The sequence below is a fragment of the Neolamprologus multifasciatus genome, chromosome 18, assembly GCF_963576455.1.
Source record: "Neolamprologus multifasciatus chromosome 18, fNeoMul1.2, whole genome shotgun sequence".
Classification (NCBI taxonomy): Eukaryota; Metazoa; Chordata; class Actinopteri; order Cichliformes; family Cichlidae; genus Neolamprologus; species Neolamprologus multifasciatus.
The window spans coordinates 14255793-14544150 of record NC_140456.1 but is presented as its reverse complement, the minus strand read 5'-3'; the positions used below and the strand labels follow the sequence as shown (position 1 = coordinate 14544150).

The 288358-nt window shown below is 39.5% G+C and overlaps 13 protein-coding genes, 1 long non-coding RNA gene and 4 other non-coding genes across 35 annotated transcripts in view; 7 read left to right on the top strand and 11 right to left on the bottom strand.

Annotated features, from left to right (window-relative positions):
- The window catches only part of LOC146497550 (uncharacterized), a 25844-nt gene extending 8608 nt beyond the window's left edge, over positions 1-17236 (bottom strand). The window contains exon 1 of the long non-coding RNA XR_014870494.1: positions 1-17236. This exon is cut by the window's left edge and continues 5410 nt beyond it. This is a non-coding gene — a long non-coding RNA (uncharacterized LOC146497550).
- The window catches only part of pde1cb (phosphodiesterase 1C, calmodulin-dependent b), a 110461-nt gene extending 35724 nt beyond the window's left edge, over positions 1-74737 (bottom strand). Inside the window, exons 1-4 of one of the 7 annotated variants that reach the window (XM_085139454.1) lie at positions 74034-74737; positions 42345-42392; positions 41560-41725; positions 24684-24710 (exon numbers count right to left, since the gene is read on the bottom strand). In XM_085139454.1, coding sequence (XP_084995580.1) covers positions 24684-24710; positions 41560-41725; positions 42345-42392; positions 74034-74307 — 515 coding nt within the window. In that variant the 5' untranslated portion in view covers positions 74308-74737. Of the gene's footprint in view, positions 1-24683; positions 24711-32388; positions 41529-41559; positions 41726-42344; positions 42393-60766; positions 61158-74033 lie in introns of those variants that run through there. The other 6 variants (XM_085139457.1, XM_085139458.1, XM_085139456.1 and 3 more) reach the window with 6 other exon arrangements.
- Positions 74738-78059: 3322 nt separating this feature from the next.
- Positions 78060-83310, bottom strand: LOC146497548 (vimentin-like). Its single transcript, XM_085139464.1, has 9 exons — positions 82681-83310; positions 82341-82401; positions 80506-80601; positions 80074-80238; positions 79337-79462; positions 78923-79143; positions 78761-78804; positions 78599-78684; positions 78060-78501 (listed from the first exon to the last, which is right to left on the bottom strand). Exons 1-9 carry the CDS (start codon positions 83205-83207, stop codon positions 78460-78462), a joined length of 1368 nt encoding a protein of 455 aa, XP_084995590.1. The 5' UTR covers positions 83208-83310; the 3' UTR covers positions 78060-78459.
- A 4347-nt stretch (positions 83311-87657) lies between these two features.
- Positions 87658-114719, top strand: tcea1 (transcription elongation factor A (SII), 1). Of its 3 annotated transcripts, none has more exons than XM_085139472.1 (10): positions 87658-87681; positions 109304-109366; positions 109454-109559; positions 111399-111501; positions 111846-111994; positions 112093-112149; positions 112749-112903; positions 113060-113206; positions 113376-113447; positions 114318-114719. In XM_085139472.1, exons 1-10 carry the CDS (start codon positions 87673-87675, stop codon positions 114324-114326), a joined length of 870 nt encoding a protein of 289 aa, XP_084995598.1. In that variant the 5' UTR covers positions 87658-87672; the 3' UTR covers positions 114327-114719. The 3 variants fall into 3 exon arrangements, with proteins under 3 accessions (XP_084995598.1, XP_084995597.1, XP_084995596.1); XM_085139471.1 differs by lacking the exon at positions 87658-87681 and adding an exon at positions 106212-106670 and having other exon boundaries at positions 111849-111994; XM_085139470.1 differs by lacking the exon at positions 87658-87681 and adding an exon at positions 106256-106670.
- LOC146497547 (uncharacterized) lies at positions 90932-104192 on the bottom strand. 2 transcript variants are annotated; one of them, XM_085139445.1, is made up of 4 exons: positions 104038-104192; positions 101902-102570; positions 99714-99873; positions 90932-99313 (listed from the first exon to the last, which is right to left on the bottom strand). In XM_085139445.1, exons 2-4 carry the CDS (start codon positions 102553-102555, stop codon positions 93225-93227), a joined length of 6903 nt encoding a protein of 2300 aa, XP_084995571.1. In that variant the 5' UTR covers positions 102556-102570; positions 104038-104192; the 3' UTR covers positions 90932-93224. The 2 variants fall into 2 exon arrangements, with proteins under 2 accessions (XP_084995571.1, XP_084995570.1); XM_085139444.1 differs by lacking the exon at positions 104038-104192 and adding an exon at positions 103490-104030.
- rgs20 (regulator of G protein signaling 20) lies at positions 114282-128073 on the bottom strand. 3 transcript variants are annotated; one of them, XM_085139468.1, is made up of 6 exons: positions 127648-128073; positions 120886-121052; positions 119453-119527; positions 119120-119354; positions 118204-118393; positions 114282-118115 (listed from the first exon to the last, which is right to left on the bottom strand). In XM_085139468.1, exons 1-5 carry the CDS (start codon positions 127834-127836, stop codon positions 118205-118207), a joined length of 855 nt encoding a protein of 284 aa, XP_084995594.1. In that variant the 5' UTR covers positions 127837-128073; the 3' UTR covers positions 114282-118115; position 118204. The 3 variants fall into 3 exon arrangements, with proteins under 3 accessions (XP_084995594.1, XP_084995593.1, XP_084995595.1); XM_085139467.1 differs by having other exon boundaries at positions 114282-118393; positions 127648-128072; XM_085139469.1 differs by lacking the exon at positions 127648-128073 and adding an exon at positions 122714-127639 and having other exon boundaries at positions 114282-118393.
- An 807-nt stretch (positions 128074-128880) lies between these two features.
- atp6v1h (ATPase H+ transporting V1 subunit H) lies at positions 128881-157637 on the top strand. Of its 2 annotated transcripts, XM_085139462.1 has the most exons (14): positions 128881-129006; positions 129702-129855; positions 132410-132509; positions 133089-133178; positions 133916-134029; positions 135511-135615; positions 136748-136807; positions 137800-137897; positions 139739-139931; positions 145302-145480; positions 145744-145869; positions 147372-147473; positions 148945-149058; positions 157239-157637. In XM_085139462.1, the coding sequence occupies exons 2-14, from the start codon at positions 129752-129754 to the stop codon at positions 157306-157308; spliced, it is 1455 nt and encodes a 484-aa protein (XP_084995588.1). In that variant the 5' UTR covers positions 128881-129006; positions 129702-129751; the 3' UTR covers positions 157309-157637. The 2 variants fall into 2 exon arrangements, with proteins under 2 accessions (XP_084995588.1, XP_084995589.1); XM_085139463.1 differs by lacking the exon at positions 136748-136807.
- Positions 157638-162886: 5249 nt separating this feature from the next.
- On the top strand, positions 162887-184084 carry oprk1 (opioid receptor, kappa 1). Its single transcript, XM_085139466.1, has 3 exons — positions 162887-174896; positions 175626-175978; positions 178304-184084. The coding sequence occupies exons 1-3, from the start codon at positions 174658-174660 to the stop codon at positions 178840-178842; spliced, it is 1131 nt and encodes a 376-aa protein (XP_084995592.1). The 5' UTR covers positions 162887-174657; the 3' UTR covers positions 178843-184084.
- A 108-nt stretch (positions 184085-184192) lies between these two features.
- chmp5a (charged multivesicular body protein 5a) lies at positions 184193-194619 on the top strand. The gene is made up of 8 exons (XM_085139473.1): positions 184193-184366; positions 184722-184826; positions 184916-184962; positions 187116-187209; positions 187473-187544; positions 189073-189181; positions 193713-193828; positions 194143-194619. The coding sequence occupies exons 1-8, from the start codon at positions 184298-184300 to the stop codon at positions 194191-194193; spliced, it is 663 nt and encodes a 220-aa protein (XP_084995599.1). The 5' UTR covers positions 184193-184297; the 3' UTR covers positions 194194-194619.
- On the bottom strand, positions 190606-190697 carry trnar-ucu (transfer RNA arginine (anticodon UCU)). Its single transcript is given in 2 exon segments — positions 190606-190641; positions 190661-190697. It is a non-coding gene; the product is annotated as a tRNA-Arg (tRNA).
- Positions 191187-191278, bottom strand: trnar-ucu (transfer RNA arginine (anticodon UCU)). The gene is given in 2 exon segments: positions 191187-191222; positions 191242-191278. It is a non-coding gene; the product is annotated as a tRNA-Arg (tRNA).
- Positions 191381-191472, bottom strand: trnar-ucu (transfer RNA arginine (anticodon UCU)). The gene is given in 2 exon segments: positions 191381-191416; positions 191436-191472. It is a non-coding gene; the product is annotated as a tRNA-Arg (tRNA).
- A 2190-nt stretch (positions 194620-196809) lies between the features above and the next one.
- Positions 196810-196901, bottom strand: trnar-ucu (transfer RNA arginine (anticodon UCU)). The gene is given in 2 exon segments: positions 196810-196845; positions 196865-196901. It is a non-coding gene; the product is annotated as a tRNA-Arg (tRNA).
- A 1257-nt stretch (positions 196902-198158) lies between these two features.
- Positions 198159-202132, top strand: bag1 (BCL2 associated athanogene 1). Its single transcript, XM_085139474.1, has 7 exons — positions 198159-198292; positions 198918-199046; positions 199136-199218; positions 199305-199418; positions 199534-199641; positions 199738-199800; positions 199900-202132. The coding sequence occupies exons 1-7, from the start codon at positions 198256-198258 to the stop codon at positions 199987-199989; spliced, it is 624 nt and encodes a 207-aa protein (XP_084995600.1). The 5' UTR covers positions 198159-198255; the 3' UTR covers positions 199990-202132.
- Positions 200898-202106, bottom strand: myl12.2 (myosin, light chain 12, genome duplicate 2). Its single transcript, XM_085139475.1, has 3 exons — positions 201923-202106; positions 201589-201750; positions 200898-201421 (listed from the first exon to the last, which is right to left on the bottom strand). Exons 1-3 carry the CDS (start codon positions 202104-202106, stop codon positions 201249-201251), a joined length of 519 nt encoding a protein of 172 aa, XP_084995601.1. The 3' UTR covers positions 200898-201248.
- Positions 202133-204547: 2415 nt separating the features above from the next.
- myom1a (myomesin 1a (skelemin)) lies at positions 204548-230239 on the top strand. 3 transcript variants are annotated; one of them, XM_085139448.1, is made up of 38 exons: positions 204729-204855; positions 206322-206533; positions 210611-210751; positions 210864-211050; positions 211150-211307; positions 211511-211603; positions 211742-211830; positions 212218-212262; positions 212570-212731; positions 212828-212989; positions 213413-213554; positions 213764-213963; positions 214065-214121; positions 214957-215081; positions 215712-215895; positions 216064-216238; positions 217011-217132; positions 218320-218516; positions 218632-218758; positions 219347-219531; positions 219671-219785; positions 220020-220176; positions 220382-220488; positions 220596-220640; positions 220895-221031; positions 221141-221285; positions 221681-221740; positions 221826-221893; positions 221997-222122; positions 222735-222815; positions 223103-223190; positions 223315-223353; positions 223578-223683; positions 228061-228224; positions 228353-228389; positions 228624-228646; positions 228914-228969; positions 229144-230239. In XM_085139448.1, exons 2-38 carry the CDS (start codon positions 206373-206375, stop codon positions 229411-229413), a joined length of 4536 nt encoding a protein of 1511 aa, XP_084995574.1. In that variant the 5' UTR covers positions 204729-204855; positions 206322-206372; the 3' UTR covers positions 229414-230239. The 3 variants fall into 3 exon arrangements, with proteins under 3 accessions (XP_084995572.1, XP_084995573.1, XP_084995574.1); XM_085139446.1 differs by lacking the exon at positions 206322-206533 and having other exon boundaries at positions 204548-204855; XM_085139447.1 differs by lacking the exons at positions 206322-206533; positions 222735-222815 and having other exon boundaries at positions 204548-204855.
- Positions 230240-230460: 221 nt separating this feature from the next.
- Positions 230461-255132, top strand: lpin2 (lipin 2). Of its 3 annotated transcripts, none has more exons than XM_085139452.1 (21): positions 230461-230767; positions 231948-233760; positions 235706-235906; positions 241984-242079; positions 242573-242931; positions 243013-243120; positions 243223-243349; positions 243429-243765; positions 243848-243947; positions 244104-244291; positions 245016-245109; positions 245206-245275; positions 245378-245470; positions 245627-245709; positions 245920-246067; positions 246422-246570; positions 247753-247839; positions 248343-248495; positions 250900-251014; positions 251813-251916; positions 252505-255132. In XM_085139452.1, exons 2-21 carry the CDS (start codon positions 233641-233643, stop codon positions 252647-252649), a joined length of 2877 nt encoding a protein of 958 aa, XP_084995578.1. In that variant the 5' UTR covers positions 230461-230767; positions 231948-233640; the 3' UTR covers positions 252650-255132. The 3 variants fall into 3 exon arrangements, with proteins under 3 accessions (XP_084995578.1, XP_084995577.1, XP_084995579.1); XM_085139451.1 differs by having other exon boundaries at positions 230468-230767; positions 242570-242931; XM_085139453.1 differs by lacking the exon at positions 231948-233760 and having other exon boundaries at positions 230477-230767; positions 242570-242931.
- An 87-nt stretch (positions 255133-255219) lies between these two features.
- On the bottom strand, positions 255220-273016 carry emilin2a (elastin microfibril interfacer 2a). 2 transcript variants are annotated; one of them, XM_085139450.1, is made up of 10 exons: positions 272893-273016; positions 272686-272765; positions 272007-272132; positions 269248-269438; positions 267186-269135; positions 259355-259693; positions 257757-257810; positions 257345-257404; positions 257013-257153; positions 255220-256470 (listed from the first exon to the last, which is right to left on the bottom strand). In XM_085139450.1, exons 1-10 carry the CDS (start codon positions 272893-272895, stop codon positions 256163-256165), a joined length of 3252 nt encoding a protein of 1083 aa, XP_084995576.1. In that variant the 5' UTR covers positions 272896-273016; the 3' UTR covers positions 255220-256162. The 2 variants fall into 2 exon arrangements, with proteins under 2 accessions (XP_084995576.1, XP_084995575.1); XM_085139449.1 differs by having other exon boundaries at positions 272686-273009.
- Positions 273017-288358: the final 15342 nt, after the last annotated feature.

Below are 288358 nucleotides of genomic sequence, written 5' to 3'. Positions count from 1 at the left end.
ACAAGAAACAAAGTAAGAGAGACAACCCTTTGGTTGAACACACTTTGTGTACATTGCAGAAGCTAAAATATACATCCAGTACTTTCCATTTTAATGTAGCATAAAGACAAAAGCAGAATGTGTCAAAAATAATGCTGCAGATGCAAAACAAGATTGCAGACATTTAGTGATTAGACCCTGTAATATATTTACTGTGCAGTATTCATCTTTTGTGCACCAATCAAAAACCCATTAGCTATTTTGAGGAGGCACACTGTCGCTTTCACTGTAATCACTGAAATAAACAGAATTAGCAATGCTGTCAGACACAATAGACCCTCAATGTAATACCAGAGCATTGTTCAGACCCATTGCTGCTGAGATTATAATGTTACTGGATACAATGTCACAGTGCTTGACACGATACACATACATTTTTTCTTGGAAAACTGTCAGAACTGTATTAGTTATTTAGACAAAAAAAGAAGTGCATATGGCATTTAATACTATCATCACGGTCTTGCGTATTTCCTACTCTTGGGGAATGACTTAAGTCAACCCAATATAACTTAAGAATTTATTGGAAACAACTTGGTTAAATTTTGTGCCTATACACAGAATAAATTGCAATGTGAATGTGCTGAAATACATATTTCTGATATATTTCATGACTGCATTTACATTAAAAAAGGAAGTAAACACCATTATCACTTGACCTCAGCCCTGCGTACCACCACCTTCAGCAGTCAGCTCTATTTGCTTTAAAGCTGCTCCAGGAAACATTTTTGTGGAAAACAAATGTTGTATCTAAAGTGCATTATGAAGGACAAACAAGGTCATCCACCTTTATCTCAGATGCTCTAAATTCTTCTCTGTCTTCTTCTTCTTTTTCCAAAAAACATCCAAATGTATAGTGTGAGCACTGGATAGAGGACTCTGACAGGTGGCAAAACAGACTGTCTAGATTTGACACAGCAATATGAGTTATTTAACATATTCAGTCCAAATAAGAAACACTGGAATTTGGAACATTAAGGCAAATGTGCATATGCTTCCTTCATGGTAGCACCAATATGCACATGAAACTGGAAGAAAAACCAGTTCAGCAAATTCCAGCCTGCACAAAGAAAGTCAATGAGAGGCGGTGAACCATTTGGCATCAGGGCTGTGTGGGTGTTTGATTTACCAGCAGCCAAGTCATCATTTTAAAAGGCTGAGCATTCATCTGCCATATGGGCTTTTATTGTACCGCTTAATTCTTTGTGAATTTCCAAGCTCCATGTGAAAAACAAGCACTACAAATTCACAAAGCAGCCTAGGAATTTTAATTCATGCAGACCCAGAGATAAAGTTAACTTTACGGTCGATAATGTTGTAAGAGTGAAAAATGGCCCGAGTCAAAAAAACAAAGCAGCTCGTGGATCAGAAAGTTGTAAGCTGTTGGATGTTTTTGTAACTGAATTGCTCACTTCTGTAGGTGTATATATAAATATGAACATTTTTTTGAAGTGTATCTTAGACAGAAGGCAATGAGAATGACATCATTTTTAAATTGAGAGCATGGCAGAAATAACTACCACTGAGTTCTGACATGAGTTTATAGCGTCTAATAATTTGAATGCATTGGTGTAAGTGTGTTTTAGTTGTTGTATACTCTGTTAATGAGCAAGTGTATTTGTTTTGAATCTGCAAGAATCAAAAGCCCTTGTAAATCCAAACTACGTTTTCTTTAATCCCAGTAAATGATTTGTTGAGTTCTGGGAAGTCATTTGTTCTGCAGGGAAATAAAACAAAGCCCGCAGCTTAACAAAGTGGTTTGAGTGTGTGTACAAGCAGCATTACAACACAGAGACCGTCAGCAGTTTTAGTCTGCATGACATCATCCTGATGTGAATTGTATTTAACTGCAGTATTATAGGCAAAAGCCAGTAGTGCATGGCCATGAGCCAGAAGGACACTCTGAACTGGTATAACTAAGGGAGGAATACTTAAAAGAAATTTCCCCCCATGAGTTAGAAGTGGGCCTGAAGCACCAATAAAATAAATAATTTAAAATACTGTATCATATCATATAAAAGAGTATATATTCACCAAGCAGTTTATTAGAGTGCATATCTAATGATACATACCAAATAAAATTAAGCGGTCATGTTCTAGGGTTTCATCAGGCTACTTCCTGTCAATCCAATCTGGCAACAGTGCTCCTTTCTTTCCAAAAATTACATTTCCATGCATACAACCACAGAGAATAACAAGTCCTCAAACATGCATGAGACCTGAAAAAGCAGACATGGCCAATTAATGCTGTCTTTCCATGACTCACACCATTATTTGGTACAAGCTGGGGAAAAAGTTTAGTGATGGAGATGAGGTCAAACACAAACAAATGAACTTGCGGAAAAAATGCGAGCTCACCGGAACGTAGACACAACTGAGGGATCGCACAATTAAGGATTTAATGGACTCAATAATGAAAGTACTATTGTTCGTCTTTTATTTTATGCCTCAAGTGACAGCTAAGAGAAGGGTTTGAGTAACACATTATGGAAAAATGAGAGCCCTTTTGAAGCTTTATTAGCAAACCTATTATTTCTCATTGCAGGAACCAGTCAGAAGCCTGGTGCTGTTAAAGACACAAATGTTTGACACCCTTATAAATATGCTGTATTTCAATAAGTGATTCTTTTTACAATAGACCAAAGCAGTCAAAAAGTTATTACCGCTTCTCAACACATTTGGCTCTTAGTCATGTTTTGTGTAGTGCATAGTCCACTTTTAGCCTCAATTTCTGCACTTGAGCTGTTAGTATGCTTTTGCCATTTAACAACATGCATATTACTAGTTTTCTAAAAATTGCCATTGACCTCTGTTTTAAATTTGTGCATTTTAGTAAAGCTGTAAAATTGTCAGACAGCTAAACCTTTATTAAAAATCAACATTGTTTTAAGGATTAAAAACACTGGGTCATTTATTGTATTAAAAATATATAAAAAATATTTTTCAGATATGACTGACTGTATTAGTATTGAGATAGCCCCATTATTACTTAATGTTTCCTTTATCAAAGACGATCTGTTTCACTGAAGTTTCAAGTCAGTGCAAATCAAAACACGGCCATTGTTGCACGTTGCACAAAATGTGGCCTGCTTTAGAAATTAGTCAGCAACAAGTGAAGAAAATTGTAATACCTGTGTGGAATCAGAATAAATCACTGCTTCTTTAATATGCTAAACCTGCCATTTAACAGACTTTATTTATTTTATTTTATTTTTTTGTTGTTTTTTTTACTAAACCCTGAAACCTTTGTTTCCTGGTAGTGTAGGAAGTACGCTGTTGATAATCACCACTGCGAAACAACATGTGGTTCATATTTGCATAAATAGCTGGAAATGCAGCACCAAGATAACAAGCCTGTGTTTTTCTCTCTATTATACTTGATTAGCAGAGCCAGCAGAGTGAAGCAGCTCCATCACACTACCTCACAGGAACTCAGGTCTGTTAAAATGCAACAGACAGGCATATAAAACTACGGAAACCTTGGTCTGTAATCCAAGTTCATTGACCTGACACAGCACAAGCCAAGTGCACTGAGCTCAGTGAGATTCTGTACAGCTCCTGTAACTCTAACCATTCACACTGTATCTACATTATGTTCTTCTACCATATGTCCTATGCCATATGTAACATGAGTTTGAGTTTACTCTAGTGACCATACCTATAGTACCAGTGGCGATGTCAAACATGGTCTCTCCATGAACATGTGTCAGTAGTGAAGTGTAATCCCTACTACACTGTAGTGCGTGAGCTGTGTAATCCCATAGATTAAAATGCATCCCATGACCTGTAAGGGTCTACAGAGACAGAGGAGAGGCAGAGACTGTATGTAGATATATTGTATAAGACTGTAATTAAAAACAAGAACCTTCATTTAACCTTTGCTGCTGTCATGTTATGCCTAGTACTCTACTGTAACTGGACATAACTGCATGTTGTAGGTTGAAAAATCAACTATAACAGAAAAAAATCACACATTTGAATATTTGGATGCCATTGAATATGCTTGAATGAGCAGGAGGATTTTTCACTCACATAAATCATTCAGATATGAAAAAATGGATACAGATCAGAACAGAGCTGCTAATCTCAACTTAATTTCTGATTCTGAGTTTCCAATTTGTAACCAGCACTGGGCTTCAGGTACACGACTGCCTGCCAAAAAATACAGAGAATGTGCGTAAGTGTATATTTACATACACACATAAAACATGAGTGAAATGAGAGCTATTCAGCCACCTGTGTCCTGGGAACACATCTTTTCATGTCAGACACTCAGAAGTGGAAAACACCTTTGCACTTGTGTTCTCATTCTTTCGTAGGCGCTACTTTAGCAATTCCAGCAATACAGACAATAACCAGCAGAGTCATCAACAGAAATTTTAGCAACAAGCAACAAGGATTCCACTTGTGGAAATGTTGACAAGGCTTTTCCCACTCAAATCCAAACAATCCCACTTAAACAAACATCTTTTAACAATAATATAATTTTTGGACACACTGGAGAACTGGCTGCACAGTTTTATAAACACAAATATTTTCCCTCAAAAAAGAGATGTTAATCTCAAGGGACTACTTAGTTAAATAAAGGTTGAATAAAGCATTATAGTTATCCTTGCCTTGATATGCTGTTGAGACTTTCTGTTACTAAAGTATCTTCAACTCAAAAAAGTTGACTCTAGAGGACCTCAGAAAGTGCTCTGTGATATCAGGCTCCGAGATACTGTACAAGAGTAGAAGATCTACTAATTTCAGTAAGTTGTGAGGTGCCGTAACTGCAAGCCACACATTTCCAATTCATCAACCAAAGCGTAGTAACATGATGCTCTGAGCCATATGTAGAAATTGTGATTTATTTATTTTTCGATTCAGAGGGCCAGTGCTAGCTATTTGCCTTCAATCATGTTATGAGTGTTGACCTTCCATAGTTTTTCCACCAGAGGGCACTCTGCAAGTTCCCTGTTGGCAACACATACTTGGAACGCCACAAACCACAAACACAAAATCCTGGAGAATCAGCTAGTGTAAAAAAGTATTCTGTAAATTGTTGCAACAACAATACAACATTATTTTAAACTACACATAACCAATGTTGGGGGAATCTGTTTGGCAGATTTTATATGTATGAAGGGGAAAAAAATATCAGCTGCCATAGCAGGTTTTTACCAAACATCCATGTCAGTCTTAAAATCCTATATCAGTCAATACTTTATACATACTATAAATAGCCAAGTATTTCACATACAAATAAGAATAAAAGTCCAGAAAATGTCCTATTGAGTTCATTTTGTATTTTGAGTAAACATGGTTTTGGTGTGAAAAGCCAAAATAAAAATTTTGCCTATAGCAGGACCAAACATGGTTCTGTTCTAAAATAGGACCATGTTTGGTCATGTTTTGTCTGAACATTCAGAGCTGTTTGCCATGTTCTGGGTTCATAACAGGCTCATTAAATACCAGTAATTCACTTACAACAATCTAATAAGGCAAAACATCTAATAAGACAAAACCAGATTTTCAAAGGTCCTTGAATTCCCATGTGAGATAAGTCATGCAGGCTAGACATTAGCGAGGCTTTCTGTCTGTGATAGCAGTGTTGCTATAGTTTGCAAAACTAATTCTAAAAGTATATGTTTCACTGCTTTAAATCCCAACGCATAGCTGTCTTCAAGAATCACCAAGCTAATGAGTGAAAGTGTGGTTTCTCCTCCTAAAACTGCCACCAGGATGTTCTTGGGCAGTTTACTGTATTGAACCTCAAGCTGCTTCAATGGTGCTGCTCTGTTGCCAACAGTAAATATCAGACAACAACAAAATCAACGTAATGAAGTTAGTGCTGAGTAGGCTGGTGCAAATGGAAATAGAAAAATATATATATATATAGAAAATTGAATATTCAGGTAAATCCTAGAACTAGATTTATAGCAGAAGCACACAGCCGCATAAAGAACATGCATTTGAAAATGAGATAGGCACTGTGCAACACTTTGAACTTCTTAATGATCTAAGAATAGCAATTAACCCAGGATCACTCCGGTTATTTTTAGGAGCCTTTCCAGAACTGACTAGCCTGTGCCACACTGGATGTGTGGCACAGGCTTTGTGAATTGCTACTGCTAGGCTAATGGTTTTAGCATGGATTTTCTCCAGCCTGATGGACTCGTAGGCAGAGCAAACTCAAATCTCAGAACAATAACAACCAATTTAGGACAAATAAACCGTGTAAAAACCTTTTCTCATGCTTTGGAAAGCAAAGGCAGCTTTACACAATTACAGCTGAAGCTGAACATTCTGAATAAAGCCATCACACAGAAGGATAAAAGTAGTTCACAGAAAATAAAGGACATTCACTGATGTGTACTAGGTCCCAGTCAGATGTGAAATAACCCTATTACTTTCTAGTATATCACATTAAATCGAATCAGAGTGTAGAAATATTAAATGGTATTATTGTGGCTTATATCAGTAAGGAAGGTGGACAAATATTAACTTATATGGTAACTTATGGTAAGGGGTGGGATTAAATAAGTGTGCACTTCTTCCCACTCCTTTTTGATATGTAAGTGAATTAGCAAAGGTGAAGCGATACTGTAAGTGTATTTTGCTTTATTTTGTATAGCCTTTCTTTTATCTTTTCTTTCCTAAATGAACTTCTGTTGTTTACATGACAGGAATAAAATGATTACAAAAAACAAGTTTATTTCAGTAGTTTTGTAGATTATTAAAAGGGAAAAATGCTTAACATTTTGATTAGCACTGCAATAGTGCTTTAAAACGATAATCTATGGGCGATCGTGGCTCAAGAGTTGGGAGTTCACCTTGTAATCGGAAGGTTGCCGGTTCGAGCCCCAGCTTGGACAGTCTCGGTCGTTGTGTCCTTGGGCAAGACACTTCACCCGTTGCCTATTGGTGGTGGTCAGAGGGCCCAGTGGCGCCAGTGTCCGGCGAGGCTGCTGGACACTGGTGCCACCTGCCAGTGTCCGGCAGCCTCGCCTCTGTCAGTGCGCCCCAGGGTGGTTGTGGCTACAATGTAGCTTGCCATCACCTATGTGTGAATGGGTGGATGACTGAATGTGTAAAGTGCTTTGGGGTCCTTAGGGACTAGTAAAGCGATATACAAATACAGGCCATATGTCTGTAGTGATGTATGTTGATCTATTTCTGTGTCTGCATCTATGCACTGATGCAGAGATTGATGTTTTATAGGTCAAATAGACTTTAAAGAAGCCAACACAGAAATCTAAAAAAATTGAACCCAACCTATTTTAACAGACTTATGCATCAAGAAAGCCTATTGGTTGATCCAGCTACAATATAAAGATATTTTTTAGTCATAATGACCCCATAACTCTGGGCCTCAAAATAAAAGTCTTTCTTCAAAGACTTTTATTTATGAACTGAGGAAGTGGCTCATCTTCTTCTTTGCTCACTGAGTTCCTCTTCAAGCAGTTCATTGAACATTTTTACCTCTTTAAGCTCGTAATGAAGCATTTGAGCTATAAAACTCTTCATTTATATTTTTTCTGCTTCAAGCAACTCTTTGATAGCCTGTAGGAAACCCTTAATCAGAGCTGTCCTATGTTTTCCACTCCACTTGCACCTCTTAGCCTTCTTGGCCCGACAGCTTAAACCCTGCTCTTCTATTCAGTTGCCTGACAGATGGCTGCTTCTTTCCCTCTCGAGCCTTAAGTTTCATACTGTGCTTCATTATTTTCACCTCCTGGAGGAGTTTGAAGTCCACCGTGTCAACAGACCTTTCAACAAGGGTATTGAATTTCAGTGAAAAGGTCAGCTGTCTCAGGTGGTTTGCCTGAACACGAGCTGTCACTGGGTGTGGACTGAAAAAGCTATCATTATAGTGGTCATAGATCTGTTTGTGAAGTATCTTATCTGTCTGTGCTGTCTTTTTTAACTTTTCCAGCAGCTGAAAGATGTTTGCTTGACATATGACTCCAAAAACTACAACCGAAAATACTAAAAATGAGCTTTTTGCAATGCACAGCTTTAATTTATTCTTTTATCAATAAAGATTTATGCTCTCTATCCCACAGAGAGCATTCAGTGGTCACGCTGGTCACAGGTTAGATGAATACAACAACAACTTAGTATCCATTATGTATATGTTTCTGCATGAAGCTAGATTAAACACAGAGAGCATTAATTTAAATTTTACCTCAGCTGCCATTAACGGCATTAGAATATCTTCTTCCTTAGCTGAATGATAGTGCTGCACTATGGGGGTGGGGGGAGGCTGGGTAAGACTTACATAAGAGTTGCAGATGTTGTTTCCTGTATTTAGCTAAAATGCAATATTTATTCAAATATTACTATGTTTAAACTTTTTTTTTATTTGTATATTTTTTTAGCTCTAAACAAACTCTAAATTCCCAAGATTTAAGAAGTGATTTAATGTAAGCTGAAACTTTAAATTAATAACAACAAGAAAAAAAAAACTTTTATTTTAAGAGATATTCCTGTGAGGGGAAGTGAGGCCATGTTAAAATTCTAGCTTGAATATTTTTTGTGTGTTTATTCTATTTAAATGTTTGTTGCTTTGAGATGTCCCCTTGTGGCTCATTTGTGCCTCCCCTCATTTAGACTCTCTGTTTAAGCGCCAAATAAAGTGCCACTCAGGTTTTCTGTTGGGTATTCCCCATTTTCAGGAACCAGGACTGACTTTAAGCCACATCATCAGATACCCGGCCAACTTTGCTGTTGCCTCATTGACAGATGTGTATATTAGACATAAACGATTGATTTTCACTCTGTACATGTGCCATTTAAAATGTTGTCTGTAATATGTTTTATGATGACCCTGGTGAAAGCCATAAGGAAAAATACATCAGTAAAACAATAAAACTGCTCTTTAAACTAAGTGCTGCTAGAGCTTTATCCTCCGAGAACCTCAGTCCCACCTGTTTAGCTGAAAATGCAAAGCAATCTACCTTCATTACTGTAATAAACTGTACAGAAATGGCTGGTTAGATTGCAGCAGTGCCGCATTTTGGCTGCATAACACTGACAATAAAATAAAACAGCTCCATAATACTACTTTTTAATCATTTACACTATTGTCTGAATAAGCAGAACACTGTAGATTGGAGTGTGAAGTATAGCATGTACTGTTTAACCACCTTTTAAAGTTAATAAAGCTTTTTCTATTGGTAAAGAACAATAAAAACATTGGCAAAAGGACATGCAAAGCAGTAAGATTGCTCTTTGTTTACTCCAAGAAAGGCCTTGTAAGGGAAATTGGTGCATCACAATTGACTTTGACTGTCCTTTCATGAGTGAGTTCAGTGTGTTATCTCATGTAGAAGACCAAGAGGCTCTGAGAAGTGCAGATGTGAAGGTTTCTGACAGATAAAAAGGGAGGAGCTGTGATAACCTTATACTGTATCTACTGTAAAGGCAGTTACATCGATAAAGTAAAAATGGCATAGGTCACTTATGGACAGTGGGTCATATGCAGACACACACACACACATGTAAACACACAAACCAATAGGCTAACGCAATGAAACAGGCGAGGTAGAGAAAATAGCGCTTACAATTAGATTATCTCTTTGACTCTAAGCCAGCGCTCCAACATAATAACAGATAGCGCATAATGGCATGAGTCTATCAGATTATTACCACAGTAATCCGGACACAGTGATAGCTAACTATAGTTGCCCCAAAGCTATACAGACAATGAAAGGTGTTCCAACAGTATATCTAGATAACAGATATTGAAACCCATATCGAGATAATTTTGGTTAATTCTAAAACACAATGAGAAGGAGACAAAGGGAAATAAATAAATAGGCCAGAGGCATGATAGCACAGCAGTCTCTGTCTTTGTCCTTGCCACACACACAACACACAACCAAACACAAAGATCAATAAAAGCTAAAAAGCGTTGCATTGTGGTTAGTGCGGTCATCACGATGTGTCCTTCAACCTCAGGGCAGTCAAGGACATCAGAGTGCACTTTGTTTAGCAATGCACCACTTCACACAATGCAGATACACTTTGCACACACACGTACACAAAAAAGTCCTCACAACTACAACCTTTATTCCCAATAAACCACTCTTCAGTCCTGTGTAGGGGACTGGGGAGTGGTTCATATATAGACGTTTCATCACCCATGCCTGTAAAATGCATTTAACAACGCAAAGCTGAGAATGCTGTTTTTTTTCCCCCACAATTCACTTAAAAACCCATAAAAAAATCTCTTTAGGCAAATTTGTTAAGCCTGGTATTCTCTTACACTGGTGCTGAATGTGGTTCTCTGTATAGGACACCTGAAGCCAATGTATTTTTATAGGAATTAAAAATTTGATAAAACTCAGATCAGTCTATATGTAACAACATGATCATCATGATATTAATCAAAGAAAGGAAAATAGCATGACTTATCCACCTCTAAAACACCCAATCAGCTTGAAACTTCAAATAAACTTATCAGACTGGACAGAGTGTAGGAGTCACTGACTTTTATGACGTTTGACAATATCTGAAGGCGATAAGCTGTTTTGAAACTGGTGGTCTCAAAGTATTTTTTACCATAACAGCCTCCAGATTTTGTTCAGAAAGGTGTGAAAAAGAAAACAACTGGGTAAAGGTGTCGAAAAAGCACAAGCAACCCGTTACCTGCTCTTTATAACTGTAGTGAACAAAGAAGCATCTCACGATTCAGAATCTTCATCCAGATGGGTTACAACAGCAGAAAACCCTATTATGTTCCATTCCTGTCAGCCAAGAAAAGAAATTTGAAGCTGCAGTGGGCACTCGCTTACTAAGGCAGGACAGGTAAAGACTGGAAAATGTAACTTTGCCTAATAAATGGAAAATTTCTACCAAGAATGCAGATGCTCACCTCAGAACTTGTCATCTACAGACTGATTGGAGTGTGTGCGGAGACTGTTTTCCTGGCAAACTTTGCTTTGGGCCTTTAATCAGACAATCAATTAATCAATTATTCCTTGAATGTCACAGTCTGAGGATTGTTGCTAAGTCCATTACTTCACCATCCCTAAAGGCTACATCCATCAGCAGAAAAATGCACACAGTTATCACACACTGAGTATTATCTCACACTAGTAATCTCACACTGGTTTTTAATATGACAAAAGGTTTGTTATGAAATGTATCCAATACTGTGTAGAATGGACATAAGGATCTTTTGCAATCATAGTTCTATCATTTGTTCCAAATGTTTTGATTGTTTAATTTAAGACAAAAAGGAAAACTTTTTCATTTGATGTTGCTAATTAACTCAGTGGTGTACCTGCCCCTCTTTCTCTGCTCAGTGGTGGTAATTGGACATACAAGCTAGAGGGAGATGTAATTTTGGGGTGAACTTTTCCTTTAATATGTACACACAGATCTGTTCAGTGTTTTTTTTTTTAATTTTTAAAATTAATTTAGCTCATTCTACATTCTACATGTAGAATTCAATAATGCAATTCTTTGTGTGTTTTTAATTACAACTGATCAATGGCAGCACAAATGAACAGCATTTAGGACCCCTTTATCACCTTATCATCAGGTGCTCTAATGCAATGCAAAACAGTCTTTCAATTTTTACCTTAAGAAATGTTTACTTACCAAAAAAAATACATAACACAAAAAAGAAAAACATAAGCAGTTCCACTAAATCAAACTATCTCTTTAAGCCATCTCAAAACACTGAGTGTCTTCATCAAACACCATGGTTACCAAAATTAGCATGCCATTTATGACTCAATTACGCTTCATTATATCCAGCAGGAGCAAGCAGCAGTGTTGTGATGAGAGGATTGTTGATCCTCTCCAGCCTCGTGTCTTTGCTGCTGCCCTGAGGGCCACTTATTTAGCTCAGATTGTTGCACTGAGGAAGGAAGTACTAGTTAGACACAGCCAGTTTGATGAGAGCCTTTGCTGATGAAGTAGCAACTAGCAGTAGACTCGTCCTCACCTTCTACACATGGTTATTGTTCACATAAAAGTTTGCGTTAACATCTGTTTACAACTTTGCACACTTATAGCCTGTTATAATAACAACATTTATTAAATGATCACATCTACTGCTTAGGATTCCTGTATAGAGGTAAATTAAAGATTTAATAGTTTGGGAGTGGTAGCCTAATTGAATGCAAGCCATTTGAAAGCCTTGAGTTCTCAGAACAGCAATTTAACCTTGAGATTTAAATCTGAGCCAAGGTAGACCTGAAATGTAGAAGCATTCCATATCAGTTTATATTCAGCCTATAGCTGCTTTAGATAAACTTTAGTATTGCAAGAGATAAGTGCTTATTTCTTTCAATGCTTTCTTTCCTTAGTTGTTCAAGAGAAGAACAGTCATTTCTGTTGTAAAAGTAAAACTGAGAATCCATTATCATTTAAGTCTTTTATTTGGTCCAATTAATATTCCAAAGCCCAGAAGTTAATTTACTGTTTTACATTTAGCACTAATAACAAGTGCTTTTTAACATGTAAGAAGCTACAGACGCAAAATGTTTGGCCGTTTTGCTTTTTTTTTCTTTTTTTCGCTTAAATTAAACTAGATTGGAAAAGTATACAACATGTCAGTGATTGACATATTCACTTAAACAAACCATAAACTTGAGACATTCAGTCTCAGTCCCCATGAGTTTAACTGTACAACAGTGAACTACTGTACTGAAAGTTTATTTTCTGGAAAGGATGTTTAGTCCAGCCTGTCCAAAAGAAAGTTTGAAAAACCGTGACAGAAAACAGACTCCTGGGTGCGTGACTGTTGTGATTTCTAGCTTCCCTCTTAGATTAGCATCAGAGAAAACGCCACAGCAGTTAATCCACATGCTCACACATTTAGATTAAAAAGAACAGAAAAGCAAATATGGTGCATTTTTGCAAATACAAACAACAGCAAGTGTTTATTAATTTTCCCATATGCAGCCAAGAGATTTTCATCAATTAAAAAGCAACACGTTTCATTTTGCAATGAAATCCTTCAATGTTTCCTGTTTACATAACAACAAAGCACCAACAAGCTGCAAAGCACCACATTACTAATCAAGCCATTAACTCCTTGGCTACCGTCCAACAGTGGCTAATGCCATATTTGTTTTGACACAGCTCACTCAATGCTTTTAACTTAATTTTTTTAAATTATCTGCTGGGCTTTCCATGAGGCACAGGGTGAGGCAGGGTCTCACTACCAGATGTATATGCTAAATGCTTATAGAGAATGGTACAACAAAATACAAACTATGATAATTGGGAAGTAAATTATTCCCTGATTTCACCAAAAAATGTTTTATTCAGATCTCCATACTTCACTCCACACTTTCAGTTCAAGTTTTACTCGTATCGCACCAAATCACAACAGCAGTCACCTCAAGGCACTTTATACTGTAAGACAAAGACCCGAGAATAATGGAGAGAATCAATAATGGAGATGACCTCCTATGAGCAAGCACTTGGCAACAGAGGGAAGGAAAAACTCCCTTTTAACAGGAAAACAAAATAAGCATATATCTGCTGCAGCTGACTGAGGGTGAGGGGACGGAAGCAGAGGAGAAAAAAATTAATTAATATTAAATCACTGGGTTTGATCATTTGAGACACAGATTTGCTACACAACCAGTTATTATCATTACCAATTACTCAAACTCCCCCATTACCTATAGTGCCATTCCCAGTTATTGCTTTTCTGTTTTTTAAAATCTCTTAAATTGTCACCATTGCCGCTTAAGACAATTTTGAATATGTTGTCTTTCACATTGGTAATGACAGAACCTGTGGGCCAGATAAAGTACTTAAATAGGCCATATGTTAGATCTGTGACTCCCACTAGAGCTGACTGAATAATCTGAAGATGAATGAGATGATAGCTGAATGGAAAGAAAAATATATGCAGCACACACAAACGTATTCAGACAGATGCCAGATGAAGCATGTAGTGTATTTTTAAGCGTTCTCAATCAGTGTGACTGTATATTTTATCTCAATATAAACTCACAGACACTAGTTACACATTGCTGCTCATCTAACTGCCTCTGTCCTGAAGTCATGCCAATTGGACAAACAGGCAGTAGGGACCGGCACAGGGGTGAATGGTTAGATGAAGGATGACTATAAACAACCAGGTTAAGGAGACAATCTGCACCATAAATCTGGAATATTATCTGCTGCAGGCAGTAGGAAGGGGAAGCCTGGTGAATTGGCACCATTAAAGCATGTGACGTTTATGTGCTCATCTCTCCTATAGATTCAACTTAGGATGAAAGCCTTTCATTTAGGCTTTGTAATTAATCTTCACTGTATCAATATACTTAGCTTAATGATAGCTCTCTGAGGTAGGCAAAGAGGAAGAAAATAATCAGGGTAGAAGCATATTGCTGTAAAATGAAAATGAAGCACTTACAGTAACACATTCGATTTCTCTGTTATGATGACTGGATTGCACAGACAACAATTAGTGTGAAAGTGATTTGCTCTGGTTGCAGATACTGAAGGGTATTATTCAGTCTAAATGGAAACTCCATACCATTCCATAATAAAATCTACCACACTTGATGTCCATAAAACCAATGACAGGTAAAAGTGTGAAACCCGGGGTCCTGGCATTCATGTGGATGTCACTTTGACACTGCATCCATCTGAATATTGCATTGTCCCCACACGTTCCCCACTGAGCTTTGGCACAATGGCACTCCACAGTAGCAACAGCCTTCCCACAGAGAACAAAATCACTGCAACTCCAATCACAGCTGCCTCACAGAAAAAGGACAAAAAAAAAGCCAAAGCATTGATCTCGCCTGTAATCTCTGCAGATAGCAGTATCCCCAGAACAAGCCTCAACCAAAGAGTCCAACTTCTCAGTGGTAAACACTAAAGGACTTCCAGTGTTCATGCCGCAAAGAGTCAAAACTGTCTTTGCTGCATGAGGAGTACCAACACAACATAAAAACGTGACTTTAATTCTCTTTTACTGATGTTGTTCATGGTGCTGAAAATGCCACATGTTGTATGCATTTATGAATATTAATGTACTCAAGTAAAATAAATTTGTAAAAAAAATGCATTTTACTACAGTACCAGCATTTTTTTAAGAAAAATGCGACGTGGAGTGAATCAGGAAACGGTAACGCATGAAAAGGAAAGATCACCTGATGAGAGGCAGAGTGGAAAGGAAAGGGGGGAAGAAGAAGACTGGATAAGAAGAATGCAATTAGGCTAAGCTTTCAAATTCATTTGAGACAGGTAATTACCCCTCTAGATAGGGAAAGATAGGGAAAGGAAGAAAAACAAGAAAGGAAGACCAAAAGGAAAAGCAAGCATAAATATCAATACATCTGAGCTGGAAAGCACACAAGCAAAAAAACTGAGCTACAAAATTGTCCTTAAAAAAACATATGTTTTACACTACTTCTGCTACTTTCTTTTTTTTTTTTTTTTTTTTTCTTTTTTCTTTTCGCCTGTCCCGTTTGGCTCTTTTGCCATCAGAATTATTGTCTAAAGGCGAAGAAAGATGCCCAACGGATTTTCTTTATCAAATTGACCATCCCAGCTTTGCCGTAATGGTCCATTTGATTCACCTTTTATTCTTTATTTTATTTTCACTTGCTGAATACGGGACAGACTTGACTGGGGGAAAGAAAAGGGAGAAAGAAAGAGGGAAAGAAAAACAGTTGAGAAGAGGGACGGGGGAGAAGGGCAAAAAACAAAAACCAACAGAATAAGCAGAAAAAAAAAAAAAAAAAAACATATATTGATCACCTGGATCACCTGTTGAGAAAGAAAAAAGAAAACAAGCAGAAGAAAACGAGAGTAATACAATAAACAACATCACAATGATATATGGGAATATGACAGTAAATACTAAATATTAAACATTATTGTGCAGCACGTAAGATCGACAGCACAGTGTGCATTGAGGTAGGAGCCAAAAAGGGTGTAGTTTGTGTGTGTGAGATCACCCGTGTGTACACCTGTGAGCATGGACGCGCTTGTTTTCTTAAAAGGTTCCCTCATGTAATGATCTGCTAGAGGGTGTGGGGGGCCACTGCCCCGTCCTCCAGGGCATGAAGCAGGTATGGAGGAGATCAAAACCCCAGACATCCAGAGGCCCCCAGAACACAAGAGACCAAGGAAGACCAACAGAGGGGCAGCCGTGCCACTGTCCCAGAAAGAGCTGAGGAGAGTCCCAGATGAGGGGTCACCCAGCAGCCACGGAGCAGAAGCCAGGGGGGGTTGCAGTGACGTGCCCGTGAGCTCCGCCGGCAGCCAGCTGTGCCTGAGTGACCGAGCCCCAGGCCGAGAGGCCGGGGGCACCCCACCTCCGAAGTGGCCCAAGCGAGCCCCAGGCTCCAGGCCCCGATAAGCAGCCACCAAGGAGTGAGCCGGTGTGTACCCGGACGCCCACCCCCGGACACAAAGAACCACCAACGCACCGATGTCTGAGGGAGTCCGCCCCCGGCAGGGGAAGTGGTGGGGGGAGATAGGCCTCCAAACCTTGGAGGGCCTGAGCTGTCCTCAGAGAGGTGGCGTCTGATACCCAACCTGACATATGGACACAGACATACAGGCACACACAGATACAAACATCCATTCCCACCCTCATGCTCTCATATGCACTTACTCCACACTCAACCAACGTGGAGACAGACATAAAGAGACGCTGTACACACAATCACACTCCCCAAGCGTACTCTACGAACCGGGTCTAGGTACCCTTGCCCCTGGAGGGGGGAACTGCACCCAGACCCAGGTTGTGTTACCCTTTTCCCTGCGGTGGGGAGAAGCAGACCGCCCCGACTCCGCAGCAGCAGGGAGGCCCCACATTCCGGACCCCAGTCGGACGGCCAACTCCTCCTCCTAGCCCCCCTGCTCCAGCAGACCGCAGAGAACGAGGGTGAGAGAAGACTCCTAACCTCCCTCTACCCGCTCATTGTAGTGTTGATGTATGTGTGTTCTAAGGTGCATTTAAAACCCAGGAGGGCATGGAGCTACCTGCCAGAGAGCAGCAGGTAAGCGCATAGCCCCTCCTGCTAGCCCTCAATGTCTACGTGTATTTAAAATTGAGAGGTGGGCAACGACGCCAGGGGTGAGGTGTACACCCTGATGGTAATTGGGATTCCGTGTAGCATGCCCACCCCCAAGATCCTATATGTATGTGTAATGAGAGTGTGAGTAATGTGAATGTCTAAGTTGCGGGATAAAATTGAGGCAGAGGCAGCCAGAAGGGGACAGAGGGGGGGGGGGGGGGGGGGGGGGGTTACCTCCTCTGCACCCTGGTGACACACCCCTACTCCAAGGCCCTGCATGTGTGGGTGGTTGTGGTGGAGCGGGAAGAGGGAGGCAGCTGGAGATGGGGAGGGAAGGAAGGGAGGGGCAAGTGACCCCTCCCTGGGGCCAGCTCCCCCGCTGACCCCAGTAGGCACCCCCATACTCCGCGACCCGCCAGGGAAGGGGGGCCCAGGCCCATCCGAACCGGGGCCCAGTGCAGCGGCGCCGCCCGGCCCCACAGAGCCCGGGGCAGTCCACCCCACCACAGAGAAAACTGCACCCACCCCATCATCCACTCATCTTCCAGACTACATAAGACAATAGACACCCAGGCTGAGATCTTCCTCCACCTCTCCTGTATCTCCCCCTCTTGCAGAGAGAGTTCCTGAGAGAGGAAAGCTCCTGCAAGATGTGACAACCCCCCCCCCCCCCCACCAGTTGAAGAGCCCCCCAGGTGGCTCGGCGCACCGGTGGCACCCTGCGCCAGTGGTGGGCCCCCATATACCCACCGGCCCACAACCCCGGCAACACACCAACCAGGACCCAGGCCCCAGGCCCCCGAGGCCCGGCCAGGGCCCCAGGCCAGAGCCGGAGCGCCCCCAGAACCTCACGCCCGTCCCGGACCCACCCAAGGGCAGCCAGGCTACCAGGTCAGTAACCCCCGTCCGTCAGCACAGACCCTCCCCTAGCCCCGCTGCACGTAGCCACGTAGCTACTTCTGCTACTTTCGGGATAATGTAAAAAATTGCTCACGTATTCTAAGCAATCATAAATGTGTAATTCATAATAATAATTAATGTTTAAAATGAGGCTGTTATCACAAGTGAGCCTGAAGTGAAATTTGTGTTTCTAATTTTTAGGTGACTAATGACATCATCTCTGTTTTTCATCTATTATCTCAGCACATCATCATCTTTATTGCCGTTCTAATTGCCCCAGCTCTTTACTGCTCAAAAGACAATCGAGTTGTTTTAAAAGACATGATTATATTTGTTCCAGTGGCCGACGAATCCACTCATAACAAACCAATAACAATATAACAATACACAAATGTTGCTCCAAATGAATCCTCTTCAATAGACAGGCCAATAGCTGTGGTGACTGACAAATGGCCTTAGACCGCAGATAAGAGAGACAGAGAGGCTCGGGTAATGGCTTATAATGGGCTGTTCTTGAAATGCCAATCCCAGGATTTGCTCCGTGATTACTGATATTAAGCAAAGAGTTCAATTTTCCCCTGTGACTCTCAGCCTGACTATATCTGTCCACCTCTCTATTGCTCGTTGCCTTTTTTCTTCTGTCAATGAGCTGTCTTTTTTTAATTCACCATTCATTTTATTTATATTTTTATTTCTATGATTTACTACATAATGACACAAATCAGTGTCACCAATTAAAACCCCTGAAAGGTGAAGCAAATAACATTGATCACTTGTTACAACGCAGTGTCACAATGCCATGGGAAACCTTGTGTCCTGTTGTCATGTAGATATTAGACACGTATGACCCCCCTAAACATTGCAGAAAATACAACATGTCCCAGCGGCAAAGGCACTTTTCATGATCAGCTGCCTCTCCCAGGAGGAAAATGTGCCAAAAACTGTTGAGTTATGCTTCAAAACAGGACAAAGAGCCCAATATTTACTTGGCTCTTGAGCTTCTCTGATCCCAGTCCAAATCAGCATCAGGACAATGTTCCAGAAATGGCACAATCTACTGAGTCCCACCCTGCAACCCTTTAGGACCCAAATGATCTAATGCCAGCATCCCAGCGCCAACAACAAATACCCCAGGAGGTCCAGTATCCATGTTCTGATGAGACCATATTAAAAGAAAAGTCAGGCAGGTGGATTAATATTGCTGTACAAGTAGATATACAGAATGAAGACTGATAACAAATCTTAGTGCAGTGAATCTTCAACATGGTCAAGTGTATACTGATTAAAAAAAATACAATCATAGTTTAAAACTGTATAAGGCCTCCAAAGATTCTCCTGAATTTTCCTAAAGACATGTCCCAGTTTTTTCCTTAATATTATTCATTTTTATTTTTTATTTTCTGTCAGTCATATTGTCGCCTGTAATCTGTATTGTCTGTTCAAAAACTTTGAGTTTATGTAGACAGAGGTGCCTTGAACTGTTGCTGAGGTTCGGTAGTAAGAAATGTGGTTATTACTTGGCATTCAAATTTCAGCTATCAATGAGCGATCAGATAGTATTAGAAGGGTTTTTCTAAGTAATAACAAGAAAGGGAAAATTAAATGGTTTTGTTAGAAATTTGATGCAGATCTGCGAATGCAATCAAGTGGAGCTTAGATTTGATTTGATACTTTTTTTAGTTGGTGAATCACAACTACAGTATGAGAAGAAAATAAAATTTGGATTATAGGTAATTAAAACACAAAATAAAGACAATACAAACAAGATGTCATATATATATATATATATATATATATATATATATATATATATATATATATATATATATATATATATATATCCCTGAAAATCTGTCCTACACAAACTGGCATTCATAAAATATACATAGACAGGGTGTCTGATATTTATGCCAGAGAGGAAACGACTGGCTTGTGCTGAAAAAGTGCAAGACAGTTTTGCCACAGAGAACATGATGTAAGGCCTTGGACAGTTTTAAAGGCTGTGATCTGGACCAAAACACTAACCACGAGAAGGCTAAATGAGAAAAAAAAACAACCAAAAAAACCCTTGTATAAACACACACACACACACACACACGCGCGCACACACACATACACACACAGTTACTTACAAAGACCATGTAAGGCTGGAGGCCTGTCTGGATCAGATGGCAAAACACTTAAAAGCTAAACTACAAGCAGTGAGCACTGTAGCATATTTACAGGCTTAAGTAAAAGCATGTTTAATTCAGAGTAGCATTCAGGCGCTTGTCATAAAATACAAAGAGACACTCAAGTCCTCTACTTGTAGCTTTTGGCGGTTGATGAATAATCACTGTAAGTGGTAGCGTTCAGATGATCAATGCCTTTTTGGTAAACATAAGAGAAAGTGCTCTTTTCCTCCTAGTGGCTCCAATCAATCTGCTTTCTGACACATTCAGAGGGATTAGTCAAAGAAGTAACAGATTTCAAACAAACCATTCACTAAACCTCATCCACTGGTGGATTTAGTGAATGGTCAGTAACAGGATTGTAAGGTCTTAGTGTGTATCTGGCACTCACTGAAATATTCAGTACTTCTTTTTTCAGTTTCATTTTTCAGTTTCAGGCTGCAAACTGAGGGCAGTCAATTTACCATGTATACAGTGCTTAATAAATTTATAAGGCCACCACCCAATGTAAGGTTTATGCCACAGTTTCCCTCAATCACTTCTTTAATGAAAATTACATGCCTAACATCCATCCATCCATCCATCCGCTTCCGCTTATCCTTTTCAGGGTCGCGGGGGGCGCTGGAGCCTATCCCAGCTGTCATAGGGCGAGAGGCGGGGTACACCCTGGACAGGTCGCCAGTCTGTCGCAGGGCCAACACACAGGGACAGACAACCATTCGCACTCACATTCACTCGCACATTCACACCTAGTGGCAATTTGGATTATCCAATTAACCTATTCCCACAAACTGCATGTCTTTGGATGGTGGGAGGAAATTAACCGCATTGCTTCTTGACATCGGCCGTGATGACAGACTTATCGTTGCTGGTTGTTTATTTTTTATTTCTTGCCTAACATTAAAATATAATTATTTCTGTTATACATACATTTTTAAACTTACTGTTTTACAAAATGTTTTTTTCTTTTTTAAAGTAATGCTTATTATAAATTTTTGATTCATTTTTTGATTTAATTTTGATTTTAATTTCTCAAAAACATCCAGCGTGCCAGCCCAAACATGGCAATAAAAACATGAAATCAGTTTGTTATTTGCCGTATACGTAATTGTATACAAGTTTCTAAAAGACAGATTTCTAAAACCTTTTCTTGTTTTTATGCCACGTAGTCTAATACATTTCTAAGCATTACAAGTTAAAAGGGTTAGGGTTGAGGTTGGGGCTTAGGGGGTAAGATGCCATGATGTCACTATCTGTGACATAATCTGATCTTCACTGATGGGCTGAAAGAAATCCATGTGGTTTGACAACATCACAGTGAGCCGGAGGAAGCCAAACTGAATGAAATCAAATAAGGTTTCTGACCAGTTAATGGATTAAGAGTGTTGTAAGGTTTGCAATGAAGCATAAATCTTACCTCTGTCTTTATAAACTACGCATACAATGACAATAACAACAAAAAATGTTGTAGTCTATTAACTGTATTTATTGTAATCATCATTTAAGGCCAGCTAACTGCTGAGGCTAAGTGCAAAACACATAACACGAAAAAGCTGTTTTTGTTATTCTAGCTTTTATATGTACTCTTAATAAAAGCCTTCTTTATTATTAATAAAACAGCAACAGTTAGCTTGTTTTAGTCTTAAATAACTTTGGATTTAAATTTGGATTATTGCTCCAAAAATTCCAAAATGAAACCTGCCATTGCTATCTTTGTAAATTGCAGATGTGCTGTGCTATGAATGGAAAGCTTGACAACCACAGCAACAGTAACTAAGTGGGAGGCGGAGCTTACCAACCTGCCAACTGTTGAAAGAGAAGAGCAGAACACAATAGAGATCATGTGATCAAAAATGATAACCTATACAAAAGTAGGCAAACTGTTTCCCTATTTCCAGCACCAACCCCAGATAAAACACACAATCATAGGCCTACACAGACTATTTTCTATTCTTTTTACAGCTTTACTTTCATCCCTCTTAACCTCCTTTCTATGTGCACATTCACACAAACATTCCTCTCCCTCGTCACTCCATGCCTCCCTCTGTGAGGAGGGCAGTCTCTGCTTCCATCTGTGTGTATAAGGGGTTGTCCTGGTGTGTCAGTAATAACAATTTCCCAGTGTTCCTCTCTGCCAATTAGCCCGGCCGTAATTACACAGACACATATGGAGCTGTCAATCACCCGGCTCCTCCACACAGGAACTCACCCACCCAGCGAAGAGAGCGAGAACGATAGAGAGACTGCGGCAGGGAGAGAGAAGGAGTTTCCAACAGCTAAGGCTATACCACTCTAAACGACCACACACTGTGCCAATAACATGAGCAGTATTTCTCTGACTGTGCAGCAATCCATCAGTTCCCAGGAAAGTGCCATAAAACAGGCTGCAACAAAAAAAATGTTTTGAAATTCATTTTGTGGAGTGTTTACAATTTTCTTGTTTACTACTGATTGTGATTTGTGCAAATGGTGTAAACGTAGGTAGAAAAAGAAGCACTATATTCCATGAAAGAATACACTTTAGAGGTATGACTGAAATTGTCTTAATGTTTGTTTTTTTTTAACTTTGTTTTTCCTATTTTTCAATAAAAAAAACTGAATGGGAAAGTTAGATACTTTTGTCTATACCGGCATACACACAGGAAGAGACTAGCAGCTATTTAGCCACCGGAGACTCTATGAAATGTCACTGTAGTGATGATAGTCAAAACAAAAAACAAGCAAGTGAAGCAAGTGATAAAAGCAAGTACTGAATGGAGCGAAAGATAACACTGGCTGACATATGATGCAACCAGAGCCTAGAACATTCCCCTTGTAACCAACTGTCCATTTTAAAGAAGCAGGTGAAAAGCAGCTTGCTTTTTATGTGGACATGGCTTAAGACATTGTTGGTTTTGGACACAATAATTTGCAGTTGAGAAATTGCCACATTTGTGACTTTTATAAGGTTTAAACTTAAATAAGCAAGCTGAAAATATTTGACAATGATGTTGTTGTGTTATGTGGGTCATATACATAACATGTACACTTACCTGCCATCAACTGCTTGTAAGCACTAATATCTAATTGCCAACTCAATGCCTTTAATCATATAGACATGGTCTAGACAACCTGCTGTAGTTTACTAGAATGAGGAAGAAAGGCGATTTTAGTGACATAACATGACACAATTGCTGATGCAAGACAGGCTGGTCTGAGTGTAACTGCTGATCTACTGGGATATTCTATTCCTGTACAACCATCTCTAGGGTTAATAGATGGTCTGAAAAAGAGAAATCCAGTGAGTGGCAGTTCTCTGGGAGAAAATGACTTGTTGGTGCCAAAGTTGAGAGGGGAATGGTCGGAGTGCTTCAAACTGACAGGAATGCACAGTCTGTGCCATGAAGTATTAAGGTGGTTCTGAAGCCAAATGGAGTCCAACCTGGTGCTAGTGAGTTATAACTAAAAGGTATACGAAGAGAGGCCGGTGAGTGTGAATTAATATTAGAGCACAAAAAATTTTAAGAGAGCACAAATCTTAGTGATAATGCTGATTTTTGACACATATACTGTCGATGCTGAAAAAAATAATTTCTAGAAAAACTTCAATAAAATTATTTTTTCATTCAACAAGGTATATTGTTTATTTTGAGAAAAGACATTACTCTTTTATAAAGAATGTAGGAAGACTGTCTCAAACAATACATCAGGTACAAATTTCATTCACCACAAAAGAACCTTACCATTTGACTATGTGGCACATTTTTGAAGGTATGTATAAAGCCTTTTAGTTTTAGACCTTTTGGGTCACCAAGCAATAAAACATGTCTGTTGCACCAAGAAAAAATAACCAGATACATAACTGAAAAAAAACACATGACACCCATTTAATATTCAATGCAGTAACATCTGTAATAAATGACACTTAAACCTACATTACCCATTTATCTAGCGACATTAATTAATCCCCGCTTTCACTCTTGTAAATAAATGCATTCAAGTCTCACGTAATGCAGAGCCTGATTTCCCCTGAGCATCTCCAACAGAAGAAAACAAATGAAAGTTTAATAAAAATGAAGATAACATTGAGTTATCTGTCAGGCTTTCAAGTTGTGTGCGTGTTCTATGGTAAGCTGTGTCGCCCTGATTTCTATCCATTCTACTCAGTCGACACTTGAATCAACCCAAGAGGGAAAAAGAGAGTGAAAGCAAGAGTATCTGTGAATGCCCGCAAGTGTGACAAGGTGTGCTTTACTTGTTTAGGTACTATATGTGGCTCTCGGGATTTAAGGTGGTGAACAGGGGGATAATAATAACAATAATAATAAGATACTAATCATAATAATAATAATAATAACAACAACAACCTTTATTTAAATTAGACATTCATAACAATACTGCAAAAGTGTTTTTGCACTGAAAGCAACAATGAATAATTAATAATAATAATATTAATAAAAAGTTATTTCCTAAGGTCCGGTGATGCAGATGGCAGGAAATGAAAACAATACAGGCAGAAAGTGGAAGGGGTAAAATATGAAGGAGAGATGGGTAGGCACAGGGCAAAAGGAGGAGGTCCAGTCCCAGCAGCAAGTCTTACCTCTGGGATGTCTTCTTGTACTTGCGCCTGCCAGAGAAAGAACAAACACGAGGAGAATGAGGCTTCGGAAAGACAGGACGAAAAGACATCAGGGTCATGCAAAAACCAGCTGAACATTACACTATAAAGAATATACAAATGACTGCGCTATCGCTATCTTTCTTGAGCTGAAAATTTAATAAAAGATGCAGCCCTGTCATATGAACCAAGCACAATCTGATTTTTTTTTTAACAAAGGAAAGAACTACACATTTACACTTTATAATGCTTATTTTAATGAATATGAAGTAAAACTGAGAATCCAAAATAATACAGATCAGTTATCAAATTAAAAGGAAAAAGCTCCAGGGTTCAGGAACCCTATATTGAAGACATGACGTGGCTCCGTTATGCTTTACTGAGCATTTTGCTCAAATGGTAAGGCTCCACATTTCTCCTTAGAGGAAAAGGTCATGGCAACACAAAGTTGTTTTAAAGTGATCAGCTTTATCCTAGGAAGACATATTTCAGTCCTGACGGGAGTGTTTTCTTCCAGGATGGCAATGTCCCCATTTTGAGGGTACAATCATGTGCTATGGCCTTTGCATTTACCAGATCTTGACTGAGAGTTTCGAGTGACATTGCTCTCCACTGCAATCATCAAAATGCCAAATAAGGAATGTGTTGCTCTCTCCAGTGGCGTTCCAGAGGCAGGGAATCGATACTAAGGTGTATTAAAAAGTCTTTAATGTGCATATGGTGGCCCAACAGCTTGCTAAAACAATTCATTTAATTTAGTTTTTTTTCCTTTTCATTTATCACTGATCTGTATATAAACTTAATTGCAAACTGCATCATCAACTTCATGGCTTACTAGAATTGAGGCATATCAATAGTGTAAATGATCAAATCTCACAAATGCAAGCCTGCTCATGGCATTTATTGAGATGAAATGGGCAATTTAACACATGTTCAGTGGATCTAATTCCTAACACTTGACTGCCAACATAAAAAGCAGTACGATTAGAATAAAATAGTGACTCATTAAAATAAGAAACTTTTTCACTGATGCTGTATCAAATGGGTACATTATAACAGTTATCTGTAAATAAGTGAAGAGCTTTAGAGTCTACTTTTTTGAGTCTACTGTTACAGTAAAGAGAAGTAAGAATGCAAATGCTTACAATCACTTATGCAGAAAAGGGATTTAAGAGTGTCATACCAATATGCAAAAAGACACACACACACACATACACGGCATTCAAACTCCACTCGATCCCACCAACCTTACTTCTACACACACGTACAAACATTGGGAAACCTACACAGCTACATTAACACACCTATTGTACTATCACTTACGTTTGGCCCTAAAACACACCCACACCTCCATGAAGTGATAACAGCATGGCTCTAAAAGCTGAGGTCATACACACACTCACTCACACACACTTACAGCACTCATGACAGCAAACTGGGGGGAGGCATAAACTCACAACTGTTTGACTACAGACATCTATTTAAATTCTAGTCAGGCACAATTCACAGCACTTAGCTTGATTTGCTCCTCCGTTGCTTTCAGTATCAATCTTTTAGAGCTCAGTGCAAAACTGCAAGCTAAGGAAGTTAATCCCCGTAAAGAAATGTTGAGAGCTCCCTTGAAATTAGTGGGAAAGGAAGAATGAATAAATCATTTAGGGTTGATGAAGCCATTGAAATGAAAACAAAATGAAGTTCCACAGTTTAACAGGGTAAACAATACAAAGAAAGACTAAATAAATCGTTTTAGGGGAAATATATTAATGAGACCTAAAAGACAGATCAATACTACATTAAGTAACTACGGGGAAAGTCAGGAGGCAAAAGCAGAACTAATAATGCATTATTTCTTTTTTCTAATCTTAGGTCACAGGTTTTGCCCTTTTACCCTCTTTTGGTGCGTGGGTCTTCTAATTAATTCTAATTAGATGTGGACAAGAAGTGAGGATGGTCAGAGAATTCTAGGAATTATCACAATTATAAAGGGTGATCGTGGCTCAAGAGTTGGGAGTTCGCCTTGTAATCGGAAGGTTGCCGGTTCGAGCCCCCGGCTCGGACAGTCTCGGTCATTGTGTCCTTGGGCAAGACACTTCACCAAGACACCAGCTGGCCTACTGGTGTTGGCCAAAAGGGCTGATGGTGCAATATGGCAACCTTGCTTCTGTCAGTCTGCCCCAGGGCAGCTGTGGCTACAACTGTAGCTTGCCTGCACCAGTGTGTGAATGGGTGGATGACTGGGTGTGTAAAGCGCTTTGGGGTCCCTAGGGGGGAATAGTAAAAGCGAGGCCATTTACCATTTACCATATAAAGGTTAAACATTATAGTAAATGTAACCTTAAAATAAACTAAACATGATATTTCCACGGGGGTCAAGGGAGACGACTCGTCCATCACTGGCGGTGAAGTCACTAAGGCAGTTAAACTCCTTGTTGGCAGGGCCTCAGGGTGGATGTGGGTTGGTGGTTCCCATCTTTAAGAAGGGGGACCAGAGCGTGTGCTCCTACTATAGGCGGAACACACTCATCAGCCAACCTGAGAAAGTCTACGCCAGGGTGCAGGAAAGGAGAGTCCATCTGTTAGTCGAACATGAGGTACAGGAGGAACAATGCAGTTTTCGTCCCAGTCGTGGAACACTGAACCAGTTCTTTACCCTCTCGGGGGGTACTTGAGGGTGCATGGGAGTTTGCGAGTCTACATGTATTTTGTGGACTTGGAGAAGGCATTAGACCGTGTCCCTAGAAATGTTCTGTGGGAGGCGCAGGAGTATGGCGTGTCTGGCCCATTGCTACGAGCCATTTGATCCTTATAGAACCATTGGAAGAGCTTGGTCTGCTTAGCTGGCAATAAGTGAGACTCATTCCTGGTGGGTGTCAGACTCCCCCAGGGCTGCCCTTTGTCACCAATTCTGTTCATAAAGTTTATGGACAGAATTTCTAGGTGTAGCCAAGTGGTGGAAGGCTTCAACTTGGGCAATCTCAGAATCCCATCTCTGCTTTGATGTGGTGGCAGATTATGTGGTTCTGTTTGCTTCATCAAGTGGTGTCCTCCAGCTCGCACTGGAGCAGTTTGCAGTACCGGTGTTACTAACCCAAGTAGAGGACTTCTAAGGGTTACAAGTGGGTGGAGAGGGGAGTGGGAGATCAATTGACGGATTGGGGCTGTGGCTGCGGTGATGCGGATGCTGTACTGGTCCGTCGTGGTGAAGAGAGAGCTGAGCGTAAAAGTGAAGCATTCAATTTGCCGGTCAATCTGCAAACCTAACCACACCTATGGTCACAAGATTCAGGCAGTGACCAAAAGAACAGGATTAAGGATACAGAAATAGGTAAAAGAGCTTTCTTCGAAGGGTGGCTGGCCTCTCCCTTAGAGATAGGGTGAGAAGTTCAGCCATTTGGAAAAGGCTCAGAGTAGAGCTGCCACATCAAAAGGAGCCAGTTGAGGTGTTTTAGGCATCTGACAAGGATGCCTCTTGGGGTTGGTGTTTTGGGAATGTCCCACCAGGAAGACTCAGGAGTCGCTGGAGAGATTATATCTCTTGGCCATCCTGGGACTGCTTGGTTTTCCCTCTGACAAGCTGGAGGAGGTGGTCAGGGATAGGGAGTGCGGGGCTTCTCTGCTTAGGCTCCTGCCCCCGTATAAGCAGAAGAAAGTGCATGGAGGGATAGATATTTACACTGAATGTGGTCCTAAATAAGATAGAGATTCAATCGGAATGCTCAAATCAGAATTCATGACACTTTTACCTCATTGTCTGGCCTGTACACCTTGCCAAAAGAGTTATATGGCGAGGTGCTGATATTTTAACCTCCTGAGACTCTCTGCCCTCATATGGAGGCATTACATTTTGGTTCTTTTTATCCATATACTTAATTTGTATCATTTGTGTTTTCTTAAACAATGGTGACTTTATTGTGCTGTTCTTTAGAATAAAGCCTTGTCCTCATATGAAAATAGACTTTTTTAAAAAAAAAAGAAATATCTTCTGTTTTTCTGTTACTATATCATTAGTTATAAAGTATTTTATAGTTTATAGTTAATTTTATACTTTATAGTTTATTTGCAGCTTTTTTAGTTAATACAGTATAGGTCCACACAATTATTTGTCGTGATATTACCATATATATCTTATGCACATAATTTTTGTCTATGATTATATATTGTTATTCATTTAGTTAGTCTACGTATTAGCCTTTCTTATATCATCATAAGAAATGGATAAGAATGAATATCAGGTTTTATAGCAGGCGCAGAGCTAGAGCTGAGGAAGTTCTGGTAAATATTGTAATTTTTTGGACAGATTTTATAATTTGTGGTTACCAAAAAGTTTTGAAGTTATATTTCATTTCATTTTGCACAAAAAATAAATTTTCTATTTATTTACTTACATTAACATACATACAACCAGAGCGCTGCAATTTTAATTAACATAAAGACTTGTTTTATTTGGTCGCCTGCCAGTGGCATCACATCTTTCTCAAACCCTGTAGTCGATAAACCTCCCAAGGAAGCACAGTAAATACCGGATGATTAGGCTTACAATAAAGTTATAACATTAGTTAGTTCTCAATTACTTTGAATGAAGATAACAGCACTAGGCAACCCCACAAATGAATCCAACACATGGGATGATAAATATTTGCTCTAATCATTTAAGTACTAATCGTCTCACTAATCATTTTACAATCTGTTAAGTATTTTTAACTATAACAAGCAAAATACACAGCTCAAAATAATTCAAGGAACACTTGATCATCACATTTTAACACTTAGTCACTTCAACTTCACAGATATCAGTATTTCTAGTAACCAAGCTTAAACCATTGTGAATCAATTTCACTTGCTTTGGTGCAAACCCAAGTGTCTGGAAAGGCATCAACAAGACAACCCAAAAACTAGGGATGGTTTTTCAGGTAACGATCAAAGATTATTGCTCTGCTTTTTTTCTTGTTTTTGTTTTGGGTGGGTGTCCTTGTCACTACTAGTAGCACGAGATAATGCCTGCATCCCATTCAAATTGTACAGGTCCAGCAAACCTTCTTGCAAGCCATTGAAAAAAGCACTAATTGTGATTTACTGAAGGAGAGCTGGACAGGGCTTAGAAGTGCATCGACCCAGCACCAGGGCTGGTATTGGTGACTTTGTATAACAGGAGGAGCACTGCCCTTTCTCAAGTGGGCTACTCATGTGCACATTTCTGATGGGCTGTGATCAGAGGTCCGACTGAAGCAGTCGGTTTCTCACCATCTTTTTAGAAACACAAGAGCTAGTGCCTTCAGGTCATTTTGAAGGGCTCTTTCAGGAGGCCTCCTTAACCTCTTTGCACAAACTAGCAGATACACATTTTTTAATAGCCCATCTCCTGGTGCCTCCTCAACACTTTTGAGACTCCGCTGAGAGACAAAGTAAACTTTCAGGACAACACCAACATGACAGCACATATGGATGTGATATCCTGGAGAAGACTACTGACAACTTATGCATTTTGAATGAGTTCCAGGTACTGTGTGTGCTACCAGTAGTGACAGATACTAGCAAAAACAAAAACTAGAGAAAAATCAGTCAGAAAGGAAGATGAGGAGAAAGCAATGATCTGTGGACAGCACCTGCAAAACCATTTTAGGGGCTTATTCCGTGCACTCCAGTGTGCTCCAGTGCACTTCAGGTAAAGTGCACATTTTCTTACATGTACTTGGGGTCTATGTTACTGTTTATGACTGTTATTGGATTGCTATGATTATAATAATTTATTTTAGTTAGAGCCTTATAGATCAGATGTGGTAAAGCAGTCAGCCACCTTGATTCTTGGGACTTCCTTACACTGCCCTCTCCTCAAGCAAGCACTTTTTTATGAACTGTTTACCCACTAATTAAATAATTAATTTCTATTAATCAGTGGGAGACAGATCAGGTCTGCCTAAGTAAGCTAATTTATTAACACAAATACACTGGAATCGACTCACTGATATATTACATATAAAAACAAGGGCCATCTGTTACAGACTGGTGACCACGGTGTACTCCTCATCATTGAAGACTGAGCATAGAGCTAACTGTCCAAAACATATGCTCTGTCAATCCACACATGTTTGGTACACTCTGTGGAGTACACTGTGCCAGAAACTGTGCTGTGTCAACCAGCAAACTCACATACAAATCACACAGCTGACAAACAAATCTAGGGTAAGCTAGCAGCACCTATAGTAAATATCCCCAAGTGGACTCAAACATGTCCACAATCTATATCACCCACTCGAACACATGCACAGTCATCCTTTCGCAGTCACAAACACCTCAATGCTGCAACATGTTATCTAATCCCTATTAAGCACAGAAAATATACTCTGCAAGTTTATGTTGTGAGTCTGTGTCAACATCTGTGGGTGCTGCCTGTCAGTTGGGGGCTCACTCTTTTTAGACAGAGGCTTTTTGTGAGATTAAAGGCTAATGTGATCTCTGACACACTACAGGAGCCCTCAGAGCACCCAACCAACTGCTGTGTAGCCCTTTAAAAAAGAAAAAGAAAAAGAAGGAAGGGGGGAAAAAAGGCTTGAGCTCCCGTTACATTCATCTGACTCACTATCCATCAATTATCCAAAAAGACAGATGGTTATGACGGTGAGCAAATTGAAGAGACAATGAAGTCATCCAAGGAAACTAAATGTGGCAGAGGATGGTGGTGGAACATCAAGCTTTTAACACAGGAGAGATAAACGATGCATAATCACAGAGCTATATAATTAAATACTGGCAAATCAAAAGTAACTAAAATATTTGGTATTAGAGTTATAGGAATTCTAACTGCTGCCTTTATGTGCAGGAGGGAAATGTATTTCATTGAGACCTTGAGCAGCAGCATTAAAGATATCCTTCATAGCCCAGCCCTCCTAGCAACAGTGCTGTCTCCTCCCCCTGCTGAGTAGGAATGATGTGAACTGAAAATGGATAAAAGAACATTTCACACTTCAACTTAGATATAAAGTGCTTTCCTCTCAGGGAGAAAGGTCAAAGAGGTGTTGATTGGTGGTGAATGTGACAAAGTAAGTAAGAATCTTTAATGAAACCAGCAGAAATAAGAGATGAGACGTTTGGAAGGTTTGTGAAATGTTAAAAGAAAAAAAGAATGAACCCCATGACACACCTCAGTATCTGAAAAATACACTCTTTTAGCCACTGAAGTTTAAATGTACAGACATGCTGCACAAGTCTGCATGGGCAGCAGGTGTTTATTGCACATCTGATGAGACAGTGAAAACATAATGAAAAGTTAAGGCGAGTAAAGATTTTCTTGCACAAGAGTGGGCAACACTCGAGCTCCGATGTTCTTCTTCCTTCCTGTTCAGTTAGGCAAACAAACCATTTGGAAATGTATGGTTATGTTTGGCCTGAGTAATTACATACACACACCCCCTCTGTTTTTCTTTCTATTTTACATTTTCACTCTGGGTTCTGTCTCCCATAAACTGACATACACACAACACAACTGAAACGAAGAAATGAGTGTGATGGTCACACTTTTATAATAACAACCATAAAAAAGGCGACAATTTTTTTGTCAAAATGTGTGAATAATTCACACGATTGCAGATCAACTCACTTCTAAACATCAAATGCCTCATTCAAACACGCTGAAGCATGCACAGTGCTGCTTCACACACTTGTTGAAAAGAATAAAAGTGGATATACTCACAATCCCCGGAGCCGGAGCCAAATCTTCTCTATCTGTTCTGGCTGGAGGTACTTCAGGGCCGTGCTTTCAAACTCCTCAATCTCTTTGGTGGGAGACTCCATGTCTGACGGAGTTACAGATTTACCAGCAACAGATCAAAAAAAAAGTTTAATCCCTGTCAAATGTGAACAGTGAGGAAGGTGCAACGCAAAGAAGAGAAGTGCTGCGATGTGTTGGAACCCGGGATGTGACCGAGGTTTCCTCTCTTACAGTAGTTCCCACAGCTGCGACAAACCGGATGCCATCCCTCCTGTTTCTCTCTTTTCCTTCTAGTTATGTGATAGAGAGTGTGTGACTGAAACTAAATAACACTCAAGCAGCTGTGGTAGTCATGAAGCAGTCCAACTGTACCTCTTTCCTCTCTCCCTCTCTTTCTCTGTTACTCATTCACTTCTCTGTCGTGTCAGCGCAGGGGTCCTGGAGCCGTGCCATGCTCTCCCAGCAACAACGGGATGCAGACGGCAGGGCAGCGCAATCCGGGATTAACACTCACTGCCGAGCCCTCCGCACATGAGGGAGGGGAAAAGAGCACCAGTCAAAGAGAGGGAGGAGTCTGGCTGATAATGAGAAACCATGTTCTGTTTCATCTACTGGAAAACTGGAGGGAGTGAGGAAGAAAAATGAGTGGGGACAGACATGAGGAACAGGAAAAAAGCCTTTAGGAGAAGATGAAAGCGCTAGTGCGGTGAATTCCTGTGTAGAATTTGCTGGTTTAAAAAAAAGAAAAATACTTGCAAGAGGACATTTTCTTTTGAAATGTCAAAACAGTGACACAGCATTATCCTTTTTTAAGCATCTAATTTACAAATGCAGTCGCTCAATATTTAACTCATTCACTAAAAATGTGGCAGCTTTATGACAGCTGAAATGTAGATAATGCATGTTCAGTGCAACATATTAGATGCCATGCCAAGAGGGATTAAATAGCATGCAGAGAGTGTGCTGACACTGATTTGACAGAGATTACTTTGATCCATCGAGCACATTCAGGACCGCCCCACATTCAGCCCCCTAAAAATGGAGCAATTTAAAACATGGAATATTATTCCCTTTGTTTATTTTCCTTGCTTTCTCTAACAAAACACCGCGGTGCTCTCTGCTAAGCCCTTGTGGGCAGAAATGTCAGCCAAGCCAGCAATAAGTATAATACTGTCACAACTTTATACCCATCGTTCTACACAGACTTGTGCATATATAGTGTGGTATCCTCGTATAAAATAAAAAGCTTTGTCTGTAATTACCTACAAAGTAGTAAGTCCTCAGTGCTGGATAGTCTATTTTAAACCTGCATCGTGCATGGTGCATTGTGTGCTGGAAATATATTCTACACAAGCATACTACACTTGTTGTGCTTGCTTAACAACTAGTGAAGCATATTAGTTATTTTCTTAGGTTTCGTTTATTTATCCTTTTCCAAGTCCAACTGGAAGATTGCTAGGATGACTCACCCCCCTTACCTGCTCCCCTGAGCCCCTTACCATACTCTAAGGTCTTTCAATTACTTGATGCAGGATGTAGGGATAAGGCCAGGGCGCCACCTCAAAGGGGTTCTTTCTTTCATCTGGTGAGATGCATCCTCCATGAGGACAGAAAAGAGGTTTGCCTGAGTGCCACAAACCTGCTGATGTCCTCTTCAAAGGTGCGTTTATGCATCTGTTTTTTTCTTTCCTTTCAGTTTCTTTCCTTTCCTGGCTGCCTTTCTTCACACCATTCTTTGTAACAATTTTTCTACCTGTCGGTGAGGGTATGCTGCCCCCAGGAGATATCAAGCCACATCCAGAGATGGCAGGTTAACCTGAGCAGAAACTACAATGACAACTTCACTAGTGACTGCTTCTGGTTCAAAGATTTGCACCCCAGGGATTGTATGCACCGTGTAGTCTGTATGTGCGGTGTCATACTGCACCGGGAATACAAAGATTCCATCAAAAACTATGATTTCAAGGAGCTGGTGAATTTAAACTGTGCAGCAGTCACTGCACCCAAGAATCAAGTGTGTTGCAGAGAAGGTAAATAAATCTGTGACTCTTGGTGAGAAGCTTGTGAAAATCAGAAAATGTGTGGGCCCTTGCTAAGGGTCAAATTTCCATTTAAAACACACTCAGTAGAACAATTTTGACAATTGTGGACAATTTGGGTAAGAATTACAGCTGTCATTACTATTATTATAGCATTCCATGATAGCTGTACATGGAAACTGCTGAAAATATTGTACTGATAGCAATCAAACCATGGTTAAGGTGTTTGAACATTCAACCCCCTACACCTTTTCAATAATGTAATAAAATCTCAGAATCAACATTCACTTTATGCAGCGAAGGGCAAGATGTGCAGCCTTTTCTCACACAGTCATTTGGCAAATTAGTCTCCTGTAACTACTCTCAGTTTTATACGTAAAAAAGTCCAACAATATGAATACGATTTCCAGCCTTTCAGGGTACCTTGAAATGTGGCTGTTCAGAGCTGCTATAACACTTTCTCCTTCAGACACGGTTAGATGCCATATCGTACAAACTAATTCATGTCAAGGGTGCCCACAATTTGATGGATAGGCTGCTTACAACATTTGTTTAAGGTTAGACATACGGCAGACCCAAACCTGACCTTAGAACATAAACGACAGACTGTTTCAAGCACTAGCAATAAATGTAGGCATGGGAAGTAAACAAGAAAGCATTGAATCATCTTTAATTATCTCCGAGAGATGTTTATAACAATAAACCCCCCTTTGGCATAAACTATCTTTGGATCGCTCAGTCACATTTAATTACCTGACAACTCGTTGTAGCTTTGGTTAATTATTGCCAAATTATTTTACCGTTACTAGAGGTTTAAGGAGAAAATATTTATAGCAACTCACACTGACTAGAAAAACAGTGCTCAGTGATTTATGAAATGCTATGATAAAGAATGCAGCCTGGTTAAGCAGCCTCCAGCCTTTGCACCAAAAGAATCTCAGACAACACTTTAATTACATTGCCACCTGATGAATGAAACACCTTCCAGCAAAAAAAGCACTGTAGTAATGTGCCGTGTTTGTGCCACTGAATTGCAGGAGAACGCAATACAACAACGATGAGTATGTGATGAAGTATTAGGAATTCTTTTGCTTGCTGCTGAGTCATCCTCTGTGCCACTGTTGCCAGTGAATTTGACTATAAAATTGAGAGTATTTAACAGGGTGAGCAAAGATGCACAAACACACATAACAAGCTAAATGTGTCGAGTGTAACAGGGTAAAACAAATATGATGAACCAACAAAAGCAAAAAAGCGATGATGGTCCTTCACATAATGAAACTAAATACTGAAAGTCCCTGATAATTACAATTACAAAAGCTGTTCACCAAAAAAAGGAATTCCAATTAATCCTGTTTTAAAAAAATGAATTATTTGCAAGGATCTGCTGAATATTACACTCTGCTACAGCTTCCTTGTCACAGTGCTTGAGTCTTCTTAAAGCTCACACATCGAAATCAAGACATTAACAGCTCTGGCCATTTGGCGGTACATGAAAAATTCAAATCTCATTTAAATTTCTGGGCAAGTCGATAAGGATATCTATGCATCAAAATAGCAGGCGCCTTTGCAGTAATGACCACATTTTAGTAGAGATCATGAATCACAAAATATGATTACGCATCACTGCTTCATTTCTGGTTTTGTATTAGAAGTACTGTAGATACAGAGATGGGTGGGAGAAATCGAGGGCACCCAGCTGTAAAGCTGTATTTATTTGCAAAATGATGGGGGTTGAGAATTACTTCAGACAAGAAATTTGCTATTTCTCCATCCCCACGACTGATTCAGATAAGTCAGAGGTGACGGAACATCTGAAGAGAAACCCAGGGTTAAGGATTAATGTGGTCAAGCTCGCATAATGTAAAAGCAGTTTACACAAAGACAGGCCTTCACTTCCGTATGTATGGTTGAAAAAGTCCAGCTCACTACGGCAGCTTAATCTGGGGGTTTTTGTGCCCCTCTAAAGGATCTAACTGGGGCAAAAAACTTATTCTGTCGCGTCATTCTGTTCACTCTTTGGGCCTTTTTTGTACAGATATTCATGGTCCCACAGGATGACTCTTGAATCTCTCTCTTGATACTCTGCATAACAATAGCTTCAGTGGTAAATTGCATAATAGTAATTAACATTTTTTGTTACACATACATATTATTTAAGGTGTTTACAAGAGGATTTGAAAGTGTCTGGAAACTTCTATTTTAAAAATGTCACATCTGAAATTCTGTTACGTTGACTTGCTAAATTCTCAGCCTGTCCTCAGTAGCCCTTGTTTAAATCTTTAACTTGCCATCCACACTGAACAAACAGAGAACAGGAGGTTGTGTAAGCTCATTAGTTGTAGATAACTATGGTAACAGGAGGGGTTAACAGGACATTAATCTGTTTGAGAGACAACTACAAACTAAATACAGACTGTTTAACCTCTCAGAGAGCTAAATGTAGCTTACAAGTGCAGATCCCTCCAGACTTGTACTAAAAATAGTATTGACTATTTTTAGGTAATTTCAGTCATTTTCAAAAACACAAAAGTATTACTTAAACTCATTCAATTTAAACATGTTTTGCTTATTGCTACTCCACTACTTAACAGTGGGATGTTCAGGCTCTGGGGAGGCCAGTCCATGACTGACAGTGCTCCTGACAGTGTATGCTTTTAGTGCATTGGCAGCTATTGCCAATTAGATATACCCCCCTCCTAACCTCATTTTTGGTGCAAAAATACAATTTTGTGCCTGTCAATCTGTGTCATCCATCTATATTTTGTTTGTTTGCATTTTTCACAGATTCAATTAAAGAAATTAGGACAAAATATGTTTTTGTGAGAGGCTGCTCATAAGAAAGTGGCTAGAGATCTACCACAACCAGAACACTGGTTCATACCTCGGTTTAGGTGACTTTTTAATGCTTGACTGATTCATAGATCAACATTAAGTGATCTAACAAACCAATATATTCTAAAAAATGGTGAAGTGCAAAGACTGGACTGAAAATAATTTAATCAGCAGAAAAATGTCCAAAAAAAACTTTGAAGAATCCTGGATTCTGGCTCCTTTGAAGCAAAATATAGAGAAATGTGGGACTTTTGCACAACACTGTAATTTTATGAATGTCAGTCTTTAAAAATTATTATCTCTTATTTATTATGTACCATGAAATGTCTCTGAAACAATTCTATTAATTTTTTTTTCTAGTTGTCATGTAAAGCATTTTGGTATTTATCTAAAAATTTAAATAGCTTCCATAAACCTCAAGCAGTGAGAGAAAACTTATGGTGGATAATATTATTGTCAGACAGGGGTAAAATGATGGTTACTACATAATAAAATCCAAATTAATGCTTTAAAAATTAATTTAAATTAAAGTTTTAAAGTTTTTATGAGGGCAGGCAATCTTGTCGATATGTGTGGTTCTTTTTCCCCCCATTACACCTCTGTTGTTATGCCTCTAATATTCCCTTAAAAAGTCTATGATAGATGGTGATTTACTGCACAGGGTTAAAGCAAAGGAAATGTTGCACTTATTGTAAATAACAGCTTAAAGTGACAAATGCTGCAGGAAATTTATGCTACATGGACAAAATACTTCACTGGCCCCCTTAGTGCCTTCCAGTCTGTAAAGGCTCTGATCCTATTAATACATTAATCCAGCAAGAATATTGATGTAAAGCAGTGGCAGAGCCTAAAGAGAGGAGTACTCATGTAATGGGTGATTATAATGCACAGTGTATTTAAAAGCTGTTATGCGGGCAGAGAGAAGACACTATCACTGAGTGAGGTTAAAGGGAATGAGCTAAGGGAATGGGCAGAACCATAGAAATTGTCTCTGGGGAATTTTTAGTCTACTTCCAAATGTCAATTTATTTAATTACTACAGTGGATGGCAATGCAGACACACATTTTTACCCTTATTGTGCAAAAGCAAATAATTAAAAAACTTGGTTAACTTTATTTTGGGGATTTATACACCTATTTCGTCCTAAAGTAAAATGCAGTATCTTTCTATCCCATTAACATTTAAATTTTCTAAAAATAATACATTATGACTAGTTCCTGCAAGTCACCCTAATGCATCTACTGATCTATATCTAAGAAGAAAGAAAACGGCTGTAGGCAGTAAAGATTCAGACTTTGGATGACGCTGCGTTCTGCATATTTTAAAGTTTGACTTTTCTCCCTGCTACACATAAAACTATAGTCCATATCAAGCTGTATAATATCCAGAAATATGTGCTACGCAGCAGTGACTTTGCCCAGCAGAGCCTCATTAACCCGCTAGTAAGGCTAGTGATGGAGCTTGTTGCTGCGGGGAGGATGTCAGCGGGGGGCTGCGAATCTGCGGCTGCAGCCAGTGGAAGGGTCAGCCTCAGAAACTGTTGGATGGCACGATGAAGACAGCCACCTTAATCAGCTGTGCAATGTTCACAGCAGCGAACACCATCCAATTAAGCAGTAGCCAAATCCCACTGAGGACCTCAGAAGAGTGTCTGTTCAGGTTTTGGCTGCATGTGTACATTTATTGAATGTTTGTCTGTGCTGATTCTGTTTTTCTCATGATTTGGAAGCATCTAGCCACCCTTGTAATCGTTTTCACTACCCTCTATTTATCATTTTCTCTGCTGTTTTTGAAAGCGCCTTCATTTGGTGAAACATAGACTTGACATGAATTTTTAGTGCATTCCTATCAGTCACTACCTATCCATAAGGACTGTCAAAAAAGGGGTTTCAGAAAAAGAAAAGCACAGTTATAAATCTAGCACTAAATCTCAAAGGACCATTAGTGTAATAAGATATAATGGAAATTAGTTTCTAATAAAAAGGCAATTCTAGCTAATGAATAACAACCTCTTCCCAAAATCTTTCACTCTTCCTCCTATGGGACGATAACAAAATAATCCTAATGGCTTTTTTGTATCATACCTCTTTAAAGATTTGGCTTTCAAAGCAGTAATTTTGAAAAGAAAAAAAAAAAGTCAATCAATTAAAGAAACTATTGATTCAGAAGGAGAGTAAGTGCTGATCAAAATGATGGTTCAGAAACTCCTGCACACTAATATCGTGTTTGTGTTGCATATATCAAGTTCCAGCAATTAGGAAAATGAATGCAATGGCAATCTATCATCTTCTGACATGGCAAATTCTGCAGGATCAAAAAAAAAGACTAAACAATTTGATTCTGCATAAAAATCACAGGTTTCCCCTTCTGCATGAATGCAAACTACTATCTATTCAATTGGTAGCCAGTGCTTTAAAAGAATATGGTTTCCATAATGAACAGAAGAAACAGCGTGGCACCAGCCGAGCAGATGAGTCACCGTGTGTATATATACTAACGGCTCCATATTGTGTTTTAGTCCTCCCAGTTTGTGTGTGTGTTTGTGTGTAAACTGTAATCCTAAACCAGTTGCAACAGCAGCCACGTAAGCACCAGGCGACCTTTCAGATTGAAAAAGAAAATCAGGTAATCAAGTAACTGCAGGATTGACTAGAAAACAATTTATTTATATTCAACTAAGTCCAGTTTATGACAGTCAATATGTTTTAAGGCTCTCCAATCCTTCCTGCTAAACATCATGTGATCTTGCTCTATTCTCCAATAAATCTAATTATCATCACCCGGAGGTGACACTGTAGTTACATCATTTCATGGATTACTGCTAGTTCCAGTGTCATTTAATCACCCTGTGCCATAATCTGGCTAGTTGTTATTAAGATGTACATCCCTGTGAATCCCTGCAGTTTTGGCATGTATTAACCACAGCTGGCGTGGCCGAAGACGTCCCCTGACTTTCAGTGGGATCAGGACAAAGGTAATCATTGAACAGTATAAATCATTGTAAGCATAACATTGCCCTTTTCCACAGCTAACATTCACCACCTGCTATCACTATTTCACCAGCCAACACATTTTAGTAAAAGAACAAAAAAACGACTGGAGTAATTCCTAGCATATTTTATTTGTTTTAAACTGTTAGCGCCATTGAAAAGAATCATTCCCTTGCCAGTTCTTGAAAAACATAGGCAAACTGTTCATGTTCAGCCAAGGATGAACAGCCTCATGCTTGGCAATTGTTCCCGCACTCTGATTGAGGCTAAAGCTATGGCTAAATGACAAATGAACTGTTTCCTCTATGGAAGGTAGGAGTGCTTTCAGCTGCCCCAGTGGGTTTTTTTTTATCTGAGCTATAGGTTTTAACTAAAAGACTAGCCTATGTCCAGTCAAGTGGAAAATCACTTTCTCCTTGTTACCACCCTACTCTGGAAAAGGGATCTGTGTTCCAGGGGAGACTGGCAGAGAACAACGACACTGTAATTTGAGATAACATAGAGAAGAGCTGGAGAGGAAGCATTTGTTACTGCAGTCTGGAAACGAAGGAAAACCCGAAAACAACACTTAGATGGGATTTGAGAAGTCACAAACTGAGCACCTGATAAATTGTAAAATTGTGATCTCTGTGAGGACTTGCCAGACCAAAATATCGGGAAAACAAGTGAAAATCATCTGGCCATAACTCCCTGTCTATTTTCTGTACTATTAAAATCTTGTTATCAAGTACTAAAGTGCACTTTTAGTATCCTCTGACAAATGCTTACTTGTTGCCAACTGAGACATATTGCAGTCTCCAGGGCCATCAAGGTTAATTGGAATCAGGTGTTAAAAGACAAGCAATATTCTAAAAGTGACAACAAATTATGTTAATGGTAGTTTGAAGTCCTTGTTATCAAGGTGGAATCAATCACGCCCAAGTCCCTCGAGGTCAGCAGCCTCATATAGCAATTAACAGAGTACATGTGAGTGTGCATGCGTATGCTTGTGCATCAGCTAAATGTCAGACAGGAGATTATCTTCTTCATTAACAAAAAAAACAAACCTGAAGAGGTTCAACTTTAAATATCGCCTGCTCAAGTTCATTCTGATCCAAAAACAGAAAACAAATACAGAATACAGAGCAATGCCTGATGGTGCACGCTGCCACATTGTAAGATAATAAGATGAACATGGCTACTGATGTCACACTGTAGCACCACACAGGATGCATTTCATGATAATTAACATATAATGAGCATTACTTGTTTTGGCATCATTACTGGGATATTTCTGACAGCAGCAAACCTGATGGCAGTTTTCTCTGTGGCATCTGGTTCATCTGCTGCAGGAAGATCATCGGCCAGAATCTCTTCAGGACTCCGTGGGTCATTCAGGGGGGGCTTCTGCTCTTTGCCTTTGATCCCCATCCCTGCAGTGATGGCATTCCACAAAGCACTCTGGGACTTTGAGCCTAAATAAAACAAAAGCCTGCTGGTGTCACAGTCATTTCATACAGTGAATTAACCGTTAATTTGTTTCAAGGTGTTGTTTCACAAAAGATATTGAAGCATTGGCTGCAGGAGTACGTTTCACTGAAAGGGAGTGACAGATTTCAGCGCCTCTGTAATACTGCCCTCATGTGGATGATTGTCATTAGTGCCAGTGTGCTTACTTAAGAGGAGAGGAGGCAACTTTTTTGCTCAGTTATAGGTCTTTTTCAGCTAATTAACCACTCCTACATCCACACATTTGCATGAAGAAATCCATTACTGCAAATATATTATAACATATTATTACATATCTTCAGTTTAAGTCTCTATTATTTACAAAACACTTCTTTTAAATTTCTGGTCAGGCCAAACTGTCTCTAAATTATCTCTGCAGAAAAGACTTCCTATGAAAATCTATTGTCATAACAATAACAAAGGAATATGAAGTATGGTTGCAAATATTTCAAAACAGACTTTCAGCACTTTCTTATATTCATTTTATTGAGTTGGTCAGAACTCTTTTTAAATATCTCAAAAACTTGGATGGATGGAAATGTGATGAGTTGAATAACAATGAAGTATAACAATGGTGATACTTACGTGCAAAACTGGCCTGAGGTGTTGCTGAGCTGTCTTCTTCATTTGCCACTAGAAGGAGAGACAATTAAATAAATTATTCAACAAATGTTAAAATAGTGCATCAAGAATGATAACTTGAAACCTCTTTAGCCAAACGCTTTGATTAAGATGTTTAGTACATACAGTATCTGTAGTACATTATTTTTTACATTGTATTTGTGGTGAATAGGTGTTTGACTTAATGCTTTCATGTATTTGCTGATGCTATCTCTGTACTTTTGCCCAGCTGGAATTTGAACAGTCCCTTAAACATATTTGCACAGTATGGTAGTGAAGAACACACTCATTAGCTACATCCTTAGCTATACATGTTCCACTGCTAGTTAAGGCAGATATCTGATCAGTAAACCACGTGGCAGCAACTTTTAATCATGTAGGCAAGTTCAAGATGACCTGCTGGAGATCAAAGTGAGTATCAAAAGTGAGAAGAAAGCGAATTTAAGTGACTTTGAATGTGACATGGTTGCTGGTGATCAGATACTGCTGATCTACTGGGATCTTCCCACACCTCCATCTGCAGGGTTTATAGTGCTTGGTCTGAAAAGAGAAAAGATCCAGGGTGTAGTAGTACTCTGGGTGGAAAAGCCTTGCTTATGATAGAGGTCAAAGGAGAATGACAAGACTGCTCCAAGCTGGTAAGAAGGCAATAATAACTCAAATAACCACTTGTAACAACCAAGGTATGCAGAAAAGCTCTTAGAACACATAATACGCCAAATCTTGAAGCAGATGAGCTACAGAACCAGAAGATCACACAGAGTGCCACTCTTGTCAGCCAAGTACAGAAAACTGAGTTTCACATGAGCTCGGTAAAACTTGGGAAGATTGACAAAACATTCCCTGGTTTGATGAGTCTTGATTTCTGGTGTGACATTTGGATCGTAGGGTCAGAACTGGATGTAAACAACATGTAAACAACATGAAAGCATGGATCCATCCTGCCTTGTATGTGGTTAAGGCTGCTGTGGTTAAGGCTGTGGTGTAATGATGTGGGGATACTTCTTGGCACACTCTGGACCATTTAGTACCAGCTGAGTATCCTTTAAACCAGGGATCGGCAACCTTTCTGATGATGAGTGCCATCTAAAATTTCCTCAGAACGAATGATTGCATTAGCAATAAATTTAATAACACTCTATATCAACAGTTACACACTATATAGAATAACTTTATAGAATTATATTTGTATATATTATACACAAATATAAACATATATACAATATACAAATACAAATATAAAATATTATATTTTATATTTGGCAGCTATCAGCAAATAGTTATCAGCTATTCTGAAACAAAAAAGACACTTTTTATCCATAACAAAAACTCTATAACAGCAAATGAACTGTAACACAGAAAATACAAATGCTATTTATGGCCTCATCACAACAATGATAAGAAAAATAAACTGGGCCAATATGGCATGTTTATTAATACAGAGATACACATGTTAATGTGATCTCTGGTCTCCCACTCAGAGACACAGGTCTCCCAGTTTCCAGCATTCAGACGGCTACCTGAGGACACTCAAGTGAGAGAAAATCTGGTCACACAGATATGTAGAGCCAAATACTGTAAATAATGTCCCTGTAATGTTCTGAAGACAGTTAACCTTGTCAGGTAGTGATGTCCAGCAGGTGAAAATGCAAGCTCCATGAACACGCACAGCTATGGATTCTGACTTCTGCAAACTTCAAGTCGAGGTTTTCAGTTCAATCAGCTGCATTTCGATGTCCTCTGTGTCCAGCCAGTTAATGCAAGAAAAATCCAGCTGCTCATGAAAGATTTCTGGTTTGATCAGAAAAGAAAACATTGGTCCATACACCTGAAAATTCCAAAAACACATTGTGAATTCTGTCTCGAGTCTTCGGATGTATCCATGTATTTACGTGGTGCTGATGCTGCGCTGAGCGGAGAGCTCCTGAAGCTTTTGAAGTGTCGGAAATTTCAACATCGCTTGAAAAAACTGCCAGCTAGCAACGTCCCTCTCACCGGTAGGCTAAGTTATTTTTAGCCAATTACAAGTTGAATCTGATAGTTGGGGTTGTTAGCTAAGATGCCACCGTCATTGAGAAGCGGCACAACTAATGTGTCAACTAATGTGTCTATGCGAGCTAATTTGTGATGTGCACCGCTTATTTTTTAATGCACCTTCTCAGATTAATTCACTGCGTGTCGTGCCCGGGGTTGGACTGGGACAAAACAATCAGCCCGGGCATTTTGACTAGAGACCGGCCCACCAGGTATTATAGGAAAAGCCATAAAGCCTTTGAATGAAAACAAATGCTGTTGTGACAGTGATGAACACTGTCTTGTTGGTATATGTATGATTTCTATTTTACATGAGATAAAAACTTTGGTTGTAAGATTCAGATAATTATTTATTAAAAGTGAGACATTTTAAATGAGAATAAGAAAGAAAAGTATTTCTTTGTGCCCCCCTTTCCTTGTTAATGCCCTACTTGGCCCCCTGGCAAAACTTTGCTAGACCCGCCCCTGCACAGTTACCAGCTGTCAGCTACACAGAAAAGGATCCTGGTGTTGTTTGTCTCTCAGAAACAGTTCATAACTTCCCTTCAACTCATCCATGTCACCTAAAAGGTAAACCTGTATCTCCATCACCTGTTCAGCTCTGATGATTCAGTAAGGACATCTCCTGGTTTCATCTTCATGTTTCCCTCTCACCAGATAACCAAACCGATATCATGACCAGCAGTTGTTACAGCTGTGGCTCCAGGAAACATCAGCTGATACTAGAAATTAATATTAAATAAATTCTAACAACAGCTGATCAAGCTTAAATGTGCTGCAGTTGTTTAGCGCGACATCCGCCGGTTTCCTCTTTCTGGTGCAAAGTGGACGATAAATAAACAAGAGTGAAAAGCCGATCAGCTGATCATTGATCAGTTTCATGATTGAAGTAGCAACAGGAAAGGGAGGAGAGAGAATGAGATGAGAAGAGGCAGCTGTGCAGCGTAAACACACAGAATAACTTCAGCTTTATGTCTTTTTCCATTGTAGCTGAAGTCCGGGACAAACTGTTCCTTTTCACCTCAATACGAAAAACGTAATATTTTCTCTGACGGGACGGTTGGCAACTCTAATAACTAACCTTATGAATAAAATAAAGTTCACTATCAGTAACATCATAGCACCCGCCCAGCTGTATAGAAACTCCGTCATGCTAGCTAGCACGCAGTACGAGTTATTGCAACTGACTGTAAAAGGTCAGCACAACAAAAATAAACTCCACCTAAACTTGGTTTATATCTGACCCAGATAGACTGCAGTTCATAACTTCTTACCTGAAGTTCAGTTCACCTGACACTCGGACCGGGGCAGCCGCCTCTGGTCTCTCTTCCTCCTGCCTCCCCTTTCCCTCATCCACCTGCTGGCCTCTGTGGAAGCTCCGCCATAGCCACCACCAAACAACTGAGTTATTTTTATACATCGGCCAGCAGCTGGCCAATCCACCACCTTTCATTGTTTATACCGCTACAAAAAACAACAGCAAACAAACAAAAAAAAACCATCAGCACATAAAAACGAAAAATCACCATCGTGCCATCAGTTAACCCTTCGTGTGTCAGCTGTGGCCCAGGGTTGCCGACCCCTGCTTTAAACACTACAGCCTGAATTCACATATTCACGCATATGCACCCAACAAAGGAGCAACTGTGTGATGTTATAAAGTTGGACTGAGGAATGTTTCCTGCACCATTTTCTGTACCATAAACATTAATAAACGCAGTTCTAAAGGCAAAAAGGCGACAAACCCAGTATCTACAATGTGTACCTAATGAGGTGGCCAGTGAGTGTAAGTTGACAGGCAGGCAGGAGCTATGTTAAATTCATTCATGTCATCACATAAACATGGCAGCAAGCTGCTGACCAACCCTCATAAGGGGTCATGTGATGTATTCATTAACTCAGGAGGGCATGGAAGAATTAACAGCCAGGATCTTCTTGCTCTGAGGCAACAGTGGTAATCACCTCACCAGCAAGCTGGCCCACAACTACAACTTTTTTAAGTAATTTCTAAATTATCAACACAGTATAAATGAAATGAAACAACAAAAAGTTAATTATTTTGTATTTGGCATAAATTTACAGGTTGCTTCATTTTGTTATCAGCAGGACTAACACTGTAAGAGAAGGGCTCTGGGGTGCCAGTGTTCACCAACTAAACAGCCTCTCAAATTCAGGCAGTGTGAATGTTGCAGCTCAACCCAGCTCAGGTCCACCAACACTTCACCACAATCAATAACTCTGGCTGTTCTCCAGCACAGTTATTTTGTAACGCCGCGGTTCTGTGAGTTCGTTAAGTGCATCAATGTGAATTTAACTCATTAGGTAAAGCTTTTCACTAAGAGAACTACTCATTTGGAAAGCTGAAAAATATTTACAGAAGCAGCCATCATGCTTTATGAACCACTGTAGGTCCATGAGTGAGTTCTCGGGCATTCTGCTTTATTTATTTATTTATTTTTTGTCTTTGTCAGAATAATTCTGCTTTTGCAGGCCCAATTTTAAATTGGTTTCTTTAAGAACCATGTCTAAAACATTATAAAACAAAACAGTTATAAATTTATAAAACATTGCTTACATCCCACTCCAGCAGATCTTCAAGGGTCTTTCAAAAGAGCTTGCGAACACTTAAAACTAGATTTCTGTTCATATAATGAGTAATTACAAATGGAAAAACTCCATATGCTTTATTAATCACATACTAACATTTAAAACCAGATACAAGATAATCAAAGTGGAACATGATATTTATTAATATCTTAAAAACACTTCTCACCGTAGACATGCTAGCAGACTCCATACTAAAGCTGCAGGGAGCTGAACTTCACAACCTGGTAGCCCAAAAGGTGTTGCTACAAGGCGCTTTTAACTAATCAAAAAACATATATTATTCAAGGTGCCTTATCAGATGGTTGTATTCATTTATTTATATGAACATAAATATAACAAAAAAATTACTGTGATTCTATCTTTCATCTCTATTAAAGAATTTGAATCTATTTATTGCCCCCTGTTGGTTTGACTTACAGCAATAAAAACAGTGGTTTGTCCTACTAATAGAAGAGTACCCCTATAACTAGAAGATCTGTTGCCCAATTACATGGCTAATGGAGCACATATATGCAGACTTAAGGGACTGCAGTGTCCTGGGTTTTAACAAGAAATGATTGTATGCCTTTGAGATGTGGTCTGTAAGTCAAATTTTAAACGTTCCCAATGTAATTAGCTGTACTGCAAAAGTTCCACAGTACAAGAAGGAAGTTAGAGGTTACGTTATTGCATTACTGTGGAGGTGGCATAGAGGGTCATCATATAACATTGACAGAACTCATTACAAAGCCATTAATAGTCTGAGTGTATTGGAGTTTACTTCTTCACTACAGTTAGTCCAGCTACAATTCAAAAACTACATTTGTACACAATGGCTAAAATTTCCTATGAGAAGAACTGCACAGATGTTTGATGGTATCTTAGTTGCTGACACATTGCATCCCTTCCAATATTATGAAGCACCGAAAGTCATTGACCCACTATCTGACCTACATAAGGAAAAAAAAAACACCAGGGACACGTTCAAGACTCGGCTACAGAACCTGTTAACGTCCACACTCCAGAATCCTGAGGAAGGATGTCGCATTATTAGAGCATTTGTCAACAATATGAGAATGTAAGTGACCTTTCGCCTGCTAATAACATGAGATGAAAGAGTATCTTACAAGTTCACCAGTGCAACTAGTACACCACAAACTCACAGTTGCCTTAAAATTAAGGCTAATTCACGTAATTTAAGTTTCATTAGTTCGTTACCCTGAAAAAGCAGCAGGAAAAACCTTTTATATTCTGCTACAATAATTACTATCATCTACACTGTTTTAACAACCTTCAATTAGTGTTTCAGTGACTGCATTTCTAATTTTGTCATCACCAGCTGACTACAGAGTTTCATTTGTGTTTGTTAAAGAACTCAAATCTTGAGATATTACTTATACTCTTCTCTCTTCATCATTCAGTCTGCAGTTGAACAACTGTGTCTTGAAATAAACTTGTTGCTGTGTCTAATTGTGCTTTGGGACCTAGTGTATTATTTTGCTTACAACAACGTCATGCTCTGTTAATCAACATGGGCAACTGAAGGATAAACGATTTAGAAATGGCCTTGTGGGATATAAAGCTGCATTTGGACTTATGTGGGCCTCCATGAAATTCTACTTCTAGTAGATAATAAAACAGATGAATAAAACCCATCATCAGCTTCCTGTGACAAATCTAAACAGCATTGTTTGATTTTGGCCTTTGGTGTTAATCAGATTATCCGCCCTTATAAATAAGGAACTCTAACGATATGAACAAGGTTAGATGCAAAAGTCAGTGTTCCACGTTTCAGCACTGTAGCCACGAGTGGATCATGGACTCATGAGACTAAAAGTTAAGAACACACTGAAACAAATCCCCTCTAATCTTTTTGCTTTTTACCCTATATTAATTGTTTGTTTTACTCTGTATGAAGTGTTTTTCATCTTTTCAAATTTCCATCTTTTCATTTTTTTTCCTTCCTGCAAAAGATAAAATATATTTTAATGCCTCATTTTGAATTTAGGGGTAGTTACATGAATTTATTCCACCAAATGTGTTCTTGGGAATGGACAAGCCAACACAGCCATTTATGTAAAACCCCATTTGATCACGAGACTTTTAGACCATTAGTGGGTAGTTAGAGGAGAGAAATCGCAGATGTGTGCTTGGATTTTAGCTGGCAAAATGTTGCTTATTTGTCCAAGTAAGCAAAATGTGTTTTGCTTCCAGTTTATTTAATTTAAGGTAGGTGAGAAATTCAATCACAAATGATGGATTTTTTTAAAATTAGTAATTTAACTAAACCCATATAAGCATCTTTCAGACATGCACTCCTATCCAGCATCTGAACATGCTAGCTTCATATCTAAAGGCACACCATGATCATTTTAAGGCTAAATACACAATGATCTAGTAACATTTATGCATCAGAAACATTGTGTACAAGTAGTCATTTAGATACTGTACAAGTCTGATCAGTTAGACGAGAACAGTTAGGCACGCACAAGATTACAACTGTGCATATGTCTCTCCCACATCTTTGTGCATTGTTCAGCTCACTAACAAACATGATTTCTTTGGATGATGCCCTAAACGGTAAAAGCAAAGCAGAAAACTGTTGCCTACTCTCATGCTTTTGGCATGAGACACCCACTTTCACTCTCCTCCTCACTCTGCTAAAGCTAGTCTCACAAACAACCCTACTCTCATGCTTTTGGCATGAGACACCCACTTTCACTCTCCTCCTCACTCTGCTAAAGCTAGTCTCACAAACAATTGAGAATCACTCTATAAACAACATAAAGTGCATGCATACAGTGCCCGATTTCTATTTTATTTTTGCATATTTGTCACACTTAAATGTTTCAGATCATCAAACAAATTTTAATATTAGAACAAGATAACTTGTAAATACACAATTCAGTGTTGAAATTTTAGAACCACAGTGAGAACCACTATCCACAAATGGAGCAAACTTGGAACAGTGGTGAACCTTCCCAGGAGTGACCGGCCTACTAAAATTACACCCAGAGTGCATCAACGACTCATTCAGGAGGTCACAAAAGTACCCAGAACAACATCTAAAGAACTGCAGGCCTCACTTGCCTCAGTTAAGGTCAGTGTTCATGATTCAACAATAGGAGAGAGACTGGGGGAAAATGTCACTGCTGACCAAAAAGAACACAAAGGCTTATCTCACATTTACCAAAAACTATCTGGTTTATCTGGTGTAAAACACAGCATTTCATAAAAAGAACAGTCAAACATGGTGACAGTAATGTGATCGTCTGGGGCTGCTTTGCTGCTTCAAGGTCTTGCTGTACATGATGGAACCATGAATTCTGCTCTCAACAAGGAAATCCTGAAGGAGGATGTCCAGCCATCAATTTGTTCTCTGAAGCTCAAGCACATTTCTGCACCATGAAACACCAATGGCCAATGAAGTGGCCTCAAAAAAACCTGGACTTAAATCTGACTCAGATGCTTTGGTATGACCTTGAACACAAACTTCATGATCAAAAACCCTTCAATGTGGCTGAATTAACAACTCTGTAAAAGAAGAGTGGGACAAAATTCATGTGAAAGACTCATTGCCAGTTATGATAAATGACTGACTGCAGCTGTTGTGCACAGAGTGGCACAATCAGTTATGTAGTTTAAACCATTCCTATGTAAATCTTTGAGATTTTGCACAGGCACATCCCAGCAATTACTGAAATACTCCAGCTTATCTGGCACCAACAACCATGTCACATTCACAGCCACTAAAATGACCCTTCTGATGTCCATTTGTCTATGCTGAAACACACACAGTTTTAACAGCAGACATTTTAGACCTTTAACATCAGTGAATACAGACTCCATATCTAGTTTTTTCCCATCCCCTTTGCTGTTTAATATAACACTTTAATTTTCTTTTTTATAAAAATACAACTTTAGGCAGCAATATTTACTGGGATAATGGCAGGACCTGTGGCAGCTGGTCAGATTAATATGAGTCGCCAGTAATGAAAATATTCCCAGTTTAAAATTTTAACAGTATCTGAAATTAATTGTAGCTATAATTTGACATTTTAAGTGTTTGCAGAAAATTTCTGAGAAGATTCTGACATTATTATAGGACATATATGGAGCATCAATTTCCAAAGTGAGTGTAAAAAAAAGTGTAAGAAAAATAAGAAGTAGGTCTGGTTAAAGGCAAAATGCATTATCAAATAAAGTTATGTTCCCACAAGCAGGCTTTGCATTAACAAAAGAACAAAATACCACAGCACTAATTTTCCATTTGCTTACAGAGCACAAGTATGTTAGGTGGTGAATAGGTCACTACATTTCATCTAACCAGTGAGGTAAATGGGACTGACACTGTCAGTGTTAGTTTTTCCACTTGACCTTCACTCTCCTTCACTACATCCTGCTGTTTTCCAAAAAAGTAGGTCAAAAGTCTGCATTGGAGCTGTGTCACATCGCACTGTCCACACTGGTACTGGTCTAATGTTTTATTTGATATGAAAGTGTCATACTGGGATATCATTGCTATAGCAATGCCATGTATTTAGATTCCCTAGTGTGTAAAACAATGAAACGAGCTCGGGCATGTCTGAGAGCAAGTGTCTAAAAGAGATAAAAAGGGAGCTACTTAAACAACCTCCAATAATGTGAAATTCTTTGCTAAAAATGCAAGAAAGCTGTTTCCGCTGAAGGTGGATAAAACTATATTTCAATGCACACCCATTGAGTACAACCAGGTTGTGAAGGAGGAGACACTAGCCGCTGTTGATGTGCGACCGAAATGTAAACAAATGACTCAACACAGTGCTCACAAGTTGGACTACATATGACAAGAAGAGCAAACAGTGGATGGAAATTACTGTTCTGGTTATATGGTGGAAAAGCAGTGCTCGACCCCCCAAAAAACTCGATTCAAGATACAACATCCCAGCATCCCTAGGCTTGTAGACTGTTTCTAAAAACATCTCAGAAAGAATGGGTTGCTCTCACTACCTCAGTGTATGCCAGTATGGTGCCATGATAGGATGCCACCTGTGCAGCAGGTCAAGTCATGAATTTTCCTCACTGCTAAATATTCCACAATCAGAGGTCACGAACTTTCAACAGAGTCAATCTCTACACACTTCCAAACTTTATGCTGTTTTCAGTTTAGCTCTAGAGCAGTGAGTAAAGAGCTTCATGGAAAGGGTTTCCATGGCCTTGCAGCTACATCCAAGCCTTACATCACCAAGCACAATCCATAGCATTGCTATGGATCGTTGCGGTGGTGTGAAGCACACCACCAACGGACTCTAGAGCAGTGGACACTAGGGGTGCAACGATACTCGTATCGATATCGAACCGTTCGATACAGTGCTTTCGGTTCGGTACGCATATGTATCGAACAATACAACATTTTTAATTTATTTTATCAACTTTCCTTCTGACGATGCTGTCTGTGTTGAGCGCTCAGTGGATCTGCGCTCGACAGTGCAGCCTAGGCGGAGTAGTCGAACGCAGATTCACTGAGCGCAGGGCAAGCTAGCGAGACAGAAGCTAGGCTAGTTGCAACATGGCAAATTGAACCTCCCCCACCCTCATTCAGATCTGGCGTTTGGAACTATTTTGGTTTTTATGTGACATATGACCCTGAAGGTAAGCGTGTCATGGACAAAAGTAAAACAGTATGTTGGATGTGCTAGCAATGCTCAATTGGTGGGAACTAGTGTGTTAGCGCAGTTAGCTTGTTAATGTGTTGACGTCTTCCAGCCCCACTCATGAGGCGATCCGCGGTAGCTCGTTAACGGAGATTTGCCGTGTTGTGACGTTAACGTCATTTCAGATTAACGCTGACAGCACTAGTGGGAACACAACCAATATGACTGCACATTTACTCCGACATCATCCTAGTGCAAAGACAAGTGAAAGCAGACAAAAACAAGCACGCATGCTACAAACTTTACCCGAGTCATTTAGACAGCCGTTAGCACATGATTCTCCTTATGGGGACCTGATATGTTTAATATGCTGCTGAGAATATAGCCCAGAAGAAGCGTATAGTATAGCTTTTATTTTGGAAAGAGACATTTCTCCATAATAAACTCTCTTTTCCAAAGATGAGTGATTCCTCAATCAGATACAGGGCTCGCAAAATCGCTAGCCCGACGTCCTGGGGCTTTTTTCCAGTCGGGCTACCAAAATCTATCTCTGCCCTGCCCGTCGGCCTATCGTAGGAAGGAAAAATATATGTCAATGCTTTTGCATTCTTTTGAAAATGTAGCTGGGTAATTATGTCATTGGCATCGGCCACTGTCAATATGTGACATATTGAAATCTCGTTTGAATTTGCGCTTGTTTTTTGCTTTCACTTTGCAATCGCGTGAACTGTGTATAGAGAGCGACAGCACTGATTGGTGAGTGATGATAATTTGCGCACCAATTCCTCTGACATCGTCTTATCAATCGTTAGCTTACTATGCAAACATGACAAGTGAAATCTCCCGCAGCTTAAACATGTGAGAGGTTGATCGCGCAGAGAATCGCTGAGCGTTATGTTAGTGCGTGTGTAAAAGCAGCAGGATATATATTTTAGTTCTGCTGAGCCAAATAAGACAGGTCAGGGTGAAGAAGTGACAAAACGGAAAAGTTATGACAAATCAGACTATAAGGCAAAAAGAAAGTGCAGCTTTATGGTTTCATGGACAAAAGAATTTCTGTGGCTGCAATATGACGAGCTAAATAACCAGGGCTGCACATAAGTGGTCCGCAGGTGCGCATTCGCTGTCAAAATAAAAACCCGCACAAGATAAGAAGTTGCAATGTGTGTTTGCGTCCATAAGATTTTCAGGAGGAGGACAGACATTTGTTTAGAACTCTTAAAGATGTCGAAGAAGCTCCTTTAAGCAATTATTGTGATGTTCCTCCACCTCCAAAGAAATGTCAGAAGGAGTCCGAACCACAAAAGAAGCACGTATTCTCGGAAAAGTGGTTGCAGGAGGTGAGCTGGCTTCAAACAAATGATGAACGCACAGAGATGTGGTGCAGAATGTGCCGTGAAAATTTAATAAATGACAAATTAATAAAAAGGCATGAACATTTTTTTTTGTATCGAAAAAATATCGAACCGTGACACCAAAGTATCGAACCGAACCGAACCGTGAATTTTGTGTATCGTTGCACCCCTAGTGGACACGTATGACCGCATGGTGCCAAGTTTAAAGTCTGGAGAATCAGGGGTTATGGTATGAGGTTATTTTTCAGGAGTTCCAGCAAAAACGCTAAATCCTTCAGCACACCAAGATATTTTAGACAATTTCATTCTTCTACCTGGGAACTGTGAGAGCAGTTTTGGCCCCTTCCTGTTCCGATATGACAGGTCCATAAAGACATGGGTGAGTGAGTTTGGTGTAGAAGAACTTGACTGGCCTGCACAGAGTCCTGACCACATGACAGAACACCTTTAGGATGAATTAGAGGGGAGACTGTGAGTCAGGCATTCTCATCCAACATCAGTGTCTGACCTCACAAATGTGCTTCTGGAAAAATGGTCAAAAATTCACATAAACACACTCCTAAACCTTGTGGAAAGCTTTCCCAGAAGACCTGGAGCTGCTATATCTGCAAAGGGTGGGATGACATAACATTAAACTATATGGACTAAGAATGGGTTATCAATCAAGTTCATATGCATGCGATCGTTTATCTGGTATTACTAAAACTACGTCACTACTATCATGTTATACCGCTGCTGCTGGCACCTTTTTTTCTATGGATTCACACTTTGAATTAGAAAGTCTGTCAACTGTCATCAGTAAGGAGGGGTTCATTGGAAAAGATGGATGGAAATTTACAGACATTATATATATCCCCCCCTGTATCCCCTTCTTATTTGTATATAAGCTCAATAATGTTTGTTGCTCCACTGGAGTGAAAAGTGAAGCTGAACATGTCAAATCATTTTGTGAGCACTCAAATTATTATGCCTTTTAAATTTCACAATGAACAAACTTTACCAAACAAGCTTTAATCATAATGTACTCACTGTGATTTGATTTGGACAAATTCTGATAAACAACACTATAACTCAATCAAATCTTACTTTCGGATTCATGGTCTGTTATACTATCCTCCTGGAAATCTCCCAGCTCACTGCTGTATAAAGTACTAATAAAGGAAAGGCTTTAGCAGCATAAAAAAAAACCCAAAAACATTCATTATACAGACTGACTTATTACCTAAGAGTCACACAGAAATTAAAGAAGATCCACACATTTCATATAAATAAAGTTCAGTTTTCAAAGGTCACCTGGCTTATGAAAACAGTCTATACCAGAGAAAGAGAGTCAGTCATCAAGGTGGTGCAAATACTGGCTGGGAAAACGTAGGATCCAGCTGCAGAAAAGGATTCACAATTTTTCAATGTCATCAGAAAAAAAAAGAACATAGCAAAATGGCATTACGGTCTCACCATGGAAACAGAAATAAGCATCTGCATAAAGTCTGTCTGTAACCTCACCACTGTGCCCACTGATGTTTGGTTATATGCCCTTCTGGTTTTAGATGTTTTTCTTATCTTTCATTCATTCTTTTTTTACCCTTATGAAAACAAAAGTCCGATTATAGAAAGAAAGCAAGAAAAACTATTAGTGAGAAGTGCCGTTATCATCCAGTTGTAGTGTTATACTAGAAAATAGGTGGTTTTTATGATATGAAGTCCAACATTCATCAGAGTCGATCACTCTGGAAGGCAGAGTGAAGAGCTAGTCATCACGGAGCAAGTTAACAGCTGAGCACATTTTGAAATATTCTATCCTGGAAGGCATTTAGGAGAGGGGGGCAGTTCAAGGTACTAAAATAGTCAGACAAAGCCACACAAATGCAACATCAAAAAGTGTTTTAGATAAAGGGTCTTTGAAGATATGCCAGGGTTTCCTTCAGTCTAATAAAAGTTGGCTTTAAGCTGTCCAGGCCTAGCACTGGGAATTTTTGTTTCTTTAAAGACAAAAGATAATATATTTTATTACCATCACTATTATAGTTACTTAAAAAAAGGAAAGAATTATAAGATTTAAAATGAATGGATATTTCCTATGTTGATTAAGGGAGGTAGACTAATTCATACAAAATGTATAATATACATTACATTACATGCATTATACTTTTAAATATGACTCAGTGTTTACATACTGATGTACATTATTTGCACTTCAGGCTGGAATGAAATAAATAAATTAACTCTCCCGTGTCTCTCTCTCTCTCCGTCTCTGTCTTTTCTTCTCCTATATGCAAAGCTGCACATAAGCAGCTCAGCCTGAATGCTTCACAATTAGCAAATATCTAGACAAAGAGGAGCCAAGGCTGGAAAATGAGGACTGCTGCTTTTTGTGTGTCAAACTGCGTGTTGGCTGATTTCTATCTGTTACGTAATTTTGACATGTATCAGTTCACAAAAGCAATTAAATAGAACACCCACACACTGTCTCACTTAATGCTAGAATATTTATTACAATGATTCAGTCTATCCCAACTTCATTAGGTATATGGGCGGCATGTCAGGTTCTCTCACAGGAAATGCTTCAATCATCCCAACATTCAATCAGAATACCATAAAAAAATATTGTGACTAATGAACACCTTGTACGATCCATCCATCCATCCATCCATCCTGTCATCCATCTTCTTCCACTTATCCAACTGAAGGTCACAGTTGGAAAAAAAACAGCTATGTTGATGGATATTGAATTGGAAACAGTTGCAGCTATAATAATAAAATAATTAAGTGAAAGTTTCAAAGATTTTATGTTTTTTATTAGTTACTGATATTGTTCACTGATTAATCCTACATGTCCTTTTGCTATTTTATCTTTCAGTCCTAAACGTAATGTCATTATTTTCTTATTACTGAGCCAATATCTCCATGCTGTCACTGAGAGCAATACCAGGCTGCAGCACAGGAAAACTAAGTAATTTGATGGTAATATGTATCAGTGTGCCTATCAGATTTAATTGCTCATTACCTGAAGGTGCAGGAACACTGTTCTAGGTCATTAAAGCCCATCCTAACCCCTGAAAATATTATAATTTTAAACATAACGATTGTTTAGAACATTTAGATGAAAGTGAGTAAATGCATGAATCCATGGACATCACCAAATACAGTGTTTCATCTTTTAAGTTACTCCGCCAGGCTTTTACAACAGCCAGTGAAAGCATGGGCTGCTGCTGAGGTGATTGATTTGACTATTGAAGAATATCCCATTTGTTTTCATTGAGAAACTCCTTGTTTGATTCTGCCTGAGACTTTGGGTCATTATGCATTTGTATTGTGAAGTTCAGTCCGCTCATTTTTACAGCATTTGGCCGGATGAGAGCAGATGATATAGTCCTGTGCCCTTCACAGATATCCTGTCTATTCAAGTCTATTGTAGCTTTGTTATTCTTGGGTGTAATCAGTGATGTGCACCTTGTTGTTTTTCCATCCCTAGGCATTTCTTGACTGTAAACTTAAACAATGGCATGCCTGACACTCAAAGAGTGTCCTTGACTTGGCCAAATGTGAAGTTGTTTTTCAAAACTATGGAAATAATTCTGTCATCATGCACTTTAGATGAGTTCCATGGTCTTTTAGGGTTTTGGTGTTGCTGATCTAGCTAGTGTTTTCCTTCTTCTCCTTCTTCTTTTGCTGTCTCTTTGATAGATTAATTTAATTCTTTCAGCCTAACGATGGCCTCTCTCACTGGCGCTGACATCTCTTCAGGCCCCATATTTAAAATTACAGTGAAAATTTGTCAATATTTGATCTGAAGTTGACTGAAAGTCTGCTTCACATATCATAAAATAACAAGGGAACAGACCTCACCATGAAATTGCTGTTCAGTTAACTGTCCAATTATTTCTGTGCCTCTGAAAATGGGGAACTATGTAAAAAAGTGTCTATATGAACATTTAATGTCAAATTATTGTAAAAACCTCTTGAATTAAAGCTGAAAGTTTGCACTTCAATCACATCTTGACTGTTTGATTTAAAATACAATTTGGTGGTGTACAGAGATAAAACCAAAAAAAGTGTGTCTTTTTCCAGTTTAACTGTAGATAGATATGTGATTCAAGTTGATTCATGATGTTGAAGTTAAACTAATTATGTGTTTGTTTTAGATAGATGTGTATTGAACTTAACCGTCTTTATTGTGTTATTTGAATTTGATTATAAAAAACACAAGGTTATATAGTGATTATCCTGCAGCAAGAAATGCGCAAGAATGGATGTTTCTGAATCGTTATAAAAAAATGTTTGGGGAATAATTGGAAAAAATAAGAACTAAGAATAAAGAATCACATGTCATGGATCTACAGTCTTTATAACAGCTATTAATATGAAATGGACAAAGGAGCTTGTCAGCATTTGCTACTTTTGTTTTCAGTAGAAGTTTGCTTTGTTCAAAATTGGCACCCAGACTATTTGACAAAGACACTATTTCAGACACAAACTGAATGGTACAATTAGAAGAGAAAAAGGAAGAGAAAAGATGGTTTAATAAAATGGAAACAGAAAAAAAACAAAAAAACAAAATGTGTGCATAAAAACAAGAGTCCTGGTGCTTTGTACTCTGACAAATGAGCTGCAAAGTTAAAACTGGCTTTGGCCACATGAAACTCATAACATCAACAGAAATATAACAAATCTAATAAGGCTAAAACCTGACAAAACACCTCAGTGGGAATCTGAGCAGAGGCTGTCAGCTACAGTTGAGGTTCAGAGTTTAATAAAGGAGAAAACAAAAGAGTCCAGCCAGGCAATGAGGACCAGCGCTTAGGAGTCACGCTTCAGAGGAGGTGATTGGTAAAATGCTGCTGCGCGGACTGAAACCTCGACCCAGTGAGCAATTGATTGTGACACTTGTAGGTTACCATGACAACTGCCATGGTTGTGAGTAGTTGGCCATGATATTGGGGCATGTGACTGAGGCAGGTTTTCACAGGTAAGAAGATGCAGCAATGTAAGCGGAAAATCCAAAGATCTGTGGGATCATAAAATCTTTTAGGGTACTTTTGAGCACTCTTAAAAAAATCATCAAGAAATCATTCTCTGTTCCTGTCTTTGTATTCTGTGACAGTCTAAAGACTGAAATGTTCATCCTTATACTCAGCAAAATTACATCGTCCAGACATGAAATCTGTGCTAGAAACAAAGAATAGATAGATACAGTATGTAATAGTACTAAGATCTTCATGTTCCCAGTTCAACCCAAGTTAGATTTTATTTTAACATCTCAATGTTTTTAAACTTGCACACACTGGTCTGGTTGTTACTGACGCAAACAGTAAGGAGAAGGTAAATTAAGATGTGTTAAGATTTGCATAAAAAACACTCAATGTACCCGCTGTGCATTGTATTCATAATGCAGGCACTTCCTGTTGTGCACGTCATGTTAAATATGATTCCTTCATAGCAAAAAAACTTAAAATGTACAGTTAAATTAATGTATATACAAATTTGAAAGATCAAAAAGGAAAAGATTTTAAAGTCTTCATTAAGGTAATGAGGAAAATTACCTAGTGTGGTTAGAAGACTGAACTATTTAACTAGCAGAAGGCAACAAAAAAATTTGTTACAAAGACTTACCCTTATAAAACTTTTGTGCCAAACATGATAACAAACAGTATTATATTTACACATAGCACAACCACGTGATAACCGGTTAGTCCAGCGTTCATTCCTACTACTGACACTTGAAGTAGCTTCTAAATGCACCACTATGTCCACCATTTAATCATTTCATTCCTCAGTAGTTTCATGCTGGCCAGGTTACAGGGATACATCTTAAGAAGCAAGTGGATAACACAACCAAGAATGAACCACAGGCAGCAAAGTTGCAGGCTGTACAAAATAATAATAATAACAACAATAATAACTAAGCTTGGGCATGTATTAAGGTTGGCTTACAATTCTCAGTGGATTTGTCTCCACAGGCGACCACACTCCAAGTAATCATCTACTCGACTGTTAACGGAAAATTCCATAATGCAGGTTTAATTAAAATGAATATTGAATTCATAAGTATACACTTAGTGCAAACAGTGACAGCGCCGATAGGGGTGCCACAAAAAGTGTTGCGTGTTTTCAGCCTTACATAAAAAGTAAGTATGACAAATGATTATATATAAGTTCTACGCAGTTTCTAATTCACTTTGTTTACCAAACTGCAAGACTGAGAATGGCCAAGATTTTGTTTCTCATCACAACGCGTTCCCACATGACAAAAGGTCAACACTGCTGTGTATGAAACAAACTTATTCTCATTAACTCCCCCCCATGTTATCTGAGGACACAAGTCTTCTAAGGTAACACACCACAGAACATCTTCAGGACACTCTATTTTTCACAATCCTTCAATACTCAATACTGCTGGAGTTTTCACAAGTCCTGGGAAAACTAAAAAAGGCAAGTGGCACATAAGTTCATTAACACTCTGGTTGTCAAGACAATAGAATGAATTCCTGGTGACGTCAGCTGCACACAGCTTTAGTCTGAAGTCCCCTTGTTTCCATGGTGTACAGAGGCAAGCAGCAACTTCAGCAGAATGGACTAATGTGTCGAATTGTGCAGAGAAGCTGAAATGTGATGATGTGTTTAACGATGTCTCTGTGTTGGTGCCGAACGCCTCACTGCACTGCCTCGAACTCTCTTACACAGCCATATAATCTGTTCCACTCACACACGCACACTTTCGGGCTCCCCTGCAAACACATTTAACCTTTGCTCGTGCTCTGCTTGTTGCGTACATGCTTACCTATGGTGATGTTAAAGCCATCAATGCTGAAGGTGGCACTCCGACCCTTCCTGAATCGATGCTTTTTAGAGTTGGCTTCCATCGCGCTGTCACCCTTCCTCCTTTTAATCTCGTTTTAATGCCTCTTGTCACTTGCAGTGCGTTGTTTTAGTTTTGTTTCAGTCCTCTGACTCCATTTAGTGCCGAGCTCTCGAGGAGAACTGGCAAAGACTCACCACTTCTTGTTACACACGCCGAGCGGGAGAATTTTCTCATAAGTCGTTCTCCACCCCCTGTCTTTGTTGTACATGTCTTTCTCTCGGTCTGTCCATTTCTCACCCCTCAACAAGCTCATTTCAAGGAGCTTATGGCTCTTGGTTTGCTTTTCTTCTCTCTCTCGATTTCCCTCCTCCCCTCCCTCCCCACTCTCTCTCCTTGTCTCTCTTCCCCTAGAGGTACAGTAGGTGTCTGTGGTGGGTGGTGGTGGTGGTGGTTGGACAGGACCTCTCTAGAGGTGTTTAAATGAACGTGACTCCTCCTACTGTCAACAAGCAAAAGCTGTGGAAGCTCGGATTTGGCCAATTAGAGTCTCTTCTAGTTGTGATCACACACCCTCAAACACACAAAAACTTTGGTGCACGAGTCAGGTAGGGAGTGATTATATGTTTTTAGTCAAAGCGAGATCTCAACGCGTTGACTTTGCTCTTTATTTTTTAGCAGTTGCATGCTTCTCCACAGAAAGCCGAAGGCCATTACAAGTAAACGCGAACATTTTTTCTTTTGACAGAAAAAAAACAGTCTCATCATTATCCCTTTAATAGCAGCGTTTGTAAGAGCGGACAAATTGCTTCAAATGTATTTATTTTTTCCCCTTTAAATCCCAGTAGATTAACTGACACCGAAACAAGGACGCAGCTTTATTTGTTATCCAGGAAAATCCTCCCTTTGTGATTATTTGAACAGCATTTCATTTTACCAATGCACACCTCACACACACACACACACACACACACACACACACACACACACACACACACACACACACACACACACACCTGATTAATAAAGGATAAAAAGCTCCCCATATTAGCACCGTCTGACATTTAGTTATGGAATTTTTCAGTGTTTCTTCCCCCCTCTGATTAGTGCCTGTGAGGAGTCTTTATGAACACTTCAGGCTTGATCTCACACCCTCTCTCAGATTCATTAGTTGTGCCTATAAAAGCATTTACACAGATAAGAAAACATGTCTTTCAACCCTAATTTTGTTCTTAATTTAGGTAAATAGATATTATCTGTAAACATTCTGCTTACGATGTTCATTGTTATTAAGGATTGTTGCAATAAAACAGTCCAAATCTCTTTTCTTCTTTGCACTTTTTCGAGAAAGCTAATATTGATCTAACTTTGTTCATTGTGTATGTTCCTTTCCCCTTTGTTGTTCCACGTTCATAATAACAGACACAGTCATTGCCATATAATCCAAGCAATGTTAGGCAGGGGATTTGGAAGCATTAGCACACCACTGCTTTAATAATAATAATAATAATAACAAAAAAATGAATAAGCAACCTGGGCATTGGAAATTATTTTTTATGCAACAAATATATAAACTGTTAGGGGTTTTTTTCCAGTCTAAATTATATGCAGTATAATTGCTGGTCTGATAACAATTAGGGGGATTTTTTGTTTGTTTGTTTTTAATTGCATAACGTGCTATATTCATAATGGCATAGACCGTGTCTAACTGTAACAGCATAGATGGGCTTGGACAACAAAAATATGTTGTTTAAAGTCAGAGAAACCCCATGGTTTCAGTTACCTACAACAGCCCTTTCCTAAGAGCTAAGTCAAATGCACTTCTCAGCTTATTGCCAAATGTTGTATTGTTGTATTTCCTTTGTATTTTTTAAAAAGAAATGTAATCTGACAATAATTACTAGTTTGCAATGAATGATGCATGATGCCCGTGTGCCAAAACACCAAAATGCTAACACCTACTTAAAAAAATCTGCACACCAATCATACGTGCTAGACTGAAAATGAGTGTGTAAAATCAACAGGTGACAAATCACTCTTTGTTATACAAGAATTTTGTCAAATAAGGACACACAGTGTAATACTGTCAACAATAATTAATGCATACTTTCTAAACAGTGTAGCAGTTAGAGGTGCACGTATTTCATGATAGCGTCTATATTTGTGTGTCTTGTGCCACTAGAGCTGTATAGGAAGCACATGTATCACGGAGAGGGGTAAAGACAAATGGTCAGCAGTTTTTTTTGCAGCAGCAGGCAGTTTTTTCTGACTTAACTGTAATGTAACAGCACACAAACTGTAGCCATATATTTTTGGTTTTTTTTAGGGTTAGCCATAGTTGGGAACCTTTCATTAAACATCATCATATTGAGTTTTTGTCACGTCAAGTAACATCCTTCAGTTCACCTGTTTCTCCTCAACTACCTGTGCGTGGGAGGGGGCACACATCGTGAAACACAAGCACACATACAGAGACAGAGAGAGAGCAGAAGAGAGGAGAAAAACTAGTGCAGTGCATTGCAATGGCAATACAACAAAGCCAATGAGTGTATTACAATATGTAAATAACAGTGAGCATCTATGTTTTTTAATTTACATAGTGAAAAATAGAATTATTGTTTTATAATAGGAACGGTATCTTCTAATACCCAAAGGATCTGTATCGGTACAGTCAAACAGCTATCGATCACAATGAGAACATCCATCCAATTACAAGAAAGACAGTTTGAGTCACTCAGCTCGGTTTCAGAGGACATATTACATGGCTGTAGGATAATTACACTCCATCTCATTTTGTTGGTGAGCTACAGTAAGAGCTCTTTACGCGTTCCTTCTGCTGTCACCTTGCTCTCCCGAGCCTCCAATTCATTCCACATGTAGCAATTTGTGAAGATCCTAATTTTGTAACACTCTCACTGTGGGTTCCAGGGCAGCTTTCATGTTAATGAGGGCATGTGTGGGAATATTGTAGCTTTGCTACTCTTTCCTTTTGTCAGTGGACTAAATAATTGTTTTTGAAAGGTTCAGAGCGGTTACAATATACTTTCAAGCCTTATTCAGTGTGTTTGAATACACTGTTTAGTGCAATAAAATGTAATTAACAAAATTATATTTCTGCCAATGCAATGACACTGCTCCTTAAATAACATGCCTAACAGAATATGTGAAGTCTGTGTAAAGGTGTTAAATGCCAGGATTCTCTTGTGAGCGTGTTCCATGAGAGCAGGTGTTTTTATATCATGGTCAAAGTGTGGTGCATTATATTCAGATCTTGCTGTTTAATGCATTCAGGGGTTACAGAAGTTAGAGAGGAAGTTATGTAACACACTTAACTGAAGAAGTGGGCCTCTGCTTTTATTTTCCTGATATTTTAGGAGGCTACGTGCTGTTCCACACCTGTGTATCACCCTATAAAAGTTGCTATGCAGCCTTTTATATAAGCTTCTATTAAAGTCTTAGTACAAATGCAAGCATGGTGGAAGCTTTACGTAGTTTGTTTGTAAGATGCCGGACAACTTTCTCATACATACAACTTGACCCTAACTTGTGAGTGTCATTCAGTTTTAGCTGATAATCTTTACACAACAGATCTCATTATAATCCTTTTTGTCTTCATCTCGCCCTATCTGCCACACAAATTCTCTGCATGTCCTCCTTCACAATATCCAGGAATGTTGTTGCGGTCTTCCTGCCTGGCAGCTCCATCTTCAGCATCCCTTGTCCAGTATATCCATCATCCCTCCTCTGCACATGTCAAACTGTTTAACCTCCAAAACACTTAACCTGAACTGTCCCACTGATGTACTCATTTCTGATCTTGTCCCGCCTGGTCACTCTCAATAACCACCACCAACTCAGCCTCCTGTCTTTTTGTCAGAGCCACTGTCGCCAAACCATACATCATAGCAAGTCTTACAGCCGTCTTGTAAACCTTTCCTTTCACTCTTGCTTTGTGACTCTTCTGTCACAAATCTCCCCTGACACTCATTTCCACCCATTCCACCTAGTCTGCACTCTATTTTTCACCTCTTTTATACACTGTTCACTGGTTTGGATGGTTGACACAGGTATTTAAACTCATCCACCTTCATTATCTCGACTCCTTGCAGCTTCACTGTTACACCTCTCTTCCTCTCATTCAAAAATGAAATCAAAGTGATAGCATAGGAGGAGCCAAATCAACACTTTGCTTTACTGACAAAAGAATGCACTGCTGAGCTTAAAAATACCAGTGTTTTCTTCTGTGGCTTATGTGTCCACCAAAAAAGATGCTGGTAGATGATTACTGGATCTTTTCAGAGCATCCAGCCAAGTGGAAAACATTTTTCAGGCAGTAGGCATATCATTATCCAAGTCTAACATAACGAGAAGACTTTACAAGAAAAAATAAATAAATCTAATCACCCTGTACTGGAATGACAAGAGTAAAAGAACGGTTTGGGAAAGACTCACTCTATGAGCACAGTATACTAAAAAAGCACAATTTCTTTAAAAAAATGTGTTGGAATGAGCATAGTTAACATTCATAATGGAAGACAAGTCTCTAATGATAGAACAGAAGACAGAAGCAGGTGGATACATGGATACATGTTTCTAAAACTGGAATACAAATGAGCTCACGACAGAAGGTGATCGAACTGGCAGCCAGAGCAAGGGAAAACTGGAGAACTATGGCAAATAGCCAACAGACATAAGAGGCCACTATGTGGGTGGGTTGCAGGTAGAGAGGACAGGGTATTGAGAGGAGGAAAAGGCAGGCGAGACCACTCTGGAGGTCTACCAGGAGAAGCAGAGCAGACAGGCAGTTCAAGTTAAGAAGATGGAAGCAGCCTGGAGGCTGAGCATGTAGGCTGGACTGCTCGAGTATGCAGCCTAGGATCAGGAGCACAGGGGTACTAGATATCTCATGTGCACTTCAAGAGCTGACACAGACTATTAACTGGACCAAAGACAGGCATCGGGTAAAGCTGACCTTGAAGAAGGAGCAGGTTAGGGGTTAGTATGAAGTGCTATTAATCTCCAAGGAACTGTTAATAGTAAAGATATAGCTCCTTCTGTATATGCTGATGTTACCTCCTTAAGAAACAGAGGACACAGGAGATTAGATTAGGAAGCTTGAGTAATGAAGCTTACAATATGCCTGTGTTCAACAAGGTAGCGCTGTATTCACTCATCTGGCTGCATTCATGGGAATTCAGGCTGCTAGTCTATTCTTTAAATCACTTCTGCTTTCCCACACTGGCAGCATCAATTCTGTCATCGTCACTTTCACCGAATATTTTACTGGCCCACATTCTGTCAGCCAATCATCATCCTACTTCCTACAATTGTTGGACGCTTTGCCATGTAGCTTCATCAGTGTCCTTCAAATAATCTCTCAATTGAAGTAAAAGATTGAAGGTAATCAGATAAGATGGAAGTGAACAAGTGGTTAAATATACCCTGAAATGACTGATGGAAAAAGTAATAGGTCATAATGAGAGAGGAACAGAGAATCACATTAAAATAAAAAATAAAGAAAACAAAAACGCAACTAGGCCTACTCCAGGAAACAACAATTAAACATCAGTCAAGCACAAAATTAACTTACAGCAGTGCTTAATCTGTAACTCAAAATACTGGCAATACATTAACAGTGAACAAGTGAATACACTAAGAGAATGTACCTGCTTTCTAACTGTCTATAATTCAATACATCCTTCAAACGTTAGACACAAATCACCATAAAAGGAGCCTAAAAGTGGTTATGGGAAAAGTGAGGCTTTCTCTACATTGACACCTACTGGCCACTTTTTGCTTTGCTATTGTTACTACTACCACTGATTCAAAACAACAGCCACCTCAAGGTGCTTCAATTGTAAGATAAAGATCCAAAAATATTAGATATAGGCCCAAAAAGCCCTTTGAGCAAGCACTTGGCGACAGCAGAAAGGGAAAAACTCCCTTTTAACGGGAAGAAAGTTCAGTAGAACCAGCCTCAGGGTGCTGCAGGAAAAAGAGGCAAAATATAGGAGAGAGAGCTAGAGTTGAATCATTTCTAGATAAAGATTGCACAAATCTAAACAAAGTAACATATAGACCAATGACTGCAGGAACCAGCATGTGAGCAGACACATCCTTAAATTTGCCAACGACACCGTCATCATTAGTCTGCTAAATACTGAGAATACACTGAGAATTCCAAGGACGTGGTGATCAGTCCCGGAAAGCCCCCTCACTCTCGACTGCAGAGCAACATCAAGAGTAAAGCTACTGAACAGGTGGAACAATATAAATAGCTTGGAATGGTCATTGATAATAATTGAAAATTTGACACTAATGTGGAAGCAGTGGTCAAGAAGCGCTAGCAACACCTCACATTTTTGAGGAAGTTGCATGTTTTCAACGTCAACAGAATTATGATAACTCTTTCATTGAATCAGTTTCACCATTTTCAGCTATTTCCTGGCTTGAAAAGGAACAAAGTGAAAGTAGCCAGTAAAGTAACAGGTCTCCCACAGACCACACTGTCTGCTGTATATGAGCAACAGGTAGCGCGAAAGGCCAGAGCTATTGTTGAGAGCCAGACTCTCCCCCTGCACAGTGAATCTGAACTTCTTCCTTCAGGCTGCAGATACAGAACACCAAGAGTAAGGTGTAACAGGACCAAAAACTCCTTTGTTTCCAGTAAAATAGCAGTCCTAAATCGGTTTGTGATACCTCTACATTACCTTGTACCATTTTTGTGTTTTTACAAATTTTACAGATTTTTACTGGATTAAAAATCACTGATTGTGTATCATTTTTCATATTTTTTATAATGTGGATGTGAATGATTTCTCGAGAGCCAGTCTGTAAACCAGACTGGGTGCGTATTGTGTTACGTTTACTCAGATAACCACATAGGTTTTGTGGGTTTGATTGTCTACGGCATTTGCTACGTGTAGCCAAATAATCGCAGGATTTTTTTTCTTTATGGTGAAATGAAGTGCAAATGAATGTATTGTGTATGAATGAGTGAAAAATCAAATAAGAATGTCCTACGTATAGATTTTTATTCAAAATCCAGCCTTGGAAAAAAACTGTTTCCACTTGTTGCAGGTATTTTTGGTGTTTTTTTGCCCTTATATAAAGGTTTGAATATACAACAGCTAGTGTTGCGCTAGTAGAACATGTGCCCTTTGAATAAATGCATCAGTGAGGTATCATTTAACCCCTACAGTTTCATTAGCAGTTGCACTGTGGTTATTATGGCTTACGCTAACCAGCTGTAAAAAAAAAAAAAAAAAAAAATCCACACTGTGGATTAGACTTTTACGTTTTTTGGAAGTTTGAAATGTCATCAGGTTTTTTTCTGCACCAGCAGGTCAAAATAGGGATAAAATGTATCAAGATCCCTATTAGCTACAGTCATGTGACTTGGGTTTTTTGAACTGCACTTAAGAGCAGTGGTTCAAAATATCTGCACATAAACATTAGTGTGGACTGTATCGTCACACTGATTTGGCAATTCTTGGGTCCATACTAGATGGAAGCCAAGTGCAGCCTGGAGGAGAGATGAGAAACAGACAACTGAATCAAATCATAATCTTAAAACTAGCACCAGACTGCCTTGAGGATCTCATGAAAGACTTGAAAGCAACACTAACACAACTCAGTTAAGAGTACGATTCATTGTGTTTAGAGATCACGGACCTCCCTGTGACAGGGCCCCTTTAGCTTGAAGAAGAAGCACAATTCAAAAAGCATGTTCTACAACCACTGCTTTAAATCCTTGTCAAGATCCATTTTTTTAAGGATCTTTATTAGGGTGACATCACTATCACTAGGCAACGGGAAGACCTTGAAAATATATACTGCACAAAATAAGACAAAAGGTTAATATTGCTAGCTCTGTTTTCTTAAAGATTATTTATTTGGGGCATTTTTGCCTTTAATGGACAGCTAATTCACAGCTAATTTTATTGTCATCTCAGCCATATACACATATATACACATATGCAAAAAGACAACATTACAAAGCTCCAACAAACAATACTAATTTAGCTTTGATGTGATTTTTGGATACGTATGCATGGAGAAGCTCAGGCACCGGACCTTCATCGGCTCATCACGCCGCTCTGCATAAGTAGTACTGGGTCCTGAGTGTTGTTGTTGTTGTGGGTGATGTGTGCGGCTGGCAGCGGGAGAGCTGCAGCCGAGTGTGTACAGCAACTGTGGTGAAATAATAAAGTATGCTGAAAAGCATGAACCTGTCTTCAGGTCTGCCGTGATTTGTTACTATCGATTATGTGAAAATGAACTTTTTTTTCTTCTTTTTAGCAGACCTGTAGTACAGTGGATTGTTGACAACAGAAACACACCTGCTTGCTTTGCTGATGTCCGTTAATCATGAACTATTGCTCAACCTTTGATCAGGCCATCAAACAACAGGACAGGCCATCACTCAAAGACTTTAATTAGTGGTGAAGATAAAGGGAAGCTGGGGACAAACTAAAGAGCTTAAAAGCAGTCTGTTGTACTAAATTGATGTTTAAACAAAACCACCCAAAAAAACACTTTTTGTTCCTGTGTGTGTCTCGTTGTATATAACTAAAATATATGATGATTTTTTTTAAAAAATCAATATAATTACTTGCTGAATTATAATTGCATGAGATTTTTTTCTGGATGCTTCAAATTTACCGTCATTTTATTTGATCAGTTTTGAAACTTTTTGATTTCGTAATCTGTCCCAGCAGCACATCACAATTCTTGACAACAACTACGCGATCAGATGGAAAAACAAGCTCATTAGAGATGCGGAATGACATACACTTTGTCAGTCCCAACACCGCTGTCACCACAGTGACACACTCATGTAATTAAGACACACTGGGCGCAAGGGAGCTTGTCTTTTCCCCTGCTAAATACTCATTAGAGGCACCTTTAAGGGTAATGTTAGCCTGTGTTGCAAAGCTGAGGGAAATGAGCTGACAAAACAGAGAGCTCCATGAGCTGTCATCTGATTCCTCCTGCACCAAGACCCTGAAGAGAACAAGGAAAAGCAGTCTTAAGAAACATGGTCCACAGTTTTAGCTAATGATTTTTGCACCAGCATGGTTCCATATCAAAGACGCAAAACTAGTTTGGTGAGAGTAAGGTCAGCAAGGCAAACAAATATAATCCTTTTGATTAGAGGCAGATATCTTTCACATCCTAGACATCGTTGCGCCGACAGACCAAAGCGACTAATCTGCGTTATTTGGACACAGCGTGAAAACCACAGCAGTTCTGCACTTTATGAAAAAGTCATGTCCAGTTTCTTCACAATTTGGAGACAGAGCAGACTGTGCAAGCTGTGGGGCAGTGGCCACAAAGGAAGCAGAATTTGGACTGCATGACCAAAAAATCCTCAGTGTTGGCAGGAGAAACAAAAATTAATATTTGCTTAATAGTTATCAAATACTAAACTGAATACTTTAAAACTAGAGTTAGTAAACAGACAGAATTTTTTGGTACTTTTTAACTACTGCTTTTCCTACTAAATAACAGCAAACGGCTTTGATTAAACCATTTAATACCTTTGAGACAGTAAGGAGAGATTATAACTGACTATTAAAAGTTTAGCCACAAATGGTGTGAAGTTGAGACACCACTTTTTACAGTACCCCTCCCTGACCTACATACTTGCATACAGATAAATGCACATTAGATGCACAGTGGGAAGCAATGACAGTTTAGTGTTGCTAACTTTTCCACTGAACATCAGCTACATGTAAAGTGGTCTGTGGTTCCTAATTAATCTCTTCTCTCTTCATCTTTTCCTTGCACTCAACAGTGACGCAGAGCTGCGAGGATGAAAGATTAGAACATACACTCCCCAGACATTTTATTAGGTGCATCTGTTCAACTGCCCATTAATGGAAATATCAAATCAGCTGATATCATAGTGGCGACTATGATGCAAACATGGTGAAGATGACCAGCTGAAGGTCGAAATGACAACCAAAACGAGGAAGAAAGATGATTTAAGAGAAACTGATTTGAGTATTTCAAAAACTACTGCGCTACCAGGATTTTCTTTAATAACCATCTCTAGGGTTTATAGAGAAAAGAGAAGTTTTTAGTAAGCAGCAGTTATCTGGATAAAAATGCCTTTTTGATGCCAAAGGTCAGATAAGATTGGCTAGACTGCTTCAAGGTGATAGTAAGGCAACAATAATGCAAGCAACCACTCAATACCACCAAGGCATGCAGAAAAGCATTTCATGAACACAAAGCATGTTCATGACATAAAGCAGATGGGCTGCAGTACTCCTATCAGCCTAGAACAGAAAACTGAGGCTGTAACCACGAGAGAAGACTGGAAAGCATTGTGTGGACTGATAAGTCTCAATTTCTGCTGCAACATTCAGATGGCAGCGTCAGAATATATGAGTATGAATCCACCCTGCCTCATATCAACAGTTCAGGCTGGTGGTGGGGGTGTAATGGTGTGGGAGGTAATTTTTTAGCACAACTGGGTATTGTTACTGACCACATCCACCCCTTTATGAGCATAGTGTACAAATCTTCTGATGACTTCCTGCGGCAGTATAACACGCCATGTCACAGAGCTCAAAACATCTCGAACTGGTTTTCTTGAAAGACAGAGCAGGATGTGGGAGAACAGATGACTCATAATCATACCTGCACCAACTGTGTGAAGTCATCATGTCAATATGTCTGAAATATCTGATTAGGGTTTCAAGGCCTTTTTTGAATCTATGCCATGAAAAAATAAGATAGTTCTGAAGGCAAGAGCGGGTCAAACTCAGTGCAATCAAGGTGTACCTAATGAAGTGGTAGGTGAGTGTACATTTAAATTAAAAGCCACATTCAAGTTAAATAAAAGTGTTATATTTTCCAAGAATTTCTTGTCCATAAACAAAAAAATATCACAGTAATTACTTATGGACTTCTACATTTGGAAGCGAGTGATTTCTTCTTTAATTAGAATGTCATTATAGGAAAATCAGCTTTTTTCACGCTGCTCAGAAAAGTGTCCGATTATGTGGATTTAGGAATGAAATTATATCTTAACACATGAAGAAAAAATCTGGGATAAAAACATGTCAATAATTTCTTGCTACTCTTCTACAAATCACGTTAAATCTTTTAAAAACTTAAACGCAACTTGACTCCTTTATGTAATATGACTGATGTATGCTACAACAGCAGCTCCACCCCCTTTAACACCACTTGAAATCTTATGACCTATTTTTTGTGCTAGTCATTAAATCCGAAGGGTAATCGCAGTTCTTCAACATGAGATGCACGTGACTGTATGACTGGCTGTAAAATAATTCCTGGAACACATGTTGCGTAGTAATGGTAGAAGCTGTTTTGGTACCGATCTGTCCATATTAATCATAGGGTGTGTTTGTCTGTGTGTGGTCTCATCTAGCCATGCTCTAAAGACCCAATATAAAACCTCTGCAGTCCCTTAACATTATAACTAGGCACTCTGATACTGAAGGGATCCAACCAGATAAGCATGATACTAAGGACGGTGCTTATTTTATTTTTATTTTTTTGGTGTGTGTGTTTTGTTTTGTTTTTCCCCCTCAGGAGGTAGCACTTGAGTGCACAGTCAGGCAGGAGACTCTTCAGCACACATAAACGTCACTGGGGATCAGGAAGGAAACTCTGCGGGAGTCTACACTGTCATATGGTCATGGAAACTGCCCAAAACAAGTGATATTTAAGGAGCCAACCGGGGAGAAGAATTTCCCTCGAGGACAGATATGCGAGGAGTTGTAACTGGAGATGGCAGTGGTAGAGCAAGGTGAAGATGCAGATTCACACTCATCTGCAGAGCTGAGTAGGCATTAACCAGACAACACAAGCAGCTTAGGCAAGACTTTGTACATTTGTGCATGTTGTATATCTCAGCTGAAACACACAACTGCCAAACTGCAGGGTTAACATAAAATGATAGGACTGTTAGTTTTGTTTATTTCAGTAGGAGGGGGGGGGTGGATCTCAAACATCAAAGAGATGCTTTGGTAGTGGAGATATGCTGCATTGAGCCTGGCCTTCAAAGAGCTCAGCATTCATTCGGTGAATACCTTTTGTCAGCAGGATATTCACACGATCCTCTGAAGTGACCAGTTGCTCTCATCTATTTTAAAAAAAATCCATGAAATGAACCACAGACATCTGCAGTATAAAGTAACACAAAAGCCAGGATGCCCCCCCACCCCACCCCACCACGCACCCACCCACACTCACACACACTCACACAAAGAGAGAGATGTTGCTTTCACATGAAATGAACCTGAGAAATTCTATTAATGAAATAGCTAACCTGATCTATGGAGCGGTCACTTACTTTTACTGGCATTCATCAAAACATCATTCCTACCTTTCAACAGAGTGTGCAGTACATGGCACTCATGACCAAACCTCAGTGATTACTGCATGTCAGTGGTTTTCTAAGTACAGCTCTAGATACTTATTATTAAATACAAGATGAACCTAATGCTTCCAAAGAAGAAGCAAAATGGCCACTATCAGTGCTATGGTGAATGTATGAAGCATGAGGAAATTATATAATAACTATTATTAAAACCATTTTAATGACATAAGCCTTTCACAGTAGTCCTATTAGAAAGTCATGCTACAAAACCCTGAATGCCAGACCTTTAGTTATGTGGAGTATTTATCTTGTGTCGATGGTCACTGCTTGTTTTAAAAAACTTCCACATCTGCTGCGTGTTACTCGACCCTTCTCAAAGATTAACTTTTGGCAAGAAAACCACAGGTGTAATCAATGACATTAATAAGTGCAGCTGCAATTTAAATTAGCATCCAAATGGTTCTGCTATTGTACACCTGGCTCATTAGGTCTCTTAATTGAACTGAGCCATCATTAATTTCACTACTTTCACCTGCGGTTCTCTGTGTCTTAAAGAGTGATAGAAGAAGTATTCAGATCCAGTACTCACTATATAGATTGGCTCCAGCTGCTGTCTAATTTTATATTATATAATATAATTATATATATTATGTTTAATTAAGCGCGATCTTTTATAAACTCCACATGTGTTTTGTAGTTGTCAAATAAGTGGAAAGCAAAATAATTCTGTGTGAAATCTGGAGAAGTTAAAGTGTACTTGCATAAATATAACTGGGTGAACTGTACTATGTGTGGCTCTTAAAGTGGCATTAGTATGTGTTGTTCTCCACAACTTCTCGTTGTTATGTGCTATTACGTCGGAAAGCAATCGCATGCTGTGTAACTCACCGCTTTGTGGACTCTCGAAAGCCTTTTTCTTTGAACTCTGTTTGGCTCTGTCGGAGTCCTGTCTGCTCAGGACCTCGGACAGCGACTGCCGGGAGCTCTGCAGTGCGGTCTGGTTAGAAACGTTGAACCGTGTTGCCCTTTTCCTGTCTTTGCTATTGGCCCGGTCTGACTCCGGAGCGGACTGGCTTCTCTCCGGGTCATGGTTCTCCGGCTGTGAGCCGACTTTCACCAACGCGTTCCTCGTCCTAGTTAGAGCAGAAGTCACCGAACCCATCGCTAATTGAAAGTTAAACGTCTCAGTTGGAAACGGTTACTCTGAATTTCATTTTACCCAAAACCTGTTGAAAGTGGCCAACAGTGAAAAACATGTACTTCAGCTGTAAGCTCGGGACTTCATCGTAAAGTTACATTCAAAAGAAAGAAAACTCCGCACTTTGACCGGACCGTGTCTGCATCTTCCTCGTTTTCTGTTTCCTCCGAAAGACACGTCATCTAAAGTTCCTCCTCTGTCAACAAAAGCGCGGATCTCCCGGGACAGGGAGGCGAAAACAAGCGGCAACAATTAACCAGCAAGGTATCCCGAGCTGTTAAAACCAGCAGAGCTTTAGCTGCGCTGACATAAATGTTAATTGCATCGTCATAAATTACCTGTAGATTCCCTTCGTCACAGGCGACTTTAGTCCTATCTGCGAAAAGTGATCGCGAGATTTGGGCGTGGTCAAGAAAATGAAGGTGAAGTTCCTGGCTACTTCAATTATTAACCGGAGGGAAGAGGGGTGCAGTTGTCTCAATCACTGGCAAACAGCAGTTTAAAAAAGTAGGCGATGTACTTATTTATTTATTTATTTATTACATTTGCAGCAGCATTTCTATCCGTTTTTAATTAGAACCATGGGGCAATGATTGTTACACTAAGTTTAACTTTTACTAATTAATTTAAATGCAGATAAGCTACATAGTAACCAACTATGTTTCTAAGCTGAAATTAACACTTATTCAAACATATTATATGTTTGTGATGGAAGACCAACACACATGATTAGGGAAGCATCAGTGTCACAGGAGTCTGGGTACTTAATGCACTGAAATCAGTTGACCTCATTATACTTGCGCCACATTGACCCCGTTGAAAAACTATTATGTAACACTGTGGCTGAATGAGATTTTAACAGCTTCATGTTATAAGGTGACCTGAAATCCCAGTCTGAAGTAACTATACCTGCCAGATATGTCCTGGGGAAATATAATACAGAATATTATATTTCACCTGTAAGAAAAAAAGTGTAGTTTCACAAACATTAAAGTAGATAATCCTTAAGTTACACTTCACAAATTAAAATGTGTCGTTAAATGTTAAGGTCTAATTTTAAGATTAACTGTGTGTAGTTTTGTTATATTTACTTCATATATGCTATAGTCGATCCTATCTCGGCCTCAACCAGTCCAGAGCTTTGGATAATATCACATGACTTTCATCAGCAGATGACATATAACTGTCACATAACTGTCACATAATTTTAGATTTTTAATATTTTTTTCAGAGCCTAAAACAGTAAGAAAAAAAGAAGAAGAAGAAGAAGAAGAAGACCTCCAAAAGTTGATTCTGTTCATCTGGACGTAGCGTTTTGTGGGAGAAATGTTTCGTCACTCATCCAAGTGACTTCTTCAGTCTCAGCTGACTGCAGGTTTCCCCAATCTTATAAACAGTCTTTCAAGGATGAGGATGTACACATCTTGGACAGGGAGGAACGCTGGTTTGAGCGCGGAGTCAACGAGGCCATTCATGTGAAAAGGGAAAGACCATCTCTGAATCGAGGAGGAGGTCTAAGGGTACATCTTTCGTCATCTTACAATGCTGTGATTGCAGCCATTCCCCAACTCTCTGTGAATCGTACTCATGGACATTGATCAGTGGGCTTTGATCAGTGGGTTTTGGTCAGTGGTTGTTGATCAATGGTGGTGAGAATTTGCATAATTAAGATTAAGGAACTGACCTCCCAGCCCACTGTTCCTTCAGTGGGCTGGTTTCAGTCATTATGCAAATGTACTGTTTATAAGATTTGGGGAAAACTGCAGTCAGCTGAGACTGAAGAAGTCACTTGGATGAGTGACGAAACATTTCTCCCACAAAACGCTACGTCCAGATGAACAGAATCAACTTTTGGAGATTTACTTACCTGGATGATTGAGCATGCATCAAGACAAAGAAGAAGAAGTACACCTTAACTTAAAAGTTTAGTCCAATACTATTTCTTTATTTTAGAAACAGCAGCTGACAAAATAATCTCAGATTCTATTGTATTTACTGAATTGAATTGAACTGAATTGAATTGAATTGTGTCATAGTGGCCTGGAGCTTCTTCTGTCTCAGATCTATTCATCAGCTCTGCTTATCATATTCTGTGTTGTTTCTTACTTGAAAAACGTTTCAACAGTAACCAAAATACTGCTGATATATGCCCAGGTGTGTGTTAATTAAACTTGTAATGTATTTTTCCACTGGAACTGTGACAGCGACTTGAATGAACTATCCCCTCAAATGTTTGTGGTCACTTAAAATTGTCCAGTTTTTGACAGAAAAGCACATTTTATCGACTAATGAAATAGTTGGATTTTTTTCACATGCAGGGATTAACAAGCACATTTGCAGCAGCCATCACTCCTGTGTTCCAAAGGCACATTGTGTTAACTAATTTGATTTTACTATATTAAAAGGCCAATAGGCTGTGTGGTACCTGTTGTGCTAATAAAAGGTGCAATAAAAAAGATGCAATAAATGCCGTTAGTTGATTATCAAAAGTAAAAATAAAACTTTTGTTATGCTTAAAAATATCTCCGTTATGTGTTACAGGCACTACAGCACTATACTATAGTTACTATAGTTTAGTAACTAAGAGAGGACTTCACTCTCAGATTGCAGGCTTACTTGCTGAGCCTTCAGCTTTTAGGCCCCTCCCCTATGGCACAAACTCTCAATCTGGATTTGGAAGACAAATACCCGACTTACATTCATGCATTTAAAATTCAAAGTAAAACTTTTTTTTCACAAAGCTTATAGTTTGGGTTGGTTCAGGTGATCCTTAACCATCCCTTATTTATGCTGCTATTTGCTCAGGTCACTGGGGTTTTCTTTCTTCGCTTTATTGCATATCATTAACTTTTGTGTATTTCTAGTATACTGAGAGCTGTCTCCATTACACTGATTCCTTTTCCATGTGCAAATACTTTTAGAACAAAGGTGGTAGGGTGTGATTAGTTGAATCCAAAGACCTCACTGAAGCCCCTGAATATGAACTGTCTCTGGATGAAGCTCCTTAGTAAAATAGTCACTGATAAACATTATAGGTATATAATGTCTCCATCAATACTGCTTGTCTGATCACCAAATCATCACGACCTCAGAGGAAAACTTATGTTCAGTAAGGCAGTATTAAATTATCACAGCATTACAATCACAGGAGTTAGTGAGTGGGATAACTGTCCATCAATACGTAACTGCACAAACATTTAAAAACAACAAATTGCACAAATACTGGAAATGTTCCTCTCAATGATTGAGTCGTTTCATTGTGTTCTATTGAAGCCAAGCTGAATGAATTCATTAAGGTTCTTCTTTAAGCAATGACATGGAAGCATCCAAATGTGCATAATATATGCGGAATAAATTAACTAAACTAACAACCTAAAAGTTAGGGTTATTTTTTTTATTATTTTGTCCCTATCCCACACATATTTAGCATGACTATTTAGCAAGTATGTTTATTATGTTTGGAGACTTACTTTGACTTTCAGAAGCATAATTTAAATTAAATCATAATAACTTAACTTTCTTTGCAAAAAATATTTTTATCAAACTTACTATTCAAGTTCGCTTCTTAGCCTCAAGGACACTTTGACAGTTTGCGTTGCTTAAAATCAGGTAAAAGAGACTGTTTTTCACGCAATGCTTTATGTGTATAGCATTAGGTATAAAGTATTTTTATACTTTATAACAATAATACACTGCAGTGTTACAAGTATTACACCTTGTGCACAGTAGCGAGTAACAGTCTTCATGGTTTATTGCTGCATACAGGCAATTGTGACATCTTTAGCATACAGTTTTTCTAGTAAGTGCATGCTATATTGATCAAAAATACTACTTTGGTTACAAAGATAGATTTTTGTAGGCCTCAGTGAGAACTGCTGTGTTGTGCTGACTTCATTATTGTGTCTAAACAACTGTGACAAAATACTTGCTGCGGCCAAGGAAGCAAAATACAGTCTGTGTCAACTAACAGGCTTACTGGATCACCACATACAAAGGCACTTCTCGAAGCTGTTTGCTTTTTGTGTGTTGTTGGTTTGTTTGCTTGCTTGTAGCCCGAGTGAAATGTGTTTCTTCTTATTGCTTTTTGTTGGTGGTTTGGTAAAGACAAGGACATTATTAGTCCATGTCATCGTGGTTCTGGGTCGACTCATTGATCACCTGAACAAGGGAGCAGAGGAAGAGAGAAAAGACGATGAGCAGGGATATATCTGTATGTGCCTGTATGAAGCGAAAGATCTCTTTAAGCGTATTCTACCTGACCATCCCTGGTCTCAATGGTCTTGATGAGAACTTTCTTGGTTGTTGTGGTTTCGATAAGTGGTTTGGATTCAACCATTGTTTCTAAGACAGAGAAGTATCGTTAGAAACTGGCAAAAACTGTAATTCCAACTGTAAAAATCAGCAGTGAGAATCTTACCTCTCAGGTTAAGCGATGAGAAGTTTGGCAAGGGGGTGGAGATTCTGCAGACGGAGAAAATACAGCTCACTAATTAAGATTAGCATCTTGAATCTTGAATCAAATGAGTGTTCATATCTGTATTACAGATTACTGCATTTCAGAAAATGCTTCTCCCATCACCTGCTCTCCTCTCCTTCCAGCAGCTTTCTATAGGTGGCAATCTCAATGTCCAGAGCCATCTTGACATTTAGCAAGTCCTGGTACTCGCGGAGGTGACGGGCCATCTCATCCTTCATGTTGTGAATGTCCTCCTCAAGACGGCTGATGGTGTCCTGGTACCCGCTCGTCTCCAAGGAGAAGTTCTCCTCCACCTCCCTCATCTGGCGCTCCAAGGACTCATTCTGGGATGGCAGCCAAGACAGAACAAAAGACACTTTTGCAGTAAAAGTTAAGAAAAAAAATATTTTCCTCTCTGCTTTTCTATTTCCTTAACTTGTGCTCAGTTTTCCCCCTTTGCTTCCAGTTTTACAAATGTTGAATATTTTTATATATATTCTGTATCGTCTATATTGCAGCCAAAAACTGGAAACTCACAGTTCCTTTCAGGGCATCCACTTCACAAGTAAGTGCCTGAACTTGGCGTCTGTAATCATTGGACTCCTGTTTGGCCACTCTCAGAGCTTCATTATTCCTGGCTGCAGCTTCAGTGAGGTCAGCAAACTGGCAATCACAGTGACAAACAGAGAGGAGAGGAGGAGGAAAAGATGGAAAAAATGAGAAATCAACTATTCAATAAATGATGAGTCAGAGGCTGAAGGAGATGGGAGTACGGCAGCTTTCATAAAGTGTGTAAATTATGAAAGATGTAGCCACAACAGAGCCTTGCAGGGATTACCACTGTGGCACCAGTGCTCTGAGGCACTTTTAAGGTTACTGACTTTCCACTAGTGCTCAAATGGCAGAAAGGAGGATTTCTTATACCTTGCTAGTTCTCAGTATTGTAATGTATAATCAGTTTTTAAGATAAGAAAGACTAATCACATAATTTGGACAAATGATGTTGCATTTATATGGTGAATTTGGTAGCAAACACTTACTTTTTTACCTGTCAAACAAATACAAAGAAACATTAGTGACACTTGTTAGTCTTTTATTTGCCTTCCTGATCAATTTTGAGCCTAATATTTACTGGTTCTGGTGTTTGGTTAGATACATGGTGATGTTATTAATATAAAAACATAAAAAATTCATAAGTTGAATGTGGGATTATTTTGAAGCTGTAGTTCATGTTACTGGGCTTGGTTAAATATGCTTCTCTAAAATGCCTTTACCTTGGATTTGTACCATTCCTCTGATTCCTGGATGTTTTTGGAGGCCAGGTTCTCATACTGCAGACGGACGTCCCTCAGAGCGGCTGTCAGGTCAGGCTTAGCTATATCCATGTCCACCTGCACATGCTGCTGCTGCTGGATCTGATTCTGCAGCTCCAACATTTCCTGCAGCAAATTCAGCAGAGTCAGTTTATACAGTTAGCACAGAAAGTTTTTTAACAGTTATTTTGTATGCATTTGTGCAATTAGCCTTAAAGACTTACAAAAGCTTTGGAAACTAAACCCTGCTGATGTGGCGCTTGAGCAGATTAACAAATATTTCAAACTATTTTGCAAGTTTTTCTAAAGGTACCTTTTTCCTCTCAGGCTGCACACATGCAGTGATTCTGCAGTAGACCGATTTAGCTTAGGCAACAAAAAAGGAAGGCTTACCTCATCATGCAGCTTCTTGAGGAAGTTGATTTCCTCTTGGAGTGACTCCACTTTCCGCTCCAGGTCCAGTCTGGCGAGGGCAGCGTTGTCCACATCCTGTACGATAACACTGACTCTTAATAAGGTGACTTGTGAAGGTGACATGAGTTATGCATAATGTGCTTGCTGACAAAGAAAAAAAACCCTGTTGTGCACATGCTGTAAAAAGCCCTCACACAATCCAGTGCACAAAACGACCCACTGTATGGTTGATTAAGGTCACAAACACATGCGTCCAATGAAAATCAACTGTGGGCACGTGACATGTCCTTGCAGATGTTGGTAACAGATGAGTAGGTGTTTTCTCGTGTCGTTATACAATTCAGCAGCTGCATTATAGGCAGACATTTGCTCAAATACTTCACATAAGCACTGTAATCAATTTCAAGAAGAAAAGTGACTTTTTCTCATCTACATTTGTTTGGCACAGTTATTTTATCTTTTGCTCTATGATTCCTGAGCTCAGATGGAGCATGAGTTTGCTCTCTACACAATAAAACAAACCAATGAACCTCTATAGCTGCTGGCCTGACAATCTTTGTGTGTGGGAAAAGGCTGGACAGAATTGAGTGAAATTTTTAGTACTGGAGAATACCCAGAACCACAACAAATTATTAAAGAGATTATTAATAACCTAACCTGAAATCTCTTGCAGTTTTCTCCAGTAGAATTCCAGATCTCCTACTGGTAACTAATTTGGCTTGTTATCATTTTATAACATTACTGAATAAAGTTCATAAAGCTGTCTTCTGTTTTATCATACTTAATCATACATACAGACTGGCTGTGGCACCATGGCTTTGTTGGGGCGTTGGCAGGCAGGCAACTGAGGTATCAGCAAATGAAGCAGCTTTGCCTCTGCACTAATGCCACAAACAAAGTGTGCTATTCAGCAGGGGTTCCCAAACAAGCCCAAGGCTGAGAGAGTGACTGTCTGCCTGACTGAGCAAGAGCTGGCTATGGGCTCTGCATTGTTGTCAGTGTGCCACTCAGGCAGGCCATGGGGACTTCCTTCCTCCCATTCACACAGACAATGCCATGACTGTGTAACGTATGAATCACTTAAAGCAAGTCCTAAAAGGTATATAATCATCATGAGTCTGACATTTGAACTACATTGGTGGGATGACAACTTTCTTTTTCACCTTTTTATTCCATGACAACCTTTGGAAACTGTCTGCATGACTCATCCCTGTGAAAACAAGTGATACGGAACAATCTCTGACAGGACCATAACAAGTGAAATTTTTCTGTGCTGATGCTCTCCCAGAACGAGGCAGACGGATCACATGGTGGCTTGTCTTCTCGCTCTGATAACCACATTGGATCCACACTGTTGTTGCCCTTGTGTCCGGCTCATTCATTGTGACTAGTCAGACTTAAAAAGATCTCCTCTCGCTGCAGGCCTGATTTAACTCAACAGTCACAACTTAGCCTTTTGTACCAGTCCAGGGTCAGTCACTGCTCTACAGCTATTTTGGATCATGCCTAGAATCTGCTGTTGTGCCATCAGAAGAGTGCATTCCTGTCTCCACAGCTCATGGGCAATAATTAGAGAGAGATCTCCCAGAAAAGAAAAGAGAAAGTTAATCTTCATATTAAGGATAAAGGTTTATCCGATTACTTTCACATCACTTTCCATCAGTTTGGTTGCTTAAACCTTAATTTAACCAAAAACAGCTGAGATTATGAGGCACTGTAGGTCTGCCATTGAGATCTAAGACACTTCTCTTTATCACCCTCAAAATGTCCATCTATTGCAGTTTTTGGCTGCTGTCACCAGTGTAGAGCTGTACCTGTCTAAAGCCCTGCATGTTTGCCTCAGACTCCTCCCGCTGGGAAATTTCATCTTGCAACCTGCAAAGAAAGGTATGAAGTAGAACCTTTATTTCAGCAGCCACTGTAAATATACACTTAAAAATCATTTGCGGCATTTACTTCTCCTTTAAGCACGAAAAACAACTTTTTGCGCAGTGCAGGGTAAAAATTTATGTTTACATACTTTCACTCTATACATAGTCTGTTTAGGCTCTAACTAATAAAGATTTATGTAATGTACCAGAGCTAAATAACAGGTCTAGGCAACAAAAGAAATAATACATGGAGTTGAGGACAGAAAAGTGCCACGCCTCCTACTTCTCTCTCAGCCTGTCGATGTCGTCCGCCAGGTTATCCCGGTGAACTTCCACGCGGGCCTTTTCGTTGGTGAGCTGGTCCACCTGGCGTCTCAGCTCCCTCATCTCGTCCTCGTAAAGATCTCCGACCCGGGACGTCCCTTTGCCCCGCAGCTGCTCCAGCTCCGCCAGCAGGATCTTATTTTGCTGCTCCAAGAAGCGAACCTTCTCGATGTAGTTGGCGAAGCGGTCATTGAGGGACTGCATCTGCGCCTTCTCATTGGTGCGGTTCGTGATGAATTCGGTGTTTATGGCTTCAGACAAGGAGAAGTCCAAGTTCTCGGATGCCAGCCGGGGCATGGCTGCACTGCTCCGGAGCCTCTGGGTCTTCGACGCGTATATGGTAGGGGTGGAGGAGAGCCCGAAGGAAACCCGGGAGGAGCGCACCGGGATCGAAAACTGGCGGCTCGAGTAACTGGACCTTACGGCGGTTTTCTCTCCGCCAAACATCTTTCGGTAAGAGGAATGTGGACCTGATCTATAGGCCATCTTGTTTGTGTCTTTAAGTACCAGAGCACTGTCGCCGATCTGGAATATATCTTGTTTCTATCAGCATCCGCGGAGTGCGCCTGGAAAGGCGTGTCCTAAACCGTTACTCATTTATAGTCTCCTCCTTATGCAAATACGTAACAGTGACTTGAGTGGCACATTGAGAATCCAATCGCAAATCAGAGCACACATATTTGCCTGTCAGACTCACAGATATTTACACCAACTCTTCGCATACAGTAGCCTAAAGTAATTGGATTGTGCTGTTGTGTCCAAGATGTTGATCCTGAAGATTTTGCACACATTTGAGACTACTCTCAGCACTTTAACGCTCATCTTCATTTTTACTGGGACACCAAACATCACAATGAATGATTTTACACTCTCACTTACTGTAGATGAAACAGTGACATGTTTAGCACCCACAAGAGGAAAGGACTTTTTCATCATACAATGCTGAGAATTGTAAAGAAAACAAGTTAGGTTTTTTTTTTTTTAAACAATGCACCCATGTCAGCACTAAGCATATTCAGTGTATGACTACATGTCTAAGTGTAATACCGTAGTGTTTTACATATGTCTACTGTTTTGGTGAAGGGTGTTTGCTTGGGTGAGAAATACAGGTCTAGTAAAGTATGTGCAAGTCAGCAGCCTCACACAACGGTTAATCAGGTTTAAAGAACAAGTCTGATGATGTCACACACTAATCCTAGGAGAGAAAAACAGAGAGCTTGGGGGATATGAGTCAAAGTCATTCAATACTGGCAGGTTTGCTGCATTCCTGAAGCTTTTGTTTGGGGTGTATTATTCGTCACCCTCTTCTCAGACTGACTTGCAACGAAAATAATGAGATATTTTCGTAAGGACTAATCCTTGTGTCCAAAAGCTCCTTCCTTCTTTCCCCTCCTCTGTCTTTTGCCCTTCTCAGCGCACAGGGCTGTCAGTGCTGCAGTGCTGCTGACTTGCTGAGATTCAGAGATTCTGAGGAGAGACGCATGGCAGCAGAGCTGAGCCAATGACACCTAACACCTCCCAACTGTGCTGCACTGGTGCTGCTGAGCGTTATCTGCTCTTTAGTAAACATAAAATAAGTCCAAGATGAGAGATCAAATTGGTTTTAGTGACTTTTTTTTTTCACTAGATAAGACTGAATGCACAAATCTCTCTTTCAGGGAGACTTTCAGATTTTTGGCTTGCGGGTGAGGGTGACTGCGGTTATCTGAAGCTGGCGTGCAGCCCCTGAGATATGACTGTGCAGTAATAAACCCAGCTACTCGGTGAGCTTGTTTGATCTTTGTGACGCAAACTTCAAATTATAGCCTGGCTTTGTCTAAGCAGATTGACTGTTTAAAGCTTTTGGTTTTATTCTCATAGTCCTTATCTGTGCCATATTTGTTGAGACTGTGCACAGATGTTCTAGTCGACGTTTGTGCCCAAAAGCGTGTTAATCAAGTAAGAAGTAAATGGTGATTGTATAAATTGGATTTCACCTCTCTCATTTTGAATAAATTACCAGAACACACAAAATGTTTGCTTTTTGATTTTGATTTTGAATGTGCAGAAAATAATGTGTGTGAGTGTGCAGATAAATGAGAAAGAATCATCTGAATCTATGTTTACATGACTCTGGCGCATAACCTGAAAGGCACTGAAAAGCTTTATGTATGCACTGTATATATTATCAGCAATATCAGGGGCGATCGTGGCTCAAGAGTTGGGAGTTCGCCTTGTAATCGGAAGGTTGCCTCAGTCGTTGTGTCCTTGGGCAAGACACTTCACCCGTTGCCTACTGGTGGTGGTCAGAGGGCCCGGTGGCGCCAGTGTCCGGCAGCCTCGCCTCTGTCAGTGCGCCCCAGGGTGGCTGTGGCTACAATGTAGCTTGCCATCACCAGTGTGTGAATGGGTGGATAACTGGATGTGTAAAGCGCTTTGGGGTCCTTAGGAACTAGAAAAGCACTGTACAAATACAGGCCATTTACCATTTATTCGATTCAATTCATATTAATAGCATGAAATCACATTCACCTCAAGGTGCTTTATATTATAAGGTAAAGAGCCTACAACAATACAGAGAAAATCCCACCAATCAGATGACTCCCTATGAGGAAAGAGTTGGTGACAGTGGGATGGAAAAACTCCCATTTAATAGGAAGAAGCTTCAGGCAGAGCCAGACTCAGGGAGTGTTCTTTTGAGGTGATACAGTACTGTGCAGTACTATGCATAGAGAAATATACTCTCTCTTTCTAGTCCCTTCAGTACTTTCACTGCAGCATTTTGCATCAACTGAAGGCTTTTCATGGAGTTTTTAAGCATAGTCTGATAATAATAAATTACACTAGTCAATAGAAAAGTAGAAATGCATGAAATATTTTTTCAACATCACTCTGAGACAGGGCGTTTCAAATTTTTGAAACATCCTGTGCAAGCTATTGTGCAAGAAAGCAGTTCCACATTTCTGTTTAATAATTATTTGTCTTTTCTTTATTTGTGCAATTATATAAACAAATCCAATAAAATCACAGTATGAGACGTGAATTGCTTTGAAGTCAATTTTGATACTGATTTGGGGGTTTTGGAGCAGTTTTTTAAATTTCTTAAGTTAGCATTCATGTTGTGTTGGTACAAGATAGCTGTCACTGAATCCTATTCTGAAAAGTGAGATTGTGTAAGTATTTTCTATTTTTAAACAAATCTTTGTAAAGTTGATAAAGTTTATGTGTGTGGTCAGATCTGTATCTAAAGCCATTTAAATTTTTGCTTTTTTTCATGGGATTTAAAGCAGCATCAAATCTTACAAAAGGGCATTTGCCAAAGACATGCAAGGATGAATCAAATAAGGAAAAAATGCAAAATTTTCCTCTAGTTAACTTCCAGCATAAAGGGCAAAATGCAGTTAAAGGTATCAAGGAAGATTTTGTACAATATGGCCCACAGATGTTTTAGTATTAAAGTGAAACATTAAAATCTAAAGAGAACTTCAAAAGTTTAATTCCAAACTTTTGAAACTGGAGAAGTGATAGGCAAAAGCATAATAACTGAAGCATTTTGTGGTACTTGAGCATGCAAACATGAGGCCATGGTTTGAGTAAAACAGTGGAAGCCCATTACCAAAAGCAGCTACGGAAATTCACATGATCAACGCTCACTTAGAAACAGGGTGGGGGCCATGAAAATTCCTGCTCCCAGGCCCATTATGATCCCGCTCTGCCAGTATTGGCCACAGAGAGAGACAGAGGAGGCCTGGATTGACACAAACAGAGCAGGGATTGTGTATTGCTGATCTGTCACCTAACTGCATCAAGAGAATGCAGACAGTAGGCCATAATTATTGTGTGTAGCACGGCGCTTGACAGTGCAACAGTTTGGGCCAAATAGCTCCCATTCTTGGGAATGTATCGCTCGGTCTTTTTATTTTTGTTGCTGAGATTCCGCTTTTCTGCTCCAAAGCAACAGCCCTGCGGGGGAGCTAATTAAAGGAGGCGTACAAAAAGAATCAAATAAGACTCGACATCAGTCAGAGTCAGTGACTCTGTAATGGCGCAGGGCAACAGATAAGTTAAATCTTATTTCTGGGTGTGGTCCCTTCAAAACTGCAGGGTAAAAGCAAAAAGGAACCCTTTGTTTTATCTCCCATGATGATGAATCACAAACCCGTGCGCACCAGTAGCCATAGCGATCATCCCCAGCATTATTTACCAGAACTAAAGTGGAGACAGTGGCTGCACTGTTCATCGATTCTCACAGGACATAAGTGATGTGTTCAGCTATAAGGTTGTGAAAATTAGTTATTGTGGTGAGAAGATTGCAAAAAGTCTCTCTCTCTTTTTTTTCCTTTGGTCTTTTTAAATTTGTCAGCATCTCTGCGGGTCATGACCGCTTAGATTAATTGTAGGCAGAATCCGAGCACAAAGTATTTGCTGCACATGAGTTAATGCACAGAGAGCAGACAGTCATAAATCTTAACGTGAAAAAGAAAGGCTGTAAATCCACGGCAGGGCCTTCTGTGGACTTTTGTCAAGTCAGTGTGAGAGTCAGGTTATCATCAGTGGGGGAAAGTAGAGCCTGTTTAAAACTGGATTCATGTGGTCAATGCTAATTTTTAGAGAGTTAAAAAAAAAAATCCCATCAAACACCACCTAAACAAGGACATTTATATGTATGTCTTGTCTTTAAGTAGTCTTCAGGAATATTTCTCCAAGCTTTTTAAAGGACATTCAAACCTTTTCTTTGGATGTTGACTGCTGTTTGTTCCGTTCTCTGTCAAGATGATCCCACGCTGCTTCAATGTTGACATTTCCAATTTATATTCAGTACTCCATCAGACCTGATACTGATTTTCATAGCAGTTCTTGTGTATTTAGGCATACCTCAGCCTTTTCTCCCTGTTTCCCTTCCTTCAGAATGGATTCCTGACATCCGCCTTTCCACTGAGTCCATTTCTGATGAGGCTTCGGCGAACAGTAGATGGATCAGGTGAGGTCAGGTTCTGGAATTTTCAGTTACTTCTTAAGGACATAACTTAGCAGATACTGTTTATCTGGTGTAGATTTTTTTGTCTGTCACTTCTCCAGTTTAGGGTCTTTATTATGCTTGAGTGATTTATAGTTTAGTCCTAAGCAGTGTTGGTCAAGTTACTTGAAAAAAGTAATCAGTAACTAATTACTGATTACTTCCCCCCAAAAGTAATCCCGTTACTTTACTGATTACTTTTTTCAAAAGTAATTAATTACTTAGTTACTTTTTAAAAACACGATTTACAACCTGAATAGGTGATAAAGCGATAGATCTTTCAGCCCAATTCTACTTTTTCTGCATAATCATCATACAAAATGTAATCAAATGGAAAAGTCTCTTTTTAAAACTTGTTTTATTAGTTATAATCTTTTAACTTTATGCATCAAGCACAAATTTAATTATCTGCACCATTCTCTGACTGGAAGAAATTAGTTTAATATTTAAACCTATTTTCTGCACATTCCAGCACATAAAATAAAATATTTTTTGTGTTTACACTCAGTCTTTCAAATAGATGCAAGTAAAACACAGCAGAAAATAAATAAAGTCAAAGACTAGCGGTCCTGTTGCTCTATTTTCACCTGTAAAGCAGGAATGGGTAGGCGGAGGTTTACCCTGGTGCAGGTGTGCAGCGGTCAGTGGAAGAATCCGCGAGTTTCTCTGAGTTTCCCATTAGGTCGTTGCTACTCGGTGCTTGTTTGGAAGTTTAGGGGTTTTTCGCTGTAAAAAGAAGTTTTCTTCCCACGCACAACGGACACTAATGTTTTTGTCACTTTTTATGGAATCAAACTCAAAGTAAGGTCAGTACTTCCATGCTTTAAACGCTGCACGCTCATACTCTCTCTGCACTCGATATATGATCCATTGTTGATCTGCACACAGCTGTTGTCACCAGCGTCGCACTCGCTTACGTCACTGTCATGAGACATTCTCGCAAAAAAAAATCACGGGGCCTTTCTCAATATGCGTACTTGTGCGTACTTGCGTTCTCGTGTACTCGTGATACGTCATCAGTCGGAGACCAAGTACTGTTCCAATTCGAAGTACGCATCAAGCCGAGAACGCGAAAAAGTCCCGGATGTGTTCTCGCTCCGCCCGTTTTATCGAGCATGCATCGGTGGTGACTTGTGTGGACTTGGTATAGCTAAATATCCCAGAATGCATTTCGTCCAAAACTCAAACGCGGCAATGGCGGACGAGCGGGTCTAAAAACTTTTAAATATTACTCTTTCTGGGTCACAAAATAAACTTTTAAGTTCTTTTCAAGCGAGAATGTAGCTGTGTAAACTTCGAATATCTGCTCAGTTTATCAAGATATCATATATTTCCAAACGAGGTCCGACGTTTTCGGAGACGTCTGTGACCCGCCAGCTCCATAGCAGACAGCGAGGTCGAGGATTATTACAGCCGGCGAGAACAGCCGGCGAGAACAGCCGACTCCCGGCAGATCGTTTTCAACCCCCCCGCGGTCTTTTCGCTACTCAGGTTAAACAAACCCCAAACCCCAGTAGTTGTCTATTGTATTGAGTGTCCACTAAAATAAAAATAAAAGCGTTCTAACATCTCACCTGCTTGTTTTTATTAAGGTATGTACACGTATGTACATGTACACTATTTTTATTAATAGAGATTTCACTACTGAGGTTAAACATGATATATAAGTCACTTAGATCACTTCTAAATGTTAATGTTTGGCTTATTTCGGCTTTTTATTAGTTCCTGAGTAAACCGGTTTGGCTGTGATTAAAGTTAAGCTTCATAACATATTACTCACAGTTAAATTAAGGACGGCAGTAAAAACTCCGGACCTGTGACATCATCAAGTACGCTGGTGTTCCAATAGAGATTGAAAATGTGACGTCATTCGAGGGTAAAACCGCAAAGAATTCTGGGAACTCGTGGCAAGAGGTACTAGCGCACGCAGGCTTTCAATTGAAATCAGTTACACAGCGATAAAAAGAAACACAAAAAACTGTCAAGAAGCTGTTGTATTATTAACTGCAATAGCCGGTCGCATGACAGCCACGGGAAGCCGACGGGTAAAGAGATCGTTTTTTTTTTTATCGGATTACGTCGTTGAAGAGAAATTATTCGAGCCATGTTTCTGAAGTAAAAAGAGTTGACGGATGGCCTGGATTGCAGCCATTCAAAGACCAAATATAACGTCCCAGAACACTCCAGCTCACATGTTAGTCTGCTCCAAGCATTTCCACAAAGGTCAGTGTTTTGTAGTAGTCAATACGTCATTTTTCATAACATAATTGGTGATATAGGTTACAAGCAAGTCTGGCGCTGAACAGAAATTGTGGCGCTATGCTATCACTAATTGCCCAGTACGATTACAGCATACAATATTATTGTCACTGCTACATTTCTGTAATGCGAACCAGAAATTATTTCCACTACTAATTAATTACCGTTGAGCTCAAAGGTCCTATTAGTAAACGGTTAAAGACTGTGTATTTATGAAGAGACTGGTAAACTTATGATACGTACGATGGTCTTTCGTTCTACACGGTGCATTTCAAGCTCCTGTACCCATCCGTCGGTAAAGTGTACCGGGGCTTGTTGCAGTGACCTGAAGTTACTAAACTTCATGAGTGTATGCACTCACTCCAAGAACCGTATCATTATAAATATGAGCGTAGTGAAAGTTGGGCAGCACGTCTTTTGTCCCTCTGTGTGCTCTAAGGGTCTGACCCTTTCACTCCTTTGATTTTTTTCCTCGTATCTTTTCTTTGCCTTTTCATCAAGTCTGTCTTTGTACGGACCGGCATTGTTCTCCTTCGTTTTGTACATAACTTTTTTTTTTTTTGGGGGGGGCAAAGAAAAAGCAAGAAGGTACTGGAACCAGAGAATGAACGTTTTGCGGTGCTGCAAATGCTTGCATTTGATGCGGTACTTTGATTGTTTTGCCACGAGTTACCGGCATGCAATGCGCGAAAGTCACGTGGTCTGTCAATCTCTATTGTACAAATCGCGAGTCCGTGCTCGCGTTCTCGGCGAGTCCGTACTCCCGTGCGTTCTCGGCGAGTACGTACCCGCCGAGAACGCGAGTACGTACTCGCGTACTTGAGAATTGAGAAAGGGCCACGGTTTTAGTAACGCAGCGTTCCTACGGGAAAGTAACGGTAATCTAATTACCGTTTTTGCAATAGTAATCCCTTACTTTACTCGTTACTTGAAAAAAGTAATCAGATTACATCTCTGGTCCTAAGTGACTTAACAACCAAACAAACAAAACCAAAAGTCCTCTGAAAACGGTCAGGCTCAAGAACTTTGAAAGACCTTCACAATGCCTGTAGAACTATTCACCAAGAACACTTTAAAAGTTAAAAGAAAGTCTGGCTCCATTAGAAGCAACATATATTAAAAAAAAGGGTGTTCAAGACTTTTGCACAGTACTGAACATTATCAGTTTTAGCGATACTGCCTGTTTTACTGCTGTTTTTAAGCTGGATCTTTTCTGTCAATGGTAAGCAAAACACATAGAGCAGGCATGTGTGCTCATTTCGCTTCCACTGGATACCTTTGAACCATGGTAACAACAGAGGAATTAAAGTGCAAGGGCTATTATCCAAATCTCCATAGTGACTGACAAAACCCTTGGAAAGTATCCAGAATGGTCACTTTGTAAAGACCTCTCTCCCCCATTCTCTTTGTCTCTGTATTTCTTTGTCTCACTCTGTGCTTGTGTGTGTGTGTGTGTGTGTGTGTATGTGCGTGTCCATGTGTGTGTGATTGCAGGGAAGGGTCAGGGTCAGGGACAGGGAGCGGAAACACCCACACACACTAATAGGATTTCCCAGCATTCTCCCTTCACATTAGCATAAAATCATCATGTGTAGCCTGTCAAATATTTAGCATGTAAATGTCGAAATGAATTATCCCTGTTCAAATTACCACCTGCAGTTGTCTGGTCAGACGTTTCAAGGATAAGATCCCTCTGGTCACGCATATTACAAGCTAGCCTGTCAGTGACGATCACATCAAGTGTCACTTGCATATGCCTGACTGCATCAGGGGGCCATTGCTGACAGCGAGTGACAGCTGCAGATGACTCGCACTCTCCTCTGCACCTTCACCTGCCCGAGGATGAGTGAGACTCAAATAGTGTACACGGACTAAAACACAGACTTAAAACAACAACCAGTAGATAACAATTTTGTATCCAAAATCAGGCTATTGAAGTACGTCTTTTAATAGTTTAGAGGATAAACGGAGTAAAGTAAGCCTACGGCTCATTCAAAATTCACGTTTCACTTAGTTGTAACCAAAGTCAAATATTACCAGAGTCCAGAGATGCTTCTAGGCACTCAACACAAATAGGATTATTTTCACTATTTTATAACTCAACCCTGAAAGTATTTTGAGGAGACAGGGATGAGTGTATATTTTTTGAGCTGCCTTTTTTAACCCCTACTTATAACTGGGCTACATTAGTCAATTTTCTATTTGAGAGAATAACATCCCACAGGCGTTTGTCACCTAAATCGTTCTAAAAAATCAAGCTGACAAACTCACACAATGACTCACTGATGTGATGATTGATTGACTGACTGGGTGATTGATTAGGCGATGGATAGAGTGGTAGACAGCCTAATAAAACCACCAAAAATAATCTCTTCTGTTTCCAAAACTTTTCCACTGTGGACGTGTGAACATGTAAACACAGGCTTTAAACACAGGTACACCTTTAATAGAGATAGCAATGTAACTTAAATATTGACTGTACATACAACATTTCAACTCACACCCAAAGTGTGGGTGTTAAAAGAAGGCACATAAAAAAAAGTTGAAACTCAGAAATGAAAATGTTCACTTTTCTATCATTGGTTATCCTGATGACCACTTTAACACATCCTGATATGTTGATAAAATAAGAAAGCATTCAATTATTACAGAACCAAAGCAACAGTATCAGTTTTGTGTTCACCCAATCAGTTTCACTCCTTTGTACTCTAGTTTTGGCCTCAACCAAACCCTAAAGTAAAAAGCCAGTACTACAGTAGTCCAATTCACTGTCTCATAAAGTAGCATATATCCTGTTGATTAAATGAGCCCGGGTAAGAAACCTATAACTTATAGATTTTTTGCAAGTAAATCAGTTCTTTAATCTAAAAAGATGAAACAGCTATTAGAAATAAATGTTCTGGACAAACCCAAACCAGCGGTAAAATAATACAAGCAATGAAATCTGCTTTCTATTACAGACTGAGTCTTTTTTTTCATTTCCCGTATGATGTTCAAGAGATTTGAGGGAGAAGAAAAATAGGTCTTATTTGTTTACATTCTGCTATCCTATCAAACACTACCTGATATTCAGCACCAAAAAATATTGTAAATTTAGACTTTTTTTCTTTTTTTTCTGTATTCAAATGCAAATAAGAGGCACAACTCTCATGGTTCATAATTATTTACAGATAAAACAACAATTTTTTCAAGTTGCATGACATTAAACAACAAACACAGTCGATACTAGCAGCTGATTCTGTTAAATATCATAGTATGGGGCAGTATTGGCCACATCTCAAATGCAGATTGTCCATTGAGTCTTGTGCTTGTAGTACATGGCTTACGCCACCAGATGTCCTACTTGGCTGTGTCACAACCGCTGACTCGCCCTCGGGATGAACTTTTCTGTCTGGGATTCTGAACTCCACTGACGCAAAGGAAGACTGACTGCCATTTTTATTTGCCCAGGTTTTTGATGTGTCAATAGTAGGTGACACCTTGACACCCCTGCCTCGAGCACTGCTTTTAATACTTGAAGCATCTAAAAAGGGGTCCGAGTCGCTACCATGTGGCAGGTTGTAGTAGATGCACTTTGGAGTCGGAGGCTTCGCCATCTCCTCGAGTTCTGATGAGGATATGGCCGCAAGGGGACTGTGCTGAGTTTTGAAATGGGGCGGGGAATCGTCACTAGTGTTCTCCTGACCCGTGTCTATGGATGTGCTGTCCAAATTGTCATACATTCCCAGCGAGACTGGAGGAGATTTTCTTATGAGATGGTTCTCCTTTAGGAGCCATCTGCCTTGATCAATCAAAACCCCATCAGCTGAGTTTTGTGAAACAAAAGAAATGCACTGTGCAGCCTGTGTGGTGGCTTCATGATCTGCTTTTAATGAGCTTGCTGCACTGAAGTAAGAAAGATCCGCCCTTGAGGCTTTAGTACCTGAGTCACTGGAACTAGGAAAGGTTCCTGAGTTACTTGCAACAGACAACTTTGAGCTAGCCAGTTCCAGATTTGTCCTCTCAGCTTGGACAGCTGAATGTGGATAGACTGGAGAAGGTTTCTCTGAAGCCTCTTCTCCACTCTCTGACATAATATCTACAGACTCCTGAGTTCTATAGCTGCCGCTCTCTGATGTTTCTGGTCTGTAATCAGATAAATCAGAGGTGCTCGGGCTTGGCAGGCATTTTAAGCCGCATGAACTGTCTTTTCTGCTTTTCAGAAGAACACTTTGCTTGGTTTTTACAACCTGAGCATTATCAGGCTCTATCCTAATCTTCCCATCCTTGTCATATATGAATACAAGCGAAGCAGACCGGAGGGCATAGTTCACAAAGTCGAGTAATTCCTGGGATATTTCCCCTGGATGGGATAAACTGCCACTTCTTTCTGTAAGCATCTCTCCTCCTTCGTCTGTTTCAGTAACCGTGTCTGTTCCGTTACCTTTGTCATCAGCGCACTGACCTTCAGAAGAGTATTTGCTTGGGGATTCAGTGCCTTGTTTTTTTTCCTGGTCTAATTTCTCTTGTGACTCCTTCTCTTCATCATCCTCCCTCTCCTCTTCATCTCCAGTTTGACCTGCTGTCAGATTTTCATCCCTCTCTAACTCTTCTCCACATTCTCTCTCTTCTGCTGATTCTTCTTCCTGACTACTTTCTGTTTGCTCCGGCTCTCTCCTCCTGTCTTCAGCCTCATCATACTTTTCACCTTCTGTGTCCGTGTCCGTGTCCCTTCCTTCGTCTACCTCTTCCTCGTCTGTTGTTGTCCTTGCTCTCTCTTCCTCTGTATTTTTAACCACAGAATCTCCACTACCTTCCTCCTCATGTTCTTCATCTTGTTCTCTCTCTTCTTCTACCTCCTCCTCCTCTTCATTGTTTCCCTCACTAACCTCTTCTATTTGCTGTGTTTCCTTTTCATCCTCAACTTCTAGTTCATTTCTATCTTCATTAAATTCTTCCATTTCCTTTTCATCATCTGCATTTTCACTAACACTTTCCTCTGCATCTGTTGCAGTAACTGCATTTATTTCTGCTTCCACCTCCTCTTCCTCATCTGCCTCAATACCATCCCCAATTTTCTTTTCCTCATCGTCAGTACCTTCCAGTAGTTCCTGCTCTACATCACCTGTAACAAGATGTAACTCTTCATTTTCTTCCTCCTCCTGTTCTAATTCTACAGTTACATTTTCTACTCCACCCCCTTTACTTGTCTCTTCCACATTGTCACCTTCATCTTCTTTCTCCTCCTTATGCCTCTCCTCATTTTCCCCTCCATCACTGCTTTTTTCCTCACCTTCCTCGTAAACCTTCTCATTTATCTTCTCTTCCTCCTCTGTCTCCCCAGCACCCTCTCTCTCATCTGTTTCTTCAGCACTATACTGAGTTGGGTCCTCATTCATAAAATCCTCATCTGTCTCATCAGCCTCTTCTTCCTCTCCTTCTCCTAATTCATCCCCCAGCTCTCTTTCATCCAGTGTCATCTCTTCCTCCTCTTCATCTGTCCCTGCTCCTTTCTTGTCAAGAGATTGCTCATCACTCACTTCCTCTGATTCTGATTGCTCTGGCTTTTCTTCTCCATCTTCCATTCTTCCCCTATTTTCTTTTTCAGTCCCTTCACTATCAGCCTCTGTGTCTGTTCTATCTCTATACTGCTGGTTCACCTCATCTACTTCCTCTGTTGTTTCCTCTTCATCTGTCCCTTGCTCTTCTTCATCCACCCCTGCTTCTTCCTTATCAACAGACCCCTCTCCACTCTCTTCGTCTGATTCTGATTGCTCAGACTCTTCTTCTCTGTCTTCCTCCCTTTCTCCATCTTCCTTTTCAGTCCCTTCACTTTCATCTTCTGTATCTCCACCCCCCTTAATCTTCACCTCCCTTTTTTCCTCTAGTTGTTCCTGTTCTCTACTTTCTTCTTCTTTTTTCACCTCCTCTCCATCTGTCTCTTTCTCGTCTTCATCCACCCCTGCTTCCTCCTTATCAACAGACCCCTCTCCACTCTCTTCGTCTGATTCTGATTGCTCAGACTCTTCTTCTCTGTCTTCCTCCCTTTCTCCATCTTCCTTTCCAGTCCCTTCACTTTCATCTTCTGTATCTCCATCCCCCTTAATCTTCACCTCCCTTTTCTCCTCTAGTTGTTCCTCTTTTCTACTATCTTCTTCTTTTGTCTCCTCCTCTTCATATGCCCCTCCCTCTTCTTTATCAATAGATTCTTCACTACTTACTTCCCCTGATTTTGCTGCTTGCTCCTCTTCTTCCTCTTCCTCTCTTTCCCAATCTTCCTTTTCAGTCGTGTAACAATCATCTTCTGTCTCTTTTGTATCTTCATCTTCCCTCATCTTTACCTCTTTTTCCTCCTCTAATTGTTCCTCTTTGCCACTTTCTTCTTCTTTTGTCTCATTTTCTTTGTCTTTTAATAACTCTTCTTTTTCTGTCTGTGATTCTTGGGTTTCACTAGGCTGCTCTGACTTGCTTATTATTTGTCCCTGTTGGGTATAAACTGCATCAGGAGTGTCTTCAGTTACACATCGACTATCAGACTCAAGGGATTGTTTTGTTTCGTCGTTACAGTCCTGAACAAATTGCTCTAAATCTTCCTCTGAGTCTGACTGGTTTCGATCAGTCTCTACACACTGGCTCTCTTCCACAGGGTAAAAAGTTCTGATTGTCGAAGCGATCTGTTCCCTGAGGTCTTGCGGCATGCTCAGCTCCTCCATCAGCTCATCAATGCCCGAATGCTGTTCCTCAAATGCATCGCCGCCTTCAGAGACGACATCTAGCGCAAACTCAGTTTCTGACACTTTGGGAGAAAGGGGTTCACTTTCAAGCCTTTCCCTCAGAATCTGGAAATCCTTCCAGCTCTGTCTTAAACGAGAAGATGCTCTGCTTTGCAAATCAGTCAGACTTGCTCTCTGCTCTTCCTCATCCTCGATGGCCGAAATCTTCTGCAGGGACTCCATCATTAGCATCGCCTCTGACTTGGTTCTTGATATTTTATCCTCTCGTGCTGTGGAGTCTATGAGGTGATCTCTCAGAGTCATCACTGACAAGAATGACAGAAAGGCTTTACACGACGAGCCAAACACTGAGGCTACTTGTGTCGGGAAATCGGGAAGGCTGTTCGATTTTTCAAGGTTGGATGCCACGTTGGTGTCAGAGGCTCTTCTGATGCACTGAATGGATGAACAGAGTTGTTGCAGGGCAGGCTTTATCTTTGCTTTGGGACTCAAAAAGTTAGATGGTGAAGATGTTTCATCGCCAGCTGGACAGATGGCCTCTGCAGATTTGTGTGGCCTCAGTCTGTTCTCCTGATGTTCAAGGTCAGCTCTGACATTTGGCATAGAAACACTTAAACCTTGTACTGTTGTTAGTTCTTGGTGGCTAAGAGGAACTGATAGACAAGTTGATGATCCCTTTATAACGTCATTGGAGGATGGGTTATTTTCATCAAAATTAGTATGGCATTCATTCTTTTCATCTGATTCAGAATCTCCGCCTATCTGAAATATAACCTTTGTTCGAGGTTGTGTTTCCTCTGTGATCACCTCCTCTGGATATGGCACTTGGTCTGGGGTGACTTTCTCCAACCAGTTCTCAACATATTGGTGGATCTCGGAGGGCGAAGGATCGAGAGAAGGCATCGAAACAAGCGGTTTTGTTGGTGATATTCCGCTTTCAGGCATGGATTTTGGCTTGCTAGTTGTCTTTTTAGTAAGAGATTTGTTGGGTTGCAAAATGTCTGACATGTTCTTTTTCATTTGAGGCCTTCCAGTTGGAGTATTTACATTGTGGCCAATATCGCTAGCAGTTGCTTTGCTTGTGTTTTGTCTCTGTGGTGCTGTTCTAACTAATGAAGCTGAGCTCTTTGTTGGTGTTTTTTCACCTTTATTGGATTTCTTAGATTGGAGAGTTTCTGCTTTCTTTTCTGCTCCTTTACTCTTTTGACCACTTTTAGCACTTTCAGAAGAATTCACCGTCCTTTTTCCCACACTGGCCTTACTGCTTATCTTGTCAGCAGATGAATGCTTGCTATCTTTTGAGGGGCTGATTAGGCTTTCCTTCGGTTTTTTATCCGTGTTACTTGTTGAAGTTGAACTCTTCTGACTCCTGGCAGACGTAGTCATCTTTTTCTTCGTCGTGCTTTTTGGAGTGTTGTCTAGTTTTACTCTCTCTAGAATTTGAAGGTTTCTCTTGGTTTCGTTTTCACTTGGTGAAGACAGATTGTTTGTATTCTCATGTGTCAGAGATACTGGCTCTGATGACAGTGATAGCATCTCCTCTTTCTGCCTTTGCAGTGAGTCAGCAGTGGGTGGCTGCCAGCTACAATCTATATCACAATCATTACTCGATGAATGAGGCCCTGAGTCAGTCGACTGTTTACTTTGTGGTGCCGGAGGGGAGCCATGTAAAGGAACGCCATCTACACTATATTCCTGATTCGCAAAATAGTTGTCATAGCAGCCTTGGGTCTCATAAATATGCATCACAGTCTCTCTAAACTCCATCCCATTATTCTGTATCTGAAGGACCTCAGCAACTCCTGATGACCTGATGGAGGAGGGGGTGCATTTGTTGCTCATTCCTGCGGATGCTGTTTTGCGAGGTTTTGGGATGGGTCTATTGCTGCTGCTGCTGCTGTGTTTGACAAGGCAGTATCCCTCCGTTGTTTCGCCATCGGCTGTCCTTTCCACATAGGAATAATGTCCCAGCATGCTCTCTTGCACCCCTGACTCTGTGACCCTCTTCACACTCTCAATAGATGCCTTTTTATTAACATGTCGAGGACCAGGTGTGGGAGTGCGTTTGACACTTTTTTTCGCTTTTCTCGTAGCTGTTGAAGTGTATCCTTCACATGTTCGCTCATCATTAAAGCCAGCGCCTTTTCCAGCTGCGGAGGGAAAGTTCTCCTCTTTCGTTTCTTCCTCGCTGATACTAGAGGAGTCTTTGGGAATGACATTGTTCGAGTCAGGGGAGCGGTTGCCTGACTCAGAAATTGAGACACAAGCTGCCCTCTTGCTAAGGCTGGTGCGGCTGAGTGTGGTTGTCCAGTGGAGCATCTCCTCCTCCTTAATGGTCAGACGAACTTTCATCTCCACCGTCATGCTGCCATCTTGATTCACGCGGAAAGACTTTTCAATGTCATCATCGTGAGGTACGATGCAGGTTTGATGCACGTTATCTTCCCTGCCAGTTCTGGACATCTCCATAGATGTGTGATGCTGATTGGCTTCTGCTTCAAATAGTCCATTGTGGGGATGCAGGTGGCCATTTTGAGACTTGTTTATCTGGTTCACAATATATCGCTCTGATGACACGGAGAAGTTCCTCGATCCTCGTCCGCTCGAGAAAGACTTTTTCTTCTCTGCTTTCAGAGGTGTTTGGAGAAGAGATGGGACAAAAAAGAAAGAAAAAAGATCTTGGGTCACGTAAAGATTTTGCAGTAGTGCTTCAAAGAATAGAATAGCAGAAATTATAATAAGCATGCTTATTTGCTTTCTTCACTCTCATATCTTTCTTTTGAAAATGAATCCGGACAACAACAAAAAATCTACCATTTTTATTTTATACCATTGTTTTGGTATGGAAGTAAACAAGATACAACGTGAGATTACTCAGTGCTTTTTTAAGAGATTTGACACTTCAAGGAAAAGATTTTATAGATCCAAACTTGCGTACAGACATGAGAGAGGTATGAGAGTAACTGAATAGAATAACAAAACATAACATACTTTCTTTTCCCCGTGGCGTAAAGAAACACTTACGTGCTCTAGGTTGTAACATTGATGGTTCAGCAGTTTCCAGGAACATGGCCTGTGCCATCTGGCCTGTTCTGTGAAAACTATAGTTTGCTAATCTGAAAGGCTCGTTGCCCGCTGCCACAACAACTCCAGAGCACAAGATAAGAGCAGCAAGACCATCAACCTAAAAGAGGAGAAATGAGATTGTCATTCATCATGGGAAACTGCAGATTTTCTTCATCTAAAGCATTATGAATGCATCACTTACTCTATATGTGGCTATTCTAAATTAAGCACTTCTGAGCTTTTTCTTTGAATAACACGATTTCAGTCTGTATTTTATATCCCTTAAAAACTGCAGAAAATTAGAGATTATTTTATTTTTGCGTCATTCCATTTCAAATCAACACTGATCTTCTGTTTGATCGTCTCAGATTTGCATATTTTACACACATTTTATGGTACAAAGGTTAAACATATAGAACAAGTCCTGTAAAATTTTAGCTTTAGCCTCCTAGGACCTGGCGTCCACATATATGGACATCACATTTTGGGTTATTTAGACCAAAATACTCAATTTTGCTCTACAAGGGCCTGATATCCACTTACGAGGACATTATACTGCTACTGTTCTATTGAAATTTTAAACGAATATCCTCATATGTGGCTTTTATTTTTCTTAGAAACAGAAATCAGGTTTAAAAAAAATCTGGTAATTCTTTGTTTATACATTAATCGGGTCCCAATCAGCCCAAATATCAAAGAGAAATTAAAATGCATGACTTGGAAAAGTTTGGGTCTTAGGAGGTTAAATATAATTTTTTTAAAGTGAACCATCAACCTATTTTCATGTCATTGGAGGCGACGTTTGAACACAAATATCTCGAAGATCATTAAAAATAAAAGCCTAAAATTTTCACTCTTTTTTTCTTACCATCAAAATGAATCAGGATTTGTAACAGATACATCAAAATAATCTCTAATGACACACAGTGGTGTGTATATTTTTTTCATTTTCGAAACCTGAGAAACTCTATTTAAATATTTCTTGGCAAATAATACGTTAATTAAAAAAACAAAACAAAAAAAAACATTTAAACTAAAAGACTTTATCCTCATCATCTCAAAGGTACTGAGAGAATTAATTTGGTACATTAAATGTCAATGGAATAATCGGATGTTTGAGTATCTATGATTGCGTGACAACTGAGAAGACTCCACTGATCAGCTGATCGCCTGACCTTGTGCTGTGGTTTAAAAGTCTGGCAGAAGCCCAAGTTGCTTCGTCAAACACAAGCACAAGAGTAAAAAGTCAACCTTAAACATGTAATTAGACTGAAAAAATGTGGATAACCACTTTGTAGATTTGTTTATATCTGTCTGTCTTTTTTTTTTCCATCCTTGTTTTGTGCCAGGCAGACACACCTTTGCTTAATATAGATTGAGGTGTCTTTGGAAAGAAAGTAATATACTTACTGCTATACTTAGAAAGTATAGTAAGTGGAAAACACAGGTCGCACACAGCAGGGAGCCAATTTAAAATTCACAAAAACATTGCTCCTTTTAAACCCACATAGACAATGAAAAATGCATTTCCAAGTTCTAAGCCTATGTGCTTGTGTTATTTTTGGCTGTTATAGTTAAATTTTCTAACCATCAAATTCTATCTCCTTTCTCTTCTCGTAAAACTTTCTTTTAGAAATCACCTACAATCCTGAGGCAATTGCACAAATGTATTTTCACTGATTGCAGAGTAAGATTAAAACAAAATGTAACTGCGCTACATTTACTTAAAAGAAAAACACCCTACATTTGTCGGTATCTATCTGAGAACAATACTAGTAGGTGCATAGCTGGATCTGTTTCTATCCAAACACACACCTTTAGACAGATTTTTTCCTCGCTGAGCTCCTGATCTAACAATGTGGGTGAGGAAGGTGTGGGTGGAGGGAGACACCTCTGTGGCTCCAGTGGAATGAACTGTGCTCTGTAAAACTCATGAGCGATCCAGTATTTCAAAGATTTAAATCCCTCTATCCCTTTTGTTCAGAAACTAGCAAAAACATCTGGTTTGTAAAGGATAAAGACTGAAAATGTGGACAAACAGCAACATGTAGCATGTAACACTGATGACATAAAGATTTATTTTGGAAATTTTACCCATTTCACAGGACTAGTGATGATTCCTATTTTCAGTTTACCAAGAACTTACTCTTCTGCCATCTGTAGAGTAGAGTTTCAGCACTGGGAACTGCAAGATCTGCGATAGGTAATCCAGCAATGCATCAAATGTTGGAGCTGTTCTTCTCTGCAAAACAATTGTGCGTTTAACACTTGGATCCCTGTTCTTGATGACCATAAGCCTCTTTGGTGTCCGTACTGCCACCCTTTCAGTGACCTTTGCTGGCCTGATGGCTTCATTCTTGCTGCCAAACTGACCAAATCGCCGTCGTCGCCCTACACTGAGCGGTCTGGTAGTATTCCAAGGTACCTGCCGCCGGTTCACTTCATCCAGGTTTATTGGCTTCACACGTTTCTGGTCAGAGCACACATAAGCACCTCCATCATGTAAGTCATCTAATGCCTTAACAAGGTGAGTCCCCCGGGGTGTGGTGATAGTCCTCACTCCAAATGCCAGAGGCACTTTCTTGGAAAGAACATCCAGTAGAGCATCAAAGGTCTTAAAGGTGCGGGTATTGATGACCATTCGATGCCCTCCAAACTGATAGTCACCGCTTTTGTAGAAACATACTCTTTTAGAAGCTGAAGGGTCAGAGGAGAGCTGCAGGGGTCGGGAGGGTAAGGTCTGCCCACTCCCAGAGGACAGTGCCTGGGTAGGGGGTTCCTGGATAGGTGTAGTGCTCATACTGTCTGGAGGGAACTGAAAAGAGAACAGAGAGGCCATTTCAGTGTAGTGGAAGTCACTTTTATCCTTTTTTTTTTCTCTAATTTGATGAAACCAAGATATATAAAAGTTGCTTACAATATAGACAATAAGAGAAATAATACAATAATAATAGGGAAACTGCACTTTTGGCTTAGTGCAAAGGAGATTAGCTGTTTTTATGAAAAATAATGAAAAAATAAAATAAATGAATATCAAACTACCACAAACCATTTTCTTTAGAATTTTCTCAGTGTGTAGGTTTTAGGATGCATTTACATTGTCATGAGTGAAACTAAACTGACTGCAAATGTACATAAAGAGGGCTGCTAAATATAATCATTTTGCCTGAGCAAATTCTGTAATCCATTACAGAGAAAGCATTTCAACTTTAACGTAAGGAGAACACAGTAATAGAAACACCTCTGGTTATATTGCAACATAGTTCAGTATCATAAACTACATCCTAAAACTTCATAAATGCAGGATTTAATACAGGACAGTTAGACTGAATTACATTTAGCTAAGTGTACCCAATAAACTGGCAACTTTATTTAGATTATATTAATATGATAATACAATATAAACATTTGTATATTATAAGTCAATATAAACACTATCTAAAATTTAAAAAAAGACTCATTGAAAGAGCACCATTTGTACTTCAGAGCCTTTGTTGTTCTCATAAATAGAAGAATCAATAGAAGATACATATATTAGTGTACAGTATGATGATGAATAATATCTTATAACTTATAAACAGTAAACAAACAACATTGTGATCAGCAAGTCAAAGTGAACGTAAACACAGGCCCTTCACACCCCACCCATACACTAGATCAGACAACTTGAAACACATTAAAATGACTGACTGGATAAGCAAACATGCCGATAGATGAAACAAACAAACTCTTACCGGATAGTTCCCATTTTATCCTAATAATAACAGCTAAAACAACAGAAAGCGTGTATCTGTTGCTCCTCCGAGCGCTGGTCAAAGCCTCTCAGCAGCGTTCGAGGGCTATTTTAGGACGTGCAACATCATGGCCAATTTGCCTAATCTTTGCTCACACTTAATCAGCACATAAGGCAGCAAAAAAGCGAAAATACGTAGAGAGTGTACCACAGAGGACTAAAAAAGAATGCTTTTATTTGTAAGGAAGTAAATAAATGATTATGTTATTGTATTAGAGAAAGTATGGGATATACATGTATATATTTTTCAAATAGCTTATTTTGTATTATTTCCAGTAGGAAATCTCCATTTACAATACAGAAATGATCTTATTGGCCATATTTACCGGCGATAAGGTTTTCTCAGCCTTATTGGCCATAAATACCTCATCTCTCCTTTTCCTTATTTGCACTTAAAGACAAAGTAATAAATATTGGGTGACTCAGAGAAGGGTCTAGTAAGTACCAGAATAAATAAATGAAGAAGATGGTGGTGAAATGAAAGTATACCTGCTTTCCAGTTTAAATGATATTAGTGAGTGTTTGCCTCTTCCAACAGATACCACAGGTGGCTTGGACTATTTCTAATTTGCAAGCAGTCTGTCTAATCAGATTTGAGAGGTCTTCGCCTAATAGGGATTAGGTTAAAGATTTTGCGCACTGCTAACAGCGTGAGGTAGAATAGTCTTTAGAGAGCACTTTTACCTCACAGCAGGTATTGAAAATCCACCATCAGGACACATGATGCATCAGTATTTAGAGTTCATGCAGTTTGTGTAGCGGGGCTTTAGTAAATAAACAAGAAAGTGGGGAAATCGGTAGCATTGTATCTACACTTGGATGGGGCAATGCATCCAAATAGATGTTGTGGATTTTGAATTTTGGCTGTTGGGAGAGTAGCTAATGTTCGAGCACATGCATCAGGAGTCGAGAGCTGTGTCACTGTACTACAGTTCCCATACAGTATGCCAATTCCTAACTGGCCCCGACTGAATAAAAGGCATTCATATCTCCTGCTAACGTGTACCATCCTAGAAGATGGAGACAGTGGTGATGAAGAAAGGACATGTGTAAGTCGCCAGGATTAATCCATTACATGTTTTGTGTAAATAAATGTAAATAAGTATAATTATTTTTCCTTACCTCATTTGTCTTGCAAACTAGCACTTTTAACTAGCACTTTTAGCACTAACTTTAGCATTTAACCTCTCTTTGCTATATACTCTACATTGTATGTACTGTAGCTACCAGTGTATTGCACTTTCTCTGTTAAATTATTCAGAGTGTTTGCAGTGTTTGCCTAACCTTCAGTCATTAGGTGGTAATGTCACATGCTGGTCTCTTTGGATTACAAAGATCCAAATTAGCAAGTCAGTCGTGTCACAGTGTAAGATCAACAGTCTGCCATCACTGTGGCCTGGATTGTGGTCCTCAAAGGTTACAAGTTTGAACTACACAACAGTCGTGCCTTCTTCAAAAGCCCAAGTCCATCTAGTAATTCCTTCAGAAAAACAGAGGCTCTTTCGTGGGCTTTTAATTACACTCAGTAATACATTATTCACCACTGCTTGGGGCAAATCTAATAGATATTGTATATTTTAACCGCTTGACAAGATGGCAGCATCTGTGTTTTCACATGAACTTAAACTCCCAAACCCCAGCTTACAATGAAGCCATGACACCACCACTCTGCATGTCCACTTAGTCCAGCAAACTGTGACATTTTTTATACCTCTGCAGTGGTGACAGATGTGGCCAAATTTCTTCATAATGTCAGGGTGCCTGTCTGTCACATTCTCCTGTAAATTATTTATTTCAGTCCTTTCCTAACTTTTAAATAAAATATTCCTCATATTGTATCCTATCCCTTGAAGGAATCTGTACAAACACATACTTGCACTTAAGGATGAACAAGCTGGATCTTTCTGATTTTTTTGTCTGCTTTTGTTTTTATGCCAAATTCACCTGGTTTCACACATATGTCTAATAGGATAACATCATTACATTTTATATCCAAAAGGTCAGATGCCAACTTTCTTTTCTGATCTATTAGAATGAGCTTTGTTGACCAAATATGAACACATGCAATGAGTCAGTAAACTTACACACTGGTAAAGCAGGGCAATGAAACTGAGCAAAAAAAACAAACAAAAACAAACAAACAATTTAACTAACTAAAATAAAAAAGAATGGAAAATTGAAAACACTTAAAACTAATTGAAATTAGTTTGTAAATTTGGAAAACTAGCTAATAATAATAATATTAATAATAACAACAATAATAATATAGAGAAATATAAGAAGTTTTAGTAATTGTTAGTTTGGTAAAAAAAAAAAAATGTTACCACATCTTGCCTAGTGACGTATTGATGGACTAAAACTAACCCTGAAACTAATTTAAACTGAACTAAAACTATAAACATTTTTACACAATAAAACTAAACTGAAACGAGCAAACCTGCTCTGGAAACTGAATGAAGTGAACTGCCTCAAAAACAATACATCGAAACAAACAGAAAACAAACAAAAAACAGAACTAGAACTAACTAGAAAATACAAAGCGATTACAACTTGTGAACTGTGTAAGTTCTGGACAGTAACCTGTTGTGTGAGTGACTGTTTTTGTGAAAACATAAAGCCGGAGTGTTTAGGCTGTTGGTCAAGTTGGATCGTCTCCGATTGTGAACCTAGATCCGGGTGGCACTTTGGCGCTATCTAACGACAGGTCGCCATGCTGATTAAAAAAAGATCCAGGCTTTGTACGAAGATAAAATTGTCAGATGTTATGAAATATAGTTTTATCTCGGTATTCGGAAAGTCTCTTCTTTGATTAAATTGTCTAGGTGATAGCTGTTCTGGGATATCAGGCTTCCAGAAGGTTGCATCTCGATTGACTTTCCTTGAGCTCATCGTGCATCTACTAGTCAGGTCTGCTGCGGTCGGTGTGCGGTCCCGGTCCGCCGACTAGCTGTCACTGCCGCTGCTTTCTGTTCAGTGGCGTGGTCTTTGTGGCAAATTTAGTTTCTGGCTTGGTTCTAATTCATTTGGACTTTACCAGCTCGGTCACCATGGGCAAAAAGGAAGAAGAGGAGGTCATCAGAATTGCGAAGAAGATCGATAAAATGGCGCAGAAGAAAAACGGGGTAAGATGTGTGTGAGGGAATGAATGCCGATCTGACTGATGGTGTAGCTAACATGAGCGCTAACTGGAAAATCCAGTCAGGATCGGGCTCAACGTGTGCTAAATAACCCCAAAGTTGTCAACAAAAATTCTGCACTGTTGTGTTGTTCCGCTGACGATGGTTTTCCGGTCCTTGCCCTCAGCAATTAGCTCCAAAGCTAACCTACCTGTTGTTATGACTAATGGTTAGCCGCTAATTAGCTCCCTTGCGAGTCTGTTTATGTGAATGGGAGGTTTCTATGTTGCTAGGACTTAGCCACGTAGCATCCTACTAACCGCTGTCAGCTTTATGGCCTCGCAAGGCAATAATACAATTCTAGATCTGGTCACTTTTAGCTAATGTAATGACTGAATATCAAATCGTTAAACAAATTAGAGTGATATTGTTCTGTTATCCTTCGGGTTAGGTTTCATTTTGGGGTTTGTTTGGGGGAGGTTTCTTAGTAGCTAATTGGCTAACTGTTAGCTACCAAGCTGCCGCTCCTGTAGTCCAAGCATCATTGCATAAACATAAACAAAGCTGCAGCTAATGATTATCCGTTAATCTGCTGATTATTTCCTCGATTAATAAACGGAAACTTAAAGTGTAAAAGATAATGTAATCAAAAGACTGTAACAGTCCAACATACAATATAGAATCCCCCAAAAAATGGAAGTCGGGAGATTGTAAGAGATTACCCTCATAGTGTAAGGAAAGAGTTAGCTTCGTAGTTTCAAGTCAATTGTGAAATGGTACTCCGCACAGAGCTTATAAATAGGAGCCTAAACGTCAGATAATATAGACAGAATACGTGTACGATGCCCAGTGTACATGATCACTGAAAATATCTTAAAATTACCCTATCCTGAAGTATAATTACACTAATCCAACGGCACATGAAAATAGTATGATTTTTCTTGTGCTTAATTACAATTTAGAGGGGTGGCCTATTATTAAAATGCCTACTATACAGAGTTTCTCCTCAAGAGCTGTTTTTCTTGTGTGTTGTGTGTGCGAAAGGAAGTGTATATTGGGATAAGCTCATATAGTCTGTCAGTGAGTTTAAATACTACATTTTATGTTAAACGAGAATTTGGAAAAATGTGAGATTCAGTAAACTTCAGAAGTTTATACCCATTAAAAAGGTTTTGAGCTTGGCCCAATTTGTAGCTTGTATAACTTTCTTTTGTAAAGTCTGTAATTTCTCAAAATAAGTAGGATAACATCAAATAAAATTAAAACGTCTTTGACAAATAACCCAACACAATTACATGATTTTGTTAATAGCAATTTGTCATTATGACTCCTAAAATTTAGAGTGTTTTTTGTAAAAGCTTACCCGTTAATAACCCTACTGTTTTCTAGATACACGCAGCATGTTCTACATATTTTTGGTTTCTGTTTGAGTAAAATACCATACAATTTGTTTTTCCACTATTTAACAATAACATATCTCATTTGTTATGCAAATAAAATAGATTTCCATTAAGATTATTATTATTACTATTATTATTATTCTGTTTTTTCCCAGTTGACTGACAAACCAATTGTACATTTTTCTATCTGCTTAATATAAGTACTTCAGGCTTAAATCCAAAATATGACCCCCCCCCCCCCCTTCACTTTGCTTTTGTTTGTTTAAATGGTAAATGGACAGTGTTTCTCTGGTGTTACTATTATTAGTAATAATAATAATAAAGGCAATCTGTTGCACATGCTTCAATGAGATTACTCTAGCAGAGCTGGAGATCCAGCTACAGTCTTCGTTTAGCAGATGTCCTGCCCTGTCGCTTGCCTACCACATTTAACACAACACAATTTCAAAGAGACATGAGGGGTAGTGCCCAAAGTCTGACCTGCACAGGCCAATCTGCTCAGTGTCTTCCTCAGTCAAACCAGTTACCACAATTGCTGCAGAAGCACCAAAATAATGTTAACTGAATAATTAACTTTGCACTGCAGTTAGTCATATAGGTGGATATGTTTTTCATTAATGTAACTTACATTTTAAATGGTATCAGAAGAATTTAGCCAATGGGGCACAGTGGCTTTACTCGGCAGACCTGGACCTCCAATGATGTGACCCAAAAGATAAACACTGGCCGCAATCACCTGGATGTGTCATCTTACTTTCTAAAAGCAGACAAGGTTGAAAGGCCAGTATCAGTTGTTCAGACTGTTGCTGCTCAGCTTCCACATCTAAGGATTCCTAAATTACGTATAATCTGGAGTAGATTGAATCCAAAGAAGCTGCCAGTTTGAACAACATTTGTCTTTTAATTAGTCTTTTAACTAAAAGTAGCCAAAAGGTGCTAACAAATTTTTGCTCTTGGTGTTTGTGCCAGATGTGCAAATGTATCAGCGGTAACATGTGTATAGATCCTGCCATATTACTGAGACAGTGCAGAGTGTTGAATGAGCTGCCATTAGCACAAGCTTCCATAATATAGCAGGATGTTCGAAGCACCACATTTTCCTTTTTTGTTTTACTATGTTTTCTTGTGGCTAAACACAGCTCTGGTCTTACTCATGTTGATGATAGAGCTGAGTAATCAGTTTAGAGAAAAAAAAATGTGTTATGGTCTAAATGATCATCCCTCCACTTTATTCTGCAGGCTGGAGCTTTGGATCTCTTGAAGGAGCTGCGCAGTATCCCCATGACTCTGGAGCTGCTGCAGGTATCATTGCTCATATGTTCTCTGGCTCTGTCCTGGACACAGGCAGCGCTGAAACCCAGATGCTCTGACACCATGTCTTTTCCACAGTCTACCAGAATCGGGATGTCCGTTAATGCCATCCGTAAACAAAGCACAGATGAGGAGGTTACATCTCTTGCAAAATCCTTGATCAAGTCATGGAAGAAGCTTTTGGGTAATTATTATTTTTGTCTTATGTTTACTTCAGGCTGTGCAAAATTGCTTCTATAATGTACTTGGAGATATCTTTTGCATGTCTAAAGCTGTTAGGCATGCTTGTATCAACGCCTATCGATCTTCATGAAATCGAGGCAATTTTGAATTCTCTCCCCCCCCCCCCCCTTTTTTTTTTTTTTTTTTTTTTTACTGTAACACATTGCACTCTGCCGGGTACACCAGCTGTCAAAAATGTCCTCTTGTTCTTTTTATAAATTGCTGACACCAATTCTCAACCCACGGAGTTGTGAGTAAGTGAGCTGTTCAGCAGCACAAACAAATGAACAGCAGCCAGCAGTTTGAGTGAAGATTTGAGTAAAGACAAGCATCAGCCAGAGAAGATTGGAGAGAAGAGATGTTTTTATTGAGGTGTAAAATAGACATAATACTTATTCTTTTTCTAAATGCCTAAAGAGTTTGTGGTTTGTAAAGTGAAATCAATACCGCTGCAGGGGATTGAATGTGTCTTTTCTATTATAATTGGATCTATACATAAATCTGGATTTCTCTTTGAGTTTCACTGTTGTTTGTTTATTATCCGTTTAGAATGTCATAATGATTATTGATACATAGGCCAATCATTTCCCAGCCTTATGTTTACGCTTTAAGGGAAATTACAACGTAATATTAATTTAGTTTAATCTGGCTTGATTCCTCCAACCTTATTGCATACCTTTGACCTTGCTCACCTTAAGACCCTTTCCCATTGGATGCACAGTGCTGCGCTCTGAAACCCATTCATTTCTATTGTGTGCACCGCGCAATAATGGTTTCCAGCTGCGAAAATCAAGGCGCGCCAGTACTTGCGCATACCATGGTCATCTTCATCTGCAGCGCACTGTGATGTTTCTGTTGGTTGTGCGAACGACCAGTAGAAACGAAGCCTACTGCTGCGCCAGTTCAACCACACGACACAACCACACAAATTTTGGATTCTTTGCTCTAGTTAGCGGTAATTGCAGCCCATGCTGTGTCCGATGTGAAAGGCTCCTTATGTTTTATGGCTGGCTGCATTTGTGGTCAAGGGCATGAATGTGATGGTAATTTTGGGCTTTTAGTAATTTCTTTGAACTTTTGTTTTTCTTATTTCTTTTTTAATGAGAAAAATCAAAAACAAAAAAAATTGGGTGTAAAAGTTTGAATTTATTTTGGATTTTCTTTCATCCACATAGGGTAAAAACACATTGGGTCAAATACAGCCTCAAATATATATATATACACTCAAATCTTTTAAAACATGCTGAAGCTTCTGCAATGTCTTTTTAATTTGACAAGGCCTATAGTGATCATGATTGATTGCGCGCTCATAACTACAACTGGTTGTGTGTCTTTGCCAGCATGCTCCAACTGCCAACTGCTCCAAACTCGAAATAACACGAGCTCAACTGAAATTTGCAGCTGCCCACATTGACAAACCAAATGCCTTGTCGACAATGATGAGGTATGAATGGAGGAGTAAAGGTGAACACTGTCAAGCAACATCGTAGTGGTGGCATTATGCTCTGGGGCATAATGCTACAGTAGCTGTCAGTGCTACTGGTACATTGCACAAAGTTGATGGCATAATTATAAAGCAGAACTGCCTCCAAAATTTGCAACTTGACCCCAAATCAACAACTTTATGGTTGAAACTTGGACACAGTTGGGTGTTCCATCAGGACAGTGAACCCAAAAACACATAACAACTGGTTTTGGGATGGATAAAGCAGGCTAACATTAAGCTTCTGAAATGGCCTTCCCTTCACTTCTCACTTCCTTGATTCTGATGCCTTCTTAATTCTTCTCACTCATTCTCCAGATGAGCCAGGAGCTGGAGATAAAACTTCAGAGGAGAAGAGGAAAGAACAATCAACGCCTGTCGTCTCTCCTTCACAAGGAAGCCCAGAGGCAAAAGAAGAAAGGTAATAAGGAATTTTTTTTTCCCCTCATGCACGCTTTTAGCAATGCTCTCCATTTTAGTGTACACCTGGAATACATCTTTCATACTTAGGAGTTGAAGAAGATATAAACCAAGCCTCAGCTAAGCTAGTGTACTCATAGTTCAAGCCTTGAGCCTGGATAAATGGGAGAGTTGCCTCAGGAAGGTCATCTGGTGTAAAGTCAGCATCAAATCAAAAATGCCGATCCATCCACTGTGATGAGTCCTTGGGAAACAAGTTAGCAGCTGAAAGCACCTACTATATCTTCTTCTTCTAAGTGTGTTTTGCTTCAGAACTGATTATGACACTTCTTATTGCTCCTATAGCAGCTCCAGCAGCAATTCCAGCAGCAAGAGTGAACCCAGTGAAGTTGCTCCCAACACATTAATCAACACCTTTCCTCGTGCCCCGAGTACCTCTGACTCCATCAGGCTTAAGTGCAGAGAGATGCTAGCAAGCGCTCTGCAGACTGGAGGTAATCTGAAACGTTAATATGACAAACTTTCCAAAGCACTTATCTGTAATTGTGTTTGCTTACTCTTTGTCCACTGCCTGATACTTTTTCCTTTACAGATGATTATATCGCTATTGGTGCTGATTGTGACGAACTTGGAGCACAGATTGAAGAATATATCCTTTACATTATAATAATGTATACTTTATTGATCCCTGTGGGGAAATCACTCTCTCTGCATTTGACCCATTCACTCAGTGAAGCAGTGGGCAGTCACTAATCAGGCGTCCGGGGAACACTGTGTAGGGACAGTACCTTGCTCAGGGGTACCTCAGGATAGTTGTTCAGTGGATTTGAACCCCCGACCTTCCGATTATGGGGTGACCACGCTACCTACTGAGCTATCCCTGCCCTCTGATTGAACTCTTTAGAGGCAGAGTTTTGTTATTTCATGATGTTCTGGATACTGTCTTCTCAGTGTCTGTTGTGTATTTTGGTGCTGGTGATATAAATGAGCACATTGTGCCTTTCATCTTTTGAATCACTTGTTTTGTCTGAACACTAGCACCCTTTAATTATAGCGTGTTACACAAATAAAGAGACATTGGAGAACCTAAAACAAAGAACGGTAGGCATGCTTGATAAATGACTACATTAACCACTCTAATAATCGAGTAGAAGCATCAGCACTAAGCCACCTGAAAGGCCGGGGATTTCTTTTTGTTATTATTATATAAATTCATTGGTGAAGTTGAATTCTTTGACCTGCAATTACGCATCTTCCAAGAGTTTAAGAACACAGACATGAAATATAAGAACCGCGTGAGGAGCCGAATCTCAAATCTGAAGGATATGAAGAACCCGAATTTAAGGAGGACCGTGCTGTGCGGGAGCGTAACCCCTGAGCGGATGGCTAAGATGACCGCAGAGGTGTGTGAGCTGTTGATGGCACAATCTCAAGAGACAGACAGTGCCCTTAGTAATTGTCATTAATTATATATTTCGCTCTCTCGGGATAGCAGATTTAGTTTACTTAAACACTTATTGGCACTTTTTCTTTCTTTCTTATTTTTTCCCCCGCTGTAGGAAATGGCCAGTGATGAGCTGAAGGAAATGAGGAAGAATTTGACCAAAGAGGCTGTCAGGGACCACCAGATGGCCACCACTGGGGGCACTCAGACTGATCTGTTCACCTGCGGCAAATGCAAGGGAAAGAGCTGCACCTACACACAGGTATGGATATGCAGGCTGCCTGTAGAGGTCTTTGTGGAGGTTGTAGTTATTTAATTTGTTCAGACAATGTGAAATCTGATAAAGCCATGTATATTGGTAATGATAGAGCATACGCTGATTTAGTAGTCTATGATTTTAAGTGACTTTCTTTTTCCGTTTTCTTTCCCAGGTTCAAACTCGCAGTGCTGATGAGCCAATGACCACGTTTGTCTTCTGCAATGAATGTGGAAATAGATGGAAGGTATGTGCCCTAATGCAGGTTTTGTTGAGTCAGTCTTGGAATGCATTAGCCTGTAGACTTCCATCATCCATCAGACTTAAACTTCAGCGATAGAAGTTTAGATAGTGCACTAAGCTCGTTTACAGCAGAGATGTACCAGTTGTGGAACCATTCAAATGGTTAAAGATACAGTTTGTCAATATTTTGTTAGTTTAGTTCCATCTTTTGGGTCACGGAAACAGAGTACCTGTCTTTTGGTGTTAAATTAGCAAAAATATTTATTTACAAATTTACACTTTTAACCCTCAATCCTGCGTATGTTATTAAGGTAATACAGGTTAGGGGTATACTAGTAATTAAGTCTTCCCAAGTTCTTGGTCTCAAATTATATTGATATTTTTCCTTTAAAAGAAAAGGAGATGAAAGATATTTTATTATGTTAGCCAGCTAGAAATGATTTATCTGTTTGTCAAGTACCTTTAGAAAAATGGCTAATCGATGCCACATTCAGGCTCATGTTGATTAAAATCTAAAAGGGCCTGTTTGTAGAGGTCAGACTCTCAGCTGACCATCCATGGGAGTAGATTTTCCATGACTGCGGGGTCTGCAAAGACCGCACTTGCTCGATGTGTATGTTAATTGAATGTGTGATAGTGACTAAATACACAGTGCACACATATCTGGTGTGTGAAGCTGTTGTTGCTTTTATTTAATTTGTTGCTCTAAAGTTATGCATATGGTGCCCTCTGCTCTGTTTATTTATTTATTTTTTCATTTATTTTTTAAATAAACAAATGCCATGGCCAAGAAGAAGACTCATGACTCTGCCTTCTACCTACTTGGTTGTAACTTGAAGATCATTTTTATTATAATAATTTTTTTTTGTCCTAGTTCTGCTGAATCTGCGGGCATCATCCACGGCACTCCTACAAGTAGCAAAATTCCTGGACCAGATTCTGTCTATCTGCAACAGATTGGAGCTTTCTATTCTGTGGTACATGGTACACAACATGCCATACAAAGATGCCACTGCGGTTATTGTTTAAGTAAATATCTTGTTAATAGATTGAGCTCATTGTTGGTTCCCTCAACTCCTTCCCCCAAAAATTATTTTACTAGCGTTATTAGTTGTTTCTCACCGTCAGATATATGCGATGGATCTTATCATGCTCTTTTATCTGCATTTTTTATATGTAGTTTTAACACTTTGGACAATGTTGTTTTGCTTCCCCCTCACAACATTGCATTGTTTTATTTAATTTCCCAATAAAGTGTAATCCATTTGATTAAAAAGAGCTGCTTTTCATTAGCTGTCTTTTATGATGGGTTTTCAGTCTCTTCTGGTTATTTAAATCTTTAAAATTATACTAAGCAGGTCGGATCTGAGAGAACAAACATCTTCTGTGTGTGTGTGTTACAGAGTATACATTTGTAATTGATGGAATATTCATCACATCAAAGCGAATGCTGATGTATGCATATTAATCTATCCAGGGACAGGATAATATCGTTGGCTGGAGAAGGGAAGATGCACCAATTGTTTTCGGCTTCCTCCTGGATTTTTTATTTTTGAAATAGCCAGGTGCAACCACTTTATGTTGATGGGCTGTTCTGCTGCTTCACCACCACATAAAGTGAACAGTAATACAAGATTAAGATTTTTTTTTTTTTATTATTCATTGAAAAGGGCTAAAACTGAGGAATGCCTGGTGGTAGACATTACACTTCTCTATATGTTTTATCTCACGTTTTTGTTTATTTTTTATTTGAAGCTTTGTTGAAACAACTTTTTTTTATTGTGAATTTGATGACCATTTTTATGAAAGAAGCTCCCTGTATAAAATTCAGACACAGCAAAATATTCCTATATAGTTACAATTAGGTTCATAAAATTTTAAACAGTGAATTTTAAATCAAACTGTCAATGTGTGAGTTATGTAGAGTTAAGTTACATGTTTGTACCTGTCAAACTATGTTACCTTTGTACCTAAATATAGAATTTAAAATTGGTTCTATGCTAGGTTGTCTGTTGTGTGTAGACACAACAACACAACACTGGTTCATCTCTTGCTTTTATGTTTCACAGATCAGGATTAAGTGGCTTGACAAACAAACAAAAACTAAAAAGATAGTAAAAAGCAACTTTAAAAGACCTTCAGAAAAAAAAAAATTATACAGTCTGAAGATGCGGCTCAAGACTTTTGCACAGTACTGTGAAAGAGTATGAACTTTTCAAAGTTTATAAAGCAATTCAAAATAGTGTGGTACATGAGTAACTGCATATTGCTACAATCCTCTGCGCACTTAAGTTAAACTGTTTTTGTTTAATTCTAATTGACATGTTGTGCTCATGTGAACGTTACCATTTATTTCAAGGAGTTCACAGAATTCATTACTTTTGATTTTAAATGTTCTTAATTAGGATTTCACCTGATCGGTGTTATTTTTAAAAGAAATGTCTTCCAACAGAATCATGAATTTAAACTGCTCAAACGTAAACAGGGGCAGACGTACTGAAAGAATTCTTCCATTCCTATCAGTGAACTAACTGAGTTGGTTGAATTTGCTGTCATTTCCTGACACATTTTACTGATATTGGTGTCATGCAGTTTGCTGATTAAATCATTCCAGAGTCAGTAAAATTATTGTGCTTTATTTTATCTTAATCGAAATGCCCACAAGTCATTATTTTCTCAAAGAGTAGCAGAAAAAAAATAATAAAATCAACCATTTACTGTAAACATTCACATTATTCGTATTTTTTTTTAAAAATGTATTCTTCAGTAAACTCAGCGCAAAATAACACATTTCATATAGTAAACAGAAAAGAAAGAAACATTTATAGGCATCACTCCAAACCACTGGCTTAGGTTGTGTTTTGAGGTTGATCCGCGCAGTGAACCCATCAACTCAGATTGCACGCAGGTTGGTAAGAAGTTCAGATCAACCAGCCTGTTCACCAATCTTTGTTTGACATGTGCTGTCGTCAGCCTCTGCCCAACCAAAGTGAACTGATGTAGTCACGACTAAGAAATCAAGACAAAACACTTAATATTTTGGCCAATGAAAGGGACAATTTCCAGTAAACTGACTTCACGCTCCAGTAACCACGCTTACGGCAAGCGTTTGAAAGTAACCGCTGCCCATGAGAAAGATGTCGTAAAACTGAATGTCAAGGCACTTCCCCATGTGAGGATCTTGTCTTTGAGTGACACGTTTGTGAGGCAACAAAGTAATTCAACTAAAACTATTAGAGTACATAAAAGTATTAAACACTTGGCAACTCCAATTTTACTCAGTGAAACACTCGATAAAACGTATGAGCACAGTTTACATGGTAGCTTTGGTGTTGCTGCTAACCTGGCCAGACACCTACTGTCACTGATAATCATATGTCAAGTTATATATCATAGACGAGCTATGTAATCTTAAATAGTGATTTTTTGGTAATTTCAAAGTATATTCCAGAAGGTTCCCTAGAAATGACTGAATAAAGTCTAGTTAAAATAAATAAATACGAGCAAATACTTAAGCGGAAATTGAAAATGAAAAGCTTTAGATTTAAAACTTAAGAGCATCATAAATCTTCTTACTCTCAGCGTGAAAACAGATTCCATTCCAGCTGTTTAGGTCTTACAACAATAGGAATTCATATTTATTTGGGTTTAAATGATGGAATAATTTTCCTTATATTTAGTCTCAAATTAGAGTACCTTCAAGGAAACCTTCTGGAACGTTATTAGGAAATTACAGACCTATAAAACAGAGCCATATACTATATATTTAAAAAAGTTTTGGCAGCTTAGTAGAGTTTGTTCCATCATAGGACTTTAAATATGATTTGTACTTGTTTTTCTGTATTGTTTGTATACATCAATAAATAAAAAATACTTCATCTGGTAAATAGAATTACTTATGTCACACTTGTAAAACTATAATAAACCTATGAGGTGTGCAGTGAGTAACACTTGAATTCAAATAAACATCTTAGGCAATCTTTTGTGGTTAAGCTCAAGTAACAAAAGTTAAAACACCCTTCCATCATTGATTTGAGTTTCTTAAGGAAACGAATTGCACGCCGTGACAAGAGCTGTTGTCACTTTCTGTTACTTCACTGATCACCACGCTTCCAGTATTTCTCAATCACGCACAGGTTCTACATGAACTGGAGTTGCCAAGTCGCTGTCACAGGTACTGAAGTGTGAGGTTAGGGGACCAAACGGGGTGAAACCAAGGTAAAATCAGTACAGTACCCCACAAAGCTGCCTGCAAGTAGAGCTAACGTGTAGCCTTTGACTTGAGCTTTGATTTTTGTACGCAGGAAATAGAACCAGGCGTTTCCACATAAAATACCCACAATTCCATTTTTACTATTTACAAACTCATAAATATATAGTCTACAGTAGGAATCATTTTCCCCCCAAACGATCATACAAAAAACAACAGACCATAAAAAACTCTGAACACAAATAAAATAGATTATTTCTATCAAAAGAAAGAAAAACAAAATAATTAAAATGTATTCATATTCCTTTGGAGTGTTTTGCTTTGTTGATCTGTAGCAGTACTTGTGATGTCAAGCCCTCGGGAGATTTTAAGACCTGAGTGTCTTCAGTCAGGTGCAGATCACAATAGCGCTGAGATCCCTGGGAGGGGACAGGCCCGAGGCCTGATTCATGTAATCCTACACTGAACATACAAAGAAAAAATTTTAAAAAAGGGGGCTAAGGACTGGGAGAGGGGTAAAGAGAGTTAAAATATCACAAGTCATCACCACCCTAAGATTCAGGGGACTGCTCTGACAGGGTGTTGAGCAGGTTTTTGTAGGCTGGGGAGTTCATGTAGCGGGGATACGAGTCTCTTTGCATTAGTGTGTAGATCTGCAGCTGGGCATCGTCAAAGGTGTGAGATGTGGGCTCCAGCATGTTCCTGTTAATCGTCTCGCGCACACGGGAGTCGAGGCTCACCTGGGAGTCGAGAGAATAGCCCGTTAGGGAAGAACAGCGTGTGCTCTTTTTGTGCGATAAAAACTTGAGAAATATTACTGTTTGCTTCACAACTGAAAATTTGATGACGACCTGAAAGCTAACAGACTGTAAAGAAAAGATGGACCAGGGCTCTATGCAGTCACTCACTGAAGCCTCCAGTGGAGCATTTTGGCTGTCACCATCTAGCAGCTGTCACCATCTAGCAGGCTTATTCAAGGCATGGATTACACCAGTAAAACCAAGAAACCTTGACAATCATACAGTAGCGGCTTATTGTTCTGTATTCTCTGTATTGTCCCCCAAGGGGACAATAAGTTACAAAATGAACACCATGCTGTATAACAAAAAGAATCTAAACTAGTGATTAAGAGTGGAAGTGCATTAAGAAAGTGTCCAAACAGGAAGAAAGAAACAGGGTCATTTTTGCATTCTTAGCCACTCAGAGCCAAAGGCTGCATCCATCTTTTATATACAGTCTTTGAACTGGTTAACTTAGCTTTGCACAAAGACTGGAGTCAAGGGGAAATGGCTAACCTTTGCCTAAAGCTAACAGTTTATATCACTAGATGTTTTAAGCTCAATATGTAAGGAGTGTGCTGCTGTTTCTAGATGTTCTAGATGCGCCCTCACACTCACACATACTTTCAGTATTTGTTCGAACAGGTCGCTAAACTTTGTAAAACGGTTAAATCAAAGCTCTCTGACCTCTTTAGGTGATAGAATGGAGATGTAGTCTTCGTAGATGACCCGAGCCTTCTCCTCTATCATACTCTTATTGGTCTCTTTCCTGAACTCCTCACAGGCTAGCCAGAAAAGCATGTTCTCCTCGCTGAACTCAGTGCGAAGAAACTGTCGAAAAGAGTTTCTCCCCGCTGGACAGCACATCAGCTTGTCGAACGACTGCCCCCATGAGCGCACCTCCTCCAACGTGGGCTTAGGACTGTGCAGAATAAGCGAGAGAGTGCCTTTAGCCAAGAGGATGCATTTAACTACAAAAAAAAAATCTAAACACATTTTTGTACAGCGATATAAGCTGACCAGTCTTCACAGTCTGTGGTCCCTTCCTTGACGTCATAAGATGCCTTTCGGTTCCTATCATCTCGATCTTCATTCCTAATGGTAACACAGACATATAAACATACTTGGTGTGCGAGATAAGAATTTTATACCATTACAGTTACTATGAATACATTTAGCTTTCCTCCATTTTATTAGCAGGTGTGCTTACAAAGAATCTCTTTATTAGTATATTTATTAATCATACAAATACATCAATAATTTATATGAAGTGCAAGTTAAATGTAGTACAACATATTCGGCCTTTAAAGTCATGCACAAGTCCATGTGTATGAAATCAAGTAATGATTATTTCTACTGTGTATGACACGTCATAATCTGTGTTCTAGGCCAAAGTGTGTATTTATGTAGCTTGATTTACTTAACCAACAGCCGTGATCACAAACATGTAAAGTTAACTATAAGGAGAAGAAGCTGAGACCAATAATTGTCATTTTTGCTTGAAAACCTACTTTGTAATTTGCTGCATGCACTCTCTCTGTATGTACACATTTAACCACCGTTTATTAAATCATGTGAGTGTGCTCGATATTACGTGGCTGCACTGATATCTTTGGACATGAAGCACTGCAACTGCTTTCCAAGTACTGGACGCTTCATGGGCAGCAACTAAATAGTGTCATGATAAATGATTGACAGATGAGCTCCCTCCCTGCCTCCTCCAACGCCACAAACACCAAGCGGAAACTGACTGGACAAACGCCTCTCGTGGGCTGTCCACTCCTGGGTTTTAAATCAAAGCCAGCATGGCGGTGCTTTTGCAAACTGTCTGTTATATAATGAAAATAGTTCACTTAATGGTGTTTCCAAATAGGGGTGCAGATTTATCTCAGTGGTTTAAGCAGGAGACACGTATGATGTAAGACTAATCCAGAAGACCTGGGTTTGAATCCACCCTGAGGCCACTGTCCTATCAGAAGAAGGTTAAACAGCCTCACAAAAAAAAGTTTGTTCCCCCCCAAAAATATTTGAGGTTCAGTTGTAAGTTTAAAAGTTTCTTGCAACTTTAGCCATATGTCAGCATCGTTTAAATATGCTCTATGTACTGTACTCAATTACAGAAAATTACAGAGTCAAATATATATTTGCCAACTACTTTGATTTTTACTCCAACTCCAACTCTAAATTTCCAGTAACACTACAGAAATCAAGACAATTAATGGGCTTATTAAAACTGTGAAATGCTCCCTGCAGATGGACTCCCTGCATGATCTTTAGTTCATTGTTGTCACGGTGCTGCTAGATACAGATTCGCAAAAAAATGTCAAGCCCATGAAGCACAAGCTGAATCCTGCGGTTGAGACACGGTAGCTGAGAGTGTCCTGCCTTGTGTGCAATAATGTCGGCCATGTTTGTGCCACAATTGGTGATTTCTCAGTTAGGGAAACACCTACCAGGAACAGCTACAGCAGCAACACCAGCAGAAGCAGCATGCATTCGAGCCCCGTGGGTTAGCCTGGCCCGGCTGGTCCTGCTGGGCCGGTGCAGTTCCCCCCGCTGCCGACTCCTGCTGCACCGACATCTGCCTCTTTCGCATCTCCATCCGCTCTGATCCCATGGGCTATAGACAGAGGGGAGGGGAGAGGGAGGCGCTGAGTTCAGACTGTTCATGTCAGAAATAGTATTCAACAGGGATTTTGTCTTGTAAGAAAAATCTCTTGGCCTGCAATGCATTCATGTGATACAAATCAGTCCCAGGGTAACAAGGGTAGTAAGGGCATCACTGGGTGTTCTGACAGTAGAGCTGATGATAGTGTGAAATCCTGATCACGAGTCTATTTTTTCCCCTGGTACTTTCACCAGGACAGATTCATCACATTTATTTAGATTTGCCTCACAGGTTGACACCAATCTGTTTCTTAGATGGGCTGCTGATGCTTTCTGGTCGAAGCATGTGCCAGCATCCCCAGAGGTCTCGTTGCAAAGGAATGCTGTTTTGAGGAAACAAGTATGGAGTAACACTTTGCTGATTTTGTTTTGCCTGCTGCCAAATATGCACCCGCCAAGAACATTTCAGTCTTTCTAATCTCAAACTGGCTGTGTGCTCCCTCACACACTGCAAAAAAACAGAGAATGGATTTTAGACCATAGGTTCGATATCTGTAATCCAAAATGTAAAATTTGTGAACGCCTTGTTGTAAAAGCACCACATTAAAAGATTTACAATGCTCACTGAATCCAAGTGGAGCAATAAATTAAATACACTTGCAAATATTGAAAATATTTGCCTTTTTTCAGGGGGAGTGAGGAGGGATTTGTAGTTGACAAGCTCAGATTGTCACGAACCTCTGGGCTACATTTATCATGTACATGAGTAATTACTGTGACTATAGGTCTGTAGTGTATTCATCAGAATCCCCTTGGTGTGTAGGCCTATAGACTACAGACAGGCTATGCTCAGAGAATGACTTCTTGTCTGATTTTAACAAATGTGTCATCATCAGGTCAGGCACTGCCAAATCCTGTCAGATCATTTATGTAACAAAGCTGTCGGCATCATCCGGCCACTACCTGACACAAGAAATGATGCTTAAAAAAATGTCTAGAGATTTGGTCCACGGGTGGCGGGGAGGGCTGAAGGCGCAGCTTGCAAATCTATAACCGCAGCATCGCTCTATCACATCCTTCAGAGAATACAATACCGTTAGGTCATTTCTAAAATGGATCCGTGTTCTCACTCAGATTCGGAGCTGGCTTCAGCTGCAGATTTCGTGCGCCTTGCCGAATGGCATATTTTACGCGTTAGGTGTTCGGGTACTTCAAAGCTGACACTATTGCAGTAGGCTATGCTTCGACTCAACAGCCATAGACGATGAAATGGGGGGGGGGGAGGGAGGAGGTGGGGGAGGGGGGGTGGTCGTATCAATTCAGAGAATAAATCATGATAACGCCAAATAAACCGCTGTTCTCCTTCACAGCGGCATAAACGTGGACGACACTGAGGTTTAATGGCCCCTGGGCGATTTCACAGCAGAAACCATTGCATTAGCAAGTCGCGAATCATATCAATGGAAAGTGCCACCACGAAGAACCGTAGAGCTTCATCGCCCTGGACAACCACCGAAAAGACACTGCCTAGACCGGTTAAAAGCCCGCTGTACAGCTAGATAGTTACATGCCATTAAAGAAAAAAGAAGAAAAAAATACCCATGAAACGGCCTCAAACGCTCCGCTCACAACATGTCAGTGCAACGATACATCGCTTTTTCTACCAGTACTTACAATTTCACCATGTATGCACAGCGAGAAGAGGTAATTCTTTGCCTTGATTACATCCGATGGCACATAAGGCTTTTTCCCCCCCAACCGGCTGCTTCAAGTCAGTACGCATGCGCCCTCTCTCAAGCTCGTAGTAGACCGACGAAGAGCATAAAACCCTACAGTATGGCACAGGTTTGCTGAGCAGGTACTGAAAGACTCCAGTAAGAGACCATTATAGGAATAACTGCGTGAGGCAAGTTTATTAGAAACTTGTACCGGGTATATAAATAATAAATTAATAAAACATCCTAAAACTTAACGCTCCTGCTATTAAAAAATCTCAACATATTTAACAAGAATACCAGGGGGGAAAAACACTTTTTAGTCGGGGTGACTGCGCCAGGGAGGCTTTGCTTGAAGTCGCTGTCTGTGGTGCTGAAACCTTCAGCGGCTAATGAAGTGCACCACTGCGTTCAGCTAAACCCTGCAGGAGGATGGCATGACTTTGCCAACTAATGTTAAATCATTTGTGAAGTTTAGTGGGACATTACGTCGTGAGAGAAACCCTGGAGCTCATATTTCAGCGCATGGATACGCCATGCACAAATTCAGATGCATACGGTATGTTTTATCCGCTCACAGGAGAATATATTTGTTTAAACGCTTTAAAGGCTTAACCAGAAACAGGGGAGGGATGACGAAACTATATATTTGAATACTGTTGCAATACTTCTACCTCTAAATCCTTTCAATGTGAATTGTCTCTTTTGGATATAAGTGAATAGGCTTCTATTTCCTCCTCTATCCTCCCCCTTAATTTCCTTTCCTTTACAGAGTATTATCTATCAGATTTACGTGTTTTAATCCACAGCACAGGCCTGCGACCCGTGTTATTCTAAAAGACAACACTGCCACCTGGAGGTTGACTGAGCTACGGCACTAACATGATGTGCTCCGTGCATCTACAACATAGGAAGACACCATATCCTGCTGACTTAAAGTGTGCCCATGGATTTCAACATGGAAAGCTTTTTGGAGTGTTATGAGCTCTCACTTGGTTTTCCCTGATCATTTTACACATGTGCGCAGGCATTACAGTGTATAATTATGCAGCACAATATATTTTCATACATCTTAAGTGTGATCCATTATATGCCATTAATGACACTTTTGCTTTGACTATAGGCCATGTATTGCTTTTTTACTATCACCAGGTGGCACTCTGCCCACAATACCTGTCTTTTCTGCAGAACTAAAGTGTAACACACCCAGTTTATTCCTCTTAATTTACACCAGAGCTTTTGTGCGGTGTCTTTTGGGGCCATGTTGCCAGTCAAGATGCCTCCTGGTGCCCTAAAAAATAATCTCACCAATTCCACACTGGTATAAGAAGTGGTACAAAATGTGAGTGTGGAGACTCCATGGAGAACTGTTCTTACACTTTCTGCAAAAACCCAGTACTGTTCTATGACACTGCCAGTGGCTCCACTTGGGAAACAGGCATTCATCTGTTCTGTTATTTTATCAAAAAAAGGGGGCAAAGAGTGAATTTGTTTCCTGCTCACATTATTTACTTTGTGACTGAGCTCAACCGGGGTGCACTTAGAGCACTGACACGTCTTTATTACCCCCGAGATGTTATCATGTGACTTTCTCCACAGCACTTCAATTAACACCTCCCCTTGTGTTCATGTTAGACCCACAGATAGCCCTGTGAGATTGACACATGCACATACACACAAGCAATAAATGATGCTTATGTGGGTGTATGCTTTAACGCACACACACTTCGTCAGATGGCACAAGGCCGAGCAGAAGTGGGAGTTTGCCTGAACATACAAGGTCACAAAGGAGAATAGGACGACAGAGCCATGTGACGAGATGAATAGAATCTTTCAGTGGGTGATTAAAGTGATTCAAGTCATTGTGTCGGTTAAAGGGAGACAGAATGAACTTTAGATTTGATTACTGGAGCTAAATATGCAGGTAGGTTCTGGAGATGGTCTATGGTTACCAACTTAAACACTTCAAGAGATCATGCATGGTATCTGTGAGAAGCTGTTCAATCAAATCAATCAATCAAATATAATTTTATCTCTCTTTGAATCTAACTTGCCAGTTTTTATTTTTTTGTTTTGTAATAAATTGTTCTGTTCCCCTGAAGTGTGTTGATCAAATTGCTGTTTGCACTCTAAATGTCAGACTCAGTTTAATCATGCCTAATCAGTTTTGCTAATTATTGTAACTGAGTTACAGATTTATCACTTCTTTTGCTTTTAAATTTAACATCACTTTATCTACGTAACTTGGGGGCGATGGGTCGCTTCACAGAGGGATCCAGTTCCGCACAATTATTTAGAGGCAAATAGATTTGTTTCAGGATAATTTAAACAATTTAATACTTTGCAGGACAAATAATTTTGTAGCTTTGTGCACGCAACATCCTGTAATACCGGATCCGCTTTCTTAAATGTCATGAAAATTTTGTTTGTAATTTTGAGTTTTACAGTCCATTCAGAGCCTATGCTGATCTCTGGAGCTGAATTGAGTCATAGACATTTCATTTCTCATATGCTAATGTTTAAGTTTATTTCAAAGGTACGATGTACTTTTGCATGACCACTTATGCCCATCATGCAGTTATGCCAGATTTAGCCATGTGGTTATTTTCATTTGCAGTTGTTGGCAGGTGGCATTTACACACAATGAAATAAAATGCAAAGGAATCTATGAATAAACATGAGCCTGAAGCAGATGACTGACAGAAAACCCTATAAACATACAACATATCAAACAAATGTCAAAAGCAAGTATAAAATTCACAAACAAAAGCGCATGAACATGATTACAAAAGTTTTTCACGCCTGTTATGAAAAAGCCAACTGCAGAAAAGCACTGAAAAGCATTTTAAAATGCATTCTCGTCTACATGGATGTTTTGAATTTTGGTTAAAGAACTTATTTTTCCACTAATATGGGGATGTTGTGCATCCTCATAGAGGGGAGTTCACCATGGGACAACATAATAATAAGTAACTGTAAATAACTGTAACATAAATAAAAAATAATAAACTGGGAGGGAACTTGTTCAAGCATTGTTGTATAGAATATGTATGTCTATTCCCAATGCCAGAAAGTAAGCGCAGTCTTGGCTTCTCCATTTTAATTTGATTTCACATCTTTGTTCATTTGCATTAATGTGAACGCTGCTGGAACATTCACTCAATTTGTTATTCTTTCATGTATTGCGAATCAATTCTGTTGCCTTGCTCCATGCACACTGTCTGTTGTATCTCTGCCGAACCTGGAGGAGGAATGGAAGGCCCTTTTCTTTCTCGCTCTTTGAATTGAAGTGTCTAAGGACACAGAGTGAGCTGTGCTGTGTACCAGTAGCTCAGTTTGACTCAAGAAAGTTAGTGAACACAGAAAGCATCATTCTCTGCTTGAGTCCGCCAGCAGTCACAAAATGGAAAGAGGTCTCATTGGACCTCTTTCCAGTCTGACCTCTTTGAAGTAAAGGTTAAGAGCTCTGGCCTTTTCCGGATTGGCAATTATAATTTTTGTAATTCTGTCTGAACTTTGTCTCTTTGCAATTGGAGCATAATTAAACAATCACTTGTAAATGAAATGAAATTTCTTTCACAGTTGGTTTTGAAAAAAGCTGTCCGAATATGATAAAGTGTTTCTAAGATAACAACGGGCCAAGCCATTTTTTGGTAGAAAATAACTATCCATGTGCTAAAGGTGAAGTTCATTATCCAAAACAAATCAAATAAACTCCATAGTCGATCATTTTAATAGCCTGATATCAAAAGCTACACATGAATGATCTTCACTGTGACAGACTGAGCATAGACTTAGTAGACTCAGAGTTATTCTGACGTGAAGATACGTCAGGGTGTCCTGGCGATCTGAAGGTTTTAACCTGCGCTTCAGTGTCCACGGTTTGAAATTAGATTGAGACGTTTGCTGCATCTCGGTGACAGACTGACAGATTTTTAAGTTAGTTATCTGCATCTGCTAAGGCAAGATAACTCCTTACTTGCTCTCATCAGTATATGTTAATAGAAAATGTGTAACCCGGTGCTTTTTCATTGTCTACCATGAGAAGGGTTTTTATGGCTTTCTAAGATTGATGTTAACATCCACAAGTTCTCCACCGACTCCTCTCTCATTATGGAAACAGCTCCCTTGTCCTCACATGTCTCTTACAATCCCTTCCCCACTGTGAATAGCAACACGATTCTCCTTACTACAGAAAGCCATCGGAAATCTTTGTTTATCCCTTTACCGAGAATGATTCTGTTGCCAAACTCCAAGCAAAATCACATTGTAAGCCTGTGAGTGTATCCACAACACTCTGATTCGGTCATTACTTATTAAATATCGCACTGAGATGTTAATGCAGGTTGTCAGCCATTTTTGTGTGACTGACCATGTGATTTGGTTTTTAGATTTCTAATGACTTGTATCACACTATTTCAAGGCACGCTATCTTTTAATCTTCTTAAGCCCCGTTCAAACAGGAAGTGCATCCCTGAATAGAAGTTTGGCATGAAGCAAAAAAAGCTGATGATGCTACAAGAGCAATCTGGTTGCCGTAACAACAAAAGATAGCATGAAGGATGTCTCATTTGCTGAGGATTACATTAGTCAACAGTAGTATTCTGTTAATTTTTAGATATCTTGTGTTGATTATTGGTGCTGTATTACATAAGAACCATACTGCTAAGCATGTTGAAAATTCTGTAAAATATATTCAGAGGAAAATGTATTAAATTGTTATAGAGTTTTAGGTTTACTTAATTAGATAGAGACTGCATGAGTTCCATGAAAATTAGCTCCAAATAAAATGGTAGTAGTAGAATTAGTATTAGTGCTATATATAACAATAAATAATCATTTTAAAAAGCAATAGAAAAAACAAACAAAAAAACAAAAACTACACATCCATACCTCAAGGCACACCATCTCCTGTTCCTCTCGGTCTGGGTCATTATAGTTGACTGGGTACCCCGCACCATGCCGGCAGGCCCGGACCAGTCCCCGTATCCGCTGCCACATCAGGGCCCTAGTGCGTTTGATCCCCCGCAGTGTAGACGTGGGCCTGATCTCCCACTGCCTCACCGCTCTAGCATATGGCATGCTCCGACCATGAGGCCTCACTCACCACATGAGGCTCAAGTCTCTTTGAGATCATAAGAAATCCACACTTTTCACTCCTTTCATCTCTATGTTGTCCCGGCATCCATTCTGTAGCACATCGCAACAGAGAGAGCGAGAGGTGGGGAAAAGCATGAGCGACCCTGACGAAGAGAACAGTGTTTACAAGGGAGAGGGCAGAAGGGGATTAGGACAATGTCCCCAGTGGATGCAATCCTGATTCCTCTGTGCTTTAGTGCGTCTCACCAGCTTAGGCCAGATTAAGCCTGGAGGTCTTAGTGTCTGAGTTAGATGGACAGTGAAGGGACTAGTGGTAGACCTGGAATCATTTGTGATTGTAAATGTTGAATTCTATTCCAATGGAAATTGTTAAATGGACCTTGTAGAAGAAACATTTAAAAGAATAAGTCTAACGCTATTGATATGCACACATACAATCTGCTGGCAACAGTGGTGCCAGCCTCTTTTTATTAGGGGTTTTACTGAGAAGATTCGGATTTGTCATACTTGTGTGCTTATTACAGACATGCATGGATCAACACAGATCTAACGTCTTTGGTGTGAGCTCTCATCTGACTTTAGTTCTCTGTCATCCACACAAATCCACAAAGTTCAAACACCTCATCAGCCAAAAGCAAAGCTGATTGTGATTGATTGGCTGGTGTCTTCTCATTTCAAATCCTCTGGAATATTTTAAATGTTACAGTCTATATTTATAAATTCTACTTTCTTGTGTTAATATTTAAGCTTTTAACTTTGTCTTGGTTGTGTTTATTAGATTTCATTAGTCAACTGAAATGTAATAAATGCAACCACGACAAAATATTATCAACTGACTAGGGCAATAAAGTATTTACAAGCCACCAATTTCCACCATGTGCCTTACTTATTTAGGCAGATATAGAGCATCTTCTTGATATGTTAATAATTTGAATAAATAAGGATTTTGGATTTTGGCATTTATTTACATCTTGTTCTCCCTAACTGTTACACTAAGGTGATGTGGTAATCCAAAAATACAAAAGCTGACCCTCTTCCGCTCTGAAGACCGCACACTGAAGTGCGTGCATGTGACTGACTGACTGTCACATGACGGATCGTGACGCTGTGTTGTAGTCAGTCAGCTGTTCATTCATATAGCTCAGAAGCTGGGTAAGAAATTTAACCGAGTTTATACTCTGTTGTTCGTTGACGCATCGATTAAGTTTTTAGCGGGCAAAAAGTGTGTTTCTGAATCTTACTTCCGGTGTAGCGGTTATAATGTTGGCTTTTTACAGAATTGCTTTGAAGCTATATTAGCACAGCTAGCTTATCTTAGCATTCTTAGCTTGTGTTGCAATCGGTTAGCTCTGAGCTAACGATGTTTGCGTCGCCTTTGGCGTTAATAAATGACATATTTGTTTGTACAAACCGTGTTAGGTTACAGTTTAGGCACAGCTTGCTGCCAAAAGCTATGTCATAAGTTGTTTTATCACCGCTCTCAGGAAGACAAATGTATGACTTGATGTGACATTGGGCAAGCTAGTTGCCTAGCTTGACCTGCAGCTGCTGATTTTGTTTTTCTGTTTAGCCATTTAAATTAAAACAATAAAACTGCACGAAAATATTTAATATATCCACACATGAAGAAAGAATAACGCTATAAAATAGCTTTCGCCCTCGCTTAAGAGCTTTATAAACAGATATCGAGCCCTGTTAGCTATTACAGCATCTTAACTGAGTATTAACAGAAGTACAGCATAAACCCAGGCGTTGTAGTTTCAGTTCTTGGTTCTCCAACTTTCCAGCTTGTAGGTAAGAAAGGGAGAGGATGTCACTGTACTGAATTTGAATCTGTTTCTCATAAGGTGGTGCTGGATCTCTATCCGGACATATACTGTAAGGGATTTAATACAACATGGATATTCGCGGGGCTGTGGACGCTGCGGTCCCAACCAACATCATTGCTGCAAAAGCAGCTGAGGTTCGGGCCAATCAGGTCAACTGGCAGTCCTACCTTCAGTAAGTTCATATTACAACGGTACTTCATGGTAATATACACATGTAAAATAATGTAATTCAGGACAACAGTTCTGTTAGGAATTCTTCTTTTACAAATCTCATGCAATTTGGATTTTCGGAGACACTGTAAATCATAATTTAGTTTGACTGTATGTGTGTCTTCTTTCGAGCTATGGTATCTGCATTGTAGTGGGCTAAATTATATTGGAAGGTGTGTCTTGTATTTTGTTCTCACCAATTACATATATTTCTCTGCTCTTTCATTGTCACCACATCCAAAGGTTTTCTTTCTTTGCTGTTTGTTTATAATTATTTTTTATTATTTTTTTTATTTTTTGCATTAATGGGAAATCTATGCTGTAGGTAGGGTACATCGTAACTGTAAACCCCTCTGAAACCCTTAAATGTAATGTAATTCAGTTGTAACCTGACATAACCTTGCATGTCATGTTAATGCAGCCCGCAAACACTGGGATTGGCCTGTTCAGTAGCTGACACAGATAGACAGACAACCATTCATGATCACATTCACACATACAGACAATTTAGAATCACCAAGTAACCTAACCCCCTGCGTGTCTTTGAACAGTGAAAGAAAGATTACCTGGAGTGAGCCCACACAGAGATGGGGAGAGCATTCACTCCACACAGAAAGGCCCCAGACTGAATTTGAACCCTGTTGCCTCAGCTTTGAGACAGTGGGTAACCATGTTCTAAATCGGAAAGAAAAATAACCCACTTTCATGGTAGCTATCAGTAGACTGCAGGTTTTTCACGTGCAAGTTTAGCTTCCTGATCTCATCTTCTCCAGTTGTCGATATTGCTTTGTGGCCCCCACATATCTGAAATTAAATCTAGGTTTCTGTTTTTGTTGTTGTTGTGTATGTTGCCTGAGAGTTAGTGTGTCAAAATCTTATTAAGCTGAGCTGTCACTTCATAAATATTTATTTTTTTCTGCATACTTTAATGGTCTTAGTGCTGGTTACGTCCTGTAATCTAAAATAGCTAAGCTCCTTTTCTTGGACTGAGATTCATTGTCTTGAGTGATACTTCCTTTTTTAACAAGTATGTGTTAGTAAAGAAGGGATGATTTGTGACTCATAAAAAAATCTTCAGATTTAATTCCGCTTTGAATAAGTGTGGTCACACTATTGGCATGTTTTTGGGTTTTTTTGTTTTGTTTTGTTCTGTTTTTACAACATCTACCATTACAGAACCTGCTGTGCTTTGTCTTGACTAGGAAATGTGGTATGTTGTGGTCAGTTGACATTATTGTTTACGTTGCCCCTTGCTTTTCAAAGGATCATGTTAGTGACTGAGCAAATCCCAATCCTCCAGTGAGTGTCTTTGTTTGAGTGTAGCAAATCATTGCACACATTACAGTACCAAGTAATTAAAAATGTATTTAGAATTAAAATTAGTGCTGTCAGCGTTAATCTTGTTAAAATGACGTTAACGCCATAACCGCATTAACACGGCAAATCTCCGTTAGCAATCGCCCCGTGCCTGGGGGCTGCACAGCGTCGGCGCGTTAGCGCGGTTAGCATAACGGAGATTTGCTGCGTTAATGTGGTTATGGCCTTAACATCATTTTAACAAGATTAACGTTGACAGCACTAATTAAAATATAACTTTCAAGATAAATATCATAAATTATTTCAAAACACAAATGCTAGAACTTAAAAAAATCCACAAAAAGTCCACAAATCTCAGGCTCAGTGGGAGAACGTTCCAGAGTCTGGGGCAACTGTTGCAAAAGGTCTTGTCTCCTTTAATTTTCAGCCTTGTGTGATGCACAGCCAGCGGGCCCTGATCATATGACCTTAGGGACCTGCTGGGGTGGTATGGATGTAAACGTTCATTGATGTACACTGCTGCCTGTCCATGCAGAGCTCTAAAAGTCAGAGCAGGAATATTAAAGTAGACTCTAAAGTTAATGTGAAGCCAGTGCAGTGGAATCAGTAATGGTTTTACATGTGAGTGCTTAGAATAAAACAATTAGAATTAAATAATAGATTACAGTAGTCCAGATTTGATGATATAAAGGCATTTTGGCGATATTTCTTAACAGGTAAAACTAAGAGCAAACCAGAGGTATAATTCGAGCATCCAGAGTGAAAGTTGGGTCAAAAGTTATAGGTTGTGTTATCAGGTTCCTGATAGAAGATATAGCAAGAGGACCTAGAATTTCCATTACTTTAGTCTCAAATCTCAGAGGCGCAAACAGGACTTTTTATTATTAAGTTGGAGAATATTATCAGCCATCCAACTTTTAATAGAGTCTAAGCCCCCATGCGTGATCTGAATCTTAGAAACCTCTTGGGGATAAAAAGAAATATACAACTGAAACATATGTGTGTAGCAGTGATAAGAAAAGTCCTTAAAAGTGCTCAAAACGTGCTGAAGAGGGAGCAGATATAACAGAAACAATAAGGAGAAGAGCTGTTTCGGTGGAATGAGCACTACAAAAGCCAGACTGCAAATTATTAGGAGTGCTGCATTTGTCCAATTTTAGCTTTGTATTAATGTGGAAATCATGTCATGATTTTTTTAGGAGTCAAATGATCTCAACAGAGGACTGTGAATTCATCAAGAAGTTTGAGGTGGCCAGCTCTGATCAGAAACAAGTCATTCTAACCAATGAGGGGCATCAGGTATAGAGTCTTTTTCTACTGTCTGTCCATTTTATGTGCTTCATCAGTGTTAACATTCAGGGAATTCATACCAGCTCTTTTAGATGTTTTTAGCCTTATAGATTAAGCTAAAACCAGTCACAGTGAGGAGTCTTAGTTATGCCATTTCAGATAAATGATGGCATTACATCAAAACAATGAACATTAATCATCTCCCTCCATAAGCAGTTGGACAGCTGAACACTGTGCTAATTTAGCATTTACCGTGTAATCTTTGAGGCAGATGTGAAAGTTTTTTTGTAGCATTTCATAGTTGTGCAATTTTACTGAAGTTACATGTCTTTTTTAATCACTGTTGATGTGACGACTTCCTGTTTTTAAAAAAAAATATTTTCTGCCTGTGTCCACCACTAACAAGCTCTTGTGTTTGCTTGTGTTGTTCTGTTATCTGTAAGATCGCAGCTTGCTGTGAATTGAATTCCTACCAATCTATTTCAGACACACTGCTTTGCATTATGTTTACTTGAGCTTGAATCTCTTCAGAGGTTCAGTGCAGAATTTTTAAAATACATATGTGCTTTTATTTCTGTTTTTGCCCAGTGTGCAAAGACCTTTCTAAACCTGATGGCTCACATCTCCAAAGAACAGACGGTCCAGTACATCCTGACTCTGATTGATGACACCTTGCAGGTACACAGACAGAACCACTGACCTGGGACAAATGGAATATGCATGTACAAACCATCTATCTATCTATCTATCTATCTATCTATCTATCTATCTATCTATCTATCTATCTATCTATCTATCTATTTATCTATTTATCTATCTATCTATCTATCTATCTATCTATCTATCTATCTATATGTAGACAAAGATACTGAGATTCATGCTCTTTATATAGAGGGTGTGAATGGTTCACAGGTCACATTGCTTTACCCTCACATAGACAGACTTGTGATTTAGGTTTTCGAAGCACTCTTAGCCTTGCTAAGTTTCTAGAAAAGCTAAAATAAAACTATTAAAGGTCCCCCTTGTGCTTGGATTATAGAATCAACTCAAGCGTGGGTTAGTAATTATTGAAAACGAAAACAGAGATTTACATCTTTAAACACACAAGTGGTATATTTGGAGGCTTGGCTGATGAGAGTTGTGATTGAAATCTCAGGGGTTCTGCAGCATTTCTGGAAAATAGATGTCTAATACTAAAATCTCAGCAGCTACAGCGATAACTGGAGAAAACTGATTAAACCTTTAATAATGGCATTAGCCATCGGGACAATCACGTTTCTATTAACATTAGATAATTTTCTTCAAAATATTGTGTTCCTATAAAATAGATTGTCTGTCAGGCAGTCAGTTGTTTAGTATTCATTTGCACAACCCAAGAGCTCATCCAATTAAGTTTTATTTTTATTGTCTCGCAGGAGAACCATCAGAGGGTGAACATCTTCTTCGACTATGCCAAAAAGACAAAAAACACCGCCTGGTCCTACTTCCTTCCAATGCTGAATCGTCAGGATCTCTTTACTGTCCACATGGTGAGTTAGAAACAGAACAAGTCACATCCAGACAATTTTTGTAAATTGTGCACATGTACACAGTGGACGGTGACCCAGGCGGAAAAACATTTGTGGTCTTGGAAAGCAGGATCATAGTGTACTTAATAGAATACTCTAAATTAGCTGGTATATTCTATTATATTTTTAGAGCCATACATTTTTCATAGATGTCTCTGTTTCTAATCATGGCAAGGCATCAATAATTCCTCACAAAGCAACCTTCCACGTTTTCCTTAAAAACTGGCAATTAAATGTAATGACTTCTCACTGCCTCCCTTTTCTAATAAAGAATGACCACCTAATGACAAACTGAGTACTATGATAGGGCAAAGCTTAATTAAGAATACCAGCCAGATGGCATCCAGCAGGTGGGCTTAATGTGACCCCAAGTCTATGACACAGCACTTAACTCAATCAAACTGTCATGCTGAGTCTTGTTTTTAAATTACAGGCTTGACGTTTCTCTCCTGGTCAGGAGGAAATTGGAGAACTGAAATTGTTTCTGTCTCATCACAGAACACTTACCAAGCTGAAATTGTTTATGAGTCAGTAGCTGTGTCCTCAATCATTCTAAAATGGTAAATGTCCTGTATTTGTATAGCGCTTTACTAGTCCCTAAGGACCCCAAAGCGCTATAGCCTGATTGTTTCCACTCCATCAGGCTATAGCTCACAGTTTGTGTTAAAGCAGTAACTTAAATGGGTCTCCAGAGAAGATATTTAAATATATCTTCTCTGGAGATAGATATCATATATATATATATATATATATATATATATATATATATATATATATATATATATATATATATATATATATATATATATATATATATATATATATATATATATATATATATATAATATGTACCTGTTGGACTGCTTATCTCTGACTTCCTTTCTGTATTTCAATTTAATTTAAATTAAATATACAATCCTTTTTACGCACATCATGTATGCCCAGATCATATAATGATCATTTATATAGTGCTTTTCTATTCTTACAGCTTATTTGCTTTAGACGACACACTGCATTTTTAGAAAATACATTCATACAGTGCTTTATTCTGTGCATTCTATCCATCTGACACAGCCAATTTAGAGTAACCAATGAACCTAATATATAAGTCTTAGAACTGTTAGAGGAAGCTGGAGTACCTGCAGGAAACTCGTATGCACAGGAAAAACATGCAGACTCAGAGAATATGTAAACTCCCATAGAGAATGCTGTGGATAATATTAAGCTTATTTTGCTACTTTAGTACTTTGCTTCTTTATCTTAATACTTGAAAAGTAAAAAACACCTCAAAATATATTGGTATGACAGTAATATAACAAATAGCATATTTTACATTACATACACCGTGATCTGTCAGTACTTTATATTTTATTGAGGATTTTCTGTAAATTTCTGTTGCTAGCAGACAATATGGATGTAAAATATCCTCCTTCATTTAATAGGCGGCAAGGATCATCGCTAAGCTGGCTGCCTGGGGCCGCGATCTGATGGAAGGAAGTGATCTGAACTACTACTTCAACTGGATCAAGAGTCAACTCAGCTCACAGGTAAATGAAGCGTAATTGTTTGCAAAAAATATAATGTTAAAATAGTTTCTAAATCTGAGTTTTAAAGCTGTTTTCAGTTTTTAAGGTCACATAGATTGTGATTAACTGCTTGTGGAGAAAGAACCTTTAAGTATTTAATTTTTGTGCTACACTATTGTACAGTTAATTGTCTCTTTGTTGCGTGTATGTATAATTGCTGGTATTGGTAGTAGTATATAGTAAGGTTGCTTGATGTTTAAGGTTAAGAAACACCATGAACGTGACTAAAACAGTACATTTATTCTCGTTAACATTCATTTTCAGTATGAATATTGCAAGATCATATTTAAATCATTGCACAAATTACATTTCATAATGCTGGTTAGTAAAGATCCATTTCATTTGCACTCTTCGATTTGGTTCAGTTTGAACATTAGTGTTCAAATCAATTTTTGGAGCTGCATGAAATGGTTCCAACTACTTTTTTTCCTGAATCATTTCATGGGTTATTAACATCTCAGATATTGGCTCTCACCTTCTCGAGACACTGGGCTCCTCTTTCACCTGTGGGGTTTAATTTACTCCCTTTTTCCAGAGTGTAACTCTCTAAAAAGCCAAAGTAATTCATAATTTCCACCTATTCATTTTGTCTGCATTTTATTCTGTTTTTTGAGCTCACAGTGGAAGCCTTGTTTGAAATATAATGTATTCATATTGGGTTTGAACAGGCTTGTCAGACCTTGAGATTTTTCCATTGACAAGACAGATGCTCTGTAGGTCCTAGTGTTGCTTTGGCAGATGTATGCAATAAAGAGTAGGCTGATAAAATGACATCTAGTTTCTCCATTGTATGCCAGTATTTCCAGCATAGCCCCAAAGTTGTCTTCAGATTTTATAGATATGCAACTTTTGACAACAACATGGTTTTGTGACTGTTCTTATTTTTAACACGTTCTGTCTTTGCAAGTTTTTTAAACTGCTTCCTGAATTGCATTCGATGTTCCTTTCCCCCTCAGCAGCCAGGCAACCAATCAGTGAGCACCTGCTGTCCCTGAATTACATACCGTGTAGAGTCCACTGCATCTGTGCCTTGGCTTGAAGTGAATCCCTTTGAACAATTTTGCACCTCTTTCTTTTGTTTATTTCTCATTAGAATCTACACGGTACAGGTCCTGAAACAAGCATTGGAGCAGGAACTATTTCTCCCAGTGAAGTGAGTATGAGTGAAGTGCAGCTTCAACCATCCTGGCGCTTCCCATACAAAGAGTTTAAAGAAACCAAAATGCTGGGTTTGTGCAAGCTGGCATCTGTCAGCTGTCACTGGACTTTCACATCTTTTCTCTCCTCCCCGTTTCTGCCCCATCTTCTTCCTGCATTCAAGATCTTCATTATTAATTCCAGATGGTTGGAGAAATGAGTCAGCTGATGAGACGCTTTTAGAAAGAATTCTTCATTTAGACGGCATGGTGTTTGCTGCCACTGTTTGTTTTTAACTGTCTGATTGAAAATTGCATGCTGTAAGCTAGTTCTCTTTAAAACAGAAAGCGCATGACAAACATCTTTCCCTGAACATTGAAATAAAAAAGGAAAAATATAAAAAGCCTTTGCACAGCAGCAGCATCCTACCATTTTATATCTCATATCTTTAATACAATATAATTACTCTGATAAGTATGCTCAGAAATATGTACACGGCTATCTAACAATTGATCGTCATCTTTTCTCTGCATTTTCAGCCAGGTAACCCCTGCTCCTTCACTCTTCTCTCTTCACTGCTGCCTGTTTCTCTCGCTGGACTTCTTTGCTTCTACCCAACCTCTTTAAAATAACAGATTAATGTGATCAGTTCTCTCCTCTCAGCTTCTTCCACTCTAATCTCAATTTACATTATTCTGCTTAGGTGTGATGAGCGTTTTCCCTCCTGCTGCTCTGTATTGTACTGTTGGTGTGTGATCTAGCATGTGTTGATGGACTCATATGAAAAGACTGCATGTGCGATGCCTCGGGTTTGAAAGGTGACTGTAATGCAAAGTTTGGAGTGGGTTTCTTTTTTCAATGTGCTGTCCCTGATCATCAACTTCTTCATGTTTCAGAGCTGCACTAAATGTGTTTGACTTTCTAACATTTTGTTGTTTTTTTTCTCCTGGTTTCACCGCTAAGGCTTTAGTTCATGTTTAAGTAAATGTTTGCCACTGTCTTTTGCAGAGCTCTCAGTATGTCCAGTGTGTGGCTGGGTGCCTCCAGCTGATGCTGAGGATCAATGAGTATAGGTTTGCCTGGGTGGAGGCTGATGGAGTTAACTGGTGAGTGAAGCGTGTATTAAGGTTGACTTAAATATTGGTTAAGCTGCTGAAATAGCCCTTGGAATCAATATGAATACAGTTCCTGATTTATCCTGGGTTTGCTTATGCTTAGGATTCTTGTAAATACATTAGTTAGATTGAAAAGAATCACTGAAAGGAAGAATAATGACAGTGACAGTCACATCATGTAAAGTAGTATTGTAGAGTGTCTCTGTCAGCATGTCATGACACAGTGCTGCTGCTAAAGCATCGTAACTTTGTTTGCTCTTTTCAAAAATATAGTTGTAATCTCAGCTGTTTAAAAGGTTTTAACTTCATTAATTTTTCATCCTCCTGATTCATACATGTCTGCTCTGCTTTTCCTTGAGTCACCAGTGATCATCTTGCTTCTGCTGTACTGTGAGACTTAAATATCTTGTAAAGACTAAGAGCTTATGGAAAAGGTTGTTCTTTAAAGTTGCTAAAAAATATTAAAAATTAAATAATTGAGTGATGATGGATAGTTGGCACAGACATATTTTGATAAAGGCTCTGTACCATGGGAATTTTTTTTTATAATGGCATAATTGTTTTTGAACTTCCCATTTCACTTCAGTTGCCTGTATGCGATAATCGAGGTTTGGTTCCTGATTGAGTCGATTAGTAGAACCTCTCTGGTCTTCTAAATGTCTTTTTCTCTGTTAGGCAATTAATGATATAAACATGTGAAAAGGTTGTGCAGCAGCTGGTTTATTGTTTGTTTGTTTTCACACTACTTTTCTTCCTATCAAGTAAGTTTAAGGACTTAAAGGTGAAGCAGAAAATTCACCTATTTGAAGGAGCAGAAGCCATGAAATTTTGTCATTTTACTGGCTTTTCAGCTATATTTCTATATCCACTTCATCCACTGTTTCAATGTAAAATTATTCTCTTGATAGGATTCTTTGCCTGTCTGATGGTTGGATAAGCTAATAACCTAACAGCCAGTCACAGTAGGGCAAACCTCTGACTTACCTTTTACCCAAACATAAGTAAGGCTGTAGTATAAAGCCTGACTGTTAATCATCTGCATTTGACTTAATTTATATAAGAGACACACTATAAGGTGAAAAATTTAGTCCAGACAGCACAACGCAGCATGAAAAATTAACTACTGACTCTATACCAAGTTTATATTTCGTTTAAAAAAGATCTGATGTAGCTTTTGGTGCCGCTGTCAAGAAGGTGCAATCTCTGCCCTGACGAAAATAAATGAAACTTAAAATGTAAACAAAACAAAATTCAGAGCCACACAATTTCACATGTACTTGTAAACATATTCGTCATATTTGTTACAAATTAGTCTGTAACTGACCAAAAATAAGCAAAGTACTGAAGAGTCCCCCTCAAATATTGCTGTACAATTGCCATTCAAACAATCGAGAACTTTGCAAGTTCATGCTTACTAAAACTGAGTGAGACAGAACATGAAAGCTTCAAAATTTAAGGTACAAATTATGCATGATTTACCATCATCTTTCACTAATGCCTCACTGCTTAATCTGTGTCACATAATTATTGCACATCTGTGAGATCCACATCTCTGCATTTTACAGCTATTTCTGCAAATGTATGAGACGCTGTCTACTTGTAATCATTAGCACCATACTCTCCATTAGAACAACTCTTCTGTTATTTAAAGACTGAACATCTCATTCTCAGCCATCATCACAGATAATGGAAGAGCAGCGTGTAGGGACACAGCTGTGAAAGCTCTCCTATTAGTAAACAGCTAGCAGTGATAAACATTGGTCTTTTTCCCAGCACTTTTTTTGATCCATTTTACTTTTTATTTATTTATTTATATTGTTTTTCTGCTTAAGCATCACAGCGGTGCTGAGCAACAAGTGTGGCTTCCAGCTCCAGTACCAGATGATCTTCTGTGTTTGGCTCCTGGCCTTCAGTCCTCAGCTCTGTGAACAGTTGAGACGTTACAACGTAGTGCCTGCCCTGTCCGACATCCTCCAGGAGTCTGTCAAGGAGAAGGTCACCCGAATCATTCTGGCTGCCTTCAGGGTTGGTGGAGAATTTTTCACTCACTGTATGTTTCCCACTGATACAACTGCATCTGCATTTTCTCTGTGCTTTGTCTTTTTCCTTTGTCCTCTGTTTTGGGAAAAACCTAGAGCTATCAAGTATGTGGAGAGGCTACAATTAGTTAGAATATATTAAATAACAATGCATCACAGTGAAAGGGTTCTCTTGTGGTGATCACAAACTCAAACAGAAATATAAATCTGCAGCTTTTCCCAATTTTATTGTTTGGTCGATTCTCACTCGTCTCACCTTGTCACCCTGTTACAGCTGACTGCTGTTTGTCAGGAAACAAAACAAAGCACTTTAGCCTACATGATAGACACCAAACAGCAACTAGCTGGAAAGCGTAGTGGAGTGTGTAGCAGCTGAAGACACATATACTTTCCTCAAGTCAGTGGAGACCTAAAACAGAACTAAAAGACTGGACTACAGGTTCATCAGGTGGCCTGAAACATGACTGTGTAACTGTTGGATGAGTAAATGGAAAAGCGTTTGTTAACACATAGTTCTTACCAGCACTTTAATTCTGATATAGAGCATGCGTTTTCTCAGACTCTGGCACAGCATATTTGCATCTAATTGGATTCTGCTCTTTATCACAAGAAGAGGAAACGAAAATGGCAACTCTAAATCAACAGATGGGGCTGCCTATAAAGAAGCAAGGCCATAAATGATACATAAATGCAATTTATGACTATGCTCCCCTTTCAGCTCCCTGCTGTGATTGTTCAAAACATCTACTGAATATTTAATGTAGTCCTAAGAGCTGTGTTCTGGACTTTGTTGTTTTGTGTTTATGCCAGGTAATGAAATCCCTATAGTGTGCCTCATTTTTTAGCTAATGTTAATGTAATTTTTAACTGCACAGAGTTAATAATTCTGACAGGGTACCAGTGCAAGTCTGGAACATATAAGAAATGCACTCTGAGTCAGTGGAGTAACTTTCAGGTCTTCATCAAGCTTGCTACTGTACTTGGGAAAAGTATAGAAATAATTATGTAGTCCTGAATGATTACACATATTATGCAGATGATTTGTTTTTTCTATAAAAGACAGACAGCATACTAATGACACAGACTGTAAGGATCCTCTGCTTAAAGCAACGCATTAGTATAACTGACAGCCTGCAGTACCTGACCAGCACACATCATCTTGAATACTAAACAAAAAATCTTTTCTACTCTGTGAAATGTCTAAAGGGAAATATGGATCTTTAAATAAAACTTTTCAGTGATAGCGTTACTTTCATTTTTTTCAACCCAGACAGCTTCAGTGACCTTGCTCAGAGCACAATGGTGTTATAAATGGCATTGATTACATGATTGAAACATGAGCTCAGAGCTGATTTTAGAGCCTAAAGTTGAGGAAGGTATTCACTGATGTCATTGTAATCTGAGTCAGTATTACAATGTTTTTATTGTTTTATTTTTTATTTTTTCATTTATGCTGAAAGAAACTTATTTGACACCAAATTCATGTCCTGTTTTATGCGTGTTGTCAATCGCTGCATCTGTTTCTGGTTTTAATTTCAGCCCACAGCTTTTTCATCACACTCCTGCCAGTAGAGATGTCACATGAAGGTTTTGGTAAATGCATCCGTGAAAGATAGAGGCTTTGTTTTCTTCATTGGGAACTTCACTACATTACACTTAATTAAAAGCAGTGGTGCATGGAGTCAACACATCTTTACGTTAAGCGGGTTTTCTCATGAGTGTGTCAACTTGCTCTATGGTGTGCGCGTTTGAGAGCTACAAGACGTTGTTTTTCACCAACAAATAGGGTATTTCTTTGTTGACACCCAGGGGCTCTCCAAACTTTAGAAGGCTGAGATTATTTTGAGATTATTTTACAAAAATATTCACCGCTTTTCAGCATGTTGCTATTTGTCCCAAATGTCCTAATTATGCAAATGATTCTGCTCACCACATGGGATGAGGAAAGTGACTTATTATCCAGACCATCTGGAAGTCCTTGAACACATCCTCAAAGGCAGAACTGCTGTGTTTGTGATGTGTTAGCATTAGTTTAACTGTGACTCTAAAACTTTTGTTTTGACTACTCTGCTAAGGCCTAAAAATGTTGAACCTTCTTGTAGCCACAACCCCTTAGGTGGTAACTAGGTTCTAAATATTTGGAGTGACTTGACTGTTTGATCTTTGTGAAGACATTGCAGGTTACTCTTAAAAGACATTTGTGAGATATTAGTCACATTTGCTGGTGCCAGAAAAGATGGTGCCAGCAGTACACATGGCAAGGTGTCTGCCAGTTTTTGTCTTGGTTAATGTTAGTTCTCTTCCTTTCTATAATATCTCTAAATGTCTTAGTACTACGTGTGTGATCACCAGTTGCCTTTTAGAGATCAAGGCATCTTATGGTCTAGTTCTGAAACAAACTGCGCAAGGACAAGCTTTACCACCTTTTGACATACCTGTGCCAACTCCCTAATGCCACATCCTGGAAGAAGTTCCCAAGGAAATAGGGAAAAAGGGGTGGTACACTCGTCAGAGTCAGGGCTTACCTCTGTGCTTCTCATGCAACTACAGGACCAGTGGAGTACACCTTTAGATGGATCCTGCATGTTGTCCCTGGAGATCCCATAACATTGGATCAGCTTCTTCTGGTTCCCTGTTTTCCTTCCTATGCTTGTGCTTCAGATGTCAAAATCTGCACTCTTCAAATAGCTTTATTAAATACTAGATCACTAGCAAACAATACATTTGTATTAAGCAACTTCTTAATGACAAAGTCTCAGCAGCTTGGTTTTCTGTTTTTGACAGAAACTGTGGTGAGTCTGTAGCTTTTTCTGAACTTCTTCCCCCACACTGCACATTCTTCAGCCTCCCTTGGACCTCGGGTATGGGTGGAGGTATATGTACAGTGTTCAATATCCGTTTTCGTTGCCACCAAACACTCAAACAGACATCAGTCATGTCTGCTGTGAGTCTAAACCTCTGGTCAAGGACTTTCTAAATGTTCTGGACTCTTTTAAACTGACACAGTGGGTCACTGGCCCCCCTCATAAAAAAGGTCACACACTGGACTTAGTGCTATCCCAGAGGTTTGGTGTGTACATAACAGAAATATCTGAATTGTGTCTCTCTGGTCATTTTCCTGCGATATTCACTATAATGTTGCGCTGCTCTTTAGATAAGTCATGCACTCTAGCACATAAAAGACGAGCGCTCAATCGTCTAATAGCCCCTCAATTTAGTATCACATTTCTTCATTATAGGATAATAAACTCAATCTGTGAAAGTGTCGAGGACAATTCTGATAGTTTTAATTCCACCTGCACTGATATCTTGGACTCAATCGCACCACTCAGGACTAAGCGCTCTAAGCCATTGTCAGAACCCTGTTTGAATGAATATACACACACCCTTAGACATAAATGCAGCCGTGCTGAGAGGAGATGGGAAAACAATAGGTCGTATGTTTCTTTACAGGTATTTAAGGACGGTATCTCTGTTTACCAAGGGACTGTAAACACTATAAATACTAATTTTATAGTTTTAGTGTCCACAAATAATAGGTACTTTTTAATGTTTTTAATCATATTATTAGTCCATGTGATAATTTGGTGCTGTACCTTCACCAAGTATGTGTGATGATTTTTAGGCAATTTTTAGCGACACAGTTTCAGCTATTAGGCCCCCTCTCATCACCCACTGCCTCAGACCCCTGTGTGCTCAGCTTTATCCAGGGATTAATTGACACTTCTTTTATTACAGGCTGTGTCCCATCATGTTTTAAACAGGTTCTTCTTAAAACCCTCTTCTTAAAAATGCACAGTCTGGACCCAGCTGCTCAGGCTAATTACAGGTCCATTTCAAAGCTCCCCTTTCTTTCAAAAGTTTTAGAGAAAGTGGTCTACTCATAGTCTGAAAAGTTTCAGTCTGGTTTTAAGTCACCACATAGCACTGAGACAGCACTTTTAAGGGGTTTTAATGTTGCCTTGGAGATGTTAAACAGTGGATGTCCTTACATTTTTTAAACCTAAATGAATGTTTGGCAGCTCTGTTACTGTATCCACTCATTGTCAGACAAATGTTAAACCCATGCCGTGTACCTTGATGGTTCGTTTAAAATTTTACCTTTTGTTTTTAAATCACTAAATGGGCGAGCCTATTCTTACCCATCTTAGCTCCTATCCGTGCTCCAGAAAGAACCATGAGGTCTAGTTCAAAACTAATGTTATCCATTCCAAGGCTTAAACTTAAATCTCGCAGTGACAGCGCCTTCTCTGTGGCAGGTCCCACACTCTGGAATAGTCTGCTGCTATATATTAAAGCTGCACAAATGCTGGAACTTTTTTAATAGTGAAGACACCAGACACTTGTTTTAACAGCCTCAGTCATTGTTGTTCTTAGTTTTTTTTGTCTTATTGTATTGTTCTTTCTTCTTCATATTTTTATTTTTATTGTTGTGCATTTTCCTTGTTTAGTTGCTTTTTAGTTTGTAAAGCACTTCAGAAGCTGTTGGAAATATTCGATATAAATACATTTGACTTTGACCTTGACCTAGTCATAGCTTTTCCCTAAGTGTTAGCTGTAGGGGCCAATCAAGGTATGGAGTGATTTCTTCTATCTCACTCCCAGTGCAGAAGCCACTTCTCTTTTGAGTCACTCCACGTTGCCACCACAATTTTCTCTCCATTAAAGCCTGAGGCCGGGCTCCGAGAACTTTATCCGCAGATTTTACGTCAGAAATAGCTTTTATAATTCTTGAACATTGTGTTCTTGTTGCTGGGCAACTCTACTTTTCTTTCCTTTCACACTCACTCACAACACCTGAATTTGAATCCTAGTTAAGGATGTGTATTCTGAAAAGCATTAGCTCCATTGGACAGATTTTATACCTTTTAATAAAGTTGTTTAACATCAGGAGTTGACAATGTTACGATACTACAATGAGAAATACATGAAAATATAGAAAACAAATCAACTGCAAAATGGACCTGAATAAAATGACCAAACACGCACAACCGATTTCTCAAATATCAGTCTAGTCATCACAGTGATTCAGTCATAAAATCATGATGAACACATAAATAAATGCATAATGATGCTGCAGAGGTCTCCTGCTCATTTATTTCTGTATTGTGATTTAAAACAAAGGAATATTACAGCAACACAGTATAGATCGTATAGCAACATTTCTGACAGTAACAGTGTATATTTATCAATAAATTACTTCATCAGTTCATCATAAATGTTGAGTTTTTTTTTTCATTGACTAATAGTTAAGTATGATTTATGTTCGTTCATTGATTCATTTCTTCTTTCTGATTCAGACCTCAGCTAAGTTTCTCATGAATTAGCAAATTAATAATGATCTTTTCTTTGACAGAATCTCCTGGAGAAATCAGCAGAGAGGGAGACTCGTCAGGAGTATGCACTGGCTATGATTCAGTGCAAGGTGCTGAAGCAGCTCGAGAACCTTGAGCAGCAGAAATATGATGATGAGGACATCACTGAGGACATTAAGTTCCTGCTTGAAAGGCTCGGAGAGAGTGTGCAGGATCTCAGGTACCTAATTAAGATTATTTATGAATAACATGCATTCATAGTTAGTTTACTAAACCATTATTTCTTTAAAAAAATGGAGCTTGAATAAAAAGTCAAGTGTCTTTGTGCAATTCTTTTCATACAGCTACCATTAACATATCCATATGATATTTCTGTACTTTAACTGTGTTGCACTACACAGCTCAAATCATTCTTCTTCACATCATCAGTTAAAGTAGTTTTTGTTTTTGTCTGAGGTAATGATGTTTATTTTTGATCAACAGCTCATTTGATGAGTACAGCTCTGAACTCAAGTCTGGCCGCTTGGAGTGGAGTCCTGTCCACAAGTCAGAGAAGTTCTGGCGTGAGAACGCTGTCCGCCTGAACGAGAAGAACTATGAGCTCCTCAAGTAAGATGAAGCATCTGCTGTCATGAGATTACTCATTTTCTCCATTGCCTTTTAAAACATGATTTATTATTACCTTGACACTTCAGTAAGAGCAAAAGGACAAAGCTTCTCAAAGTGCACCTTGTTCAGATATTGAAGGGCACAAAGACTATGATTTGTCACCTCTTATCTACTTTCGCCACAAGAGGAGATGAATAAAAAATGTCTTAAAGTGTTTTTCCCAACTTATATATATATATGTGTGTGTATATATATATATACACAAAATTCTCGACTCGGTTCGATACTTTGGTGTCACGGTTCGATATTCTTTCGATACAAAAAAAATGTTCATGCCTTTTTAATTTGTCATTTATTAAAATTATAAATATATATTTTAACTCAAAAGTACAGTTTTTAAATGTAATGTTGCTGAAACAACAAAATAATTAAAAAAAAAAAAATCTATCTGATCGAGAAATCACTCATCTTTGGAAAAGAGGGATTATTACAGAGAAATGTCTCTTTTCAAAATAAAAGCTATACTATACGCTTCTTCTGAGCTATATTCTGTCTCATAGCAAATGCAGTGTTTTGTCAACAGAATAGTGGAGCTTAATTAGAAGATCCCAAGCTCAACTAAAAACAGGTGTATCAGACCACACTATTTCTTTGACAGATTAGTTTAAAACATTGCAAGGTTTAATGCTACAGACAGAAAACACCATGAAATAAAAAGAGCTGAAAGCATCAGGGTTACAAAGGGTCATTGCTTTGGTTTGTCATTAAGGTAAATAACTTTACCTTGCCATGTGCCGGTTCAGTGGAAAAACACTTGGACAGCATGCAGCCTTTCATGGCGTGACTAGATGCCGCTATGGAAAAATCCAGTTTTATACTTGACTCACAATCAGTTCTTTTGAGATACCTTTCCAATGCCTTACTTTTATCAGCTGTGAGTTACACTCACGACATCATGTGTCTGTGTTTCTGATCTAAGGACTCAGATCGCAAGAGATAAAACATCCGTTGGTGTGTGTGTGTTATTCATTATTCGGGTCACACACTGTTGTGCTATTGACATTCTGTAAAAATCCTCATTGTCTCATCGCTGTCCCCTCTCTGTAATCAGCTCAGCCATCACCTCGGCTTAAATTGCCTTCTGTTTTTTTAGTATTTACCCCTAAATCTTACGAAGGCTTCATTCCACGTTGAAGAAGCCACTTTTTCACTGCCTTACATCTAATATCTTTGGCTTCAGGGTTTAGTGTATGGGATTTCCAGTTTTAGAGTAGGACTAACCTTGGCTTAGTGATAATAAGAGTTTTTCTACTTAGAAAACTGCTTTAAAGAAAGTAATCTCAGCTCTTATATTTTTCTTGAAGCTTTCTCAGACAAATCTTTGCCTAGAAGCGTCTTTAAAGATATGTGATTCAGATCAGTAAGAATTAAGTGATTGAATCTTTTTATGCAAACAGACCTCTGCATTTTAATGTTTTATTTTCACTGTGTTTCTTTGAAAGGATTTTGACGAGGCTGTTGGAAGTGTCTGATGATCCTCAGGTTATAGCAGTGGCAGCTCATGACATTGGAGAGTATGTGCGGCATTATCCACGTGGTAAAAGGTGAGATGTTAAGCATGAATACTATTAGATATTCACTAAAATCTATTAAAGATTTTTTGAAGCTCACCTCCCACACACCCTGCCTCAAATGACAGCCCATCGTTGTAACGGAGTTGTTTTATGCTGGCTTTGCCTAGCACAGTTTGCCCTTGACACCAGATTTATGGCAGTGGTAATCATTTAAGGCTTTGTGTGTTTCTCGTTTTATACAGTCACATCTAATCTGACTGCTCCACGCAGATTGTGCCAGTTGGGTGTTATGTAGTAATGTTCTGTTCATCTGTTTGTTGTTTAATGGTCACTGGCAAACATCTCATTGTTGCCATCTCACCTGCCAGTAATGTTATTTAACATACTTCAGTGATACTTTCATAGTTATTTTTTAAAATAAATCAAATCTACTCAAACTTAAAGGTGTCCAAAATGTGTCAATTGTGACTAACAATTTATACCAAACCAAAGTAAGTTTGGAGAGATTGCGGTAAGTGCTGGAGGAAGGAAGGAAAGTCAGCAGAGGCAAGAAAGAATATGTTTGTGGATGAGAGGGAGATAGGTGAAACAGGGTAGCAAATATTAGTTATATGAGTTTAAATGGAGACGAGTCTGGCTGGACTTAGAGGTTCAGTCACTATCTTTCCTGGCACAAACACAGTGTGAGGCATGATTTATGACAAAAGAGTGAAAGGGAAAGTTTACAATATGGTATTGTGACCTGCTACTATGGTTTGGAGACTATGGCTCTGACAAAAAGACAGGAGGCTGAGCTTGAGGTGGCAGATGTTTGGATTGTCATTGGGAATGAGCAGAATGTCAGGATTAGATGTGAGTACTTCAGAAGGAGAGCTCAGGTTGGGTAGTTTGGTGGAGATCTCGAACAGAACTCAGACAGTTGGTTTAATGTGGAGCAGCAGAAGCTCTACCTGACTTGCAGAACTCCTCATTTAATCACAAGTCAGCACAAGCCTAAACAACCAAAATAGTTTATTTACCCAATTTATCTGCCTTGTTGAATTTAAGTGCCATTTGAGAGGATGATTCAGTGGGGGAATTTGATCCAGGGTCTTCAGTGTGAACCCAGTGACCCTCTAACAAATTGAACTTCAGGGTCAGTGCTGTAAAGACAAACTGACAGTTCAGTAATATATATACACTGCAATTCATTCAGAATATTATGCACCTGGATGGAGTAAGTTCACCCAATGGAAATGCGGAATAGTATCAGTGCCAGCACCTACTTTTTCTTTGATCGAACCTTTTGCTTTAATATTACAAGCATTACATCTGGTTTCCTTTTCACTGTGTTTATCCTTTCACAAAGGCCAGTGACCCTGTATTAGATACACAGAAAATTTCACCAAGGGTGGATTAGATTACATGATGGCTCACTGAATGACCTAAAATACGAAAATAGTACCTGTTTACTGTGTATAAAAGCTCTGTCCCATTATTCCCTATAACACTCCCATTTCAGGGTAATTGAGCAGCTCGGTGGAAAACAGCTTGTGATGAATCATATGCACCATGAGGACCAGCTAGTCCGGTACAACGCCCTGTTGGCTGTGCAGAAGCTGATGGTCCACAACTGGTATGAGCACTTTTTATAGCTTCTGTTTGATGTAACTCACTCACATGAACTTAACTTTAAAGCATTAGCTGAACTTTCCTGACATGAAAAAAACAAATCAGCTACACGCTAGTGATTAAAGACCATGCACACCCTCATGCATATTAGAGCTGGGCGATATATCGAGTTTTTAAAAAATATCGATATATTTTTATACGAGATATAAGATGTGACAATATCCTTTATATCGATATAGTCTATGTTACGTTATAACTATACTTGTGGAGCCGCAAGTTTGCCTCTCTTTCGTCCACTGTTGTCTTTACGCAACGTTACTCTGCCTCGCCCCTCCTTCACTGAACACAACTCCCCCTCCTCCCCTATCGCTTCACCTGCAGCGACAAGATGGACACGGCAAATCTCCGTTAACGAGTTACTGCGCATCGCCCCGTGCGTGGGGCTGGACGCCGTCAACGTGTTAGCTAGCTAACCACGCTAACGAGCTAACCACGCTAACGCCATGCAGCCCAGAGGCGCTGCACAGCCTAAAATCCTTTCATTTTCTCAAAAGTTTACAGCGCGCCTTATGTATGAATTCTAGTTGTGCTTGATGGCCGCGAACCGATTTTATGTGGTACATGGCGCTCAGCAATCTGTCAAAAAATGTTTTAGTACGACTTTGGTAAGCTACGCTGCTGCACCGCTTGATGGATTGTCAGAACATTACGGCTACCGAGGAGCCTCGCGGAGTGATACATACTGTGCTTCAACGTAACATTACCCTACTGTGTATAAGGACCATAAATGGCACCTGTTAAGAGACGTGGTTACGAAGAGGATTTCAAACTCAATGCTGTAAGTCACACAGTAGAAGTTGGGAACAGAGCAGCTGTGAAATCTGTCTTTGTTACTGTGCTCAGCGTCTTTTAGTTTACATTTTGACTGCACAATTGTGAGCTTTTTGTTACGCACAAAAACAACATTGTTTTCTTTTATTTATGGAGCATTATTATTTAATAATTTTTTGAGTAAATTTTATGTACATCTATGCTCTATGTTAATAAAAGTGCCTGTGTGACATCTGGGACACAGCTTTGACTAAGAACTCTCTTTTTGTTCTTACTTTATGGCTTTAAAAAAAATATCGAGATATATATCTTATATCGCCGTCCAGGTAAAAAATATCGAGATATGAATTTTGGGTCATATCGTCCAGCCCTAATGCATATTATGATTTACTGTGGCTGATTAGACATCCGCTGAGGTTAACGTGAGCGGAGATTGGTTGGAAATGACACAAGGTCAGTGAACAGTCATACTGATGAGAATGCTGAAGATGCAAAAATGATCAGAAAGAGGCAAATTAGTCCTTGACCTAAAACGATCTAAAAAAGTTAGTCATATAAGACTATATTGGATGGTCAATGAAAATTTCATTTTTGAGCATTTAGTCATCATAGTTTGGGAGATCTATATGTTTTGCTTATTTAAACTTTATTTGAACCCATAATTAAAATAATGTAGGTGTAAAGCCAATAATGGAAAATGTGAGTTAGCCCAAGTGTGATGTATACACTGAAAATCACATTTTTACACATTGTATCTGTGTCCTGCATGCAGCATCTTGAATAAAAATGTTTAAATATGGTTAGATTTTGTAACTTTCACTTAAGGAGGAAGAGACCATGCAATCTCTCAAATTTGCCTCAGACATATGAGAGAAAAAAAGTACTTTTATATCCTAAAACGTGACTGGAGAGGCGTTTTTAGGTTTCTGCCTTTGTGCGTTTGATGTGCTGTTGGCTAATCAGGCTAATGCAGGGTGAGAGCTGGTTGTCTGAATTTTTGTTTACATTTACTTGAATTATGGTCGGAACGTGTCCTCACTGGCCTGAAAGCAAGTGTAATGAGGCAAAATAACTGTGTGGACAGCAGGGCTGCGCTGGGGTCAGATCAAGATGTGCATGACTTAGGTTCAAAATATTGACAGACTAGGATTTTCCACAAAATGTCAAATGTGCTGGGCTGTATGTTTCTCATGTCACGGATTTACCCAGAGTGAAGTTTACATAGATAGTGTCTTTCCTCTGCTTCTCAGTCCTACAGAAAATAACTTTAAAAATGATCTTATTTGCCAAAAGTAGATTGATTTAGATGATTGTTCACACTATTTTGCAGCTTGTGGCTGGCATAAACGTGTTCAAGTAAATTTCAGCTGGTAATTACAGCATCAAGAAAGGTCAGTTAGAAAATGCTACAGTGGTGCTATGGCACCTTAATTTAGTGTATCATGTACATATCTATCATTCATATTCTTAACCTGCAGACTGAGATTGCAGCAACCTTTTAGGGTGATCACAGCCCCACTTGTGCATCATGGATTTAATACACTTGTGTCTGATACAGACTGTAAGATGATAACACCCACTGAATTGTTGGCTACAGCATTTGGCTGCATTTCCTCTGCTCTTTTCTTCCTTGTCTCATTATCAGTTGCACAGTTATAATTACCACTAACAGCTGGATTAAAATATTATGCAAACAAGCTTCTGCTGATTCTCTGTTGAAATTCCAAATATTTTGTTTGACACTTCCATCTGCTGGGGTTCATGCCCACCTTTGGAGTTCTCACACTTTGTGATGCATATTTATCTTCATAGCCAAAATTTGCAAACGGTAGGGCTTTTTTTTTTATTATTCTTGGGCTCTTTAGACCCATTGCAAGCACCATTATAAACTCATCATGCTTGATTTTACTTAGGTTAAGTCACCACTAGCAATATAATCCGGACATTCACTTCACCTCCCCGTCTTTGTGTGTGTCTTCTGTGTACTGGATTTCTTGGAAACAATAAAAATGAAAGCCAACTAGCATTAAGTGGGAATATATTTGTTTTTGCTGCCACTATCTAAAACACACACTTTCAGTTTCCTGAGCAACTGTGGATGGAGGTATTATGATTAATATTACAGTGATGTTCCAAGTGGGCAATGTGATCAGTCATGTGTGGACAGAAGTTTATTTGTTTGAAATACTACTAAGAGTTACAGAAAGGGAGGAAGAACATTGGGTTCAGTGACTTGAAATTTCCAGGAAGGTCAAAGATCATTTACAGTCAGTGATGGGAATAACGGCGTTACTAACGGTGTTACTTTTTTCAGTAACGAGTAATCTAATTACTATTCCTATTGTTACAACGCCGTTACAGTTACTAACAAGAAAACGCGGTCCGTTACTATTTTTCAACAAACAGACGGTTGAAGCTGTGTTCAGCTTACCGCATTTTATATCAGTTACACGGAAGTAGCTGTAAGTAATCTGGACGCTACAGCTTTAAGCAGCTGCGCGCGCTCCCGCGGACGGCAATCACAATCACTGTCTTGTACAACACCTGGAGCTAAGGGGGCAAAACAATCGCATGAGTGCTGCTGTTTGACTGAGGAAGAATAAAGTATTCGTGGTAAGCCAATCACATGACCACTTAATGACAAAGCAACAAGGTGATAGATACCAGTTTTTAAATTGTGTTGATAGGCCAATATATACGCTGCGTTTTTTCCTTAATAGTTTCGTCACGTAAGGACAGCGCTAGCAAGCACTCTCTGCTTATGACCCCCCCAAGGGAAAGTTTTAGGAGTGTGAAATGGATTGTTGACAGCCACACTTTCACTGAGACCATTTCTGATGAGACTTTTGCAAACAGTACACGATTTAGCTGAAGGGTCAAATGCATCTCTCAGGTCCATAGATTTTTTTTTTTATTTCTTAGGGGCAGGACTTTCAGATACTGTTCATATCCTGCACATAGCACATGCCTGCTATTTCTTCTGTTCTCCTCTACTTTCCAGTTTTCTTGTTTGTTTCTTTTTGAGGACACACTGAACACCATGCTAAAATGTGCCATGCTTTGAGTAACTCTTTGAAAACCACCTTGTTGGTACAAAAGTGCTTTTTATGCCTGTAAAATTGTTGTATCTTTGGTATTTTCATTCAACTAAAGAAAACTTTCTTATGCTTTAATTATTCAAAAGTCAGTGCTAAGTTGTTCAACAAGCAAGAAACAAATAAGACAAACTAAAATCAACAAAAAATATTTTTAACTCAAAAGCAGGGATTACAACTGTGTATGAAGTCTGGTTTAAAATGGATGCAAAATTTCTGATTTTGCGAGCCCTGTATGGAAATTGTTTGACAGCTTTTTTTTTTTATTCTTCCCTTGTAGCGTTTGAAAGCAGCAGCTCATAATTTTAATGCCCATCACATAAATCACATTTAAAGACATTCACCTGTCCTTATTTATGCAGGTAGTTCTTATAAGACACCCTCCATCCACACCTACCTCTTGTGTAAGGCATGTTGAACAACTTTGGTGGTGTTTTGTAAAAAAAACAACAACATAATAATTAAAGAAAGGAATGTTGCCCATGCCATATTTCTCCATTAAGATGAACACTTTGTTACTAGTTTCAGTCCTCATAACATGACCTCCTAATGTGAGGGGGTGAGCTATTTCTCAAGGTTTTTTCATCATACTGAAGAATCTGCTGCCTACACTCATTGCCTGCGTGAAAACAGAGGTGTGTGAATGCGTCTATAAGACGCATTCACACTTTTTTTTTTTTTTTTAAATTACAATGAAGAGGCAGCACGGTGGCACGGTGGTTAGCACTGTTGCCGCACAGCAAGAAGGTCCCGAGTTCAATTCCAACATCATGCCAGGGTCTTTCTGTGTGGAGTTTGCATGTTCTCCCCGTGTTTGTGTGGGTTCCCTCCGGGTACTCCGGCTTCCTCCCACCGTCCAAAGACATGCAGCTTGGGGATAGGTTAATTGGATACTCCAAATTGTCACTAGGTGTGAATGTCCGAATGAATGTGTGTGTGAATGGTTGTCTGTCCCTGTGTGTTGGCCCTGCGACAGACCGGCGACCTGTCCAGGGTGTACCCCGCCTCTCGCCCTATGACAGCTGGGATAGGCTCCAGCGCCCCCCGCGACCCTGAAAAGGATAAGCGGAAGCGAATGGATGGATGGACAATGAAGAGTTTTTTCAAAGCCGCTTTGCTTACCCGCTGTCACCTTGAGTGGGTTGAATGTGCGCAAACTGTTATCTGGTCATTGTTTTTGACGCGTTTCTAAATCTCCAGCAAGCTTTGACTGAATGGTGTTTTTGCCAATAAGCTCCATAACTCCATGGTTGTCGTTTAAGCCTTAAGCTATCGCTGGTCCAGCCACCTTTATGCTGTGCTTGTCTCAGTTAGAGTCAGTCCTCTCTACTGACATTTGGCATGTTCATGATATAGTATTGGTTTGCCTTTCATACAGTAGCCTGGCTTTTTTTGCCAAGCAAACTCAAATCTGTGCTCTGAGTCACTGTGAACTGTCTCCTTTTTTTAATTTGATGATTTCCCATATTCTTGTTTGTATTCTAACATTATTATAGATTCAGGTGTTGCATGAACTACAATTAGATTTTATAAAACACAAATAAAGAAAAATGAAGAACTCTTCTGGTGTTTACTTTGAACCAGATTTGTTGATTGGGGATTCAGAAATGACAGAAAATTACATAGATTTCTGTCAAATACTGTAACAAATACAGACACGCTGCCTTTACTGAATGTACACAGATGGTGTTTACATGTATAGTCACTCCCCAAAGGCCGCTCGGAGCAAAGAGAGATGCTGTTTGTTTTATAATGCAGTGCAAATTTAAAATAATACTACAAAAGAATCAGCTTATGTTGAATAAGTCTTAGCACCAGTGTTTACTTTACTGAAAACCACAATGCTATATTTAGTCCTAGGGTTATTACTCAAAAAAGTAATGTATTACACATTACAAGTAATTCAGTACATTTCCTGCTGGAGAAAGTCATTACACACGTTACACACATACTCGTTACACACATGCAATCTTTTTTTACGTATGAAAACCAGCACAAAGAGACTTCAGAGTGATCGCCATAGCGATTCTACTATAGAAGTATGAACAGGTAGAAACGTAGGCTGCAAGTCTGACTGCCCGTCAGTTTGTTACCCATTAAAGATCAGGACCTGGCTGCTGTGCTGGGGTCGGCATTCACTCAGATTGTTACTGGTTTTGTCCACTTTAGCATCACGTTCTCTTCCTTTTGTGCTATAAAAGTATGTCCATATCTACACTCCGAAAAAGTCGTAGATCTCTTTTTGATCTACAACTTTGACTTGAGCTGATTGTTGTGCAAGTGCACAGGAAGAAAAAACATGTCTGTTTGTTTGAATTTTTTCGGCAGTGAAAAAATTCTGTCGAACAAAAGTAACAAAATAATTGTAACTGTAATATAATTACTGTGGCGTGTTACATTACTGCATTAATGAAAATTGTGACACAGCTGCACTGTGGGTGCAGGATTTTTGTAAACAGTCGAACAAGCTGCTGTTCTTGTGAAACGGTCGTGTAGCAGAAACTGTGTGAAAAGAAAAATTTATTTTTGATCAGCTGTATGTGTCTTTCACCTCAACACCACGGGCAAGCACTTTCTGCCATTTCATTTGTCATTTCTTAAGTAGAGGCGTGGCACGTGTGGTTGTATAGCCAATTTTAAAAGCAAAAATATAAAAAATAAAATAAAAGGAGAGACAGGTTTAAACAAAAATTTATAGAATAAACAAAAGGTGGCACATTAGATTTATTGTAATTCACTTTGGACAGCTGTCTGCAAAATGAAATATTAGATAACATCTTGACAGTAAAAACTAACTTTGAGTGTCCACTGATTTTACTGTGGCTAATACTTCTTAATATTATGCAGTGTTTCATGTCCAAGACTCATTTCGCTGTGTAAATATTGATTCTTACAACAGAGACATATGAAAAGGTGCCTTGGCTGCGGAACACTAACTTCATCAGTCATCCTACCAATTATTGCTATTTGCCTTTTTTTTGTAATCTCACTGGCAGTGCTCTAAATCAGCGAACTGTAACTGATTTTTGAGAATGGGCTGAAGGTTATCTCTGACAGCTCCAGCAGTTGGTGTACCGTGCTTTGACCCTGCATGGATTAGAGAAAATCCAAAATAAAGTCAAGCTCATGCACCCAGGTCTGTTTTTTAAAGTCATCCATGTCACCCATGATGAGTGTATGTGAAGTTCTGTACAAGCCTGTAGATGGGGGTTAGAGGAGGGTTAGCTAAAGATCAAAGGCTTAAAAGCTCTTATATGTCTTTGATATATTTGAGTTGATCTATAGCAGCTTGTGGTTTTACCAGCCTGGTTGTTTGGTCAATATTTAACAAAGAGGTATTTGGTATTTTCAGTAAGAGAGGTACGAGACGAACACATGAAAGTACTGTGCTGTTGTTTGGAAAAAGCTTTTTGCTGCTTCTGCGTTGGATGCATATTGTACTGTTTTATCTCACTGCCGTGATTCATTCTGATAATAGGGCAAATAAAAAAATAACCTCCTTCAAAAATAGAAGTGTACAGTGGTTTCATAAAGACATCCTTACGGCGCTGTTGCTTTGTAGAAAAGGAGAATAGTGATGAGTCTAAGCGTGCATATTTTTAAGGAGAAAATATTCTCTGTCGTTATGAGTATTCACCATTCCCATTTTTAGACTATTGAGAGGCATTTGATATTTCTGCTGCTGATAATTTGAGTGTCATGAAGCATATCTAAAAATGTTACTGCCAAGAAGAAACACGAAGGCGAACTGTGACCTTTCAAAGTAATATATAATGGGTCTATATTTCAGCATTACATCATGTCAGGGTCAGGATAACTGGGAGAAGCTCATATTGTTAAAATGAGAAGCTTCATTAAAACCTGTTTTCACATTAAAGGATATAAAAGATCCAGACTCCACCCAATCAGAGAATAGATTGAAGTGAAAACATTCAGGCAGGTGGTGATCGGGGTGGATATTATCCTCCATTTATCAGAACTTCAAATGCTTACCGGTTATGTTTTGATTTAAGGGAAAATATGTACTGTTATTGAAAAACATGAAATGTTTTTTTCTTGAAGTATTGAAAGTTGAAGTATTCTCGATTTTCTCGTCTTACTGTCACCAAACAAATAAGGAAAACATACAATAAGCATGCCTCCAAAATATTTCTTTGTTCCTTGTAACAGGATGTATGGCCTTATTTGACAGCGTGTTTAGTGTTTCTTGCTTTTTCAGTCTGTAAAAACAAACAAACAAACTGTTTCTCTTTCACAGGGAGTACCTTGGAAGACAACTGCAGTCCACTGATCAGCAGCAGGCTCCAGCGGTGGCTGCTCGAAGCTGAACACTGAATGTTCATGTGTGTTTGTGTCTCATTTTGTGGACGAGTGTGAACTGTACGCAGATTGACAATTGTAATGATCAGCTCTTCGTTTTTGTGTAATGACTTGAAAAATCAAACGGTGCGATTTCCGCTTCTACACGCACCCCAAATGATCCTCGATGTTCCTTGATTTCCTTGATGTTCTGTCGTGCTTCGTGTTGTGACTCCAAGATAAGTGATGCGTGATTAAAGCCGCACATTGTGTGTCTGTGATGATGTACAAAACTGCAAGTTATTTAAGTCTTAAGTCTGTAAAACATATGAATACCAATAAAAATACTTATCTGTGACATTCCTGTCCTGCACATCCTTTTACTGAGAGGTTGATGAGAAACGAAAGCTGAATAACAAAGAGATTTTCAGACGTGACAGCATTATTGAGCTTTCTTATCAGCCACATGAGATTGGCACCCCAGCAGTGGCAGCAGGGTGGCTAATGAAATATTTATTTATTTATTTGAGGTCATCTTCACTAGCTCCTGCCTTTGAAGGGAAACAGATGTGTTAGGAAGTTAAAATGGCTTGTGGAATTAATTGTAATAATTAGAGTGCTCTTTAGTGAAAACACACTCACCAGCTACTTTATCAGATACAACAACTCATTGTATCTGATTAGCCAACTACATGGGAGCTGTCAGTGCATTCAGGCACGTAGACGTGATCAAGACAATACTGATGGTTGTTGATCAAAGACAGGAAATACGGGAGTATTTCACAAACTACTGATGTGGGATTTTTTCACACTATCTGTATGATTTACAGCGAATGGCTCAAAGAGCAAAATATCCAGTGAGCGGTGGTTATGTGGTGAAAATGAATTGATGATGTCAGAGGAAATACACACTTGTTACAAGTAAATGGCCTGCATTTGTATAGCGCTTTTCTAGTCCCTAAGGACCCCAAAGCGCTTCACACTACATTCAGTCATTCACCCATTCACACACACATTCACACACTGGTGATGGCAAGCTACATTGTAGCCACAGCTGCCCTGGGGCGCACTGACAGAGGCGAGGCTGCCGAACACTGGTGCCACCGGGCCCTCTGACCACCACCAGTAGGCAAACATGGGGTTAGTAGCTTGCCCAATGATATTTGGCATGCAGCCAGGAGGCAGCCTGGGTATGTAGAAAGGCATCACTAAACATTAAAAATGTCAAACTTTAATGGGCTTCAGTAACAGAAGACCACACTGAGAGCTCCTCCCAGTCAAGGAACAGGAAACTTAGACTACAATTCACATGGGCTTACATGCCTGGTGTGAAACTGAGTCTCAGTTTCTGCTCTGATCAGTATCCCAGTATGGACCACAGTCTCTGAGAGATGTTAAGGCAGTTTTGAGTGCAAAATTGATTTAAAAAAAAAAAGACTGTTTTTAAAAAAAACAGTGCATCCTAGCACAAGCAAAGTGTACCTTATAAAGCGGCCATCAAGTGTGAGCGTATTTCTAACTCATCCTCACAAGAATTAAAAGAAATAAAAGAAATCTTTGTGCCATGTTTAATCTGTTTTCTTTAATTTCTACATTTTTTCTTGATTGATTACCAGAAAGAAAAAAAAAACCCTGAAATTGTGATTGGCCATTTTTGCTCCTTTATGTGAATATCTGCAATTGTAACGTGAATATTCACCTTGAGCTTTTTCTAGTCATTATCTTTAGCCGATCCTTCACCAACCGATGACACTTTCCAGTATTCCTGGATCATCGAGTTACAGAACTTTGTTTCGATAATCAGCTTTTTCTGTCTTCGGTGACTAAGCATACGGGAATGCGTGCATACATAAACACAGAATAGATCTAAATGGAGACTACCTTACAAAGAAAATGAAAGCCAGCTATCACATTGTGATAGCTGGCTTTCATTTTCACAAACCTCAGTATTATGGGGGTGAAAGAGGCAGACGAGGTGAAATCTGGCCACAATATCATTTTGTTCTAATAAAATATCCATCCAAGTTTTGATAATGTATGGTTGCAAAATGTAAAGTTTTTTGTTTTTTTAAGTTTTATTTGCTTCTTGTGTGGGCCTCCAACAGCGCGTAGGTGCCCAGGCGCTTGCCCAGAATGCCCATTGGATAATCCGACCTAGCCTTCCAGTCACGCTCACTACAAACATCACACTGTGCTGCTAACAGCATGACAGCGAATCCAAATCCACAGTTGAAGGTTGTCTTGTGGACTTTATTAAGGTTGGACTCTGCTTCCTGTTGTGTACGCTCAGTGCTTCTGTCCACAATCTCCCCCTTTAAATTACCATAGCCTATTTGTCATGGATGAGTGGCTCTTAGGGGGGGAAAACAATTTTCTACCTGTAACATAGGTTTCAAATGCTACTTTGAGTTGGTGGAGTGCCCCCCGTAGAATTGAAATGAAATCTGAGCTGGCTGACCTGTTTTAATCTGACCTTCACTGTACATGTGCTCTTCACATCTCTTCCTTTGTTGTTTTCTGTTCATTTAGCTCACACACAGTAACTGCAAGCATCAGCTTTCAAGTTTACATAGCAACAGATTCTCTCTGTAGGGCAAAGAGACCACTGCTTGAAGGTCTTGGCTTCCATAATACGAAGTGTTGATTTTTCTCTCTCTTTTTTTGCATAAGTAACTAAGAAACAGTAACCAAGACTGCTTTTTACATCAGCTGCATCAAGCGCCGTGTTTCGTTTTCTCTTTGATAAATCCCTGAACTTGTTAGAAAACACGACTTCTATCAATGTCGCGTTTTTATGGATGTAATTATCATCAGGCTGCATTCATTTTTCAAACACTTGGTTTCTTGACAAAACTCTGTTTTCTTGGCTGGTCTCTATTGTAAACCACTAAGACATACGACCAGACACTTGGATATAATCATATACCATAAAGGTCAATCTGAAGTATGATGAATTCATATTTATGTCTACTGGCTGCTTACGTTCCGTCTTTTCTATGGCTGCTCAGAAACCTAATGAATGCCACAGTCGCCTTCCCTCTCACTTACGATGACGATCACTGATTCAAAGCTGAATTTAATAAATGTTTACACTTTACTCAAACACTAATAATGCCGTCCATCATAAGCAAGAAGCGTTCCACTGCACTATATGAATGTAAAATAGACAGAAGCACTCTCTACATAAATTTTGATGGAGGACTGAAAACTGCCAAAATCAAAAAACAATTGGCATAAAAAGTTAAATACACAAAATTAAAAACAAGTGCAAGTACAAAAATTTGATGAAAAAAATGTGTCTTTATTTGCCCACTTCTCTGATATCATTAGTGTGGTATGTCATTGTGAGTCTTTAGTGTATATATTTGAAACTGGCTTGCTCACCAGATTGATTTCAGTGTTTTGATTGTCTTCCTGATGGCTTTTGTGGGACACCTGTAGGAAACTGGGACTCTGGAGAAGTAGGGGAGAGCAGGAGACTTGACATTCTTTCAACACCTACATAAATAATAGGCAACCATATGCAAAGGTTTTGTTAGCAGTAATATTATAAACCTTGTGTTTATGTATGTGGATGCCTTACCCGGACATATCCTCATGACAACCGAGGAAAAAAGTGTCTTTCAGTTCAACTTTTTCTGTGATTTGCTGCCTCTTCTGAGGTAAGATTGGCCACACAAACATATTAGATATCACTAGAAGGGCGATATTGAGCACATCAGAACTTAGTTGGGTACCTCAAATAAGTCAAAAGATATGAACCAAAAACAAATGAACATTATAGAGGACATAAATGAACAGGCGGGGTCATGGAAATGTGTGCAGTCCATGCAGGTGATGCTGGGAAAACATATGTATGAGTAGTAGAGGAGAGGAGAGGTGGCAGCTTGCTGTGAGACTGGAGTTTGATTCATTTCCTCTTATGTAGTTTTCTTTTATTTGTTGTATTTAGTTTCCTTTAAGATGTTTTGTTGCTAAATGCTCAATTTTATACAGTGGGGCAAAAAAGTATTTAGTCAGCCACTGATTGTGCAAGTTGCCCCACTTAAAATGATGACAGAGGTCAGTAATTTGCACCAGAGGTACACTTCAACTGTGAGAGACAGAATGTGGAAAAAAAAAATCCATGAATTCACATGGTAGGATTTGTAAAGAATTTATTCGTAAATCAGGGTGGAAAATAAGTATTTGGTCAATAACAAAAATACAACTCAATACTTTGTAACATAACCTTTGTTGGCAATAACAGAAGTCAAACGTTTACTATAGGTCTTTACCAGGTTTGCACACACAGTAGCTGGTATTTTGGCCCATTCCTCCATGCAGATCTTCTCAAGAGCAGTGATGTTTTGGGGCTGTCGCCGAGCAACACGGACTTTCAACTCCCGCCACAGATTTTCTATGGGGTTGAGGTCTGGAGACTGGCTAGGCCACTCCAGGACTTTCAAATGCTTCTTACGGAGCCACTCCTTTGTTGCCCGGGCGGTGTGTTTTGGATCATTGTCATGTTGGAAGACCCAGCCTCGTTTCATCTTCAAAGTTCTCACTGATGGAAGGAGGTTTTGGCTCAAAATCTCACAATACTTGGCCCCATTCATTCTGTCCTTAACACGGATCAGTCGTCCTGTCCCCTTGGCAGAAAAACAGCCCCATAGCATGATGTTTCCACCCCCATGCTTCACAGTAGGTATGGTGTTCTTGGGATGCAACTCAGTATTCTTCTTCCTCCAAACACGACGAGTTGAGTTTATACCAAAAAGTTCTACTTTGGTTTCATCTGACCACATGACATTCTCCCAACCCTCTGCTGTATCATCCATGTGCTCTCTGGCAAACTTCAGACGGGCCTGGACATGCACTGGCTTCAGCAGCGGAACACGTCTGGCACTGCGGGATTTGATTCCCTGCCGTTGTAGTGTGTTACTGATGGTGACCTTTGTTACTTTGGTCCCAGCTCTCTGCAGGTCATTCACCAGGTCCCCCCGTGTGGTTCTGGGATCTTTGCTCACTGTTCTCATGATCATTTTGACCCCACGGGATGAGATCTTGCGTGGAGCCCCAGATCGAGGGAGATTATCAGTGGTCTTGTATGTCTTCCATTTTCTGATGATTGCTCCCACAGTTGATTTTTTCACACCAAGCTGCTTGCCTATTGTAGATTCACTCTTCCCAGTCTGGTGCAGGTCTACAATTCTTTTCCTGGTGTCCTTCGAAAGCTCTTTGGTCTTGGCCATGGCGGAGTTTGGAGTCTGACTGGTTGAGGCTGTGGACAGGTGTCTTTTATACAGATGATGAGGTCAAACAGGTGCCATTCATACAGGTAACGAGTGGGGGACAGAAAAGCTTCTTACAGAAGACGTTACAGGTCTGTGAGAGCCAGGGATTTTCCTTGTTTGAGGTGACCAAATACTTATTTTCCACCCTGATTTACGAATAAATTCTTTACAAATCCTACCATGTGAATTCATGGATTTTTTTTTTCACATTCTGTCTCTCACAGTTGAAGTGTACCTCTGGTGCAAATTACTGACCTCTGTCATCATTTTAAGTGGGGGAACTTGCACAATCGGTGGCTGACTAAATACTTTTTTGCCCCACTGTACCTTCATCTATTCCTGCCTCCAGATCTCCATCAGGAAGTGCAGAGACAGTATGGATGAAGTGAGGGCAGCATGGAATGGAAAGGCAGTTGGTCTAAATGACATACCATATGGAGATGTCTACAAGAGGATAGTGGACTTTTTAACACAATCCTAGAAAGTGAGAGGAATGTAGGAGTGTCAATTTTCAAGAGCAAAAGTCATGTGCAGAGCTATATTAACAACAGAGAGATAAAGTTGATGAGCCATGCCATGAAGATATGGGAAAGAACTATTGAAACTAGATTAAGAAGAGAAGTGAAGATCAGTGAGCCGCATTGTGGTTATTAATGTTGAGTAAGAGCTTGTGGCGTGTTGATGGAGAGGTTTAAGGAAGGTCTTGTCTTTGTGGATCCAGAGAAAGCATGTGATAGGGTGCCAAGAGAGGAACTGTGGTACTAATTCAGGAACTAACTGAGTGGGAAAGAAGTACGTAAGACTGCTGTGGGACGTGTACGTGGACATCGAGATACTGGTGAGGTGTGGAGTAGGGGCGACAGACGGGCTCAAGGTAGTGAAGGTAAATGAGTTTAAATATTGTCCAAAGCAACGGACAGTGCACAAGAGAGGTGAAGAAGACAGTGCAGGCAGGGTGGAGTGGGTGGAGGTGAGTGTGAGGGATGATTTTTGACAGAAAGAAATGCCCTAAACCTGCATTCATTTTAATAGCCAGCAGACTCCTCTAGCTGTTCTGTTACCTAGGTGAAGACTATATGAGTTATTATGAAGATCCCAGTATACTGAATGAAATACAAATTAAATGTGTGGTTGGACATTAGGAGTTACATTTAACATCACCACTAATGCAGAGGCAGTCAGATGCACTGAGGGATCATCCCTCATTAACTTTGCACAAAGATAATCAGAATATAACTGTGTTTTATTTAGTATTCTAGTGTTTCGTGTTTCTTTCATGGATTGCTGACAGTGATCGAGATTAAGAAATGGCTTCTGCTGATGTACAGCGACACTTGGATGAACTGCGTGCAAAACTGGACAACGCGTTTGCTCATTTATGAGAGATAACGTATGCATATTACAGATGGCCGAGACATGTGATAAAGTAGGGTTTTTGATCAAGTAAAAACCCTTTCAGCTTAAAATTATTGTCACATTTCTTTCACTTCAATCATTTCAAGAAATATAAAGGTAGTGGTGCCTTGACACGTGAAGTGGTGATCATCTTGTTGTTTTCCGCTTCAAGAAATCTACAAAATGTGGCACTTGCCTGGGGGTACATGAACACTTTTGTACAACTTAAGTAATATTTACAACCGTCACTGTCTGCTGCATTTATGGAGCATAATGCTCATGGGAAATCTGCTTCCAGATGCCTTCGGTGCTGCAGTTAAACTCCACGAGGAAAATATGGATGTTCTTCAGCTCTGAATCCTCTGCAGAAATCAAGCTATCGGGCTCAGATTGGTAGTCTAATCAGAACTAAAGTCTTAGACTACTTGTGAGTCTCCTGTGTGGTGGGATTTAACTTTAGTAAATAATGAGCAGCGTTCAACAGCAACACCTACAGCCTCTTGAGCATGTAAACATCCCTTAATTTTTTTGTTAGGAAGCATTCAAATCAGGTTTCTCTGTCTCATTCTCTCGCTCCAGCTTGATGCACTCATCCTTTGTGTTTTAGCCTCTAAAAGGTGTGGTGAGCTGGGATGTATGCAGAGTCAATATTTATGTAGAGGCTCACTGCCTCTGACTGCAGTTGTCTGACCCCGTTATGCTCTCCAAGCACTATTTACAGCAGCTGGCACACTGTGGTCCCTATGCAGGCTCACCTGCAACAACTGAGTGAACTCGGGACCCTAAAACGAGAGAGTTTCTTTCCCCTGGCTTTTATTTGTATTATTATGCTACCCACATTTGCTGTACAGGGTCGAAGCAAAGTGCAAAACTGGCTCTCTGCATTCACTGCCATCCGCTGAGCCTCGGTTTGCTCATGAAAGTCCCCTGAGGCAATGTCTTGTCTTGACCTCTTAATTAGTTTTATTTCCACTCTATCTGGAAAGTGTTTGAATATTTCCAGAATATTTGTGTGTTTAACACACAAGAAGGGAAAATAAGGACAAGTTTTCCAGTTCGTGCTTCTAAATAGTTTGTGTTTGACATCTTTATCTGCTCAGCCTGTCAGATTGTTAGATCAGCTCGCACAGAGGAGGGTACTGTTGCTTTGCTTCATCGATCAAATCCCTTTGCTCTTGTAACCATGGGTCAGAGACTGTCCGTTCCCATAGTGACAATCAAAACAAGACTCTGCCGACAGGCATGCAGCGTGAAGCTCGATTTAAGGCTCCATCGAAGGAGAATCACAAATACAAGAGTAGGCTTATGCTTATGTGAGCTCACCCTTAAAGCCTGACGATAACGTGTGCTGTGCTAAGCTGCGTGCGTCTGCTATCTCATGCTGTGTTGTATGGACACTGCAATTACCCATTCCTGACATTTTGTGCAGGTGCACTGTAATCATTTTCCTGCGGCGCTGCGTGAGCTGCGTGAAGTCACGCTATTTTCACTGAATCATTTTGGTAAATAACACTTTGCGCTGGAGTGACCTAACAGTAGTTATATAGCACTTAGGCCATACTTAATGCTGATTGATGGCAGCATGGTGTATGCTGTTATTGCACAGTGTGAAGTATGAACCTACATCATTTACCAAAACCTATTAACCTTTCGCATTCCTGAATCAATCTGTATTATTGAAGAATGGATTATGTAGACCTTTAACCCCCTGAACCCTAGCAAGAACCCCACACACACATAGAAATACACACCTTTCCCAAACAGAGTAAACCCGATTTGGTTTTAATGATAAGACACATTTGCTGATATTTTTTCTCTCCTCAACTTTTCTAACTGTTTTTGCATTTAGCAATACGGGCCATTTCCAGAAGATTTGCAGTGTTTTCCAGCACAGTCTCAAGACTTATTTATTTATTTATTGTAAACATGCACTATGGACCATTTCTATGATTTACCCAGCAGACATGTGTGCAGGACCTCAAATATCTGAGGCGATGACTGGACATTAAAGGTCTTTAACTTGCCAGCTTAGATGGGCTGCCTCCTGTATGCTCTTTTCCACAAGTGTGGGCACATTTGAAGCACTAGAAACTGTAGAAAATATCCCAAAATTGTTCAGTGTTCATGTCTGAAAATATCAAAGTCAGTAACACTGATCGAACAAGTTTCAAATATCTCAGCTACATCTCCAAACAATGTGTTGACTGCATATTTTCCATACTGTGGGTGAGTTTTCTTCACTTGGGGTGCAGTTTACAGAAAAGCCACAATATTTGGTGTGAGCACCCATTCCCTTTGAAGTAGGAACAGGTCTCTTCATGTCACTGAGTTATCAAGGCCCTTTGGTAGCTTCTTCCTTCTATTCATCGAATGAAAGTCCCTCCAGATTCTTTCATCTTTACGGACAAAATGTTCCCAAAACATATTTCAGCAATAACACTGCATTTTCACAGCATTACATGACAAGATTTAAGATCACGGTGGCAAGTCAGAGAAAGAGTCAAACAGGCATGTAAGATTGACTTAATCTGAGGAAATTGTGTGATGTTCTTTTAACATTTTTCTGATGACACTGCAATAACCACACATTTACATTTTTCGAAAGTACAACCAGAACACCTCAAACTGCAGGTAAATGCTCAAACACAGTGCACATCAATCACATCATTACAAAGTAAGTCACTTTCATCCAGAGCAGACCTGAAGGGACCACACCATCTGGATATCTGGATATGCAGGTGATGATCTTTGCGAGACATGATCTGCATATAAAGTTCAGACTGTCGCCTTCATACAGTGGTCTTCATAATTGGCTGGATAGTTTGGAACTGACACACTGGCAAATGAGAAAGCCAGCAGCAGATTTGCTATGTGATCAATGATTACATGATTATTGCAGAAAAAAGAGCTGGCGATGGCAAGAAACCACATTCAGGTTCAAGATCATTAATAGGCTATCTTCCTGTATCTCTAAATTGTTTTCATCTAAAGTTTTCAAAATCAAATTGAATGCTGTTAAAAAGAAGGACATTTTGCAGAAATTCAACATTGACTGGACAGCAGTGAACAAAAAGCGATGTTTTGGGGTGATGACACATTATTATGAGTTCCACTGTGATTGCAAATTGATCTTGATGGCAGTAATCTGTAGTTTTGGAAATGACACCCCATTTCATCAATAGGAAGAGACTGCTGAGCCCCAGGGCCAGAGTGGAAAAGAGAGGAGAGTGCTAAAAACCCATAAAGTACTTAAATAAATTGAGATTATTCACTATCAGAGTAGGATCTTAAGCATAAACAGTAACTTTAGGTGTTAAAACCCCTTCGATGCTTGCACACTTTATTGTGTTTAATATCAAAGAAAAGAAACAGACTTTTTTGGCATCTCAAAACACTCAATAATTAATACAATTTTACCTTCATTTATTAAAAATAATTCTCTTGGAAATTTCTCTCTTGCAAAAGTTGTAAACCTTTGCTGTGATGCTTCATACTGTGGTCAGATGTATCCCGTTTGATTTAATATTCACTGAAGTGTGTTTTAAACTTTAGTGGAGCCCATCTATGGTAAGGTGATGGACAGCAAGTAGCCTAGAGTTTTCTTAAAGGCACAGTGGCCTCTGTAATTGTGAAATTGCTAAAATTAACAAGGCTCTTGTTGGGTTGCAAATTCTGAAGCCAATATGATAACCTTATTATGCCAACGATGTGGAGGTCCAGCTTTTCAGATCCAATCAAAATCAAATCACTCAAAAAGATCCTGTGCAAAAGAGTAGAATTCTTGGAACAGTTTAATACACAGAACAGAAAAACAGTACATTTTACAGAAAAATAATAGCAAAAAAGCAAAGCGATGTGAACCCCGGGGTTTAAGCACAAACAGCACAGACACACGAAATGACAGACAGGAAAAAAGCATCCTGGGCCATATCAGCCCTCCTCATCCTGCTGTTGGGTATTTTTCCATTCCTTCTTTTTTGCTTGATCAGTATTAAATTTAAACTAATAATTATTGTCTCACCCCCAATTATAAATGTAATTTTTTTGTCAATACTTTTCCCCAATCACTTGTCAATTTGCACTTTGTTCCTTCTTTAATCTCTGACACTAGTGTTACATAACTTTCTGGCACTATTCCATAACTTTCCAAGCACTGTTCCCAGCATCCACCATTTTTAATTGGGTCCCTTTGACAGTTTTATGGCCAGAGTGAGTCCAAAAGTCTGCAAAACTACAGATATTAAACAGACTGCAGAGAGAAAACAATTAATCCTCCCGAAAACTTTGTCAAGTTTGCTGCCAGGGGTATGCTACTATATCCGTTAAAAAAGGGGTTTTCACAACTTTGGGGAACGGAGATGGGCAAAAGCTGTCCCAGGTGCATCTTAGCAGGGCCAAGTGTATTTAACCCTTTGTTTGGACGTCACCGTTGGCCATAACACAATCAAAGGTAACTTATTGATCCTAATTACTATTACTTATTTCAGACAGTATTGATCACATATGTTCATATACAACAAGTGGCACAAACTTATATATAATTGTGGATAATATTTGACCTACATATGTGGGTCTTGTGATTTTACACATATGCTTATCACAGTGATTCCATTAAATAAACACTCCAGTGTGTGTGTGTATATATATATATATATATATATATATATATATATATATATATGTGTGTGTGTGTGTGTGTGTGTGTGTGTGTGTGTGTGTGTGTGTGTGTGTGAGTATATGTCCGGTGTATACAGGTATATATGTCATAAACAAATCCACAACACTCTTGCTAGAGGCCACTGTGTGTAAGAAAGCATGTTGGCCCTGTAACAGAGAACCCAACAGTCACACAAACAGAGCTTCAGAAGTCTTCTGCAGGGGTCTGGTTGACCTGCTAGAAGATTATCAGCAGCAATTCTTCCATTAGGCGCTTGTAGTACAGTGGTTAGACAGAAGGCACGCTGAGTAAAATACACATGACATCCTGCCTGAAGTTTGTCAAACAGCAGTTAATGGACTCTAAAAGTACAAGGGAAAACTTATTCAGGATTTATTAAATAAAAATTGAGCTCTTTGGATAAAAGTCCAAAACTAGTTCATGCATTAGATACTTCTAGGCTAGACTTGTAAGTGATAATTATCAGCATGTCCTAAAAACTCCCTAAAAAGCCTTCAGTTGATCCAAAATACTGCAGCAAGAGTACTGACAGGGACTAGAAGGAGAGATATTTCTTCACTATTTGCATCTCTGTATTGGCTGCCTGTTAAATCCAGAATTGAATTCCAAATGTGTTTATACGCCGTGTTTAATCATTAGTTATTATTAATACCTAAAAAGTTCTAGAAACATGCTTTTTAACTTGGTTGTGGTAACCAAATGTCCCTCTTCATGTGGGAATGTACAGCATATGTATCCTTGTCATCCCACAATTTAAATGGTCTCTAGTATTCCATATTTAACATATTTTGTAAACCAAAATACGTTTTAACATCTGGCTTTTATTGAATGGCTCTGAAGAAAACAGCTGTCCTAATGGGTCTGCTGCTGCTTAACATGTAACCTGTTCCTATCTACTGTGCCTAAAGTGGAATAATGATTGTGAGACAAATAGCAAAACAACAGATTAGAATCATCTAGAATATAAAGGCTTAAAAAATATTTCAAACTTTTGCTCTCTGTTATGCACATTGTATTTATTTAGCAAGGTAATAATACTGCATTTGGATATTTAAACTGTGACAGTTTCTCTTTTTAAAGAAAAAATACAAAATCCTGACAGTCTAAATTATAAGTCTTATCTTCAAAGAGTCAGCAGTTAATATTAAGCTAAGCATCTGTACTTTTCAAATTAAAAAGAAAACAGTTAACTCCACACCTCCACCCCTGCCAGTGCTGTATTATCATGGACATGTGGATGCTGCTTTGTGATTTTAGCTGTGGTAACAATAGCACCCACTTTGATGTGATGGTTTCATTGTTCAGTTTTCTTTAGGAAAAGGAAGCAGCCAAAACCAAAACACTAAACATACATATTTGGAAAATGAAAATTGTTATTGTGGATTTGCAATTTCCTTTAAAAGCTTTTATTATTGTTTTTATTAAGTCCTTCATGTTTAATTATTTCCTCCTTTAAAGCCCAGTCTTACAAGGCTGTTCAAACAAGTCTAAAATTAATTAATGCATCAATTTTAAATGTTGATCATTTTATCTCTATTAATTAACACTGCTGAAAACCATCTTATAAATGATTAGATACTGATTTCTAACCGTCCTTAATTTAAAAAAAAATCTTGAAAAAGTACCATATTTTTCATACCAGAAGGGACACGGGATTATAAGGTGTTAGCATAACATCATTTATGTTATGCTAACATAGCTGTGTTGCTAGCATTCACGTAGCACATCATTATATACCAGCTAGTCCAACTTCAGCAACCCTACAAAAGTCACTGCTGTTTACTTTTCTCTCTTCATTTATGTTGGAAGTGATAGCAGAGCTGTCCGTTTTAATTTTTCAGAAATCTCTCAGTCAGAACATGGTATATCATGTTTAGGTGAAAACTAGCGAGCTAACTTCTAACTCCGTTAAATTGTATATGTTCTGTTTTTATGGGTGCCTGGATGTTAAACTTAATTGTTACACCTGATAAAGCAGCAACGCTGATCATTTTATTAAAGATGAAAGAATTTACACAGTTTTTAACTGTCAGTGATGCTGCAGTGTTCGTTTGACTTTGAGACCTGAAGCCCACAGAGTTTTGGACCCAGATTACTCCCTGAAGCTCCTGACTACAGTAGTCATAATGCTCCGGCAATACGGCTTCATATCTTACTAAAGTCGTACTAAAACATTTTTTGACACATTTTTGAGTGCCGTGTACCACATAAAATCGGTTCAAGATCAGTAAGTACAACCAGAATTCATACATAAGGCGCACCGGATTATAAGGCGCACTGTTGATTTTTAAGAAAATTAAAGAATTTTAAGTGTGCCTTATAGTCTGAAAAGTACGGTAGTTATAAAACAGCTTGGTAATCATGTGCAAAGGAACTGTTTGTTTTAAGAGTTGCAGCATCATTTTACTACATTAGTCATGGAGTTCCACAGGGTTCTGTACAGGGACCATTATTTTTTTTATTTCCCGTAACATTATTTGAAAATACTGTATTTTTTTCTTTGCTATATAACGGATACCTAACCACAGACCGTTATTAAGCCAAATAACACAAATCACTTAAACTATGAACCAGTGGTTCATTCCATCTCGAAACAGGACATTTTTAAAACATTCATTACTTGACCGTCTCTGATTTGCCTAAAAACATTATGCTCTAAAGTCCAGACATGTATAATGATTCCTGTGAATTTTTAGTTTCCTATATAGAATACTTTTCTAGATATTGATACTTTTAAAAAGCACTGTCCTCCCACTTCCAAGCCTTTTTTCTTTCTCTTTGAAATCTGAGGCAATGTTGAACATGAAAAACTTTTAAAGATAAAAGCATGATATTTTCACAGGCCTTTCCTACCATTAAATTGAATCAGGAGCTGTAATTTGGGACAGATGCATCAAATAATGTTTGAGCACTGGCTCTTTAAAATACAAACAAAAAGTCTCATATTTGACTACACACTACTAAAGAAACTCCACATTGCAAAAAACAACTAGTGACAATTTCAGAGGAGTATATAGTGGTACAAAATAGAGCATTTAGAATATTTTTTAACATTAAATTATTATTCACAAAATTGTGCAAAATGCTGGAAGTGGGTTGAAAGACCATTTTTCTGTCTGGCATTAACTTTCCCTCCATAACACTGAGGAACCTGGGAGTTACTTTTGGCCAGGATATGTCCTTCAGTGTGCACAATAAACAAATATGTAGAATTTCTTTCTTTCATCTCTGTGACAGTGACAGTGAAAAACTAGTTTGTGCATGTGTTACTCTGAGGCTGAATTTAATTCATTGCTATCGAGTTGTTTAAAAAATAAGTTCCCTGAAAGCCTTCAGTCGATCCATAATGATGCAGTGCGACTACTAACAGGGACAAAAACGAGAGACCTTATTGTGTCTATTAGCTTCCCTTAACTGGCTCCCTGTTAAATCAACAGTAAATATTAAAGTTCTTCTCGTCACATGCAAGGTATTGAATACTGTTAAAGACTGCTAAAATTTTTTAGAATAAATAAAATCAAATTAAACTGAATACACAGGATTTCACATTTCATAAGACCATTTTTTATAATATAATGATGGTGATGTCACTTGATGTATTGTGTAAGATTTATTTACCCACAGAGATTTATCACCTGGCTCTACAATATCCCGCAACTGTGTGGAAAATTTTAGCATCTTTCACCATATTTTTTTTAATACAGTAGCTTCACTCATCAGCTTCAGGCAGACAGATGTGTTGAACAAAAATATGTCATGTTGGATTACAGAAGCAACCTTTTAAACTGACCTCTTACTTACTCTTAACTGTTTTGCTGAACACAGCAACCTTAAGGCTTTAAACCTCTCTGCAAGCGGCAGTTTTTCCTCTGTGTAACCGAGAGTGGGTGGGAAGGCAGATATTTTGAAGATTAATCAATAATATAGTTGTAGGATCAAAGAAGTATTACTCTGTTGTTGGGAAGAGGTTGTGTCTGGGAAGCACATTCTGCTTTTTTTTTTAATCTCCAAAAGCTGCACGCAATAGCTATCTTTTTTCTGTTGATGCAATCTTTCAGTGAATGCTAAAGTGGAAACTAATACTGCATATGGAAGGACAGTTTTCAAATGGAGCTAAATAAATGGAAAATTTCAAAATGCGACACTAATCAGCAGGTGAAGAGCTCTTGAAAGAATTTTTTTTTAAATAGATCATTTGGGAAATCCCCAACAAAAAGTGAAATTAGGTTGTTTCACTGAAAGTTGTTTCATCATTAAAGTGAAGCATCTTACTGAAGAGATAGGGTCTTGGGCCCACTATGCAAAGTGGAGGAAAATGCGAAGAGGAATTCCCTCTTGACCTCATCTACAGGAAGTTACATAACAAACATTTCCTCTCTTCCTCTGGAACGCAAATACATATATATATATATATAAACTGTTTCAAGTGCCAGAGGAACAGTAGCAGATTGTATCTATGTGCAAACAGACCTTTGGCACTGCACTTATAAGACTGAGGGTAAACACTGTAACTGCCTCCTTCCTTCACTCGCAGAGGGAAACGATGCGATTCTCAAGGTTCAAATGGGATTTGCATCAAATATTTGTACAAAAAAAGAAACAACAACAACACATGACATCTCACAAAGTCAAGTCCGTCCTTGACAATAGAAACACACCTACAAAAAGGCCTTGTCACTCAAGTTACACCTGGCCATGATGGGTCTCTAAGCAACAACTGTCAATGCATGAAACGAAGGAAAGGAAAGAGCACACGCTTAATTACGTGCTGGTTGGAATCTGTCTGTTCACTGTTGGGGGAAAAAGGGGGAGACAGGTTACAATGGAATAGCCTGTAATATCGGGACTGGTGCTTTCTTTATTTGGGATGGTAGTGATTCGTTAGTTTGACATCTCAGTGCTTTTACATTTTGTGTTATTGTGGGGTGGACGAGTAGATCCATGTTTTCGGGTCAAGTTAAATCAATAAAAGAGAGACAATGCGCAAGGAAAATGTTTTCACGGAGATTAAAGGCAAAGCTGAAAAATGAGACTTCTCTACTGTTGCAGCAAAACTAATTCCGGTCAAAATTGTAAACAAAAGTGTTGATGACGTGATGATCACTTTTTCCCTCTTTTTTCCTGTGAAGCCGCGCAAAGAAGCGCCCTTTGTTATCGCTCATTTCCGCTCAGGCTGTTTCATATGCATTGCATTCATATATATATATATATTTTGGTTAGATCGCCTGACGTCGGCGTTAAAATGTCTTATAACCTTCAGCAACCAGGACTCTTTTTTTGCACTGCGGTGGTAGCTCTCACGTCAGTTGGCAGCAAAAACAGGAATTCATAACATTATGTTTGAACACAAAGAGGGAAAAAAATATATTTTAAAGATTATTTTCATTATTTTGTGTAGCTTAAAGGGTGGTTTAACGGTCAAAGTGCGTTAGTCACTAGTAATGCAAGTACCAGAAATAAAACAAAAACGGTCCAAATCTAGATAAAAGAGTGACAAACGGGCTGTGTTTCTATCTAGCTGTTATTCCTGTGGTAAGAGCCCTTATTCTGGCTGGATACTCTGTAATATCTGTTGGCGCTGCCTCTGATGTCACTGAATGAGCAGTGCGGGCTTCCAGTGCGCACCTTCGGGGACGCAGCAGTGGCACAGCCAGTGGATTGTGCTGTGCGTTCGCCAACTACCCGGAAACCTTTTGTTTCTCACGTTTTTCCTCGCATCCGGATTTCAGTCCGTGTTTGCACTTCTGATCATCCGCCTTGGTTTGTTCCAATGAACTTTTTTGGAAGCGGGAAGGCAGGTAAGGTGGTGTCACACTTGTGTAATGATGTCCTTGAGCGCGTTGTGTTGGCTCTTGTTCTCTCACACAGATCCCACAGTGTGTGCTAATGGAAAAAAATGCCTTGTTTTTTAAACAGTCGCCAGATATTCTGCTGTCTTGGTCTGCACCAATTTAAGTTGAACGGTCAGTTTACGCCCAACAGCAGCAGCAGCAGCAACAGCAGCGGCGGCGGCGGCAGCTTTCAGCACCATGGAGAGCAACGTGGTGCACATCTTCAAAGAGGACCGGTGTCCCTCGGGCCAGCCGGGGGAGTGCATCCCAAACTTTACCTGGCAACCTTCGGATATCTTCAACTACACTGCCAACGGCACCTGGGATGCTGAACCCGAGCCAATGTCGCCCATCATCCCCATCATAGTCGCCGTTTACTCCATAGTGTTCGTGGTGGGCTTAGTCGGCAATTGTTTGGTGATGTATGTCATCATAAGGTGAGCTATCAGCTTTGAAAGCGTGTTATCTGTTGTGTGAAAGAGCATGATCATCAGCTTGAAACCGAGTGCGTATCTGCAGGAGTAGCTCATAAAATGGGAATTCGGTGCGCACTGATCAACTCCTTTGCAGTGTGTTTGCTCATGTGTTTTCAGAAAAGCATTAAGTTTAGTATCAGCTCTGGGACATACATCAACAGAAATGAGGTTTAAAATGAAGCAAATGTTGGATTTTTGTCGTTTCTGCAACTGTATAGTGCATGCATATAGTGTGTTTTCTTGTTACACACACACACACACACACACACACACACACACACAGATAGATAGATAGATAGATAGATAGATAGATAGATAGATAGATAGATAGATAGATAGATAGATAGATAGAAAGATAGATAGATAGATAGATAGATAGATAGATAGATAGATAGATAGATAGATAGAAAGATAGATAGATAGATAGATAGATAGATAGATAGATAGATAGAAAGATAGATAGATAGATGTCCCTGACGACAGTGTGTTAGTCAGAGCTCATGTGTTCCCTATCATATAATCATGTAAGCTTGACTTTAATACCTCATGGAAACAATGACAGGTTTTTCCCCCATGTTGCTTCCCTTTATTATACTGAACACATGATTTAATCACTCTCGCTTCCCCCCAGATGAAAGAAAATCAAAGAGAATTGTGTTTACTTCTACTCTCCCCACTCCTCCCCCCCAGATACACAAAAATGAAAACAGCCACCAACATCTACATCTTTAACCTGGCCGTGGCTGACGCCCTGGTCACCACCACCATGCCCTTCCAGAGCACCGACTACCTGCTCAGCTCCTGGCCGTTTGGCGAGATAGCGTGCAAAGTTTTCATCTCCATCGATTACTATAACATGTTCACCAGCATCTTCACCTTGACCATGATGAGCGTTGACCGCTACGTAGCTGTGTGTCACCCTGTTAAGGCCTTGGATTTCCGGACCCCCGTCAAGGCCAAGATCATCAATGTTATCATCTGGGTGCTGTCGTCGGCTGCTGGGATCCCTGCCATGATACTGGGCAGCACCAATACTAATAACGGTATGACCATTTTATGCACTGGTATGACCCTACATCTGTTCTTTATCTAATTTTTATATGTTTTTTTTTTTTTGGGTTATATTTCACTGTTTATTTATAGTCTGTCTGCTGTAGAGACAAATTACCTTCTTCTGTACTAAGGAGGCTCATATGCGATTTCATGCTAAAAGCTCTATATAATTTCCAGCTGAGAATTATCTCAATTGGCTACTTCACATTCAATGAACAGGGTGTTCTATAGGTCTGATGACAGCCTATTAGCTACTTGATTTGCTGAAGCTATGACATGGAAATTGGGTCTTCCTTTAGAAAGGTTATAATAGAAGAACATATTTTCTTTCAGCAAATGTCTGAAATTCATCTTTACAATGAAACTCTATTGAGTACGAGACACTTTATCCAAAGACTTGCTCATTAATCTAATTCTGGACTTTAGCTTCCTCAATTGACAACTTTTATGCATCACAGGATCTCTCTCACATTGTCATGTCTAAGCCATGCTGGTGGCAGGACAGGAAATCAAAGGAGCCCAAAAGGATCATAATCATAATCAGAGACACTTTATTAATCCCAGAGGGAAATTCGTTTGCCAACACTTGACTTTAAGTCCCTCTGTTTAGTATTGAAAGCATAACTCCTCTTTGGGGAACTGAATGGAGGTGGGTGGAAAATTAAACAAATAAAATACACAACAAAAGATAAGATAGCATGAAAAAATCTGTCAAACTATGTCTACTGAGAACATAATACACACCATTTTATTAGGTACACCTGCTGAGCTGGACCTCTGTTTGCCTTCATTGTTGCCTGAATTCTTAGTGGCACAGATTCAAAAATACGCTGGAAACATTATTCACAGATTTTGGTCCATATTGACATGATAGCACTAGGCAGTTGCTGCTGGCCATTTGAGCACAGCGAACACATTGTCATTTTCAAAAAATCAGTTTGGGATGATGGTATTGTGTGTTATCCTCCTGGAGGCAACCATCATAAGATAAGATAAGATAACCATTATTAGTCCCACATGTGGGAAATTTGTTAATGACTACACCGTGGTTATAAAGGGACAGACATGTTCAGGAACAATAATAAGGTAGACTGAGGTGTTTAAACAATGCTCAGTTTGTGCTAAGGAGCCCAAAGTGTGCCAAGAATATATCTCTCACATCAATACCCCACCAGTAGCCTGAAACGTTGATACAAGGCAGGATCATGTTTTCATGTCATTTATACCAAACTCTGACCCACCAGACTCACCACTTTTTTCAGTCTGCTAGTGTCCATGCATATTGTCACCTCAGTTACCTGGTCTTAGCTTGCAGGAGTGGTTGAGCATGGTCTTCTGTTGCTGTAGCCCACCCGCTTCAAGGTTTGACATGCTGTGCATTCAGAGATGCTCTCCTGCGAGCCTCAGCTGTAATCGGTGGTCATTTGAATTACTGTCTCATCAGATCAAAGCAGTCTTTTCTTCCTCCTCTGACCTCTGACATCAAAAAGCATTTTCACTCAGAGAATTGCAACACATTGGATATTTTCTCGTAAACACAAGACATGGTTGTCCTTGAAATTCTCAATGAAACAGCATGTTTAAAGTCACTTGTCTGCATGTCTAAATGCAGTGAATTGCAGCCAGGTGATCAGCTGATTAAATATTTACATTAACAAAGGGATAAACAGCTCTATCCAAACAAGTGGCTTGTGAATGTAAAATGTCTGAGAAACGAAACAGTTTTTCATGGTGTTTATGAATGTATTTTAGTGTTTTATAGCCAGACTTTAATGTTTACAAACAGTTTAACTGACCTAAATCGGGTCGGTTAAACTTTAACCCAGTAAAGCCAGAACTGGGAAATAATTTCCAGAAAAATTCAATTTGTTTTTTAAACTGGAGTGTTTAGAGCCTTCTGACAATTAAAAAGAAAAAAAAAAGACTTTACATATCTATTTGCATATATGACTTTTAATCATATTCACTACATCCAGCATTTTTGTGAAATGCATTTAGGTGTTCAGGGGGGAAAAGAAATCACACTGGCGATGGAGGTCTCAAAAACTCACAATAACTCATGTGTCAGATATAATGCGTTTGGAGTTACAGGGTTAAGTCATATGGTTTTTTTTACTGCTATTAATGTCCTGAGAGTAACACATCCTTCATATCCATCAGCTTCATGCTAATAAACACAAGAAAACCATTCACTAAACATTTTTAAAGATGTCAGATTGACATGTAACTTTGAACATGTCAATCTGACATTAGCGTGTCATTTTGAGCATTTCCTGCTGTGTGTTCCTATAACTGCATTCTTCTGTAACTAACAGGGACTACAGAGTGTGCTTTACAGTTCCCTGATCCCTACATCTACTGGGACACGCTGATGAAGATCTGTGTCTTCATCTTTGCATTTGTGGCACCGGTCATCATTATAACTGTCTGCTACACTCTGATGGTCATGCGGCTGAAGAGCGTGCGGCTGCTGTCAGGCTCGCGCGAGAAGGACCGCAACCTGCGTCGCATCACCCGTCTGGTGCTGGTGGTGGTCGCCGTCTTTGTGGTGTGCTGGACACCCATTCACATCTTCATCTTGGTCAAGACGCTGTCAACAAATGTCCCCGAGACCACGGCTGTTATGGCCGCCTACTTCTTCTGCGTAGCGCTGGGCTACACCAACAGCAGCCTTAACCCCATCCTCTATGCTTTCCTGGATGAGAACTTCAAGAGATGCTTCAGAGACTTTTGCTGTCCCAGAACACAAGGACAAGGTGACTGTCATGGAGTGAGCCGTGTGAGAAGCACTCTGCGGGATCATTCTTGCCCTGCAGAAGCTCGGGGAGGCGTAAAGCAAGCCAGGCCCGTATGACTAGCCATGGACATGTCCTCTATGCCCTATCAGAGCTGGGAGGACTCCAATGAGCTGGGCTTAACTCAAATCACTACAGCTATCTGAGATAAAAGCCAGAGTCAGGGCCAGATTTTTAGCTCTGTATCCAGCACGTTGGTCAAATAAGCCAAAAACATGTTCACTTAAAAGATTAGCCTGGTGCTAATCTGTTTTATTCTTACTACACAAATCCCATGAAAAGGCCACAACCAACAAAGATTGGAGTTTCTAATTTTCTGTACGCTACTCTGCTGCAATGAATGAGTCACTGAAGTCACTAAAAAGTATTAATTTCTCACTAAAAATAGTCACCAAGGAATACACTTCAGTCGTGTTGGAGACCACAGAACACAGATAATTAAGCCTTAAAAGAATGAACTGTATGTAATAGTACACAGAGACGACTTAAGTTTTTAAAAGATGCCCAGACATGAATAGGCTTCAGTTCAAGTTATGTAAAAAAAAATTCTTGACAGAAAGATGAACCTGTTGGTAGTTTTGGTATTTAAGTATAAAAGAGTTTAAAGTCCCACTCGCAAGTTTATCATTATAAGTGTGATGTTACTTTTTTATTGTGTTTTTTTTATCTTCTTTTTAAAAAGAAATCATATTCAAAGGATAGTGGGATGCATCATCATTATCCCATGCAGATACCTGCTAAATAGTGATAAGACATATACAGGCAGAACACTACATTAATCAGAAGTCTTTTCAGAAAGCCATATTATTTGTTAGAAAATTGCATCAAAAATATAACACTGACCCCACAAACACAGTCAAGAAGTCTAGGTCTGTGAAGTGGATTTGCAGTATTCCTTGTATCCTTAAGCCTTAATGCAAAAAGAAAATGAGTTAGTTACAAACAGGATAACAACTAAGACAAAAACCCGTCCCTGTCTAGTTGCTGTGAATGTGGAAATTAGCTACAGAAATTGAAATCATTATTTTTACTGCAAACATTAAAGTCGAGTCCCAAAAGGTTGATTCTGTTCATCTGGACGCAGCGTTTTCAGTGGGAGAAACATTTCGTCACTCATCCAAGAGACTTCTTCAGTCTCAGCTGACTTTAGGTTTCCCCAACCTAATAAACAGTACATTTGCACAATGACTGAAACTAGCCCAGTGAATCAACCTGTTGGGATTTAGTAACTTGATGCTTGAGCATGCATCAAGACATTAAAGTCAGGTATTTTGACACCGCAGTCTGTGGAGAACGACTCGCTTTTGGAGACTGCCTCGAGTGGCCAATTGAGAAAATGCAATTTTTGCACCTTTTCACATAGTTGATGGCAACACTGCAAAGATGAAGCAAGATGTTTAAAGAAGATAAACACTTTTTTAACTAGACCTGTAAACTGTCTGGGCTTTAATATTAACATGAATAAGATCAAAGCTCTTTAAGAAACTGGATAAAAAAAGTGACTGTCCCTGATGATGTTGGGAACAATGTGCATTACTGTGTGTCATTGTTTTATAGATGTGCATTGCAGTTTGGCGCTTTGGTGTTAAAAGTGTGTGAATAGTCCTTTCACTTTGACAGTTAACTAATGTAGAATATTTAGTAGCCTCTCAGGGATTAATCCTCTGATATTCACGACTTAAAACGCTGAAGAGAGCGAATCAAAGTATTTTCTCCTTGACCCGCTGCTTGACTTTGACTGACGGCTTCGTTGTCAAAACATCAGTAGGTATTGTTCTTCAGTTGTAGGTTCAGTTTGAAGCTGAACTGTATTAACTGCATCTTTGAACATTTAGAGCTGCGATGCTGCAGTCTCTTTGAGATAACAGGACACAGTGTCAGCCTTTTCTCATCTACTCTGAAACTAGAACCGCATGTAAAAGAAAAAAAAATGGGCAGAGGGCTTTAAGGCAACCGCCATCAGGACAACAGTGTATTGTATCTACACAACAGTGCTTTCAGCATTTAGTGCAATTTAATGTCTATGCTGTAAATTTCCTCTCAACTTGTCACCATAGTCTGGGCTTGGTAAATGTGTGTTTGTGAGTTTATGTGCTGAAATGTGACATGGAGCATTAGATTCTAATGGCAACACATCGGCTCTTTCAGCTTTACATACATTTTTCATCAGCCGCAGACATTCTGTACGAAACAGTTTGTTATTATGGCCATCGCTCTTTCACTGCACACAAATACCGAAAGGTTTTTTTTATGGTGTGTTAAATTCCTTTCATTTTAGATGGTTCAAAGTGCTTCGTAATGGTCTATGATAAGTCTTTCTTTCATCTTTGTAAAACGATTTACTGACTCGTCCTTGTTTGCTGAACTTATTATTGTAGCTGTTCTAGTAGCCATCAGGTCACCCAGATTTAATCAAATAAACTCTTAAATGTAATGTAATATATTCACCTGTTTAAATCTGATAAAGATATAGTGTTATAGCAGAAGTTGTGTTTTGTGCCTTGTTTGTGTGCCTTATCTTCTGCACCAGAGTTCAGCTGTTGTGCTTGTTTAAAATAAAATAGCAGGTAGATTTTAGCACTTACAGTTTAAGACTTGTTATTATTAAAGTACAGTTTATCCCATATGAGCTTAGTAGCTGTAACATTATGTAAGAGGATTAACATCTTACAGAGGATATGTGTTGTTATGATATGTTTCTCTTAATTATTCCTCTAATGCTATTACATTATTTGATGCAGCACAATATCAGCTCATTTATGTCTAATGCTGCTGCTGCTGTGGATGTTTGGACATATTTTGATGTATCTTTGAGCTTTGGATGTCAAAAACATGTTTCACACATGCACAACTAAGTCACAATAAAGCTGAGAAATGTGAGATTCGAGGTGAATACAAAGGAGAGCTTCAGTTCAGTCTTCAGTTAAATCAGCGTGGGCACAAGGAAGTTTTTTTTTTTTTTTTAAAGCTTATTTGTCAAGAAAAGTGGTAGGAAGACTGTATAGCCCACCTCCTCAGTGCTTCTATTTTTCAAGGTATTATTAAGTAAATTCAATTCAGATACAATGTTAATGTTTCCATGGTGAACACACTGAGGGAGAGGCAGAGGTCCATGCTTGTTGTGCTAATTGTATGGCACTTTGTGTAGTCAGCCTTGTGGAAGAATCTGCACTGACTGTAAGTTCAGCCCCTGTGTGATGACTTTAATGATATGTTGGCGCTGCTGTGACCTTCCTATCTTTTTATTTATCTTGTTGATTTGTCTTGATTTGTGTTTGAGCTTGTGATTAAGACGGGGTTATTACTATTTGAAGCTGTGGGGAAAAGAACAAACCAATATTTTGGGTTTTTTAATTTGTTTTTAAATTGTTAACAATATTCTATTTAATAATACATACTAAGTTATCAAAAGTTGGCTTAAAGCCATTTCTACTACAATTTAACTATCCACTTGCTGTTTATTTATGGTAGTAAATTGAAAACTGTTTATGTTGATCTTATAAAGTCAGATATTTTGTGACAGTTAAGAGGTTGGGATGGATGTTGTTGATTCAACGATATATAACTTTGTAATGCTTTGTAATGCAAATCATAATCAATAATTGCAACAGATGAGAAAAAAATAAAGAATATTTGGAACACTGGATAGACACAAATGAAAAATGTTATCCTGCTGATGAGAGATAAGAAAATTGTTTTCGTAGCTAAAAAGGAAAACTTAAATACACTGAGAATGAGCGTGGAGCGACAAAGGCAGCTCCCCAACACCACACAGCCAAGAATGAGACACTTTATTTTTCAAACACTATCATCGGCTGTGCAGGTTTTTATTTACTTTTTATTACAAAAGGACTGTTTGTTTGTTTTTTCATTATTTATACAGTTGCCATTTGTGAAAGGCTTCCAGATGAGGTGGCCCTCCTTACAGCAGCTGACAAATATAATGGTGCACAGATAAAAGGGATTCTGAAGGATTTTAGAGGCAAATTAAATCAGTCAGTCCTTACATGGATTGTTGAAGCTGACAGCTATAATTACAAAGATTACAGCATTTTTCTCGCTGTCTCCCAAGGTGCAAGTGCATTTGCAAGCCATTACATTTAGCCAGGTTCAGTAATAAGCTCTGCCTTCTAATAAGGATTGAACAGGTGCCTACTTATTGCTTGCCTCATAAGCCATATGCTAAAAATGAAAGTGCTGGGAAAACAGAATTATGTGTATTAGATTATATGTAATTATGTCATATTAACAGGCTATTAACAACTGTTTAAAATGGCACCCAGTGAGGACATAGATATGTTACTACATGAAGACTGGTTTTGGGATGTTATGAAAGGTAAATGGAGTGCTGGGGAGGAGTTTTTGAGGAAGGAAGGAGCCAAAATGTCAAAGCAAGTGTCATGCGTGCTGATCCATGATAAATATAACTAGAGACATTTTTCAAAACCTGCCGACCCAAAACAGCATTTAGCCTCCGTCACATTGTGTTTGACACCCCAGACTGGAAATCATTAAATTAATCAAAAAAGAAAAGACATCTCAGAATCCCTCAGATTTGCCTTGTCCATTGGAGTCACCAGTCATCCATTCATCTTTTTAAGCCCTAATCCTCCTCAACTGACACTGGGAACAGATTGGACTGTCCATCACAGCTATACAGCCAGTTAACCTGACATGCATGTCTGTGTATTGTATGGGAAAACCAGAGCACCACAGGAAAACCCACTCAGGCACATGGAGAAAATGTAAACATGCAGTGACTACAGCTGACTAGCAGGTTCAAATTCTTGCTCTGGGTAGGCATTGCTAATAAGTGCACCAGCATGCTGCTCTGTTTGGAGTAATGACTCTATAAAAAGTTACATATGGCCCATTCTTTGAAATAATTTTTAAAAATGTAAAAGTCTAAAAACTATTACAGGAACCAGGAGGAATTAATTTGCATGAGTTCCACCTTTTCTCTACATGGACTGGAATGCAGGACCTGAATACTTGTACCACTGAGAATAGATATGCAAAGCATTAGTAATGAAATTTACAACTTACAAATCCTGAATAAAAGATGCCATATTATAAAGCAGTACCAACCTTTCTATAACTACTCATTTCAATGGAATTTTACTCTGTAGAGAGCAGTTTTTAGTCTTTGGGGATTATACATTACAATCAATAAATAATAACATGCTCTTGAAAGAACCAGATTAAAAGATAAAATCTAAAATCTAAGTAAAACCTACACTTGTTGCCATTTTATTTGCAGTGGGGGAGTAACAAAGCCTGATGGTGGATGCAATCTGTGGGGACAAAAGGTTCTCCTTGGAAGCTGCAGTGCCTCTGCTCACCGCTAAGTGGCAATAGCGCGTCTAAAATCTCATTGGTCACAAGCGTTTGCACCAACCAATGGAAATATTTTGCGTCTGAACCGTTGCTTCCGGGTGTCTTCAATGAAGAAATCTCTTTGCATTTGATGCTTTTTGTGTTTTCTAAGGTAAGCTAAAGGCTGACGTTTAGAAAATGAACCGAATATTCGGACGAGGAAAACCCAAAGCGCCTCCTGCGAACCTGTCGGACTGTATCGGCACTGTGAGTACTGTCAGCCTGTGAGCTTTTGTTGTTTATGTCCATATTGTGCGACCTAACGGAGCGGTGCTTAGCTAGCATGGATACAAAAGGCTTGTCAAAACAGCATCCGTGCCAACTAGCTCAGAGGCTACAGTTAATCAGCACTTTGGGCTGGAATAAAAGACACTCAGCCTCGGTTGGACTGTGAAGTAGGGATGTGTTTGTTAACCACAGCTCTCAATTATGTTCCAAGCTTTTACCTCTCTAATTTTTTTCCTCTAATGCACCCACATACAGGCATGGCGTTTTAGCACAGTGTTTTGTCTGCCAGGACGCTGGAAATCATTACCTCTAATTGATCTCTTCCTCGCTCCAGGTGGATGCGAGGGCTGAGTCCATTGAAAAGAAAATTGGCAGGCTAGATGCGGAACTCTTGAAGTACAAGGATCAGCTGAAAAAGATGAGAGATGGGCCCTCGAAGGTAGGACACATGATGTTAACTTTGGGTGTTTAAAAGGCTAGAAGACAAATACGTCGATGTTATTTATTTATTTTTGCTTTCAATTGCAGAACATGGTGAAGCAGAAGGCAATGAGAGTCCTGAAGCAGAAGAGAATGTGAGTCCTTCACTGTGCAAACATCTGTATGCTTTATCTCAAAGATGTGAGCGTGATAGCCTCTCTGATACACACACACACATATATAGGTAGATAGATAGATGGATATACATAGTGTGGATGTTGGCAAATAAGAGGAAAGTTTTAATATGTTAATATTTTGGAGATTAGGTTGAACAAAAAATTAAGCCTGTAAACTAAAATCATCTAAACAAAGGTTTATTTCACCATATGATTTAAGTGAATTGCAGGTACTGATTTGTGACAGAAAGATAGCATTAATAGTGAAAGGGAATGTTTATAAGATGGTTGTAAGACCCGCTATGATGTGTGGTTTGGAGATCGTGGCACAGGAGGTCAAGCTGGAGGTGGCAGAGTTAAAGATTTTGAGGGTTTGTATTGGAAGTGACCACAGGGACAGCTCAGGTTGAGCAGTTTGGAGGTGAAATTAAAGCGTCAAGGTTGCAATAGTTGGGTGATGTCCAAAGATAAGATAAGATAAGAGATAAGATAAGATAAAACTTTATTAATCCCTCGGGTGGGTTCCTCTGGGAAATTCGGTTTCCAAAAGCACAGCACTGACAGAAGTTACAGAGGGTGAGCAGAATATTATATATATACACACACACATATATAAATACAGAGACATATATAAATAAAATATACGAAGGGGATAAATAGAATAAATAGGAATAAAATAAAAAATAAAAATACAAGTGAATTGCACATTTCAAGTATTGAGGTCTATTGCACCGTTGACTATTAACAAAAAGTATTGCACAAAAGGTAATTGCACAGTGAAGTGAAGAGGCACTACAGCTTAGTTGTTCCCCCCTCCTTTGTCCTCCTGTTTCCCCTCCCTCTCCCCACCAGAGAGGAGTTAAACAGTCTGATGGCGTGTGGGACAAAGGAGTTTTTAAGTCTGTTGGTTCTTGTCTTTGGGAGAAGCAGCCTGTCACTGAACAGACTCTTCTGGTTGTTTATGGCCGTGTGCAGAGGATGCCCAGCATTGTCTATAATGTTCAGCAGTTTTTTTAGTGTCCTTCTCTAGTGTCCTTTTCTCAAAGGAGGTCCAGTTGAATATATTGGACGAAGGATGTTGAATATGGAGCTGCCAGGCAGGAGTTAAACAGGACAACCACAGAGGTTTATAGATTTAATGAAAGAGGACCTGCAAAGGGTTGGTGTGACAGAGTAGGGTGAGATAGAGGCAGATGATCCGCTAAAGGGAGCATCTGAAAGAAGAAGAAGCTCTTACAGGTAAAGACGAATACATCAATGCATGAAGTGTTGAATCTGAAAGAAAACAAAACACGACTCTCCTCCTACCAGATCTGCCAACCCAAAGCATTGTGAGGAGGTAGTAAAAGTGAGTTCTTATATAAGGAGTGAGCAAGTGAACTAAATGAGGCAAATGTGGAGAGACAAATGAAGTCAACTATTTAAATGTCTCACACAGGAATTATTGTGTCATATATCTATCGTAATAATAAAAACTGCTTTGTTTAGGGCTGTAACTGGTGATTATTAACATCATAGATGTCAAACCTAGGGCTAAATATTTTTGGCTCTCTAATTGGAGCTGCAAAATTTCATAACAGCTCACATGTCATATTAAACAATCAGGCTCACCGCCACAGTACCTCAAAGCAAACAAGCTTGCTAACACTGAATGCAACAAAGAGTGTAAGCAAGCTGAAGATCATCATTCGATGAAACTAACAGAACCAAATTATCTGCAAAAAGCAGCAGCTTATTTGATTATAGTGGCAGCTTGCTCACATTGCTTCCATTAAGGCAGACTTGTTCCCAGTGGTGTTTCACTTGGCCAGTTTTGTCCTTTGTCACCAGTTTTGTTCATAACTTTCACAAACAAAATTTCTTGGTGCAGCTAAGAGGTCAAGGGCATTAGGTCCATCTGCAGATGCAATCTATCCTTTTTGCAGATGATGTGGTTCTGTTGTCTTTATCAAGCGACGACCTCCAGCTCGCACTGGGGCAGTTTGCAGCCGACTATCTCACCCTACTCTGTCACATCAACCCTTTGCAGATGGCTGGGGTGTGAAAAGCTCTTGATTTTACTATAACATAGGAGAGTAATAATGTATGTAAAGACTCAAATGTATTAAAGCATCTGTATTGTTTTTACATAGGTATGAAGGTCAAAGGGAGCAGCTGGCTCAACAATCCTTTAACATGGAGCAGGCAAACTACACGATCCAGACATTAAAGGACACCAAAACAACAGTAAGAGTCACACAGCATGACTCCAAGACTCCAACTTTTTAGTTGCTGTTAAGCACTTTTTTCCAAATCACAGCTTTCATACGTACCAAACATCTAGATTTCTGACATACTATATTGTATCGCTAAGCTTTTGATTTTGTCCATTCACTAAAAAAATCTCATTAGAAAGTTCCCTGGTTGTGGTAGTGGATGTGTTCAGATTGTCTGTACCTGATGAGAAAATGTTGTCAGCGACTAAATCCACATGTATTTTTTGTCCCCAGGTGGAGGCCATGAAGATTGGTGCCAAGGATATGAAAAAGGCTTACAAGGACGTCAGACTTGATCAGATTGATGTATGTTTGTCTAAACCAGAGCTTCCCAAAGTGTGGGACCCTGCAGAGCCATTGCAGGGGAGGTGCGGTATGAAAAGGGGAAAAAAAACAAAACGCTTGGACACTGCTAGCACGGGGCGCCCACACAAACGCAAAGCAAGAGATGAAGCATAGCTCAATATGTTTCCAAACCAACTTCATTCTAAGCCAAAGACTAGAAAATATGGTGAAGCATATCTTCCCTTTGGTTTCACCTGCACAAGTGCCGAGTTAGGTCTCCCTGCAGAATTGGTTTTCCCTTTCTCGGGAGCAGCGCTGGGCTGTTCAAATCACGGGCAAACAGGATTCTACGTTCTTGATTTTTAGTTCACAAACACTTGTTGTAAGGATTAACTACTCCTGACATTTTGGAGATTACAGGAGTTTATACAGTAAAGTTACAGCGAGATACAAATAATATCAGGCTGATCCTGCCACGATTTGTCCCCCGGTTCAAATCACGGACAAACAGTAGTTTGTCCGTGATTTTGTCCACAGTTGTTTATGTTTTTGAACCCATTTTGCACAGAGAGGCATTTTTTTAAAAATGTATTGATAGCAATGTTGAATATTATTACACAGGAAAAAAACAACTACACGTAAAATAATTACATCGTGACGCCTCTGCCTTTCTAAATGGAGGGACAGTAACTGCGTGTGTGTATGTAAGCGTGTAAAACCTGCAGATGATTAACAGTATTTCGTCTCTATCTGCCATTCTGCAATTCATCTCATGTAAACAATAACGTGGCGCACAGCGTGACATGAAAAAAGGCACATACCTTTGACGTTGCGTGACGAACTCTGTATTCCTCGTCCACACATAAACGCAAAAAAGGAATTTTAAAAAATCTCAGTTTTTTGTCATTTGAAACGCCGTTTACATGTGGACGAAACAGCTGCGCTTTCAAAAATACCCGTGTAGGCGTGGACATAGCGTAAAAGAGTTAGTCGTTTATTTTATTACTACTACCTGTCATTTATTGCAGATTACTTGTATTTGCTTAATTGTTTACTAAATGTTTGAGGTGTGAAATAAACGGTAATGGAGCAAAATATGGGCGTGTGTGGTTGGAGGAATGTGTGCGTTCGTAGCCAAAAATGGGGAGATACTTGAGGCCAGGAGAATTACTTACTGTATGTGAAGCATCAATTGTAAGAAAAGTCACCTCACATTACATCACATTTCTGCAACACTTACACTGTACTCTTAGTAGCAGCCAGATTCAGCAATTTATCAGCTCTTACTGTATAATTAAACTTGCTCTGATTTCAGAACCCTGCAGTAAAAAAATGGGTTAATAGTTTTGTTTAAATGAGTTCTAATCAACACACTTAATAGGTCTCATTTATTTTCAGTGCCCCCAGCTGCTATGTGATTCTCTCTTCCTATTTGTGCAGCAGTTGATTAAAAACTGATGAAATTAAAATGATGATTTTACATGCTGGATAAAAGTTAAAATCTCACAATTGAGGCATTAAAAGTGAACACAAGTATTTGGACTTCCAGGATTTACAGGACCAGCTGGAGGACATGATGGATGAAGCCAATGAGGTGCAAGAAGCCCTGAGCCGCAGCTATGGCACTCCAGACATCGACGAGGAGGATCTTGAAGCAGGTAAATGTACATTTTGTTGGCAGTTTTTCATTTAGGGTGCATTAAAGTGAACAGTCGCAGTGTTGTGACCAGTGTTGGATCAGTTACCTGAAAAAAGTAATCAGTAACTAATTACTGATTACCCCCCCCCCCCCCCAAAAAAAAGTAATCCCGTTACTTTAGTGATTACTTATTTTCAAAAGTAATTAATTACTTTTGAAACAACCTGAATAGGTAATAAAGTGATAGATCTTTCAGCCCAATTCTACTTTTTCTGCATAATCCATCATACAAAATGTAATCAAATGGAAAAGTCTCTTTTTAAAACTTGTTTTATTAGTTTTAATCTTTTAACTTTATGCATCAAGCAAAAATTAAATTATATGCAACATTCTCTGACTGGAAGAAATTTGTTTAACATTTAAACCTATTTTCTGCATATTCCAGCACATAAAATAAAATATTTTTTGTGTTTACACTCTTTCAAATAAATGCAAGTGAAACAGCAGAAAATAAATAAAATCAAAGACTCAGCAGTCCTGTTGCTCTATTTTCACCCGTATAGCAGGCGGATGTTTGCCCTGGTGCAGGTGTGCCGCAGCAGTCAGTGGAAGAATCCGCGAGTTTGTCTGTGAATTTCCCATTCCATTGCAGCGTACTCAGTGCTTGCTTGGAAGTTTAGGGGGGGTTTTGCTGTAAAAAGAAGTTTTCTTGCCACGCAGTGAACAGCGGACGCTAATGTTTTTGTCACATTTTACGGAATCAAACTCAAAGTAAGGTCAGTACTTCCACGCTTTAAACGCTACACGCTCATACTCGCTGCGTTACTAAAATCATGGTTTTAGTAACGCAGTAACGCAGCATGCTTACGGGAAAGTAACAGTAATCTAATTACCTTTTTTGCAATAGTAATCCCTTACTTTACTCGTTACTTGAAAAAAGTAATCGGATTACAGTAAGGCGTCACTTGTAACGCCTTACTGCCCATCTCTGGTTGTGACACATAAATATGTCCAGTGACATATTTTGTGGGTGGAGCCATTGTGACCAAACATTTTTTTGTTTCGGTTTTGTGGAACAGACTGATGTATTACCTATAGCTAGAGCGACGAACTTCAAATATAGCCATGTAATGAAAATATAGCCATTCCCTATGGTATCAGCATCCATCCAGAAAACATGCAAACTCCACACAGGAAGGCCAGCTGATTCAAACCCAGGACCCTCTTGCTGTGATGCAATGATGTTAACCACCAAGACACTGTAAGCCCAGCCCAGCTGTTATATGGCAAGAGGCAGGGTATATCCTGGATATGTTACCAGTTTATCACAGGACATTTGTGGTATAAGACAATGATGCTAACCACCCTGCCACTGCACTACACCACAGAGATGTCAACTCTCTAGATGCATCTAACTTCCATAGTGAGGAAAAGTTAAACTTTTGACTCTAGTGGGACTCAAACCCGCAACCTTTGAATCACTCCTTAAGTGTATGCTTAGAAGTCCAATGCGCTATCCATTGCGCCACAGAGCCAGATGTGTGACCTTGTCCTTGTTGACAAATCAGATTCCTCTGTGAATTTGAAGCAGCTTCTGTGTTCAGAGTTTCCCTTGAATAAAGGAATAATGACAGAACAAAGTCTGGACTTTCTGGATCCATGAATGCCTCCTCTGTTTTCACACGTCCATCCAGCTTCTTCCATTTCTCTCTCACCAGTCTATCACAGAAATGCAATTAACCTTTCACACTAATTAACCTAACTTGCAGAATACCTGGATGCTCCAGGTAATCCCACAGTCATCTCTTATTTTTGGTTCTGGAGAGTGGAAATTCCCTCTTGGATGCTAAAGTCTCAGATTATGTGATGACATCACATCTGAGTGATTAGCTTCCATAGATAGTGGTGTCTATACAGATTTGTCATTTGAGACAGAAATTTTTCTTGTAGTTTCAGTATTAAGATGTACATGACTTTAACATTAAGAAAACACATGTACCTTCTACATTAAGAAGTTAAAAGTTTGACTCTGGTGGGACTTGAACCCACAACCTTTGAATCACTGCTGAAGTGCTTGCTTAGAAGTCCAACACGCTATCCATTGCGCCACAGAGCCAGATGTGAGGCCTTGTCCTGTGTAGTAGATTCAGTATTAAGATGTACATGACTTTAACATAACAAAGAAACATGTAGCTTCTACATTAAGAAGTTAAAAGTTTGACTCTGATGGGACTTGAACCCACAACCTTTGAATCACTGCTGAAGTGCTTGCTTAGAAGTCCAATGCGCTATCCATTGCGCCACAGAGCCAGATGTGGTTTTTCCTGTTTTACTTTTTGTCAGATGTGATTTGACCATTTAAAAAAGTGGTATGTTGAAGTGGCTCCTATGGACTGAGTTTCCCTTGAATAAAGGAAAATCTGGACTTTGAAGATCCATTGATTCCTCCATAGTTGTCAGCCATCCATCCAACTTCTTGTATTTATCGGATTCAGGGTCGCTGGGGGCACTGGTGCCTATCCCAGCTGTCATAGGGTGAGAGGCAGGCTCTACCCCTGGTCAGCAACAGGTCACCAATCTGTCACCCCATGTGCGACTTGGGACTGTGGTAGAACCCACGCTGACACAGGGAGCACTCCTCACAGAAAGGCCACAGGCTGGAGTGGAACTCAGAGCCTTTTTACTATGAAATAACAATAGCAATCTTCACATGGACTACAGTAACCGATTTAAAAGCCCAACCTCAAGAAAAATGCTTCATGTAAACACACCAGTTGGAAGATTCTGAGAAATCCAGACAATGGCATTTATTTCCATCAAAAAACACAGTTTCTTCTTCTACTATTTCTAGGAAGTTAGACAATTTGGTGCATGCCATTTCAAACATTTGATGCATGTTTATGCACATCATGATCTATCTACCCAAGTTTGTATCAACAACCTGCTATTTGGTTCGTTTTCATGCTTCAATGCTTCTAATACGCTAATGAAATAGTGACTAATGTAATGTAAATATCTACTAAAAGTGTTGGCTTGTCAATGACACACCTTATATATGCAGACTACTTATATTAGGCCTAAAAAGCCAATACTACTTTCTGATGATGCATGTAACTTCTACATTAAGAATTTAAACATTCAACTCTGGTGGGACTCAAACCCAAAACCTTTGAATCACTCCTGAAGTGCTTGTTTAGAAGGCTAATGCGCTGTCCATTGCACCACAGAGCCACATGTGAAAGGCTGTGCTGTGTCATATGTTCTTAAATCTATTTCCTCTGTCAATTTGAAGCAGCTCCTCCATAATTTTCCCTTATAAAAAAAAAAGAGGGAACATAGTCTAGACTTTCTGGATTGTTGCTAGAACCTAGCCCAGCTGTGATAGGGGAAGACACAGGGTACACCTCGGATCTGTCACCAGTTTATCAGAGAGATACAGTCAACCAAGCTCCCATGTAAACATGTACATGTAAACTGTCTTATCTCTTATTTGGTTTTTAAGCAACTGGAGAGTGGAAATCCCTTCTTGTATGCTAAAATCCCAGACCTCAATGCTAAGTTATTAGCTTCCATGTATAGTGATGAGGACTTCTTATTTGAGTTAGAAGTTGCCTTGTAGTTCCGTTCTTAAGAATTACATAACTCTTACATTAAAAAGAGGTTAAAAGTGTTGACTTTGGTGGGACTCAAACCCACAACCTTTGAATCCCTCCTGAAGTGTATGCTTAGAAGTTCAATGCACTGTCCATTGCCAGGTGCGAGAGGATGCCCTATGCCATTTTTTGTCAGATGTGATCCATCCATTAAAAATGTGGTAAATAGTGACTAAAGTAATTTAAAAATCTACTAAAAGTGCTAGCTAGCTATTGCATAGACATGCTTTGTCTATGCCGACTTGTTATTTGAGGCTTAATCCAGTAACTAAAATGCCTTTTCGTTAGATGCATCTAACTTCTATAGTGAGGAAAAGTTAAAGATTCAACTCTGGTGGGACTTGAACCCACAACCTTCAAATCACTCCTTAAGTGTATGCTTAGAAGTCCAATGTGCAATCCATTGCGCCATATGTGAAGGGTTATCCTGTGTCACTTGTTGTGAAATCTGACTCCTCTGTGAATCCGAGGAGCTTCTGTGGACTGAGTTTCCCTTATATAAAGGAAAAAAGAGGGAACAAAGTCTGGACTTTCTGGATCCATGGGTTCCTCTATTGTCCCATTCATTCAACTCCTTCCGCTTGAGGGTTGCTAGAACCTATCTAAAATGCATTTTAGTTACTTTCTGGGAAGGCAATATTTTATGATCCTGTATTTAGGCACATAAAATCTCTTTTTCAGGAGATACACCGGCACTGTTGTTTGAATTCTGTTTCATATCACACTCGTTCTCTGCCTTCTTTGCTTCCTGGGGCTCTTTCTCAGATTTCAGCATCCACGATGCGGAGCTTCCAGGACAGCTCGGATCTCTTTTTATTGGAGCTAAGACCTCTTTGCTAGTGTGTAATTTGAGCAATGATCTGGAGTATTACAGTGACAGTACCACTGTGGTTTCAGAGCTGGATGCACTGGGTGATGAGCTGCTGCTGGATGATGACACCTCCTACCTGGATGAGGCCTCAGCTGCCCCGTCTATCCCTGAAGGAATCCCCAGTGACAGCAAGACAAATAAGGTGACAGTCTACAGAGCTCAGTTTTCATGACATGAAGGGCAGGGTTGTGGAAAATACATGAAAGTAAAATAAAAAGTAATCATAAAGACTTTTTCCTACTTCAAAATGGACCTTTGGGGTGTGACTGTGTATGTAAGCAGACTATTAAACCTGCCACGAATTCTGGTGCCAGTTTCTAATCCTGTGTATGTGTTTGGTAGATTAGCTATAATGTGCAAAACTCTATCGTTTAAACACAAACCTGCTAAGTGAATAACACTTGAAATGTAAGTGTTTTGCTCATGGCTGATGTTTTTTTCTTCTTTTGTGTTCAGGATGGTGTGCTCGTGGATGAGTTCGGCCTCCCTCAGATTCCTGCCACATAAACAAGAAGCAAATAAAAACAGCTGCACTCGAACTGAAAACACTTTTATATGTAGAGTAACATTTATACATGCAAAACCATTTGACGTGAGAACACTACGATTTGGAGGCTGTTCTGGTTTCAGGTTGTGTATCGTTACTTCTACCGTGCTGGCATGTGGCCTTGTAACATACTAAACCTTTTTTTTTTTAAACATAATTCCCTTCATCTTCTCTTCCTTTCATCATCAACAGCTTGTCTGTGTCGTTCATTAGTGTTCCTTAGTGTTCCTTAGTGTTTATTTATTTCTGTTTGTTATTAATTTTGTGTGATTTTTAGTCACTAAGATCGTGTCTGCATTCTCAAAAGTGGAGGTTATTCACACTTGGGCTGTTTAAAATATCTGCAGGGTTATTTGAAACATGCAAAATAAAAATTTTGTTTTAAATCAGCTGTGAGTTCTTAATTTATGGCGTATTTGTTCATCCTCCTCTATCTTGTTTTTAGCTCTTAAGTAGACATTGCTGGTACCACGTTGCCATCAGCCTGTTTTAATTCTCCATGGCATAGATTCAACAAGGTGCTGGAAACATTCCTCAAAGATGTGATTCAACCATGATGTGAATCTCCTGCTCCACCACATCTGGAGTCCATTTGAGTACAGCGAACTTGCTGTCATGTTCAGGAAACTAGTTTGAGATGATTTGTGAGAAACAGCCATCAAAGGATGGATGCTTTTCTGTGGGTGTGGTCATAAAGGGATGGATTTGGTCAGCAACAATACTCAGGTAGGCTGAGGTGTTTAAATCATAAGTGTGTCAAGTCCTTCATGTTATTACACCACAAGCAGCAGCCTGGTCTTTTGAATCAGGCATGGTGGATCCATGGTTTTATGTTGTTTACACCAGATTCTGATCCTGTTTTGCAAACTTCTCTCATTTTTGATCAGAGATTTTTGTAGCTTCAGTTTCCTGTTCTTAGGTGACATGGAATGGTACCAGGTGTGGTGTTCTGTTACTGTAACCCATCTGCTTCAGGCTTGAGAGCTCTTGGCCATACCTGGATGGCAAGAAGTGGACCTTTCATTTTTTCTGTTGCCACGCTATGATCAGTGTGGCCATTCTCTGACCTCTGGCATCACTGAGTCATTTCCACCTGGAGAATTGTCGCTTACTGGATGTTTTCTCTTTTTTGAACCCTTCTCTATAAACCCTAGAGATGGTTGTGTGGAGAAATCCCAGTGGATCAACAGTTTCTGAAATACTCATACTAGCCCGTCTGGCAGCAACAACATACCACATTCAAATTCACTTAAGTAGGGCCATACCAGTGAAACGCCCCTTTCTCTCGGTATAAAGTAGTTTAAGTGCACTACTTAAACTACTCTGAGATATCTCAGTATAAGAAGTGCAGTTTCAACAATGCGTCTTGTTTTTCTCTCCATGATAAAGAAAATCTGCTGTACAATGTAATGTAATGAAGCAAATCTGTCAGCACAACTCTTTGGGCTTAAATTGTAGAAAAAAAAATAAAAAATTCAAATTATGGGAAAAGTTCTGCCCAAACTGTCATGTAAATAGAAATTACAGTTAAAGGTCCAAAATGTATTTATGTTTCCAATTGTGTTTCAGATTGAAGTCTTTTTCTTTTTTAGATTGAGGCCATTTTTCGCATTACTGCCATTTGATTGGCGGACTACATATTTGCATTCACAAACGATGGCCTAATATACCTAATATATACCACATAAGCGACCAGTGAATGTTTGTATTATTGGATCTATCTTACAATATAAAGCGCCTTGAGGCGACTGTTGTTTGGGTTTAGTGATGTGTAAATAAAACTAAATCGACTTGAATTGTAAATATCTTATATAGTTACTTTAAACCTCAGCACTTGCCTTACAAAGGATTTTCACCCTGGTACAAAAACTCTTTTACTCACAGTTAACAAGCAACTGTTCTTCACTTATAAGGACATTATTGAAGTGATTTGGAAACAGCCTGGTATTACCAGCAATCGAGTTACACATGCGCTCTGTGGGACACGAACCTACAACCTTAAAAACGTTGTTAGCGCTGATACAGAAACTCCATTTGCGAAACAGCTAGGTATATCACGACTCTGCGTTTTATCTGTTTTGTGTTCTTTAACATCATGAATTCAGACCTATTTTGGCCATGTAAAAAATCATTATAGAGTTGTAATGTTATAATTGTTGCAATGTCTGCTCCCCCACTGGCCACGTCTGTCATCACGTTTTTTAATCTCAATGACACTTTTTACCTGCATAAATAAAGGGTAAGTAAAAGTGAGTGCAGCTTTTACCTAATGTTCTTTTGGCTCAAAATGATTTTAAATATTCTTAAGAGACATGTCTGAGATATGTTTCACAGATAATAAGTTAGCAGGTCATTTACAGTTTAAACAGCGTAAATATTTATTTTAGCCCTTGATCCTCAGCTGTGGTAGACGGGGATGAGATAATGTGAAAGACACGAAAGCACCGATGAGCTGCGCACATAACCAAAGACATATTCAGGAGCATCATGTAAGCATGATATCAGCAATTAACGAGTAACCGTGACTAGTAACGGTATTGAGACGATTCGGAGGACAGATGGTCAGGTTAAAAATGCGACTCTGGTGGGACTCGAACCCACAACCTTTGAATCACCTCTCAAGTGCTTGACTAGAAGTCCAATGCGCTATCCATTGCGCCACAGAGCCGGTTGGGAAAGCACCTTTGGCGCAACATGACCTGACACGTCATACATACAGACATTAATTATACAGAATTTAAAAAGCTTTACTGTAGGAAAACTCTACACACTTAAGCTAAATGTATTTACGTCTGTCAGCAGAGTTTCATCGAAGTGTTATAAGAACTCAAGTTGCGCTGTAGATTTCGGCTCGCGTTTTATCACTTTTGTGTGTAGCTGTTGTGTTTGTATTTGCTGTTCCGCTTTTTTAAACAAGTAAATAAATAAAAAGTCAGATAAAATTAAATAATAAATACAATAATAAATAAGTAAAATTGCATTTAAAAAAAGTGAAAGAAAAGAAAAAAAGGGGGTACTTCCGGTGTTCAAGCTTAACTGGTGGTCGTGCTGATCGGTGAAGAACCACAAAAGTAGTAGGTCCAGATGTGTCTAGTCGTAGATTCGTCACATACATTGACACCTCTTGTTGTAAAAGTTTTGAATGACCAAAGTTTTGTAAGGTCGCTCATCCAAGTGACTTCTTCAATCTCAACTGACTTTAGGTTTCCCCAATCTTATAAACAGCACATTTGCATAATGACTGAAACTAGCACCACTGAAGGAACAATGGGCTAGAGTAACGAAACCGCTCTCCCACTGAAAAGCTTTTGGGGATTTACCTACCTGGATGATTGTGCATGCATCAAGATATTCTCATTGTTGTATCTACTCTGTATGGTAAAATATAATTAATCCAATTTATTTCTGATGCACTCTTGGCCATATTTCTCTTGAAAAAGACATTTAGGAGTCTCAATTACACTTTATTCCAGCATAAATAATGATATGTAAAAGTGACTTACAGCTTCTTTGTTGTGACAGGAATGTTCTTTCAGGCTCAAAATTACTTGATACCATTGATGAGAGACGTGTTTGAGATATGTCTCTCATGAATGGATTATAGGCCAACAATTTAAATATCAGAAATCATTTTTTAGCAGATAATCTTGCCTTGGTCACCTGAGAGAGGGTGTAGGATATTGAAAGACCCCAAATCCCTGATGACCCCGGGCAGATCCCCAAAGATGTATTTAGAACAGCAATGTGCGTGTGTATCTGCATGAACTGGTGATTTTATTTATTTATTGTTAATTAACTTATTACATATAAAATACTTTTGGTAAGCCACATTTTTAATCCAGTCCAACATTACACACACTGGTAGCCCTGGGCTATTTTTCGTGGATTTTCTGCGAGAGGAACAGATAGAATAACACCACTTAACGCTATCACCAGTTAAACTGTAACACCGGAAGTAGTTAGCAATAAGCAACAGTTAGCTTTGCGTTTGATGTTGTGATTAAAGGACGCCGGAAAGCAAAATGTCGGAGCAAAAGATAACTATGACAGTCGCATACGGTAATAAGATTTCGGCTTTAAACTACACCATAATCACCACAAAATATAAGTAAAAATTGGGTTTCGTTGTGGCTAAAGCTAGCCAGAAACGGCTCAGCTTCTGTAGCTCTTCTCCACAGACTGTGTGGTTATGTAGCTTTAACTTAGATCCCGCTGGTTATGTGTTGTTCTTCAATAACAAATCAAATATATAAACTACTGTAAATATCAGCATTTATTAAACACGTTTATGAAGAATTGTGTAGCTGTTGTAATTAGTTTCGTTTGAAGACACGTTACAGCACATTTGGGAAACAGGAGGGCTGCTGAGAGAAATTGTATTGTTGCCAATCGCTTGTTAAATGTTTTGTAATTATTTTTCCTCACACGACAGTGAAACATAATTTTGCAACCCATCGTTAAAAACTGAACCAAACGTGCGCGATAGTTTCTGAGATATGCCGCATGTTCTGTAATTTGATGGGTGCAAATACTTTTAAAGACTTTTTTATTATTGTTTTTTAATCCTGGTAGGTGACATTTACTTTCTGAATAACACCGATACAAGACAAAAGGGTGACAATGATAACTCTCAATCCTTAATAGCTTGAGAGCTGTGTAATATTTATTTATTTTCCTATTTCAGGATCCTCTAAGCACAGCATCACGCTAACAGGACATGAGGATGGAAAAGGACCCACTGTTAAAGACCTGTCAGATGCTCTCGCTCAAGTCACGGGAGTCCCACCTGCCTCTCAGAAACTTATCTTTAAAGGTAGACTTTTAGTCTTCTTTTTTTTACACACTCAAATGAGGCCTAATGTCATATATCTGGTTTTAAAGTAGTCTTTTTTTTAATTTTAGGGAAGTCACTGAAAGACATGGAAGAGAGCCTTTCCAGCTATGGAATAAAAGAAGGCTGCAAACTCATGATGATTGGAAAGAGGGTAAAGCACATTTATACATGTGCTACATCTCTGGTGCGTGCCTGAATATGTGCATTTGCAAAACACTGATGATAATCTCTAAACAGAACAGCCCAGAGGAAGAAGCTGAACTGAGGAAACTCAAAGACATTGAGAAATGTGTGGAGCAGATGGCCAAGAAGCTGGAGAAGGTAGACGGGGAGTTGACTGGACTGAAAAATGTAAGCAATCATGTCTTTTTGTTTTTTGATAATATATAGGAAAATAAATAAATATTACACAGCACTCTTTTGTCCCATCTTCTAATGTATTACTGTCACCCCTATCCTATCACAGGGATTTCTTGCCAAAGACCTCCAGGCAGAGGCCTTGGGTAAACTAGACCACAGAGTAAAAATAGCAGCTGAGCAGTTCATGAAGATCTTGGAGGAGATAGATGCTATGGTAATGCTATTTTAAGCGTAAGCCTCTATTTTGAGTGTCTGCTTTAATCGTGTGTGTCATGTATAACAAACCATCAAATTGCTCCTCTTTTAACAGAGTGTTCCAGAAAATTTCAATGACTGCAGAATGAAGAAAAAAGGACTTGTAAAAACAGTGCAGGTTAGTGTTTGATTATTTTTCTCTCTGACAAAACAATCATGCTTTATTTGAAAACTATTGAGAATCAAAATAAGTCTGATCTTTACCATATGTCCACAGGATTTCCTCGCCCAGTGCGACAAAATCGAGGCTTGTATATCAGACCATCTATCAAAGATCCAGTCAAAAAACTTGGCTTTGGCAGAATAGTGCAGTCTCTTTTGTCACTTATTCTATACATTGCTCTGTGAGCAATGACAAAGTGTGCAGAAAGCTTCACGTGTGAAGCAGATCCTGGTTTATTTATTGCTGGTGTGAAGCAAATGATGAAGTGGAAAGAAGGATGCTGATTATCAGGAACGATGTTGGATACTTAACACAAGCAAATCCTCCTGGTTCAAGACAGATACAAAGTGTCGACTGAGAAACTTTAACCATGAACTTGCAGGAAATGGATCAGATGCCATTTTAATTAGCTAAAAGAGCTGACAATGCCAAATATCTTAAAATGCCCCCTGTTTATTGCCCTGTATGTCTAAAACATAATGAGTTTTGTTCCTCATTGTGCACAAGCTGCAGTGAATGATTTATGATCAGAAATATGTAGACATTGTTTAATTGGGGAAGTTCCAAAAAGCAATATCCACTCAGGATAGTGGATTGTTCCCATTGGGCCACAAGAGGGTTATTATGTTGTGTGATAAACATTTATTGCCCTTATGGGTCTGAATGGGTCACTGTTCCCTGGCTTTTACCTGCCATGCTGTCTTTTGAGAACAAGCAATCAACTAGCGACCTTGTATAAGGCGTACCCTGCCTCCCACCCCCATGAAATTTATTTGGGTTTTAAACGGATTGGCCCAGAGCAATAACAAATTATATCTTACCACCTTCTGCAGCCCTAGCTCATACAAGTAAAAAAAAAGAAAAGGTTAGTACTGCAGGAGTGTCCATATATCGCAATCGCATGTACTATATTCAACATCAAGAATCTTAAGAAATCCAGTGGCTGATCCTGAGTGTTCATGTATCTTTGAATCTTGTGCTAAGACTGATGCATCACATCGAATTCTTCGGTTTTAAAATAAAACTTTTAAAAAAATAAAGAGCACTGGTGATTCTTCTCAGAATACATTTTAATTTCCACGCTTATTCTATAAAATACAGCTGATTCATTTGCAATAACAGACATTAGGTGTCAGTTTATTTCCAGCTTTATCCATGGGGGTCTTTTTAATACATCTCCACTAGCTTATAGAGACCCCCTAGTAGTGATCACAGATGTGCAAATAAGCTTTCAAAGTAGGATTGGTTGGAGGGACCCAGAGGTCAAAAAAGCAGCTTAAATAAATGAGCTTCAGTAAAGTAGACCACAGTAAAGCTTTGTCATGAGCCAAATTACAGGACATAGCTTTCCTAACTTGAATAGAAACTCTTTAAACATAGACATGGAGTAAAGAATGAACCCACTAGTCATCCTTATCCTTTGCACCGTGTTTCAGAATACGTGTGAATGCTACATAGTTGAAATTTCCTTTTTTATCAATGGGCGCCTCGCGGAAGAGCTCGTCCACTTCTTCATCTGTAAACCTGTCACCCATAGTGGTGAGCAGCTCCCGCAGGCACTCCTCCTGAATCACACCTGTGTGAAGAAACAGTTTCACTCTTGCAGGTGCTTCCTGATGTTAGCACTGAGCAGATATCTTCAAATTAAGCACTTACTACAAAACAATGTCTCTACATGCCACAGTCTGAGACAAATTCACATAAAAAGATGCGAAACTTAAACAGTTGAACACATCAGCTCACCTGTGCCCTCCTCGTCGAAACAAGCGAAAGCGTTACGGATCACTTCCTCTGGATCTGTGCCGTTCAGCTTCTCTCCGAACATCGTCAGGAACATGGTGAAGTTGATTGGGCCAGGTGCTTCATTCATCATGGCTTCCAGGTACTCATCTGTGGGGTTCTTACCTGGGAAAAAGCTCAAGGTCAGAGTGACTCTAACCTGCTAACCACATTTAATGGTTTGTTTTTAGAAAAAGATTGAAATCTTTTAACTTCTGAATATGAGCCCCAAATAATGCAGTTTTAACTCCATAAGACGTTATCACTAACTAAATATGTGTAAATAAATCAAGTTTACCTAATGAGGCCAGCATGTCATGCAGGTCTTCTTTGTCGATGAAGCCATCCCTGTTTTGATCGATCATGTTGAAAGCCTCTTTGAACTCCTGGATTTGAGACTGATCAAACATGGCAAACACATTGGAGGTGGCACGCTGAGGACGCTTTTTGGTGTTCTTTCCCTTGGCCCTTTTGCTAGACATGTTGGCAGGCTGTTAGTCCCTCTCCTGTAATACAGGAACATGAAAGTTGTCAGCTTGGATCAAGCAACACGTTCAAATGAAAGATTCATTCACATTTTTTTCTTATCTTGACTTCATTACTGATGCTCTCCATCTGGCCAAAATTCCTTGGTTACACTGGCTATTAAGTGTCTTTAGATTATTGACTGTGCAAGCTATGAACTGGAAGGTTAATGTAGGTGAGTTCAGGCAATGCATTTAATACTAATGTAAACTTACTAACATGGTTACAAGATGTTGGTAATTCAATTTTCAGCCAATTTGGTTGACACTACTATCACATTGTCATATAGCCTCCTAATTTACCTTTTTTTTTAAAAAAATAAAACAGCTAAATATTATACACTCAGTGGCCACTTTGTTAGGTACAACTTTACATTAACACAAGTATGTAGTCAACCAGAACATCACGTGCCACCAACTCAGTGCAGTCTCTTAACAAAGCAGACTTGGTTAGGAATGTCAAATATAGTTCAAACTGGATTTTCCCCACACAACCATTTCTGTGGTTTACAGAGAACACTCTGAAAAAGAGAAAATATCCAGTGAGCAGCAGTTCTTTGGGTGAAAATGCCTTGTTATTGGCAGAGGTTACAGGAGAATGGACAGACTGCTTCAAGTTCAAAGGGAAACAACGGTAACTAAAATATCCACTTGTTACAACCAAAATAATCTGTGAACACACAATGCATTGAACCTTGAAGCAGATTGACTACAGCAGAAGAAGACTGGACTTCTAGTGCCACTCCTGAACAGGTTACAACACACTGACTCACTAAAACTCTAGAAGACTGGAAAAATCTTCCCTTTTCTGATGAGTCTAGTTTTCTGCTGTGGCTTTTAAATGGCAGGGTCAGAATTTGACATTAACAAGCATGGATCTATCCTGCCTTGTATCAACAGCTCAGGCTGATGGTCGCAGTGTATTGGTGTGGTGGATATTTTCTTGGCACACTTTGGGCTCCTTAGTACTACCTGAGCTTCATTTAAAAGCCACACCCGATCTATTGTTGCTGATCGGGTCCACTCCTTTACCAACACAGTTTTCCCATCTTCCGATCTTTTTTTGTCTTTGTTTCGACATCATGGATGTGCACCAGAAAAAAATTTGTGATGGCATCCTGTCTATATGGACCAGCATACCTGAGAAATTCTGCAAGCATCTTATTCAATTTATGCCTTGAAGATTTAAACGAATTATGACAAAAGGGGGTCCAATCCAGTAATGGGTGAACCTAACTAAAGAGTCTGATGAGTTTAGCTCAGTCTATGATCACTTACAACGGATATATGCACTCGGTACTTGTTTTGTGATACGAAAGCACTTAAGTTGTCATTTGTTTACTGGATATTAATGTTATTAGATCAATATAATTTCAAATTATGCTCACCTGTCACGCAATAACATAACAATAACGCAAATATAGGTATTGACATTTGTTTACCTCACTCTTATTTGAGCTGTAGCACACACGCACTACATAGCGTACTGCAGGAATCACACAAAATGCGAAGAAAACCCCTTAATTATTTGCCAGCTTTGCCAGCTAGCCCCTTGCTGACCTAAATAACTGACTGACCAGGCTAGCCTTAGCAAGCTAGCAGAGATTTATTCACAAGAAAAAAACGAGTCCTTAGTCCTCAAACTCTGCAGCTTCATAAACATAAAATATATCGCCTACCTTAGAAAAAACGTATAATTTCTAGGCCCAAAAAGCTGCACACACAGCTACCACAGCATCCACAAGCTGATGAAGAGGAACATCAATGTTTTATTTCCTCTTGCCTAAACTGACCAATGAGAGTGAAGTTGGAAGAAACCAACAGTCTGGAATATTCCACGCCTTGGGTTTGTTTACGTCCCTCTCCTCTTCTTGTTTTGGATGAAATGACCTACTGCTACTGCTTGTGGTAATAATAAATCTATGATTTATACACTGATACGATTATAAGTACAGCCTTAATTGAATCATGTTTTTTATTTGTCCGGACGACTAATAATGTAGTCAACATATGTTACCACTAGGTGGCAGCAATTACTTGCATGTCCAAGACGTTTGTTTGAATTAGCCGAAATGGTTAATGAGTCTTTGTCTTCAATATTTAATAAGGAAGTTGAACCACTAAATATTTTTTTGCGCAGCGGAATAATAATGGATCGATTTTAAACAAATAAGCTAAACTATAATCTAAGGGAAAGTGAAGTTTAAAACTTAACAGCATTGGTGTTAAAGTTGGTTGGTGGATGATATGATTGTACTAGGTTAGCAGGTTTTTGTTTTTTAAGACTGAGAACCCGTCCTCTATTGTATTTTCTTTTATTAGTGGCGTTTTTTTCTTCTTCCTTTTTCCGTTTGTGGTGCAGTTCATACGCCTTTTATTACAGTGAACTGGGTGAAACCACTGGAGTCCTGCATATGCCCCTGAAGTACAGTACACAGCGGAGGGCCAGGCCAAAAAGAAGCTCCTCAGCTCAGCTGGCCTATCTCATGGTCTCATGGTCTAAATTTAAAGCTGCCCCAGCCTTAAAAGGTCCTGACGGTGTCTTGTGCATTCTGCCGAGTGGCAGCATTATTTTTGTTCTGTGGACTACCGTCCTGTCCACTGCCCCTCACCCTGCTGCTTTGCCTGGATCTCAACTTGCTTTAGCTACTTCTGGATTAACACACCTTTTCTCTTATTTTCAGCGATTGTGGATTTTTAAATTGTGGTGAGTGAGTGTGCATATTTTCTTAAATAAGCTGAAGTACTTATGTACTCTGGTTATCATTTAAAACCATGACTCCATAAGGCCCTAGGCCGGCTTCCACTGTATGATTATGTATTTATTTTTTACTTAGTTTGTTTATAAATGTGTTTTAATTAATCAGTTTTATTATATAGCCTACTAACAGGGTTTTGTTCATTTTAAGAACTAGTACTCTGGTATATTAGCCTGCATGTGTCATTGAAGTGAAGTGTCATCCTAATCTCCCAATTAACACCAGCCTTACCTTACAAAACTTTACGTTTTTATCACCTGGACTTGTTAAAATGTTTTTAATGCATTCTGTGCCTTCATGGCTTACAGTCCAGTTCAGTGTGTAACTCTTGATGGCTTAATCTGCTTGTAGTAGATGTTGCTCAAGCACATAAAAAGGAGAAAATAGTTTTGTGTAATTTGGGAAAAACTGCAGATCATATAGTTACTGTTGCCTGCCTCCCAGCTGGAGCTGCTCTTCTTTTTAACCTGAGCCATATCTGAAATAACTTAAGTGGCTTCACATGGGGAAAGGTCAGCTGGATGATATTATTATTATTATTATTAGACAAAATATCAATATTTCATTCATTCCAATCTGCTTTATGTTGTCTTACAATAAACATAAAACCTTTGAAGTTGGACTTTTATTTTGAAGAAACAAACATCTAGGCTTTAGGAATTTGCCATTGTCACAATATTCTGACATTTTATAACTCGGATATATGAATAACTAAATAACCCTCAATTAAGCCAGTACTGAACATAGATATTTGGTAGCCTAATTACACAAAACCTGCAAAATCAGTAAGTATATTTTAACTTGCCATCTGTCCACATTTGGTGTCCAGTTCATCACAAAACATTTAAAAAGCCCACTGCAGGAAATGATCTGACTGTAAATTTACATATTATTGTTCAAGACTTCCTTCCGTCTTCTTCCTCCCTCCACCCTAAGCGGTCACGACAGATGGCTTTTAACAGGTTTCTTCCTGTTAAAAGGGAGTTTTTCTTTCCCACTATCGCCAAAGCGCTTGGTCAAAGGGGTAATATGATTGTTGGGGTTTTCTCTGTTGTAGGGTCTTCACCTTGCCTTGAGGCAACTGTTGCTGTGATTTCACAGTACGTGAATAAAGTTGAATTAAATTGAATTAAATTGAATTGAAAAGTCTGAAAATCATCAAAACCACCAGTTTATCACCTGCTGCTTCATTTAACACAAAAGTAGATCTTAACCAGAGCTAACACATAAGCTGCTTGCCCAAAACAAACAAACAAAAAATCACAATAACAAGTTTAAAAACATATTTTTAACAAGCAACCAATTCTCTTATCCCTTAATCCCTGTTCCTACTACCTTATTACTGGCCTCTGCACTAGACTAACCTCCAGTAGAGAAACCAGTCTTTAATAATAACAGTCAGATTGATTCACAGAGCGGGTAAAGTAAAGGACAGTCATTATAAGTTGGCGGAGTGGCCGTCAGGATGTCAGCATCATTACAAGTGACGCAGAAGCTGCAGCATCAGCATCAACATCAACATGAGGAGAAGCAGCAGAAGCATCTCTATGAGAGCAGCTATTACCTGAGCAGCAAGTCGTCTGTTAGCAAGCAGTCATTCTCAACTTTCAAGACCACCAGCCATCGGTAAGAGGATTAGAGTGAAGGGGTTGCAGGGTCCAAGGTTGTAACCTGCCACTCCTAGTACTTCAGAAATGATGAATGTTCCCCTTCAAATATTCAGCATTGTGCTTGTGGTCTGAAGTGGGTTTAGCAGCAGGAAGGAGAGTGCGTGCATACCAAAAAGGGTTTTCATCGAGAGCAGGTGCTTTTTTATGCTATCATTTATTAATTGATTTTCTTTTTTTATCGTAATAGATTTTAAAAAAAGAAAATATAGCACTTTTTACTGTTAACATACTGTTGTAGCATGGCCTTTAAAGTTTTAAAGTGTATTAAATGGTAAATCATGAGGGTGACAACGTATTTTCCTTCCAGCTCTTTCTCTACATACGGTAGGTTTAATCAGGAATTAGACATTTAATCATCTCTGAAGGAAAAAATGTTTTGTAATAGTTGTTCAAATAGGCAAAAGCTGGAGAAGTGTGTAAGTACAAGTACAAGAAAGCAATAGGGTTCAAGGCCTGGAGTCTTGGCGTAGCATGGGGACCATTACACATGACTGCCAGGTAAACAGAAGGATAGATGTAAAACAACAGCCACTCTTCCTTGTTTTTTTTATAGCTCAGATTTGTGAACTGACTTTCATTTGAAATCTCATCTCTAAGTGTCAAAGCAGACATGTCAACATCGAACCTCCTAAATTGTCCAGTTATATGAGAGTAATCCACTTATAAAGTCTATATCTTAAAGTAATGTTTCTAAGTTCGTATCCAAAGGCTTTTTCTCATGTGTTTGTGTTTATACATATACATGGGTTTTGTCGCTATAAGAACATCTATTTAAGGAGGCAGGTGCATAGGAGAGGGACAAACTGATCCAATGTTTGACACAGACTCCCACACGCTATCTAACTTGGACAAACTCTATTTATTTGTGATGCTTTGGCGCTAGACTTTCATGAGGCATTTTGCCAGCAAATAAATGTACTTTTGCAAGTTAAACATTGTGGGAGAATGTTTGCAATGTTGGATCAGACTGTAATGTTTAGACAAAATAATTTCCACCGTGTTAGAGCTTTTATATTGATGTACTTTTATCTATTAATCCACTGAAGTAATACAGAAAAACAGTGAATGCAACAATACAACAACAGCATTACAATACAACAACACTGCTAAGACATTTATTTCTTCAATGAGATAATTTCTTTTGTTCTGTTCATTTGTTTTCTGTTCTGTTAAATTGCATGGTATTGTTATTAGGCCACAAGCTGAATAAAATATGCAATTTAAGGATTTCAATTTGATCAAAAAGGTTAATAATGGCAAAAGGTTTACAGCCTTAGCTTGACATCTTTAAAACTACACATTAGTGAATATTGTAAGGACTTTAAATAGAGCCTGACTGATTTATTGACAGGTCGATACTGTTGGACAATGTTAGCTGTCTGCTGCTCTATCAGCATCACCATTTATAATGACTGATAAATAAACATTTAAAAAAGGGAAAGAAGATAGGAGAAACACCCTTCAGCCATATTTGAGTGTTGATGTTGCACAGTTTCTCCACCAGAGGGCACTCTGTAACTTCTGTTAAGGCAAGTCTTTCAAATCCCTTAAACACAACCAGCGCATGTAAATAACTACACGTAACAAATACTGGAATTAGCCAATGTATTGGAATATCAGATTTTTAAACCACCAAATATCGGTATTCCTCCTAAATAGAAATATATCAGTCAGGTTTATCAGTTATCAGTTATCATATATCAGTTTTTAAGCCAGTAATTTTTCTTGGGCTTGTTTTTGTTTATCTTTTGTCTCTGAAATTTACGAACATGCACCTTCCCGTACCAACATGCAGTATGGTTAGCATTTCTTTGTCATTTAAGCTGTGGTGCTCAGTGTACATGCTGGAACTGGGATAACTTTCTAAATGAGGTCAAGGAAAGAATTTCAGCTGTAGTGAAGGGCTGCCAGTTATATTCCTGGACAGCCAAGCTATTTTTGAAGATGCGACTTGAGCTGTTGCCTATAAGCCAACTGTAAAGACCGTGTAAAGAAGTGATGATATTGTAGCTGGTTGCAGGCTGGCTTTCACAGTAGTCTGATACATATTAACTCATGGGCCAGTAGTACAGCATAGCTGCTGTTGATTTTAAGCATCTGTGTTTTGTGTCTTGTTTATTTACTAAAAAAATAAATCAATTTGTACTTTAGTGATACTGATTTTCAGACTGACATTCTGTAGCTTGTCAGTCGGAAAAGAAGTGCTCTTTTTCAGCCATCAAACTTTATTACCTTTGACTTTGTTTCACACTGAAGCAGGCGTCCTCTCAGCTCACCTGGTGAGTCAGCAATAGAAATAACTTCCTGACATTACAGCATCTTTTGTGAGACTCCCTCCATCTGTCTGTCTCTGCTGTGCATTGAGCACCTTCCACAGATTGTATCCTGCTTCACCAGTACATAACAGACTTCATCAAAGCCACGCGTTCCTGCTTCCTTTTCATGCCAAATGGATAGACTAGCGCTGACTTGGCAGAGATCATGAGTGAAAGTGAGGCTTTAAAACGAGTCTTATGTACAGCAGTCCCAGTTCCATTAAAAAAAAGCCTTCTGACAATAGTGAGGACTAAGAGGCTAATGAAACAGACTGTAAATGGGTCAGGATCTTAGGGAGCGGACCGGAATACATCTTCCTCTCTGAGTAACTGGACTATAGCACCAGCTGAATATGTCTTTATGTAACCACCATATTTATTTAAATGTTTAGTCGTCAAGTGAGCAAAATGCTTCATGCTCTTCATGGTATTCTTAGATTTCTCTGCAGCTCTTAGAAGTCTTTCCCCCCCTTTTGTTTATACATGCAAAGTGTGGTGTATATATTTAGTCATCAGTTTATAAAGCAATTCTTCCTTCACAGCAAATAATCTACACCAAATGACAAATGACTAGGAAGGTTAATTAATAGCAGTAGGGGTACTTACTGCAAGAGGTACTAGAAGGGATTTTTTTCATGTCTATCAACCACACATAATTGGTGCCTGGTTCTGCCGGAGGTTTCTTCCTGTTAAAAGGGAGTTTTTCCTTCCCACTGTCGCCAAAGTGCTTGCTCATAGGGGGTCATATGATTGTTGGGCTTTTCTCTGTATCTATGAAGCGCCTTGAGGCGACATTTGTTGTGATTTGGCGCTATATAAATAAAATTGAATTGAATTGAATTGAATAATTCTTAAAGAATAAAAAACTGTAATTAGTCTACTGATGTTAAATGAAACCATGTTTTATATTCAATAGTCCCATTTTAAACACTGTGGTTAGCTGTCATAACCTATCGCTGACATTAAACTTTACAGACGGCGATCAAACACATACAAATGTTCCATAGCTGGCTGTGAAACCACTTTCAAAAATTTACTGACAGACAAAAATTAAGGAAATGGATTTGTGTAGCAGCAATGCAGCCAAAAAACAAGTAAAAAGAGCTGGGCCGCGTATTTGTGGTAGACCTCTCTTTCTGTAATGAGTGATCAAAACAATGAAAAAGTCTGCCTGGACTGGTCTGAGTTTGAGTTTTGAGTGAAACTGATCAGAAACATCAAAAACAAGCACAATATTGCCCTTCTGTCTTTGTCAAAATCCTGGTTTGAAATCTAGGAATGAAGTGTTTTCCAGGTACAAGTTTGGTATTTAGTAAATGTGTTTCTATTGTAATGTGATTCTTAATATTTTCCACCAAGAATATTTTTGCATTGGTTGTAACTGGGTAAAGAAAACATTATAAAAGTTTGTGTGATTGGAAAAAAAAGACTGAGAACCACATTTACTATTATTGTTTGTTTGTTCCAAGAAAACAAGCGGATGCAGAAGTCTGATTCTGGCTCAGGTTGTTTCTCTGGCACTCAGCTAACTGGCATTTTATTTCTTCTGAAGATGAAAATCAATTTTCTTTCTTTAAAAAAGAGCCAAGGAATCTTCCACAATCACTCAGCACATCATTATTTAATAAAATAATAATAATAAAAAAATAATCATGCAATTTATTTGGAGCTACTCAGTTGTTGCTTCAGTAAGATCAATTATGCCTTTTACCTCTTAGCAAGAAGATCTCTGTGAAGACAGAGAAGGGGCAGGAGGTGGTTAAACTGAGCCCATTACCCAAGAGAGCCAAACGCACCTACCTGGCAATGGACAAGGACAAAGAAGTTATCGGCTATGTTATTCCGGTGTTTAGAGCCAAGTGAGTATGCAATCTGAGTTTGTGGATATTTCTTAGAAAGTAATCAGTATAATGTCCGAGATTCATAGTGTGCTCTCTGTTCTCACATCTTGGTTGGTTTGTATTGTTCTAGTCATGATGTAGTTCGGGGCTTAATGGAGGCCCAGGAGGAGGAGGTCACAGAGGAGGGCATCAACTATGTGGCCATGAGGAACCTGTTTGTCAGGGAGGCCAGGGAGGCCATGGAGGTGAAAGTGGAGAAGAAAACCAGGTCAAAGCATGTCAGGGAATCTGCTGAACGCCTGGAAATGAGCAGGACGGTAAATCCTTTCCATAGTTTTGTGAATGCAAAGGTTTAACCATTTTCACATGACCCATACAGGCGTTGATGGGCTTCATATAACAAACTTCCGCTACAGATGGAGGAATGGTCGGAGTTCCGTAAGAAAATGAACCCAGACAGCCTGACACACCACCCAGAGTTCGTTGTCAAGCCCCGTGGACAGACTGTTTGGGAGGGCAAGGATGTCAAGTTGCACTGCACCGTGGCTGGATGGCCCAAACCCAGGATTGCCTGGTACGTTCCCTTCTTCTCTGAGTCACAAAAAAAGAGGCTGATGAAAACAGTCAGTCATGCGTGTGTCATAGAGAAGTTTCCATCCAACACGTCAGTCGAGTTTATTTTGCACAGTTGCTACATAAACACCTACATGCACCATGGCAATTAAAAACTCTGAAGACAAGAGTAAAAATAAACGTTGGCTTTCTGCTGCTTTTAAGGTATAAAAACAACGTCCTCATCGATGCCAAAGCCCACTCCGAGAAGTACACAGCTGAGAGCAATTACAACATGCACTCTCTGGAGATCAAGAAGTAGGTAATCATTCAGCTGGCCTCTGAATTAACAGCACACACCCAAGATAAACGGTATTAGTGTTTTATTTTTTTTTTGCAGCGCTGAATCTGTTCGTGGCGTTAATAGTTAATCGTGCACCAACATTTTGTTTCCAGCTGTGATTTCTTCGACACTGCTAAGTATCATGCCTCTGCCCTCAATGTGAAAGGGGAAGCTTCTGCTGTGGCCTCTGTGGTTGTGAAAAGTAGGTAACTCGTTCAATGTTTTTTTCCACATGTCCCTCTCTGCAGCAGCTCCAGTCGATTTCAGTTAGCGGTCAAAGTTCAAAGTAGAGGTTTAAAACTCAGCAGTGTCCTACATTCACGAGCGTCAAAGGGGCATTTCACCCCTCTGGCCTGTAGATCTATTTTTTCATCTATACTCTTGTGTTGAGTTGCCAGTTTTGGTGCTTTCTGCCAAAAAGATGTCTGCCTTCTCCTGAGTGTAAAGATAGTAGCCAACACTTTTGGAAGAGCCAAAAATTACATTTGAATTCAGCAGCAGTTTTGTTTCCCAGTAGTCTGCTGTTCAAAATGTACAAACCTCGTTAGGGGAAGTTTTAATAACTTTGTTGTATAATATTTCCCCATAGGGTTCCAAGAGGGTGTTGAACCAGGTCCACTCGATCCTAAACCACGTGAGATCACTTTATATATTATAAACAAACATTCTTTTTTAAATTGTATAAAGTAAAGTAGCTCTAACCACACATTTCTGTTCACTATCAGTTTTATTTTAGCTTTTTTAAGAATTGTTTTTATTAGAGATGGTAAATTTAGCTATTTTTGATTAAAGTCAACATCAGTTAAAGCGCCACATATTTTCAAATAAGCGTTAGTGGAGTTCAAAAAGAAAACTGCGAGGAGGTTGAATATTGGACTATTGAATAAAAATGTCTGCTGGGTGTGAGCCTTTAATGCTGAGATCCTTTTCTGTGTCTGTAGATGGTTTTAGCCCTGAGCATGGTGTTACCTTTGAAACCACCATTATTGACAAATTTGAAGTGGCTTTTGGCTCTGAAGGGGAGACGTTGAGCCTTGGCTGCACTGTCATCATTTATCCCACTGTGAAAAAATACCAGCCTGAAGTCGTGTGGTACAGAAACTGTAAGTGAAAGAATAAAATGGAAATTGCGTGTTATTGTCTTTCTGAGTATTAAGGTATCAAACCCCACTTCTTTTGGTAATCTCCTGTCTCATCAGCTGTCCCATTAAAGCCCTCTAAGTGGGTGCACACTCACTGGTCTGGGGAACGTGCCATACTCACTCTTGCCCACCTTAACAAAGAAGATGAGGGCATGTACACCCTGCGCGTCAACACCAAATCTGGCTATGATACCTATGCTGCCTATGTGTTTGTCAAAGGTAAAGGGCCTAAAATCCTCATCTAAAGGTTGCTTTTTTGCAAAAGAAGTTACTTTTAGTTTTGTTTTAAACCAAACTGTTGCAAGTGTTATGTCCAAACTGCTGCATCATGTCATAGATGCGGTGGGGAGGTGTAAGTTCTGCTGTGTCTTTAAGTGAGGTGTTTGGTTTTTACATCTATATATATTTATATGTGTGTGAGAAAACCAGCTCCAGAGACTGTTTTCTGGAAATCCAGCATAAAGATTAAAAATATAGTGATTTAGTGATATAAATGTATCTTAGTTGCCACTCATACTGTAAACAAGTAGGTCAGAAAATGGAAACTGGATATGTAATAGAGATCAGCTTGTTTTAAAAACAGCACCACTCACAAGTAACTCTGTGTGTGTGTGTGCGTGTGTGTGTGTCTCACTATGCCAGATGCTGATGTAGAGGTTGAGGGGGTTCCCGTAGCCCCCCTGGATGTGCGCTGTCATGATGCCAACAAGGACTATGTTGTGGTAACCTGGAAGCAGCCAGCGGTGGAAGGCAGCAGCTCCATCCTGGGGTACTACATCGACAGGTGAGTCAGCCTCACCTGTTTACCGGTTTACATCATTTTGCTACCATTTTATACAAAATTGTAAAAACAAGAATAGTCCGCTTTCGTGGGGGGCATATGATACTGTGTACAGCATATGCAGTGAAACTGGTTTAATTTCGGATGTTTCTGTGTTGGAAAAACAAAATTAACACCTGGTTTACAGCATTCACTAATCTAAATGTTTCCAGGTGTGAGGTGGGCACCCATCACTGGGCTCGGTGTAATGAAGTCCCAGTCAAGTACGCTCGCTTCCCTGTCACAGGACTGGTGGAGGGGCGGTCTTACGTGTTTAGGGTGCGTGCTGTAAACAAGGCCGGAGTCAGCCATCCATCCCGCGTCTCTGAGGCCGTGGTAGCCATGGATCCCTCTGACAGAGCACGCCTCAGAGGTGAGACACAGACACATCACCTGCTGACACACTTCAGCCATGTAAACGAATTAACCTTCTTTTTTTAAATTTAAATTGATTTAATTCATTTTTCCAAACAGCTGGACCCTCAGCTCCTTGGACTGGAATGATCAAGTTCACAGAGGAGGATCCGACAGGTACGGCACCTTTTTGCTGTCTGGTTTCAGAGAATTTTAATTTTTGTTGTCTTTACAAAAAGGTTTTAAAAAGCTATTGAACCTCAATATCTTTCTCATTTTGGCCAAACAGGTCTAATATATGGACTTGACCATCCCACTCAGCTGCTTGCACATCTCTTAGGTTTATAGTACAGTAACAGTCAAGCAACTCTGCTACTCTGATTTTAGGCATTTTCTCATATGGCTCAAACACATATGAGATGTGGGCTCCCTTTCTTTGATTTTAACCGCTATAGCCATCACACGGCTTCCTAATTGATGCCTGTCTCATTAATCAAGGGGAACTGTAAGCTATTTTTCATTAATGTTTAAGGGGGTTGAATGTGCTATTTTTAATCAGAAATTCAAACTTCACAAAAAATTCAGAGATGTCAAAATCAGGAATTTGCACGTGTCTGATTTTGAAAACTACCACCCCAATCTTTGTAATAGGTTAGGTTAGGATATGGTATTTGTGGTATTGGTTTATTATTGTCTCAGTTCTTTTCCCCAGTTTTTTAAACAGCTGCTTCATTCCTGTAAATTTCAGACTCATTACTGTAGGAATAAACAACCTCATACATCCAATCAGTCAAACATCAGCATCAGATACCTGGTCAGTCTTATAACTTTAGACTATATTTAATTCATGCAAAGCTTATATAGTAAAATACTGTTGGTACTGAGAGAACAGTCTGAACAGATCATGTGGTTTTGCTATTAGCGCTCCGTTTTGGTGTCAGTACAGTCACTTCAGCACTTACCTAGTTGCAGTTGTTGTGTCTAAATGATGAGTATCTTCTTGCCTCTTCAGTCGGTGTAGTCCCAGGAGAACCAACTGATGTTGTGGTTACTGAGGCAACTAAAAGTTATGTGGTACTTGCCTGGAAGCCTCCAGCCCAGAGGGGTCATGAAGGAGTCATGTATTACATTGAGAAGGTGAGAAAAACATTGAAAACCATAGAAATATATGTATATATATATATATATATATATATATATATATATATATATATATATATATATATAGCCATATGAGTCAAACTACTGGACTGATGAGAAGAATCAATTATATCGTTTGTTATATTTAAAATGATTATGGCAAATAAAACAAAGTTTCTAATCACTTAACTAAGTCTTAACTCTTCTCCTTTGAAGCTCTTAAACTATTTACTGCTGATAGCTACAACAATTTAACTTGTAAATGTGAGGGGTCGACATATTTTGCAGGTACAATGCAAAATGAAAGCTCCATAGTAAATACACAAGTGTAAAAAATGCTCATTTCTAATTGATTTCCTTTGGTCATACAGTGCATTATGCAAAACAAACGATAATGCAAAAGAAAACCGAAAACAAAAGAATGTTTATATTTTACCTGAATTCCCCATAATTTGTCTCTAAACAAATACAATGACAAAGACCTACAGACTTATTATTAGAATAGTGATATGTGAAAGCAAGCATATGGGGACATTATATAAATAATCGTACCTCACCTGTTTCATATAGTCAAATTTCATATCTGTTTCAGTCTCTAACATTTCTCTGGTTCTTTGTCAACTGCAGCGTATTTCTGGCACTGACACCTGGCAGAGGGTGAACACTGGTATGCCAGTCAAATCTCCTCGCTTTGCCCTGTTTGACCTGGCGGAGGGTAAATCTTACAGCTTCCGTGTACGCTGCTGCAACTCTGCCGGCGTGGGTGAAGCCTCTGAATCCACAGGAGAAGTCATAGTTGGAGATAAACTGGGTGAGCTGGCAAACCAAGTGTGTCAAAACTAATGCTGCATATAAAAAGACCTGCTCAGGACTGAATAATAGTAGCCCTAAAATCACAATGTCACTGGTTTATTTTACAGTCTGCTGCAGCACCTTTCTGCATTATAGGATGTTCTGTGTTTTCCTTTTCCTCTAACAGACCTGCCATCAGCTCCAGGCAACCCGGTTGTCACCAGGAACACTGACACGTCTGTGGTGGTTTCCTGGGGGGCCTCCAAGGATGTGCAACACTTGGTGGGCTACTATATTGAATGCAGTGTGGTGGGCACAGATGTCTGGATGCCTTGCAACAATAAGCCTGTTAGGCAGACCAGGTGGGCAGGTTTAAAGGTGCAATTAATGCATGCTCTAAGACATGGAGGATACTGATTTTGCCATGTAAATATGTCATCTTTTTATGTCTTGTTTATAATACTTCCACAGGAATTAAGAGGATAAGTAGCAGTCTCTTTGGACTGATGAACCTAAGTGGAGATGTTTGACCATAAATGCAGAGCTCCACATCTCTAGAAAACCAAGCACATGGTGCCAGAATAAACGCATTATCCCAACTCTTAATATTTTGGAGGGTTAATGATTTAGGTTGGATTTGTACCCACAGACCTGAGCACCTTGCAGTCACTGAGTTAAAGCTTGGCTGAAATTGAGTCATGCAACAGGATGATCCCAGTGGTAAACAAAGAATCAAGGTGTTGCAATGGCCCAGTTAAAGTCCAGACCTCAACCTGAGTGAAGTGATGTGGCAGGACCTTCAGAGAGCTGTTTATCATCATCATCGTCATCATAGTAGTAATAACAATAAAATATAAATAAAAGAAATAGTAAAAAAAGGCCAGTTACCCACTGAGGTCAAAGGCCAGCAAATAAAAATAGGTTTTTAATCTGGATTTAGCAAGAAGGTCCTGACTTCGAGTTTGTTTGTTTGTTTTTTTTAAAGCAATGTAACTTGAATGGCTTAAAGTATTTTGTATCAAGATCAACCTTTTATGATATTACAAAAGATCCCACCTATTGATTAATACTAATGCTGTCATAGATTGTTCATAGAAATGAGTGAAATGCAGAGAATCTCTTTTTTCTGTTTAGGTTTGTGTGTCATGGCCTGATTACTGGTGCAAACTACGTGTTTAAAGTGAAGGCAGTAAATGCTGCTGGATACAGCCAGAGCTCCCCCAATTCTGATGCTGTAGTTGTACAGGCTGCCATCTGTAAGTGTCATAATTCTTTCTCATTGTTCACTTTGCCCGCAGTATTCAGTTCATTTCCCCCTTTGTCCCCCCTTATCCATGTATAGTCTTTCACCACTCCTAACTCAAAATCCTCTTTATGTTTTTTTATTTACTTGCTGAGATTTTATTCTGATACAGTTAATCTACCAGATATTTGCCTGTAAATCTCATGTGTTAAGGAGTTATGTCTTCATGCCTGCTTAATAAGAAAATCCCAGAAAGTTGATTCTGTCCATTGGAACGCAGCATTTTCAGTGGGAAAAACATTTCATCACTTATCCAAATGACTCAGCTGACTGCAGGTTTCCCCTACATTATAAGCAGTACATTTGCATAATGACCAAAACTAGCACTGTTACCTGAAAACAAGGCATAAGCTCAGTTTCATGATCTGCTATGACCATTACTCAGTGGCCATGAGTACTGTACAAAGAGACTCTTGTACTCTTGGGGAAAACCTGCAGTCAGCTGAGAATGAAGAAGTCCCTTGGATGAGTTATTAAAGGTTATGAATTATATGTTTATAAAAGTGCAGTTGATAACTTGCATGTGCCTGCATGACAGTCTCATTGCTACCACTATATTTGGTAACTTTCCCATCCTTTAACTTTTGTATTTACATATTTTTTTTGTGGCTTGGTTAAACCAGTCAGGTCATGTTTTACAATGTTTCTAATTTGTGTGAAGGGTTTGAGGGTTTAAGCATATAAGTTTAATTTTGCTTGAGTTCTGCTGTTTGATAACTCTTTAGGGGTGCCTGTTAGTGCCTGGCCAAGATGAAGACTAAACTATTGTGTTCTTAAAGAGCATGATCTTAATGAGTCCTGGCTTTGAAGAATTTCTTAGTGTGAAAGTTTCACAGCTGCTTGCGTTTAGTGTAAGTATTTCTTTTTCCATTATTGTGATACTAAATAACAAATGTGTGTTTCTTGCGTGTGTAATGCAGCTGCATGTATGATGTTCATCTGTACCGTTGCAGCTAACATGATATTTTAACACTGATTACCACTAACACCTGTATGATACTTGGCTAATGCTAGTCTGTATGAAATTGTGTGCAATTATTAATTTTCCATGTAATAATTTGGGTTTTAATATTTCAGTGTTAACTGTTTTGACTCGCTTCTCACAATTAAAACTGACCGGCCTGTTTACTCTCATCACAGCCGTACCTGGTAAGCCCACCGGTGTGACCCTGCAGGAGGCCATCAAGGACTACATGGTCCTGGGCTGGAACGCGCCTGCTAACAACGGAGGAGCTGACATCAGGGGCTTTTTTGTGGACTACAGAACCGTAAAGGGAGGCGTTGCTGGAAAATGGCATGAAATGAACCACCAGGCACTGACTACAACTTCCTATAAAGTAAGTTTCAAGTTCCTTCAGGCTCACATTCATAAAACATAAAATGTTATCACTGCATGTAATGAAGCTGGCAGGCACTTTTTAGTCTCTAACTATTTGCATTTGTTTCTTTTAGGCGGAGAACCTGAAGGAGAGGCTCTTTTATCAGTTTCAAGTCCGAGCAGTGAACATGGCTGGTGTGAGTAAACCCTCTCTGCCCAGTGCACCTCTGGAGTGCAAAGAGTGGACCATTACTGTCCCAGGTATCACTGACCACATGTTCACCGAAACACAGAAAATTGAGCTGGTAGATATTAGTAACAGAGGGGTTAAACCAATAACTGACTATCCACTGAAAGGAAACACTTTAATTATGTATTGGGGTTACTAAAAGTTAAAGCATTTTTAATCAGTGGCCTGACCGAGAATACTATGGAAATGATAACTAATAATCACACACTGTCACACACTACAATTAAGTGAAAAAACATCCATATCATATGCTACCAGATATCTAGGACAAAATATTTATATTTTCTGGGTAACTTCAGCGTACTTTTAAGAGCAACCACACTGATTAAAAGTACTATTCTCTTTATCTAGCAGAAATGCTTATCTGGTATGATCTTTTTTTTTTTTTAGTTGTGCTATGTCCAATGTTTTACAAGACAGAGACTGATGCAAAATTGCTTAGACAACAGTCAGTTAAATCACTTTATATTGCTTTCAGTTCTCAGCATTATCATTTGGTGCTAGGCCAGGTTTTTGTCTATATAATTAGACCTTAGAAAAGAAAAAGCAATCTAAAATTAGCCCCTGATATTAATTATTTAAACACTTTTATCTTTAAGGTGTTCCTGTTGGTCTTCATGTACTGGAGGTCCGTGACACCTCTGTGGTGGTTCTGTGGGAGCCACCGGTGTTTGATGGTCGCTCGCCTGTCAATGGCTACTACTTGGACGTCAAGGAGGCCTCTGCCGGTGAGGAATGCTGGAAAGGTGTTCATGAAAAGGTCAACAAGATGAAATACATGAAGGTGAGGAAGATGCATATAATTCAGTTTGAACAAAATTGATTCATTAATATCTTAATGTCAAATACGACGTGTGAAATACTAGTTTTAATAGTTGGTGGTTGGACTCTTTCTTACCCCCGCCTGTTATGTGCTAAATCAGGTGACTGGACTGAAGGGTGGCGCATCCTATGTGTTCCACGTGCGTGCTCAAAATCTTGCTGGAGTTGGAAAGCCCTCTGCAGTCTTAGGTCCAATCCTGGCCCAGACTCGCCCTGGTGAGTGAGACTGTTATGTAACTGATGCAGTCAGTCACAGAGTGTTCCTATCCAGTCTTAAAAAAATGTGGAAAATTTGTCCTCACACATGACTTGACATTCTTTTGCAGCTCTACACTGATGGCCAGGCTCTTTATTTTGATGATTTACTCTTTTAATGACTAAAATTCTGAGTTTGAGGGCTGAAAATACTAAAATCGGGGATCCTCTCACCATTTAATATCTCTCTCTTAGGCACCAAAGAGATTTACGTGGATGTTGATGATGACGGTGTGATTTCCATGGTCTTTGAGTGCTCTGAGATGATGGCGGGCTCTGAGTTTGTTTGGTCCAAGAACTACAAAGAGATCACAGACACCTCTCGTCTGACTATTATCACTGAACGGGGCAAGTAAGTACACATTATGTACCACTAATGAATAGAATAGAATAGAATAGAATAGAATAGAATAGAATAATCCTTTAATTGTCCCACAAGGGGAAATGTTCACTACCAACATTTTCCCCCAGCATTAGAATCCATGTCACCAGATGATATCAGCTAAAAAGAGAAAAAATGTCCCCACTCTCCTCCCTTGCTGTGTCATCATCTGCAGATCCAGAGCTATCTTCAACAGTCCCTCTCTGGAGGATCTGGGTACCTTCTCCTGTGTAGTCACCAACACTGACGGCATTTCCTCCAGCTACACGCTCACTGAGGAGGGTGAGACGCCCTTTGAAGGCTGTCTCAGATTACATGGTGCGGTACTTCTGTCGGTTTACAGAGGTCATGACATTCATCCATTTTGTTGTTGTTTTCTTAATTGGCAGGTCTCAAGCGTCTTCTGGACATCAGCCATGATCACAAGTTCCCTGGTGAATATTGCCACAAAGCACAGATGTTATCAAGACCAGAATTTCAGTTTTATTTAGTAATAAATGTAGATGTTGGTTTAAATATGGTTTGAAAATGACTTCTTTTCTCAAACAAAAGCAGCCTACAAGCCTGTTTTTAACTCTGATATTGCTGATACCCACTGCGACTTTATGCCCTACATCTATACCTACATGCAATCCTAAAAAAATAGAAGTTGTTCTGCAAGAGCTTTAATAAATCTGGTGCTCTCTAGTTATTCCCTTTAAGAACGAAATGGCTATGGAGCTGCTCGAGAAGGGTCGCGTGCGATTCTGGACTCAGGTGGAGAAATGCACTTCCAACTGCCAAGTGGAGTATGTCTTCAACGATGTTATCATTTCTCAGGGAAAGGTAGGAATAATGCTGCAATAATAATGCCGACACCTCCCCCCAGTTTTAAAATGAACGTAACCTTACTGCTGATGGATCAGAGGTTTTCTGTTTGCCTCACTGTTTTCAGAAATACACAATGAACTTCGACAAGTCCACCGGTATTATTGAAATGTTCATGGACTCTTTGGAAGTCACAGATGAGGGGACGTTCACCTTTAACCTGGTGGATGGCAAAGCTAAGGGCACAACCAGTCTGGTGCTAATTGGAGATGGTAAGCAGCTTTAATGGCTGATACAGTTTTGACTTCCATTTTGATATAATAATAACTTAGATTAGCCTAACTTATAACTTTAAGGACTGACAAAATGGCATAAAAGTACTGAACAGTTAAGACGAAGTCAAGAGAACAGCATGAAAATGAAGGCTGTAAAAATACACAATGCAAATGTCAGTGTAAATATAGACTTCTCCCAGTCTGCTAGGTGTATCGCCAGTGCTGCAGTTTAATTATGTATCCATTGAGGGGCAGCAGAAGGCAACGTTTACTTACAGTTGTCCCTTTTCATTTTGTTATGGCACGCATTTTCTAATACACTTGTGAGTGAATGAGGGGAAAAATAAGGGTTTAATCTGTTTTTTTTAGCATTTATGTTTCTCTTTGTCCAGAATTCAGGGAGCTTCAAAAGAAGTCAGAATTTGCAAGGGCAGAATGGGTCAGGAAACAAGGTAAGAAATCTCACGCCTCTTTCACGTAAGCCTAATGATAATTAAACAAATAATTTTTTTGTGTAATCATTCCATTTATTTTCAGGTCCTCACTTTGTCGAGTACCTTGACTTCAGTGTTACCCCTGAATGTGATGTACTGCTGAAATGCAAGGTAATAGAAACGAATGTGAATAATTACAGCGCCGTTGATATTTCTTCAGAGATGGAGCACATAGGTAAAGCGACTCCTTCCTGTCTCTCTCTTTGTTTCATAGATTGGAAATGTCAGACCAGAGACTGAGATCACTTGGTCTAAGGACTGCATTGAGATTGCAGAGGATGATGAGGATGCTAAGAAAATCGAGAGGCAGGACGGCGAGCTGACCTTTAATATCGGAAAGGTCAGCCATTAGATGGAGGCCGTATGTTGCGAGGAGTTGTGAGCTTATGAGTAAAGAGCTATCAGGAGTGCTGATGCAGCTCTGCTTCCATTGTACAGCCTTACCAGCTGCTGCGCTGTCTACCAGCCCTCTCTGACACATACATTCATAAATGATGAAACACTATGGAAAATATTCACCTTCCCAGGTTGTAGTAGAGTGCTGGAGTCAGCACATTAGCGTGTTCCCTGTGGGGATCTGAATAGATGCAGTGGGTACCGAAACTGCTACAATTAATGCTTTCTCTGAATTTTCATACTTGGAGACTCGGCGATTGTATTTATACCCACGTAATTCCATTGTACATGTCACGCGCTTTTAACTCATTCATTTCATTCTAACAATAATCAATATAACTTCTCTGGCCACCTTACATGCACAAAAAAGAAAAGAAAAAAACTCTTTTTGATAGAATTTTGATCTGGTTTGACACTAAGGACCCAGTGCCAGGGAAGCTACATTGATATTTCATTGAGACTGTGTAAGCATTACTCATTAGAAGAGGGTCGGTGTCATTGCATGAGCTCCTGTCAGCTGCATTTGCAATAACTGGCTTATCTGTCTAATTCACAGTGGGTTATTAAGCAAGAGAAACAGAAAGAAAAAAAGAGAAAACCACCTGCAGAGGACGTTCCCCCGCCACCAAGACCTAAAGTCTGGACATAATCTTTCTGCCATAAGTTGATACCTGATTTCTCCATGTGTCCTCCTTGTCTTCCCATATCCATGTTTTTCTCTGTCCTTTTCATGTTTTCCCTTTAACGCCTGCAGCATCACGGGCGGGAGAAAAGCTTGCCTTTTCGGTTTACTTGGTCCCTGTCTGGCTATTTGATTGTCTTTTATCTGTCCCAAAAATAATAATGCACTCCCCTCACTTTGAGGTTAAGGGGATTTCATTATTGCTTCAAGGATACTTATGTGACTTTTAATTTGAATCTTAGATCTCCAAGCACGACGCGGGTGTTTACGAGGTCTTCCTGAGGGATGAGAGAGGCAAAGATAAGAGCACCTTCAGTCTGACAGATGCAGGTAGTCTCCCTCATAAATTTTAGGAGCTGAAAATCAAGTGGAAAAGTGGAAATGAGTGCTGCGGAAAAGCAAAAGTAATATCAGCGAATGTGACATTAATTGCTGTCGTCATGCTTTTCCCCAGGATACCAAGCTGTAATGAATGAGCTGTTCAGGGTTATTGGTGAGTCATTAAAATTCACACTTTCCAGGCAGTAATGAAGCACAACACATAGACCACGCACTAAAGAGGCCCACAGAAAGAAGCAGAATGTGCCTATTCAAAGTATTTTTCCTGAGAACGAACAATTAACATCTAAATATTTCATGCTTTACTGCATACCATTATCCGATATTAGCTCCAAGAGATGCAAATAAGTGCCTGTCTTTGCTCTTTTCTCCCTCCAGCTAACTCTTCCAGCGAAATCAAAGTTCTCAGTACCGAGCATGGCATCGTCCTCTACTCCACGGTCACATATTACCATGAGGACCTGCGTGTTGGTTGGCTCCACAAGTATGTGAAATTGTCCTGGTTTGCAATCTTTTATTTTATTTTAAGACTCGTTCACTTGTAAAATACACAAAGCAATACTATCATGAAGCTACATTTAAAATCAAATGCAGCTGATAACAGTCTTTGACCTTGACTCTCAGAGGTAGGGATGGGTATCGAAAACCGGTTCTTGTTGAGAACCGGTTCCCAGTGTTTCAATTCCTTGGAATTGTTTGCCATTTTTGAAAACGATTCCCTTATCGATTCCAGTCGCCCCGAATGACGTCACCACGTTGCGGAGCGTCATTTACCTGGCAGGAAACACGGCGCCTAAGCGGCTCAAACGCTCAAAAGTTTGGTTTTGCTTTACGAGAATGGATGACAACAGGGCAACTTGCAATACTTGCAAAGTAGATATTTAATTTAAGGGAGGAAACACTACAAATATACAAAAGCATTTGCTCACAAAACACACGATGACCTTAAATGAATGTCGTGTTTTTAATTCCGCTCCGGACTCGTGAATCTCAACCCAGCAGCAGCGGTAACGTTTGCACATCCTCTCCCGTTAATGCGGCAGGTAAATAATCAACTAACAGTGCATATTATGTTAGCGCGATCTGCCTTATTACAAAACCTGCCATTACTGTGCATTTAGATGACCATGATGAGAGACACAGACTGTTAGGGAACTGCTGTGTGCAGACAGGAATAGGACCCAAGGTGCAGACACTCGGAGGCAAAACTTAAACTCAAAACCGCTTTAATGTTAAACTCAAATATAACATAACTGGAAATATCAAAAATAAACTTACACTGGAGGACTGGGGAAAACACACAGCTAAATAAACGGTAGATCGCGACAATGACAAACTGAAACACAGGGCTTAAATACATAGAGGGAGCAATCAGGGAATGGACAACAGGAGGGAAACACAGCTGGGGCAAATCAGAACTGACGAGACAAGGAAGCGTAAACTGAACACACTGAGATAAGACAGAGACCTTCAAAGTAAAACAGGAAACACATAACACAGACTGAACAAAAGACACAGACTCACATGCAGGCACTACAACAGAGGGAACAGAGATGTGGGACCAGGGCAGACACAGACACCGACTGGACACGGGGATATAGCAGACAGGGGAGACAGCAACCAAGGATTACACAGAAACAAACCATAAGACATGACTCTAACGAAAACCCAAAGACTAGAAATTATAAATAATATAATAAACTCAAAAACCCTGGTTCAACGACCCAGGCATCCTAACACAGACAGAGTCTGGCTCAGATGCTGGCAGTTCTCACTGCAGTCTACCGTTAGCGTCTCCTTTCAGGCCAGGATAGACGAATGTCACCGAGCAGTGACTAAGTTTGTGGTCAAAGGTTTACACCCATTTGCCACAGTAGATGATTTTCGGTAAGTGAATATGTTTAATTGTAGGCAGGGACATTACTGGATATTCTTGTGTAATTGCTACAGAATAATTGATGTTATACTTTGTTATTGCTACAGAAGAATATTTATTTTATTATTTTACATTTACAATTTTTTTTCCTGGGGACCCTGTGACACCCCATTGAAGAGCCGTAGGCTGTGGATCTCTTAAGATCTCACTGTTGGGTTTGTAAGGCCATGTTACTCCTAAATTTCTATCTTGTTCAAAGAGAAGATATAAAACAAAGTTCTAAGCTATTAGACCTTAGTGTTCTCCTTTTTTAAAAAGAATCGATAAAGAATCGAATCGTTAAACAGAATCGAAAATGGAATCGGAATCGTGAAAATCTTATCAATACCCATCCCTACTCAGAGGTGTCCAATTAGATTGATCTCATACTGTTAACAACACTGTGCAAAATTATCTGACCAGCATTGTAAAATGTTGCTTATAACCATACAGTCTGTACATGAAATTATGAGATAAACCTCTTAGTGTGTGATAAATGCATGTGTAAATGATTCAAGTTAATTCTAAGGAGCTTGGAAAGAAAAGCGTCTGGACTTCTTTAAGTTGCTTGAAGACGTTTCACCTCTCATCCATCATTGTTCTCACCATCACCATCTTGGTGTTTTGAATGAGTGTCACAAGTGAGGGGTGAATAACTTATTGTAATTACAGCTTATACTGAATAATCCTCCTGAGTCTTAGAATGACCAAAAATTTAAAATTTAACTATTCAGTTTGAACTATTCAACTCGGGGTCGCAAGGGGGCTGGAGCTTGTCCCAGCTGTTGTTGGGCAAGAGGCAGGGTACCCATGGATGAGTCACCAATCTGTTGCAGAGCTAAAATAGAGACAGTCAACCATTCACACATATGGGCAATTTTAGAGTCACTCGTGCATGTTTCTGGACTGCGGGAGGAAGGCAGAGTACCTGGAGAAAATAATGAAAGGCACAGACTGGATTCAAACCCAGGACCTTCTTGCTGTGAGGTGCCAATACTAACTACTGTGCTGCCCTTCAGGCTTAAGTGGAACTGTGCAGTACAACTGTCCTTTTGTAACCACAAGGGTCGCCCCCTGGTGGCTATTAAAAAGAATGGATATTAAAAGCACTTCTACAGTTGGCTTTGCTTTTCAGACCCAGCAGCTACATCTATCTTTTATACTGTCCATAATCGTCACTGGGGGAAGTGATGCGGAAGGAGCTGCAAGACAGCCATAACAAGACCTGGCTGAATTCTCTAAATCCTTTGGAAAGGTGCTCTAGTGCTTCCTTCATTAATTCCTTTTGTGTGAGATACTGTGGAGAATCCTGCATGAAAGGAAAGAATATAAAGCTGTCTCACAGTCAGCTGCATGTTTTTTCTTTTATTAGAGGCTTAAGGCCAGCCAAGCTGCTGATAGTGAGGAGATGTATTTCCACATCTGAAAATTGTTGTAGTAGGGTGTACACGAAACTTTGTGAGATTGGAATTTGAGAATTGGATGACTGCTATAAAATGGGTTCACCTGTTGTACTTGATGTTAGTTGATATTAATTGTATGCTTATCTGCAACTCGTGAACTATTATTTCTCCCCCAGAACAAAGTCGAGTTTTTGTAACAAATGTAACCACACTGACCAGTCAAATAAGCACTGCAAGTACCACTTTATTGACACCGTGTCACGTTTCAGAAATGTTAATTTTATTTAAATATTGTTTCAATTAAAATTTGTAAAGTTTGGTTAACATAGCATTCATGCCATAGTTAGCTAAGCCAATTACATTTAGTGTAATATTTATTTATAATTTCAGCTATTTCAACTAATTTCTCTGTATTACCTATTGCTTTTAGAATTAACATTTGTCATGGTTGTGGCTGTGTGCAGGCTGGATGAGGACCCTATCGCAAACTCACAGAAGCAGGAATTAACTCAAAATTCACAGCTTTATTGCTGGACAGAAAAACCATACAAACTAAACTGGAAACGATAACATGTTACACGGAGAAACACACGGCCATGGATGAGGGAGAACGCAACACAGAACTGAGGGAGACGCAGACATAAATACACAGAGGGTTAACAAGGGAAGTGGGAGCACACGGGGAACACAGGTGACACTGATAATCATAACAAGACACGGCAGGGGTAAATGCAACACTGACGGGAGACTGTCAAAGTAAAACAGGAAGTACGCAGAGGTTCAGACAGGAGGAGAGAGAGCACGGGGAGAGCACAGACATAACGGGCCGGGGAAAACATGGAATAAAACACAAGGAGGGGAAACCAGGGCTCACAGATACACAGAGGGTAATCAAATAAGGAACATCTTAACAGAACCTAAGAACCACGGCATGAATAAAGAATAAAATACAAAACACATGAAAACCAAGAATACTGGGCCAACATGGCCCAGGACCCTGACAAACATTAATCTAGCCATCCATATATATCTCTTCCAGGATTCATCTACAGTTAAATTAATTGCTTTCATGAAATTCTTTAACACTTCTCTGCTTTTTTGTACTTTAGTTGTCATTACTACTTGTGTAAAATATCACAATAGTAGTCATAGTACTGTTTTTTGTATAAGACCTTCAAAGCTTGTCTGTGCACTATGGCAACACTTTTTGCATATCTGAGACCTGCAGTACACAACATGAGGTAATATTGTGCCATTCGCAAATCAAATTGAAAATGAAACAGTAAAAAAAATGGCTAAAACCATCAGCTCTCTTGTTGATGTACATGATTATATATGTATAAATGGGGATATAATCTTGCCACATGTGACATTTAAAAAACAAAACAAAACAGGGATTATTATGCAAGATTGAAGTGTCTGCTGCAAGTATTGCTCCATACTTGAGTCATATTCCTTGGTGTACTGGATTGTATACATTTTCATTTCAATAAATTAGGAGTCAGGCATTATTTGATGTCTGTGTTCTTGATTCCTTCACCAGAGACGGCAAAATTGCTGCTTCAGAGAGAGTTAAGTCCGGAGTCACTGGAGACCAGCTTTGGCTTAAGATCAATGAGCCTACTGAGAAGGACAAGGGCAAATACAGCATGGACATCTTTGATGGCAAGGACGGTGTAAAGAGAGCCTTTGATCTGACTGGCCAGGGTGGGTAAAAGTTTTAAAGTCAAAAGGAGCAAGACGCTTCAGGCGCAGAAAGAACCACATCCTGTTAACTTTGTCTATCTTTTGTGCTTATGTAACTAAATTATGATTGGTGATTTGTCCTGGTGCAGCATGGGAAGAGGCATTTGAAGAATTCCAAAGGCTCAAGTAAGTAAACAAACTCATCTGACTCCATCCTTCTTTTGTGTAATTCAGCTTTTCTGTCTGAAGAGGATGTTTACAGAAATAAATAGCAGCAACCATCACAAACTCAAAATAGACATGAGGGCTGTTTTGGATGCACTCAAAATACATTTGCTGGTAGTGAACATACTTAGAAATAACTACGATACCATTTTAGAAAGCTTCTGACAATGTCTGTGTCCTTCCTTCCTCCCTTAGAGCTGCAGCAATCGCTGAGAGAAGTAAGTGCTTATTTATTCTCTGGTTTCTCCCAAGGGACACCACTCTATGAAATTATGTAACATCTTTTGGGATATTGCTTAAATTTTAACTTGGATATAGCGTGGTTAAAGGATAGATCTCCTCTGTAGCTGAAATATGAAAGTGAACAAAGGAAATTTCCAGCTAAAACACACTTCACTACACGACTGAAAAATGCAGCATTGGTGAGTATAATGCTCACGAGCTCTCCTTGATGTTTGACACTTGCACCTGTATTTCCTGTTTAGACCGCGCTCGTGTTGTTGGAGGCTTGCCAGATGTGGTTGCAATCCAAGAGGGCAAGGTAAATAAACAATTTTTCACTCTATTCATGAAGAGTGTCACTCTCTTATTCTTTCTGTTCTCTCTTAGTTTGTGTTATTCTATGAGTGTGTCTTACCTCTAAAATCTGATAAGCTCTCTTGTTGCATATGTGTGACACCCATCAATCCCCTGCCAACTTATATTTACTCGTTAGTCCCTGAACCTAACTGGCAACGTTTGGGGCGAGCCTGTACCTGAGGTGTCCTGGACGAAGAACGAAAAGGAGCTGGTATCTGACGACCACTACAAACTCAAGTTCGAGCACAACAAGTTCGCCAGTATCACAATCGCCGCCGTCTCCACGGCTGACTCTGGCAAATACGCCCTTGTGGTGAAGAACAAGTATGGCACAGAGGCCGGCGAGTTCACCGTCAGCGTGTACAACCCAGAGGAAGAGGAGAGCAAGGAGGAGAAGAAAGACTAAAGGATGACACAGCGTAATAACACAAAGAAGATTAACAACAGGGCAGTCTCAAAAGTATTTTACCCCGGCATGTGCCGGTGCAACACAGCAAATAAATAAATCATGAATTAAAAAAAAAAACAATCATGGGTTAAAGAGTTTCGGGCATTTCTTATCAAGGATAGGGTTATGAATGTGAAACAGAATAACTGTTTGCTTGCAGTTTGTGCTTGATGTGTTGTTTGGGGGATAGTTGACTTGACAATTTTATTTTGAAAACAGCTTGAAGACCTCCAAAAGCACTCTATTCTGATCATTTAAAGTTTTACATTTGAGTAATTTTAGGCATTTCAGACCACATCACTTTGGGTTTTCCCCACTGTAAACAAAAAAAGGAAAATATTATGTCATTAACTTTATACCAGCTATTGCAATCAACTTATAAAGTGATATGATGGCTAAAACTGTGTGTGTATGTTATGTCTGTACAGCTTGCGAGCTACAAGTCAGTGATCATATCTGTTTGTAGGAGAGGTGGAGCTGAAAAGCACTGATGCCATGTAAACAAGTACACAGCAATCAGAACAGGTTCATTGGATGTGTCTAACACACTGTACAAACGCAAAGGAGTACAGGCAGAACTGGAAAACTTGGAATCACTTCTGAACACCACACACTATGAAGGAATTCCGTTGATAGTGGGCGGGAATGTTGTTTTTCAGGTACAATATAAAGAAAACCCCCATGTGATAAACACTCATGTACCATGTGGCCTGAGGCTGAATACAGTATCTATGTTTGTGTCTCTTCAAGGCACTCTTGCAATAAAACTGCACCTGCTTGTAGAGAGGGTTGCCTTTGTTCTCCATAATCTCCCGTCTTCAGCTCATTGATTGACAGAAATGCCCTCAGTACAATTAATAATAAATAAAGATAAAAAAGGATTTGAAAGATTGATGATGGTCAAATAAAAAGAACCTGTTGTCATTGTGTGTAACCCAGTTCCTAAAAGGTCGTTAGGAGGGAGATAAGTTAACTTTTACCCAGATACAAACCTTATTATGATAATAACTGCACATAAGTTATAGTATTAAATACACTGCAGGGGCTGTAATTTTGGCTGCAAGTGTACTGAATGAATTTATGTACGGCACAGACAAACCGAAAGTATCCCACCAGCTGTGTGAGTGCGCCGCCGCTGTGCGGCTCCCTGTCCCATCAACTTCAGCTCTCTGCTGGCAGCCACCACCAGTCGGTCACGGTGGTCCAGACACGGACACGTCAGAAGGCTTCTGAGGAGTTTCATGGGTACAGATATGGGGACTCCATGAAGACACCATAACGTCCTTCATCGGCAGCATCCCGCAACCAGAAGGTAAGGGTTTAGTGATAAAATGATTTCGAGCCCTGTCAAAGCGGTTCGCAACTGCTTTTAACATCTTATTATCTGAATCTGCCTTCGGCTAACCATAGTTAGCACCTAACCTTGCTAACAGTTTTTTTTAGCTGCTGTGGATTCATTTAATTAAAACACCAAAAAGGCCGGACTGTGAATGTATTTTATCACATAATGCAGAAATATATCGACTTTCCATTTGAAAGCGGTGACCTAGTGAGTGACTCGTGTTTCACCGTTTGCTGTTACGGTAACGTAAACCCAGCGATAACACGGTGGCTAGCTGAGGGTTAACAAGCTGGCAAGCAGCTAGCTGACAGAGCTCCGTCTCCATTCATTTTTTCCTCCCATGTACTATTTTCACCCACTGTTTATAGCTTGGATTTGTACCAATGTAAAGCACGGTTGTACAAAACAGCTAAGATTTATGGTTTCGCTTTTCATTTATTTCCGCAATGACATCGAAGTATGTATGTACTCGGGACGTATGTCAAGCCATACACCAGCTTTAATCTGCAAAATTAGCATTTTTTTATAGCTATAACAGCTCAGGCTGACATTAAAACGGAATGACTCAACTGACTAACATTGGAGCAAGCTTGTGTATCGCATAAACTCATGTTTTGTATTTAGCGTTGGCTTGTAAGCAGCACTGACTCCTCAGATAAGAAAACACCTGCTTGTGGGTGGCCTTTGAAAACACTAGTAACCAGAATCTTGGTAGTTTTCCAATCAACTTAGAGACAACACTTTTCTCCCCCAACGTTTTAATTTAAATGTGTAATATTAGAAAACCCCATACCAATACTGTTATTTAGTCATTCTGAGTTATAGGTAACATTAGAAAATCAAGATACAATCTGACATAAATCTTGCAAATAACCTTATTTTCAAAAATGTTCAGTTGCTGAAACTATTTGAAAGGCAAAATCTTAGTTACATTAATGGTCAATTTGGAGTTATAGTTTGTAGCTTTTAAATTAAAACGGTCTAAACATCAGAATCAGGTATTAGTAGTATTTTTCTTTTAATGCAGATGCTTAGATTAGTTTTGGCCACAACTCAGATTCTTTATTGATTCCATTATTAACTCCTGTTCAATTTTCTGCAGGGTGGAAATGTATGTTTGCATTGATTTACACTCTCAACACTGTTTCAGATCAGAGTCTGGACACACTGTAGAAACAAAAGAAGGATAAAGTATTTCATGTGACTCAGGTATGCAGTTACTCCACTGTTGCACACTGCCACACTGTAGTGTGACTTCACTACTTTGCAATTAAAAATAAGCTTGGATGCTTATGCTTCCAGTAGATTGTACAATTTCTAACTACTTCTCAGTTCCCTTATATGTAACACAATACAAGTTTACCGGACCATAGACTATAAATGCAAAATAACTTTGAATGAACATGTTTCTGTGTGCGTTTGTTATCGTCTACACATTTTGAAAGCGTTCAATCTTCCTGATAGAATTAGTGTTGGTACTTTGACCACTTGTGCTTTGTGTATCGTCAAATTCACAGGGATTTTGCAATTCACTGGAAAATAATGAACTACACTTTGATTGTGACCAAAAAAATCTCCTTTTCTCATGTAAAAGTTCAGCTTGGCACTCTGTGGGGTTTGGTTTATGTTGCACATAATGAGCAGGCTGGTTTTGTGTAACTTAATACTTGAAAGTGTGTAACATGAACTTTGTGTGGTCTAGCAGAACTGATTTCTTTTGTTACCCAGTCAAAGCAAATGTTGACTAGATCATTCCAGATGAAAGCCATAATTGTGGAGTAGACCATAATACAACATGTCTGTGCTTGTAATTCTTAATTGTTCGAGTTTGTAATTTGAAGATTTCTTATTTGTTAAATGACACATATAATTTTTCTCCATATTTTATCACTAAAAGAAAGTACTCATTTATTTTCCGCATGGCTGTTGTTAAATTCTTGAACACAGAACAGATCCTAGCACAGGGGGAGGAAGAGCCCACAGCCCTCAACTCAGTGGGCCTGTGTTTTCTTTGGTCATGTTTACAAAAAGCTTAGCAGATGGGACAGTGGGGCTGAGACCTCTTTGGAAGAGCCTCATGCTTTATGCTCATTTTAGGAGCAAAACCAGGCAGGCGAATGCTGGAACCCAAACTAGAGAGAACCTCCTGATGATAAAAACGTCTTCATCATGGCTTGAACTACAGTCTCATCAGTGTACAGCTCTACTGGATTTATTACTTATTTATTTGTTTTAGTGTGCAAAGATTATGATGTTGGTGCTGTTTAAAAAAAATTCCATCTGTTTTCTGAGCTCACGTGACAACTGGCAACAAAGAAATCAACATATTGAAGTCCAGTGTACTTAGTGTCCTACTTTTGATGAGCTATCCACAATAACAAACACCTGCAGCAATGAACCTGACAGGTATACGTGACTGACTGTAAAAGAACATCTTGCTGGGGATTGCTGTTTGGTTTTGCCTACTCTTATCAGGGGAAAACATTGCATAGCTGTTCACAGAAATTAGCATTCTCTTATCAGCTATAAACCACAAGTCCAAAGAAGCCATCCCATTGGCTAAACCCTTACTGCCATGTCAGCTGACTGGACAAGCATATGTTCATATTCTGCAGATAATAAAAGAAAAATGACAATCTTTATTACTATTACACAATCGCAGCTGGCTTCAGGTAGTGTATCTGTATTTACTCCTGGGAGGGTCATTGCAAGGTGATTAGGTGGACCTTATTTGAGATTTGATTCAGGATGACAGGGGGATATTATCACCATAATCTGAGAGAGGAAAACATTGGTGCTAGTCTAGTCCTGAGGTGGATAAGGCTGGAGCTGACGCTCTGTTAATGGTGATGAAGAGACAGAGATCTTGGGGGAACAGGGAGCTCCTGGGAAGCAACACAGAAGACAACACAGACAACAGTGAACAGGATGAGCCATCCTCTCAGAGGTCATCTTGGTTCCTGGTGAGTCAGTACTGACAGGTTTCCTGGTTAGTCACAGCTTGGGCCTGAAACTAGAGGGCCAAATAGGCAGTTAGTCATCTTCTATTGTTTGGTTTTGTCAGGTTGCTTGGCGTGTTGGCTTGTTACTGTAACTAAGCCTAATAGTTTCACACATGATTGCCTTGATTTATAATTTGGTGTTAAAAGAAGTAGGCAGTGAAGGGGACAAATACAGGATTGTGATCCAGTCAAAATAGTACAGATTGGCTCATGAGTCTTTCATCACCTGTCTGATGTGCTAATTATGTGTCATCTGAAATACCGAGCCGTCCTGTTTAATTTCTGACTGTAGTCTACTTTTGCATTGCCCTACTTGTGGGCTGACCCTGAAAGAAGGAAAAATAAATGTGTAGAAGCAGGTTGAAGCATTTGCCGCACATTTTCCAAATGATCTCGTGATAATTTGCTCAGTGTTAATCCTACATCAGTCCAATAGACAGGGTGTACGTGTACTCTGACTTTCTGACACCGGAATAAAAGTGAAAGTTAAATATCTACAGTACTATAAGTCTCTTTAAAGTGTTATTTTGGTAAAAAGTTCTTAGTTTCTAGAGATGGAGAAAGTAGATAAAGACACAAAAATCAGCGAACCACATTTGTACCTTTAACCTGTAATATGAAAGATAGTGCTGGAGCTAAAGTGTATTGTATTTTTAAGTGTCATACACAAAAATATAGGTTCACTGGTCCTTCATATTATAAACGCATACCTAACGCTTCAGTCATACAAGCTGTACTGAAAATATGTCAGGTGTGTAAACCCTGGTTGTTACTATATTTATGCGATTATCCCAACAGAGTGTAGTTGACCTGTTTTTCACATTCTCACTGTGTACAAATTTGGGGTGAAGTTCGAGGAAACACGAACGCGGAGCTTCCTGTTTCTTGGCTTCCTGTTGGTATCAAATGATCTGAACTTTCTACTGCTCTTTGAACTTTGTGGTGGCTGTGATAGCTGCTAAAGTGTCTGCCTGTCTGATTATGGTTTAAAGTGAATACTCTGTGCATATACTCTCTACTCATCATCCTACTCCGAATGAATATACCACAGTTGTTTGCCATATTCCATGATGCCATCCTTGCACAAATGTCCCTATTATCTACCCCCTTATCCCCCTCCACACCCTCCACACCCCCCATCACTGCTCTCATGACTAGATTCAGAACAAAAGGTTAGTGTAAGACAGAACATGTCAGGTTATGTAAACCCAACGAAGTCAGTGAGGCAATGTGTTTACAGGCCTCAGTAAACTAGACCCTGACCCAGGCAAACCAAAGTCATGTTTAAGTTAATCGTTACACACACTCACAGAGGGCAATCGAGGGCAAATAATAGGCCCTATAATAATAAGGGCAAATAATCTAGTTTAGTAAAGGGGCCATAGTGCACCAAGGAAAGTTTTTGTAATTATGTAACGATAGCCCTGCCCTGTGTACTTTTTCTTTGGTCAAGTAAACTGAGCACTTTGCTTGTTAAGGAATTTACAGTCCCGCAAATTGCTTATTCCAGATGATTAAAAGCATTATGACAAAATGTACAGCATTAATTCTGCTCATATTAAAGCCACAGAAATGTGGTTTTAGTTTATGATTTGATTTTGACAGTAGTGTTTAATGGATGTAAACAGGAAGTCAACTGCTTCCATAGCAGCCCTCCTCCGTCTAATGTTGTTCACGTGGGACAATGGCCAGTTATAGGACAACAGTATAACTCTAGCAGTCTGTATGAAGGTCAGGAGATAAACAGACACCACAGGGTAAGCAGGAAGGGAGGGAGCTTTCAAGTGGAAAATTTGTAGATTTCATAAGTGGTTGTGTCTTCTGGACTCTTGCTGAATAATAATCCCCTTAGCTTGTCTTTCCATTTACTCTGTTAATATTAGTTTTTTTGTTTTTCTCTGTATAGGCGGACACCATGAACTACGTTGGCCAGCTAGCAGGTCAGGTTCTGGTGACTGTCAAAGAACTGTATAAGGGCATTAACCAGGCCACATTGTCAGGCTGCATCGATGTTGTGGTTGTCCGTCAGAGAGATGGCACCTACCAGTGCTCGCCATTCCATGTGCGCTTTGGTAAGCTGGGTGTGCTGCGCTCCAAAGAGAAAGTGGTGAGTTTTGTTTTTCTTTCACTGATGTGTCAAAGCATTAAGCTTATATAGATTCATATACAAAGCTCATATATTTATATAGATAGATAGATAGATTCATATAAAGACGTGTCAAACATCAAATATCAAAAATTGGTCTGAAAGCATGTTTATATATCACCAAGTTTTTGTGTTTTGTTTCCCCACAACATGCCCAAATCACTTGACTGAACTGTTGGTGGTTGAGTTGCATTGTGGATAATATATGTATCAAGTTTTAACATTGGATTAACATTGGATATTAAAAATGTTCTCTGCTCCTGATTATAATATTCATTTTTCAAACTGATCAGTGAGGTTTTGCTAATGTGGACGTTCAATGCAAATGCTTTAAAAATGTAACTATAAAGTGCGAGTGAAAAGATGCCAACCTATTTAATCAATGGAATGCGTTTCATATCAATTCCATCATGCGCAAAATGGCATTAAGGACATCTCCCCCAGGACCAGTGTTGGGACTAACGCGTTATTAAGTAACGCGTTACAGTAACTACGTTATTATTGTGGTAACGAGCACGGTAACTAGTTATTATGCCAAAATCAGGAACGCGTTAGTCGTTACTGGGATTTAGATAGGGTCGTTACTCGTTACTTCGTGTGGTGGCATCGCGGAGCTTCCACAGATTCAATAACATTAGCAAGTGGTGGAGGCACCAGGTGGATGAGAGAAAGGGGAGGCAGAAGGAAAAGAGACCCGAGGCGGCCGCCGGTCCAAGTGTGAACTGAACTTCAGGTAAGAAGTTCTGACCTGCAGTCTATCAGGGTCAGATATAAACCAAGTTTAGGTGGAGTTTGTTTTTGTTATTCTGACTTTTTCCGTACTGCGTACCAGCTAGCATGACGCAGTTTCTATACAGCTGGGTGGGTGCTATGATGTTACTGATGTTGAACTTTATTTTGTTCATAAGTTATTAGAGTTGCCAACCGTCCCGTCTGGTATTCAGAGAAAATATTACGCGTTTCTTATTGAGGTGAAAAGGAACAGTTTGTCCCGTAATTCAGCTACAATGAAAAAGGCACAAAGCTGGAGTTATTCTGTGTCCTTGCTGCACAGCTGCCTCTTCTTCTTTCATTCTCCCCCCTCCCTCTCCTGTTTCTACTTCAATCATGAAAACTGATCAATGATCAGCTGATCGGCTTTTCTCTCTCGTTTGTTTATCGCCCACTTTGCGCCAGAAAGAGGAAACCAGCCGATGTCGCGCTAAACAACAGCACGTTTAAGCTTGATCAGCTGTTGTTAGAATTTATTTAATATTAATTTCTAGTATCAGCTGATGTTTGCTGGAGCCACAGCTGTAAAGCTGCTGGTCATGATGGTTTGGATATGTGGTGAGAGGGAAACATGAAGATGAAACCAGGAGATGTCCTTACTGAATCATCAGAGCTGAACAGGTGATGGAGAAACAGGTTTACCTTTTAGGTGACATGAATGAGTTGAAGTTATAAACTGTTTCTGAGAGACAGATAACCCCAGGATCCTTTTTTAGGTAGCTGACAGCTGGTAACTGTGCAGGTGCGGATCTAGCAAAGTTTTGCCATGGGGGGCAGGTAGGGCATTAACAGGGAGAGGGGGGCACAAAGAAATACTTTTCTTTCTTATTCTCATTTAAAATGTCTCGCTTTTAATAAATAATTATCTGAATCTTACAACAAACGATTGATAGATTGATGCATATATACCATCAGAACAGTGAACATCACTGTCACAGCAGCGTTTGTTTTCATTCAAAGGCTTTATGATTTTTCCTATAATGGTGGGCCGGTCAGTCAAAACGCCCGGGCCGATTTTTTGTCCCAGTCCAGCCCTGTATGCAGCTCATCTGCAGTCTGGTGTTACCTACATCTTCCTATTCAGAAGGCAGAATTTCTGAGTTCTGAGTACAATCAAAGTACCACGACTGCAGTTTTTGTGTTGGATGTAAAAAGCGCACATGACGCTGTGACGTAGGCTAGAATCATGGCGGCGGTCAATGACGGTCCAGGCGTGGGATTTCTCTCGTGGAAATATGCACATTATCTTTTCCTTTCTATTGGTAGGTGGCACAGTGCACTTGTGGCAAGTAAGCAAGCTAGAAGACTGGCAAAGTTATGGAAGCAACACATTAACAAGAGAATTCTGAGTAAAACCAAAGTTACTTTCCCTGGTAACTAGTTACTCTGAAAGTAACGAGTAACTTGAAGTAACTGAGTTACTTTTGATAGAAGTAACTAGTAATGTAACTAAGTTACTATTTTAAAGTAACTTACCCAACACTGCCCAGGACACAGTCATAATGTCCTCCCCTTAACAAAGCTCCTCCACACTGGGATCAAAAAAAGCATATGACTCTCCAATCCCAGTGTGGGTAATTAACAAATACTGAGCATCGAAATCACAGGCTATGAATCATTCAGGGAAATCTTTTATGTTTGCTCAACATAGACGGGATGCTCTGGGCTTTTCTCCCTCATTGATGGTATTTGTTACTATATCATCTTGCCTGGGAGACCAGATCCAATTAATCATGGATGATCAGCACTTGAGTTCACTTCTCACTTTTTGTAGCACCTCTACATTGGTCTTATAGCAGGGAGAGTAGGTTGAGTGTATTAGTGTATTGTAGTAGGGAGATGTAGATGCAAATGTTATGGCTCACTATTATGTCTATATTATTGAGGGTTTTTTTTTTCAGTTTATAGGGTTATATTAAGTTTAAAAAAATGTTGGTATTCAGCAAGAAATTGGTAATGGATGGAATATATGATGTATTTATTTTAAGTGTTTGTTTCATAACACAAGTAAGAATGGTGAACTTGTCTTAACATCTATTTTTAGTAGGACTGTTATTGAGTATTACGAATAATCAGATTATAAAAAAAGTCTCAACACAAATTCTTTGCTTCGATGAATGTAGCGCGCCATTGTTACCATGGAAACGCAAACCCGAGCGATCCACCCACATTTACGACTGAAAACATTCCTGTAATACAAAAGTTTAAGGAAGTTAAGCCTGCATACACTGATAACACAACAACACCAGTGATGATGAAGCTGGAATAGTTAAACTAGGAGTCTTTTTACACACTGCAAAGAGCAAAGAGGCGGAGCTATTAACGAGACGTGAGCTCTGTTGAGAAAAAGAAAATCATAAACAGCAGCGATATTCCTGAGATCAACATTAATGCCTTTCCTGGGAAAAAACTAGAGGGGGGGGGGGGTCATTCACAAAGCATCTGATCAACAAACTCTTGATGTGAAGAAAAGCAAACTTTGTAGCAACTCCATCCACCGTCGTTTGTTTCACGCAATGAAAAATCTGCAGTAGGTCTCCAGAAGTAAGGCTACATTAAAAAATGCAGAGGAACTGTTAACGTAGTCTGATTCCAGAATAGTTCAATTATATAACTTGCTGACGACTAAGGGCTTCCATGTTTTACATGGAAGCGAACAGGAGAGAGTCTAAAGGGGGGGCATGGTGTGTACTACACCACGTTTATTTCAAGATTTTTATAACATTTATTCACAAGTGAATACATATAAAATAGTGTCTCAATGAATTGCAGTAATATTTAAAAACGGTGAATCATCGTTAATATCATTAACGTCTGCACCATCACTATCATCTTGTTTTCAGCAACACAAAAACTTTGCATCAATACACTGGTCAAACTTCAGCATGCTTCATTACAGCCACCACATTCTCCTTTAAAGGCTTGCAGACACAAACTTACTCATTAACTTGCAGACTTAAACATGCAGAAACATGTACAAAAACTCATAAAGCATTCCAAGAAGACAAACTAAAGATATATTTTTTTAAGCCTTAGTTTTATGCCTCTTATTTGAGTATTTAAATATTTTTGCATTTAAGAAAATGTTTATTTGAAAAACAAAAACAAATCCTTTGTATTTAGGTGTCATATTAAATTTTTTTTTTTTTTTTTGACAAATGAAGCAGATGGCAGATGAAACAAAAAACAAACAAACTGGAAACCAATTAGATTTTTTTCTCTTATTTATTTTTCACTTTTGAATATATCTCGATAATAAGACAAAGGTATTTCTTATCAGTTACTTGATGGAATAATTGATAGATGACTTGATTACTAAAACAATCAATAGCTGCAGCTGTACTTCTTAGTATGGTAATGTTGTGCACTAGCTTAGAGAGCTTATTTACTTGCTGGTGAACCGGAGTGGATAATGATTTGCGGGGGGAACTGACACTGTCTCACCACCTACCCAGAATCCCGATGGACTTAAAGGGGAGGAATGAATGAGTGGTTTCTATGGCAACAGCAGCTTTACAACTTCTATGTGTGGGAGAGGGAGGAAACGTGAAGGAGGCCTGAACAGGGGCTGTTGTGTAACAAACAGTTATGTCTGTCCCTGAGATCAGTTATTAGCACCTTGTGCTTTTGCGATAAATGCAGTAAATTGTGTGGTCTTTGGTACTGACATGCAGATATTTTAGAGAATTATGAGTGGGAATTCAGCTATAGCTGTTTGCCAAATACTAATTAAAATTTGGCTGCTGATAGTGTGCCTGTTCCGGTACATCAGTAACTTTGGTTGGCAACCAGAAAAGTTTTTCAAGTACTATGTGGTTTCTAAAAACATTAGAGATGTTAATTAAGTGCACTTACACATATTATTTTCTTGTTCTTCTAATCTGAAAAGTGAACATCAAGAGTGAAATAGACTTGTGTTTAACAAAGCAAAAAAACCCAAACCCCAAAACATCTTAATATCCTGCCTTAATTCAAGCATTTGTAAGTGGCCGTGCCTCGCAATCATTCCAGTGATGGAGCACAGTGTTGGCAAATCCACATCTCAGCTATTCAAGTGCATGTAACCTGTCACACACTGTGAACAGCTGAAGAGGACCCTCATTTATTCTAGCTCATTATTAATTGGGTATTGAAATTACCAGCCACTGCCACACATAAATTTCCTCCAGCACCCCTGAAGGGGTGAAATTAAATCTTGAGGCTGTAGAGAACCCACAGCAACAGTAAAGGACAGCATCAAAAGGAAATGTACAACCAGACGGATAGCACAAGAGGGAGAAAAGCTGATTATTTCTACAGCCATTGGTTGTAAATTAATATTGATGATTTGGTTTCAAGTTGCAGAGCACTTGTGAGTCAGAGTCTGTCTCCTCCTGTAGTCTCTGCCAGACGTGACCTGTTTTTTTTTTTGTTTTGTTTTTTTGTTTTTGGTGTCAAGTTTCTGAATGCCCCCCTGGTCCACTGGGGTTTATCAGGCAAACATGAATGGCCTTGTTCTGTTGGCAGGCTCCACAGAAAGAAAGCCCAGAAGACCCATACGCTTATTAGGTTTTCTAAAGCCTCTGGAGGAAGATGGGTCTCTGAGTGCATACAGACCATGTATGTGATCTTGCAAAATAATGGAAGTATAATAAAACAACCAGTGTGATGTTTTATTTTTTATTTTTTTAAAAGTCAACTAAAAAGGGTAATATAAGATTTTTATTGATTGGTTGATACACAGGGTGATTGACGTCAATGAATAACTGTTTTCAGTGTCAGTGTCCTATTTTATTTTCTGTTCTGTACTATTGCTTTGGCAGTTTTTACATTTGAACAGCAGTGCCAATACAGCCCTCTTCAAAAATTGCATACTTAACATTGCTGGCTTCTTCAGTCTGTTAAAGTGTTGGCATTTAGACATCGGTCACTTTATGTTAATGTTTATCACATAATCTTCTTGAAGACTGTAACAGAGAGAGCGAGTTAATCAATCTGTGGGCATATTCAAAAGCCACACTGAGCTAGTGAGATGACAAAAGTGTCAAAAGCATGAGAGAGGGTCTTAAGTCAGTAAGCCATGGTCTTGTACATGTCTGTCAGTTAATGTGCCTTCATGCCGTTGAAGCTTTTGCCGTGTTAAAAGTAAAGCACAATTGTTACTTGTGACTTTTATAGGAAAGTGAGCAGGAAGCTCATTCAGATAAAAGTGACAAATTGTTCAGAAGATGTCAGACTAATAAGAGAGGAGCACATGTTTGAAAGGGAATTATGTGTCTTCTTTCCAGATCGACATCGAAGTGAATGGAGAGCCTGTAGACCTGCATATGAAGCTTGGTGACAATGGAGAGGCCTTTTTTGTGCAGGAATCTGAGCAACAGAATGTAAGCCATAAGCATAATTAAAATAAATAAATAAATAAAGTAACAAAACTGCTAAAGGCTAATGACACAAAGTTTCATTGAGACATTTTTCCTGATATATATAATTTGTTACTTCTCCTTTTTGTGCAGTCTTGTTTTGAGTTTTAATGTAGCAGAGTCATGAAATATTTCATGTTGAATGAAAGAAATGAAACTCCAGACATATTTTGAAAACATCTTTCACTTTGCTTTCGTTGACCCAACACAACAACAGTCTTGCCTTTGCTTAACAGCATTCTTGAAGTAGAAATGTAGTGCAGTGTTTGTAGGAAGAAGTGATTACTCCACCATATTGCATAGTTAACCTTTGCTCAGGCTGCTATTGTGACATCTCAGCAGTGACTTCTACCTTATTCTGCAGAACCTGAATCGTAGTTTGAATTGTGTTTCAAACTACGATTATCCTTGTTTAAACATATCTTAATCCTCATGTCCTGCTTTCCTATTTCAGCAGATTGTTCCTGCCCATTTGGCCACCTCCCCAATCCCAACCGAGAGTCACCTGTTCTGGATCTCAGAGGTGGAGCACAGGGCACCAAAAGATCTGGAAGATGACCCTGCAGACCCAGAGGACCCTCCTGAACCTCCTGCTCCAAGCACTGTGGCCACAAAAAAGAAGAAAAGACGGAGAAAGAAGCACAAAGGAGACCCCCGTAGAGAAGAACTGACCCCGCCATCAGTCACTACTGGTAACGCTGTTGCTGCTAATGCACCCGCTGCTACCACTGCTGCTATGTCTAGTACTGGGCAAAATGAGGAGATCTTTGAAATGGATCTCAGCTCTGACGAGGAAACTACAGTTCATGTATCAAGGTATGTTTATTCAACGCTTGTAGCCAGATTTGTGTGAAGAGATCAGTTAATTATTATGCTTCTTCTGCACTCTGAATTTAGATCACCTTCAGTGACTACAGTGCGTGACATTGACCCTAAATTACCCGCAGCCAGACACAGCCTTGATGGTTATCCAATGTCTGATGGGGACTGGCCAGCTGATGATGGGTATGTGCTGACATGAGCCGAAAGTCGTTAGCAAAGATAGCACAGACGTGTAAATAGCACCTGTTTTACTAATACTTGGCATTTCTTTTTACACCCCTGCAGCCATAGCTTGTCTCAGGCCTTTACCCCAAAGAGTGACTCAGAACTGGTGATGAGACCTTCAGAGAGTTTGCTCAGAGCTGAGTCTCACATGCAGTGGACATGGGGAGAATTTCCAGAAACCACAAGGGTAAGCACTTCTTCCCAGTGGAGTTCAAACCCTTGCCAGTTGACTCATCATCACAATAACATTATGTCCAATTTTTTAGGTCACCAAGAAGGAGAAATCAGAACCACTGAAAAAAGTGACCATCACCCCATCAGAGAGCACCCATTTCCGTGTCATCCTCAGCTCGGAGGCCATGGAGAATGAGACCGAGGTTGAAAAAGGAGATGCCACCTCCTCTTCAGTATGTAACATTGTCAAGCCCGAGCCACGCACCCCCATCACCACTGTAACACCTGTGAGTCCAATATCGTCTGTTAGCACCATATCATCTGTTAGTCCAGAAGCCCCTACAGAACCCCTTGATATCCTGCAATCAAGCATAGCAACCTCCACCGCTTCCAGTAACCAGCAGACAGATTCACCATCAAAGAAGAAAGGTATGTTAGGTGGCTGCAGATTGGTGCTTTTTAAGGCTTGTCTTGGTTATGAGTTTGTAATTTGTAAATATATTGTATGTAGGTGTTCCGAAGAGGAGCCAGCATCAGGGTCCTGAGGATATCTACTTAGATGACTTGAATGTACTTGAACCTGATGTTGCTGCACGATATTTTCCTAAGAGGTATGATGGTTAAAGATCTGTCTAATTACTTAACCTTTGTAATTATAAAATAAAAGCCAAAGCGATTTCTCCTCTGAAGTATCACTGACAGCCTGAAAGACCAGTATCATGACATATTGTAACCCTTTTCTTCTCCTTCTCTTTCTTTTTCTCCAGTGAGACTGAGGCAGCTGCTAAGCACTGGATTGACTCTGAGATGCACTCTGGTTCACAGTCCCCACAGTCGGTGGGTAGTGCTGCAGCTGACAGCGGGACAGAGTGTCTCTCTGACTCAACTAGTGACCTCCCTGATGTTACTCTTTCTCTGTGTGGAGGCCTGACAGAAAATGCTGAAATATCCAAAGGTACACGAGCATGACACTCACAACAAAATGTATCATAAAGTGAACATTTTTGTCTTAAGCCAGTAAACATTCAGCTAACTTTGTTGCACCTTCTGGATTAGCCACATAAAGTGTCCAGCTACTGTTAGAGGAAGCTGTTCTTAAATACATATTTGTTCAGACGTGTAAATGTCGTACCCAGAAGTACTTTCCCTCTCATCAAATTAACATGTACTTTAACTCTTCAGGAAATGTGTCTTCATCTCTGAATATGATGTCATAACCTTGTTAAACAGCAGGAAAAACGTTGGTCATCCAAAGTCAATATGCTATTTTTATGCACATTTCTTTTAGATATGAGAGTCCTGTCATTTCTCTCATTCATTTTAATGATAACAACATAATTCTTTAAGGGGAAAGAAGAACAAAAAAGCAAGAACATGCTCATTTCCTCTGGACTAATATCATAACAGGATGTCCATATTTGGTTAAATGTTGTTGTTAATTTGCTCTGCATTTATTGCATTACGAACGATGATCACAGACTACCTCCGCAGTCATTACAAACTGTTAGAGGTCTCTAGGTTATATTAATCCTTTGGGATTTAGGCTTTAGAAGCTCTCTGGGGTTATCAGAAGAAAAAGTTTCCTGACCTTTATGTCTACTAAGATGTTATTTCTCACCACCACTGACCTTTTCAGCAGCTGTCTTTAATTAGTCTTCTTCTCCCCTGTTTATTTCCAGAAAGGTTTATGGAGCATATCATTACCTATCATGAATTTGCTGAAAATCCAGCAATTATAGACAACCCCAACCTGGTAGTAAGGATAGGAAATAGGTATGTAACTGTTTTTACTTCACATTGGAAATGCACTAGAGAAACATTTCAAACGTGTGGTCAGGATTACACATTGGTAATTGTCTTTGTCTTCAGATATTATAACTGGACCCTAGCTGCACCTTTGATTCTAAGCCTTCAAGCATTTCAGAAGAATTTACCAAAGGTAACGTGTGTTTAATTTTTTACTCTTTGTACTGTTCATTCATTCATTGTCAGCTGGCAGCTATCTCATCACTAAATGTCTTTGTTTTCCTTTTTATGGCAGGCTACAGAGGAGGCCTGGGTGAAGGAGAAAATGCCAAAGAAGTCAGGCCGCTGGTGGTTCTGGCGTAAGAGGGCGGATAGCACAATCAAGCAGGTGTGCCTGTTGTTAGTACAAGTGAACAAAACAAAATTCGAGGTGGTATCTGCAGTTAGTTTCTGTTCCCTCTTCATGGGCAGTGTCCTGTTTTCATATGGATATTTTTTTAACTTGGCTAATTGGAGATTTTATTTTTCTGCCTACTTCGTCCAGTCAGAGACTAAGCTCGAAACTAAGGAGGAACCACATTCAGGAGAGGAAGGACCCTCCACATCTCAGGAGAAGCTGGCCTTAACGTATGTGATACCAGAAAATCAAAAACTATATTATTATACATAGGGAGGAGCTTATATTTTGGTTTAATGAGGAAGAATAATAATAATGTAACTAAGATAACATTGAATTTATTTATACTTCTAAGGATCTTCAGGTCGAATCTTTCTGAAACATGTTTTTCCACTTGTCTGTGATAATTAACTACCATATCTGTGGTTACTGCACTGTAGGCCTAAAGCAAGAGACTCATCCAGTGATGAAGAGTCCAAGGAGGTGAGCGCAGCATCCTGTCAAGAGAGACTGCAGCCAGTGGATGGTCAGCACCATCCCAGCCCACACACATACAGAAAGTCACTACGGCTTTCCTCTGATCAGATTGTAAGTTCATTTTACACCTTTTCCTTTCTCACATTGACAAAGCTTTCTCTGGATTTGTTATAAATGTCATAAAATATTATTTAATTTCAAATATAAAAGTGTCTGATTTTCAGAAGATCAGCTTATTTTTTTGTTGAATTCTTAATGAGATTTGTGTCTCAAGTGTTTTTATTTGGCAGTTTTGTGCTCCCTCTGCTGGCTAACTATGAACTGCAACTAGTGTTTGCTCCATTTGTAGTCTGTAGGGGGCTCTAAAGACCTGTAGATGGTCATTGTACTGTGGCAAGAAAATGATGCTCAAGAGTAATGCGTGTGCTGTTGAAATATATATAATTTTTTTGTTTGTGTTTCCAGGCTAGTCTGAAACTCAAGCAGGGGCCAAATGATGTGACATTTAGCATCACCACTCAATACCAAGGCACATGCCGCTGTGAGGGTACAATCTACCTGTGGAACTGGGACGACAAAGTCATTATCTCTGATATTGATGGCACCATCACAAAGTATGGCCTTCCAGTCACTCAGAAAATCATATTACAGAACACAGTTGTAATAGCAAGCTAGCTGCTATGTTGATTATGGACAGTAATAGACAGGGCAGTAAATCAGTCAGTTATTGTAGCATCCAATTACATTTTCCTGTACATATACAGTAATAAGAAAACATTAGAAGGAATTTCCCTTGGGTGCTGTACCTTAGTTGCATCCTTTAACGACAATTAAAAATAATGCGTACAAATATTGATTTTAACATATAGGTGGGAAGCAATCAGTGAAGCGACATTTAGATAGATCTTTTGTTGCATCGTGTTTCAGTTCTTGTAATAAAATGTGGATCTAATTTTATAATTATATAGTTAAAACACTTAAAGCCATCTGTTGCAAACTCGCCATGGAAACATCCATTTTTGCACTAAAACTAATTATTATACTAGCAAGATGGAATCTATAGTGCAGTGTTCAAGCGTTTCTATAAACTGCCCGCAAACTTTAAATACAGCTCCTTATTTATTATCCACCAAATAAGGTGGGGAGCAGGTAAATGAACACTAAATGAAGATTTAATTGTTGCATAATATTGTTGGGTTAATTTAAAAAGGAACCAAAGCTTAAAATAAGATTCCAGCTCAGAGTAGCTTCACTGCCATGGACACATTTAAGTCCTTCACAAATGGCATATATGAAGCCTGTAATCCAGTTCTATTTGTGTCAAGCTCTGTTAATTACTTTAAAGCTAGTCATATCTCTTCTGAAACAAAACTGATGCCTGCTGCCTTCCTGACGCCCACCCTGAAGTTCATTGGTGGTCGACATCAAACGGCTCCAAATTGACTGCAGCTTATTATCTCTGTGACCCTTTAGGCCAACCCCTGACATGCTGCTTTCTTTGGCTAACAGGGTAAAGAGCACAGGGACTATAATGAGGACATTTACATTTCAGTCTGTAAGGACACACAGCCAGCTGAGGGTGAGACTGTGTCTCCCCTATAGGCCAGTAATGCTCGTTAGTGGAGAACAGCCCATAATGTTCTATATTTATGATAAAACGGTGTTATCGTGTCTTATGTGACCTCTTTTGAACAGTCAGTACTCTGCTTTCTCTTTCTCTACTTGATGTGTCTGATTGAGTTATTTCTATCTTATAGTCAGTGATATTTATATTTTTGTGTGTTTAAATGTTTTAGGTCAGATGTATTTGGACAGATACTTCCACAGTTGGGGAAGGACTGGACCCACCAGGGGATTGCCAAGCTCTACCACTCTGTAGCTGAGTAAGTGCACAGCAACACTGATTAATTATGGAAGACGCATGAATGGTTGGTCAGTGGTTAGGACTGTCTGGGGTTGATTCCCAATCGGCTCTTTGTGGAGTTGATATTTCCTCCCAGTGTTTGCGTGGGGAGCTCTGAGGTGGATGACTCAGTAAGTTTAACTGTAGTTTAGGCAGAATTATTGCAGAAAGTAAAAACACCATTAAACCGGCCCTTGCCTTTTCTGGTTTTATTTTTATACTTAAATCTGAAAAAATGTATATAGAAAATGTATTGCATGAATGAAGTCAGCTGTAGTGAGTATGGATATTGGTTTTGGTAGTAAATAAAAAATAAAAAGTTTCCTCTGCAAGATTTTCTTTTTTTAATTGAATTGTTGTGACTTCTCCACATTATGAGCGCAATCAATATAACTCATCCAATTTAAGTGCTAATCTTAGTAGTTGCCATTAAAGTCATGATAATGAACAATTATTAATGAGCACTGCTCTTCCCATTCGCAGAAATGGCTACAAGTTCTTGTACTGCTCAGCCCGGGCAATCGGCATGGCGGACATGACAAGAGGTTACTTACAGTGGGTCAATGATGGAGGCACCATCCTACCCCGAGGACCTCTCATGCTTTCTCCCAGCAGCCTCTTCTCTGCTTTCCACAGGTAATATATGTTCTAAATGGTTACCAGTCTCGTTAGGGCTGTGCGATATGACCAAAATCTCATATCCCGATATAAGAATTCTATCGTCCCGATAACGATATAAATCACAAAAATTTAACATTTTCTGTAAATTCTGTGAATCTCGGGCAGCTCGACTTGCGGGAAGTGTTTCCAGCTGTGCGTCATGTAGCTGGATTCGAGTGTTTTAACCGATGCATGAAACGATACATTTTTAGACATAGGTTCTAACAGCCGCCGTTTTCTTTGTATTTATTACACGGCGTGCTGCGGGGAAAAGCCTGTTCTAACGTTTGAGTCTAAGGTTCTTTTTTTTTTTTTTAATCTTTTTTACTTCTCATCCGTAAATAATCTGCTCTTTCACGTGATTCAGTTTATTTTGAAAAGTCTCAACAGGATCTTGAGTTTTATTGTGAAAGGTTTATGTGGAACATAAACAAGCGGACACGCGATGCTGTTACTGTCGTTGTTGCTAACCACAACGCATAAAAACAAGCGCTTGTCCGTCGGTAGTGTGGTTATATTAAATATAAGACAAAGAGAGAACTTTACGAAATTAATATAGCCACTACAGTGACCATCAAAACGGTGAAAAAAAATTGCTGTAAACAGTTTATTTTGCGACACCACGAAACAAACGATAGCGTAAAATGAAACGATAGACGTTTTTATATTGTGATCCGATATATATCGTTATATCGAACAGCCCTAAGTCTCGGTATCATGAAGCTCATTATATACATTAAATGATTTAATTTTAATCCTCCTTATCCCCAGATATTAATGTTGTTTTCAAACCACCCCATATTTTTCACCCCTAAATCTTTTTTTTCTCTAGAAAGTTAATTTCACTTTAAATACCCTATTCTCAGTCTCAAAATCCTCCCCACTCTCCCGAGCCTCGTTCTTTATAATAAGTCTTTCATATGCCATGGTTATTAAGTCTACAGTAAACTCAAGTTCATGAATTCCTATCTAAAAGGCATTAACTGTGTTGGTATTAGTGCCGTCACTTCTCTAAAGTACGCTCATGGCCAGCATTTTCTCTGTTTTGGATTATTCTATTCTCTTTATTTCCCCGTTGCTGTCACAGTCTCAATTGCATTTTTAGAGACATGATTTGTGTGAATGATTCTTTTGTTAAAGTGAGGTATAGATGAGGAGATCCAGAAGGAGGCTGCTAGCTTTCTTTATTTTTTTGATAATGTGGGATCATTTGACACATTGAGACATCTTGCAGCAGAACGTCTATTTTCGACTCATTTTTCTAAATTTAAATATATTTGACAAAATAAATATTTAAGGTTCAGTTTTAGAGGAGTTTCACAAATTATTGAAATTATTTCCTTCGTGGTTGTAAAGGTAAAATATATTTCAGAGTCTACTAATGAACAAGACTACAACAAAAATACAATTGCTGACACATCTTAATATTTTAATTATTGTAGAAGAACATCATCCGAATGACCCATTAGATCCACCTACTGTCTCCCATACATGATCATCTGTCAGCCTCCTCTAGCTAACTCATGATACAGTAGCCTTCATGTTAAAGCTTGAGTATGTAAGATGTGCTGCTAAGCAACCAGGCATGCTGCAATTGTTGTTTTACATTGGGGGGGAAAAAAATCAATCAATAATTTAATCCCACACACCCCAAAATTCACTGTATGATGAATAAAATGACTTTAGAAAAAGTTCCAAACTAACAGATGTGATTTTTTTTTTTTAACAGTTACATGATTTTAAAATGACCCCTTTCGGTATTTCTCCCATCAAACATGTTTCCCAGCAACACTGGTTTCAGTGAATTACGACTGTGTTAATATAATGTTAATTAAACAATTAAATACTCTTGTGATACTTGCTTGTTATGCCTCGTAGGTCAGATATTATCCAAATTTTAATACAGCTAAAGCAAGTATCCTTTTCTCACTTTCACAGAACAAGTAAAACTTTCCTGTGTTGTTAATGGTTCCCTTGATTTCTTTTATTCAGTGTATTAATCACATAGCAGGGTTTTTGTGTGACCTTGAAACCTGTTCAGAATGGCTAGTGTCTCAGCATAGCAACCTGCAGCATTGTTGATAGTTGTGTGGTGCAAAGACTTGTAGATATTTGCATTATTTATGTGTCCCTCTTGTTTTAATTTGCTTAAATTAGAAACACCCCTACCATCTGTGTATTTGTTTTGAGTCATAATTTTAAACAGAAATTGCTGAAATGCATTTGGATTTAGGCCGTGCTATTACACGATTTGTAAAGAGGACAAAAGTCATTTATAAACAAATTCTTATCTATATGTTTGATCAAATTACCTCTAACTCAAACTGGACACACGGGAAGGATGTGTATGCCCTCTATTAAAACTGTCTGTCTGCTTCAGAGAGGTCATCGAGAAGAAACCAGAGATCTTCAAGATTGAATGCCTTACAGACATCAAGAACCTGTTCCAGCATAACAAGCAGCCATTTTATGCCGCCTTTGGGAATAGAGCTAATGTGAGTTAATGCATGTTTGAAGATGTCAGACTTCCAGACATTAGAGTGCTTGTTTTTTTTTTTGGTTTGTTTTGTTTTTTTAAAAGTGCGCTTTTCAGAGGTTGATGCAGTTGTAATTCATTGCAAGAGCAACATGACACTTTGGCAGACACTTTGAGTTTGCAGACATGAACGTGTGAAATAAGTACTGGGCTGAACCTGAGCTGAGGTCATTGTCGGAGTGTGATCGCGAGTGACTTCATCTGTGGACGAGAGCTCAAGTTGGGCACAGCATCCCGTCTTCAGCTGCATAAACACTAACAGTCACATGAAGGGTCAGCTATCAAAGCCCAGTCTGCCTCGGTCTCTCCCCTAAACAAAAAAATAAGACACAGACAAACACACTCACTCTTCCTCTGGCCAAACAAAAACATTTACTCCAGAAATTTACTGCCATTACATGCATTAGGTGGAACACAAACAGGAAATCTGTGGTTAATGTTATTAACGTGGTCATTTCAGTTTATTATGTATTATGTATGAGAGGCTACTTTCCGAACATTACATAATCAAGAGTGTTCTCAGATGGCTGTTAACAGCCCTGTCAGTAATTTTTCAGCCCATAAATGACAGGTTTATTCACATGCTTTGTCTTAGAGGAAGCAAAATGGGTTTTGTGTGTTTGTAATTAATCCCAACTCAAAATAAAAGCCTGTGCTATGCTTATAAACGGAAACATTTAAAAAACTTAACTTGAACTTTGAAGCAGTCGTATTTTAGAGGGAAGATTGAGCCTTTAATCTTTATGTCTTCATACAGGATGTGTTTGCCTATAAGGAAGTCGGCGTTCCAGTGTGCAGAATTTTCACAGTTAACCCAAAGGGAGAGCTGATCCAGGAGCAGACCAAGGGCAACAAGTCCTCGTAAGTACATTAATGGTCTGTGTTTGTCTTTCGCAGCAAAAATCCCCAGCAGGAAGTATAGGACGTTGCTATCATTGAATGTTTTTCTGTTTTCTTTATTTTCTTGTTTTGCTTTTCCAGCCATTACTGTTTCCTTCACTCTCACATTACTGTAAAAAAATAAAAGCCTACAGTCACAGAGAGTCTTCTTTTGTACCCTGCAGCAAGCAAAACAGACAAAATTAGAGAAAAACTAGGGAACATAGTGGTGCTTTTAGCAGCTCAAGCAACAGATATTTCCCACAGGATCTGATGGAGAACAAAACAGAAATAAAAAGAGAACTGGCCAGAAACACACCTTAAAATTGATTCTAGTCTGCAATGTTTTCCTCAGGTGGCCTATGTTTTTTGTTCTTTCTGTATTTAGATTGATCAATACATTTCAATGTATTTCAAATCTAAAATCCATTTTTTAAATATTTGTTATTTTTCTTTATTTTTTGTTCATCACTAAATACCTAGAGTGTATATATTTTTTAAAGATTTATATATTGTATCTGTTCTCTTGCTCACTCTGTTTCTCTGGTTTCGTTTTTTCCCCCTTCGCAGCTATGGCAGACTGAGTGAGTTGGTGGAGCACGTGTTCCCTTTGCTGAGCAAAGAGCAGAACGAGGCCTTTGTAATGCCAGAGTACAGCTCTTTCTGTTACTGGAGACAGCCGATACCAGAAATCAATCCAGATGAACTGCTCTGAGTCGGTGTGTATTGATACCCAGCTATACAGTAACATTCAAATAAACTGTGCACCTGAATGCACCTCCTAAATACATGTGAAGTGGAACCAGAACTGTTCCTGCTAATTAGACTTACACAACACACAGATACAGTAACCGTGAACTCAGAAAAGTTGGTAAACTGTATTTACTTGAGAGATGAGTGGAGATTATCAGAACAGTAAATCCTGATGAGTGTTAACTTAGCGTTTATCCCACGGAGACACTCCACTTATACCTCTGTGTGAAGGCATCCTGCCCAGTGATAACTTTCTAGTCCATGTTCTTGTGCAGACTTGGCAGTTGAAGATCCAGCTAGTATCTCGGTAAACTTGTAGAAAGCCATAAACGACGCAGGCAGAAGTCCCTCACGAGGAGCTAGGTTCCGAGCTGAAGTAATTTAAGTAACGCCCTGAAGAAGTGAAACGTAATGTTTTAAATGGAAAAGCCACACATTTAATTAAAACAGGACAGGCAATTAACACTGGGCAGTTGTTATTCGGCAGTCATATTTTACTGTAGGTGCTGTGTTTGCCCAGAAGCAAGTAACCAGCCTTTAATTGGAGGCTTTATTCTGTTCTAAAAATACAGTCGTGATAGAGGTTGGCAAATAACAGAATAACACAAACACAGAACCGTCCACAGCCGTTAGATTTCAGGAACTCGCTACAGTAAGTGTTCAGTTGTCCTCTCGTTCCTGACTCTTTCCTGACTGTGCAACAGATTTCACACGGCCGCTACACAGCGAGCCGTGTTTGGTACTGTTAATATCCAAGGTCGTACCTCGGATATGCTTTCACCAAGTATGTGAAGATGCACAGTTTGCTGTGACTTAAAAAAAACGAAGCAGCTTCATGGTGTATTGTCTTGCTGTTGTTTTAATATGTTTGTTCTGTTATGCAAGCTCTGGCAAATCACGTGTGTTTAGTTAACAATGGAGTCATTATTTATGATGATCAATGTATTTAAGTTATTGATTTCTATTGTGAGGACTTTGCTTGTCTGAAAAAATAATTGATCACCAATGCAATATTTCAGATTAGTATTTTTGTGAGGCTGATCACAGACTAACATGCACTTAACAGTAACTGCTAGGCCTTGTACAAGCTTTCTTTGGTCACGTCTCCAGCAACAAGCCTGTATTTCTTTTATTAACAGTGAATTTTTCAACATGTAAGGCACGTAGACGTTCCTGAGCAAAACCTCAGTCTGTAGTATTACCAGATGTGTGTAAATGTGAGAGAGGATGCTTGAGATGGAACAGTGGATATAAGCAGATTTGAGAAGAGCTTAAAATGAAGGATTTTGCTTTGTGAGGTCCTCCGTAGGATGGACTGCAGGATGATGGTAGTGTGTGTGTACCTAATCACAGAGTGCTGCTGCTGTTGGGGTGGCAGCATCCTGCACCCTTTGCTTAGGTTCCCTCGGTGGCTTTATCCAGCGCACTTTGTCAAAGTTGCACCCAGAAACTCAAGACTTACAACTCAGCACATCTCCCACCCACATGCACTTCACCGACAGTCGAAGTAGACAGTAGACCAGAGTATGCAGTTACTGCAGAGGTTGAGCATAAAGAGTTTGAGTTTTACCTTCTTGACTATTCAGTTAATCTGAAATTTGTCTATTAGTGAGTTTTGAGAAGCTTAGCTCGTTTCGAGTAGCTTTTTTGTGTATGTTTTTAAGGCAGAGGAAAATGATGATAATTTGGGGTAACAGGCAGCAAGGTAATATCAGCCACTCCTTAATGTGTGTGCTTGAGTGCGTGAGAGACAGAAAAGCCTGATTCCCGTGCCTCTGGTGACCAGAGAAGGATAAACTGTTTTTGGAGATAAACAGGAAATACTTGACTGTACAGGAAGTGTTTAAGGCACTTCCCCGGCATTATCTATGTATGATTTAAGAAAGGAGTTTTGGTCAGATGGATCATATCTCCAATGCAAGTGTAACTGACTGTGTATGCCAGTGTGGACTAAAAAAGCAGGAGCAGCCAAGATCATTTCATAAAAATAAGCACAATTTATGGTGACAGCTACATGCACTGCTGATTTCTTTTCTTTCTTTTTTTTGAGGAATACAGTGTGCCCTGCTTTGATTTGTTTGCTTGTTCTCTGCAAAGTGGTGAAGTCAAATAGATCTATCTTAAAATCAACAAGAAATTCCATTCTTTCTATGAAAGTAAAGCATCTTGTGTGAAAGAATCACACTTCATCTTCTCTGATCCTGGGATATGTGGTAAATAAACGTTTGAATGAGTATATATGCTGACCATCACATTCTTCTCTGATGCCTTTTTGTTTTTTTCTTATAATGTGTATGAGCTGTTGTGTGACTTAAGTTTTGTTCCGTTTTTGTTTGGATGTAATGCTTGGTATTTGTGTCCGACCAGCAGAAATGCATTAAATGTATGCTGTGTTTCATTTGTATAGAAATGTGGTTTGAAGAACAAAATCAACTGTAAGAAGAATAAGGCCTAATGAAGCTAACATGTGGCTTATGGTCTTGTTTGTATGGAATAAAATTTCTAAATGAATGCAGTTATGTGCGTGCTGTGATTTTTCTTTTCTGCAGTCTGAGTCCAAAAGTTCAGCAGTAACCAGAGGCAAGTGGAGTAACTCCTGCCCTATTGCGTACTCTGAAGTAACAGTACATTAATGAGGGTACTGCAGGTTAAGTCCCTCAGGTCATTTTAGAGGTTTTGCTTGGTTTTATTAAATAATATAAAGATAAGAAGAATCATACAAAATGGTAATCCAGAGTGTTTATTTATTCAAATTTTAATTAAAATATCAGTTTTTCCTTTTTAAGGGTTAACAAAGGCTGAACTGAAAGCTAAATACTTCTTACAGTTTGATGCTGGAAAATTTTAGTCAGTCTCAGGAGTGAGAAAGGGGGAATTTATTTATCATCCCCACCCACTTTACATAATCACCAAAAAAAAAAGGAGGGGGCTCACTAACCATGTATTTTTCAGTAGAAGCCAGCCAAGTTTGTACTATTAATAAAATCTTGTGTTGCTAAGTCTTTCCTTTCCTCATTAATCTCTCTGTGCAGATTTCCTAATCACCCAGAGCACTTTTAAGATGACGTGAGTTCATATTTACAGCTAACCTACAAATAGGCTCCAATGATTGTTGACCATGCTGTATGCCAAGTCTCTGAATGCTGCTGCTAAAACAAAATTTACAAAAGTGTTAATTTATACTTTTACACAAGACATTTACAATAGGTGGTACAAACATTCATCTTGATAAATATATTAGATACAAATCCTGCTTCTTGTTATCAGGTGTCTTTGGAAAATTGCTTACAAATTCCATATAACAGCTTTTTTTAACTGAATTTATAACTAAAGATCTTTACACAGGTAAAACAGCTGCATCACAGCAAATCATTTTTTTGTTTTAAAAATGTGGTTTCAACACTTCAACATTTCCTCCAGTCCACATGTCTGGGAACAAAGTAGTCCTCGTCGTTACTTTCCACCTGAGCTCCAGCTATCTTTTGGCTTGTGGCTGGTACAGAAAGGTGCCGCTGTAGGTGGACAGGATCTCCCTGGCTTCGGTTGTGGCCAGCTGACCTTCGGTTCTTACCATAGCCACTTGGTCTCCTTTCCTCAGCGGTAGGATTACATTAAAGGATGCTGTACCCCCGCAGCCACAATTACCACCAGTCAGGCCTGAGCTCTGTAGCCTCTGTACGCTGCGGTTAGACACAGACAGCACGGCCTCTACACGATCGCCCTCCTTTGCGGTCAGCACACCTGAAATCAGGTATCGGCCATCCAGCGGTACAGTAAAGATCCCTGAGGGTGAGGACAGGAATGATTCAGCCTGGGTTCAATCAATAATGTTACTGATTAGTACTCTCTTGGTTTCTAAGTCTCTTCCCTATTCATGGACCTGCAATGAATTGATCCTAATGAGTTTTGGCTCTGTAGCCAAAGCCTGAATTATCCAATTCCTCTGTGTCACAGGACTTCATTGTTACCCAATTAAGAATTAAAAACACATCAATTAGCCACACTGCTGTGCTGGGTGAGTCATTCCTCAGTTATAACAAACACGGGTCCTGCAGTTTATTTTGAATCATCTTTATATTCACAGTCCTGCTTCAGATACTCATGAGAGAATACATTTCGTATTAATCCACAACTGAAAATAATCCCTAACTAATGTTTTATTTATTTGTTTGTACAAAGCACAACTAAGTGCCCAGGCTCATAATAACAGCACATTTTTATGCAAAAAGACAACATATCTGCGTATTATCAACGTATCACAACGATACCAGCAAATGTTACAATGCTTTTAATATTGTATCTGTTTTTTTTATGTGTGGATCTACCTGTGCTGGGATTGTAATGTCCTCCGTCATTTACTAGGACTCTGTTAAAGCGAATGATTCCAAAATCTCCAGAGAAACGTTGCTGAGTGAGGCCGGCAGAGAAGGAGAAGGTGTCTGCCAAAGTGCTATTGTCAACTGAAACTGGATGCAAACAGACAGGAATGTCGTCAATCAGTGTTTACCATTTACCATTTCAACTGATGGATAAATGAATACATGATTGCTGCATTTAAATTGATCTGAATCAATATGTATGTAATATGTATCTATCACAAATTAAATTCTTTTTGTAATGCCTTTAATCCTTGCTGAAACATGGACAGGAGATTTACCTGGTGAATCAGCTGGAGCTCGATAAACCGGGTTCCAGGGCACCTTTACTGCTGTAAGAGCTACAAGGCATACACAGTACATATTAACTCATTATGTATTATTACATAATACATAATATATCATGTATTAATATTATTATTATTATATCTTTATACTTATAAATCTGTCATTGGTGTGCGTGTACATATATATAAAGAAAATACAAAACTTTTTGGTGAATGCTTGCAGACTCACTAAAATCCTTGCACAATCTGCCCACACACCCTTAAAGAAACACATCCAGTTCCCACTCCCTCGCACTCCCCGACTAGAAATTATTCACAGTTTTTCCAATGCCTCTTTTTACATTGATACAGTAGAAGAAACCTGCAGATGCATGTGATGTAACTTGATAATGATCTGGTAAAATACCTTGGCGTCTGGCTGATTGAGGCATGAAAGAAACAGGCTTCAGAGGAGGATAGCCTGCAAGAGCAACAGATGACAAAAATATTATGTTTTATTGTCATCTGAAGAGACGGGGTCAATCAGTAGTATTGCCAAATACAGTTTGGTTTTCCATCTGGATCTTATGGCACACTGTGTGAGAGATTCCAAGAGAAGGTATAAATCAAAACAAAACTTCAAAAACTCTAGACTTCGTAATTGTGGATTTTTGGAAGCATATTGTTTTTCCCAGCTGTTTCAAGACAATGCCATCTAAAATCAGATTTAAGCATCCGTAGTTTCCACAAAGACTGACATTGAAATGTATTGATTATTAACCAAAAACAGACTGAATTAAAAACCAACCTATGACAAGCATTCAGATGGCAGTAAAGAAAAAATATGCAACAATAAAGAACTGAAACGGTGAAACAAATCTCACATCCCATCCAAAAGCCCAAAGATGTGGGTGAATTTTAAGTTTTTTTGTTTTAGAAGTAAGGGGGGTAAGCCTAATTGGCATTTCCCTGGCTAATTCTCCCACACTACCAGTAAACAGTAACAATATGACTAACGTAGGCTGTTCTCTATTCCTTTACTGCCAAAAAGCATTGAGGCTAGAACAAAGCCTTTGTTTTGTTTGATATTTTATTTAATCTTTCTACGTACAGCTTAAATAATTAAACCTCAAACTGCCTAAATCTATGTTTGGCTTCCTCTTCCTTCCGATTTGGTTTGGCACCTAATGAAAACCTTCACATAGATGACAAACAACTGTCCACGCATTATTAATTCTTCATGGCACAGATTCAGCAAGGTGCTGGAAACATTCCTGAGAGATTTTGATTCATATATACATGACAGCATCACACAGTTGCAGCAGATATGCTGGCTACCATTCCACTACATCCCAACGGTGGTTTATTGGATTGAGATCTGAGTACAGTGACGTCACTGTCAGGTTCAGGAAACCTGTTTGAGATGATTTGAGCCATCAATATTCAGATAGGTTGTGGTGTTTAAATAATGCTCATTCAGTAGTAGGGGGTCCAAAGTGTGTCAATACACCACCAGCAGCCTCAACTATTGATACAAAGCAGGATAGATCCATCTAAGTTTCCAACTTAGACTTGAGTTTACTTTGTTTTTCCTTGGTTTTGCTTTTTTCTACTTGCTGTTGCTGCATTTTTTTGTCTTTCTAACCCTGGCCCAGCATTAAAATACACTTGGCCAGGGTTAGGAAAATATTGATTTTTGATTAAAAAGCTCCTTGACTGCAGTAATCCTTCATGTTTCAAATAGTGATGTGGGAGTGAGGCACCTTTGTTGGGTCTGTTACCCTGCATGTAGCAGAAGCAACAAAAACAGCATGGTTTTTTGCCCTTAGAATTGGTTGTTGGATTTGTATTTCATATACAACTGAATTAGTTTTGTGCTGTAAATTTGAGTGGCCTTGAGTTAGACTTAATTAGATTGCAGATTTTCATACACATCATAAAATAAGGCCTGCACCTTCATAGTGGATTTTCAGCTGTATGCTTAAGACGATACCAGAGGTCATCATGGACCTTAAGACTACTCGCCTGGTGCTCCTGCAAACCCTTTAACACGGTCTCTGAAAGAGTCCTCAGACCCTCTTCGCACAGTCACCCTGCTTCTGTATCCTGGAGGTCCCGCCTCTCCCATCTCCACCACAGAAATCTCGGGCACAGTCGGCACACCTGGTTGCCGAGGACTGAAAGGCTGTCTTGGCGGGCTGATGTTTATTCTGTGTGTGTTTGGCTGCACTGGTTGGCCTGGGCTGTATGGTGTTCTGGGGTTGGTCTGCACAGGGTCGATGATGATAGGGATGTGGATTTGTTGGATTCTGTTTCTGTCTGGCAAAGACGCTGGCATCTCTGGTCCTGGTCTTAAGGTCATTCCTTGGAAAATGAAACAAAAAAGAGACAGAGATCATGATTAATGGTTAGATCAGCTGTAGTGCTCCTCCTGGCATTGTCAGCCATGCTGGCAGCTTCATGGGTGAATTTATCCACTGTAAGGATTTGAGCTAAATACCAATTTAGCAACATGCCCCCATGTTGACCATCACAGTCCAAACATTTCAGACATATAGACATATAAATCTCCTTTTCTCACTCATTAACAGTCCAGTCCTGGTACCTGACATTTTCAGAGGAACTTTTGTTTGTTTTTGTTTGCTGAACCACTTAATACTGACCTATGAATCATACAAGGATGAAAAATGAATCTAATTCAAGGGGAGAACCAGTGTTTATAACCAGCAAATAACTGATATTCAGTTTATCTTTAGGCACCTTGTTACTGCAGTCAGCTGCATTTCTTTAGTGGAATCTATGAAACATTGAAACAGGAAAATAAATAGAGCAAATACCTGACCAAGAATCTCAGAGATGACCCTTCAGTTGATCCATCCATCTTAAGCAAGGGGCTGAGGTTTGTCAAAATACACAAGAACCTGACTGAAAATCAGTAGTGACATTTGGAGTGATGAATCCAAATTTCAAATTTGGGTTCTAAGTTTGAGAACATGATGGAGACGCTGTCGTGATTTGGAGCTGAATTTTAGCCAGTGGTGTTGGGGGTCCTGTCAAATTGTTCAAATTATGAATGCAGAAAAATACCAACAGATTTCAACATGCAGTGCCTCCTTGAGAACATCTGATTTTCATATTTTAAAATTTCCTAATAACATATGCAGTCATGGTTAAAAAAAAAAAAGTACACTCATTCATTTCTAAGGTTTTCCATATTAGGACATCATTTCAATAACCCGGTCTTTTAAATGAGGTAAATAAAACCTCAGATGAGGTAGAGAGCTATGTACACCCTTTCTGCTTCCATAGGAATTAAGAGGATAAGTAGCACAAATGTGTTGGTAATCAAATGCACTTGATTATCTGATCATGTGTAAGCGCCTCTATAAAAGTAGAGGTTTTGGCAGTTTGTTTGTTCTGGAGTCTTTGTGGGTGTGTTAACACAATGCCAAGAGGGCATTGTGCCTCCTTGAGAACATCTGATTGGCAATGGCTTCAATGATCCCAAGCACACTGCCAATGCACACTACCTGGGTAGAAAAACAAACAAGGAACCTCACAAACTGGCTTCCCTAGAGCGCAAATCTCAAAATTATTGAAGTGGTGTAGAATAATCTTGACAGAAAACACAATAAAAGGCAGCCAACATTCAAAGAAAGGCTTTGGATGTCCTTCAAGAAGCCTGGAGAACTATTCCTGAAGATACTTAAAGAAATTACCGGAAGGTTTGCCTAAGAAAGTTCCTGCTCTGCTGACTTTCAGGCTTGTTAGAAATGTACAGACTGTCTTTTTGCCTTATGTACTATATCTCCATGTTTGCACCTATTTCAATAAATCTCTGCAGCTATCTTTTCCTAGCAATGTGTAAAGATAATACTTTTGTACAGTACTGTACCATAGCTGTAAAAAATCATTTATAACAGTTGTAAGTTCTCTTGCAGCCAAATATAATAAATCAAAAGTCAACTGTTAATTCAACTGCACATTCAGCCAGTGATCAATCCTACCTGAAAGCAACTATATTACTTTAGAGCCTGGCTGTTACTCTGGATTATAAAAGTAATCAGGCATTCTGGTTTTATCAAATAAAACATCATCTACCCGTCAACAAAATTCGTCCTTCTTACTCCAAGCTACTCAGAAACCACATGTACTGTATAATCAAAAACAAATTAAACCCAGCAATCATGTTGTACTGAGATAATCAGAAATCTCTCATTCATTTCCTCCCCATGCCTCCTCCAGGGTGCCGGTTGCCTGAGTGCATATTTCCCATGAGCTCTCAGCCTGTGTCTCACTGAGGGGGAAACCGCGAATTCGAAAAGCTCAGAGAAAAGCGCACACTCATATGCATGCTGGTACAACGAAAGGCGTCACCAAAACCAGATGTTATTGCTTACAGGCAGACTGAAACACCAAAGGGTAATGCTTTAGTCACTTGCGCCTCTGCAGAACTGGGTGACATCTCGTGAGTGTTCACAAGTGACTGAAATCGTCATGGGATATTGAGGCAGACAGTCTGATCGTGCAATGGTGCCAAGGGTCACGATGCAGGGAGTGGCTGTTACACACTTACAATAATGCATCACTCAGAGTCTAATCTTTCTTGCTATGCACATGGACACAATTTCATCCTCCACCCCATTTTCCTACTGTAATATTTATGATGGGAGGCTCAAATTGTGCGCCGCATGGCAGACCTCTGGGATTCCTCTTGTGTATGAGAGTCTCCTCTGAAGACTTCCAGATGGGCTCCTGGGTCAGAGTTGGAAACACCTCACCTCATATACTCAGATATCTCACCGGGGGAAAATTGTGGCACCACCTCAAAATTCTGGTGATGACTAAATTTATGTGTGTATGTGTGAGTGTGGGCCTTGGTGTCAAATACAATTTTCCATTCTTTCCCATCAGACAACCTGAGACTTCAAAAGGCCTTTTATGTCTCTTTTGTGTGTGTGTATTTCCTCATCACAGCAGACAGTTAATCCTCCTGCCTGTCTCTTCAATATAAAGCCTAAATGATCAATTGCAAAGCATTGATCCATGAAATCAAAGCCCTTAATTTATCCCTGCTTTAAAACAACAGTGATTTTTTTTTTCCTTTTTCATTTTCTGTTGCCTTTGTCCATTGCTAGACACTCACAGGACAGGGTGGAGAGAGAGGTGGAAAGTCCTCTGGCTTTCTTGGAAGGACAAATTGAAAGTAAAAGCTGGAAAGAAGCAGAGCGACAAGGGAGTAAAGTGAGCAACTCAGAGAAAACAGAGAGAAATAACAGGGATGTGATTTGAGCTGGGCTGGAATTATCTCCAAAAAAAGGAATAGGAAAAAAACATATTGCAAATTGTAAAATTCAGCATGAAAATTCTGGCTAGTCACTAAATAAATTTGAAACAGAAGTATTTTCTTCATATTTTATATTTCCTAATAACATATGCAGTCATGGTTAAAAAAAAGTACACTCATTCATTTCTAAGGTTTTCCATATTAGGACATCATTTCAATAACCCGGTCTTTTAAATGAGGTAAATAAAACCTCAGATGAAAGGATCATTATGAATGCGTAGAGAGCTATGTACACCCTTTCTGCTTCCATAGGAATTAAGAGGATAAGTAGCACAAATGTGTTGGTAATCAAATGCACTTGATTAACTGATAATGTGTAAGCGCCTCTATAAAAGCAGAGGTTTTGGCAGTTTGTTGGACTGGAGTATTCGTGGGTGTGTTAACACAATGCCAAGAGGGGAAAGACATCAGCAGTGATCTCAGAAAAGTGACTGTTGCTGCCCGATGATTTGGGAAGATCTATGAGGCTATTTCCAAATAATTTGAAGTCCATTATTCTTCAGTCTGAAGTGGAAAACATTCAAGACAGTTGCCAATCTTCCTAGGAGTGTATGTCCAGTAAATTTCCCCCAAAGTCAGACCATGCGGTGACTGCAAAAAACCCAAGAGCTACATCTCAAACTCTATCGACATCAGTTAGCATGTTAAATGTTAAAAGTTCATGACAGTACAATTAGAAAAGACTGAACTACTATAGTTTGTTTGCAAAGATTTTCCAGAGAAAGCCTCTTCTCTCTAAAAAGAACATGGCAGCGGTGCCTTGGTTTGCAAAGTTACATCTGAACAAACTGCACGATTTTAGACAGCAAAACCTTTTTTAGTTTTTTTTTTTCTTGAGACACAGGACCTGAGCACCTCACACTAATCAAGTCTGCCATGATCTCCTTTGTTTTCTAGGGTTATATGTGAGACCATCTGTCAGACAGATAAAAGCTTAGCTGAAACTGGGTCATGCAACAGGACTGTGAATTGCTGAAAAAGACAAGGATCAAGGTTTTGCAATGACCCAGTCAAAGTTCAGATTGTAATGATGTGGCTTGCATTAAGAGAGCTGTGCATGAATGAAAACCTCAATGAAAAGAACAATGCACCAGAATTCCTCCACAACAATGTGAGAGTCTGATAAAGTCATATAGAAATCTTTAATTTGAGGTATTGCTGCTAAAGGTGACTTAACAAGTTACTGAAACAAGTTCTTCATATACTCCTTCTGCATTCTGGCTAATGACACTGTGTCATTAGCCAGAATGCAGAATGTATTTACCTTATCTTACCTTACCATATCTTGATATGTAAAACTTTATACTTAACAAAGGCTGTACTTTCCTTTTTCACTTTTTTTTTAACCATGACTGTATGAAACTAGTTTGTCAGTTCTTGAGAGATTGAAATCTCTTGCGTAATTTCAGATTTTGTTGGTAGATCACAGACTTTTGAATGTTTCCACAGAGTAATTTCTTCTTAACCACAACTCCCTCTCAGAGGGAAAGCAACTAGATACAAAACCACAAGCAGTAGTGGCAGACCTCTGCAGCAGGAGCAGCTGCTGAGGGCAAAGCAGTGCCAACACTTTAAAACTAAAGTCACACAATTCCAATTCAACAGTCACGCTGTGTAAGGGCAAAGCTATTCCAGTCAATCTTTCAGTTATGTTATTACAACACATCATCTGTTTGCAGCCTCCTCTGGGTCCTCATATGACTGTGTGGAGAATATGAGCTCAAACACAGAGAGGAAACATTTCAGTAGGCTCTCAGCCACCACCACACCCACAGAGCAGGGATTTTTTGTGGATATTTTATCTCTATTTAGACAATTTCTCTCCTTTCCAAACTTGAAGTAACCATTAAATCTCGAGCCACAAAGTACAACTCCCTCTCTTGTGGGATTTAGGACTAAAAGAAAATGAGATTACTCTTTGAAGGGAAATATTCTGACACTTTTAGAAATACAGTAAGCTTATTTACTCTGCTCATGCTGAGATTTAGGTGAGTTGCCGCGAGCAGTTTGCTAATGTAGGCTGGAAGAAAAATTTGAAACAGGTTGCCTGGTGTCCTGCCGACCAGCTTCTCAGAAATGTTCTATTTAACAAGCTGTATCTTTGTTAAATCAGTAGAAAAATGGCAACTCAGTGACACTTTAGCATGTTATGGGGGGAAACCAGTTACCAGTTACCAGGCAACAAGTTGACACTCCAGGAAGTTGCAGTTAATTTGTCTTGGAACCAAGCTAGCGGTTTTCTCTCTCTTTGAGCTAGGTTAGCATGTTGCTACAGTATAGACTGAAATAATGATGCACACAAGATCATTATCATTCATATCAAGATCATTCATATGTCCGTTCTTTGCTAAAACGGACATATGAAAAATGCCACAAATAGCAGACAAACTTGAGTGATTAAAGAAAATGCTGGGTAGCTTAAAATTCCCTGCTCCTCTCTCACCTCAAGAGGCCAATCACAGTAAGAAGTGATTGTGAATGCCAGCTTGCCTGTCTCAGAAAGTTGCAAAGAATAGCTGATACAGCCACCCTCTATCTGAAGTTGGAAAGGTGGGAAGTGGGGGTTCTGATTATAAACCAAGCTTAATGTTCCTTGTAAGATAATGAAATCAAACATCCTTGTTTGGAAATAACAGGCCATATTTGGCAAATGCTGAAATGGGTACAAAACGCCTTCATCGGTCCTCCTTTCTCCGCAGCTCCCCATCGCTCTATTGTTTTGGAGAATAATGTGGGAGGGACTGGTAATGGGGCCCCAGTCATGACATCACAGCTGAGGGTAGCTGAAGCATCTGGTCCTGGGTGTGGAGCCCTTCTTCTCCCCTCTCCATCAAGACTGACTCCAGTGGTGAGTCAGGGCCCTTAATGAGGACCAGACTCCACACATCGGGCTTAGGTCACCCTGCGGGAATCTCTCGAGGCTGGTATGTGTACATGTGTAAAGAGAAAGAAAGGAGGGAGGGGTAGAGGTATGTGTACTGAGGGACTGGGAGCTGAGGTTGAGGTCCGCAGTTCTGTGGTATTGCAAATAAAGGGGAATTATGGTGAAAGAAAGAAGACCTCACAACTCATGAAAGGACTGGGGGAGAAGGAGCAGTCTGTTGAGTGTTTAAGTGATATTTACGTCAGGGAGCAACAAGGCACGTAACACTGTGAGTAAATCATCATAGACACTGGAATGGCTGTAAAAATTTTCAGATTTCATTTGCATGTTTCATTGCCTGTACAAAAAAGGGGGATTCCTGGGACAACACAAATCTAAGCCACAGGAAGTCTCTAATGTGGGCCTCTGCTTCTCAGTGCTGGGACATATTGAATGACATGCTGGAGGCAAGCACGGTAGGCTCAGTGAACTTGTGCCCTCCCATTTTGAGAAATACCCTGTAGCTGTTCAAGCCTTCACGTAAACCAAGCCAGCATTACGTGGAGATTATCCACAGGAAAAGTTTGTGTTTACACAGATGTTAATCATACTTGATAAACTCAGATAGTGAAAACTAGGCAGGACGCTGACAAAAAAGATTATGCGCATGTAGCCACTACTTTTTTACTTGGGTTCTTCTGGCTAATTTCATTGCTTGACTGCACTAATGTGGGAATCCCCTGAACTAATGGACCCTTAAGTGGCTAAACTGTGCCATAATCTGACTCCAATTACTGTCATGATTCCCTATCGTGATAACTGCCCGCTAATGAAGCAAAGCCTGCTAGCTAGTTGAGACAGCCGACTTGTAAATGCTACAAAAGGCACATGGCGTACTCTTCTTGTTGCTTCATACTGTACTTCCAGCACACCCTTTTCATTACCATGCCTCATTAATCTGATAGTATCACTCCTTTGCTGCCATACAGATCACACGAAAGCCATTTGCTGCCACAGCTGCTGTTGTTTCATTTCACAAGCACCACCTACATGCCCGTATTCACCTTTAGGCTCTGAAAGTGTCACTGTGCTCCAATCAAAGTGTGCATCAGATGTTCACAGGGCGTCTGTAAGGTCTCCTTCCCCGTCTCTTTCCAAGTCAGAATTGGGGGGGATGATTCAGGCAACTTTTGGAATTCATATTTTGACATTTAGTCCATGTTAGCAGCACTCTACTGGTGTGCAGAGATTAAAGTAATCAGTGTCTGAACTTCATCTTTTTTTGACTTTGCATTCTTTACACAGCTATTTCCATTATTTTTGGGAAAATGAGTGCAACACTGAATGTCTTCCAGGAAAGACTTCCAGAAGTATGCATCTGGACTCATGTTTAAGTGATTAACTCTGTCAGGCCATTTTTTTAAAGCCTTTGTGTGTTTACGCTTTAAAAATCTGTGAACACTTTCATCTTTTGTTGTGTGTGGTTGATGCAATGTGCAGAGTGCTTGTTATTATGCTCTTTTAAGCTTCATTTTGGGTGTGACCATATTAATGTGTGGACAGGAATGTCACAGCTGTCCATTAAAAGTTTGTTTGCGATTTTTAAAAAAAATAAAGACTGAACTGTTTTATTGCTATCAACTCACCTGGCTCTTTGTCAGCGCCATCCTTCAAAACACTTTTGGCCATGGCGGATAGCTGTCCCTGAAACTTCTGCACGGATTTTTGCAGAGCATTGATTTCTGCTCCGTGATTTCCACATGTGATGTTCATTCTGTCGACGCAGTCCCGCAGGCCGGCAACATGTCTCTCCAGCCCATCTTTCAGGTCTTTGATATTAGCAGAAACTCCGTCTAACCTTCCACACACCTTTTCGAGTCGGGTTACACGTCCATCTACAGCGGAAATGCCATCAGAAACACCCTGTGTGTTCTGTTTACATTCACTCAGTTCAGATGACACCTGTCTGCTAAGCGTATCGAGTCTGTCCTCCAGCTCCCCCACCTTACGTTGATTTGATTCAGATGTACTCCAGCTGTCCTGTGCTGTACTGCCTTCGCCTCTCTGCTCAGCATAGCAGCATGTTGAGTTTATTTTCTGCATATCTTGGTTGTATTTGCCTAAGGAATCACTTAAACCAGTAACAGCGCCAGACAGACCGAGTACGTTGTTTTCAAGATTATTCAGTCCCTTCTTGAAGTCATCCATCCTCTGCACACTTCTCTCTGCTGCTCCTGAGTACCTCTGAACAAAATTCTCAAGTTGGCTGAGCTTGGCTGTGTTTGAACTCACGTCTGTGTGAAGGACGTCCAGGTCATTTCTGTACCGATACAGGTCCTTCAAAATGTTTTCTAGACCATTAAGTTTAGGTGCAGAAGTTACCTGTCCTGCGGTATTTTGTGAGCCTGAACATCCTGCAGAGCACAACTCTCCAACAGTGTTAACCTTGTCATCCAAACCTTGGAGGAGGAGCTTGTTGTTGTTAACTTCTGACTGGATGGCATTAATAGAGTCACTAAACTCCCCTGGGAAATTGTTTTTGCTCATTTCCACCAGCATGTTCGTAAACTGGTCCTCCATGCCGTTCAGACGTCCATCCAGAAGCGTCCGAAGAGCTGCTACTTCCTCTGTGATTGTACGGGTTAGCTTTTCCTCGATGTAGAAGCAGTGAGTCTCTGCATTTAGTTCTGTGATATTTATACGTGCCTCCAGCTCCTCAATCAATACGGAAAAATCGCTGATGCTTTCCTGTGGAGCAGACAGATTTTCCAGCTCATTGTCAATGCGGACATTCAGGATGCGGTGAGCCTCTGCAATGCGGTCAATCTCACGCCAGAGGTCTTTATGGTCACCATGTTCTTTTTCCTCTTTGGATGGATCCGTCTGCCTTTGGGTTCGCACAGGTCCATCTGCAGCAGCCAAGTCTAGACGCAGCGATCGGATCTCCTTTCGCAGATCAGCCTCCTTGGAATTGACCAACTTGGTAAACCTGTCCAAAACTTCATCATGGCTATCTTCACAGGTCTTCTGCAGCTTCTGGAGCTTGTCATTACATGAGCTCTGAGCTTTGGCCATTTGCTCCTCCAAATTCTGGTCAATCTCTTTCTTTAGGCTTTCAAATTTTCCATCAATGTAAGCCTGTATAACATCAAAATCCGGTATGGGCGAAGCTTGAGACTGAGAGGCATCCATGAGGACACGTATCTGGCCCTCATGACTTGTTGTGATTCCTCTTAGGTCTTCCAAAGCTTCATCCTTGCTTTGCAGCGCGTTATTGATATCGTCCAAACGAGCGACTATTTTTTCCATATCCTTCTGTCCTGGCATCCCACCTCTGGTGGCCTGATGACCATCTAAAACAGCCGGGTTCTCCTCCGTAGCTGCATCTGTGGGACTGTCTGGTGGGCGCATGTTGTTTAGAAGTGTCATGAGCATCTTCTTTGTGTCCTCTTGCAGGTTTGCAGTTAACCCCGTCAAAGCAGACTGGAGATCCAGGACTGTCTGAGACAGACGCTGAACTTCACCTTCCAGAAGATGCACTTTATCTGTCCCACCAGGCCTTGTCACATGCTGCGGGGTCTCTCTTCGCTCCGGCCCTGGAGTAATGAAATAACTTGTGAATTATAACATAAATAAGTAAAAGTTACTTTGTTAGTGGCACATACTAATGTTTAGTAAAATACTGTTAGTATAAAGTTGATTTCTCACTCTGTATGTGTCTGGTTGCATGTCCAGGATTTGGTGGGCGGTAAGGCTGCGTTCCCTGAACTGTTTGCCGGTCAGGGGTTGGTTTTGAGTCTTTACAGTTTGGACCTTGGTAATTAGGACAGCATCTCCACTCTAACTCTGTGACCATCTTATAAGCAATCTTGTATGTGGGTCGAAATCGAGTTTTGTACCTGTAAACAAAAAGCAGAGAAATAAATGAGTTTTGTTGTTCAAACACATATGAATGTAGTCTCAAAGTCTTGAGCATATAGAAATATAAATGGGAAACACTAGACTTTCTCAAAATCACATCCAGCCCTTTTGGAAAGTGTTATCAGTGTTATTATGTTCCGTGCTAAACTGCTCCACTACTTTAAAAAAAAAGAACCTGTTAATTGGTTGACTCTTGCAATCACCAAAACATCTGTTTTTTTTTTTTTAACATAGATATTTTAGAGCGTCTCCTTCAATCTTCACTATGTCAAAATTCCAGCTTTCCAGCCAAAGAAAGCATTTCCCAAAGAAACAATGGATGATATCACTTCCCTGAAGCCAGGGGTCATGTCATGCAAAACATCTGGAAAGTTACTATCTGAAACAATCATCTTTACACATTTCCCAACTGTCACTGGTAAAACTGTTCACTCTCAATAAGCAGGAACAAAAAAAACGAAAGCAAGTGACAACAACACTTTAAGGTCTGCTTGTGATCTAATCCTAACATGAGGCAACATGAAGTCAGTGCTGTGTATCATAAGGTGATGTGTCTCCTCTGATGACCAGCTCTTCTTGCCTGGAACTCTGGTGACCTAAGTATGATCAGCTTCCAGGAATCTTTTCCGCAGAGCAGGGGCTCTCATCCATGTGTTTGTGCAAGAGGATCACAAAGCAGAACCACAGATAGCATGTGTTTAAGGACTAACAATGATTCACAAAGAAAAATGAATTAAATTGCAACACAGCATCTTCCAGTACAAAATTAAAAGTATTCCAGTCACTGGTGCCGACATTCCCATTTACAATGATCAGTTAATGATTTGTTTAGTGCAGAAGTTTGGGGATTGGATGTGGTAATCAAATTCTTTTAACTTTAAAAGTTTTATTTTTATTGTGATATGTTCATATTGTCAAAAGTTCATGGGTATTTAGGTTATACACTTATATATAAATGTATAACCTATACACATATATAACCTATATGTCACCCTAATGCGATTCCAGATTAATTGCTTGTCAGATAAACTCATAGCAAAGTCTATTTTGTCCATAATAGTTCTGAAAGCTACAGCAACTCATTGAGTTATGTTTTAATCAGGGCTAAATTCTTTCTAATGCTAACAAATTAGCAACTGTGAACCATCTGTTAGAGTCTCATAACTCATTTGAACAAAGGACTAGATGGACAAACATGCATATACATAAAGATGTCCTCTATAGGTGAAATGTTAAACACAAAGTCAAACCTTAACATGCAGAAAACTAAAAAAGGAATAGATCAAAAAGTAAATGTGAACTGGCTCAAATATATATTAATATTAGCACTTGCCTGTTACAAGCCTTTTTTTATTTTACTTATTCTCATCATGTTAGTCTTTATTTTGGACAGCTGGCAGTTACAGTTAATCTCCTTTATACACATGTGCTTGGGAAAACCTCTGGGCCTAGTTTCAGTACTTATACTGACAAACTAACCAGGGTGTGTGCAGGCCTGATGACAGTGTCCAGCTACTGTAGCAGAGCTGGACAACTTTTTTTTTTTCAGGCCGATACTGAGTTTGAGTTTTTAAGACAAGAGAAGGGCCTATAATTGCAAATAGCATGGTTACACATTACAAGGAAAATATCCATCCATCCATCCATGTATCCATTTTCTTTCAGTTATCGAATTCAAGGGACTGGGTGAGACCGAGAGGCTGGGTACACCCTGGACCGGTTGCCAATTTGCCGCAGGGCTAACACAGAAAGACAGATCACCACTCACACTCACATTTACTCTTATGAACTATTAAGAATCACCAATTAATCTGACCCTATGAGGAAAAAATGACTAACATTAAAGAAAAGCCATCAAAATCCTACATCAACATTTAAAATTCTCTGCATCTTTTCAGATGTCTCATATACATTAGCAGCAGTGATTCACCTTAAGATTCCTCAACATACTGTTGCTTTGTCTTTTATTTATTTATTTATTTTTTAGGGTGGGGAATTCTTTTCTTTTACTTTTTGGACATTGCAGGCTGGATTTAGATGCTCTGCAGTCCAGAGCATCTAAGCCCTATTTTGCCCATGTGTGCACTATTGTGAACCTGAACAATGGCTTCTCTACATGCTTATGGAAAATGGCAACATAACATAAATTTCTACGTAGTATATGTCACCATAAGTTTTTTGTTGGAAGAAGCGCAGCTTTGTTGTCTCATATAATGGTTACATCACGTTTTGAACTTTTTGGGGATTTTCTGGTAACACTTGCTTCAGCCTGGCTTGTCATTTAGTCCAACAACAGACAGAAATGAGCAAACTATGGGTAATGTTCTCCTCTTTACTAGCTTTACCCACAGATTCCTCCCTTTGCCTATTTTCAGTGGGCTTTTTAACTTGATGTAAAAGCTGTACTTTTTCTGCTTCTTCCCATGAAGCTTTGCAGCCACTGTGAGCATTTCTGCCTCCAGCTCTCTCCCAAATAAACATTTTGTATCTATTCTGCCACATGCATCTAAACATGCACCCTCAACCCCTTCTCCCCGGATGCTCACGCCACTTGTTGCTGGCAGTCGGGTTGGTAGGCTGGGCAGGGGGCCACCACGGGCTCCTGGAAGCTCTCCACACTCCCCTGCACGGCGCAGCTCACGTTCTTTTGCACCATATAGGCGCACCAGTTCCTGAGGAGGGAGATAAACAAGGACTTGAGCATGTATAGCAAGAAGTGGCAATTAATTTAGAGCAATATATAGCCTACCAAAGAACGCAGCTGGACTATAAAAGTTTCATAACAAGCTCCATATGGTTTATGAGCTTTCCCTAAGGGCGTCGTTGCAGTGAGCTTTGTCAGATGTCCATTCCCAGTCTATTTTCATTTATCAGAAAACGTGGAAATGCAGTGGTCTGCTGTACATAAGAGACTGGAGGTAATCAGCGACGTTCCAGGGTTTATCTGCACCTTATCGCCAACTTTTGGCAACACTGGCGAACTCGAGCCAAATTTAGTCACAGGCTGATAGAACAACGGGGAATGCTATCAAACTACATATGACCATAAGAGGCTAAATCCTCAGGTCATTCAGGTAACTGAGAAGCCTGGATTGATTTTTTTTTCGCAGAAAAAGAGCGCAGCGTTACCTTTAAGCAGAAACACCCGTCATGAAGCACGTATTAGTTTCTGAAACACAGAAAGTTTTAAAGAGCTCGTCTAAACTGTACAAAATCATTGCTTACCCAGTCCGGTGTCTGTGTACCGGTCCAGTGTTTGCAGACCCGTGGAACAAGCCGTAAGAGGAGGGGGTCCCGTAAGTGAGCTGAAAGTTTAAAATCAGTGTGAAAACTGCCCACCGCCGGTCCATCTCTCCTCGCCTGTGCTTCATACTTAACAAACGCATTAAAATAAATATTTCTACCACAGAAAAAAAACTACCCTGTTATTACCATCCGCAAATTTCCCGAACTCCAAAGTTACATTCCCCCTGTGGCTGATTTGACTCCGGCGACTGAACTTTGAGGGAAGTCCGCAATCACTGCAACTCCCTTGGAATGACGTTTAAGGCCCACACCCTCCTCCTCCACCCCCCAAAAACACCAGGGGGGAAAGACTTCCTCAAGTCTATTATTCAAAAAACAGTCTGTAGCCCCAGAGGTTAGTTTTAATTAAATTATTCTTTTAAGTTTTGGTGGTTAAGACTCGATGATTAATTAATGCCAGGGACGAGGGGGGATGCGGGCATCAAGTCAAGTCAGTCAACAGCCAATAAGTCACACCTCACTGATAATAGGGTAATGTCATTTGAATGCAACCACCAGAGTTGAAAGAGGCGTGTGAAGTGGAGTTGATGATATTCATGACTTGGGATAACAGTAGTAATTTAAATTCCGTTGGATAATGGGGGAGGATATATATTCTGGTGTGCAGTCTGTTCTTTTCTGCATCAGCTTGTTGGCCAAATTGTATTTTTAAAGCCCAACTGAGCAATTTGCTGATTTATTAACGTGAATAGAGACAAAATGTACAGCATTAAATAGGCCTGCACTAGAGCTTCAATTCACAGCACTCGAGGCAGAAATTCATCGTCGGTGCTTTTGCACTGTGCGAAAAGTGCGAGAGTTTCCGTGCTCAACATGGTGCTGCTGTGAAAATGATTCTTTGTGTGAAATGGCTTGCAGTTACCCTGTACCCTGCAGGAAATACTGTATAACTTCTTCTCCCTGATCAGACAGATGCTGTCATTTAACGCAATACTGATTAATGGGGTGGGGAGGGTGGTGGTGGTGGTGGCAGCGACCAGGGAAGACTGAGACTTAAATAAAGACAGGGTGAGAATACAAAGCAAGATGTGGTCGTCTGTGAGGATACAGAGGGATTCTTTAAAGCATCGCGGGAACGGGAAACGAATAACAACGCAAATGGATCTACACGCACAGATCTAACCCTTCTCCGTCTGGTCTCTCAGACCACAGATAGCCATTTCCTAAAAATAAAGACTGCAGTGTTTCATCAGACAGCCTGCACCAGGTCGGCCAACTGAAGGATGCCGGAGTGTGTTACATAAGTGAAAAAAAAAGTCTCTTGAGGATTTGATTTTCAAATGGTTTAATAAACAACAAATGTCAGGTAAGCCTGACATTAACACCCACCCTCACGGGGAAGATCCCTTTAATGGGGTTACTGAGAGTTTCCTCCTTTTCCTGTGCTAACATATTTGCACTTCACAAATAAAAAATAAAATAGCTTACACTATAAAGTCAGCAAACTTCAACGTTAGGGCTTCTCAGATAGAGGGGAGGAAAAAAAGATGCTGTGAAGAGACACTGTTGTTTCTTTAGTGTCCAGAAGAGGGCAGCACAGCAGCGATAAAAACAGCAGGCACTCCTTGTAGTCATGGCAATTCTTATCCGAAAGTGTGGAGAGTGAGAAAATGACATTTCATTACTGAGGCAGCATGAGTGTAAAATGTCCAGTTTCATCACCTTGCCGGGGTGCCTTCATGTCAGTCATCCTTGTCATGGGCTCTGAATGAACTCTTTACCGTGAGCAGCTTTACCGCCATCATACTCTTTCTCTTTATTTATAACTAATAACGACTGACATTTACAGTGTGCTGCCAACAGGTTTCAGTTTCACGAGTTCAGAACATCGCCCAATCTGTTTTCACTGCTTTAATTGTATGCGGATTAGAGCACGTGCTTATTGTCATTTTCCATGATGACATTATCAAGGCTTACACCTTCATAGTCATTAACTTCATATACGCCCTGACATTCATACAGAACAGGAAGTATGAAGGGTCATGACTGATGGAGAATACCAAGCCACATTTTTCATTAGAAAGAAGAAAAAGAAGAAGAAGACCCATAAATCCTGGGATATTTCCTCGTTGCACCTCTCCGGGATCAATTTCTTATTTTTTTGACTTTGTCGAAGTTGGAGGACTGATTGGAAATGGAACAGCCGCCACTGAATCCGGGGAGGATCATTTGCAGCCGATGCATTTGTCACGGAGACATGCATTTTGCAGGGCCAACCCATCACGTGACCCCTTTTGAATCCTCCTAAATTCACCGAAGATGCGACCTTGATCTTTTCCTTTACCTATAATAAATGCGGCGGTGCACCTGTGGGCGGGGCTGCCGCTGCAGAGGCAACACAAAGCAGATCTCTCACTGGAAGGATCAGATGCGTGCTCCACTGCAGACTCGTGTCCTGAAACACTCTGCTTCAAAGCACGTGGGTCAGATTAAATTCAGACAGCGCTATCGTTCATGTAGGCACCCTGTGGATTTCTTTGTTTTGTCTTTACACTAAAATATCTTTGTGAAAATAAGTAATAAAGAATAAATAAAAACAACAACATTGGCTTTTTGTGTCACCAAGGGAGAGTGAGCAGTGGTGCAGAGATCACTTTAATTTGGCAAACAGCAGATATGTACCACGCGTATTAAACCAGTGGGTGACTCAGTGGGAGAGCCGAGGCCTGCTAACACTGCCTACGCAGGTGTTTTTCAAAGTGGGGTCAAGGGGCTGCCCAAAGGTGCTGTAGTGGGATTGCTGCTTCAAATTTCCCTTTTCTCCCTTGCGCTCCACACAGTGAAACAGAGAGAAAGAAATGCAGTGTTTCAGATCACACAGTTTACTAGATTCTCTCACTCCTGGGTGGTTTTGCGCTGAAGAGAATTTAAAAAAGAAGAGATGCTTCAGGAGTTGTCCCTTTAGAAGGCACGTGAACACACATAAATGTATTTTTTGGCACAGTGAAGCAGATGATCACCCTCTCCCACTCTCCAAGGCTTTTTCAACATGGATTCGTTGTAAGGAACGTAGAAATTATGAAACCTTGGCGATTCAGCTCTGGTTGATCTTCCTCCCCCATTATTTCAGAATTACCCCTCCAGTCTCCTCATCTCTCCGTTTCCTTCTCTTCCATTCCACCTCCTAGAGAGAGAGAGAAAGAGAGCGAGAGAGAGAAACAGAGAGAGACAGGGAGACTTGACAGAAACCAACTTGTATCACTGTCACTTTGTAATGGTCGACTAAACGAAAATAGCACCCTAATTAGTCAACCTTTCCATTATGTGTGACACTTACATTTGTGGGCGCTTAGCCCGATTGATCTTTTTAGGTTATTAATTGGCATAACACTGTGAATGACCTCCTCTGGATCAGGTTGGAGGTTGTTGGATTTTTCTTGTTTTGCTGAGGAAAAGCATAATGATTCACTACAGAGCCATGATGAGAACATAAGATTAAGAGAAAGTTCAAACAAATGTCATGGTCTGAGACAGATGGGGAGACAGGCGCGGAGACAAAGGGAGAGAGACATAGCTGCCTGTTGTGGATGTACACAAATAACGCAACCACCCACCCACTCACTGGCCTCCCCTAGACAGAAACACAAACACACACACACACGCGCAGACTCCCCCCCTCCCAAGCCCCCATTCAATCTCTCACACACATGCACACAGACATTACAGCCTGTGCACGCAAACACACACACACAGCAGATTGGAAAAGCTGATTTATTGGTTGTAAAATGTTAATATAGCTATCAGCCGTGCTCATGAATTGTTAATTAAGGCCTTGACATGCTCGTCACCTAAAATGTTAATGAGGTGAGATTGCGTCAGGGCCAAGAGGTCTCTGTGAACTACTGAGCAAAGACAACAGATGAGCCGAATTCACGAGCACCCCCACCGCCACCATCAGCCACCATCCTCCCTCCACGCACACTATAATAGGAAAGGCTGACAGCACCTGAGATGGGTCGTGCCCATTTGGTTATAGAGTAATTAAATTAATGAATAGTAATTTGAGAATTGAATGCTGCAATAGTGAGAGAAAATGATAAATATGATCTATTTTTATCCACCACCAGCCTGTATATACAGTGACCTGTACTAGTTGACTGACTGGAAGGAGTATTTAGTGTTTATTTACTACTTAGGAGAATGTAAAAATGGGATGATCTGTGGTAATAGTGAGTGATAACACAGTTTCACTCTACTCTAAAATAGTCCAGAATGAAGAAACTGCTATATGTCACTGTTATAAGGCAATTCCAGCATCTTCAGCAGTACCTTAACCAGCCTCCATCCTGATGAATCCACTTTAATAATAAAGGACACTTTGAGTTCAACTTTAAATTTTGATGTCAAACAACAACAGCGAGGCTGAGAATGGGGCAGCGGTGAGCCAATCAGTTAATTATTAATTCACTGCATCTGTGTTTGATTAGTTGAAATGCCAGCTATAGGAGAAGCCGGGTTAATCAATGATATTTAAAAATCAGTTTGTCATAAAAATCTGTTGTGTCAAAGTGAAACGTGAAATCCAACAACAAGCCTTACTGACAGAGTCCTGTCAAATTTCAGTTGCGCTTTAAAAAACAAAACACAACACGGTTAAAGCCGTTCTTGACTAAATCTTTTGCTCCGCTCTGCTATAACAAGCAGAAATAAACTTGCAAGCTTGTTTAGACACTACTTGAGTCCCACTGCAAATGAGACTTGGTCTGCCTCTGAATTAAATAAACGCTAATTGTATACACATGGATTGATTACTAATTGGGCCTGCAACGGACAGACTCTCAAGGGACAAAAGTCACAGGAGGCCTCCTTGGCCAGAGTCTTTGTATAGTGTGGAGTGACAGTCAGCTTGTTTTGTTGCAAAGATAGATCAAACAGCTACACGGAATATCAAAGACTGAAAAAAACAGATACAGCTCCACTACACAGAGACACAGAACGACTTTCTGTCTCTTTGCGTCTTTCTGTATGAGTTTGGGGGTGTGCTTTCATGTCTGCGCCAAGGGGCCAGTCTCATAATATAGCTACGTGTATAGCCTACAGTATAGCCGATTAATATAATTACAATACGCTTGTTTTTGGATTTAGGATTAGAAGAAAGAAAAAAAAAATCATGTTTCTTCTTAGAAAAAGAAAGCAAAGCAGTAAAATATTAAATCCCTAATCCACTTTTGTACTCAAATGACAAAAAGGTGTACCTAATAAAGTGGCAGGTGAGTGTATTTCTTAAACACACTGTCTGTCTGCTCCTGTTAGCCAACTCAGGCCTATCATTTATGAACAGCCACCTCTGGTTTGCCTAAGGTAACCTGCTAAAAGTTCATTCATGATGCTTAGGGAGAGCTCTGTGGAAGAGCGAGCATGTGGAATAATATCAGAGCAGAGATTTCCTGTGTTGCTGATCCAAGTTTTTGCTATTTATACAACAAGTTAGTGAATAGAGACATGAGCCATGGTCTTTAGCTCGTCCTAAAGGTTTTATATGTGTTAGTGCCTAATTATTGCCTTTCAACTATTAGCTTATTCTGAAAGCCTAATTTGGATTGTCTGAGGTCATGTTTCTTTCAGTTGTTGCTCGACTCTGACAAGGTTTATTCCTGTGGTGAAATCCAGACTCAGTTGCCAGTTTATTAAGCACGACTTGTTAAAATAAGAGCAGTCGTATTCAGCAGTTTTGCATAAGTGATGGCTTCACAAAGACATTTCAGAGTCCTTTTTGCTATTACACATCTCCTTATTTAAATGGTTGACAAAATATTAGAAGCTGTAATACTCTACAACATCTCTCTAAGACAGTTTTAAGATATGAAAATGGCTTAACTGCTGTAATTGATGTTAGTTACAGCTAGCTGGCAGATTAATGCAGACACTCGTGTGAATATGCTTCATGGAAAATTAGCTGTTGTTGTTTTTAGGGTGTTTTTGTCTCCTTTGCTTTCTTCATCTTTAAGTGTATTGTGAGTATACGGTTATACCAAGTTTTGTCATTTTCAAGATGAACTATGACAATCCCATTTTTTTTGCATACACTTGACATTTAGTTTGACAATGAAGGAATTTTTTTCCACTCAGTAATGGGATTACGGTGGCTGCTTGCTGCTTTGTGTCCCAGTTACATCTAAACCTCCAAGCCTCTTGTTCACTCCTCTGTTCAGTCCTCTGGGACAGCTATGCAAATCTATCTATAAAGGAAAATTCTTGCTGTTGTAAGTCGTTTTTTAAAATATTTCTTTATTTTGTTACAGCACATGTAAACGTTTTTTGGTTGTTTATTCTGTACGGTCTGTTTGGCTTCTGCTCACTCATAGAAAGTGTTCATTAAATACTAGTCACGCTGTGGTCTGAGATGCGCAGTAGTGTCCCCCACACTCCTGTGTTAAACTAGGAGAAGGTGAATTTCACACACTGGCTTTGACTATAATGTGACTTTGGGTAGGGTTGGTAATCTTTAGTGTCATAAGTGAACTGCGCTGAGCTCGTGGTGGAGGGATGAGTTGAGAGCCTGGAGGTGAAACACCAGCTCGGAGTCTGTTTCTTTTCACACAAGTCTTTTTATTTGGTTTTGTGATCAAAGTACATTTTGGCCTTTCAAGACTGTTTTAGTTTAACAGTTTAAATCAGTTTTCTTTCAGCTAAGGTCATACAATACTGAGTAACCAGCGAAAAATAAATAAATCACTTCCACTTCCTCCTGATATACTCGCATGCAGTTTTTTCAAGGTAGGGAGGTAACTTGTTCCTGTTTGTGGCAAGTTCTACAACCCACCACAGCCTATACCCATATGTGGGTACAGGCTGTCTCATTTGCTCCAGTCTTTTCATGTAATTGCAGACTGACTCAGTGATGCTGTGATCAGGCATCTCTGGGTCTCACACCATTTGCTGTAGGACTCCTCCTGACTCTATTTGTGGGGCTGCTGTCCTATACTGCCGAATGAATTTGACTGACAACTTCTCCCTGAGGGATGTAAAGTGAATAATGAATAATTCTGCCGTAATATTACTGTCTGTGCTTGTAATTGATTTGGACCATATCACACAGGAGTGCTATACACATAGACATTGTATAATGAATACCAGAACAATATATTCAGACTTTAATATTGCCTCGCTTTAAGATGGTCATTGTTTTTTTTCTTTTTCAGCCATTCTGTTGTACTGATTTGTTGCTTATTTGTTGTATGACCCAATTTTGGCTAGGCTTTAGCTGTCAGACAGATGGCCCCACATTTGAGTCTCAAATATTTTGATAATACAGAGGAGTTTAAATCCAACTCTTGCAGGGCAAGCCTAGATTCAAACCCTAATCACCCCTTCATGACTATGTTTGGCAGTTTGGCAGTCAGATCATGCAATGCTCAGAGAAACTGAAAAAAGCCCAGGAGAACAGCATCATGTCATAGGGAATTTACTTGGATATCCACTCCTAGGCAGATTGGCAATTGTCGTGAATGTTTATGAGTTGTGAATAATGTTTCACAGTGTAGAATAATGGAGTTCGGGTTGTTTCAACATGGCTCTTCACTGATTGATGGACAGCAACAATTACTTTTCACACAATGCTGCAAACCACCAACTGCCAAAGCCTCTGCTTTTACAGTGGTGCTCACACTTGCTGATGATCAATTAATCAAGTGCAACTGATTAGCAGCATCATCACATGCACTCGATGGTGGTGATTACCCACTTAATTCCCACACAGCAATAAGTGTGTAGTTAATTTTCACAGGACTGCACTGTACTCTGTTTTCCATTAACTAACTTTGGGGGCCCTTTCTTGTAAAGCTTCCTTATGCATTGTGTGTTTTATATTTAGAACAAATACGACATAGAGTGACTTGTCTTTTTGACATCTCTCAAACTTGTCAAGAAGTTTTAATCAATTAGAGAAGTCTATCTCGACCTTTTACCTTTCATCCATTTAATGTTTTCTTTGCATTTCATACATTAAAATATATTAGTAGATGAAATAAATTTATACAGGGTTTTCTTTTTTTTTTACACTCCTCTTGCCCTGTTTGGAAAATTCAAACAAGAAATCTAATAATAGAGGGAGCAAGGAGGATTAATATTTGATTTTGTTGATCATAGTAAAAGAATACTACAGTGGTCTAACTGGGCTGTTACTCACAAACCTGTGCTGAAGTCCAGGATTCAGTAACTATATTAGACAAATGCACAGGAGGTTACTGTAGCAGCTTTGATTGTAAAAACCTTCCCATAGGGCTGAAATTTACATAAGGAAGAAAAAGCAGTCAATTCCAGCGAAGCCAACTAGTTTTCTTTATCCGAGTTGATAAAGTTCATCTTTTCACACAGAGAAATTTGTCTTTCTGACATCTCTTAAACTTCTCAAAGAGTTTTAATCAAAGCAAAACGTCTATCTCTGTCTTTTACCTTTCATCCTTTTAAATGTTTTCATTTCGTGTTTTAAATTCTTTATCTTTCTATTCACTGTTTTGTCAGGCAGACACACGCTCCATCTTAATGTCACTTATTCAAGGACTGGACTGAATCAGATCTAAGTGATGTAACCCTATTTAAGAGTTTGTCCTTTTGTTATTCAGAGGGAACAAACACTTCTCCATCTGTGCTTTGTGCAAATGTGTGAGAAAAGAAGTAACCCTGAGCTTTGGCTTGAATGCCGCAGCATTTCTTGAAAAAGGCATACAGGCTTCCAAAAAATCTGACGCATTCTCTTAAGTTTGGTTGCACCTCAGACTTGAAGCAGAACGTGACTCTTTTTGGTGCAGACACCCCAGTTTGGACATGACGTTTGAGGTAGACTGGGAGAGTTAAAAATGATGCTTGTCCGTCTTTCTAATGACTTAAGTAGAGTATTGATCTTATGCTGCGCTATGACTCAAAGTAAATGTTTGTGCTGTAAATAGGAGAGATGGAAGTGATGATGTCAGAATGGTCCCGTAATGCTATGACCCACTTTGCGTATCACCACTCCTTTTACCGTACATATTCCATCAGTGTCCCCACTCTTCCTCCCCTGCAGCACATCCCCCGTTGTGTGCAGTGTCTCACTCTGTGCCAAAGCACCCAGCAGAGATTTACACAAAAGTAGTCATCTTTTTCAAAAATATGACTACTTTTCAGCTAGGCCCAGAGAGAAGAGAAGAGGAGGAAAGAAAATGCAGATAACCAGTGGTCTCTGATCCATATTGGTGTGAATGTAATTGATTTCCCGCTGTGAGGAATCTGTCAGAATCACAGAACAAACGCTGGCTGAATAGTTGAAAGGGCAGAGAAAATCTGGGCTTTATCGCAAAGCTCTGTTTGCATATCCTTGTCAAACTCACAAGCAAAGTATATCGCACATGGCCTTTGGGTAGACATCTTAGCGTCATTACATCGCTCTCTGATAAAGCTGTATGCAAATTATGCTTATTTAAGGTCTATTTTTATAGGAACAGGTGGGTCTTAAAAATATATATAAAAATATAGAGCTCAGTAGGAAAACACGCATGGAGCAATAAAAACACTGCTACAATAAAAATACTGAATAAGAAAAACAAATCAGAGACGTTCTGCCTTTGCACCGTTTCTCCTTGTTTTCAGGAAATTGTGACAGCCTCACACTTTGAATCTTACACTGACAACAAATCTCCTCATCTCCCACCTACTGTGCATTTCTATATTACCGAAGTAACAACCAGAGCAATTCAAACATAGCATTCTTAAACAGTATTACAAGCTCACAGAAGTCAAAGTTAAGATGCAGGATGTGCTGGTTTGCCTTGTGTGTTTACTGAAGGTTTGCAGTATATTTTGCACACCCTGAGACCCTTTCATGTTTTCCATACTTTATTTTTCAGACTAATTTAGAAATGGGTTATGTTTGCTTCTAGCAAGTCTGCAGGAAATACTCAAACTAACCAGAAATAATTAAAAAGGCAGACACTCATCAGCAAGCCAGAGTCTTCGCTTTGCCCTGACCACCGCTCAGTTCACAAGGCACTAAACCCCTACACACCTCCTGTGGACTCTCGACTCACAGGTGGGTGAGCCTATTGCTTGTTGGTCTGTATCTGGCCGGGCTTCGTGGACTAAGCCCTGGCAACCAGGCACCCTCCCTAAAGCCTGGGTTCATGGTCGGAGTCCCGGTAACCCTGATGGAGCTAGCTGATGTTTTTTGGACATCTGACCAGGATGTCTCCTGGGTTGCTCCTAAATTAGGTGTTTTGGGTATGTCCTACAGCTGGAAAGAGTCTCTGGTCACCCCCACGACCCAGGCCCAGGTAAGACATTTGTTTATATAAGGTCTCACAGTTGATCCTGATGCTTGTCAGAACGAAAATCACTGTTTTCAGAGAAATGTTTGGAGATCTGCAAGAAAGAAATATTTAAAGGTTTAGCGCTGAGAAAAGATAAACTGTTATTTCAATCCTTGGAACTACCCATCATATTTTAAGCAGCTCAGCCAATCTGGTGAAGAAGTGATTTAATCAATAAATCATGCCATGGTGCCTATGCGTTAAGGCTCCTTAAAGGAAACCAAAACATGGGCTGCATTGCTGCATCTTAATAACGCTTTAAACAATTACTTATGAAGATAAAACACTAATAAGGGAGATGGGAACCTAGCCAAAAACAAACCAACAAGTTCAGTTTTGTTTATGTGGCACCAAATCACAACAACAGTCAGCTCAAGGTGCTTTATGTCGTAAGGCAAAGACCCTACAATAATATAAAAGAAAACACTAACAATCAGACCACCTGCCGTGAGTAAGCATTTGGAGACAACGGGAAGGAAAAACTGGTTAACCTGTATGTTACCCTTAGAGTTGATCTGTATGCTTTAAGGTAGAGTAACTTCCCTATGAACCTGATTTTTGTGGTTTTCATTTTGCCTGACTCGGGCAGGCATTTGGAAAGAGTTTTGTTGAAATTATTATTGTTTTGAAACCTCTAGGAAGCTCACTCTGGTTGGCACCACACACAGTGTTTTTCCAGAGTTCTCTACATCAGAGGTGGCAAGTGCAAATGAGCATGAACTCATAAATCAAAGCGCCAGAGTTATGAGTAAGTCCAGGCAGAAAATGCTTGAATTTTGCTTAACTGTTAGGTCATAAATTCAGAATCCCTCACCTATTATTGTTGTTGTTGTTGTTATTTTGCAGAGACGCACCTCAGCCGGGTTGCCATAAACTCTATAGAGTGCAGGCGCTGTTGGCAGTAAAGGCTAATCTTCAACACTGGAGACAGTGATTAGAGAGAGGGAATCAATAATACATGGTAAGGGATGGCTAATGTACCACAGGGACTAACAGACAGTGACGTGTCTGATACCCAGCCTGCTGTCTCATATCCGCTGGTTTTCGACACAGCCAAAGCAAGCACACGAGGTATGAAAATCAGCAGGGGAAATAAAATCTGGGAAAGAGAAAGGTTAGACAAATAGATATAAAAGAGCTTTAAAGTGCAGAGAAAGCTGCTGTAGGAGTGCAGCAAAATAAAAGTGAAAAAGAAATTTAAACGGCTATATTTAAATTAATTTTCCGCAGTTTATCAAGTAACATTATGGAAAATACTTTTTTTTTTTATATCAGCAGCAGAGTAGGAAACACCACAGAAACGCCAGACACAACAAACGTATTAGAGAATCTTGCGTTTGAAAGATTGTCCTCCCTTCTCACACTGACATGATGTTTCAAAAATCAATATGGGGCTGTGAAACAGGCCAAAATGAAATAAGTGTGCAAGCTATCCGGGAAATAAGATTGGCAGACAGACAGAAGCATGCCACCAGTCTCTGGGGACGGATGCTCGCCAAGCGGTCTCTCGTTCAGAGGGATTGGGGTTAATGTCTCTCTGCATTAGCACGCTAGCTCCTCATCGCCCATCTGACCTCAGCTCCAGAAACACTAGATAACCCCCCCCCCCCCCCCCCCCCCCACACACACACACACACACACAAACTCAAAGATGAACATTACAGCTATGAGAGAATAATGATCTAATTAATGAGTGATTGGAACAACTGTGTGCGGTACTGCTGCCCCCACCTCTCTCCCTTTTCATTACGCCCCCACTTCTCTGTCTCATTTCCAGCACTGCTCATCATTAGGCGGCAAACACAAATACACAGAGTTCATAGTTCCAAACAAAGACACTGGTCCTCACACAAGGGGCTGATGTCCTGAAACGGTTTCTGCCACAATAAAAGCTCATTACCGAATTGACACTCCAGAAGCAGACTCGTGCGGCACGACGCGACAGGTAGCTCGTTATTGCTTGACTTTCTCTTTGCGACTTGAACCCCTCCATCGGCAGTTAGCGCCCCCCTTTTATCATAACTCCTCATCATGCCAGATATGTGACAGAGCAATGGCTATTCAAGCAGATATACATTTTATTTCTCATATTTTGTATACCTGAAGCCAGCATTCGGCTGTGGAATGCGAAAGGACTGGAGGCAGCAGCTCTGTATGTTGAGTTAACAGTAAAAGCGTTGCCACGGAGACTCAGGTGAAGTTACTGAAATGTTTTGGTTCCTAACCTTGACTCTGATAACGCTAATGTGCAGCTCAAGAGGCACGAAAAGATGATTGTTGTGTTCAGGGGTCTCTTATTCGGTGAGTTCACGCTATTCAAATGCTCAATGCCACCAAGAGGGGATGGAGTTTAAAAGACCTGAGCTATAATATAGTATATAATATAGAACAAAGAGAAAGGTACTACATCATAAAGGTTTAAGCTGCTTTATTGTTGAACAGCTAAATTTTTTTCCATTAAGTGCAACATGGCCATCACTTTTACCTGAAGTTTTGCAGCCTTACTGAAAGTCCAAAACTTTAACTTTAACCTATAATTTTTACAAAACTGAAAACAGGTGCAAATCTTTACTCTGTAGCAGCTATTGTTTAGCACTAGTGTTAAATACTGGCACAAGTTTTCATTTTCTCCTAGGTGGATTGCTTGATACAAACATGAATTGAACTGAACCAAACAGTGTAGCTTATATATGCAATCAGTGATTTATCACTCTTATTATCGTAATTGTTGAAAAAAGTGCCTTTTATATTTATCTCTCTCTCTTCATATATATATATATATATATATATATATATATATATATATATATATATATATATATATATATATATATATATACTACATTATTTATAATACTATTAAAGCTCATTGCTGAAGCTATTTAAAGCAAAAATGTCAGGAGATCATTGTTTTCATTAGCAGCTAGGCTGTTCATAATCCTTCCAGTTGATTGATCATGTGTTCTGGCAGTCAGTGGCAAAAACTGTCCATCAATATTGATCAGAGTGAGTGTGTTTGGCCAATCAATTTGTTTGACCAACATTTAGAACCTAGTACATAGATTGAATTTCCTTTGCTTAAACACTTTAGTGTAGTTAGTCATTTATTCTCCGTCCATCAGTTAGAAGATTAATGAACCATCTAGGTCAGTCAATTTCAGTTTTTAACAATGCAACACTGTTGGTGTCCCATTCATCATTTTAAACGTTAGCCCCACATTAGATACCTGGTAACTCGTTTCTAGTTGGTACGGGACATTTGGTTCTATATGAAACCTCCTCTGTTACACCATATATATGTTATATAATTTTGTAACATTTTGCTAAAACAGTTTGGTAGTGCACCAGTTGTTGTCAGCTAGAAAGATTAGCCTTTAAAGCTGAGACACTGTGATTCTTTTTTCTTTTCGTTTTTCTGTGTATACTGAAAAATAATGGTTAATTTAAGTAAATTGTGATTTTTTTTTAAAGGTCATATATTGATTTTGTGCTTGAAAACACACACGTCTGAGTCATATAATGGGACATAAGTGACATTATCATTATTTATGGAAGCATGACAGCATTTAGTTTGGTTATAATGAGAAAAATAGCCAAAAAATGCAAGGACAATGTTAACACAGAAAGGAATAGTGTAATGCTACCAAATGCAAAAAGAAAAAGAAAAAAAGAAAAAAAATCAACTCTAATTAAAGATTTGCAAATAGAGACCGAGTACCAGAAAAAGAGTTAATGAGAAATAACTGGATTTGTTTTTTTGCATGTTAGGTTAACAAGCAAAAAACACAAACGTGTTAGCCCTGCCATAGACTGGCGACACCTCCAGTGTATACCCCACCTCTTGCCCTATGACAGCTGGGATTGGCTCCAGCGGCCCCCCCCCCCCCCCCCCCCGCAACCCTGATAAGGATAAGAAAAAGAGGATGGATGGGTTTTTAACCCTCTCGATGCAGGCGTTGCCGATTTGCAACAGTTAAAAACTAACAACCTGATTACCCCACATACATATTTTATGAGTTTTTTTTACTCAGAAGTACCACTGCAGGACTTGGTTGTGCATTAACAACAAAAGGTTTAATTTGAGCCTGAGGGGGTTAATACTTTTTTCCTTTCCTTTCTTTTTTGATTTTTTTAGAGAATCCTCCAACATTTCAAAGTTTTGGCAAGTCTTTCCTTTTCTTCAACCCTGGCCACCACAGCTAAATATGTTTTTAGGAGATTGCATATTTTAGATGTGACGGGTTTTCAAGTTAGAAATTTGGCATGTTGGTATTTCTGGTTTCTTTTTTTTGTATTAGTGACAACTTGTCAAGAAGCAAGCCTGACACAGTCTGAACATAACACTCTTAAACCTAAAGTGATTACGGTTTGTGAGTAACACCATAGGAAGCATGTCAGGTTGTCACAGACCGGCTGAGTGGCACCTCGTCAAATGCTCGTTCACCCTCTTGTCACCCTCCCTTCACCGTGTGCCCTCTGTGCTGCCTACCACGATTCATCTCCCACAGGAAGGTGGCTTAACTGCAAAGAGACATTTGTATCCAAGAGGACTCCTCCTGAAGGGCCTCTGCTTAGCCCGTGATGACATTTTCATTTGACCCACAGGCAACATTCCTGTAATGAGAATCCATCAGAAAGCAATCTCCTAAAATAGAAAGGGGTTTCAATTCGAGGACGCTTATATTGATATGCAAAATATGTTAAAAAAGCCTTTCAGTTAGATGAGTTAGATACATGAGGAGCCAATGGAAGCCATGTGAAGATGCGCAGGATTGGTTTGTTCAGTGTTTAGCAGAATAAAATTATGCTAATGGGTATGGACTTAGAGAGGAACTCTTGAAAATGAGAAAAAACATTAAGCTGACATTCAGGTGTATTGAAAACGTGTATGAAATAGATTTCACTCCCCAAGTGTGTTTCAAAACTGGTTATATGTGTGTCCAAATATTGGTGCATAAAAAGCCCCAGTGCAGCTTCAGCTCCATAAACCTGTTTAGAGGTGTTAGAAGAAGAAATCTCTTGGTATAAGGGCTATTTTGCAACTGCCATTCAACTGAGATGAGATTTTTCTAAATGTTTTATTATGTATAAACACAGGTTTTCATATCAACAAATATAAAAAGAACACGTTATGCGTACCGAATTGTCAGATTGGGTAAAGAAAGAGTTTGAAAGGGCTGACCTAAGAACTCTCCAAAAGTACATGAAGTTTGACACTATCAATTCTGCCAAAGTTTTTTTTGCTTCTCAACTTCTACTCAGTTGATGTTGTTGTATTGTTCCTCACCGGCTCACTTGTATAGATAGAT

Bases quoted from the DNA above. Each gene is read 5' to 3' on its own strand.
- LOC146497548 (XM_085139464.1), bottom strand. From the start codon at position 83,207: ATGGCCTATAGATCAGGTCCACATTCCTCTTACCGAAAGATGTTTGGC. The intron at 82,402-82,680 runs GTAGGAGGCGTG...CTTTCTTTGCAG, and splicing joins ATCGACAGGCTGAGAGAGAA to GTTGCAAGATGAAATTTCCC. The intron at 78,685-78,760 runs GTAAGATTCTCA...TCTCTGTCTTAG, and splicing joins CTCATCGCTTAACCTGAGAG to AAACAATGGTTGAATCCAAA.
- LOC146497547 (XM_085139445.1), bottom strand. From the start codon at position 102,555: ATGAGCACTACACCTATCCAGGAACCCCCTACCCAGGCACTGTCCTCT. The intron at 99,874-101,901 runs GTAAGTTCTTGG...CTCCTCTTTTAG, and splicing joins ACTCTACAGATGGCAGAAGA to GTTGATGGTCTTGCTGCTCT. The intron at 99,314-99,713 runs GTAAGTGTTTCT...CTCTGAAAGCAG, and splicing joins AATGTTACAACCTAGAGCAC to AGAAGAAAAAGTCTTTCTCG.
- tcea1 (XM_085139470.1), top strand. From the start codon at position 106,596: ATGGGCAAAAAGGAAGAAGAGGAGGTCATCAGAATTGCGAAGAAGATC. The intron at 111,995-112,092 runs GTAATCTGAAAC...TTTCCTTTACAG, and splicing joins AAGCGCTCTGCAGACTGGAG to ATGATTATATCGCTATTGGT. The intron at 113,207-113,375 runs GTATGGATATGC...TTTCTTTCCCAG, and splicing joins AGAGCTGCACCTACACACAG to GTTCAAACTCGCAGTGCTGA.
- rgs20 (XM_085139468.1), bottom strand. From the start codon at position 127,836: ATGCCATATGCTAGAGCGGTGAGGCAGTGGGAGATCAGGCCCACGTCT. The intron at 119,355-119,452 runs GTCAGCTTATAT...TATTCTGCACAG, and splicing joins ACCACAGACTGTGAAGACTG to TCCTAAGCCCACGTTGGAGG. The intron at 118,394-119,119 runs GTCAGAGAGCTT...CTCGACTCCCAG, and splicing joins CCATTCTATCACCTAAAGAG to GTGAGCCTCGACTCCCGTGT.
- atp6v1h (XM_085139462.1), top strand. From the start codon at position 129,752: ATGGATATTCGCGGGGCTGTGGACGCTGCGGTCCCAACCAACATCATT. The intron at 135,616-136,747 runs GTAAATGAAGCG...ATTTCTCATTAG, and splicing joins AGAGTCAACTCAGCTCACAG to AATCTACACGGTACAGGTCC. The intron at 136,808-137,799 runs GTGAGTATGAGT...TGTCTTTTGCAG, and splicing joins GAACTATTTCTCCCAGTGAA to AGCTCTCAGTATGTCCAGTG.
- oprk1 (XM_085139466.1), top strand. From the start codon at position 174,658: ATGGAGAGCAACGTGGTGCACATCTTCAAAGAGGACCGGTGTCCCTCG. The intron at 174,897-175,625 runs GTGAGCTATCAG...CCTCCCCCCCAG, and splicing joins GTGATGTATGTCATCATAAG to ATACACAAAAATGAAAACAG. The intron at 175,979-178,303 runs GTATGACCATTT...TGTAACTAACAG, and splicing joins CAGCACCAATACTAATAACG to GGACTACAGAGTGTGCTTTA.
- chmp5a (XM_085139473.1), top strand. From the start codon at position 184,298: ATGAACCGAATATTCGGACGAGGAAAACCCAAAGCGCCTCCTGCGAAC. The intron at 184,963-187,115 runs GTGAGTCCTTCA...GTTTTTACATAG, and splicing joins GTCCTGAAGCAGAAGAGAAT to GTATGAAGGTCAAAGGGAGC. The intron at 187,210-187,472 runs GTAAGAGTCACA...TTTTGTCCCCAG, and splicing joins TAAAGGACACCAAAACAACA to GTGGAGGCCATGAAGATTGG.
- bag1 (XM_085139474.1), top strand. From the start codon at position 198,256: ATGTCGGAGCAAAAGATAACTATGACAGTCGCATACG. The intron at 199,219-199,304 runs GTAAAGCACATT...ATCTCTAAACAG, and splicing joins TCATGATGATTGGAAAGAGG to AACAGCCCAGAGGAAGAAGC. The intron at 199,801-199,899 runs GTTAGTGTTTGA...ATATGTCCACAG, and splicing joins GACTTGTAAAAACAGTGCAG to GATTTCCTCGCCCAGTGCGA.
- myl12.2 (XM_085139475.1), bottom strand. From the start codon at position 202,106: ATGTCTAGCAAAAGGGCCAAGGGAAAGAACACCAAAAAGCGTCCTCAG. The intron at 201,751-201,922 runs GTAAACTTGATT...GCTTTTTCCCAG, and splicing joins TGACATGCTGGCCTCATTAG to GTAAGAACCCCACAGATGAG. The intron at 201,422-201,588 runs GTGAGCTGATGT...TTCTTCACACAG, and splicing joins TTTCGACGAGGAGGGCACAG to GTGTGATTCAGGAGGAGTGC.
- myom1a (XM_085139446.1), top strand. From the start codon at position 204,563: ATGCCCCTGAAGTACAGTACACAGCGGAGGGCCAGGCCAAAAAGAAGC. The intron at 204,856-210,610 runs GTGAGTGAGTGT...TTTACCTCTTAG, and splicing joins TTGTGGATTTTTAAATTGTG to CAAGAAGATCTCTGTGAAGA. The intron at 220,641-220,894 runs GTGAATATTGCC...GGTGCTCTCTAG, and splicing joins CCATGATCACAAGTTCCCTG to TTATTCCCTTTAAGAACGAA.
- lpin2 (XM_085139451.1), top strand. From the start codon at position 233,641: ATGGTGATGAAGAGACAGAGATCTTGGGGGAACAGGGAGCTCCTGGGA. The intron at 242,932-243,012 runs GTATGTTTATTC...CTCTGAATTTAG, and splicing joins ACTACAGTTCATGTATCAAG to ATCACCTTCAGTGACTACAG. The intron at 243,350-243,428 runs GTAAGCACTTCT...CCAATTTTTTAG, and splicing joins AATTTCCAGAAACCACAAGG to GTCACCAAGAAGGAGAAATC.
- emilin2a (XM_085139449.1), bottom strand. From the start codon at position 272,846: ATGCGTTTGTTAAGTATGAAGCACAGGCGAGGAGAGATGGACCGGCGG. The intron at 272,133-272,685 runs GTAAGCAATGAT...CTCCCTCCTCAG, and splicing joins GTACACAGACACCGGACTGG to GAACTGGTGCGCCTATATGG. The intron at 257,811-259,354 runs GCGAGTAGTCTT...TTGCTCTTGCAG, and splicing joins AGGGTTTGCAGGAGCACCAG to GCTATCCTCCTCTGAAGCCT.